The sequence below is a fragment of the Acinonyx jubatus genome, chromosome X, assembly GCF_027475565.1.
Source record: "Acinonyx jubatus isolate Ajub_Pintada_27869175 chromosome X, VMU_Ajub_asm_v1.0, whole genome shotgun sequence".
NCBI lineage: Eukaryota > Metazoa > Chordata > Mammalia > Carnivora > Felidae > Acinonyx > Acinonyx jubatus.
In genome coordinates, this window is record NC_069389.1 from 76024069 (window position 1) to 76312426 (window position 288358).

The window sequence follows — 288358 nt, forward strand, 5'->3', positions numbered from 1 at the left end:
ATTTTTTTAGTTCAAATTTTTATTTAAATTTCAGTTAGTTAACATACAGTGTAATATTAGTTTCAGTTATAGAATTTAGTGATTCATCACATGTAATACCTAGTGCTCATCATAACCAATGCCCTCCTTAATACCCATCACCCATTTAACCCATCTCACTGCCCACCTCACCTCCAGAAACTCTCAATTTGTTCTCCAGAGTTGAGAGTGTATTTTATGGTTTGCCCCTCCTTTTTCCCCACTTTTTTCCCCACTTTTCCCCCTTTTTCCTTTTTCCCCGCTGTGCTCATGTGTTTTGTTTCTTAAATTCCACATATAAGTGAAGTCATTTGGTACTTGTCTTTCTCTGACTGACTTCTATCGCTTATCATCATACTCTTGAGCCCCATCCATGTTGTTGCAAAAGGCAAGATTTCATTATTTTTTTTATGACTAGATATATATATATATACATATATATACGTATATATATATGTGTGTATATATACATATATATGTATATGTATATATATACATACATATATATACATATATATATATATATATATATATATATATATATATATATACCACTTCTTCCTTATCCATTTATCAGTCAATGGACATTTGAACACTTCATAAATTGGCCATTGATAATGCTGCTATAAACATTGGGGTGTATGTGCCCCTTTGAATTAGTATTTTTGTATAGTTTTAGAAAATACCTACTAGTGCAATTGCTGGGACACAGGGTAGTTCTATTTATAACTTTTTTTTTGAGAAAACTCCATACTGTTTTCCACATGGCTGAACCAGTTTGGATTCACACCAACAGTGGAAGAGTTTTTCCACACCCTCACCAGTATCTATTGTTTCCTGTGTTGTTAACTATAGTGATTTTGACTAGTGTAATGTGATATCTCATTTTAGTTTTAATTTGTATTTCCCTGATGATGAGTGATGTTGAGCATCTTTTCATGTGTCTGTTTACCATCTGTATATTTTCTCAGGAAAATTATTTATTCATGTCTTCTGCTCATTTTTAATTAGATTATTTGTTTTGGGGGATGTTGAGTTTTACAAGCTCTTTGTAGATTTTGGATACTAACCCTTTATCCTATATGTAATTTGTAAATATCTCCTCTCATTCCTAAGTTTCCCTTGTTTATTGTTTCCTTCACTGTGCAGATGCATTTTATCTTGATGAAGTCCCAAGAGCTCATTTTTGCTTTTGTTACCCTTGCCTCTGGAGATGTGTCTAGTAAGAAGTTGTTACAGTCAAATCCAAAGAGGTGCTGCCTGGGTTCTTCTCTAGGATTTTGATGGTTTTCTGTCTCACATTTAGGTCTTTCATCCATTTTGAATTTATTTTTGTGAATGGTGTAAGAAAGTGGTCCAGTTTCATTCCTTTGCATGTTGCTATCCAGTTTTCCCAGCATCATTTGTTGAAGAGACTGCCTTTTTTTTTCATTAAATATTCTTTCCTGCTTTGTCAAAGTTTATTTGACATTATAGTTTTGGGTTTATTCTTGAGTTTTCTATTCTGTTCCATTGGTCTATGTGTCTGTTTTGTGCTAGCATCATAAGGTCTTGATGACTACAGCTTTGTAATATAGCTTGAAGTCCGGAATTGTGATACCTCCAGATAGGCTTTTATTTTTCAAGATTGCTTTGGCTATTTAAGTCTTTTTTGATTCCATACAAATTTTGGGATTATTTGTTCTAGAACTTTGAAAAATGCTGGTAGTATTTTGATAGGGATTGCATTAAATATGTAGATTTTTTAGGTAGTATAGACATTTTAACATTTTTTATTCCAATGCACAAGTGTGGAATGTTTCATGTTGGTTGATTTGTGAATATTGAACCACACTTGCAATCCAGGAATAAATCCCACTTGATCATGGTGAATGATTATTTTAATTTACTCTTGGATTTGATTTGCTAGAATCTTATTGGGAATTTTTGCATCAGTGGTCATTAGGGATATTGGCCTGTAGTTCTCTCTTTTAGTGGACTCTTTGTCTTGTTTAGGAATCAAGGTAATGCTGCGCTCACAGAATGAGTTTGAAAGCTTTCATTTCTTTTCTATTTTTTGGAATAATGTAAGAAGTATAGGTTTTAATGTTTATTTAAATGTTAGGTAGAATTCCCCTGGGAAACTATCTAGCCCTGTAATTTTGTTTGTTGGGAGACTTTTTTTTTTTATTAGTGATTCCATTTCTTTGCTGGTTATCAGTTTGCTCAAGTTTTCTATTTCTTTCTGTTTCAGATTTTGTAGTTTATGTTTCTAGGAATTCATCAATTTCTTCCAGATTTCCCAATTTGCTGGCATATAATTTCTCATAATAAGGACTTATAATTGTATTTCTGTGATGTCGGTTGTAATTTCTCCTCTCTCACTTGTGATTATATTTATTTGAGTTCTTTCTTTTTTCTTTTAGGTAAGTCTGGCTATGAGTGTATCAGTTGTATTATTTTTTTTCAAGGAGCCTTTTCCTGGCTTCATTGATCTTCATTGATCTGTTCATTGATCTGTTTTTGTTGTTGCTGTTGTTTGTTTGTTTTTGTTTTGTTTCTATATCTTTCATTTCAACTCTAGTCTTTACTGTTTCTTTTCTACTGGTTTTAGGATTCATTTGTTGTTCTTTTTTTAGCTCTTTTAGGTGTGAGGTTAGGTTGGCATTTGAGAATTTTCTTTCCTATTCAGTTAGGTCTGTACTGTTATATACCTCCTTCTTATGACCAGTTTTGCTACATCCCAAAGATTTTGGATGGCCGTGTTTTCATTTTCATTTATTTGTATTTGTTTTATTTCTTCTTTAATTTACTGGTTGACCCATTCATACTTTAGGAGGATGTTCTTTAACCTGCATGCATTTGCGGTCTTTCCAATATTTTTCTTCAGGTTGAGTTCATGTTTCATAGAATTGTGGCCAGAAAATATGCATGATATATATAATCTCATTCTATTTGTATTCGTTGAGATCTGATTTGTGAACTATTATGTGATCTATTCTGGAGAATGTCCCATGTGCACTTGAAAAGAATGTGTATTTTTCTGCTTTAGGATGAATGTTCTCAATATATTTGTTAAGTCTATCTGGTTCAGTGTGTCATTCAAAGCAATTTTTTCCTCGTTGATTCTTTGCTTAATGACCTATATATTGATGTAATTTGGGTGTTAAAGTTCCTGCAATTATTGTATTATTATCAATGAATTCCTTTATGTTTGTTATTAATTGTTTTATATATTTGAGGGTCAAATTGGGGGCATAAATATTTACAATTCTTAGATCTTCTTGTTGGATAGACCCCTTTGTTATAATATAGGGCCATTTTTCATCTCTTGTTACAGAATTTGGTTTAAAATCTAGTTTATCTGAGATAAGCATTGTTACTGTGGCTATCTTTTGATATTTATTAACATGGTAAATATTTGTGCATTTCCTCATTTTCAATCTACAGGTGTCTTTAAGTCTAAAATGAGTCTCCTGTAAGCAGTGTATGGTTGGGTCTTGTTTTTATCCATTCTGACACTCTATATGTTTTTATTGGAGCATTTAGTCCATTTGCATTCAGAGTAATTATAGATAGATATTAATTTAGTGTTATTTTATTACTGTTTCTTGAGATTTTCTCTGTTCTTTAAAGTCATTATGACTTTTAGTCTTTCCTTCCCAATCAAAAAGTTTAAATTTCTTGCACGGGTGCCTGAGTGGCTCTGTTGGTTAAGTGTCTGACTTCAGCTCAGGTCATGATCTCACCCTTCATGAGTTCAACTCCCACATCAAGCTCAGTGCTCACAGTTCAGAGCCTGGAGCCGGCTTCAGATTCTGTGTTTCCATCTCTCTCTGTCCCTCCCTCACTCTCTATCTGTCTCTCTCTCAAAAATAAATAATCAAAATTTATTTATTTATTTACATATTTATTTATCTTTACTTTCTTTCCATTGGTATCCATTTATTTGCACAAAGGCTATACATGTTTGTGAATTTGTATATGAGATATATAGTTTTCTGTGTAATTGTTTCTCAAATGGTAGCACAGTGAATGTTCTGTTCAGAGAACATTTTTTTAAATAAATTTTTATTTTTTTATTCTTTTAACTTTATTTTTTATTTTTAAAAATTTACATCCAAATTAGTTAGCATATAGTGCAACAATGATTTCAGGAGTAGATTCCTTAGTGCCCCTAACCATTTAGAACATCCCCCTTCCCACAACCCCTCCAGCAACCCTCAGTTTGTTCTTCATATTTATGAGTCTCTTCTGTTTTGTCCCCCTCCATGTTTTTATATTATTTTTGTTTCCTTTCCCTTATGTTCATCTGTTTTGTCTCTTAAAGTCATCATATGAGTAAAGTCATATGATTTTTGTCTTTCTGTGACTAATTTCACTTAGCATAACACCCGCCAGTTCCATCCATGTAGTTGCAAATGGAAAGATTTCATTCCTCTTGATTACCAAGTAATACTCCATTGTATGCATATATACCACATCTTCTTTATCCATTCATCTATCGATGGACATTTGGACTGCTTCCATACTTTGTCTATTGTTGATAGTGCTGCTATGAACATGGGGATGCATGTATTCCTTCGAAACAGCACACCTATATCCATTGGATAAATGCCTAGTAGTGCAATTGCTGGATCGTAGGGTAGTGCTATTTTTAGTGTTTTGAGGAACCTCCATAATGTTTTCCAGAGTGGCTGCACCAGCTTGCATTGCCACCAACAATGCAAAACAGATCCTCTTTCTCTGAATCCTCGCCAACATTTATTCTTGCCTGAGTTGTTAATGTTAGCCATTCTGACAGGTGTAAGGTGGTATTTCATTTTGGTTTTGATTTGTTTTTCCCTGATGATGAGTGATGTTGAGCATTTTTTCATGTGTTGGTTGGCCATCTGGATGTCTTCTTTGAAGAAGTGTCTATTCATGTCTTTTGACCATTTCTTCACTGGATTATTTTTTTTTGGGGGGGGGTGTTGAGTTTGATAAGTTCTTTGTAAATTTTGGATACTAACCCTTTATCTGATGTGTCATTTGCAAATATCTTCTCCCATTCTGTCGGATGCCTTTTAGTTTTGCTGACTGTTTCCTTCTCTGTGCATAAGCTTTTTATTTTAATAAGGTCCCAGTAGTTAATTTTTGCTTTTGTTTCCCTTGCCTCTGGAGACGTGTTGAGTAAGAAGCTGCTGTGGCCAAGATCAAAGAGGTTTTTGCCTGCTTTCTCCTCGAGGATGTTGATGGCTTCTTGTCTTACATTGAGGTCTTTCATCCATTTTGAGTTTATTTTTGTGGATGGTGTTAGAAAGTGGTCCAGGTTCATTCTGTGGCATGTCTCTGTCCAGTTTTCCCAGCGCCACTTGCTGAAGAGACTGTCTTTATTCCATTGGATATTCTTTCCTAATTTGTCAAAGATTAGTTGGCCATGCGTTTGTGGGTCCATTTCTGGGTTCTCTATTCTATTCCACTGATCTGAGTGTCTGTTCTTATGCCAGTACCATACTGTCTTGATGATTACAGCTTTGTAGTATAGCTTGATGTCTGGGATTGTGATGCCTCCTGCTTTGGTTTGCTTTTTCAAGATTGCTTTGGCTATTCGGGGTCTTTTCTAGTTCCGTACAAATTTTAGGATTATTGGTTCTAGCTCTGTGAATAATGCTGATGTTACATTGATAGGGATTGTGTTGAATATGTAGAATGCTTTGGGTAGTATCAACATTTTAACAATATTTGCTCTTCCTATCCAGGAGCATGGAATCTTTTTCCATTTCTTTGTGTCTTCTTCAATTTCTTCCATAAGCTTTCTATAGTTTAAGTGCATAGATTTTTCACCTCTCTGGTTAGATTTATTCCTATGTATTTTATGGTTTTTTGTGCAACTGTAAATGGGATCGATTCCTAGATTTCTCTTTCCGTCGTTTCATTGTTGGTGTATAGGAATGCAACCGATTTCTGTGCATTGATTTTATATCCTGCAACTTTGCTGAATTCATGAATCAGTTCTAGCAGTTTTTTAGAGGAATCTTTTGGGTTTTCCATATAGAGTATCATGTCATCTGCGAAGAGTGAAAGTTTGACGTCCTCCTGGAAAATTTGGAAGGCTTTTATTTCTTTGTGTTGTCTGATTGCAGAGGCCAAGACTTCCAATACTATGTTTAATAACAGTGGACAGAGAATGACTTATGCATGATGCTTTTAAGCTCATGGCAGAAATAGCTCAGGCAAAATGTGGTCACTCAAGGAACTTCAAAGGGGCTGGTGTCTGAGTTTTAGAGAAAAGGAAAGGAAACATAAAGCTAAGACAACATGTCAATGAAAAATTTTTTTAAATAGAAAATAATATCTAAAATTGTTAAAAAAAAGAGAAGCAAAAATGGAAAGTTTTAAAACAAAAGAATAGATGAACACATTGCAGACAACTAAAGTCTCATTTAAACAGGCAGTTATTAGGAAGATAGATTGAAGTGTGCATTATTACTTTCTATACTGGCAAGTTCAATCATCAGCTGCAAAGAGTTGAGAGTGATTTTATCTCTCTTTTATCTTGGCCTTATCATATAAAGCTATGTAAACTTCCGGTTTTTTGTTTTTGTTTTCAGTCTGTGACTTCATACAGTTAAGTTTACCTTCTGGGCCACACTTATGAAAAAGGAAAGAAACTGAAGAAAAAAATTCAAACTTTTAAAAGGATGTCAATTTTGTCTATAAACTAAGTCATAAAAGAAATAAAATAATTTAAAAACTTGTCTGAATTTATCTTAATATAGTTTAAAAATACATTTCCATAACTGAAATGATCTCTATGAAATGATTTTCAGCACAGTACATTGTGCCATAATACATTTTTGATGGGATTTTTGATACCAGTCATTAACATGTGAAAGTACAAGTACAGGAACGCAGTTTTGTCTGATAAGGTATGTCAAAATGCACAGAATCAGATGAACCCAGTTATTGCTGGATAGAAGCTAGGGAGAAAAAGAAAAGCAGTTTTAAAAACTTACCTATCTTAGCAAGACTCTTTAGTTTTATGTTAAAGAGCTTTACCTCTCATAGTGTGAAAGGACTTATTATCTCATTGGTCCTTCTATATTGTACAACTGTGTTAAGAGTAACCACTAACGCCCCCACCATGTAATAGGCAGAATATGTGCTAAAATAAAAGCTAGTAAAATCATGTCCAAGGGGTTTTTGACAAGGTCTGAAGTTCTGATTACTTAATTCCCTCCTAAACTATGATTATTGGTAGCTTATGAGCACTTACTATATGCCAGACATTTTGTTAATAGCTTTATATATACATTAGTTTGTTTAATTCTTACAACAGCCCTGTAAAGCAGATGCTCTTATTATATTCATTTTACAGATGACGAAAATCAGGGGAAAAAAATTAAATAACTTGCCCAGGGGCACAATGTAAGGAAGTGGTAGAGCCATGATTCAATCTTAGTTGGTATTATCCATTAACATGATCACCATAAATTAAGTGATCAGATTATCTAGCTAGGTATTTTGAAAGGCATTAAAACCCTAGTTCTCAGTACAGATAAATTTTAAGGTGAGTAGGTGAGACAGGGATTATGGGATGCTCTAGAGAATGCTCCATGTGGAGGATCCTGGGAAACCAAGAATTATAGAGATACTAAGTACTGAGAAAGTTAAAGAAGAAAGAGAGAACTCAAAAGGCGACAAATAAGTCACAATTTTTATATATTCACAATTTTGCCAAGGCAAAATTATTATCAGTACTGAAAAGATATGCCTTAATATTCAGAATAGGTACAGAGAGGCAAAGCTGTGTGTACAATAAAAGTGATAGTGAAGATGGTAAAAGAAGTTCAGTGGGACATGCGGGTAGCTTCTTGTTATTGTGGCCCCATGGCTTAGATGTGACCATTATACCAAGAGTGACTAAAGGAAAAGTCAGGGAAGCTGCCCCTTAATGAGGATCTTCCAGAATCTGCAATACCTTGATGAAAAGGCCAATGAGAAGCAGGGAGCAATAACTGAGTTTATCTATTAAATTGGAACCATTTTAGTGTCCAACTGGGCCTGAGGTGAACAGTTGTGATGTAACGGTGTTAATGAATGAGAGCTTCACAATTCTGCAACTGTGAGGATTTACTCAAGACATAGCAATCAATTTAAATGTATTCATTTCATAGAGTTATAAAAAGAATTATGAGTAATTTGTTATGGCTTGTTGTAGATGCAGCAAGGTGAGGGGATGGAGAAGCCAAGGCAGGAGAGGAAGATTCTGAAGTATTTGTCTGCTTTGTCAGAAGAGTAGGTAGTAAGAGTCTTTAAAAGATTTTAAATAACTGGTCACCATATATCAAAAATATGCTTTAGAAACCTAACTTTGAGTAACTTTGAATTCATAAAGTTCTTATTTATAGTGAACTAAAATCTTACTCTACATCTTCTATCTCTTACTCTTCATTCTCCTATGTAGGATCTTACAGAATAAATTTATCTGAAATCTTCTGTATCTGCCTTTTGAATACTTACATACATATATGTCTTTCAAATATTTAACAATTTTTATTGGGTTTTCTCCGAGTTAAACATTTTTAGTTTTCTTGACTATCCTAACAGAATTCACTTCCTGAATGAAGAGAGTGGTGTATTTACTCACTGTCTTTTGTCTCCCATTATTTGAAGGTTGCATGTGGCTGAGAGGGCTGCTGAGATATTGAAGTCCATGATGTGAAGATTAGAAAGATGTGAGGCATGAATTTGAAGGAGTGCAGTCAGCTTGAGCTGGATCTGAGCTCACATGGAATTGTCCACTGAAGGCTGCAGGTGAAATCAAGCATGGGCCAAGGGGATGTGACATGGGGCACCAGAGGCAAATGCTAAAGGTAATAATAGTTAAGCTGTTTCAACAAAGATCCCACAAACACAGTGGCCTAAATAAGACAGAAGCTTCATTCCTTAAGTAAAGTTTGGTTAGTTTGGAATAGTGTAACTTCTCTGCTTGACAAGGTCATCCAGGGACACAGGTTCCTTTTATATTGATTCTCTGCTATCTTCTAGGGCATTTTCTAGACTACATGGTCAAAACAGGGTTGCTTGCACATTTTTGTTTCATCTCATGGGAAAAAAGGGAAGAAGAGTCCTGTGCAATTTCCTTTTAAGTAATCATGGCAGAAATTGCACACATTCTTTATGTTCTTATCCCATTGGCAAGAACTTAATATATCCACATTTGTCTCCTAGGGAAGCTTTGAAATATTGTTACCTAGCTGAGAGGCTGTGTGTGTAGTAAGAAGTGGGAAAAGAATTTTGGGGGATAGTTAGCAAATAAATAACCTAATTTATATTAAATCTTTCAGTCCAATGACATGATACAGTTTTATGCATTTTAAAACACCATTAGGTTCAAACACAGCCAAAGCCATATGGTGATAACCATTGCATCCTGAAAACAGCTAAAGGATCTCTTAGGTTCAATTGAGAACAGTGTAGGGTGACTTTCCTATTACTATCAGTTATATTAATGTCTGTTGAACCATGCAAAATGTATTAGAAAGTAAGATGCTCTCCTCAATAAAAAACCATATAATTTCCCATTTGGCATTTATTCTCTATGACTGTTGTTGATACTTAGATTTCACTATAATTCAAAGAATAATAAGGAATTCAAGAGTTTCAAGTAGAATATTTTTTGTCACATGGACAAAATTTGAGAAGCACTACTTTCTGACAACTCAAGCTACAAAGGAAAAAATGTACCACTACTGTCCTTGTGTATCATTACTAATGAGGGCAGCTTCCCTATGTCAAAGGCATGACTCAGAATATGTGCCCCAGCTATATTATGTTCCACAGTTATTTTATCTCTATAATATGATGTACACGGCATATATTGAGTTATGTGAGATAAGATGAGACAGAACCAGAGAACTAAGATGACAGAATAATGGGAGGACCCTAGGCTTTTCTTGTCCCTTGATTACAGCTAGATAAATATAAACTCATTCTGAATGCCTATGAAATCAATATGAGGACTCACAGAACAAAATAAACAGCTAGAAGGAGAGAAGAACCCACATTGTAGAAGGTAGGAGGTGTGGAGACGTGGTATGGGGGACAAGTGGATCACAAGTGCTGGAGAGGGAAGGGACCCCTGGTCATGGAGAGAGGTAAGAGAGATAGAGAAGAGCACACAATGGATCATACAAGGAAAGCACTTCCCTAAAACTATTGACTAAGAAGATGAGAGGGGCTGTTTTTGTGAGCTTTTACAATAAGTGGGACACAAATACTGGAGTTTTAGAGGTCCACAACGTGGCTGGTGTGGATCCTTGAGGGCGTTGCAGTGCTCCTGTGGAGAAGGCAGGCAGATAGCCATGGGGCAGATGGCATGATCTGAGGATTCCCCGAGATACACTGTGAGAGATGGTTGTTCCTTCTTAAAACAAATCTGGGAGAAGTGACATTGCCTCTCTTGCTACAAATGATCCAGCAGGCACCATTGCCCTCCTTTGCCCCTCAGCGTAAACTAATTTTAGTAAATATCACAGAATCAACACTGCCAGCCTAAACTGTTTCCTGGTACTGTTTTTCTCAGAAAGATGTGCCTGAAAACCAGAGCAGTTGGCCTCTACACCAGACAACCAGTATAACCCACCCCACACACCACAGCTACTGACCATAAATTTCCACAAAGCTTCAACTACAGTGGAAATAACTTTAGGTATTTTTGTAACAAGCAGAACACAGCACACCTACTTAAAACTCACCACACTCTGGCAAAGATGGAAATACTCTCCACAGCAGGCAAAGAAAAACTCTGCAGATGACTGACTTTGAGGGATAGACCAACCATAACACAGCAACAGAGTGCACACACCACACACCAGAGACATTTCTGAAGCACCAGGCCCTGGAGAGCATATGACTTCTTCTTCATAAAGCCATTACTCTTAGGGTCATGAAACATAGCAGAGTTTCCTAACACAGAGAATACAAAGACCTAGAAAAAATGCGAAGACGGAGGAATTCATCCCAGAATAAAGAACAAGAAAAGGTCATGGCAAGGGATCTAATTGAAACAGATATAAATAAGTAATATGCTTGATCAAGAATTTAAAGAAACAATTTCCAGCTCTGCTTGAGAAAAGGATATTAGACACCAGAGAATTCCTTACAACAGAGATAAAATAACTGAAAACTAATCAGGCTGAAAGGATGAAATAACTGAGACTGAGATTTTAAACAGTTTGGATATAATGATCACAAGGATGGAATAAGCAGATGAACAAATAAGTGATATAGAAGGTAAAATTCTGGAAAAAAAATGAAGCTGCACAAAAGAGGAAAAGAAAAATCTTGGATCATGAAAGTAGACTTAGAGAACTCAATAGTTCCATAAAGTGTAGTAACATTTGTATCATAGAAGCCCAAGAAGAAGAGAAGGAAAAAGGGAGCAGAAGGTTTATTTCAGGAAATTATAGCTTAAAACTCCCCCTAATCTGGGGGAGGAAACATCCAAATCCAGGAGGAATGGAAAAATCCCATCAAAATTAACAAAAACAACAAAAAATGTTTTAGTGAAATTGACAAAATATAGAGATAAATAAAAGTCCTAAAAATAAGACAAGAGAAATCCCTAACTTACAAGGGAAGACAAATAATGTTAGCAGCACATCTCTCCACAGAAATTTGGTGGACAAGAAGAGAATGACAGTGTATATTTAACATGCTGAATGGGAAAAATATGTAGCCAAGAATACTTTATTTATCGAGGCTATCATTCAGAATAGAAGGAGAGATCAAGAATTTCACAAACAAAAAATTAGGAGCTCTTGACCACTAAACTGCAACACTGCAGTTTGCAGCACTGCAAACACTTTTTATATTCTGTTCTGTTATGTTATGTTATTTTAAAATTTTGACTGTTTAGAGGAGCCAAGATGGAGGAATAGCTTGGAAGCTTTTTGTGTGTTTTGCATCCATGAAATACAGCCAGACCAACACTAAACCATCCTATACACCTAGAAAACTGATTGGAAGATTAACACAACAATCTGCACAACCTGAACCACAGAATTCAGCAGGTACCTGGCACAGAGAAGGGAACTTGAGGAGCCAGAAGCCGCAAAAGGTAGGGAACCCATTTTATGGATGGAGAGAGGATGAAGACAGGGGAGGGGGTGGAGCATATGGGAAAAGCACCCTTCCCGAAAGGCAGCTGGAGAGAAAGTGGAAAATTGGAAACAGCCACAGGGACCAAACTAAAAAGGGAGAAAGGAAAAAGGAGAGGGTTTAAATTCCATTAAGACTGTAAACAAGGGGAGTGCAAAGGCTGCAACTCCACAGCTCGATACCTGGTGGTGCTCTAGTGAGAAAGGTGAATCCCCAGGAACAGAGTGAGATCCAGGAGGTTCTTGGGCCACACGGGAAAAAATGGTTCCACTGATTGAAGGACATTTGGTAGACTGTTGAAGCCACCTGTGTCCAACAGACCCCAGAAGGCAGCCACATTCACTGGTGCTGGGGCAAGGTCGTTGAGGGTGAAGCCTGGTGCCAGATGTGTGTTACAATTTTCCTTAATCCTTGAAACGCTATGCTACCCTGTCTCACGAACTTTTTTGGGGGGCGGGCTGGCACCTGGCCACAGCCTTGGAGCAACAGCAACAGCAGGGTGCAGCGGGCATTCCTGGGTGCAGCCTACATCCGGCCATTGCTCATGCAGCCATTGCTCAGTGAGACCCTCAGGCAGAGGGTTGGAACAGGTCAAAGCCAAAGTCCTTCAGAAGTAAGGGGCCAGGGAAAACAGCCACATCTGAGACAAAACTTGGAGAGAAGTACTGCCTGGGGCTTGGTCATGGAGAGTGAAAAAGCAGGTAGTGGAGGAGAGCTGAAGACAGAGGACAGGTTCACGATTGCTGATGCGGGAGGACAGACTGGGTGGCTGGGTGGTGCCATTTTCACCGTTCCGGCACATACGTATGCAAACCTACCAGCCCCTACAACAATTCACCACAATAGGCTAGCAGCGCCATCTAGTGGAGAGCAGAGCTATTAAACTGAGCCCCGCCCAACTGGGCCAATTTTGCTCTTCAAGAACACAAGCCTCACCTCCAGCCTAATTTATGGAGTATAAAGAAGTACGTGAACTAACCTCTAGGGGAAAACAAAGCAATATCAGTCCTACTTCAATCTGTTAGTGGGTTCTTCTATTCAATTTTTTTTATTTTTTTTCTCTTTTTCCATTTTCTCTTTTACAATACTTTTCTTTTTCTTGAAAACAGAAAGAGAAAAAACTTATTTTTATTTTCAATTTTTATGAAAAATTTTTGTCTTTAATTTTTATTACTATATTTTTTACTTTTGGGTAAATATTTTTCAAATAAAACTTTACTTTCATCATTTTATTTTAGTTTACTTTCACCGTTTCAAATTTTCAATTCCCTTTTTTTTTTTATCTTTTTTCACTCTTTCATTTTTTTTCTTTTTCTTATTGCAGAAAAGGAGAAAAACTTCATTTTTACTTTCAATTTCTTTTAAATATATTTTTATTTCTTATATTTTTAGCTTTTATGTAATTTTTTTCAAATTCTATCTTACTCCAAACATTTTATTTTAGTCTACTATAGTGTAGTCACTATTTCAAATTTTCAAATGCTTACTTTTTTCTTTTCTTTTTTCCATTTTTATTTTTTTCTTTTTCATTTATTTTCTTTTTCTTAAACATAAAACAAAAAAATCATATTTCTTTTTAATATTTATTAAAAATATTTTTCTTTAATTTTTTCTACTATATTCTTTATTTTGTGTATATTTTTTCATTTCTATTTTACTCACATCATCTCATTTTAGTCTACATTAGTGTATTCATTTTTTCACATTCTCAAACAATTTCCTTTCCCCCTCTTTTTTTTCTCTATTCTGTCAAACCACTTTCAACACCCAGACCAAAGCACACCTAGGATCTACCATCTTCTATTCGATTTGTGTGTGTGTGTGTGTGTGTGTGTGTGTGTCTGTGTGTTTAGTTTTAAATTTTTTATTTTAATTATTTTAATTTTAATATTTTATATTGCAATTTTTCGACATCATTAATTCCTTTTGTCCCTTCAAAATGACAAAACAAAGGAATTCACCCCAAAAGAAAGAGCACACTAAGAAATGACAGCCAGGGATTTAACCAACACAGATACAAGCAAGATGTCTGAACCAGAATTTAGAATCAATATCATAAGCATACTAGCTGGAGTTGAAAATAGATTAGAATCCCTTTCTGCAGAGATAAAAGAAGTAAATAATAGCCAAAATGAAATTAAAAATTCAATAACTGAGCTGCAATCATGGATGGATGCAGCGGCGACAAGGATGGACAAGGCAGAACAGAGAATCAGTGATATAGAGGACAAACTTATAGAGAATAATGAAGCAGAAAAAAAGAGGGATATTAAGGAAAAAGAGCACAATTTAAGAATTAGATAAATCAGTGACTCATTAAAAAGGAACAACATCAGAATCATAGGGGTCCCAGAGGAGGAAGACAGAGAAATAGGTTAGAAGAGTTATGTGAGCAAATCATAGACGTAAACTTTCCTAACCTGGGGAAAGAGACATCAAAATCCAGGAAGCAGAGAGGAACCCCATTAGATTCAACAAAAACCTACCATCAACAAGGAATATCATAGTCAAATTCACAAAATACTCAGGCTAGGAGAGAAACAGGAAATCAGCAAGGGAAAAGAAAAGTCCCTAAATTACAACGGAAGACAGATCAGGTTTGCAGCAGACCTATCCACAGAAACTTGGCAGGCTAGAAAGGAGTTTCAGGATATATTCAGTGTGCTGAATCAGAAAAATATGCAGACAAGAATTCTTTATCCAGCAAGGCTGTCATTCAAAACAGAAGGAGAGATAAAAAGTTTCCCAGACAAACAAAAATTAAGGGAGTTTGTAACCACTAAACCAGCCCTGCAAGAAATTTTAAGTGGGACTCTCTGAGGGTAGAAAAGATGAAAATTTATATAGATATAGATATAGATATAGATATAGATATAGATATAGATATATCAAAAAAAACAAGAGATTAGAACCAGAGATTAGGACCAGAGAACACCAACAGACACTGCAACTCTACAAGCTTCATAATGGCAATAAAGTCTATCTTTCAGTACTCACTCTAAATGACAATGGACTCAATGCTCCAATCAAAATACAAAGGGTAACAGAATGGATAAGAAAACAAGATCCATCTATATGCTGTTTACAGGAGACCCACTTTAGACCTAAAGACACCTACAGATTGAAAGGGGATGGAGAACTATCTATCATGCTAATGGTCAACAAAAGAAAGCCAGAATAGCCATACCTACATCAGATAATCTAGACTTTAAAATAAACACTGTATCAAGAGATGCAGAAGGGCATTATATCATAATCAAGGGATCTATAGACCAAGAAGACCTACAATTGTAAACATTTATGCACCAAATGTGGAGCACCCAAATATATAAATGAATTAATTACAAACATAAAGAAACTCATCGATAGTAATACCATAATAGTAGGAGACTTCAATTCCCCACTCACAGCAATGGACAGATCATCTAATCAAAATATCAACAAGGAAACAATGGCTTTGAATGACACATTGGACCAGATGGACTTAACACATATTCAGAACATTTCATCCTAAAGCAGCAGAATATACATTATTCTCCAGTGCACATGGAATGTTCTCCAGAATAGACCATATACTGGGACACAAATCAGCTCTAAGTAAGTACAAAAAGATCAAGATCATACCGTGCATATTTTCAGACCACAACACTATGCAATTTGATATCAACCACAAGAAAAAATTTGGAAAGATAACAAATACTTCGAGACTGAAGAACATCCTACTAAAGAATGAATGGGCTTAGCAACCAGTTAAAGAGGAAACTAAAAAGCATATGGAAGTCAATGAAAATGATAGCACCACTACCCAAAACCTCTGGGACGCAGCAAAGGTGGTCATAAGAGGAAAATATATAGCAATCCAGGCCTTCCTAAAAAAGGAAGAAAGATCTCAGATACACAACCTAACCTTAGGCCTTAAAGAGCTGGAAAAAGAACAGCAAATAAAACCTAAAACCAGCAGAAGACAGGAAATAATAAAGATTAGAGAAGAAATTAATACAATTAAAACAAAAAAAAACAAAAACAAAAACAAAAACAAAAAACAGAACAGATCAATGAAACCAGAAGCTGGTTCTTTGAAAGAATTGACAAAATTTACAAACCACTAGCCAGTTTGATCAAAAAGAAAAAGGAAAGGACCCAAATAAATAAAATCAAGAATGAAAGAGGAGAGATCACAACCAACACAGCAGAAATAAAAACAATAATAAAAGAATTTTATGAGCAATTATATGCCAGTAAAATGGGCAATCTGGAAGAAATGAACAAATTCCTAGAAACATATACACTACCAACACTGAAATAGGAAGAAATAGAAAACTTGACAGACCCATAACTAGTAAGGGAATTGAATTAGTAATCAAAAATCTGCCAAAAAACAAGAGTCCAGGGCCAGATGGCTTTCCAGGGGAATTTTACCAAACATTTAAGTAAGAGTTAACACCTATTCTCTTGAAGCTGTTTCAAAAAATAGAAATGGAAAGAAAACTTCCATACTCTTTCTATGAAGCCAGCATTACCTGGATTCCAAAACCAGACAGAGACCCCACTAAAAAGGAGAACTATAGACCAATTTCCGGATGAACACGGATGCAAAACTCAACAAGATATTAGCCAAACGACTACAACAACACATTAAAAAAATTATTCACCACGACCAAGTGGGATTTATACCTGGGATGCAGGGCTGGTTCAATATCCACAAAACAATTAACGTGATTCATCACATCAACAAAAGAAAGTACAAGAACCATATGATCCTCTCAACAGATGCAGAGAAAGCATTTCACAAAATATAGCATCCTTTCTTGATAAAAACCGACAGGTAAGTAGGGATAGAAGCAGCATACCTCGAGATAATAAAAGCCCTATATGAACGACCCAATGCTAATACCATTCTCAATGGGGACAAACTAATATCTTTCCCCCTAAGTCAGGAACAAGACATGGACGACCACTATGGCCACTGTTATTCAACATAGTATTGGAAGCCTTAGCCTCTGCAATCAGACAACACAAAGAAATAAAAGGCATCCAAATCAGCAAGAGGAGGTCAAACTTTCAGTCTTCACAGATGACATGATACTCCATATGGAAAACCCAAAATATTCCTCCAAAAACCTGCTACAATTGATTCACGAATTCAGGAAAGTTGTAGGATATAAAATCAATGCCCAGAAATTGGTTGCATTCCTATATACCAACAATGAAGCAACAGAAAGAGAAATCAAGGAATCGAACCTATTTACAGTTGCACAAAAATCCATATAATACCTAGGAATAAATCTAAAGAGGTGAATAATCTATATGCTGAAAACTATAGAAAGCTTATGAAAAAAATTGAAGAAGACACAAAGAAATGGAAAAAGATGCCATGCTCCTGGATAGGAAGAGCAAATATTGTTAAAATGTTGATACTACCCAAAGCATTCTACATATTCAACACAATCCCTATCAATGTAACATCAGCATTCTTCACAGAGCTAGAACCAATAATCCTAAAATGTGTATGCAACCGAAAAAGACGCCAAATAGACAAAGCAATCTTGAAAAAGCAAACCAAAGCAGGAGGCATCACAATCCCAGACTTCAAGCTATACTACAAAGCTGTAATCATCAAAACAGTATGGTATTGGCACAAGAACAGACACTCAGATCTGTGGAATAGAATAGAGAACGCAGAAATGGACCCACAAGCGTATGGCCAACTAATCTTTGACAAATTAGGAAAGAATATCCAATGGAATAAAGACAGTCTCTTCAGCCAGTGGTGCTGGGAAAACTGGACAGCGACATACAGAAGAATGAACCTCACCACTTTCCTACACCATCCACAAAAATAAACTCAAAATGGATGAAAGACCTCAATGTAAGACAGGAAGCCATCAACATCCTCAAGGAGAAAGCCGGCAAAAACCTCTTTGATCTTGGCCGCAGCAAAATCTTACTCAACACATCTCCGGAGGCAAGGGAAACAAAAGCAAAAATGAACTACTGGGACCTCATCAAAATAAAAAGGTTCTGCACAGCAGGGGAAACAATCAGCAAAACTAAAAGGCAACTGATAAAAATGGGAGAAGATATTTGTAAATGACATATCAGATAAAGAGTTAGTATCCTTTGGGGAGCCTGGGTGGAGCAGTCGGTTAAGCGTCTGACTTCAGCCAGGTCAGGATCTCGCGGTCTGTGAGTTCGAGCCCCGCATCAGGCTCTGGGCTGATGGCTCAGAGCCTGGAGCCTGTTTCCGATTCTGTGTCTCCCTCTCTCTCTGCCCCTCCCCCGTTCATGCTCTGTCTCTCTCTGTCCCAAAAGTAAATAAACTTTGAAAAAAAAAATAAAAAAAAAGAGTTAGTATCCAAAATCTATAAAGAACTTATCAAACTCAAGCCAAAAAACAAATAATCCAGCGAAGAAATGGGAAAAGACATGAATAGACACTTCTCCAAAGAAGACATCCAGATGGCCAACCAACACATGAAAAAATGCTCAACATCAGTCATCATCAGGGAAGTACAAATCAAAACCACAATGAGATATCACCTTACACCTGTCAGAATGGCTAACGTTAACAACTCAGGCAAGAACAGATGTTGGCCAGGATGCAGAGAAAGAGGATCTGTTTTTCATTGTTAATGGCAATGCAAGCTGGTGCAGCCACTCTGGAAAACAGTATGGAGGTTCCTCAAAAAACTAAAAACAGAACTACCCTATGACCCAGAAATTGCACTATTAGCTCTTTATCCACGGGGTACAGTTGTGGTGTTTCCCAGGGACACATGCACCCCATGTTCATAGCAGCACTATCAACAATAGCCAAAGTATGGAAAGAGCCCAAATGTCCATCTATAGATGAATGGATAAAGAAAATGTGGTATCTATATATATCTATATCTATATCTATATATATATAGATAGATATATATATATAATGGAGTATTACTCGGCAATCAAAAAGAATGAAAACTTGCCATTTGCAACTACATGGATGGAACTGGAGGGTATTATGCTAAGTGAAATTAGTCAGAGAAAGAAAAATCATATGACTTCACTCATACGAGGACTTTAAGAGACCAAACAGATGAACATAAGGGAAGGGAAACAAAATAATATAAAAACAGGGAGGAGGACAAAACAGAAGAGACTCAGAAATATGGAGAATAAACTGAGGGTTACTGCAGGGGTTCTGGGGGGGGATGGGCTAAATGGGTAAGTGGCACTAAGGAATCTATCCTGAAATCATTGTTGCACTATATGCTAATTTGGATGTAAATTTTAAAAAATAAAATAAATAAAATAAAAAAAAACCACTGAGAATAAACTGAAGGTTGATGGGGGGTGGGAGGGATGGGAAAGCGGGTGTTGGGCACTGAGGTAGGCACCTGTTGGGATGAGCACTGGGTGTTGTATGGAAACCAATTTGACAATAAATTTCATATTAAATAAAATAAGAAAAAAAACTAACATTAACAAAATCCAAGGGTTTTACGCAAACAAATGTCTAAAAAGACACTTATTTTCTAAAGCTTAACTGGGACAATACAATTCACCATATTAGTATATATTCAGTTTCCAAGACACTGATGTTAGCAAGTTGTATATTGCTCTCTATTTGTACTGGGAAGAAACTCCAGACAATGAATGAAGAGAAAATGGCACTTGTGGGCCAGGCAAAGAGTGGTTTGTTCACTCATTTAACAAATATTTATTGAGCAGATACTATATGACAAGTTCTATGGCTCTAATGGCAAAAGATAGGACCCCTGCTCTCAAGGAATTTCCCATGATTATGGTAACCTAAGAGTAGACAAGATATGAAGAAACCTCAGTTCCATGTCATGTTTTTTTAAGAGTGACTTTCATAATGCTACATAACAATACAGTGTCTTGATTCCTCAAATTTTAAAATATGGAATACATAATTGTCTTTCTTGATGACTACATATATGGGTAGTTTGAAATTCTATCAGGCTTTTGTTGGAAAAAGTTCTTTTTGGAAAATGCTGGGATTCTTTTCAGGCAATCTTGTAAAGAAATATTTTCCTTTGTCCTGTTTCCTTCCCTGAGATTCCTTGAAATCAACAAATCAGAATGCTCTTAAGTCCATTTATCTTTATTTGAAGCTTTGGAAGGTGTTTTCTTTTTTCTGTTCTACAGGTGCTAATCTTCAGCCCCTATGCATATGTTTAATTATATCATTGTGGAATGGCAAATGTGTAATTTATTTCTCTTTGTTCCCAAGTTGCTCCCCAATTGACTTTATTTTTCGAAAGCAATTTAAAGGTGCATTTTTCAACTGGTTAATCTTGGCAAACTGTTGGTTCTGTTCTCTCAACAGTTAGGTATAAGTTATTGGATTCCAAAAGGAGAGTTGGCTTGTGGCAGACAATGCATACAAAATTCTTGTCTTTTGCAGTTGTGCCAGTGCACCTGAGGTCCCATCAATAACATATTCCTTTCTCTGCACCCTGGCATCTCCTTGGCTACCAGCTGCCAAGCCAGGTCCAATAGACTTCACTGATGACTTAGTGAAAAACACAAACTTATAGTTGCCTAAAACAAGGTGAAACTCATTTTTTGAAATTTGAAGTAAGAATCAAATTGTAGTTTACAAAAAAAAAAGGTCTAATAATTTCAATCATTTATTTATATCACTTTCAAATTCTTTATTGTGGTCTACAGCCTCAATGTACCTTAACCCTCACCTCCCTGTATTGGTCTCAACTTGTATTATTTTCCTGCTTGCTCATTTCACTTATGTCACCCTCTTTCTTTTCTAGAACATATGAAGTTCATTTCTTCTCTGGGACTTTGCTCAGGCCACTTGTTCCCTTTTCGTGGAATGATCTCTTCTTTCCCAAATTACTTCTCATTCACTCATCCCACCCCAACCCCCCACCCTCCCGCCACACATCAAGATTTGCCATCAGTTTAACACTGACCTATGATCAAGCTTCTCAGTCCAAACCTCATTTTCTCTGGGATGACATCCTTGACTTTTTAGATCAAGTCCTCATTTAAAATACATTTTTTTTCTGAAGGGGAAGAAAGCCAGTGTAGCTAAGCATAGGAGCAAGACTGCAGTGATGTGATATGGATTTGGCAAGGTAGGCAGAGGACACACTAAGCAGGGCTTTACAAGTCTAGTTGACAGTTTTGTTAGTAGTAAGGTAAGAACAATAGAAAGCCATTGAAAAAAATAATACTGATCAGATTTGGGTTTTGAAGAGATCACCCTAGCTGTTCTATGGAAAATCTGCCTAAGCAGGGGAAATGGGGTACACAAGGAGACAGTTAAGAGGCTATCTGCAGTAGTCTAGGAAGAGAAAATACTGGCTTAGACCAGTATGGTGTCACTGGAGGTACAGAGAAGTTAATAAGTACCAAATATATTAACAAAGTGAAATGAAATTAATAAACATTTTTGAAGGATGAGATTTGGAGAATGAAGAAGATGGTAGTATCCAAAACTGTGCCTAGTCCTGGCTTGTGCAATTAAAGGAATGGTGGAAAGAACAGTTTTTAGAGGTATTTGTGTTTGTGGCAGGGGTAGAGTAGAAGATTTGTAGGACAGTGGTGGGATTGTGGACTAGCTCTAGATTTGGTTTAAATTTGTACATTGCTTAGTAGAGTGCTTTATTATACTATTACAACATTAAGATAATTATAGCTGACAATAAATACTTGTGCTGGGCACTGTTCTACGTGCTTCACATATATTAAGTCATTTAGACATCAATAAATGATAATGTTTATTATTCCATAATTATCAGTATCATTATTGCAATATATATTCCCCGTTTTCCTGGACAGAGTTAGTTAAAATAAGCAATTTCTTTCTATCCAATTCTGCTTTTTTATTGACTTCACACAGAAAACTACCATATACTGTAGGCACATTCTTCAGAGAAATTGCAGCACAATTGATTATATTATAGCTGCTTTCATTTCTATTCTAACCTTAAGAGCACCTCTTGGACTAGTGACCTTATTTAGTTTTCGACATTTCCATATATGTAACCTATCTACAAACCTGTACTCAGAGTGGGTTACTTTTGTCTGTATATTGATTCCTATGAACTTCATTACTATAAAGTGGCATTATTCCCAAATTTTCATGGTTATTTACTAAAGCCATATGTGTACTGACTAGAGAATTGTTGCCCAGTGTAGAATAAAAAAATGAATAAGGTTAAAAATAAAAGGTCAACTTTTTGGAAAGTCTGTTCACCTAAAAAACCAACTGGCAGCCTTTTTATTTTACTTTTGACAATCCAGGCTTATAAGCTGAAGGCAGAAATCCTCTTAGAACTTTCTCTGTTCTAAATGCTGACAATTTGAAGACTTGAAAATACTTATGAATAGATCATTTTGGAAGACCTGGAAACTAGCTGAACTAGTCCACATTTGAAATATCAAAATATAAGAAATTTGCACAGGTGTTTGGGAAATTGATTCAAGTTGGCAGGTTGCCTGATGTCACTTCTGATCATCAACACAACCTTTGCTTTATCTAAAAATAGATCTGTATTTACCTATTAAGTTGAGGGGTAAAAAACAGAACATGTTATTTTATTGTATAAGGAAACAGCATCAGCAAATATCCATTGCACTGGGCAGGCAACACTATCAATAGTATGTGTTTCTCTCTCAGCTTGATTTTAGGTGGAAACACCTCAGTCCAAATAAAACAAAAGAAAACGACAGTGGCAATAGAAATGGCCTTTAGATTTTCTTGGAGACATGAAGACATAGATTACTATATAGGTTCAGAACCTCTTCAAAATCTATTGCAGTGATCTCAGAACTTTAAATTTTGCCAAGGGTGGTGAAACAGAAAAGCAGGCCTGACTAAAATAACTGACAGACTGAAATGATAAATAAGATTTGGGATACAATACAGTCCGTGGAACTTAGCTCAGGCTCACTAGCCACATTTACTCTTATTTACAAAACAGTCAGGAGAAACCTCTAATGAGGGATTGATGAAGAAAACACTTGTTAGGATTTATATGCAAAGAAAACCATTGATTGACAGAGAAGATGATACAGGAAGCTGAGTAACTATAGTTGCCCAAAACCTGGATGAATAGTAACTTGTAATTGGACTACAATATATGGTAAAAGGAAAAGCTGCCTTATTCTCTTCCTGATAGCTGTTGCGCTTTGGAGCTATCCACACCAGAAAGAAGAAAGCTGATAGAGCCCAAGACGCAGCCTGTACCCTTGCTCTCAAGTTGATTTGTCCAGTCAGGCAAATGCACGAGGAAGGTTTGACTTTGTTGTTCACACTAGTCCAGATGGTGCTGTCCAAAGCCAGAATTTCTGGGCCACCAGAGCAGCATGGAGAAGTTTTTAGTTCCTCCTGAATCAAATTCTGGCTCTTGAAGCAGGCAAGTCATGGAAGAGTGCCAAATGTTCCCGCCAAAACGTTACTGAATTTTCTTTCTTTCTTACATTTATCCAACTTTTTGCTTGAAATATTAGAGTTGTAAAATGTGAGTTAAGAAGTTTTTTTTCACTTTCAAGACTATGTCTGATGCTATGAATCATGACAGCATGCAAAATGGTTTTAAAATAAATGCTTCATTTACATTTTTCTTCAAGCTGTAGTTGATTTAGAAATAAATGCTGTGTTTAAAATGCAGAGTACAGCCTCTAAATAATTTTTTAAACTGATAAGATGATTACAATTTTACATGGCTTGCCAACTGGTACTGACTGGAACTTGTCACGGGAACAGGGTTTATAAGTGATCTTTCCACATGTTACAGGGATTTTGATTCACAACTTTCAGAACTGCCTTTACCTCTCTTCTAATCCTATGTACTTTGTCTTATGTATAGATGATCATCTCTACCTTATCACAAGCTCCTCTGAGAGCAGAGGCTGTGCCTTTGTCATGTTTGTATGCCTCTATCCTCCTTCCTTTCAATACAGAGTAGTACCTTGCAGAGTAAACACTCTAAAATGTTTACTAAAAGTAGAGTAAATTTTATTGTAGTCACTTTAAGGCAACTCAGTGTTTGTTTATTTTTTTTTTTCTTATCCCACATTACAGGCTAAGAGAATTAAGTGTTTTTCTATAGTGATGCCCTAAGAGTTTTCTCGGAAACAGGGTCATGTAGACTAGATAGAGAAAGGATAGAAAAAATGTTATTAAGTGTTTCAGTCTAGTTCCTACTGTTTATTAAGTTTATTGCCACATTTTCTTTTGGTTTTCCAACATCTTGAGAGTCTAAACTTATTAGAAAAGACACATTGTCCTGGCTGGGAAAATACATTATTGTTATTATTATTTAACCTGTCCAAATTAAAAATAATAATAACCAAATAGAGTAATTATAACAATATACTGTAATAAAAGTTATGTGAACAATATACTGTAATAAAAGTTATGTGAATATCTCATTATAGTGTAGTCACCCTTCTTATGATGATGTGAGATGATAAAATGCCTGTTATGAGATGAAGTGAGCTAAATGACATAGGCATTGTGATTTAGTGTTAGGTTACTAGTGACCTGGTAATATGATATGTCAGAAAGGGAATCCTCTGCTTCTGGACTGCAGTGGAGTGCAGGTAACTGACACTGCAGGATGCAAAACTATGGACAAGGGGGGACTACTATATGTCTTTTTTACTCACAATTTTGCTTATCATTGCCATTCAAGTGACTTCTCACTTCCTTTAAAGTTGGAGTTCAAACTCCTACACCTAGCTTCCAAGATCTTCTATATCTAGCCTTAAACAACTTTTTAAAAATACATCTCATGATTTCCTTTAAGAAACAAGTGAATCTATTCAATGTTCCTAAGTTATAATTTGTATTTCCCTTTGTCTGTACCTTTGTTTCTACTGTTTACTCTTAGGAATGCTATTCATTTTCCCTTATGCCAGTACAATTATTATTTGTTCCTTCAAGTTCAATTCCAGAGTTAAACACAATACTTGGCACAGTAATGATTTGTTGAATGAATGGGTGGACTCAAGTTATACCTCACCTAGAAGTTGTTCCTGCTTGTTTGAGCCTATAATGATCTTTTCCCTTTTAGGATTTATATTATACCAAACATCTCGGCAGATAGTTTGGCACTTAGCAAATTTTCCTCACATTGTTTAATTTGAATATGTCTTTCTAGAGTTTCGCTAATTCTAAACTCTTTTTGGACAAGTACTAACTACATCTTTTACATTTAGCATCTGTCACATAGCCCAACACAGTTTCCCACATAGCCAGCTTACAATATACATCTGTAGAGCAAAGGAAAAAATCAACAAAACTAAAAGGCAAACAACGGAATGGGAAAAGGTATTTGCAAATGACATATTGGACAAAGGGCTAGTATCCAAAACCTATAAAGAGCTCACAAAACTCCATACTCGAAAAACAAATAATCCAGTGAAGAAATGGGCAGAAAACATGAATAGACACTTCTCTAAAGAAGACATCCAGATGGCCAACAAGCCCATGAAAAGATGCTCAACATCGCTCCTCATCAGGGAAATATAAATCAAAACAACACTCAGATATCACCTCATGCCAGTCAGAGTGGCTAAAATGAACAAATCAGGAGACTATAGATGCTAGAGAGGATGTGGAGAAATGGGAACCCTCTTGCACTGTTGGTGGGAATGCAAACTGGTGCAGCCACTCTGGAAAACAATGTGGAGGTTCCTCAAAAAATTAAAAATAGACCTACCCTATGACCCAGGAGTAGCACTGCTAGGAATTTACCCAAGGGATACAGGAGTACTGATGCATAGGGGCACTTGTACCCCAATGTTTATAGCAGCACTCTCAACAATAGCCAAATTATGGAAAGAGCCTAAATGTCCATCAACTGATGAATGGACAAAGAAATTGTGGTTTATATACACATTGGAGTACTACATGGCAATGAGAAAGAATGAAATATGGCCCTTTGTAGCAACATGGATGGAACTGGAGAGTGTGATGCTAAGTGAAATAAGCCATACAGAGAAAGACAGATACCATATGGTTTCACTCTTATGTGGATCCTGAGAAACATAACAGAAACCCATGGGGGAGGGGAAGGAAAAAAAAAGAGGTTAGAGTGGGAGAGAGCCAAAGCATAAGAGACTCTTAAAAACTGAGAACAAACTGAGGGTTGATGGGGGCTGGGAGGGAGGGGAGGGTGGGTGATGGGTATTGAAGAGGGCATCTTTTGGGATGAGCACTGGGTGTTGTATGGAAACCAATTTGACAATAAATTTCATATATTAAATAAATAAATAAATAAAATAAATATAAAAATATACATCTGTAGATTATTCACAGTAACTCAGTAACTATTTGATGCCAAATCAAATATGAAAGTAGATAGTGATACTGACTGATGTTTTTTAGTCCTTTTGTCCCCTATGAATTGACTGACCCTTCTCTTTTATAGCCTCTATACTTTTAAAGTCAAAATGGATACTATTTAGCTTTTTTGGGGGGTAAAGCCTTGGATTTTTCCCATATTTTAAGTTAATTGTGTTCTGAGATAATATTATGTTAAATATCTTCAAATTATATATGATGAAATACAGAAGTTAAATCTACAACACTGGAAAAACCAACAACAATACTCATGGATGACAACATAGTTGGCCCTATATTTCAGCCACTCTTGCTGATTGAACAATATATTGATTTGATCATTTACAAATCAATTGCTGCAGTAATAAAAAACAAATAAGCCAACCCAGCAAGTCTCCATGTCATGCAGATTGTAACAGAGCATATTACTTCCATCTTTGTAATTATATAGCTGAATAAGGATGTTTTGTTTACATATTAGCCTAAAGATGGACAGCAACATTGCTGCTTATAATAACGAAGAAGATATAGGTTCAAGGTATCTATTTGATCTTTAAATTGGAACTGGATGCTATTAATTTCAATAAATACATATATTTTTTATTAAATTTATGAGCAACACTAAATCAGGAAGTATAATTCTTTATTAAGTGAGGAGCTAGTGAAGAGAGGGGAAGTTGGATAATATGTTTCAATCCTTTGGGGGCAGGTGATCCCCAATACTCGCTTACTGTTATATTTATAGATCCCTAAGAGACATTCTAGCTGATGCAAAGAATAAAGGTATAATGTGGCAAAGGATAGGGACACAAAGTCGCTCAACATATGGAATTCTAAAATTCTTTATTTATAATTTAAATTGATATGTACATGTGTGAATGTGTAAGTGTATGTATATGTGTGTTTGCATATTTGTAAGGAAAAGAGAGGAAGAAAAGGAAAAAGAGAAAAAAAGGTCTTATCTATAATGTATGTAGTTATAAGTAACAGAGGTACACTAAGACTAGTTTAAGTGAAAAAGGAATTTATTGTGAGAAACACAGTATCTCGAGGAAACCCAAGTAGAAAGGACAGTTTTGGCCTCATGGATAACTACCAAAACATAGCCTCCTTGCAGTTTCTGATTTTCTATGTTCTCCATTTACCCAAACAGCTGAGGCTTAGCCACATCCCTTCATTACAAGCCCAAAATACTAGGAGAAAAACCTGTTTGGCACACCTTGAGGTAAATGTTCACTCTCATTGATCAGCTATGGATTAGGGGAGGGTCCATAAGAAAAATCAGCCCAGCTTACATCAAATATTTCTACATGTCCAGTCATCTTGGACTCAGAGGTAGTTGTGGTATCAGGTACATGGTACACATATACCAGCTGGCACCCACCCTTATTGTGAGATTATAGGAAATGGAGTCATGGGATAGGCAGACAACTTAAAAAGTAAATATTATAGATAGAGATAGGGAATAGGAAATAAGCAGAAAAAGTGGAAATGTAATCATCTTAGTGTTATATGGTAATTTAGTTTCGATATATTTAATGCATAATTCAGGGCAACTGATAATTCTCATTGTATCATTATTTTTACTATTCAGCTTACATTATCTGATAAGAGTATTTAAAATTTTATATCTTGATGATTTATGTGTAAGTATAATTCAATGGCAGTTTATCGCACACAATCTAATTTTCATCCTAAATAAAACACCTAAATGAACATTTAAATGGGCCTTTTATATACTCATTAACACAATATGTAAAATCAAGATGGTGCATAGAATCCTCTAAGCAGTGTCCTACTTTGGTGAGGCAGAATTTATCAAGTAATGTCCGGTTTCCTTACCTTTTTAAAAGTATCCTTATCTATTAGCTGGAATTAAGATGTCGTATTTAATGGAGTAAATAATTTTGCATACAGTCCTATAGCATCTGTATTTTACCAACCTCATGTCTAAAAATGCTTATTTTTCTTTCAAACTCATTACAAGTGTATTTTTAATTAACTGAATTGCTGTGTCATCTTTTGTTTCTTTTAAGAATATCCACGGAGAGCTCACTATGAATTTTGACACTAGTCATTGAATTTTATGAGTTCGGTCAGTCCTGTGTTGTATTCAAACAATTTAGCCTCATATGGATAAGGTGACTGTAACATATGGGAACATAGGAGCTGTAAGGCTGGCAAAACTTAGGTTGGTAGTAGCTAATAGAAAAAAAATAATAAAAGATTCAGGGAAAAAGTTTTATATTATAAAATACATTCAAATGTAAATATGCATTGAAAAGTAACAGGTAAATGATATTTTTGAGGAACTGAAGGGGTTAAGGATGAATGCACTGATGGAATGTTTACACTGAAGCACTCTGCTTTATTGTAACCAGATTGGTGATGTGGAAAACGTACTGGGATGGAAATTAAGTGACCTGGATTCTGGCTCTGGGTGAGACAATTATGGGACATGTGAATTTGGACAAGTCACTTTTCTTTCCTGAGTCTCAGTTTCCTCAATGACAAAATTAAAAAGGAAGACAAAATGGTCTCTGTGGTACCCTTCAGCCATTTGATCCTATGATCTAAAATGATTTGTAGAATTGTAATTTTTGATTCTAGTAATGCATGCAATTTCATCCTGTCAGGGATTGGTATCAACAATTGATGTGATTCAATGACACCTATGCAGACTGTTTAGTTTGCATATCTTCTTTCTTTTCCCTGAAGTTGCATATCTTGTTGATTCTGCTTGGCTTCTCCTTGCTGATGGGAAAGGAATTTCATTTGTAGGAAGAAGCTGAGGTAGGCTGGGTGCCCTCTGATGAATGGGAAGCCATGGGAAGAGTAGCAGCCTAGAACATGTTCAGTTCCACCTCTTTTGGCACTGTCTCACTGTATAGTAATGGTTTTGAATCAGGGATGAGCATGATACAAGTTTGACAATTGTGCAGGAGAGAAATGCAAACTAAAAGCAATGAGGTTATCGGGAGGCATCCTTTTCACTCCATCTCATGCAACCTTCAATATCAGAGAAAAAAATTAAAAGTGTGAGGCAGTTTGTAATTTGGAGATTGAAGAATTCATTTTCTAATAGGAAAGCTAAATTATATATTAAAAAAGAAACTTTTATTAAAGCAGTTCCACCACAGTAACTCTGATTAAGAAGTAGAGCAATTTTCTTCATGTAAATTATGTTTTTAAATTACATTTAAATAACATAGTAATACTTTTATTCATGCTAGCCACCATTTAAAAGAAATAAGTAACTTCGTTAACTTCCTGCATTTTCACAAGGTGAAATTCCATCACAATCCTTGAGTAATTGAAACTGTGGTAACTTTTAAAGCCATCCAATTACAGGAATTCTGTGCAATTATTTTTCTAATAAAATTAGTTTTCACTTATACGTGTCTCATTTTCTGTCAATGAGGATGTTTTAAAAACCTTTTTTTAATGAATCTTTTTTCTGGATATTATTATACCTACAGAGGGATATTTATTGATACTATCATATAAATGTAGAGCCCATAAAACAAAGCATGATTATAAATTTTAGTATGTCTATTTATCTTTGTTTTTTTGGCAGTATCAGTAAACAATTGTGAATGTTCTTTCATTAACCTATTGATCATAGTACACCGAGTGGAAGTCTGGAATTTTACAAATAATTTAATGGAAATGTTATGCAGGCATATTCTACTTAGATAACAATGCATAATAAAGACAGGACTAACTAACCAGTACCTCTTAACATGTTGAGAATTATATCTTTCTCTGATTTGACAGAATAAAAATTGAGGCAATTTAGGCCAGTGTGATTGTTAGGCTTTGCCTTCTATTCACTGATTTTTTTTTTTAATATAAAAACCGGAAACAGGCTTTATTGCAAAATCCACATTGTTCATAATGTAAAAACAAATTCATTCCGCAATTGCTTTCAACTGTTCCTGAGACCAGAGAGAAAATTTTCTCTGGAGTCCTCATAGACAAGACCTCTGTGCAATGTACTGGAAACAAACACAATGTTAAGCAATCATACATTTTAGTATATTTGTTCTCACATGCAGTTCCCCAGCTGTGACCTTTGTTTTCTTTTTTTTTTCTTTTAAAAATTTTTTTGAATATTTTATTTTATTTTAATTTAATTTAATTTTTTATTTTTTAAAAATTTAAACCCAAATTAGCATTCAGACATCTTGCTTGTAAGTGTGTTCGCTAAATCCCTGGCTGTCGTTTCTTCATTCTCTTTCTTTAGGGGTGAATTCCCTCATTTTGTCATTTTAAAGGGAGGAAAGGGATTAATGAGGTAGAAAAATTGAAATTAAAAAAATTAAAGTTAAAAATTAAAAACGCACACACATACATGCACAGATACATAGATGATGCTAGATCCTTAGTGTGTTTTGGTGGGTGTTGAAAATGGTTTGACAGATTAGAGGAAAACAAAGAGGGGGAGAAAAAAAAGAAATCATTTGAGAATTTGAAAAAATGAATACGCTTAAGTAGACTAAAATGAGATGACGGGGGAAAATAGAATTTGAAAAAATATACACAAAAATTAAAAAATATAGTGGAAAAAATTAAAGAAAAATATTTTTAATAAAAATTAATAATAAATATGAATTTTTTCATTTTCTGTATTTAAGAAAAAAGAAATGAAAAAGAGAAAAATATTTTTAAAAAAAGAAAAAAAGAAAAAGAAATCATCTGAATATTTGAAAGAATGAATATACTGTAGTAGACTAAAATAAAATGATGGAAGTAAAATAGAATTTGAAAAAACTTACATAAAAGCAAAAAATATAGTAATAAAAATTAAATAAAAGTGTTTTTAATAGAAATTGAAAGGAAAAATCAAGTTTTTCTCTTTCTGCATTCAGGAAAAAAAAAGAAATGAAAAAGAGAAAAAAAGAAAAAGAACAAAAGGAAATTGAAAATTTGAAAAGGTGAATAAACTTAAGTAGACTAAAATAAAATGGTGGAAGTAAAGTAGAATTTGAAAAAATTTACACAACAGTAAAAAGTATAGTAATAAAAATTAAAGAAAGATATTTTAATAATGAAAATAAAAATGAATTTTTTTCTCTTTCTGTATTCAAGAAAAATAATTGTAAAAGAGAAAAAGAAAAAAGAAAAAAAAGAAAAAAACTGAATAGATGAACCTGCTAACAGATTGAAGTAGGACTTAAATTATTTTGTTTTCCGCTAGAAGTCAGTCTATGTGGCTCTTTATAGTCCATATATTAAGCCAACAGTGAGGCTTGTGTTCTTGAAGAGCAAATTTGGCGTAGTTGGGCGGGGCTAACTGTAACAGCTCCGCTCTCCACTAGATGTTGCTGCTGGCCTCCTGGGGTAGATTTTGTGGGGCTTATAGGTGCGTATGCACATGAGCAGGATCAGTAAAAATGGTGCCATCCAGCTACCCAGTCTGTTCTCCCAGATCAGCAATCGCGAACCTGTCCTCTGTCTTCAGCTCTCGTCCACTACCCACTTTTTCACTTCCATGACCAGGCCCCAGGCAGTACCTCTCTCCTGAGTTTTGTTTCAGATGCAGCTGTTTTCCCTGGCCCCTTACTTCCAAAGGACTGCCGCTTCAGAATCTCTGCCCCTCTGCAGGAGGGTCTCACCGAGCAATGGCCAAATGAACAATGGTGGAATATCGGCGGCACCCAGGAATGCCCACTGGACCCTGTTGTTGCCAGGGCCCCAAGACTGCGGCCAGGTGCCAGATTGCACCAGAAAAAGTTCATGAGACAGTGTAGCAGCAGTGTTTCAGGGATTATGGAAAATTACAACACATCTGGCACAAGGCTTCACCCTTAACGACATTGCCCCAGCATCAGCGAATGTGGCCACCTTCTGGGGTCTGCTGGGATCAGGTGGCTTCAACAGTCTCTAGCAAATGTCCTTCCAACAGTGGAACCACTTTTCCCTGTGTGGCCCAAGAACCTCCCAGACCCCACTCTGTTCCTCGAGATTCACCCTTCCCGCCAGGTATAGAGCTGCGGAGTTGCAGCCTTTGTGCTTCCCTTGTTTACAGTCATAATGGAATTTAAACCTTCTCCTTTCTCCTTTCTCCCTTTTTAGTTTAGTCGCTGCGGCTGTTTCCAATTTTCTACTTTCTCTCCAGCTGCTTTTGGGGAGGGTATTCTCCCGTATTCTCCCCCACCCAGTCTCCGTCCTCTCTCCACCCAGAAAAGCTGTTCCCTACCTTTTGCGGCTTCTTGCTCCCCAAATTCCCCTCTCTGCACCGCATACCTGCTGAATTCTGTGGTTCAGGTTGTGCAGATTATTGTGTTGATCCTCCATTTAGTTTTCTAGGTGTGTAGGATGGTTTAGTTGGTCTGACTGTATTTCATGGGTGTGAGACACACAAAAAGCTTCCATACTGTTCAGCCATCTTGGCTCCTCCATTTATTCTCAGTTGTTAAGAGTCTCTCATGGTGTTTTCTTCCTTCCTTCTCTGTAACTTTTTTCCCCTTCCCCTCCCCCATGGCCTTCTGTTAAGTTTCTCAGGATGCACATAAAAGTGAAAACATATGGTATCTGTCTTTCTCTGTATGACTTATTCACTTAGCATAACACTCTCCAGTGAGTAAACTGAGGCTTGCGAAAAGTATCCAACTTCCACATAGTCATACAAAGTGGCATTCCATGCTTTTGGAATTATTGTTACCTTGGTAACTACATTATTCTTCTAAAATGAAGTTTGTGTTCATTTTATATTATTACAGAAAGAATGCATTTTTAAGACAGAAGTATCTTAACATAGAAAGAAGAAAAAGGGAAAAGAAAAAAGAATAAATAGGAACCATAATAAAAACCATTTAATTTTTTAAATTTTTTAATGTTTATTTATTTTTGAGAGAGAGAGAGAGAGAGAATGGGGGAGGGGCAGAGAGAAAGGGAGACACAGAATCGGAAGCAGGCTCCAGGCTCTGAGCTGTCAGCACAGAGCATGATGTGAGGCTCGAACTCACGAACCATGAGATCATGACCCAGGCCAAAGTCAGGCACCTAACCGACTCAACCACCCAGGTGCCCCAACCATTTAAATTTTTTAATGTTTATTTTTGAGAGAGAGAGAGAGAGAGAGCAAGCATGAGTAGGGGAAGGGCAGAGAGAGAGAGGGAGACATAGAATTTGAAACAGGCTCCAGACTCTGAGATGTCAGCACAGAACCCAATGCAGAGCTCTAACTCTGAAAGGTCAGATAATGACCTGACTCGAATTTGGCCGCTTAACTGACTCAGCTACCCAGATGCCTCAATAAAAACCATTTAGAGACCATTACTAGTAATGTCTTGCTATATGTCTTGCAGGATTTTCCTATGTATGTATATATATATATATATATATATATATATATATATATATATTTAATGTTTATTTATTTTTGAAAGAGAGAGAGAGAGAGCATGAAAGCAGGAGAGGAACAGAGAGAGAGGGAGTGACAGAATTCGAAGCAGGCTCCAGGGTCTGAGCACAGAGCCCAGAGGGAGGCTGGAACACACAAACAATGAGATCATGACCTGAGTCGAAGTTGGATGCTTAACCGACTGAGCCACACAGGCGCCCCTTCCTATGTATATTTTTAAGGGATCATACTGTACTAATTCTATAATTATTTTTCTCAATTAAAAATCGTGATTATCGTTTTAGCCAATAAAAATAAGAAGGCAATTCAAGATGGTGGTATAGAAAGACTGAACTCACCTCCTTCCATGGACACACCAATGTACAACTACATAGAGAAAAATTCTTTCTTAAAAAGACCTGAAAAGTAGCTGAACAGCTCCTTCACACCAAAGGATAAAAAGGCCACATCAAGATGAGTAGCAGAGTAAGGGACGTGGTTTCACCAAAAACTCTACCTCTGGTGTGGTGACCCGTAAGCAGGAAGGATATCACAAATATGGAGTGTATCCCTGTAGAACAAGGAGTTTGATTCCTACATCAGGCATTCTAACCCTTGGGACCTGCACTGGAGAGAAGATACCCAAAACTGGCTTTGAAAACCAATGGAGCTTACATCCAGGAGACTTAAAGGGCTATAGGAAACAGAGACTCTGCTTTGAAAGAGCTCATGCACAGACTAATTCACCCCAGGACATGGAACAAAAGCAATGGGTTGAAAAGTGCTTGTATCATATGTGAAGGAGATTTGTTGACTAATCTTAAAGGATCTGCCAAAGGGGCAGAGTCCTGTTGGAACTGTCTCCAAGAATAGAGGTGCCAGTGGGCATCATTTTTTCATTCTCATTTTACCTTGTTTTATAGTTTAATTTTTAAATGTTTATTTATTTTTGAGAGAGTGATAGAGGATGAGCAGTGGAGAGGCAGAGAGAGGGGAGACACAGATACAGAATCCAAAGCAGGCTCCAGGCTCTGAGCTGTCAGCACAGAGCCTGATGCAGGCCTTGAACTCACCAACCGTGAGATCATGACTGAGCTGAAGTCGGCCACTTAACTGACTCAGCCACCCAGGCTCCCCAAATTCCACCTTGTTAACACTGGTGCTGATGGGTACCATTTTTTGTACCGTACCTCTACATTACTAGCACCACTTGCCCTTCCCCTGTGCTCCTCCATGATCTTCCTTTGCTAAAACCAGCAGGCAAGTGTGCTGTCAGCCTGGTGCTCTCCAATGATTCTGCCAAAGCCAGTTGGTACATACAGTTCAAACATGGAATGCTCCTTGAATGCCTGACTCTGGTTGCCAAGGGTACTAGTGTTTCTGGGACCCATGGAACTGAAGCAATCAAAGAGAATGTTCTTCGCAGTCTGCTACCCCTCAGGGCACTGCACAGACAGCAGATTGAAACACTCCCCCAGTCTTCCTGTGAGCACTTGATTAAGACTGGGAGAGATAACTGTTCAGCCTAATATATGGAAACAAACACAGACAATACAGAAAAATGAGGAAACAGAGGAATATGTCCCAAAGGAAAGAACAAGATAAACACTTCCCCAATACACACACAAAACTTAATGAAACAGAGATAAGAGTCCAAAGTAATGGTCATAAAGATGCTCACTGATCTCTGGGAGAATAATGGATGTACACAGAAAGAACTTCAACAAAGTGACAGAAAATATTTAAAAATACCAGACAGAAGTCATGAGCTGAATAATACAATAACTAAACTGAAAAAATACACTAGAGGGGTTCAGCAGCAGCCTAGCAAAGCAGGAGAAAGGATGAATGACCTGGAAGACAGTACAGTGGAATTCACACAGACAGAGCAACAAAAAGAAAAAAGAATTTTAAAAAGTAAACATAGCTTGAGGGACCTATTGGACAACACCAAGCATAACAATATTCACAGTATAAGGGTCCCACAAGGAGAGAAGAGAGACAGAAAACTTATATGAAGAAAAAAAGGCTGAAAACTTTCTTAACCTGGGGAAGGAAACAGGCATCCAAATACTGGAAGCACAGAGAGTTACAAATAAGATTAATACAAAGATATCCATACTAGGGTGCATTATAAATAAAGTCAAAAGTTAAAGAGAAAGAGAGAATTTTAAAGATACAAGTGGAAAACAAGGGAATCCCTATAAGACCATCAGCAGATTTTTAGCAAAAACTTTGCAAGCCCAAAGGGATTTATCAAAGTACTGGGGGAGACAAAAAACTTCCAACCAAGAGTACTCTATCTTTGTGTTTCTTACTATCTAGTAAGAATATCACTCATAATTGAAGGAGACAAAGAGTTTTCCAGACAACAAAAAACTAATAGAGTTCACCACCACTACTTGTCTTACAGGAAATGTTAAAGGGAATTTTTAAGTTGAAAATGAAAGGCCACTATTTACTAACAAGAAAACAAATAAAAGTAAAAATCTCACTGGTGAAGGTAAATATATAGTAAAGGTAGTAGGCTAGTCTCAAAATTAGCATAAATGTTAAAAGACAAAAGTAGTAAACATAACTATAACTATGACAATTTGTTAGGGAACACAGAAAGTAAAAACTGTAAAATGTGACATCAAAAACATAAAACATCTGAGAAGGAAGTAAAAATGGTACAATGTGTTCAAATTTAACTTTCTATCCACTTAAGTATATACATACCAGTCTGTATCTATCTATCTATCTATCTATCTATCTATCTATCTATATCTATCTCTAACTATATACATACAGTCTGTACCTACCTATCTATCTACCTATTTATTTATCTATAATATATCTATTGAGACAGACTGATACATATAAGCCTCATGGTAATCAGAAAGCAAGAGCCTATAGTAGATACACAAAAGAAAATGGAAATCTAAATGGAATGGAATCTAAATGCAGCCCCCAAAGAAAGGCATCAAAGCACAAGGGAAAAAAAGCAAGAGACTAAGAAAGGAACAGGGATGAACTACAAATAGACAGAGAACAATGAACAAAATGACAATAAGTACATACCTATCTATAATTATTTTAAATTTAAATGGACTAAATGCTCTAATAAAAAAACAAAGTTGCTGAAAAAAAAAAGACACATCTATATGCTGCTACAAGAGACTGATCTCAGATTTAAGGACACACAAAAACTGAAAATGAAGGGATGGAAAATGATTTGTCATCCAAATGAAAACACAAAAAAGCAAACTGAGGTAGCTATACTTATATCAGGGAAAACAGACTTTAATTTTTTTAATGTTTATTTTTGAGAGAGAAAGAGAGAGTGAGCAAACGAGCATGATTGGGGGAGGGGCAGAGAGAGAGAGGGAGACCCAGAATATAAAGGTGGCTCCAGTATCCAAGCTATCATCAAAGAGCTTGACGTGGGGCTTGAACTCATGAACCGTAAGATCATGACCTGAGCCAAAGTCGGACGCTTAACCTAATGAGCCACCCAGGCACCCCATGGGAAAATAGACTTTAAAACAAAGACTAATATAAAACACAGATGATGATAAACAGTCAATCCAGCAAGAAGATATAACATTTGCAAATATTTATGTACCCAATATAGAAACACATTTATCTCTACATATGTGTGTGTGTGTAGATATATATAAAGAAAATATTAACAGTCATAAAGGGGGAAATCAACGGCAATACAATAATAGTAAAGGACTTTTATATTCCACTTACATCAATAGTTAGATCATCCAGACAGAAAATCAGTAAGGAAATATTGGCCTTCAATGACACATTAGACCAGATCACTGAATAGATATATGCAGAAATTTCTATCCAAAACAAGCAGAATTAATATTCCCCTTAAGTTCACATGGAACATTCTCCAAAATAGATCATGTATTAGGCCACAAAACAAGTCTCAATAAATCTTAGAAAATTTAAATCATATCAGGCATTTTTGAAGAACACAATGTTATGAAACTGGAAATCAAACACAAAAATAAAACTGGAAAAGTCACAAGTAGGTGGAGATTAAACAACATGCTACTGAACAGCCAATCGGTTAACAAAGATATCAAAGGGAAAAAAAAGAAAAGAAATACCATGAGACAAAGGAAAATAAAGCTACAACATAGGAAAATCTTTGGACACAGCAAAAGACTTCCAAGAGGGAAATTTATAGTGATATAGGCCGGCCTCAAGAAACAAAATAAATACATACATACATACATACATACATACATACATACATAAAATAAAATAAAATAATCTACATGAAAGGGAACTAGAAAAAAAGGAAGAAACAAAGCCCCAAATTAGTAGAAGAAAATAAATAATAAATATCACAGTGGAAATAAATGAAAGAGAAACTAATAAGTTAATAGAAAAGATCAACAGGATGCAAGTGCAGGGAGCAGGGTAGGCAGTCCTGACATGGGCCAGGAAGGCCAGGGTGGCTGCTACAGTGGCCTGAAGAGTTCCACAAGGCATGAGACCATAGCATGTCCCTGGGCCAGGCAGAGCCACCCTTTCCATGGCTGGAAGGCCAGAAGCCATACATACACATTTACCCTCTGCATGCCTTTCCCCTCTGGCTTAGAGGCAGAGATCACCTGTGGGTTCCTGGTCCCTGACGCCCAACCCCACAGAGGGGCTGTTGAGAAGCATCTCACACTGAGCAGCAGCATCCTGGTGGTCCATTGGGGACTGAAGGTCCTCGTCTTCTCTGAGCTTCCATCATCAACTTTCTTGACCAGCTTTCCCTGCTGATGTGGGCCATGCAGCGCTTCAGGGCCCCTGTTTACCACTAAGCCTATGCTGACGAAAGGGGGCTAAGGTCTAACCTTGTGTCCCTGCCTAGGCTGTGTGTGCTTACTAGGGCAGTGATTCTTGGAGTAGCTGACACTTGAGGTTGGGATCCTGCCTAATCATCTGCCAGTACTGACCCTTGGGCACTCAGGGTCCCCTTGTTTTGCTTGCAGCTTAAATGTTTGCTACTACAGAAAATAAACCTGAGCTTTTCCAAAAAAAAAAAAAAATCAATGAAACTAAGACGTGGTTGTTTAAAAAGACAAAACTGATAAACCTTTAGCTAGATTCACTAAGAAAAAAAGAGACAGGGTTCAAGTACATAAAATGAGAAATAAAAGCAGGGAAATTACAACTGATACCAAAGAAATACAAAAGATCCTAAAAGACTACTATGAACAATTATACACAAATAAATGGACAGCCTAGAAGAAATACATAAATTTCTAGAAATACAATCTTCTAAGACTGAATCACGAAGAAATAGAAAATCTCAATAGACTGATTACCAACAAAAAGATTGAACCAGTAATCAAAAACTTCTTAACAAACAAAAGTCCAGGACCAGATGACTTTACTGAATTCTAACATTCAAAGATTTAATAGCTACATTTATCAAACTTTTCCAAAAATATTGAAGAGGAGGAAATGCTTCCAAACTCATTTTTTGTAGCTAACATTATCCTGATACTAAAAACAAACAAAAAATGGACACCACACAGACACACACACAAACACACACACAAATTTACAGACCAGTATCCCTCATGAACATAAATGAAAAATTCCTCAATACAATATTAGCAAACCAATTCAACAATACATTAAACATATCATACACCATGATTAAGTGGGATTTAGTCCAGGGATTCAAAGATTATTCAACACCTGCAAATCAATTAATGTGATATACATTTAACAAAAAGAAAAATAAAAATCATATAATCTCAATAGATGCAGAAAAATCATTTGACAAAATGCAACATCCATATATGATAAAAACACTCAACAAAGCATGGACGGAGTAAATGTGCCTCAATATAATAAATGCCATATATGTTAAGCCCACAGCTAATATCATATTCAATGGTGAAAAGCTGAAAGCTTTTTCTCTAAGATTAGGAACATGACAGGAATGCCCACTTTCACTACTTTCATTCAACATAGTATCAGAACTCCTAGCCATAACAGTAGGCAAGAAAAAGATGTAAAAATCATCCATATTGGAAAGGAAAAAGTAAAATGATCACTATTTGTGAAGAAAACGATTTTATATATAGAAAACTCTAAAGACTCCATCAAAAATTGTTAGAACTGATAAACAAATTTAATACTTGTAGAATAAAAAATCACTATACAAAAATTTATTACATTTTATACACAAACAACTATCAGAAAGAGAAATTAAGAAAACAATTCCATTTACAATTGCATCAAAGTAATAAAATACCTATGAATAAATTTAACCAAGGACACAAAAAAACTGTACAATGAAAACTACAAGACATTGATGAAAGAAACTGAAGACACAAATAAATGACAAGATATTTTGTGCTCATGGATTGGAGGAATTAATATTGTTAAAATGTCTATATTACCCAAAGCCATCTGCAAATGTAATGCAATCCCTGTGACAATTCCAGTGGTATTTTTTACAGAAATAGAACAAACAGTCCTAAAATTGGTATGGAAGCATGAATTATCCTGAATTGCCAAAGCATCTTGAGAAAAAGAAGAGCAAAGGTAGAGGCATCATGCTCCCCCATTTCAAACTGTATTATAAAGCTGTACTTATCAAAACAATATAGTATTGGTGCAAAAACAGGCATGTACAGCACTAGAACAGAATAGAGAACTCAGAAATAAACTCATGCACATGTGGTCAATTAGATTATGACAAAAGGGGCAGGAATATGGAATGAGGAAAGGATAGTCTCTTTTATGCATAGTGCTGGGAAAACTGGACATGTAAAATAACGAAATTGGACCATTATATTACATAATACACAAAAATTAACTCAAAATGGATTAAAAACTTGAATATAAGACCAGAAATCATAAAACTACTGGAAGAAAACACAGACAGTAAGCTCCTTGACATCACTCTTGGTGAATTTTTAAAAATCTGAGCACACAGGCAATGGCAACAAAGCAAAAATGAATAAATCAGACTACATCAGACAAAAAAGTTTCTGGACAACAAAGGAAACCATCAACAAAATAAAACTGCAACCTCCTGAATGGGAGAAGATATTTGCAAATCATATATCTAGTAAGTGGTTGATATCCAAAATATATAATGAACTCCTACAACACAATAACAGGAAAAAACAATCTGATTATAAAATGGGCAGAGGATCTGCATAGACATTACCAAGGAAGACATTCAGATGGTCAATAGGCACACAAAAAGATTCTCAATATCACTAATCATCAGGGAATTGCAAATCAAAATCACAATGAGATATTGCCTTATACCTGTTGGAATGGTGATTATCAAAAAGACAAGAAATAAGTGTTGGTGTGGATGCAGGGAAAAAGAACCCCTTATGCTCTGTTGGTAGAAATGTAAACTGTTGCTGAAACTATGGAAAACAGTATGGAGGTTGCTCAGAAAACTAAAAAAGGGACACCTGGGTGGCTCAGTCTGTTAAGCATTCAACTCTTGGTCTCAGCTCAGGTCATGACCTCATGTTAGTGAGTTTGAACTCTGCAATGGGCTGTGAACTGAGCTATATATATATATATATATATAATGTGGAATATACCCAGCCATAAAAAAAGAATGAAATCTTGCCATTTGTGACAACATTGATGGAGCTTGAAGTCATTATGTTAAGTGAAATAAGTCAGACAGAGAAAACCAGATACCATTTGATTTCATTTCTATGTGGAACCTAAAAAACAAAACAAATAAAAAAAAACACCAACAACAAAATTCATAGATACAGAGAACAGACTGGTGGTTGCCAGGGGTTTGGGACATGAGCAAAATTGGAGAAGGGGTAAAGAGATACAAATTTGTAGTCATACATACATAATTCATGGGGATGTAATGTACAGCATGGTGATTATAATCAATATTATATTGCATATTACATAAGTGTACATGGTGAGAGGGGAAACTAGACTTATTGTGGCAATAATTTCACAATGTATATGAATATGAAATCATTAAATTGTACACTTATAACTAATATAATGTTATATATAAATTATACTTCAATTGAAAAACATTAGCATAATAATTTAATGACTGCCTAATATTCTATTTTATGTATATACCATAATTTATTTAATTGATCCTTTTTTATATACTTTTAAGCTGTTTCCAATGTTTTGCTATAACAAATCATCTGGTGATAAACTTCATCATAACTGTTTTTGCCCACACCTTTGTTTATTTACTTGAGATAAATTCTTAAAGTGGAATTCCTAGGTCAAAAAGCATGCATATTTTGAAGTCTTTTAGATACATATATATTGTGTCTCTTAATTTGAGCCTAGGAATAAATCCTAATGGAGACATTTTTAAAAGAATAAATATTGCCATGTTGCTTCTTTTGTGATTATCATATCCTTGCCTGACTTGTTATTCCCCAGTCAGCTCTTCTTCCAGTCATTTGTAGTCTCAGCATTCATACTTTGCCAGTAATTTGGTAAAGACTGCCAAGAGGGCAAACCTAGAATCTAACTTATGTCTCTGTATGAATGATTACTGGTCACAGGTAGCCACAGAACCATGAGTAGGCAGATATATAATTATTGACATTTGGTATTTGAATGGATCTTCCTGAAATAGGAATTTCTGAGTCAAATAATTCAACTATTTAATATTGATTTATATCTTCTTTCTATTTCTTTTTTTAAGTTTATTGTGAGAGAAAGAGAAAGACAGAGTACATGCACACACATGCAAGCAGGGGAGGGGCAGAGAGAAATGGAGAGAGAATCCCTAGCAGGCTCCATGCTGTGAGCACAGAGCCCAACACAGGGCTCAATCCCACAACCGGTGAGATCATGACCTGAGCCAAAACTAAGAGTAAGACACTTACACTGAGACATTCAGGTGCCCCTCCATTTCTTTAGATTTATCGTTCTGATTATGATTCTTGCTTTCAGTCACCAGTCCCCAGTACATAAAAAAAAATTAGACTTGGGGTGCTTGGGTGGCTCAGTCTGTTAAGCACCTGACTTCAGCTCAGGTCATGATCTCATGGTTTGTGAGTTTGAGCCCTGTTTTGGGCTCTGTGCTGACAGTTCAGAGCCTGGATCCTGCTTCAGATTCTGTGTCTCCATCTCTCTCTGCCCCTCCTCTACTTGCGCTCCATCTCTCTCTCTCTCTCAAAAATAAACATTAAAAAATTATTTAAAAATAAAATAAAAATAAAAATAAAAACATTAGACTTATTTTTTCATATAATTTATTGTCAAATTGGTTTCCACACAACACCCAGTGCTCATCACAAGTGCCCTCCTCCCTGTCCATCACCCACTTTCCCCTCTCCCCCACCCCACATCTACCCTTAATTTGTTCTCAGTCCTTAAGAGTCTCTTATGGTTTGCCTCCTTTGCTCTCTGTAACTTTTTTCTCCCCCTTCCCCTCCCCCATGGTCTTCTGTTAAGTTTCTCCAGATCCACATATGAGTGAAAACATATGGTATCTTTCTCTGTATGACTTATTTCACTTAGCATAATACCCTCCAGTTCCATCCACATTGCTGCAAATAGCCAGATTTCATTCTTTCTCATTGTCAAGTAGTATTCCATTATATATATAAACCACATCTTTATCCATTCATCAGTTGTTGGACATTTAGGCTGTTTTCATAATTTGGCTATTGTTGAAAGTGCTGCTATAAACATTGGGGTACAAATGCCCCTATGCATCAGCACTCCTGTATCCTTTGGGCGGATTCCTAGCAGTGCTATTGCTGAGTCATAGGGTAGTTCTATTCTTAATTTTTTGAGGAACCTCCACACTGTTTTCCAGAGTGGCTGCACCAGTTTGCATTCCCAACAGCAGTATGGTATTGGCACAAAAACAGACACATAGACCAATGAAATAGAATAGATACCCCAGAATTGGACTCACAAATATATAGCCAACTAATCTTTGACAAAGCAGGAAATAGTATCCAATGGAAAAAAGACAGTCTTTTTAACAAATGGTGCTGGGAGAACTGGACAGCAACATGCAGAAGGTTGAAACTAGACCACTTTCTTACACCATACACAAAAATAAACTCAAAATGGATGAAGGACCTGAATGTGAGACAGGAAACCATCAAAACCCTAGAGAAGAAAGCAGGAAAAAAACCTCTTTGACCTCAGCTGCAACAATTTCCTAGTCGACACATCTCCAAAGGCAAGGGAATTAAAAGCAAAAATAAACTATTGGGACCTCATCAAGATAAAAAGCTGCACTGCAAAGGAAACAGTCAACAAAACTAAAAGGCAACCGACGGAATGGGAAAAGATATTTACAAATGACATATCGGATAAAGGGCTAGTATCTAAAATCTATAAAGAATTCACCAAACTCCACACCCGAAAAACAAATAATCCAGTGAAGAAATGGGCAGTAGACATATTTTTCTATTTACATTTTTTCTTGGGGGGAAATGTGTTTGTACATTGTCTACAAATAAAGGTTCAGGTTAAGTGATTTCATCCCCAATATTTAAATGCAATTTGGGCTTAAAATGACCTGTAAGAAATATCATAACGGTGAGTAGAGTCCAACAGCTTATTTTTGAGGATGAATTCATCTCTTACATTTGAAAGGAGTTTAATACTTTAACATCTCCATTAAAAACATGATTGCCCAGTGTCACAACTCTTGACCATTTTCTTCTGTAAATGGGAAAGTCTTCCCTCTTTAGCACATCAATAAATGAAAGCTCATAATGAAGGCTTAGATTATAAAGAACAAGCCCAGGAATGCCAGGTACATTTTGACTGGTTCAGGCCAATTATTGTTTCAATTAATACTATTAAAATACCATCTTTATAGAGAGCCAAACACAAAGATGGCCAATCTGCATCTGAAGGCCCTATTAAGCTGGGTTCACTTACTGCTGGTGTCTAATGCAACAGAATGCTTAGCATTGTCTGTTGCAGCAAGATTTCATGTGCATCCAGATTTTCTTGTCAATAGTCTGAACAGCAATTCTTTCTCAATTAAGGTCATCTTAGTTTTAAACTGTAATAGCTCTTTCCAAAATTTAGGGGATGGGCAAATGGGTGATGGGCATTAAGGAAGCCACATTTTGGGATGAGCACTGGGTGTTATATGTGAGTGATGAATCACCAAATTCTACTCCTGAAACCAATGCTAAACTATATGTCAACTAACTTGAATGGAAATAAAAATAATAATAAAAGTTGTATGTAAAAATTTGTGACTATATTTGAAAAAAAATAAACTGTGATGATAGCATCTAAAAAATAAGTAGTATAGAATATGGAAGCAAAATTTCCAGAAAATGCCCTTTGCAGCTTTTTATCCCTCTCCTTTTCCAGAATCAAATCTTTATTTTTAATTCTTCTCACCTCCCTTCTCGGTGACTGCAGTCATATTGCAATCCTTGCATTCAAATGCATTCCACTACAATAAGTCTTGTAGCTCAAGCCATGGCATAAATAACTAATCTCTGGTATATTACTGACACACAAAAGTGAGAAATCATAAAGGAAAGTGAAAAATCAAAACAGTCAAGGAAGATGGAAGTTGAATATGAAGGGGGAACATAATTTCACTGTGTAAGAGGGAATGAAATTTGTGCCCACCCTCATACACAACTGCACCACATATACCTGCACCACATATACCTTGACTAGATGGCATATGCTGCAAATATCCAAGAGACAGAGAATGAGAGACAGAGACAGAGAGAAAGACAGAAACTATGAGAGAGAGAGAGAGAGAGAGAGAGAGAAAGAGAGAGAGAGAGAGAGAGAGAGAGAGAGAGAGAGACTGCATTTGACAACAGTTTCCCTGCCAGGTTTCTAAGCCAAGACTTTTTAAGAGCAGGCAGAACACTCACTTTGAAGAACAGCTTAATACCCTGAACTTTCTCCCCATCCCTGCTTCTCTTATCCATGTCTGAGGCTCAACCCTCTGAGGATTCTGACAAACTCCTTCATCTCTGTAGCCAGTGGGCCTGCAGTTGATGTTAGCAAAAAAATATAAAAACACCTAATGGAAATACCTCAGCAAATTTTCAGTGTCTCAAATTTTAGAAAAGGAACTGCACATTGACCATTCCAGTTTTGGTCCTTAGAAATTACGTTCATTACAAGTTAAAGGAATGAGCAGGAAGGAGACTAGTGGTGGAAGTTAAGCTATGGATTTCCCTTACAGCATTCTCAGTAGTGCTTGTATGTATCTGTGTGTGTTTATGTTTATGTTTTAGTGCTTTGAAGTTTAACACGTTTATAGACAATACGGAATAGCAATTAAGAACGTGTGTGTGTGTGTGTGTGTGTGTGTGTGTGTGTGTGTGTGTTTGGTGCAAGAAAAACTTTATTCTTGTTTTTTTAATGTTATGTAAGTCTCAGCTGTACAATATAGTGATTCAACAATTCCATACATGACCCAGTGCTCATCACAAGTGCACTCCTTAATCCCCTCACCTATTTAACCCATCTCTCCACCAACCTCTCTTCTGATAACCATCAGTTTGTTGCTCTCTCGCTCTTGCTTTCCCTCTCTCCCTCTTTTTTTCCCCTTGCTCATTTGTTTTGTTTCTTAAATTCCACATATCAGTGGAATAAATTCCATATATGATATTCCATATAAATTCACCATATGGTATTTGTCTTTCTCTGACTGGCTTATTTATCTTACCACTATACTCTCTATACCCATCCATGTTGTTGCAAATGGCAAGATTACATTCTTTTATTTTGATTTTTGCTTATTGATTTATTTTGAGAGGGAGTTAAAGCATGTGTGCCAGAGGGGCAGAGAGAGAGAGGGAAAGAGAAAGAATCCCCAGGAGGCTTCACACCATCAGTGCAGAGCCCGACATGGGGCTCAAACTCACAAACCATGAGATTATCACCTGAGCCAAAATCAAGAGTCAGGTGCTTAACCAACCAAGCCACACAGGTGCCCCTACATTCTTTTTATGGCTGAATAATATTTCTGTGTGTGTGTGTGTGTGTGTGTGTGTGTGTTCATTACCCATTCATCTATCAATGGACACTTTGCTTCCATAACTTGGCCTTATAAATAATGCTGCTATAAACATAGGGGTGTATGTATCCCTTTGAATTAGTGTTTTTGTATTCTTTGGGTAAATACCTAGTAGCGTGATTGCTGGATCATAGGGTAGTTCTATTTTTAACTTCTTGAGGAATATCCATACTATTTTCCAGAGTGGCTGTACAGTTTTCATTCCCACAAACAACACAAGAGAGTTCCCCTTTCTTCACATTCTCACCAACACCTGTTGGTTCTTGTTTTGTTGATTTTAGCCATTCTATAAATATAATATTTATTGTAGCTTTGATTTGAATTTCCCTAACGTAAGTGATGATTAACATTTTTCATGTGTCTGTTGGCCATCTGGATATATTCTTTAGAGAAATGTCTATTCATGTCTTCTGTCCATTTTTAATGGATTATGTGTTTTTTGAGTGTTGGGTTTTATCATTTCTTCATATATTTGGAATTGTAACCCTTTATCACATATGCCATTTGCAAGTATCTTCTCCCATTCTATAAGTTGCCTTTTAATTTTGTTGATTGTTTCCTTCACTGTGAAGATACTTTTTATTTTGATGTAGTCACAATAGTTTATTTTTGCTTTTGTTTCCCTTCCCTCAGGAGACATATCTAGAAAAATGTTGTTATGGCTGGTGTCAAAGATGTTACTACCTATGTTCTTTTCTAGAATTTTTATAGATTCAGGTCTCTGAATTTAGATTCAGATCTATAATCAATTTTGAATTTATTTTTGTTTATGGTGTAAGAGTGGTCTACTTTTTCTTTCTTTTGCATATTGCTGTAGAATTTTCCCAGCACCATTTGTTGAAGAGACTGTCCTTTTCCCATTGGAGAGTCTTTACTGCTTTATCAAAGATTAATTGACCATATAGTGGTAGATTAATGTCTTGGTTTTCTATTCTGTTCTATTGATTTATGTGTCTATTTTTGTGCCAGTACAATACTGTTTTGATTACTATAGCTTTGTAACATAACTTGAAGACTGGAATTGTGATGGCTTCAGCTTTGCTTTTCCTTTTCAAGATGCTTTAGGTATTAGGGGGGCTTTTGTAGTTCTGTACAAATTTCAGAATTATTTGTTCTAGTTGTGTGAAAAATACCGTTGGTATTTTGATAGGGATTGCAATACATGCATTGGTTGCTTTGGGTAGTGTAGACATTTTAACAATATTTTTCTTCCAATCCATGAGCATGGAATGTCCTTCCATTTCTTTGTGTATTCTTCAATTTATTTCATCACTGATTTATAGTTTTCAGAGTACAGCTCTTTCATCTCTTTGGTTAGATTTATTCCTAGGTATCTTATTATTTTTGGTGGAATTATAAATGGGATTGTTTTCTTAATTTCTGTTTCTGCTGCTTCATTAATGGTTATAGAAATGCAACAGATTTCTGTAGATTGATTTTGTATCATGCAACTCTACTCTGTCATTTATAAGTTCTAGAAGTTTTTTGGTGGTCTTTTTTTTTTTTATATAGAGAATATCACGTCTTCTGCAAATAGTGAAGGTTTGACTTCTTCCTTGTCAATTTGGATGCCTTTTATTTCCTTTTGTTGTCTGATTGGTATGGCGAGGACTTTCAGTACTATGTTGAATAGAAGTGGTAAGAGTGGACATCCCTATCTTGTTCCTGACCTTAGGAGAAAAGCTCTCAGTATGATGTTTTTCCCCATTGAGTATGACGTTATCTGTGGGTTTTTCGTATATGGCCTTTATTATGTTGAGGTATTTTCTCTCTATTCCTACTTTGTTGAAGGTTTTTATCATGAATGGATGTTGTACTTTGTCAAATGTTTTTCTGCATCTATTGAAATGATAATATGGGGGCGCCAGGGTGACTCAGTCAGTTAAATGTCTGACTTCAGATCAGGTCATGATCTCATGGTTCGTGGGTTTGAGCCCCATGTTGGGTTCTGTGCTAACAGCTCAAAGCCTGGAGCCTGCTTCAGATTCTGTGTCTCCCTCTCCCTCGGCCCCTCCCCCACTCGTGCTCTGTCTCTATCTCTTAAGAATAAACAAACATTAAAAATTTTAGAAAGAAATGATAATATAATTTTTACAGTTTTTATTGATGTGATGTGTCGCATTGACTTGTGAATATTAAACCACCTTGCATCACCAGAATAAATCCCACGTGATTATGCTGAATAATTTTTTTAATCTGTTGTTGGATTTGGTTGCTAATTTTATGTTGAGGAATTTTGCATCTATGCTTATTAAAGATATTGGCCTATAGTTCTCTTTTTTGTGGTGTCTTTTTCTGATTGTAGTATCAGGCTAATGCTGGTCTCATATGATAAATTTGGAAGTTTTATTTTCCTCTCCATTTTTTGGAATAATTTGAGAATAGGTATTAACTTTTCTTTAATTGTTTGGTAGAATTCACCTGTGAAGACATCTGGTCCTGGACTTTTGTTTGTTGAGAGTTTTTTAATGTTATTATTACTAATTCAATTTCTTTCTTGGTTATCAGTCTGTTCAGATTTCCTATTTCTTCCTATTTCAGTTTTGGTAGTTTATATGTTTCTAGGGGTTTATCCATTTCTTCTTCATTTTCCAATTTGTTGGCATATAATTTTTCATAATATTCTCTTACAATTGTATCTCTGTGGTGTTGGTTGGTATTTCTTATTTCCCATTTATAATTTTATTTATTTGAGTTCTTTCTCTATTTTTTCTTAATAAGCCCAGAGGAGTTTTATCAATTTTATTGATTTTTTTCCCCAAGGAACCAGAAGCTGGTTTCATTGGTTTATTCTATTTTTTTAAGTTGGTCTTTTGTTTCCATCCATTCTGTCACCTTATGTCTTTTGATTGGAGTATTTAGTCCATTTACATTCAAAGTAATTGTTGATAGATGCATATTTATTGCCATTTTAATACTTGTGTCGTGGTTATTTCTGAGTATATTTTCTGATCGGTTTTTTCTTTCACTTTTCATATTTTGCTAATTTTCTTTAGTGCTATATTTGAATTTTTTTCTTTATTCTTTGTATGTTTATTTATGGTTTTCAATATATTATTCCCATTAGATTTGTATATACTCTTTACTGCATATAGCAGTCTCTATAAGTTGATGGTTGCTTAACTTTGAAACTTTTTTATCTCCTCTATCCACATTTTAGGTATATTTTATTATATTTTATGTCCTTTTGTATGAGTTCTTTCACTGATTTTTTTAGTCAAATATTCAGTTGTAGTGCTTTTGTGTTTCCTACCTTTATACTGTCATTTTTGGTCTCTCCTTTGCATTCAAAGAGTCCCCTTTAATATTTCTTGCAGGATTGGTTTAGTGGTCACAAACTACTTTAGTTTTTGTTTGCCTGGGAAACTCTATCTCTCCTATTCTGAATGATAACGTTGCTGGATAGAATATTCTTGGTTCCAGATTTTCCCACTCAGCTCTTTGAATATATCATACCTCTCTCTTATGAAGAATCTGGGTTCTTGATTCAGATAGAAATTTGATTTAAACAAAGCTCTACCGTGCTTTAACTGTGTATCCTATGGGAAACATTTACCTCCCTCCGTGAGATTTTGTTTTCTCATCTGTGAACTGTGAATAATCATAGTGCCTACCTCATAAAATTACTGTGAATTAAATTATGTAATCCACATATAGTATGTATTATAGATCCAGAGCCCGGATTATGCTGTTAATACATTTTTTTATTGCTGTTGTGGCTGCTGCTATTATTATTATTACTGTTATTTTCTTATTTACTAAAAATATATAAAATATGTCTCTTTTTCCAGTTCCCTTTCCCACTGTGTTGGGATGACAGATGATGAAAGTTTCTGGCTTAGTAGAGTATGTATCTTAGAACCAACTATTTAGCCCTAGCAGGGTTGCTGATTTGTTGTTCCAATATCATACATTTGATTATGTTCTATTCTCATTTCCTAGAACTGCTCATTCCTTGCCTAGAGCACCAGCACTCTAGAATATGCATTCATCAAACATACCTGGTATATATTGGGTGTTGTAGTATGTCCTAGAGTTATATTTGCAAAAAGAATGTACATGGTCCTTATCTCTGAAGAGTTCACAGTTTGGTTTTTTTCTTAGGAGGAGAAATATGAATAGAGAGAAAGAAATGGATAGTGTTATTATAAAATTAGCAGCAAATTCTGAGACAATAAGAACATAAGACACCTTTTATGAAGTGACAGTGAGTCAGGGAAGACTTTCCAGAGTAATTGTATCTCGACCAGTGTCTTAAAATGTATACAAAATTATGGGACGCCTGGGTGGCTCAGTCGGTTAACCATCTGATTTCCACTCAGGTCATGATCTTGCGGCTCATGTGTTTGAGCCCTGCATCAGACTGTGTGCTGACAACTCAGTCTGGAACCTTCTTCTGATACTGTGGGTGTCTCTTTCGCTCTCTGCCTCTCCCCCATTCATGCTCTATTTCTCTCTCTATCAAAAAGTAAATACACGTTAAAAATTTTTTAAATGTATATAAAATTATGTCCAGAGACAGGAGAAGGTTATTCTAGAAAAATCTAGCAAAATGTGCAAAGATGTGGGTTAAGAAATACTAGAACACATAAAAAATAGCAACTATCAGTATGACTGAAGAATAAGAAAATGGGGTGGGGGAAGTAAGACTTGAGAGGTAAGTAGGGACCATGTCATGAAGGTACTTAGAAGCCATTTATTTATTTTTTTTAAATTTTTTAATGTTTTTATTTTTTTTCAATATATGAAGTTTATTATCAAATTGGTTTCCATACAACACCCAGTGCTCATCCCAAAAGGTGCCCTCCTCAATACCCATCACCCACCCTCCCCTCCCTCCCACCCCCCATCAACCCTCAGTTTGTTTTCAGTTTTTAAGAGTCTCTTATGCTTTGTCTCTCTCCCATTCTAACCCCCCCTTTTTTTTTGCTACCCCTCCCTCATGGGTTTCTGTTAAGTTTCTCAGGATCCACATAAGAGTAAAAACATATGGTATCTGTCTTTCTCTGGATGGCTTATTTCACTTAGCATCACACTCTCCACTTCCAACCACGTTGCTACAAAGGGCCATATTTCATTCTTTCTCATTGCCACGTAGTACTCCATTGTGTATATAAACCACAAATTCTTAATCCATTCACCAGTAGATGGGCATTTAGGCTCTTTCCATAATTTGGCTATTGTTGAGAGTGCTGCTAAAAACATTGGGATACATGTGCCCCGATGCATCAACACTCCTGTATCCCTTGGGTAAATTCCTAGCAGTGCTATTGCTGGGTCATAGGGTAGGTCTATTTTTAATTTTTTGAGGAACCTCCACACAGTTTTCCAGAGTGGCTGCACCAGTTTGCATTCCCACCAACAGTGCCAGAGGGTTCCCGTTTCTCCACATCCTCTCCAGCATCTATAGTCTCCTGATTTGTTCATTTTGGCCACTCTGACTGGCGTGAGGTGATATCTGAGTGTGGTTTTGGTTTGTATTTCCCTGATGAGGAGCGACGTTGAGCATCTTTTCATGTGCCTGCTGGCCATCCGGATGTCTTCTTTAGAGAAGTGTCTATTCATGTTTTCTGCCCATTTCTTCACTGGGTTATTTGTTTTTCAGGTGTGGAGTTTGGTGAGCTCTTTATAGATTTTGGATACTAGCCATTTGTCTGATATGTCATTTACAAATATCTTTTCCCATTCCGTTGGTTGCCTTTTCGTTTTATTGGTGGTTTCCTTTGTTGTGCAGAAGCATTTTATCTTTATAAGGTTCCAGGAGTTCATTTTTGCTTTTAATTCCCTTGTCTTTGGGGATGGTTAAGTAAGAAATTGCTACAGCTGATGTCAGAGAGGTCTTTTCCTGCTTTCTCCTCTAGGGTTTGGATGGTTTCCTGTCTCACATTCAGGTCCTTTATCCATTTTGAGTTTATTTTTGTGAATGGTGTGAGAAAGTGGTCTAGTTTCAATCTTCTGCATGTTGCTGTCCAGTTCTCCCAGCACCATTTGTTAAAGAGACTGTCTTTTTTCCATTGGATGTTCTTTCCTGCTTTGTCAAAGATTAGTTGGCCATACGTTTGTGGGTCTAGTTCTGGGGTTTCTATTGTATTCCATTGGTCTATGTGTCTGTCTTTGTGCCAATACCATGCTGTCTTGATGATTACAGCTTTGGAATAGAGGCTAAAGTCTGAGATTGTGATGCCTCCTGCTTTGGTCTTCTTCTTCAAAATTACTTTGGCTATTCGGGGCTTTTTGTGGTTCCATATGAATTTTAGGATTGCTTGCTCTAGTTTCGAGAAGAATTCAGATTGGGATTTTGATTTTGATTGGGATTGCATTGAATGTGTAGATAGCTTCGGGTAGTATTGACCTTTTGACAATATTTATTCTTCCAATCCATGAGCACGGAATGTTTTTCCATTTTTTTATATCTTCTTCAATTTCCTTCATAAGCTTTCTGTAGTTTTCAGCATACAGATCTTTTACATCTTTGGTTAGATTTATTCCTAGGTATTTTATGCTTCTTGGTGCAATTGTGAATGGGATCAGTTTCTTTATTTGTCTTTCTATTTCTTCATTATTAGTGTATAAGAATGCAACTGATTTCTGTACATTGATTTTGTACCCTGAAACTTTGCTAAATACATGCATCAGTTCTAGCAGACTTCTGGTGGAGTCTATCGGATTTTCCATGTATAATATCATGTCATCTGCAAAAAGTGAAAGCTTGACTTCATCTTTGCCAGTTTTGATGCCTTTGATTTCCTTTTGTTGTCTGATTGCTGATGCTAGAACTTCCAACACTATGTTTAACAACAGCGGTGACAGTGGACATCCCTGTCGTGTTCCTGATCTCAGGGAAAAAGCTCTCAGTTTTTCCCCATTGAGCATGATGTTAGCTGTGGGCTTTTCATAAATGGCTTTTATGATCTTTATGTTCCTTCTGTCCAGACGTTCTCGAGGGTTTTTATGAAGAAAGGGTGCTGAATTTTGTCAAAGGCCTTTTCTGCATCAATTGACAGGATCCTGTGGTTCTTATCTTTTCTTTTATTAATGTGATGTATCACGTTGATTGATTTGTGAATGTTGAACCAGCCCTGCATCCCAGGAATGAATCCCAGTTGATCATGGTGAATCATTCTTTTTATATGCTATTGAATTCGATTCGCTAGTATCTTATTGAGAATTTTTGCATCCATGTTCATCAGGGATATTGGCCTGTAGTTCTCTTTTCTTACTGGATCTCTGTCTGGTTTAGGATTCAAAGTAATTCAGGCTTCCTAGAATGAGTCTGGAAGTTTTCCTTCCCTTTCTACTTTTTGGAATAGCTTGAGAAGGATAGGTATTAATCTGCTTTAAACGTCTGGTAGAACTCCCCTGGGAAGCCATCTGGTCCTGGACTCTTATTTCTTGGAAGAGTTTTGATAACTGACTCAATTTCTTCGCTGGTTATGGGTCTGATCAAGCTTTCTATTTCCTCCCGATTGAGTTTTGGAAGTGTGTGGGTGTTTAGGAATTTGTCCATTTCTTCCAGGTTGTCCAGTTTGTTAGCATATAATTTTTCATAGCTTTCCCTGGTAATTGCTTGTATTTCTGAAGGATTGGTTGTAATAATTCCATTTTCATTCATGATTTTATCTATTTGGGTCATCTCCCTTTCTTTTTGAGAAGCCTGGCTAGAGGTTTGTCAATTTTGTTTATTTTTTCAAAAAACCAACCCTTGGTTTCGTTGATCTGCTCTACAGTTTTTTTAGATTCTATATTGTTTATTTCTGCTCTGATATTTATTATTTCTCTTCTTCTGCTGGGTTTAGGCTGTCTTTGCTTTTCTGCTTCTATTTCCTTTAGGTGTGGTGTTAGATTTTGTATTTGGGATTTTTCTTGTTTCTTGAGATAGACCTGGATTGCAATGTATTTTCCTCTGAGGACTGACTTCTCTGCATCCCAAAGCATTTGGATTGCATTTTCATTTTCATTTGTTTCCATATATTTTTAATTTCTTATGTAATTGCCTGGTTGACCCATTCATTCTTTAGTAGGGTGTTCTTTAACTTCCATGCTTTTGGAGGTTTTCCCGACTTTTTCCTGTGGTTGATTTCAAGCTTCATAGCATTGTGGTCTGAAAGTATGCATGGTATGATCTCAATTCTTGTATACCTAGATGGGCTGTTTTGTGACCCAGTATGTGATCTATCTTGGAGAATGTTTCATGGGCACTCGAGAAGACAGTATATTCTGTTGCTTTGGGATGCAGAGTTCTAAATATATCTGTCAAGTCCATCTGATCCAATGTATCATTCAGGGTCCTTGTTTCTTTATTGACTGTGTTCTAGATGATCTATCCATTTCGGTAAGTGGAGTGTTAAAGTCCCCTGCAATTACCACATTGTTATCAATAAAGGTTGCTTACGTTTGTGAGTAATTGTTTTATATATTTGGGGGGTCCTGTATTCGGTGCATAGACATTTATAATTGTTAGCTCTTCCTGATGGATAGATCCTGTGATTATTATATAATGCCCTTCTTCATCTCTTGTTACAGCCTTTAATTTAAAGTCTAGTTTGTCTGATATAAGTACGGCTACTCCAGCTTTCTTTTGAGTTCCAGTGGCATGATAAATAGTTCTCCATCCCCTCACTCTCAATCTGAAGGTGTCCTCACGTCTAAAATGAGTCTCTTGTAGACAGCAAATAGATGGCTCTTGTTTTTTTTATCCATTCTGATAACCTATGTCTTTTGGTTGGCGCATTTATTCCATTTTCATTCAGTGTTATTATAGAAAGATATGGGTTTAGAGTCATTGTGATGTCTGTAGGTTTCATGCTTGTAGCAATGTCTCTGGTACTTTGTCTCACAGGAGCCCTCTTAGGATCCCTTATAGGGCTGGTTTAGTGGTGATAAATTCCTTCAGTGTTTGTTTGGGAAGACCTTTATCTCTCCTTCTATTCTAGATGACAGACTTGCTGGATAAAGGATTCTCGGCTGCATATTTTTTCTGTTCAGTACATTGAAGATCTCGTGCCAATCCTTTCTGGCCTGGCAAGTTTCAAAAGAGAGATCAGTCATGAGTCTTATAGGTCTCCCTTTATATGTTAGAGCACGTTTATCTCTAGCTGCTTTCAGAATTTTCTCTTTATCCTTCTATTTTGCCAGTTTCACTGTGATGTGTCGTGCAGAAGATTGATTCAACTTACGTCTGAAGGGAGTTCTCTGTGCCTCTTGGATTTCAATGCCTTTTTCCTTCCCCAGATCCGGGAAATTCTCAGTTATTATTTCTTCAAGTACACCTTCAGCACCTTTCCCTCTCTCTTCCTCCTCTGGAATACCAATTATGCGTAGATTATTTCTCTTTAGTGCATCACTTAGTTCTCTAATTTTCCCTTTATACTCCTGGATTTTTTTAACTCTCTTTTTCTCAGCTTCTTCTTTTTCCATAATTTTATCTTCTAGTTCACCTCTTCTCTCCTCTGCCTCTTCAATCTGAGCCGTAGTTGTCTCCATTGTATTTTGCAACTCGTTGATAGCATTTTTTAGCTCCTCCTGGCTGTTCCTTGGTCCCTTGATCTCTGTAGCAAGAGATTCTCTGCTGTCCTTTATACTGTTTTCAAGCCCAGTGATTAGTTTTATGATTATTATTCTAAATTCACTTTCTGTTATTTTGTTTAAATCATTTTTTATCAGTTCGTTAGCTGTTGTTATTTCCTGTACGTTTTTCTGAGTGGAATTCTTCCATTTCGTCATTTTGGATAGTCCCTGGAGTGGTGCAGAACTGCGCGGTGCTTCCCCTGTGCTCTCTTGAATAACTTGCATTGGTGGGCGGGGCTGCAGTCAGATCTGATGTCTGCCCCCAGCCCACCGCTGGGGCCACTGTGAGACTGGTGTGTGCCTTCTCTTCCCCAGAGTAAGACAGGGGGATTCACTGTGGGGTGGCCTGGCCTGTCTGGGCTACTTACACACTGTAAGGCTTGTGGTGCTGGGGATCTTGCGTATTAGCTGGGGTGGATAGGCAAGGTGCACAGTGGTGGGAGGGGCAGGCTTAGCTTGCTTCTCCTCCATGATCTGCTTTGGGAGCGGCCCTGCAGCAACAGTAGGGAGTCAGACCCGCTAGAAGGATGGATCCGCTGAAGCACAACTTTGGGTGTTTGCGCGGTGCAAGCAAGTTCCCTTGCAGCAACTGGTTCCCTTTGGGATTTTGGCTGGGTGATGGGTGAAGGAGATGGCACTGGCGAGCGCCTTTGTTCCCCGCCAAGCTGAGCTCTGTGGTCCGGGGCTCAACAACTCTCCCTCCCGTTGTCCTCCAACCTTCCCGTTCTCTGAGCAGAGCTGTTAGCTTATAACCTTCCAGATGTCAAATCCCGCTTGCTGTCGGAACACAGTCCGTCAGGCTCCTCTGCTTTTGCAAGTCAGACTTGGGGGCTTTGCATGGCCGGCAGGCCGCCCCTCTGCCCCGGCTCCCTCCTGCCAGTCCATGCAGCGTGCACCGCCTCTCCGCCCTTCCTACCCTCTGTGGGCCTCTCGTTTGCACTTGGCTCTGGAGACTCAGTTCTGCTAGTCTTCTGGCGGTTTTCTGGGTTAATTAGGCAGGTGTAGGTGGAATCTAAGTGATCAGCAGGACGCGCGGTGAGCCCAGCGTCCTCCTAGGCAGCCATCTTCCCAGGGTCCCCTGTTTTATTTATTTTTGAAGGAAAGAGAGACAGAGCACGAGCGGGGGAAGAGCAGAGAGAGGGAGACACAGAATTCGAAGCAAGCTCCAGGCTCTGAGCTGTCAGCACAGAGCCCCATGTGGGACTTGAACTCACAAACCAGGAGATCATGACCTGAGCTGAAGTTGGACGCCTAACTGGCTGAGCCACCCAGGCACCCTTAGAAGCCATTTTGATGAGTTTATTTTTCTTAAGAAAATAGGAAGTGGTTAAAGTGGTTTAAAGACCCTGACATCAGGGAGGAGAATGCACTATTAGAAGGAAAATCATAGACATGTATACCAGTAAAGAAACTATCACAATAACCCATGGAGAGAATGGATGAGACCTGAAAGTAGTGCCAGTGGTGTTAGAGAAGAGAGAATGTATTGAATAGAGTTTGGAAGTGGAATTAATAAGATTAGGTATGTCATTTCTAATTATTTCTTGTGTTTTAGTAGTCACTGAATACTTATTGAGCACATATACATTCTATTTATACAAAAATGAACAAGGCATGATGTCCCTGCTTATGAATAGAGGAGATAAGACGTCTAAGGTATGAGAGAAGGGCAGGAATCTTGCTACAAGCTAAGTGCTGTCAAAGTGGTGAGAAAGACAGCATAACTTCTACTTGTGGTAATTTGTAAGGTTAAGGAGAAGCAAGGTAGAGATGTTTTATACAGAGGGATGCCTAAACCAGAATGTCAGGGCTTGAAATTTTTATGCTTTTTGGCTAGAAGAAATATTCCAGAAATTTTAAACAATATCTTAGTCTATTTTATGAAGAAAATATTTAAGGTAGCTTATTATCATTACCAGGAGGTTGCTAGGTGAATATGTAACCTGTAGTAGGAGAATTAATTGGGTCATCTTATTAGCTACAGTCGGAATGTTTGTATCCTTCCAAAATGCATGTGTTGAAAGCCTAATGGCCAAGGTGATAGTATTAGGAGGTGGGACTTTTGTGGGGGGATGAGGTCATGAGGGCAGTGCCCTCAATATTGGGATTAGCACCCTTATAAAAGAGGCCCCAGAGAGTTAACCACCCCCTTCCACCATGGAGGATACAACAACAAGTCTGCAACCTGAAAGAGTACCTTCACCAGAACCCAACCATGCTGGTTTCCTGATCTTAGACTTCCAACCTCCAAAACTGTGAGAAATAAATTTCTGTTGTTTATAAGCCACCCGGTTTCTGATATTTTGTTATAGCAGCCCAAACAGACTAAGACAGCTACTGTCTTTGAATTTTTGGAAAACCTTCCTGAAGCAGTGAGATCTAGAAGATAAATAAGAATCGCCACAAAGATCAAGGAAAAGAATTTTTCAGATAGCGGAAGCAGAATGATTGAAGACAATGATGTGAGAAATTGCTTAGTGCAAACTCAGTGAAGCCTATCACATGACTGTGAAAGAGAGGATGATGTGGAGAGTGGAGAGAGTTGAGGTTGGATGTGAGAGATTGTATAAGTCATTTTAAGATTTTGGACTTCACCCTGAAGCCAGCTGAAGCTTGTTGAATTGTTTTAAGGATAGGCCTGACCTGATCAATTTTTCATTTTTTGATCCCTCTGGCTGCAGGTTGGAGTGTTATTGGAAGGCAACAAGACTGAAGGCAGGGAGACCAGACAGGAGGCTCTTGCAATTTTTTCCAGGCAAGAAGTGACAGTGGATAATGACAGTAAACAAGGAGAAAAATATTTAAGTGTCAAATCAATAAAATGTGGCAACTTATTGAATACAGGTGTGGAGTGAGTCTAAGATGACTCCGTGTATCTGGCTTGAGCAACTGGGTGGGCAATGTTATTCACTGGTATGTTAAACACTGGAACAAACACAGACTACTAGGATGGAAAAGATAATGAGTTCTGTTTGGCACAGGTTGCATTTCAGTTGCTTGTGTGACATCCAAATGGAAATACAAGTTGGCACTTGAATATACAGATCTAGGGTTCAGAGTGGAGGCTAGGCTAGTGAGCTCTATTTGAGAGACTCAGGCACACTAATGAAAATCTCTTCAATTACTTCTATAGATAGTGAATAATGTCCACTTTGAATGAATTGTAATTATTTAGTTTCTTAGAAGATAATCTTGGGGCGCCTGGGTGGCTCAGTAGGTTAAGAGTCCGACTGCAGCTCAGGTCATGATCTCATGGTTCGTGAGTTCGAGCCCCGCGTTGGGCTCTGTGCTGACAGCTCAGAGCCTGGAGCCTGCTTCACATTCTGTGTCTCCCTCTCTCTCTGGCCCTCCCCCATTCATGCTCTGTCTCTATCTGTCTTAAAAATAAATAAACATTAAAAAAAATAAAAAAAAGGAAGATGATCTTATTTTATGCTTATTTACTGGTTTCAGTAATCAGAAAACTATCATGGAGCTTAGCATTTGATCTGGATTTCTCAAAGGCAAAGATGGTGATAAAAAAGAGTACTAGGCAAAGAGGAGAGAGAAAAACAACTGGGAAAGATGAGTCTACCAAATTGACTATAAGGATTATATATGTATTCAAGTTACTATGTGCTAAGAATTACGCTAGACACTGGGAATGTAAAGTTGAATAAGGTGTGGGGTCTGTACTCCTTTACGAAACCCTCCCCCAACTCCCACACCGAATTAGGAGCACTTCTTCTGTGTTTCCTTAGTACCCTCTGTTAAGTCTTGTTATTGCTTTTAGCTACACTGTATTCAAATTATTCATTTCTTGTGTCAGAATCCTCCACTATAGCAAGTTTTCTTTTTTTCCTGTCTCATTTACCATGTGTTCCTTTTGACTATCACAGTCACCAGTCATGGAAAATACTCAATAAATATTAATTGAAATGAACTAAACTGGAACCAAGGAGCTTACAGTCTAGTGAGGAAACTGTGGAAGCTAAAACTGGAAAGAAACATATCTCAGAGAGATCTAAATGTCAAGAGAAAATGTTAGGATTATATTGGTAGGCAATGGAGTGTCAATAAAAGTTTTTGAGGCTGATTTTGAAACAGTCAAAGTGTGTTCTGACAGTATTGATCTAGTATCCGCATCTAGAATGCATCCAAGGAAGCAATATATTAGCCAAAGAAGTACATAGCACAGCCCTCTGGCACATAGTAGGTATTCAGTAGATATTTACAGAAAAATGGATTGAACTAGGGGAAGAAAATAAAGGGACAGATGAAAATATTAGCTAAGGTTTGGATGCATGCTCAGATACCGATCTAAGAATACTTCTGCCACCAATAGCATTATATATATTTTATACTGTCGTAGTGTGAACCTGTTATAATATGGTCTCGCTGCAGCAGCATAAACTATTTTGTTCCCCACATGTCTTTTTAAAGGTTCTTTCAATGAATTAATTTTAAAGAAATGGCGTTATTTTACATAATTTCACTGGGGACTCAGATCACTTAACTGCATGATTAATAAGAACATGCATGCCATACCTAAACACTGAATGTTTCAATTTCACAGAGGAAACAGCTTTAATAGTGATTATTGTGTGTGAAAATTCTCCAGTGTGCAAGACTGGCTATTATTGATCAAAACGGACATCATTATACTGTCTTTGTTATTCTGTTGTGGAGGCTCCTAGACATTTTCATTCAATTATGGTTGTTACACAGCTGTTCTGCTTTCTCATAACTTGCTTGCTGGTGCCAAATAGTGTACACAGTCAGAACATCTTATCTCTAGATCCCTTTAGCCCAAAACCCAGTGACAATAAGCTGAGGTTTATCTCTGGATCTAATTAATATGTGGATCCAATTATTGTTTTGTATGGGCTTGGTTTTCCTAAGTCAAGACTGTGAATCTATATTGCACCTCGCTGAGTTTTAGAGTGCTACAATCAAATTGGCCAGTCAAACGGAATGGACAAATTGTATTCAACAAAAACCAACGAAAAAGAAGGGAATGCAATTTTCTCTTTCCTTTGGAAGACACTGGTTTATGGAAATACTACATTCTGGTAAATGTTACAAGTTTTTATAATGAAGACATTGGATTTATTTGAAATCCATTAAAAAAAATCAATGTGTCTATTCCACCTGAGGGTCATTTTATGCTGAAAACAAATAGCATTATTTTTCTAATATTGAAATAAGATCTGCCATTACTAAAATAAATAATATATTTCAATACAAGGAAAGGGAAATGTGTCTACAGCAGTTTCATTTCTTATGATTTATTTTATTTGCTTTATATTATTTTATCTCTTTTTGAATGAAGTTAAGTTTTTATTTTTTATTCTGCTTAGCTCTTGTAATTTGGCCCATTTCTGCCTCAAACTCTTGTAATTTGGCCCATTTCTGCCTCAAACAAGTCTTGGCTGGCTTGTGTACATCTGTACTAAAAACATTAGCCTTAAGTGAGACCAAGATGGAAAGCAGCACAGCTGCCTAAGCTCGCTATAATAAGCAGATTAGAACATGCCCATGTGTTCAAGCCCTAAAGGTAACCAGGAAGAGAGCAACTACTGAAAATCAGGCAGAGTTCTCTTAGGAGAGTATCCAAGACTTCTAAACCGAAGAATAAAAAGTAAGTTTTTACCTCTGTTCTATGTCGATGAAAAAAATATATACATGAGTATACTAATTTGTGCAAAAAGAAATACAGAAGGGATAAAACATAAAATAATAGTATTGATTGCCTAGAAGAGATGAGAGGGAATGGGGTAGGAAGGACGAGGAGCAAGAAATAGAATAGAAGAGATGGAGTCACAACTCTGAATATGCTTTTTTGTAGATTTCTCACTTGGAACCATGATAATGTTTCACATGGTCAAAAAATAAATAAATGAAAGTAACAAGAATATGGGACAGCCCAAAATGGAATACAAACAAAAATAAATGAACTTAATATCGTTTCAAATGAATAAGGCAATAACCTCGAATGGAAAAAGAAAACAAATTTTGTAACATAGGAATACATTATTTCAACTATATACATTCCAGTTAAAGGTAAAAGAACTATAATTAAATACGAACCCTTGTTAAGTGAGTTTGTTTCTTTGCAGTGCTATAATTAGCAAATCTGAAAACACTTTATGCACATTTTAGTATGGAGCAAAGAAGTAAATATATTGTGGATAATGAGACCTTTCTCACTGTGGAAAGGAGGTGTAAATACAGAAAGGGGGAAGAGCAGAATGAACGCTGTGGTATTGGATTGGAAGTACAGGTATTAGTATTTACTCATGTGTTTTAATAGACAGGTAACATAGATTAGATAGGTAGACGATAAATTAAAGATGAGTAAATAGATGATAAAGATTAGGTAGGTAGGTAGGTAGGTAGGTAGATAGATAGATAGATGATAGATGATAGAAAGATGACAGATACATATGTTTATAAATATACATATATATGTATATATATATTTCCTAGCTTTGCAGAAAGGGCTCAGAAACAATAATACCCCACAATAATGAGCAAAACTAGTGTCCAATCTTAGTTACTAAATATAAATTTCTATTAAAAGGAACCAGAGCTTCTTGGAGCTGATTTTAGAGCTGGGGCTGAGAAAGTAGAAAATGAGCCTTGAAACAACTTGCTGTGCCAAAAGAAAGAGAGTGCTCATCGAAGGATGAGGTAATCTCAGAGAGGACACAACATCCAACCTAACGGACTCCCATTGGCTAAATATAAGACACTTTAAACAAAAAAATAAATTAAAGAAATGGATTCACCCATAGAATAAAATTAGAACATACAAGTCAATACTAATATAAGTAAATGTCTGAAGAAAGAAGAAAGAAGGAAAGAAAGAAAGAAGAAGAAAGAAAGAAAGAAAGAGGACAAACTTCTTTCTTGCAGTAGATTTCAAACTAATAAACACAGAAGGAATAATATGGTTCACTGAGGAGAGTATATATATTTATATCCTCTCTTCTGTAGTATTCTTGAAAACAGACTCGTAATCTGAATCTAATCAAAAAGAAACAGCAGGTAAAAACAAATTGAGGAATATTCTACAAAATAAGTGGCCCATCCTCTTTAAAACTGTCAAGGTCATGAAAGACAAAGAAAGGTTGAGAACCATTCCAGATTAAAGGAGCCTAAAGAGACATGACAAGAAAATTCAGGGAGTGATTCTAGATCAGATTCTAAGACGAAAATTTCTCTTTTGGTATAAAAGACACATTAGTGGGACACACACATACTAACATAGACAGGGACTACAAAAATGGTAAAAGGTGAAAGTGGGGAATCTGGCATCTGAGTGAAAGGAATATGAGAATTCTTTGTATTAATTTTTCAATCCTCTGTAAGCCTGAAATTATGTTGTAATAAAATTTTTAAATGTGAACATAAAATTATTAAAATAGACCTATCCCAGTGTTGAGATGTTTTCTATCTGGATTAATAGAATCTCTTGCAAATTTAAGCAAGTGAACCATAAAGGAAGTGACTCTCACTGTCAGAGTAGTTTGAATTAAATCATTCTGTGACCTATTTTTTCCTTTATTTCTTATTCAGGGTTATTAGTATGGGGAGTATGAAAGACCCACAGAAAGATAATGGTAGATTGGCTTCAGTAACAACAAGAACTAACATTACCTTTTCTATACTGTCTTGGCATTGATTTTTCCTTAGCTCTTCTCTTTTCATTTAGGTAGAAACCTAAATTTCAAAATTAAAATCAAAATACAAACTTAATAAAGTCTCCCATTATTGAGGAGTCTTCCCGCTCTTGTATAAACTTTTAGGACTTCTCATTGTTCAGTCAATTCTAATCTATGCCTTTGGAAAGTTCACACTCTTAAAATAAACGAGGGTGGCGGAAAATTAATGAGATTGAATAGTTCCTTCAGACTTAACACTAGCACAACCACAGTCTGGATCAAACATTTTCTTTCTTTAATGAAAAAGCATATTTGGAAAAGCAAAATAACTTAAAATATTTTTAAAGTGAAAAAATAAAAGCAGAGTTCATTTGTTATTTCTTTTGCTTCTTGAGGTAGGCCTGTATTAATATATACTTCCCTCTTAGACCCACTTTCGCTTTATCCCAAAGGTTTTGGACCATTGTGTTTTCATTTTCATTTGTTTCCATGTAATTTTTTTAAATTGTTGGTTGATCTATTAATTGTTTAGTAGCATTTTGTTTAACATCCGTGTATTTGTAGACTTTCCAGATTTTTCTTGTGGTTGGCTTCTAGTTTGACACCATTATCATCAGAAAAGGTGCATGGTATGATGTCAATATTTTTTATATTTGTGGAGGCCTGTTTTGTGTCTTAATATGTGATTTATTCTGGAGAATGTTCCTTATGCACTTTAAAAGAATGTATTAGTATTGAATCTTCTGAAAATATATTAAGTCCATCTGTTCCAGTGTGTCATTCAAAGCCATTGTTTCCCTGTTGATTTTCTGTTTAGAAGATCTGTCCACTGATGTAAGTGGGGTGTTAAAGTCCCTTACTATTATTGTATTAATATCAATTAGTTCCCCTATGTTTGTTATTGTTCTATATATTTGAGTTCTTGATGCTAGGTGCAGAAATATTTACACTGTCATATCTTCTTGTTGGACTTTCCCCTTTATGATTATATAATGCCCATCTTTATCTCTTTTTGCCATCTTTGTTTTAAAATCTAGTTTGTCCAATGTAAGTATTGCTAATCTGGCTTTCTTCTGACATCCATTTGCATGATAAATGTTTCTCCACCTGTTCACTTCCAATCTGCAGGTGTCTTTAGGTCTAAAATGAGTCTCTTATAGGTAGCATGTATATGGGTCTTATTTTTTTTATTCACTCTAACATCCTGTGTCTTTTGATTAGAGTGCTTATCCACTTACATTCAAAGTAATTATATATATATATATATATATATATATATATGTACACACATATATTGCAATTTTATTACTTGTTTTGCCACTGATTCTGAAGATTTTCTCTGATCGTTTCTTGACTTGTTACTTTTGGTCTCTCCTTTAAGGAACAAGAAAAATAACAACAAATGAAGCCTAAGCCAGCAGAAGGAAAGAAATAATAAAGATTAGAGCAGAAATAATTGACATAGAAACTTAAAAAAAAAACCAACAACAATAGAATAGATCAATGAAGCCAGGAGCTTGTTCTTTGAAAAAATTATAAAAATTGATAAAATTCTAGCCAGACTTACCAAAAATAAAAAAATACAGGAACCAAATAAATAGAGTCACAAATGAGAGAGAAGAAATAACAACCAACACCACAAATATACAATTATAAGAGAACATTATGAAAAACTATATGCCAACAAATGGGCAAACCGGGAAGAAATGGATGAATCCTTAGAAACATATAAACAAACAACCAAAAGTGAAACAAGAAGAAATATAAAACTTTAAAAGAGCAATAACCAGCAAAGAAATTAAATCATTACTCAAAAAAAAAAAAAAAAAAAACACGTAAGTACAGGGCAAGATGGCTTCATAACTAAATTCTACCAAACATTTCCTTAAAGCCTTCACAGGTAAATTCTACCAAAAATTTATTTAAAGAAGAGTTAATATCTATTCTCAAACTATTCTGAAAAATGGAAAAGGAAGGAAACCTGTAAGCTCATTCTGTGAAGCCAGTATTACCCTGATACTAAAACCAGATAGAGTCCACTAAAAACGGAACTACAGCCAATATCTGTAATGAACATGGATGCAAAAATTCTCAATAAAATACTTACAAACTGAATTCAACAATACATTAAAAAATACTTTATCAAAATCAAGTAGGATTTTTTCCTGGAATGCAAGTGTGGTTCAATATTTGTATTTCAAGGTGATAAACCACGTGAATAACACAAAGCATAATAACCATATGATCCTTTCAATAGATGCAGAAAAAGTATTTGACAAAGTACAACATCCATTCATGATAAAAACTCTCAACAAAATAAGGTTAGAGGGAACATACCTCAATATCATAAAGGCCATATACAAAAAAGCCTACAGCTAATATCATCATCAATGGGGAAAACCTGAAAGCTTTTCCTCTGTGGTCAGTAACAAGACAGGGATGTCCACTCTCATCATTGATATTTAACATAGTACTGGAAGGACTAACCACAGCAATTAGAAAACAAAAAGAAATAAAAGGCCTCTATATAGGCAACAAAGAAGTAAAACTTTCACTATTTGCCGATGACATGATACTCTATATAGACAATCAAAAAGAATCCACCAAAGCACTGGTATAACTAATAAACAAATTCAGTAAAGTTTCAGGATACAAAATCAATGTACAGAAACCTTTTGCATTTATATACACCAAAAATAAAGCATCAGAAAGAGAAATTAAGGAAGCCATACCATTTATAATTGCACCAAAAACCATGAGATATCTAGTAATAAACCTAACCAAGGAGGTGAACGAACTATACTCTGAAAACTAAAAAATACTGATAAAAGAAGTTGAAGAGGACACAAATAAATGGAAATATATTCCATGTTCATGGATTGGAAGAGTAAATATTGTTAAAATGTCTACATTACTAAAAGCAATTGATGCATTTAATGCAATCTTTATCAAAATGCCACCAGCATTTTTCACACAACTAGAACAAATAATCTTAAAATTTGTATGTAACCACAAGAGATCCCAAATAATCAAAGCAACCTTGAAAGAGAAATGCAAAGCTGAAGGCATGACAATTCCAGACTTCAGGTTATATGACAAAACTGTAGTGTTCAAAACAGTATGATACTAGCACAAATATACACACATAGATCAATAGAACAGAATAGAAAAGCCAGAAATGAACCCACAACTATATGATCAATTATTCTTTGACAAAGCAGAAAAGAATATCCAATGGGGAAAAGACAGTCTCTTCCACAAATGGTGCTGGGAAAACTGGACAGCAGCATGCAAAAGAATGAAACTAGACCACTTTTTTTCACCATACACAAAAATAAATTCAAAATGGATGAAAGACCTTTATGTGAGAAGGGATACCATTAAAATCCTAAAGGAGAACACAGGCAGCAACCTCTTTGACATCAGCCATAGCAACTTTTTTCTAGATTTGTCGTCAGAGGCAAGGTAAATAGAAGCAAAAATAAACTATTGGGACTATGTCAAAATAAAAAGCTTCTGCACAGCGAAGGAAGCAATCAACAAACCTAAAAGGCAACCTATGTAATGGGAGAGGATAAATGCAAATGGCATATTTGATAAAGGGCCAGTATCCAAAATGTCTAAATAACTGATGCAACTCAACTCCCCCGCCAAAGAAAACAATGCAGTTTAAAAATGGGCAGAAGACATGAATAGACATTTTTCCAAGAATACATACAAATGGCCAACAGACACATGAAAAGATTCTCAACATTACTCATCATCAGGGAAATACAAATCAAAACTACAGTAAGATATCCCCCTCACACCTGTCAGAATGGCTAAAATCAAAAATACAAAAAACGGGTTGGTGAGGATATGGAGAAAGGGGAACTGTCTTGCTGTATTGGTGAGAATGCAAACTGTGCAGCCACTCTGGAAAACAGTGTGGAGGTTCTTCAAAAGTTAAAAATAGAACGACCCTATGATCCAGCAATTGCAATTTACCCAAAAATACAAAAATACTAATTTACCCAGCAATTTACCCAAAAATACAAAAATACTAATTCAAAGGGATACATGCTGATGTTTGTAAGGAGCATTATCTAAATAGCCAAATTATGGAAACAGCCCAAGTGTCCATCCTGTGATGAATGGATAAAGAAAATGTGGTACATGTATAAAGGACTATTACTCAGCACTAGAAATGAATGAAATCTTGCCATTTGCAATGGCATGGATGGAGCTAGAGAGTATGATACTAAGTGAAATAAGTCAGTTAGAGAAAGATAAATACCATGTAATTTCCCTTAAATGTGGAATGTAAGAAACAAAACAAATGAGCAAAGGGAAAAAAAGAGAGAGGCAAACCAAGGAACAGACTCTTAATTATAAAGAACAAACTGATGTTTACCAGAGGGGAGGTAGGTGGGGGGATGTGTTAAATAGATGATAGGGATTAAGGACTATACTTGTTGTGATGAGCAAAGGGTGTTGTATGGAAGTGTTTAATCACTATATTGTACACCTGAAACTAATATTAATTACACTGTATGTTAACTAATTGGAATTTAAATAAAAACTTAAAAATATAACAAAATAAAAATAAAATACTCACAAAAAAGAAAAGAGGGGCGCCTGGGTGGCTTGGTCGGTTATGCGTCTGACTTCAGCCCAGGTCATGATCTCACGGTCCGTGAGTTCGAGCCCCGCGTCGGGCTCTGTGCTGACAGCTCAGAGCCTGGAGCCTGCTTCCAATTCTGTGTCTCCCTCTCTCTCTGCCCCTCCCCTGTTCATGCTCTGTCTCTCTCTGTCTCAAAAATAAATAAACGTTAAAAAAATTAAAAAAAAAAAAAAAAGAAAAACACAACCCAGAGCTCATTTGCCTCCTAACTTGGTAAAAGCTGGGGGTGGGAGTGGGAATTATGTGGAGATTAAGGAACGAATATTTAGTTGGAACCATGTTGCTCTATTTTACTCCTGTAGCAGAGCAGGCCATAGGATAAATTGTGAATTATGCACAATTTTCTTTCAGTGTCCTCAGTCTTCTCTCTTCCCCAAGCATTTAGTATACTCTTTCTTTCTATTCCAACTTTACAGCATTCCTCATTCCCACTAATGGATAAATGACTTATAAAAAAACAATTGAATTACCCTTCTCAGGGTCATTAAAATTTTTAGCAGATGTCAATACCATAAGCCAAAAAGCTAAAACTCTAATGTCCCATTCATGTCATTAATGTCTAGTGGTAGATTTCAAGTATCTGACAGAAGATGAAAGAGATCATGGAGAAGGAGAGATAGATAATTGTTCTGAGTTTTTCTAATACATCTGATATCACATACTTCTGCATAGGACCAGCCTTAACCTGGTCATCCAAAATGTCACAAACACTTTCTACCCTAAAGCAAGCTCAAAGCTCATGCAAAGATTAGGTTACCCAAGTTGACAGCTTAGCATCTTAGTCCCAAACCACTTTAATTTTTTTTTGGGGGGGGACAGAGAGAGACAGAGCATGAACGGGGGAGGGGCAGAGAGAGAGGGAGACACAGAATTGGAAACAGGCTCCAGGTTCCGAGCCGTCAGCCCAGAGCCCGATGCGGGGCTCGAACTCACGGACCACGAGATCGTGACCTGGCCAAAGTCGGACGCTCAACCGACTGCGCCACCCAGGCGCCCCAGTCCCAAACCACTTTAAATACAGATGTAAGAACTTCAAGTCAACTTACGTTTACAGAGCACCCTCTGACTTAGGATATCTTTTTATTAAGCTCATTTTTTAAACATCCATGGGACACTGGAAAACATAGTATGTTCTTTTCACAGATGGGCCAAGAAATTTAAAGTAGAGTGCCATTTTCAGTTAGCAAACAAAAATTAGCAACAGAATGACAAGGCTTCTTTGTTTTCTATATCTGAAAATAAATAGTTTTACAACTTGACTTGGACTCTTCCTAGTGCTGTGACTTCCATGGATATGTTTTAAAACCAAACTATCCAGATCCTAGGTATACACATTTTGTTTGAAATGCCACTTTGTTTTATATCATCTGCCATAATCTCTTTCCCAATTGGCCTGATATTCTCTCCTATGGATGCTGTAGAGAGAATAGCAATACTGAGTGAAAGATTGGACCAGATGGCCTTAAAGGGCCCTTCCAAATACAAGATTCTCTAATTCTCTGATTTAATGTTGATGATTCAATTTCATGACTTTGGCTATCACCAGATGAAATTATGTAGACATTCTGTCTTCCATCTGCCCTCAGATATATGTTGACTTGTCTGTATCTAAATTCAACACATCAGTTAATGACTAAGCACACATTATATGCAACATCCCTGAAAGTATATCCTAAAGGCTCTGTTCCAAAAGTACAGGTAACAAGAGCAGAAGGTATAGTAGAGATGGATACATCAGGTTATCATAGCTGGAGGACAGAAGGGAGTCTGATCAGCTAACTAACTCTCCACATTCTGATTTCAAGCCACAGAGCAACCTTTTGACTATAATTTAGAGTTCCTCATAGACTAGAAATTTTAGAATGGGCTTATCATCAAATAATAACTAACAATTACTAAGCTATTGAGTGCTTACTATGTACAAAACTATGTATTTTATTCATATTAATTAACTTTAATTCTCACAGAAACCCTATCAAGTGGGGACTAACATTATTGCCATTATTTTACAGATGAGGAAATCAAAGTATGCAGAATTTAAGTAACTTTTCCAAGGTCAGATAAGTAATAAGTGATAGCACTGGGATTTAAACCTAAGCAATCTGGCACCAGGCCCATAATGCCTATTATGTCATTGTTCCACTGCAAGCATACAGGTTACTTGATAGTTATATTGCTTTCTGTAAGGCAATCAATCGCCCAGATGCTTCTAAAATTAAAGCCAAAAAACAATGTGTCTTCTAAAAACTTGCATAGTAAAATATCTTCAATGGGTTCTGAGAGGTTATTACATCTCTCTGGTCAACTAATTCTCCACTTACAACTACTATTCCAAACCTTCTCCATGCTACTTCAACTTACAACATACCTTCCTCTCCCCTCACAGAAAATGATATAATTTCCTGGTTTTCAGGAACGAAAAGGCTATCATATACCAATTCCATGTGTTTCCAGCATCAAATATATTACCCTGCCTCTGCCATCTTTCAGAGCTAAACGTTCTCCTGTGCTTTGTATCCTACCTCTCTTGATCTTCATGGGAATCTTATACCATCAACTCCACCTTTTCTCTTATACATTTAACCTCATCCTTTCAACTGAATCCTTCCTAACTTTTGTAGATCCTCAGCCTGTCCTATTAAAACAACTAGAACTTTCACTTGCCCCACATCCCCCTCCAGCTATTAATCTATCCCATTTCTTCTTCTTCACTATGGTTTCTCAAAAGTTGTCTATCTTCCCTTTTTCTATTTCCTTTCCCCATCACTTCCTGAACTATACCAATTTGATTCATGCCCATCTCACTGTACCAAATCAGCTTTCATTATCACTAGTCACCTCCATATACCCCAAACAAGCACAGTTTTTATTCCTCTTATTTCATCTTTAAGAACCCTTTTGATCCCTTCCTCCTTGAAACATTCCTGTCTTTCCTTAGACCATACTTTTCTGTTTTTCTTCCTAACTTATAGCTGTTTTTTGTCTCCTCTGCCAGTTCCCGTTCCTCTACCAGCCTTATATGTTCCTCAAGACTAGTATTTACCTAGGTAAATATAAAAGACCATTATTTTTCTCTTAATTGTTTAAAATGCATCTGATTACTTAAAGAAAAAATATAGCATTGTTTTGTGGGGCTTATAATGTATATAAATGAGTACTTATCACAACTATAAGACAATGGATGGTGGAAAGGAGGTTAATGGCCCTATGTAGTTTTCAGGTTCTACATTTTTCATGAAGCAGTACAATAGTAATTCTAAGTAGACTGAGAAGTTATGGATGTACATTATATTCTCTGGGATAACCATTAAGAGATATAAAGAGTTATAGCTAAATAAAACTAGAACTAAAAATATTCAAATAATCCAAAATAAGGCAGGAAAGAGAAAATAGAGCCACCAATAACAGAGAAGACCAATGGAAAATAATAAAATAGTATACCTAAATATAGCCATACCATAATTGTAGGAGATATTTATTTTGCCTTTATGACTTAGTCTATTTTTTGAGCTTCTTCAAGCGGTATAGCTGAGACTCATAGTGTTAACTCCAAAGCCCATTTTTAACAGCTAATCCATTGTGCTACCTCACAGTATCTGTGTTCCCGAACATCCATGCTCTCAATCTTGTGCAAAGAGAACTGCATAGGAAGTGTAGAAGAGAAAAAAAAATACCAAGCTTCTTCATAAGAAATGAAATCTCAAGAATCCTGAAAGACCTAGAAAATCTAATAAGCAAGGGAGAGCTCCTGTTCCTGTGGATGATTTACTGTTCCATAGCCCAAAGACTGATATAAAATTCTATAACCAGGACACAGGCATTAATGATGTGGATTTTCTACTTAAGATTCAGGAAAAAAAGAACTAGAGAGAGCCATCATTGGCCCTTTTGACAACACCAACCTCACTCTAATCATTTCTTTTGGAGATATCCAGGTAATTTAGCTCAAGATAAATTAGAGCAGCTAGAGGCGCCTGAATGGCTCAGTCGGTTAAGTGTCTGACACTGGATTTCACTTCAGGTCGTGATCTCATGGTTTGTGAGTTTGAGCCCTGCATTGGGCTCTGCACTGACAGCATGGAGCCTGCTTGGGATTCTCTCTCCTTCTCTTTCTCTCTGCCCCTCCCCTGTTCACACACACTCTCTCTCTCTCTCTCTCTCCTCTCAAAAATAAATACACAATTTTTAAAAAAGGTTAAAACAAAATTAGAAAAGCGAGATCAGAGCATTGTGTATACACCACTTTTTGGTCTTAAACCCATTTAATCAAAGTACCACATGTATTTTGAGATTCCCTGCAACTTCTTGGTCTTCTCCCATCCTCACACTACCTCTTGCTACATCTTTATGCCATCTACTCCTAAATCCATTCTATTAAACTAGTTAACAATCATTCTAGGACTTCTGATTTCTCTTTTCCCCCCAAATCTCCCAGGGTTCCTGTTTCCATGGTAACAACTAGCAATTGCTTCTGTGACTTTCATTTGATTTCTTTACCTGTAACTTACACATAACACATTGAAATACAACTTTTACCTTCCTCCTAACCACATACACCCCTTCACAGTAGAATAGATCTTTCCAACTTTGTAAAAGACCTCCATGTTATTAAACACAGTGGAAGAATTTGGTCTATGTGTCAGCAATATTTCACACTATTGACCATTTCCTTCTTTTTGAGAAATTCTTTTTTCTCAGCTTCCCTTACTCTCATCCTCTTGAGTTTCCTCCCACTCCTTTGTCTATATTGTCCCAAAATCTTTACAGGCTCTTTTTCCTGTACATGTCAGTTATATGTTGGTGTTTATTTGGCTCTGTCTTAGATTTTCTGCTTTTGTCAGTGCACATAATTTTCCAACATGGTTACAATTGCCCCCATTAGCTGAAAAGGCCAGCTACATGTTTGTATCTCTCACATCTCTGTTTCCATCCTTGATTTCTTCTCTAAGCATGAAGTAAGTTTATTGAAATGTTTATTGGTCATGTCCACTTGACTAGCCCTCCTCCAAAAAGCTCAAAGAACTCACAGTCATCATGCCAAAAATTAAGTGCCATCTTTTCACATACCACCTCAAATCTATTTCTCTTCCTCCTGTTCTCTGTCTCAGCAAGTTGCACCACCGACTACTCAATTGTAATTATACAATGGTCAGACACCTGAAAATCTTCCTGGATGTTTTTGTCTCCCTCATTGACATATCCATTTAATCAATCACTAAGTCCTGTCAATTAGAACTCTCTCTATCTCTGTAATCTGGCTATTTCTCTCCATCTGCACTACCAACACCATACACCATAGTCCAAGCCACCATCATCAGTTGCATGGACTGTCACCATGCCTCCTTAACTTGTCTCCTTACCTCTGGTTTTGTTTCTACTTAGATCCATTCTTCACGTTGCTGCCAGAGTCTTCCTGGGAAAACTCAAAACATTAAACCTGTTAGTGGTTTCTCATTACATTAGGGAAAATCCAAAACTCGTTAATACTGAATCTAGACACTTAGAATCAGAGGAGTCTGAGATTGCCTAAGGTTAAACTGTGGATCTGCCCATCAATAGCTAGGTGATCTTGGGCTATCAGGTTAACCTCATTGAGTTTCTGCTTCCTTATCTGTAAAATCAGCAGAATAACAATAATAAAAATAATATAATAAATCCCACATGGTGTTATGAAGATTTAATAAAATTGTACATGAATAAAGCACTTTACGGGGCACCTGTGTGGCTCAGTTGGTTGGGCGTCCAACTTTGGCTCAGGTCATGACCTCACAACTCCTGAGTTCGAGCCCCGCATCAGGCTCTGTGCTGACAGTTCAGAGCCTGGAGCCTGCTTCGGATTCTGTGTCTCCCTCACTTTCTGCCCCAACCCACTCGCATTCTACCTCCATCTTTCTCAAAAATAAATAAACATTAAAAAATAAAATAAAATAAAACACTTTACAATGATTTCTTTCTCATAATAAAAAATGACTGATATCTTTGTTGTTGCTATTGTTATTATTCAACAAATATGTATTGAAGTTTTACTATGTGATAGGAACTATGGTAGATAATGGCAATTCTTTTTTTTTTTTTTTAATTTTGAGAGACAGAGAAAGAGAGAGAGTGAGCATGAATGGGGGAGGGGCAGAGAGTGAGGGAGAGAGAGAATCCCAACCAAGCTCTGCACTGTCAGCGTGGAACCTGATGTGGGGCTTGAACTCACAAACTGTGATATCATGACCTGAGCCAAATCAAGAGTCAGATGCTTAACTGACTGAGCCACCCAGGCACCCCAATAATGGCAATTCTATTTTGAACAAAATAGACAAGGTTACTGCCCTCAGAGGAACTGATTTACAATCTAGCCATATTTCTCACAAACTTACACTCTAAATTGTACATACTATTATAGTCCCATTATATACTGTTTTTCTCATGCTGTTTTTTCTGTCTTCTGGGCATTTTCCTACATTCTTCTTGTTTCAAAAAACAATCTCTCCAAGTCCTCCCGCACCTGTTTAACTCTTTATCCTTCAGATCTCAATTTAAATATCACTTCCAAGATTTCCATAACAGGATTATTCCCCCCACCTTATTTCTTAACTCTCCCCTTATCTTAGCCCATTTGTATTTTATGTATTTATATATGTATACACAAATACACTCTAAACACCAAAAGTTGGGGAAATCTGTAGATTTACCACTGTTTCCCCAATGCCAAACATAGTGTTTGATATATGTATACATTAAGTAAATATTTGTGGAAGGAACTAAGGGAATTATAGAGGCCACAAGGATCCTTTTGCATAGTAGCATATATTTTTGGGGGGTGGGGGTGTACTTACCAGTAAACTGAGAGTCACCTTTGTATGACCTCACATTATATATGCTAATATGTCTTGACAACCTCAAATCATTATCTGGAACATTTGTACTCTTGGAAGCCAGACAATGGGTAATATGTGCAAAAGATATCTTAGCAGCTATTGCTTGAACTCATAATTGTGTGCACTTACTATCATTCTGCTTTGTAATAATGGAAAGACTATTTCAAATAAAGACTCACAAGAGTAATTAATACTAGTTGAATTGTTGAAAAACAGCTATCATGTGGTCTGAGAATTGGCATTATACCCTAAAGTAGACCCCCAGCTGTATGCCATCTTGTTAAAAAAGTGCTTGCATCATTCTCTCCTAGGAACAATTTATTTCACTGTTCTACACACCATTGTAAGAGAGAATAATAGGCTTTAATATTCAGAATTTCATAAATTATTATAAACATTAGCAGGCTGTTTGACTAGAGTTGGCTAGTCATAGGTAGAGGCACATTAAGGCCAGCAGTAACAAGGCTTCCAAAAATTGGCAAGCATTGTCAACCAAATTATAGCCCTTATAAGTTTCCTAGCTGCAAAGATACTTCAGTGTTTTGAAAGATGTACTCACATGCAAGCACTTTTGACTATAATGTAGTTCTGGGTAACATTACAATGGAATCATGTTACGGTTCCCAAACCTCTTTCTTCCAGAAAAATGTTTCCTGAAAAATCAATAAATAAAATAACAAAAAGTAGAGCTGCTCTCCCTGGTTCCCATCCTATCCCCACAAACTAATGTCTCCTAAGAGTAGGATAGGAACATCACTAAACTGGTAATCAGAAAATGGACTCATTGAATCCCAAGGTAGAACACACAATAATTCAATCCACTGTCCACTTATACTTGCATTCTTTTCTAGAACAAGATCCATCCAAGCTCTTTCCTCCATAGCCTTTCTTCTATTGAACAAGTCATTTGTTCTCTGTAGGTGTTAGTTCCTCCATTTGTAGGAAGAGAAGTTGGAGTAAATATACTCCATGGTCTATTCACACCATAAAAACAGGATTCAACAGTATGAGGAACATATAGGAATCACGACTTAGAAAGCAGATCATGTACATATACATGTACATACACACACACGTGTGTGTGTGTGTCTGTGTGTGTGTCTGTGTTTCTGTGTCTGTGTCTGTGTGTGTGTATTTTAAAAGATTATACAAACTAAAGAATGGTATTTGTCTACAACTGAGTATACCTAAGGATGAGCATTTATAGCTTTTCCTCATATCATACAATTTCTTTCTTTATTCCTTTTTTTTTCCTGGAGAAGTTTTATTTAGACATAGGAGAGTCTGTTATTCTTCTAAACTGAGTTTCTTAACTTTTACTTATAAGGATGTGAGAATTGGTACAAACTCTTATGGTATATTTTAGGATGTGAATAATAATATTTCAAAATGAATTAAAATTATTTTATACTATACTTACAGGAATAAGTTTTTCTTATATTATAGGGCCAGAAGAGATTAACACTTAATACAGTAACTTTTAAGAATATCCTAGATGGAATAAAAATCTGTGCCCTTTAATACTTTGAAACACTGGTTCAATATAAAAGACATTTAACTCTATAAAGAAAATTACAAAGTGAAAGAACATCTGACTTAATCAGAATTGTTTCAACCAAAATACTGAGACACTAACCCAAAAAATCTAGAGTATGTCTATTGACTCCAGATCCTAATTTACATCCAAATTGACTTCCTTAATTCTGGATTTGCCATATTATAATGCTTCACTGAAATGTTTCTTAGACCCATTGTGCAGGTGGCTAGACCTAAGGCATTGCCAGAGTTAAAGCAGCCAGACAGTCATGAATCCAAATCACTATGTGGCATTAAAAGAGTGGTTTAAATTACGGGGGGGGGGGGGAAGCAAAATTATCCTCTGAGGGAAAGGGAGGTGATCAAGACAAATAACTAGATAACAGAAATTGGTGATATTAGCTGGTCTGGCCAAGGTTGCAGTCTCAGATTCCATGGCCTACAGAACATACACAGGTTTTATGATTAAGAATTATAGGTTGTTACCATTTTTATAGTTCAAAGAGAAGTGTTTGGAAGTTGTGACAGAACACAAGGCTCTTTCTGACAAATGATGGGCTAATGAAGCCAAGTGAATTGCTAATTAGTTAGAATCAAGCAAGTACCTCATGGCTAATGTTTTCATTGTTATACTAAGCTTTGAACTCAATGAGAGAGGGGCTTTCAAATACTAATTTTTGTCTCACTGGTACCTAGCACATTATATAGTATACATCACACTCTTAATAGCTGTGTTTATAACATGAACCAATAAAATACCAGCTTCAAGTACATAGTATTCTGAGCTAATGGACAATGCCTTTTCACACCTGTGAACATAATAGTAATGAAGAATAAATATAAATAAAACATGTAAAATACATGCCTGGGTTTAAAAGAAAGTGATAACTTTGCATGCTATAGCTGTGTTTTAGCATTCACACAGATGAAGATGTGGTTGTTGGTTGTGATAAGGCAAGGGAATACACATGAGACGTGCAGAAATTATGGTCTGGGAATCCTAAAAGTAGCCGGGATAGAAACAAGGAGGTTTGTCTGCTTGGAACTCTGAATGGTAAAAATATCTCTGTGTTTTAAATTATCTCCCCTCAAATTTCATAATTGAAATCCTAATCCTCAGTACCTCAGATTGTTACCTCATTTGGAGATAAGGTCTTTACAGAGGCAATTTGGGTAAAGTGAATCTTTAGGGTGGGCCCTGATCCAATATGACTGGTGTTCCTTTGATTAAGCTCCATTCTTTTCTTAAACGCAACCGTGGAAAATTCCACATCACAGGTCTCAGTGTCTTACTTTATCCTTATCAGGATCCTGATTTGAGCATAGGAAAGCTGTCAAGCTGCATATTTAGTTCATTTGTATCTCTGTTCTTACAATTAAATCCTAGTATCATTAGCAGTCTTCCCTATGACTGTAGGGGATGAAGGTCTCTTTAAATGCTGCTATAGTGGCCATAGTGGATCGAATAGTGGCTGCAAAAGATATGTCCAAGTCCTAAATCCTGGTGCCTATTAATGTGAACTTATATGGAAATAGAGTCTTTGTAATGTAAACATTACTAGTTATATCAGGAAGGGAATATGGGCTTCCCTCAATAATTAATAACTATAACTGAAATTGGTGATTTTTAAAGAATATTATTTATTGCTCTATAAAGATAATGGTTGAGCTTTAAACATGGTTCCAAACATGAAGAGGGGAGCTAGTTACAAATACAGATTCCTGAACGTTGCCTCCAGATATATAGATTTAACTGGAGCTCAGGGTTTTGCTATTTAAAAAAACACTGCAGGTGATTTTGATGTGAATGATCCACAGAGAATGCTTTGAGAAACAATGCTATAAATGATGGTTAGGTACTCAGATCAGACTAAAGAGCTTATTTATCTCTGAGTGTATATTGATATAGTAATATTTCAGTGACACCTAACCACCATATCTAATTTTATTCAAGGGAAAAATAGCGTCCTACTATTCTTTCTATAGTGTTGAATAAACAATAGTAACTTACTAGCTCTGTACAATTTCAAATATAAGTCAATCACTATTTAAGCATTCTGAAGAGGATCCCAAAGACAGATAACTCATCCTGTTAAGATGATAGAGAGTTTTCAGCAGTCATTTGTATTATTATAAGTCACTTGTAAAACATTTTAAGACAGGGACTTTTTGTAATAGGGATTTCTAGAAACTCATAAAGAGCCTGAAGTTGAAAATTACGTATGATCAGATATGTATTGTGTAACTTCTTGTATTTTAGTCAACTTTAATTTAAGCATGCTTGGCCTCCCTTACTGTATTGCATAAGCTTTGAGGATAGAAACTATGTATAAGCTTTATACATAGTTTCAACTATGTATAAGCTTTATACATAGTTTCATGTATGAATTAATACACACATTAATATGATATGTATTAATAATATTGATCAGACTAATTAACAGATATGTCAAAGGCTAATTGGCTTAGTGCAATATAATTCACAGTAGCAAACTAGGTCTCTGAAAAATATTAGCAAAGCTCTAATGTGATTTGGATTGCTTATTGGATTTCTTACCTGGGGGCACAGAGCAGGCAAAGGCAAGCATAACTAAACTGGGTCCTAGAATGTCAAGGAGCAAAAGATACACAATAGAAACGAGTAAAAGGAAAAATGATTCTTTTGTAGCACGTATGGCTTTGCTTTTGTTTTTAAATTTGCTCTGTTTTACAAGTCACTGTGTATCATTTGACTTTTTAACTTACAAAACACCTCAGAAATATCTAAATCCAAAGACAAAGTAACAGCCTAACTCTATGTCTTCTGTTTCACAATACATTTGTACAAAATTTGATACAACTTAATGTTATATAGAGAATGGATTGGCGCCAAACTCCAGCATCTCTGTTTTTGAAAGGTATGATTATTCCTAAATGAGACCATCTTTTTGTTCAGTCAAATTCAGATGCTGTCCGTCATAAGTCTACTTTATCCTTGAACTAATGGAAAACATCAGAGGGTGAATAAGCAATACTCACTTCTTACAGAATTATATCATAATAATAGCAATATCCAAGTAAGAATTTGTACCAACTCTGTGAATTTTATTGAGCAACATTTAAATTTTATTCATGAAATTGACAAGTACTAAGAACAAATGGTTATTTCTTCAATAGCAAGTAAGCACACTGAATTCAGATGTTGATTATATTAAGGGAATGAAATCAAGATTCTGAGTTGTATTTGTAGCTCTGGAATTGACCCATATTTCTTTGCTAAATCAGATTCTCTTTTGTTGATCACGTTTGTCACCTAGTCAATAAGAGAAGCGTAATATAAATAAAGCAATAGCCTAGGGTGAGACTTTGAGCACATGTTTCCCACATACTTTGCTGTGTGACTGTCATTGTTTACTTATGTATTGTCTATCTTCCCAATCAGAATAGGAGATATATGAAAGCAAGGATTTTTTTTCTGTCTTGGTTTACCATTGTATCCCAGAATATAGAGCAATAATAAGCATATGGTAAATTCCCCATACATATTTGTTGAATGAATGTATTACATTTATTGAGCTTTATTTGTCCAGGCTTGTTTTACTTATCTCATCGTTTTCAATATTTGCAATAACCCCATAAAGTTGGTCCATTACCTCTATTTTGCAGAAAAGAAAATTTAGTTTAGCAAGGTTAAATAAGTTGCTCAAGACCTCACAGTGAATAAATAGGAAACCTAGGATTTGAATCTAGTGGCCTTATTCTTAATACTCTAGTGCCTTTGGAATTTATTTTTGGAGCATTTACTATCCACCAAGCACTGTGTTAGATTTAGTCCTCATCCTTATTTCTTTTTCCTCATTCTTATTTTTACAGAGGAGAAACTTGAACTTTAAAGAGGTTAAGTAATTTGGCCCAGTTACACGGGTATTAATGAGCTGTCTTTTATGAAATGTCTAAATAAAAATTATGAAATTGACTTTTTACAAAATGTTTTTATTTTTTTTTTGAGAGAAAGAGCATGAGTGGGGGAGGGGCAGAAGCAGGCCCCAGGCTCTGAGCTATCAGTACAGAGTTAACCCAATGTGGGGCTTGAACTCATGAATCTTGAGATCATTAGCTGAGCTGAAGTCAGACGTTTAACTGACTGAACCACCCAGGCATCCCTGAAACTGACTTTTCATGTGAAGAATAATTTCTGTAATTTTTTTAATGTTCTGGAAAATAAATAAAGGAGTAATGAGTCATCTCAATTCTCTGGTCCTGTGGTATCCCTTTTCTAAAACCATGTTTTTCATGTTTTGATTTTTGGCTAGTGTTAAAAATATTACAGGGGTTCTCTTTTCTTCACATCCTTGCCAACACTTGTTTGCTTTTTTGATAACAGCCATCTTAATAAGGTGTGAGGTGACACTTTGTTGTGGTTTCAATTTCATTTCCTTGATAATTGGTGATACTGAGCATCTTTTTATATTACCATTTATTTGTCTTCTCTGGAGAAGTGTCAATTCTGGTTCTTTGTCTACTTTTATTTGGGTTATTTTTTGTCACTATTGAGTTATAGGAGTTCTTTATGGATTTTGGATATTAAGCCTTTATCAGACATGTAGTTTACAAATATTTTCTCTCATTCTGTAGATTGCCTCCTTTGTGCATATTGGTGGGAATATAAATTTGTGCAGCCACTATGAAAAACAGCCTGAAGATTTCTCAAAAAATTAAATATAAATCTACCACATGATCTAGCAATTCCATTTCTGGGTATGTATATATATATATATATATATAGAATTGAAGTGAGAACCTTTAAGAGAGATTTGTAATCCCATGTTTTTGCAGCATTATTCATAAAAGTCAAGATATGGAAACAACCAAATGTCCATTAGTGAGTGAATGGATAGAGAAAATGTGATACTTATGTTCAATGAAATGTTATTCAGCCATAAAAAAGAAGTAAATCCTGCCATTTGTGACAAAATAGATGAACCTTGAGGACATTACTTTAATTGAAATAAGCCAGTCACAGAAGGAAAAATACTCATGGTCCCACTTATATAAGGACTCTAAAATAGTCAAACTTATAGAAGCAGAGAGTAGAACGCTGGTTAACAGGGGTATGGTTAAGGGGAAATGGGGAGGGATTGGTCAAAGGGTAATAAGTTTCAGTAATGCAAGTCAAATCCTAGAGATCTACTCTAAGGGATAGTGCCTATAGTTAACAATGCTGTATTGTATACTTACATTTTTCTAAGAGAGTAGATCTTATGTTTAGCATTCTAATCACAAAAAAAAAAGAAGACAGAAGGAAACTTTTGGAGGTAATTGGTACGGTTATGTCATTGAATGTGGTGATGGTCTCATTGGTGTATACTTATCTCCCAATCATCAGGTTGTACACATTAAATATAAACAGTTTTTTGTATGTCAATCATACTTCAGTGAAGAGGTATTTATTTATTATTTATTTATTTATTTATTTATCTATTTATTTTTTAATGAGAGAGACGGAGAGGCTGTAGGTGAGCGAGGGAAGAGAGATAGAGGGAGAGAGAGAGAGAATTCCATGAGGGGCAGAGAGAGAGAGAGAGAGATGGAGAGAAAGAAAAGCAGGGCTCACCCGAAGCAGGGCTCAAAGTCATGAACCCTAAGATCATGACCTGTGGGGCACTTGGGTGTCTGTCAGTGAAGTGTATGACTCTTAATCTCAACTCAGGTCGTAACCTCAGGGTTGTGAGTTCAAGCCACACATTGGGCTCTGTGGTGGGGGTGAAGGCTACTTAAAATTAAAAAAAAAAAAAAAGAATATTACTGAGGAAGTTTGAACTGCATTTTCACAAATGTATACTCCTGTTTGTGAGGGTGGCAAGAATGATCCTCTTGCTCATGTCAAACAACTCGTTAATTGTAGCACTGAAACTGGAACTCAGGTCCTCAGATCTTACTTAATTTCTAATTCTATTACACTTTATCCATTAATACCTTGCTTTAATCAACTGAGCTAATGGAAACAAAGATTTTCATGTGTTTTCATCTGTTTTAACACTTCTGTAATTTCAAATAAAATCTCAATAATCTGTCATTGTCTATACAGTTTGCATATTCTTTTTATTCACTAATACTTCACCCAGATAATTAAATGATTGTATATCTTTTTAAGGACAAGAGTTTTGAGGGCAGAAACCATGGGTAGTCTTTATTATGTAATTTTAAAGACTGAGAAAAGAACCATGTGCTATCTGAACAAAGTAAACACTGGTTCACTTATGTTAGTTTCTTTAATCTCAGCTTGAAGCCCCACAAAAGAACAATTTTACAGAAAAAGGGTATTCAGAAAAAACAAAAAACACATAAAGCCTTGGATACACATTCACACACACACACACACATACACACACACAAGGACACACGAATACACACACAGATACACACAGAACTGCACAGCATTTACATTTATCCTTATTATCTTGGTTTATACAGCTTTCTCTTTTACCATGGGATCTCCCCCAACAGTCATTCATTATAAACAAGTATTGTGGGCATTTCCACTCTGGCATTTGCCAAAAGGAAAATAAATAATCCAGTGTTTGTTTAGCTACATGGACAGGAATGTTTTGCCATTAGCAGAGAGAACCTTGGCTGACTTAGTGAGTACCAACTGACTCTATTCCACTAAGCACAAATGGGAATCTTCTCCATTGTCTGGTCACCAAATATCTGCACTTATGCAAGTGCATTTTCATATTCAGAAGGAAAGGGTGTTATGTGGGATACTTGCCATTTTTTAGTAATTATGAAATAAACAATCTCTGCTGGACCTTGTATAATTAAAACCTTTGTTTTAAAAAAAGATATGATTAATGTATATTTTTTCAAAGCTAAGTTCTTTTGTTTTTTAAATCAACAATCTGAATTTCACAAGTAAGAAATTAAGACCCAAACTTTACAACATTTTGGGTTGAGAAATAATATTTATCATCAGAACTTATGTTCTATTATTTTAAAAAAAGGAATTTTTAAATAAATCTGTCTGGACAGATGTGAGAAAGGGAAAACCTTGTTTACTACTATTTTCCTACTAGTCCCACCTATTATATGTGGTGAACACCAAATGCAAGGATATTGTATACAGATATACTGTTTGATCACCATGAGCTAATAATCCATTTAGCAGAAAGACACATGCTCAAAAACACATAAACTCAATATCACTTATCAAGTAAGATTACTAAGGGCACAATAATTAATATTGACTAAGCTAATGCATTTTGTGAAGAAAAAGTAATTTAGAATTGATATTCAATGGAAAAAGACAGAGAGGGCTTCTTGGAGACAGTACCTACATTTTTTGAGCTGAATTTTAAAGATGTTCAGAGATAATGGATCAGGAGAGGGAGGGCATTCCAAATAAGGAAACATTAATTTACCTGTAATAGAGGAGGATTCCATTTGGAGAGAGTGATAATAAATACAGTGATGATCAAAAGTTGTAAATTGATGGAGATCCCTAAAGGTCAGGCAGAGGGATGTAAATTTTCTAATAAAAGTTATAAGAAACTAGTTTTATGAGAGAAGTAACATAATAAAGCCAATCCAGGCTACAAAGTGGTATAGCATGCTAGTAAAGATAAGTCTGAAGTTCAGTTTCCTGGGTTTGAATTCTAGGTCTTCCACTTCCTAGTAACCTTGTGTAAGTTATTGAACTTCTGTTTCTCATTTTCTTCAACAGTAAAATAGCTCTAAAAATCATGCCAACTTCATAGGGTTGGTATGAACATTAGATGATTTCATGCAAATAAAATAATTAGGGTAATGCCTCATAGAGAATAACCATTCAATAAATGTCAGCTTCTATATGAAAAGGTGGAGGCCACTTTAATCTCTAGGCATTTCTCAATCTAGCTAACATAATTGTTTTCACACCTCTTAATTGAAATCCTGTTCTTCATCCAAACAAAGCAGTTTGCTTACCCTTATTGCTGAGACTTTGCATATTTTATCCCTGCTTGTCATAGGCTATTCTTTTTTCACCAATCTACATTCCTACTCTAGTTAAACCCTTACCTCAAATGGCATTTTTCACTGTTCGACCCAAATTCTACCACTCCTACAGCTCTCTTTCTGTGATGCAAGTGCTCCAGTCAATTTCCTTTATTTTACTGTGATTCTCGGTGATTCCATCCTCTCCACACCTCCACTGAAATCATTCTTCTGAAGATGCCTAACTTGACCAAGAATAGAAGTCAGAATTTACCAGTGTCATCCACACATTTTTATAATTTTTCCCTTCATAATATAAATATATTGCCAAGATATATTTCTTTACTGTTGACTAGTCAAAGGGAAGGAAAAAAATTCCTGGATGCTATACTTAAATACTGAGTGTTTTCAATATGTAGGCATTGAAGCCCAACTGTTTAGGTTTATATCCTGATTTTTCTTTTTACTGAGCAACCTTAGGCAACGCTATTAATATTTATTAGCTTAGGTTTCCTCATCTACAAAATTGGAAAATGAGTAGTAATCATCTCATAAGATTGTTTTGAAAATTAATTAAGGCAATGAATTTAAAGGGCTTAACACAGTTCCTGGAAAGTAGAAATATATTAATACATGGTAACTACTATTATAGTGACCATTGCTTCATTAAGTCCTAACCAGATAATATAGGAGAAATTATTACCTTAATTTTATACAAGAAATAAGTTTAGAGAAGTAAAGAACTTTGTTCAAGGTGACAGAGCTAATAAATGGCAGAGTTTGGATTTCAGCTGAATCTGCTGCTATTCCACTGCATTTTATCTAGCTATTTTTCTGCATTTTCATGAACTTTTAGGTATTTAGAAGGACAGATTATTACTTTTTGTCAATTACATTAATAACACTTTTTTTTTCTTTACTTACAGCAATAGAATGACCAGCCATAGACTAAACCATCTGTATTTTGCCTCTAGGTGCATTGCAGAATGAGATGTCTTCTATGTAAAACCTATAGGTGAGTAGAAAACGCTTATCATGTGCAAGTGGAACTGCACCACTGAAGGAGATCCCTGGCTTCCTGTTTCCCAGAGAGATTCTAAAACAGACTATCAAGGTTTTGTTTATTTGCATCTAATTTTGTATATCACTACCATGTGTCCTTAATTCTTAGAACCTATATTAAAGCAATTAATGTAACCTTAAGAAACTGGGCTTAACACTAACCATTCAGTGTATACCCTGTAGGAAATTCACGGCACTGTTAAATCAATTACCTTAAACTAGTGCTTCCCCAAAGCAGGTGCAGCAAGGCATTGGTGTAACAAACAGCTCTTTGAAAAAAAGCATCCAGTGATCAAATAAGTTTGTGAAGCACTGCATGCTATACTCCCCTTCTACCAAATTCACAAAACTGTATTACTTAAGGTTATTTTGGTTGCAAGTAGCATAAATAAACTTGAGCTAGCATAAACCTAAAAGGAAATTTATTGGAAGGATCCTGTGGTAATTCACATAAATCAAAAAAATAGTTCAACTGCTGAACCTCAGTGAGTAAAACTCCTAAACACCTCAGCAGCAAGAGTTCACAGAGCTTCCCAAGTGTACATCCTTACAAAAGTCCTGGACAGGATGTACAAAATCCACTTGGGAAATTTGTTAAGAACTGTAGTGCTTGGTATATAGAGAGTACATGGTGAGTCTTCAGTAATTATTAGCTATCATTATTAAACATTTCTGTCTAAATCAGGTACAAGACATCTGAATATTGCATGGCCCACAGGAACCAGGGTTTTTGCATAACTTTCATGCCAGTATGAAGTAAAGTCATATTTGGAAACCATTTCTCAGACCACTTAAGAGATATAGACACGGGCGATGTCCAGCTTCTGTATCTCTCAGCTCAAACTTCTATGAAGACAATTGTTCTGATTGAGCTCTTAAGGTTCAAATATTTTATTTCTTGACCAGTCACTTATGACCAGGGAATCAGAACACATGTAACTGTAGAGGAATATTTCTGAGGAATAGGAGCAGTTCTAAGAGAAAGGGAAATTTTTGTGAGCTGAGTAGCCACCTTGAGAAGTGTCTGCTTTTAAAAACATTCTAAGAGGTGCTTTTTAGTTTTTATTTTTATTTTTTTAAGTTTATTTATTCTGAGAGAGATAGAGTTAGTGTGAGCAGGCGTGGGGGCAGAGATAGAGGAGATAATCCTAACCACACTCTGCATTGTCAGCACCGCCAGATGTGAGGTGCGATCTCATGAACCTTGAGATCACAACCTGAGCCGAAATCAAGAGTCAGACACTTAAATTACTGGGCCACCCAAGTGCCCCTAGGAGGTGCTTTAAAAAAATCTACTTATTTCATTGAATTGGGCTTTGCCTAAATTTATTTGACCACAAAATAATAATTTTGCACAACATTAAATAAAGTCATTCAGAACAAGAAATCTGTACCACACACATTAGGACATGTTGATTAGAATGTTATTAAGTTAAAGCTATTATGGTACCCTCATCTTCATTAGATTTGTGCCTTACCTGGCCTTCAAGTGCTATCCCTGCAGTTTCTGTTTCTGTTCCCATATGACACAGAAGATGGTTTGGCTTCATAGTTCTGAAAAACATTTTGTCTCATCCCACTATCTCATGAGATGATCTGCTAATAAACATTGAAACATTGCATATATATATATATATATATATATATATATATATATGTATATATATGTATATATACACACTTTGGAAATTCCACAATGTTTTAAACATATAAAAGATGTTAAGAAGACATAGAGTAGGGACAGTTGCTCAACTTTGTTTAACCCAACATTTTCTCAACTTATTTCTTGGGAGTAACTCCTATGAAGCCTAATTTACCTACATGCAAAAGCAGAGTGGAATCCTTTTCTTCTGTGTTGCCTCTTAATATCTTTGTGATTTAGGAAAAACAATCATTTTAGAATAGCCTCACATAATTTCTAGTCTGAAATTGACCCTAGTCAGCTATTACTTAAGGTATCTTTTTCTAGCTCATTTTGCCTTTTCTTCTATTCTAAGGAGAACAAAGGCTATACCACACTCTTCTGAAACAGTTAAGTACTGTGTCACAGGAACCTGATACGAAAGGCATATTTAGATGGTTCCTTGTAGTGGTACAGCAAAAATAACTTGTTTTATTTTATGGAATTTAAAAATGTTTTCACGGAAATGAAAAAATTGAGCAAGCCACAAAAATTGTATTAATCACAAATTGAAGAATGTCTGGAGCAATGTTCCAGGTTATAAAGGTTATAAACTTACCTTATGCATCAGCTTCTCTGGTGTCTGCCTTTAATAGATAATTTTCACTTAGGATTTTTTTTATGTATTTCAAACAATAAACACATTATAACAGGTCTTCTCACCTATAAAATTCATCTGTCATTACATCTGCATTTGATATGGCTGCCCTTGAATTTCACACATTTACAGAGCCAGGCTGCTGTATAGTTTAGCATGGGGGTGACTTGGATAAGTTTTGAGGTTGAGCAGTCAGTGCACCTAAAGGGAGAACTAACTGGGTCACTATCAAACATTTTCCATTGCATTTTCCAGAGAAAGACCATAGCTGTGAAAGTCACAAGAAATAGGGAAGATAAAAATTTGGGAGCAAAATTGAGACAGTGTTTCCTGGCATCACCCTCCAAGTCACAACTGCTTGGCCATGACAAAAACAAAATAGTGAAGCTGGGGCCTAATAGGCATTTTACTACTATTTTAAATAAGGTCAAAAACAAAATACAAAGGGCCTAATTCAAGCTGTCTGCCACCTGTTTGGGTCTGGCTACATGAAGCTGCCACATATTCACTGGTGAATCCCCTTCCTAACTACCTAACGGGTTAACCAGCCATCTGTGTCTCCTGCCATCACTAATCAGGGCGGTACACGCATTTATTGCCCTTGAGCTTTAGTGCTCATAGGTTCATGCCTATGGCTTATTGCTTAAGAAAAGCTAGCCTGGTTTACAGAAACTTTCTGAAATTCTCCTTTTCTCATCTTCTGTGACCCTCTGAAAGCTTTCCAGCTCACTCCACCATTCAATGGTCCCTCATTGGATTTCCATTTAATCATTAAAATCATCATCATCAAGCTGCTTTTTTTTTAAAGGGCCTTCATACATAGGGTCAAAAGAGTTATAGAAAGTAGTCCATGTGAATGTAACTATATCTACAAAGAAAGCTGTTAGAAGGCTTTGGAAGTAGTATCCAGCTACAAATATTCAATGAGAGTGACTGTTGAAGACACAGAATTTGTAAAATGGACTAGAAATCCTACAAAACTCTACCTACAATAATGGAGGGGGGGTGGGTGTGAGAAGGAGAGGGAGAAGAAGAAAGAAAAGGAGAGATAGATTAAGAGAGAAAGAGAGGAAACACGGAATGACAAAGCCATTCTGTGATGTGGCTTTCCTGACGTTAAATAATAATATATAAAGAAGGACTCCTGGGTGGCTCAGTTTTCCTACTTGGGCTCATGTCATGATCTCACTGTTAATGAGTTCAAGCCCCACATATAGCTCTCTGCTGTCAGCACAAATCCCACTGGGATCTCTCTCGCTCTCTGCCCCTCCCCTGCTCATGCTCTCTTTCTCTCTCTCTGTCTCAAAAATAAACATTAAATAATAATAGAGAAAGAAATAAGAAAGAAAGAAAGAAAGAAAGAAAGAAAGAAAGAAAGAAAGAGTAGAAAGGAAGAAAGGAAGGGAGGGAGGGAGTGGGGCAAGTCACCCTTTCAGAACAGTTTCTAAAATGTGGAACATCTCATTGCTCCTCACTTTTAGCCTATAACAAAATCAAGAATATATGTATACTTGCCATACTCATTCTAACCCTTGAGTCTTTGCACTTTTTCTTAGCATATAACAGTACTGATCACAGGGTAAAGACCCAATAGTTACTAATCACTGATGAATTAAAACTGATTTAAAAAAATAAAAAAATCCAGACAGGATATTTTTAAAGTTTATTTTATTTATTTTGAGAGAGAGAGAGAGAGAGAGAGAGAGAGAGAGAGAGAGAGCAGGGGAGGGGCAGAGAGAGAGGGAGGGAGAGAATCCTAACCAGGATCTGTGCTGTCATCATGGAGCCTGATGCAAGGCTTGATCCCAGGAACCATGAGATCATGACCAGAGCAGAAATCAAGAATCAGACACTTAACCAACTGAGCCAACCAGAAGCCCCAGATAGGATTTTCAATTAAACAATTCAGGCTGATAAGACCACTTAACACTTGCTACATGCTAAGCATATGTCTAATGTCTAAGCATATTTTCTGTATTAACTTTTTAAAACTCACAATAACCCTATGAAGTAGGTACTCTTATCATCAAATGTGGGAAAACAGGCCTAGAAAGGTAAAGTAATTTTCCCAAGTTCACACAGATAGGAAGTGTCAAGGGCCAAGATTCACACCAAGTGTCTATCCTTGAAGTCTGAATTCTAGTCTCTATGCTACACTGAGATTCTTTCAGGACTAGAGGTAATCTGGAGTTGAAGTCATAAGGATCTGTATCAGAAGGAACCAGAGAAACTCCACACTCAGCCCAGAACTCTGGTTTTGGGGTGATACCCAATGGGCTTATACAACTAGCCCCATGCTCTAAGGATTTGGATTCCTTCCATTAAGAGCACGGATCTAGCAGAACACCTTTATGATCTGATCAGCTACTATATAGTTAGACAAATATTTTTATCCCTTACAAGATTTTCTAGTAATCCAAGGCAGCTGGGTGACGTGTGGTCATTCAACTCCTCAATTGGTCTAACTCCATATTTTTTGACAATAACAACAGCAAAATAATACTCCTCCAATGCACTATTGCATGCATTTTTAATCAAAGTGAGAAGAGAACACTTAGACCTATCTCAGAAGTGGATCAGCTTCTCGAATTTTATTTTACCTTTTTTTTAAAATGACTATTAAATGATTTTTCCTTTTGTAGACCTGATTGAGAATACCTTGACTGTGGGACTATATTTTACTCACATTAAAATGTCAAGACATGTATCAAAGCAATAAAAACATAGAAGAAATACTGAGAGAATTTATGATGTTGGTGGGTACCTTGTTTCTCTGATGTTCATTGTCTGCACACAAAGAAGTCGATTAATGAAAAGCAAAAAGAATGGTTATTTTTCATTCTTTCTACACTTTAACATATATTGAAGAATCTTACATGCCATTTATCAAAATGTAAACATAATTCAGGTGATAATCATCAATATTTTTCACTTGCCTTCAGTGCTAAGATAGGTAAAGTGACTGTCTTCACTCCTGGATCCTAAAGGGGTCCTTGAGTGCAACATTCTTGCCTTACTCATTTTTTACTATACAGCACTTAATGCAGTGACTGGCACTCTGTGTGTTCAATAATTTTCCGTTGAAGTAAACTGTAAGGGTGAAAAACCAGTATTTATGTAACCTACAGAAATATACATAGAGGTATATAAGCAAAAGACACTATAGAGTTTAAATCCCAACATGTAGTGACTTACCAAGGATATATGCCAAACAACGAACACGCTTACTATTTAATCCAAGCTACAGTTATTATTCTAATAGTAATATTTATCAGTTACCTTCTAGTTGTCATATCCTGCAGTGAATATTTAACATATTTCTCTTACTATTTTCATTATCTCTGTGAAGCCAGCATTACCACCACCCAAAGTAAAGTTCAGAGAGGTTAAGTTACTAGCTCAAGGTCACACAGTTAATGCGCAGCAGAGTTAGTTTAAGAAACCTAAATCTGTGTCTCCAGAGGTATCATTTAGGCTGTTTTCTGGAATTTTGAGATGAAGTGTGTGTATATACTTTAAGAAAAACAAGTATACTGTTTAAGCAATGCCAATGAGAACTACATTGTAAATATCAAAAGAATAAAATATCAAAGATAAAATGTGAAACATGAAGAGGGTTTTTCTGTGTCTGGGGATGACTGGGTTGATTATTTATATATGTACAGCGTTTTCGTTTTTAACATGAAGCTTTAAAGATTTAAAGTAAAAGGTGAAGCCTTCTGGGAACAGCAAATTCACTACAAATTTAAAAATTCATTTAAAAAGAATCGGTAATCAGAATTTATAATTAGAAAAATTCAGAAAGTTTTGAGTGTAAAGGTTAAACATAAGAAAAGCACCTCCAAGAGTGGTGTCCTTTGTTCTTTATAAATATAAAACTAGTTGAATCAAAAGGTATCTAGTTAACAGATTATTGATAGACAACATTTCTAGGAAAAGTAAATAAATGAATTGTGTGTGTGTGTGTGTGTGTGTGTGTGTGTGACTTGTTGCTACGAAACCAATTTCACAATTTTATTTATGATACATAAGATTGCTTTCATTTGCTCCCTTTATGCTTTGTGAACTGAATAAGAATGAGGAAAATGTCAAGACCCTTGGTTCTTATCTCCTCTTTTCTCTTTTTCTTTTTTTTTCTTTTTAATGTTTATTTATTTTTGACAAAGAGAGAGACAGATAATGAGCAGGGGAGGGGCAGCGAGAGAGGAAGACACAGAATCCGAAGCAGGTTCCAGGCTCTGAGCTATTAGCACAGAGCCCAATGCGGGGCTCGAACTCACAGACCGGGAGATCATCACCTGAGCTGAAGTCGGACGGTTAACTGACTGAGCCACCCAGGCGCCCCTTTTCTCTTTTTCTTAAGATGGCAACATCGCTTATAAATATTTATAGACTGCAGAACACTTCAGCATCCTTCATCTCAGTTAATCCTCACAGTATCAATAATGATATTATTTTGTCCATTTTGCAGATGAGGCGATAGCAGCGCAAGGAGACTTGCGGCAAAGCAAAATTAGAACCTAGTTTCCTGGTAGCTGAATCCATTGCTTCTTCCTCTAATAAAACACTGGACATTTGGGTCCAAGTTCCATGCTTAAGTGTCTACACATTCACTTCCTAGTCCATCTAACAGGATAGAAATACTGACAATTGTTAGAAAAAGTTACCAAAATAAAAATAAAAAAAATCTAAGCAACAAATAAAACAAAACAAAGCAGATCAAGAAACAAAAATCACCCAATTATTTTTGTAATATTAAACTGATAGTGTCTCCATTAATGAGGTTGAGGGAGTCTAGACCCCATGTTTTTCAGCTATCCTTCCCCCATACACTCTTTTCCACCACTGGCTTTAAGACCCACTGTCAGCCATTAGAATGATGCCAAGATTAAGGGTTGTATGAGAATTGACATAATGGAATTTGACAGGTGAGTTTGGTGTTCTTTTATTATTTATAAACTCCTCCCCACACCCTTAAACATCAAAATTTGTATTCCTTACACAAGCACTTATCTAGCCAATTCTGTTCTTTTATTTTATTTTATTTTTAAATATCTTTGGGGAGGAGTGCCAGGGTGGCTCATTCGATTAAGCCTCAGACTCTGAATTTTGCCCAAGTCATGATCTCATGGTCATGAGTTTGAGCCCCACTTAAGGCTCCACACTGGGTGTGGAGCCAGCTTGGGGCTCTCTTTCTCCCTTTATGTCTGCCCCTCCCCCTTAAAAAATAATAAACATCTCCGAGGAGAAGAGAAATTCCTAAGGGGCAAAAGGGTAGCTATAGCAGAACAAATAGAAACTTCATATCCATATTGGAATGTTCAGGTGTGTGTGTTTCTTAAATTGGCATTGGTATGGGTGAAGACAATGTTAAAAGCCTTGCAAAATATGAAGCAGAACATTTCTGCAGTTCCTGGAAGAGATTTCCAATTCATCGAGTACTTTTTAATTACTTTAAAGCTTCAACTTAAAAACAAATCCAGCAGAATGATAGCATTGGGGGGTTTGTTCACCATTTTTATCAAAATATTTAATAGATTGGTGTATGAAAGGAATGTAATCAATATGAAATTTTCTGGGATTATTAACCATTTGAAATGCTGAGTGTTTTGCATTGGTGAATCCATCAAACATAAATATGCATCGTTAAGGCTGAAAGGGTTACTGATTCACTGACCCATGATTATTTTCCTAAATGAAAAACACAATTAGTAAAATGGATAAAACATTTCCTTAAAAATCCCATAATTCAAATCAAATCAAACTTGATTTGCTTAGAATTTTTTTTCTGTCCAGAAGGCCTGTGATACAGCTGCTGTAGGATTACTAGAGGATTAACAAGCTGTGAGATTTTTCCATCAGATGTTAGACTTTTCCATGGCAGAGAAAGCACTCTGTAGGATAAGCAGCAATTTGAGTAAGCACAGTGATGGAAGTTTGTCAGGATTTCAGTTTCCTTCTCAGCTGAGCCTAACATTGGGAACTCTAAATTTCAAGTGCAAAGCTGAAAGCAGTACAAGGTATTCAGCTAAATTCTTACTGCTAAGGAATGGATCATCTATATACTTTCTCTTAACTTATAATTGGTTGGTGTTTTCTCTTAACTGGCTAATGCAGGATTTCCAGACACCTTTGCTAAATCCCCTAATAATCAAAAACCTTTTCAAAGTTCCCAGGGATGTTTTATATATGCTCATGAATCTTGTAAATTGTTGATTGCATTTCCATGCTCTCTGTGTTCTGCCTCCTCCACCTCCCAGTGATATACACTAATGCTTTTCCTTGTGTTCAGAGAAGAGTGACTTCTACTGATGTTCTTTGGATTCAATATTCTTTAATCACCTTATGTTCCTTGTAGGAATGGAATCAATGCCTCCATCTCATGTGAATTTTAGACCTTTTTTGTATGAATATTCCAACATTTTTCACATTGTTTAGTAAAACTCTTCTTTTACATTTTCCCCTTACTTACAGTGAAGCCCCTTGCCCCCGACATAAGGCACATAAGTTTCAGTCTGTGACATGAGGAGTCTACAGAAAAGTCCAGGTGATAAACACCACATTTTCTAGAAGTTCACATGCATATAACTCTTTATTCTTTTAGAATGATGACTCAGGCCCATGTGCCAGTAGATACATAAAGTAGAAGCAACTAAAAAAGTAGAAGCAACTAAAACAAAGTGTCGACTGTATTTGCTACTACATGGAGTTGCTAATAAGTACAAGAATATGGGTGGAGGGGGTGCTGAAAACCCACCAGGGCAATGTGCTATTAATTTTATCTTGTTTCCCTATCAGACTGACTATAGAGAAGGTGCGGTAAAGGCAGCCTGATACTATACAATAGTTCTCAATACTGTTCCATCTAAACAGTTCACATGCACAAAATATTCTCTTATAATTGTTTCACTTTCTGTAATGATTTTCTAGAAAATTGAACATGTTGGTAGGCTGTAGGAAGGAGAGGCATAGAATACATATCAAAGAAGCTGGACTTGGAGGAAGTACATGTAATTTGTAAAATCCTGGCCCCTGGAAATTTCTACAGGATCTCACTCCACCCCTGCTTCATAGAATCACTAATGTAGTGTGAAAGAATCCTGGCATTTGGAGGATATCATATTTTTTTCACCTATGATCTATGATCTATAAATAGTCCTTATTTTGCTATGACTTTTGGACTTTACCCTTTGTTTTTCTTTATACAACTTTGTAGAGGTTTTACACATTTTAATACAGCTTTATCTTCTTTGGAAATGCTATCTTAACCTAGTTTGGTGTCAAGACCAGTCAGTTCCTTTTCTTGAACATCTGATTAAGTCCACACCCAACCACTTCCTCAACTGGACTTTCACATTCTAGTACACTAATCACCTGAAGCTATGTACCAGACAAGTAGGGATAGCTCCTATGCCCCAGAGCCCACCAAAATTCAAACTATTGAAATCAGCTACTTTGTAAGAAACCTGTGAAATCTACCCTACCCTACATGCCATACAGAAGCTTCCTCCTATAGCTCCAGCTTTCTGTTACCCTGTCCCCAGGTGCAACTCTCTTTACAGCGCTTTGCAGCCCTCTCTCCTTTAGAGCTGTTAGTGACAAAAAAAGTTCTGTGTTTCATCTATCCTGGTGACATTGTGCTAGGTCCTGCCATCAAAACAAATCTTTAAATCTTATAAAGCACATGTTTTTATATCTCATTCTTCAATTGAATCTGACTTCACAATTTTCTCTCCCAGATACTTGTAGCAGTAGAATATAGTAGGACTTGGAGTTAGACCTATCTGAATTGAAATTCTGGTTCTGACACTGTTTAGCTGATACCTAGAACAAGGTCCTGTCTCTCTGGGACTCTGTTCATTTGTAAAATAAGAGTATAAATAATAGTACCCATTTCACAGTATTTTGGTAATAATGAAATGATCTTTAAATCTATATAAATAGATATAGATATAGATATAGACAGATAGATATGCATGGCTCTTTTCATACTACCTCACACATAGTAAGCACTGAATAAAAGGTAGCTATTGTTATTGATAGGTATATATTTTTGAATTTGTTTTTTTTGTTTGTTTGACTATGTTATAATTATATATTTTATTCTCCTAGGGCTTGGTAGAGTAACAAGATACATGTTTTATTTTCTGAAACAATCAATTGTCCCAGCTGGATTTTTTTTAAAAATTCATCTTTGTGTGTCCAATAATTTATGATTCCACTTTTACCACATACTCCTTATGAGTTCTAGGGTTTGTTTTGTGTTATCTATTTTGTTCCATTGATCTGCTTATTCTTACAATAGTGTCATACTGTTTTAATTATTGATATTAATAAACTTTAATGACTAATGGCTTTTTTATTATTCCTTTTTCTCTGATAAGTTCTTAGGGATTCTTGCCTTTCTACTCTTCACAGTAAATTTTAGAATTATTCTGTCACATTAAAAAAAGCTCATTGGTAATTTTAGTGTAATTGTGTTAAACCTAAAAATGAAGATGGGATAAATTGGAATCTTAGTAATTAATATTCCCACCTAGGAGCATATTTCTCCACTTAGGATGTATGCTTTTTAAAACATACTTCAGAACCTGTATGAAGGGCAAGTTCCATTCTAGTACAGTTCCTCTTGTACCTACCTAACTACATGCATTTGATAAATCCTATATTCCTGATGTAATTCCTGTTCTATAGAGCTTATGGCATTTACATTAAGGTTAAATGAATTAAAGTATGTATACAAAATAGCAAAGTAAGGAATTAAATATTCATAGACAAGCAAGAAGTTATTACTATTATTTAAAAAATTAGATTTGAAGACTGCCTGAGTGACTCAGTCAGTTAAGCATTGACTCTTGATTTTGGTTCAGGTCATGATCCCATGGCGATGGGATCAAGCGCCGGGTCAGCCTCTGCACTGACTGTGCAGAGCCAGTTTGGGATTTTCTCTCTCCCTGTCTCTCTGCCCCTTCCCAGCTCACATGCTCTCTCTCTCTTCTTCAAAATTAAATAAATAAACATTGAAAAAAATTAGACTTGAGGAAAAGTCCGATTTTGCATCAAAGGTATTTTTCATCTCGGATAAAAGATCTTCACAGAAAAAGAAAAAAAATTAAAACCCAGGAAAACAGAGATCCAAGCATGTCAATATTGATCAGATACTCAAAAAAACCTTTTTACTAAGCACTACTAATTTGATTCCGATATCTCCATATGGTGAATACATTTTACCATGGAATCTGTACCCTGGACCTCATAAAATCAACCTTATGTTTACATAGATTTGTAGAGTTTGAAAAGAGCAGGATGTCATCTAACTCAAACTTTCATTAAGTGGAAATACCTTTCTTCTAATATTTCCAGCAATAGTGAATTCATTATTTCATAAGTAATTACTAGGATTCTCATATTTTGAGATGTCCTTATTGTACCAATATCTGTCTCCCTGTGGCTTTCACCTATGCATGGGTACTATAGGAGCAGGAATGTGAAGCATCTAATTCCATCTGGTAGAAAGTAAGGAATAGAGTAGGAAGGGTCAGCAAAGCAGTGCATACTAAAGGAAGTATGGCTTGAACTGTATCACAAAGAGAGAAAGTTTAAGGCATTGCAGGTCAAAGAGCATCACTGAAAGTATGACACATTTGAGAACTCTACTAAATTTGTTTCTGCTGAATTAAAACATATATATGAGGGAATAGTAAAAGATGAGGATGAAGAAATTGACAACTGAATGGTACAGAAAGCTTTCTGTGCTAAAGTGAGTTCGGGTTTTGTTGACAATAGAAAGTCATTAAATGGTTATTTAAACTCAGCAGTATTGTTCTAGTTGTACTTGCTGGACCTACACAAAATCTATCTTATATTTTTCTTTAAACTTTTCTAGTTCCTCAAGGCACTTGAAGGTAGTCTTTATGTCCTAGTTCTTTTAAGAATTTATCATCTATGTCTTTTCTAGATTGTTACCATTGTGGTCCTTTCCCCTATATTCATTCTAGTTTAAGTTCATCTTAACTAATTTGGCCACCCAAATTAGTTAGCATATAGTACCCAGAATTAATGCTTCAGATATGATTTAATACTGTAAAGTGGTTCAATATTACTTTACCTTATTAATTCTATACAAAACTTTTTAAAAAGAATATTAAAATTGAGTTTGGCTTATTTTGGAGTTGGAGTGGGGGCAATACACCAGACAATAGAGGCTCTATTATGCTGCACTAACAACTCCAAAATCTCAGTGACTCAACATAACAAAGGTTTATCTCTCACTCACACTTAATATTCAGTATGGATGGATACGGAGTACTCTGCCTATCACAGTCATTCAGGGATCCAGGTTGACAGGAAGTTTGCTATAATACCTGATTCCAGTCAACAAGACAGAAACAATGGTAAATTTTGAACTGGCTCTTAAATTTCCCCAAACAAGTCAATTGGTCTCATTTAAATTCAAAGGAAATGGGGACATAAAGTCTTGCTATGGACCTATAAGGAGAGGAAAGTGAGGCTAATCTACTAGTCCTGATGATTTCCACCAATTTACAGCTAGAACACAAGGATCTTGTGACCAATTAAATCTCCATATTTTTTTCTTGTTTTGGTATAAATGAGTAAAATGCCAGGTCTTCTTTGTTTTTTTTTTTTTTTAATATTTTATTTTTAAGTACTCTCTACACCCAAAGTGGGGCTGGAACTTACGATCCCAAGATCAAGAGTTACATGCTCTGCAGACTGAGCCAGCCAGGTACCCGCAGGTCTTCTTAATATTATTAAATCTTTTTTGTTTTTATTAAAAGTTTACCAAATTGGATTCAGTTTACTATTTGTGTTGACCTGAATGTTTGTGTCACCTCCAAATTCACATGCTGAAATCCTAACCCCCAAGGTGATGCTATTCAGAGGTAAGGACTTTGGGAGATGATGAGGTCATAAAGGCACAGTCCACATGACTGGGATTAATGTCTTATTAGAAAGAGGACACACAGAGTTTACTTGCCCCTTCCACCATGTGAAAACAGCAAGAAGATATGGTCATCTACAAACCAGGAAGAGGGTCCACACCAGACACCAAATTTGCCAGAGATTTGGTCTTGGACTACCAGCCTCCAGAACTGTGAGGAATAAGTTTCTTTTGTTTATAAGTCACTCTCTCTATAGAATTTTATTATATTAGAATTTTATTATATAACAACTAAGACATTGTTCATATTTTTTAAGGATGTTAATCCAGCATACATTTTACTAGTCAATGTTTACATCTCTGGGTCATATTCTAAACTAGCAAAGATATAATCTGTGTCCTTAGGAGCCTAATATACTGTACAAGACACTTTAGGTTAACATTGATCTATTGATTACTTTATTGATGCCATTGTGGTAAGGCTATTCAACCAGCTCTCAATCTACCTAACTGTATAACTGAGTTTTATTGCAACAAATGACTATAAGATTATCATCTGAGACTGTACCAAATGCTTTCCCCTAATCAAGTTATAAAACATCTAAGCATGATCATGGTATAGCAATCTAGCAGCCCTATCAAGAAAGGAACAAAGTTTAGTTGATTTTGTCTTATGTTCAAGTTGATCATAACTTATGTTGGCTCCTGTTACTCTCACTCTTTTCCAAATTTTGCAAACTATCTTGTTAGTAATCTGTTTTACATTTTTGTTAAAAATGAAACCCAGCATTTAGTACATAGTTTCTAAAAAAAAACCCTTTCCACTTCATTTTTGGAAATCAGGATACATGTTTCTATCTCCAAAATTTAATCTTCTTTCTCATTTTATATGAGCCTTCAGTTTCTATATACGCTGACACTAACACAAAAAGGCACATTTTAATAGAGCTTTTGGGGGACCTGTAGTTTCATTTCAATTCCACCAGAATTTTGTTGGATTTTAAACAGAATCTCTATGGTATTCTCTATGATATTTGTTCTATATTTTTCAGTTGGAAAGTCATGTTACTTGACAGAGAATAATGAGGTAAAATGGATTTAAAATTTCTCAAACTTCTTTCTTTAATCTGTTGACATTTGTCATCTTCTCCATGCAATGAGCCTCTTCCTTTGTTCTTACTGCTTTAAAACTTTCTTGAAAAACCCTTTTAATTTACCTTAAAATTTCCCACAAGTCTCAGTTAGTTTGGGGTACTAGAATCTTCAACAATTTTGTTTGAGTTTTGTGATATTCTCTTATATTCTGGTCATTTGAAGCATTTCTTCATTTAAAATTTGAATCTCTTCCACAGTAGGTTATTGATAATACATATCATATGTACATGTTTTCTTGCTTTCTCACTTGAATAATCTACTTGGAGTTCTTAGTTACTTACTGTGTTTTCTTTTCTTAGAGTGGAAGACATAACAGAACAAAAGAATAAATATCTATAAGTAGATATAATCAAGTCCAGAGATGGTTTCTGTTAATATTTTGGGAAACTTTCTTCCAAACTAATATTATTCCAACTGTGCAGAAAAAAATTATATTTATTAAGAGGATTAACCTCTGTATATCTCGATTTTATCACAGAAATGAGAATGACAATCTATGCCTAACTTCCCACTTTATGTTAAATGTTTCCTAGATATTTTATGGTGTCTCTATCACTATTATATCTGGGTTGTCAAAATATATAATTTTCAAGACATAACGATGATAATTATAGCCATGTGGAAAGACAAATATTAGCATAATTATTGTTGATGTAATTATAATAATAAAACCACATAAATAGAGCTTATAGTTATAAGGAACCATTATAAGCATGGTAGGTTTATATTTAATATTTTAATCTTCATTTTTTTCCCTTTTGTTTTATTTATTTATTTATTTATTATTTTTAAAATACAGTTTATTGTCAAATTGGCTAACACACAGTTTGTCAAGTGTGCTCTTGGTTTTTGGAGTAGATTCCTGTGGTTCATCGCTTACATACAACACCCAGTGCTCATCTGAACAAGTTCCCTCCTCAATGTCTGTCACCCATTTTCCCCTCTCCCCCCCACCATCCACCCTCAGTTTGTTCTCTGTATTTGAGAGTCTCTTATAGTTTGCCTTCCCCCCTGTCTGTTTGTAACTATTTTTCATAACCCTTTAGATAGGTGCTTAGATTTTCAAAGCCACAGATGAACAAGGCACAAGATATTTTCCCTGTGCAAAGTGGAGTGAAGGCCAGAACTGAGAACCCTACATAAAATCCTATCTATGAGTTTTTTATTCAACTTTAATTAAAAGCTACATGACAAGAACTCAACAGATTGCAAAGGGAGATGACAAGAAACCTTATTAGTCCCAGCTTCCTCTAGGATAAAAAGTATAGTTTGTATTTTTACTTGTTAATCAGATGTTAGGTTAAAATTTGTACTACATGTACATTCTAGTAATCCCCAGTGACTCACTGTAAAGTATTTCTGGGACAATAATGCTCTAAGGCATCTGGTAGGAGCAATTGCCAAACTTATCTGGAAAAGTTCATCTTCAATCCAGGCCTTGAATTATTCTCACAGATAAAATCAAGTTGAAAACAATTGAAAATCAAAATACACAAGGAAAGATATCACCACGAGTAAGAGTCAGCATAAACACCAATCATCAAATTTAAAGCCTAAAGAGCATGAGCTATTAAAAACGTCTGATAAAGATAAATATGTTAAAAGTTCTTAAAGATTTATAAAGATGGATGTCAAAACACACACACACACACACACACACACACAAAGCAGGACACAGAAAACACAAGATGCTAAAGAAACTCTAAATGGCAGACTTTAAGAAAAGGTAAAATAAACACTGACAGAAGGAATAAGTTGCCAAAAAGAATGGTATACAAAAATATTGGTCAATGTTATCCATCTAAACCAAGGATGAGTAGACTGTGACCCACAGACCAATTCCAGCCCACCTTCTGTTTTCATAAATAAAGTTTTATTTGCTCACAGCCATGTTCATTATGATTAATTTTATGTGTCATCTTGACTGGGTCATGAGATGGTAATACATATTGTCAAGGATAATTCTGCATGTATCTATTTATTCTATGAGGGTCTTTCTGGAAAAGATTAATATTTAAATCAGTACACTGAGTAAAGCAGAATAACCTTCCTAATAACCTAATAACCTTCCTGTTTGGTCCTTGTCCAAACAGTTAAAGGCCTGACAGGAACAAAAATTTATCTCTCCAAAAACTAAGAAGAAACTCTTCCCACCTGCCTTCAACTTGGGACATTAGATTTTATCCTGCCTTCAGACTCAAACTGAAATGGCTCTTCCTGGGTTCTAAGTCTACCGCTTTTGAATCTACACCATTGGCTCTCTTGAGTCTCCAGCTTGCCAACTACAGATCAAAGGAATTTGTCAGTCTCCATAATCACCTTAGGCAATTCCTTATAAACTCTCTGTCTTTCTCACCCTCTCTTTCTCTCACTTCTATTTGGTCTATCATTCTGGGTAACCCTAACTAATATACTCATTCATTTATTCATTTTATGGCTACTTTTGCCAGAGAATAGCAAAGTTATTGAAACAGAGTGATTACAACAGATATTATATGACTCAAAAGCTAAACATAGTTACTATGTAGCCCCTTACAGAAAAAGTTTTCAGATTACTGATCTACACTAACATGAACTATAAAATTATGATGATATCAATGATATAATGACAAGGACAGCAACTAACAGTAGAGTTAAGAAAATAAGGTGAAAGTGTAATGTTGGCCAAAAATAATATCCAAAATGGAAGATGTTTTTAAAATTAATGAGTTTTAAGATCCTTTCATTGACCGAATGAAAGGAGTAGATATTGATGAAAATTATATGTTAGGTCAATTATGTATAATACATTTTATTATTATTATTTTTAATGTTTATTTTTGAGACAGAGAAAGAGACAGAGCACAAATGGGGGAGGGGCTGAGAGATAGGGAGACACAGAATCCAAAGAAGACTCCAGGCTCTGAGCTGTCAACACAGAGTCCAACACGGGGCTTTTGAACTCCCAAAATGTGAAATCATGACCTGAGCTGAAGTTGGACACTTAACTGACTGAGCCACCCAGGTGCCCCAATGTATAATACCATTCTAAAGGTAATCATGAAAATAAGTGGAAAGCATAACTTTAAAAATATTAAAGCAGAAATACCTAAAATTTGTACGGAATCACAAAATACCCTAGAGAGCCAAGCAATCTTGAAAAAAAAAGTTGTAGGTATCACAATTCTAGACTTCAAGTTATATTGCAATGGTGTAGTAATCAGAATAATGGGGTACCGACACAAAAATATACATAAAGATGAATAGAACAGAATAGAAAATCCCAAAATAAACCCATAATTATATGGTCAATTAATCCTTGACAAAAGAAGCAAGAACATGCAATGGGAAAAGGAATGTCTCTTCAACAAATGGTGCTGGGAAAACTGGACAGAAAAATGGAAAAGAATTAAACTAGACCACTTTCTTACACCAGAAAAACAAATTCAAAATGGATTAAAGACTTAGATGTGAGACTTAAAACCATAAAAGTCCTGGGAGATAGCACATACAGGAATTCCTCTGACAATAGACATAGTAACATTATTCTAGATATGTCTCCTTGAGGCAAGAGAAATAAGAACAAATATAAACTGTTGGGACTACATCAAAATAAAAGGCTTCTGAACAGCAAAACAAACAACCCACAAAACTGAGAGGAAGCCTACTGAATCGAAGAAGATATTTGCAAATGGCATATCTGATAAAGGATTAGTATACAAAATATATAAAGAACTTATACAACTCAACACCCCCAAACCAAATAATTCAATAACATCGACAGAAGACATTATAGCAAACATTTCTCCACAGAAGACATACAGATGGCCTACAGACACATGCGAATATGCTCATCATCACTGATCACCAAGGAAATGCAAATCAAAACTACAATGAGATATCACCTCACACCTTTCAGAATGGCTAAAATCAATAATACAAGAAACAAAACGTGTTGGCAAGGATGTGAAGAAAGGTGAACCCTAACTTGCACTGTTGGTGGATATGCAAACTGGTGCCGCCACTGTGGAAAACAGTATATAGATTCCTCAAAAAGTTAAATATAGATCTATCTTATAATCCAGCAATTGCACTACTGTGTGTTTACCCAAAGAATACAAGAACACTAATTGAAAGGGATACATGTACCCTTATGTTTACAGCAGTATTATTTACAATAGGCAAGTCATGGAAGCAGCCCAAGTGTTCACTGATTGGTGAATGGATAAAGAAGGGGTGGTGAAGGGATAAAGAATGAAATCTTGCCATTTGCAATGACACGGTTGGAGCTAGAGAGTATATTGCCAAGCAAAAAAAGTAGTCAGAAAAAGACAAATACCATATGATTTTACTCATATGTAGAATTTAAGAAACAAAACAAAAAAGCAAAGGGAAAAGAATGGAGAGAGAGAGAGAGAGAGAGAGAGAGAGAGAGAGAGAGAGATCAAGAACAGACTACTAATTATGGAGAGCAAACCAGAGGGGAGGTGGGTGGGGATGGGTGACATCTTGATAGAGATGAAGGAGTGTACTTGTCTTGAGCACAGGATGATGTATGGGAGTGTAGAATTGCCATATTGTACACCTGAAACTAATATAGCACTGTACATTAGTTGGAATTAAAATAAAATAAAAACTTTAAAAAAATTTAAAAAGACTGATCTGAGTTCTAGATGCGTTCATTTAAAAAATTATAAAGAGGAAATAAGGAATAATCATTTTAAAACACTCAAACAATCCCCCCAAAAGGTTTAAAGAGGGGCTCCCAAGTGCCTCGGTTGAGCCTCCAACATTGGCTCAGGTGATGATCTCCTGGTTGACAAATTCCAGCCCCATGTCAGGCTCTGTGCTGACAGCTCAGAGCCTGAAGCCTGCTTTGGATTCTGGGTCGCCCTGTCTCTGCCCCTCCCCTACTCAGACTCTGTCTCTGTCTCAAAAATAAATTAATATTAGAAAAAAAATTAAAAAGAGGCTTAAAGAAACACAAAAGCAAAAGAAACAGAAAAAAGTAAGCAAAAACATAAAATAATGTGATAGAAATCAATTTAAATATACCATAATCAGAGCAGTGCAAAGGGAGCAAACGTATACGTTATAACACAGAGATTTACTTGCAATAAAAAATACATCCATAAAGTCTTTACAGAGAACACAAAAGAAATGGAAAAAAGATGCTGTTAAATTCTAAGAGAAAGGCTGGTATAGCTTTATTAATATTAGTTAAAAGGATTCAAAGGAACAGAATTTTTAAAGATGAAAGAGCTGCCAATAATGCTAAAGTAAATTTAACCAAGAAATGTACAAGTTCTAAACTTTTATGCATCTAATAATATAGACTAAATTTATATCAGAAAAAAACTTATGTAATTAAAGAAATAATTTCCCAGTAAAAGTGGGAGAATTTTTAAATTCATCCTTTCAATGAATGATAAATCAAGTAGACAAAACACTAATAAAAACGTTGCAAATTTGAACACCATAATAAGCTTAATTTTATGAGTTTATGTAAAACCTTGCATACAAGATGTAGAAAATACTTTTTTTCTCAAGCAAACATAGATTGTTTATGAAAATTGACCACAAATTAACCCACAAGTAACGTATTAACAGATTTGTAAGAATAATTTTACAGACCACATCGTCAACAATGATGCATTTAAGTTAGAAAAACTTAACTAAAAATAGAAGCATATTTTGAAAATTAAAAAAAAAATCCAAACACTTCTCTATAATTCACTGGTCAAAGAATCATAAGGAAAAATAGAAAATATTTACTACTAACAGTTAAAACATGGCTTATAAAATTTGCAAGACGCAAGTGAAATAGAATTTGAAAAAAAAATTTACAATCTTAAAATGCGTCATTTTAAAAAACGATCTAGAGTCTGAAAATTTAATAGATAAGTATTAAATTTGAGAAATAGAAAAATATCGACAAAATAAATTCAATCATGGTGTATATTAGGGAATAATAAACACAGGAACAGATATTTATGATGTACAAAGAATCATTGCAATAACCACGATCAACAAGGAAAAAATGGTTCTTTGAAAATCGTGGATAGACTTGTCTTTGACAATCTTGTCAAGAAAAGAATTATAATAAATAAACAATAGTAGGAATAAAATGGAGATATAATTAGAGATACAGTAGGGGGTAAAACATAATAACTCCAACTATGATTTTATGCAAAAATTTTGGGAAAAATGATAAAATAGACCATTTTATAGAAAAGTATAATTTCAAAATAAGTGGATACAAAAGAGAGGCCCTAAATAGTTTTATAACCATTAAAGTAGACTAGACTTTTGTGTTTTGGGGTAAGATTTTATATTATTTATTCAATTTCTTTGGTGGTTATACATCTGTTCAAGTTTTTTCTTTGTGATTCAGTTTTGGTAGTTTATATGTTTCTATGAATTTGCCCATTTCTTCCATGTTATGCAATTTGTTGACATATAACTTTTCATGATATTCTCTTATTTGTTTTTGTTTCCATGGTGATGGTTGTGACTTATTCTCTCTCATTCACGATTTTATTTATTTGCGTTCTTTCTCTTTTCTTTTTACAAGTCTGGATAGGGTTTTATAAATTTTATTAATACTTTTTTATTTTAACTTGTTTTATTTTTCATTTTTTTAAATTTATATATAAATTAATTAGCATATAGTGCAACAATGATTTCAGAAGTAGTATCCTTAGTGTCCCTTACCCATTTAGCCAATCCCCCCCTCCCACAACCCCTCCATAACCCTCAGTTTGTTCTCCATATTTATGAGTCACTTCTGTTTTGTCCCCCTCCTTGCTTTTATATTATTTTTGTTTCCCTTCCCTTATGTTCATATGTTTTGTCTCTTAAAGTCCTCATATGAGTGAAGTCATATGATTTTTGTCTTTCTCTGACTGACTAATTTCACTTAGCATAATACCCTCCAGTTCCATCCATGTAGTTGCAAATGGCAAGATTTCATTCTTTTTGATTGCCGAGTAATACTCCATTGTATATATATACCACTTCTTCTTTATCCATTCACCCATTGATGGACATTTGGGCTCTTTGCAAACTTTGGCTATTGTTGATAGTGCTGCTATAAACATTGGGGTGCATGTGTCCCTTCAAAACAGCACACCTCTATCTCTTGGATAAATACCTAGTAGTGCAATTGCTGAGGTGTAGGGTAGTTCTATTTTTAGTTTTTTTTTTGAGAAACCTCCATACTGTTTTCCAGAGTGGCTGCACTAGCTTGCTCCCACTGGTTCCTTTGGTCTCATAAAGGCAATGCCACTTCTGCCAGTTGTGCTCCAAGAAGGGGGTACAGTCTCTCCCAGTGTATTTCAAGCAATCTTCAGATTGTGCCCTCTCTTCTGGGTTACCTGCCTGCTTTCTGTACAAGAGCACTGCAGCCCCTTCAGGGCTGTATATCAGCCATCTTGTGAACCCCTAAAACTCTAGTCTTTGAGCCACTGGTTGTGAAAACTCACAAAAATCAGCCCCTCTAGTTTTCCCAGTCAATGGGTTTGGCAAAGTGTTTTCCCTGTGCAATACCCTATGCACTCCTTTCTCTCTCTCACTTCTCTCCATGACCAGGTCTCCCTCCCCTACACAGCACCAGCAATCTGTTTCTCTCCCAAATCACATCTTTTCACATCCTACCCTCCAAAACATGACCTGTTCTCTTCCTCTAGTTGTGCAGTTTGTTCTGCCAGTCTTCTGGTTGATATCTTGGGTATTCAGAATGATTTGATTTGAATTTGTTTTTATATAATTAACAGTATGTTTTATAAAAGATAAAAATCCATGATACTTTGAGCAAATATTAGAAACATTTTTAATAAAATCTGACCCAAAATTATTTGTTCTTAACTAAGTTAGAAAAGTTTTTAAAATATTAATAAACTAAAAAGTTATCTTTCTAGTTAAAAATGTAGAACAGATCTAAATATGCTATAAGCTTTACTGTTCATTTTACATTGTAATGTCCACCAAACGAAAATATGGTCAAAGTTATATTGTATCAACTTTCAGTTATTCAGTACATCTACTATGGACAACTTTCTTAAATATACATGATTCATATGAGAATATTCAATGAGGAATACAAGCTTTTAATATTTATTTATAAAATACTACTTAGGCTAGAATTTTTCAATTAAGTCTGATAAAACCTGAAAGCTCTTGGGTGTTATGAGGTTTAAAGTTCTAACTAACAAACCTATCTCAGCATCATAAAGGTCATATATGAAAAACCCACAGCTAAAATCATCCTCAATGGGGAAAAACTGTTAGCTTTTCCTCTACAGTAAGGAACAAGACAGAGATAGTCATTCTCACTACTTTTATTCAACATAGAATTGGAAGTCCTAGCCACAGCAATCAGGCAACAAAAAGAAATTAAAGGCATCCGAATTTGCAAGGAAGAAGTAAAACTTTCACTATTTGCAGATAACATGATACTTTATATAGAAAATCTGAAAGATTCCACTGAAAAATTGCTAAACCTGATACACAAATTCAGTACAGTCACAGGATGCACAATAAATATACAGAAATCTGTTGCATTTCTATATAGCAATAATGAATCAGCAGACAAATTAGGGAATCAATCTTAATGACAATTGCACCAAAACCAATAAGATACCTATGAATAAACCTAAACAAAGAGGTGAAAGACTTGTACTCTGAAAACTATAAAACACTAATGAAAGAAATTTAAAGGATACAAAGACATGGAAAACATTTCATGCTCATGGGTTTGAAGAATATCATTAAAATGTCTATACTCCAAAGCAATCTACACATTTAATGCAATCTTTATCAAAATACCACCAGCATTTTTCATGGAACTGGAACAAACAATCCTAAAATTTCCATGGAACCACAAAAGACCCCAAATAGTCAAAACAATCTTGAAAAAAGAAAAGCAAAGCTGGAGGCATCACAATTACTAACTTCAAGATATATGACAAAGCTGTAGTGATCAAAACAGTATGGTACTGACACAAAAATAGACACATTAATCAATAGAACAGAATTGAAAACCCACAACTATAAGTCCACAACTGTATTATCAATTAATCTTCCACTAAGCAGGAAATTGTATATATGGGAAAAGACAGTCTCTTCAACAAATGGTGTTGGGAAAACTGGAGAGCAACATGCAAAAGAATGAAATTGAAGCACTTTCTTACACCATATGCAAAGGTAAACTCAAAATCAGGGACCTAAATGTGAGACCTGAAGCCATCAAAATCCTAGAGGAGAACACAGGCAGTAAACTCTTTGATATCAGTCATAATAATTTCGTCCTTGATAAGTCTCCTGAGGCAACAGAAAAAAAAGCAAAAATAATCGATTGTGACTTCATAAAAAAAAAAAAAAAACTTCTGCACAACAAAGAAAACAATCAACAAAACTAAAAAGGAGCCTACAGAATGGGAGAAGCTATCTGCAAATGGCATATCTGATAAAGGATCAATATCTAAAATATATCAAGAACTGATACAACTCAACACCCTCAAAAAATAATCCAATTAAAATGGACAGAAGACATTTCTCCAAAGAAGACATACACAAGGCCAACAGACTCATGAAAAGATGCTTATAGTCACTTAACATCAGGGAAATGCAGATGAAACTACATTGAGATATCACCTCATAACTTCTAAGAATGGCTAAAATGAACAACACAAGGAACAAGAACAACACGTATTGGTGAGGATGTGGATAAAGGAGAACCCTTATGAACTCTTGGTGGAATGCACACTGGTGTAGCCACTATGGAAAACAGTATGGAGATATCTCAAAATTTAAACATAGAACTACTCTAGGATCCATCAATTGCATTCCTAAGTATTTTCCCAAAGAATAAAAACATTCATTCAAAGGAATACATGCACCCTGATGTTTATAGCAGCATTATCTATAATATCCAAATATGGAAACAGCTCAAGTTTCTGATGAATGGATATGGAAGATGTGGTGTGTGTGTGTGTGTGTGTAATATATAATATTATATATATAATGGAATACATATAATATTATAATGGAATATATATTATGTATATATTATATATATTAAATATACTTAAATATATTAAATATATAATATATTAAGTATATATTAAATATACTTAAATATATATTATTTATATATTATATAATATTATGATGGAATATATATAATATAATATTACATATATATATATATATATATATAATGGAATATTACTCAGCCATAAAAATAATGAACTATTGCTATTTGCATCAACATGGATGGAGCTAGGGAGTATTATGCTAAGCAAAATAAGTCAGTCAAAGAAAGACAAATACTAAAGGATTTCACTTTTATGTGGAATTTAAGAAGGGAAACAAAGGGGGCACTTCAATGGCTCAGTTGGTTAAGCAACTAACTCTTGGTTTTGATTCAGGTCATGATCTCACTGTTCATGGGTTCCAGCTCTGCATCTGGCTCTGCCCTGGCAGTGTGGAGCCTGCTTGGGATTCTCTCCCTCTATTTCTTTCTCTGTCCCTCTCCCCACTCTCTCTATAAAAATAAACTTTTTTTTAAAGAAAGGAAACAAAGGTGCAAAGGGGAAAATAGAGAAAGAGGCAAACCAAGAAACAGATTCTTAACTATAGAGAACAAACTGTTGGTGACCAGGGGCAAGTTGGGTGCAGGAATGGGTGAAATCAGGGATAAGGATGAAGGAGTGCACTTGTTGTGATGATTATCAGGTGTTTTATGGAAGTGTTGAATCACTATATTGTATACTTGAAACTAATATTAAACTGTATGTTAACAAACTGTAATATAAACAAAAAACTTAAAAAATAAAGTTTCAACTAACCAATTTTAATTAAAGATACTTGATGAATATTTGATAATGCATTTATAAAGTATCATGGAAGCTATAGTAATAACAAGATAAAACAAATTTCTGCAAGCAGTATTATATCTATCATCCTAAATGTTCATTTAGTTTGGGAGAGTGGATTGATAAACTAAATTTCAGCAGAAATGCAGCAATGTTACCTTGAATTTCTATGTAGAGTGGCTATTCATAACTTATACAAAAAAGATTAGTCAAGCTAAATAAGACCCTCTTGGAAACTGAGCTAGGCACTTAACTTTTCAGCAGAAAGTGTCTCATAGTACTTTATGATGGTGTGAAATAAATAGTAACCCACAGGCCTAGAAGACTGAATACATTAATCAAAGTAGAGTAAAGAGTCATGTGGTGAGGTCTTCTCTTGTGCCACCTAATATAAATTGCTACAATGAAAGGAAAGTATTTTGTTTAAAACTTTTAATTCCATTTGGCAAGATGCTCTATCCTCTTGTCTGTAAGAACTAATCAGAATTCAGTGATTGTTCAACTAAAAAATATTGAAAAAGCAAGCTTACCATTAAAAAGAAGACAAAGAATGTGTATTATTGCCAGTGGTGAGCAAAGTAGATACTGCATACACACACACACACACACACACACACACACACACTTTTGGACCAAGCATCCCATTATATGATGTTTATTAACATCTCTGCTTCTACAGTTTTGTAAATGAAATATAATTAAGCTAAAGAGGTAGACACACTGGCATATTGTGCCTTTCTTGTTCAAATACTGTTTTCAAATAATATTGCCACCAAATTCGGATTTACAATTTTGAATGCTTCCATAAATGCACCTTACCTCCTCCCCTCTCTCCCTGAAACCAGCAACTACTTTATACTTATTTATATTTATCTATATTTGAGGACTATGGAGTTCACATTAACAGTGAGTGTTAAGTAAGTGGTGCTATTTTAAGTAAATGGTGGCTATTTCTCTGTTCACAGCTATAATTCTGTCTTGTCAGGTAGTTAGATGAAAGCTGGACCAGGACAGCTATCTCTGGATCTGTATAGGAAGGATTAACCAGCCAGAAAACACAGAATAGCCTCATTAAGATTAACATGTAATTTCTGGGGCCCACACTAAAAAAAAAGCAGCTGCCTTGATCAAGGTGACAAGAATAGAAGTCATTGATGTTAGTCCCTTGGGAGAGAGGGTTAAGAAAAATCTAAGTTTAGGGAAACAGTGTTCTGAAGCCTTGTTGATCAAGTAACAACCAATAAAAAGATCTCAGAATGTAAGAAAGGTCATTTATTTTGTAGTTAATATTATAAGATACTAAGATATCATGAGGGAGTAAATAGAGTCCCACAAAGAGAAGTTTATCAGTGTTTAATATATTTAAACCAATTGCCTAAAACAGCCTCCCCTAAGGTTTTTAGTATATTCATAGAGTTGAGAAACCATCACCACTATCTAATTCCACCCAAAAAGGAAACCTCCTACTCATTAGCAGTCATTCTTCATTCCTTCTATGGCCCAGCCTTAGGCAATGACTAATCTATTTCTTTTCTAGATTTGCCCACTCTATGCACTTCATATAAACAAAATCATACAATATGTAGCCTTTTGTGTCTGGTTTCTTTCACTTAGAATAATGTTTTCAAGGCACATCTATGTTGTGAAATGCATCAGTATCTCATTCTTTTTAATTGCCAAATATGTTACTGTATTCCTATACCATATTTTGCTTATCCATTCATTAGTGGATAGCTATAATGTTTTCATATTTAGATTACTTTGAATAATACAGTTATGAAATTTCATGTGTGAGGATTTGTGTGAACATATGTTTTCAATTCTCTTGGGTATATACCTAGAAGTAGAATTCTTGGTCACATGGTAATTCTATGTTTAACTTCTTGAGGAACTGCCAAAGCAATGTTCCAAAGTGTCTACACCATTTTATTAAAATGTTTTATTTTGAAAGTAAAACTATCAGAATTGCTTTGTTCAAGTTATAATACTTAACATCTCACAGACACTAGTTTCTGAAGAATATAGTTTAGAAGACCTAGCTAAATTCCTTATCTGGTTTTCAACTCATGGTGTATTTGGTTATTCCCTTGGTATATGTAGGCATGTATGTTGGTAGGTAGGAGATGGAGTTAAGAAATCGAATATTACACAGTCATGCCTTTAGTGTGTATTCATGTATTTGAAAAAATATATAATCTCAAATGGAAATTTTATTCATATAAGACACATTTTGTATTCATGAAATTTCAAAATACTTTGTAAACCTTTTTTTGTGAGTGGATGAGATCCATTTTGTGGCTATAGATAAAGACAATTGGGATGTTGAGATCCCATTTAGGATTTTAATAATTTACTTAATCTTTTAAGTTACTCTTTCGTATTTGAATGAGTTATTTCTTGGCAGTACTCTCTCAGAGGTGCTGGAAAACTTTTCTAATTAATCCCACAAAATACAGGAAATGTGTCAAAGGAACAGGCTTACATAAATCTAATGTTATATAGTAAAATATAACAAAAAGGATTTTGTTACTTCTTCCTGTGTTTTGAAGGTTTAGTTAACTCTACTACAAAGACTTATGATTTAATCTCAGCTTTCACTATTTCTAGGACTCTTGTCAGATCTTTGTTCTTATACCTGCCAATAGTCATGTGATTGTTGAAACAGTAAACCTGAGGGTTCTTCAAACACTTGCACTCATTAAATTCTTCCTACTGATTTGTGCTGAGTGGGAGTCTCATCGTCTGTTTTTGGGTACATGCTGCACTATCTGGGAAACTGAATACCCACCCCCCCAAACAAATCAATTATCTTGCTTATGGAACAGCAAAATGTTGTTTAATGTTGAGAAAGTTAAAAGACTAGACGCAGAAAAAATAGGTCATTTTGTCCCTTTCATATACTCATTCCAAAACCTAACTCCTTTTCGGAATGCTGAAGTTAAAGGGCAGGGTTGGAAATGGATAAAGACAGAAAAATGATGATACAGACAAAAACAGAGGGCTGATATGGAGTGTCTGGAGGTGTAATAAATTTACAGTCAGAGTGCTGCTGCCTTCTTTGCATTCCTCAACCTAATTCTCCATAAAGAATGATTAATATATTAATGAATTTATTATCTTTGATTGGAAGCCTCAGGGACACCTAGGTGGCTCAGTCTGCTGAGCATCTGACTCTTGGTTTCGGCTTGGGTCATGGTCACCCGGTTTGTGAGTTCAAGCTCTGTGTGGGGCTCTGTGATGACAGCGCCGGGCCCGAGTGGGATTGTCTCTCTCTGCCTCTCTCCCGTTCTCTCTCTCTCTCTCTCTCTCTGTCTGTCTCTCTCTCTCTCTCTCTCTCTCTCTCCCCCTCTCTCTGTGTCTTTCAAAATAAATAAATAAATGAATGAATGAAAAAATAAATAAATAAATAAATAAATAAATAAATAAATAAATAAAAGTATTTCAGCTGATTTGAAGCCTCATCTCAGTGCTAGCCCAGGCAATGGCTAGGCACTTGTGCTAGACCAAACTCAGGATGTTCAAAAAAGTCATTCAGGTGGAAGGATTTGCTGATGAGACCACATTGTCTATCTGAGTAATAGACTACTGGCACATTCTAATATCTTTCAAAAAGCTTTGGGCATTAATTTTCTATTTCTGCACCCAAACCACCACACTTAGTGACTTAAAACAATATACATTTATTTTCTCACAGTATTTGTAGATCAGAAGTATTGGCACAGCTTTAGCTGGGATCTCTGCTTCAGTCTTGTTTGGTGGCAAACCAGGTATCAAATGGGGCTGCAATCTCATCAGGGGAAGACTGAGTCTGAGCCTACTCTGTTTATTGACAAAATTCATATTCTTGCTTTACAACTGAAGGTTTCAGTTTCTTGCTGGAGACTTTCCTCAGTTCCTAAAGATCAGCTATATTTCCTTGGCACATGGGTACATCCAATTTGGTCACTCACTTCATGGACACTTGCTTCTTCAAAGCTAACAAGTGAGAAAGAGTCTGCTAGCAAGATGGAGTCTTATATAATGTAATTTATTCATAAGAGTGACATTTCATCACCTTTGCTATATTCAGTATCTTAGAAGCAAATCACAGATACTATTCACATTCAAAGAAATGGGATTACACAGAGACAAAGATTATGAAGTGGGTATTTAAGAATCTGTTTGCCATACCTTGTATGTTGCCTCTGGTACCACTTAATAGCAACAGTGCTCTAGGATAAGCCCTCATGGGAAGGAATTTCTCATTTACATTTTTATTCAATGAAAGATCTAGGAAATGTGTAAAGGAAGCAAGTAATCCTGTCCAACTAAGGGTTGGAGAGAGACATAATAACCATTTAGAAAGCCAAAGAGACCGAACTCCACCTCTACCTATCTCTGGAAATCCAGCAAGAATTGACTAATATGGTGACCACTGACAGTAATTAATTTATTCATTGTTGCTTATAACTAAGGCTAGACTGCTTCTGCCAATACCTGATGGAAAATTGGGCATGTGTAACCCACACAATAAATAAAAAGTTACACAACTGCATCTTTATGTCTCTGCTAGAAGGACTTACATATTTTCTCAGAGTATAAGAAAATCCAAGTTAACTAGAAAGACAGTATTTGATTTTTGTTTTATTTTATTTGATTTTTTTAATGTTCATTTACTTATTTTTGAGAGAGAGACAGACAGACGGAGAGAGAGAGAGAGTATGAGTAGTAGAAGGACAGAGAGACAGGGAGAGAGAAAAGGAGACAGAGAATCCCAAGCAGGCCCTGAGCTGCCAGTGCAGAGCCTGAAGAAGGGCTCAAACCCACAAGTTGTGAGATAATGAGCTGAGCTGAAACCAAGAGTTGGATACTTAACTGACTGAGCCACTCAGGCACCCCAAGACAGTACTTGATTTTCCAACTTTCCAGAGACAAAGGAAAATCTAACTCACAGACTCTTTGGATTTTCCATCGTGATTTATAATACTGTGGGTGTTGAGAAACCCAATTTATTTTTTTCTCAGTTGCATACACCCTAAATCTGTTTTCACCTGGCCTTGTCCATCTTCACCAATCTGTCACATTTGACTCAGTTTCATGATATACTGAAAACCTGCAGTCATGTGGGAATAAATGGATGCAGTTGCTTGATCCAGATTACTTATTAAACTTCCTCAACCTCCATTTATGAATAATTTTGATAATAGGTAAAACTGAAATTGTTTCTGGATCTTTTCCACTATACAATATGGTAGAACTGATTCTACTTGTAAAAAGGGAGTAAAAAGCAATTATACATTAGGTCTTTAAAGACTTTTTATATAAAGTTCTTAAATAATTACTTAAATAATTACTGCTCACTGATAGAAGCAGATATCTGGTGTCATTTCCTAATGGACTTTAGGGAAACTAGCAACAAAAAAAAATCTGGAAGAAACAGTAGGAGTAACCTAAAAATAGTGAAATAGTGATAATGCTTTTGACAATGTTATCACTAAAACTAAAAACAAACAAACAAAAAATGACAACAACAACAAAACCATGAATTAAATAAAGCATCAGCTCAATAGATGCTTACACACTCATGTCAGGACCATTACATTGCACAACTTTAGAGGGATACATGCAGCTTGTGTGTTTGTTCCAGGGGTTGCAGTTCACATAGACTACAATTCCCTATGAATTGTCCCCTCTGGAGGCATGCAACTTCGTAGCCCTGGTCATGGGGTCATAATTAAAGAGATATAAAAATCAACTCTAGCTTCACTCATTGGCCTAGAGTGGTTGCTTGATAGCATTTTACATTTATAGATAACAACCTTGAATGCAGGATACAAAAGTAAGCTCATTGAGTTTGTAAATTATATCAATTGCCTGAGTGTGTACTGCTACTATAGCTATGGCACTTCCTCTGTCCTAGAGTACTACACTGGTTCAGGGCATGGGGGGCTTTGGAAAATACCCCCTGACTTCTAGCAATGGAGAGTTCATTAATGTTGATGCTTCACTTTGTTGTTCAATCTCAAAGGTGTTATTAACATCTGTTTTGCTGGTTTAATTTCCTATCAAGATCCTTGATAATCTACACTGAGTTTGTCCCAGGAAACTGCATCTGCTGAACTGGTTAAATGAGTTTGTTTAACAATGTGGAATTTTATTTTTACTATGTTAGTTTCCAAAACTGATACTTTTCATATGTGGGAGAGATACATCTACACTTCAAACAACCTATGCTTATCAACAAGTTTCCTGCATTGCCTTCAATGACTACTTAAGGGTTAGTGTAAATTTGAGCTTCTATATAACATGTTACAGGCTAACACATGCCTTTCATTTTAAAGATGTGGAAACAAGCTCAATGAGAGTATGTTATTTGTACAAAGCTGTACAGTTTGGGCACAGTGGCAAAGTGGACCAAATTATTTTTTTTTTCTTAACTCCTAATTTAGTGTAGCACTCCTCTGCACCCATAATTTAGCATCCTAGTCCTATGTTTACTTTATATAGCAACAACACATAACTTAAATGTAGTTTAAGAAAGTCCTAGGCGCGCCTGGGTGGCTCAGTCGGTTGAGCGTCCGACTTCAGCTCAGGTCACGATCTTGCGGTCCGTGAGTTCCAGCCCCGCGTCGGGCTCTGGGCTGATGGCTTAGAGCCTGGAGCCTGCTTCCGATTCTGTGTCTGCCTTTCTCTCTGCCCCTCCCCTGTTCATGCTCTCTCTCTGTCTCAAAAATAAATAAACGTTAAAAAAATAAAAAAAGTCCTAGATATATATTTATATACATGTTTCACTATGAATTTTTATTTGTCTCTTTTTCCCTAAATTGCTCTGTACTTATTCCCATGGGTATATAATATCCTTGCAAATACAATAATATCTAGCATAGTTAGTGCCTACTTTATGTCACACACTATTCCAGACACTTTACATAGACCAAATCTTTAATCCTCACAACAAGCCTATGAGTCATGAACAGTTATTCTCATTTTACAGCTGAGAAAATTGAGGCACATATCCTAAGTCACTTACCCAAGGCCACACAGATATTAAGTGGTATCCTGATATTCGACCTGAGGCACTGTAACTTCTGATTTCATCCTTAATAAAATTAGTTATCAAGTGTATTCCTATAAGTAAAATCATCTTTGACTTATTTCCAGACTAAACTATAATTGCAAGAAAAGTCTGGCATCTCAAGACATTAGGAAAATTAGACATAAATGTTGAAAGCACTTTAAAACTACATTTAAAAATTATAAAAATATTAAATAAGTCTCAACGTGAAAATGCAGTGACAAAATCTACACTATTTATGTAAAATGTATTATTTTAGAGAAAATCTGTTTCAGGAGAAGAAATGTCCTATTACCTGCCTTGTCTTATGCAATTGACATATCCCTAGGATGACTAAAATTGCTTATATCTACTATCTGATACTGCAAATAAATTAAATTGTTAAAAAGAAAATCATTCAAATCAATTTGCCATGATTATTTGAATGAATCTATGGTAAATTCATTATAAAACCAAGCTTTATCCACTAATATATCAGTTTTGTAAATTCATGTTTTTCATATACCAAGTTGTAGGACACACATGTATCACAGCTCCTTTTAACTTAAGTATGGCACTCAATCTGTATCCCAAGTAATTTGTCACCGATGAGATTTTTAAAACTTGAATTAGATTTACTTTTATATCTTGGAAACAAACAAACAAAACTCCTATAATTCCACCACCTGTGACATTTATAAAATGTACTACATATTCATTGACACAGATTTCAAACAGTATGGGCAGATATATTGAAAATAAAAGCCTCCCTTCTTGCTGGTCATGATCCCTTAATGTTAATACTCTTAAAATTTCTTGCCCATTCTTACACAGAGTAAATTAAACATTCATCTCAGATTAAATAAGATTGTTTTGTTACCCTATATATTTTTTCATCCATATATGTAGATCTAATTCATCCTTTTTAATGGTTGCCTATTATTCCATATTCTTTGTGTATTTATATATATATGTTTATATACACACATATATTTCATATACCAAATTTGTGTGTATATATTGCACATAGTAAATATATATATATATATATATATGTATACCATACACTGTTTATAGGTATAGATATTTGTGTGTACGTATGTAGCCTATGGTACATACACACATATATATACACACAAACATATTCTTTGAGAGTTTCAACTTTTTAATTATTATAAAAAATGTTGCAAAGAAAATTAATGCCCTTATATCTTTCCATAGTTTGGTTAATAAATACAAAGGACACATCTATAGTAGTAGAGTTTATGCATCTAATAGTATGTGAATTTACTATTCTGTTACATATAACAAAACTGCCCTTCAAAGCATTTAATGAATTTGGATTTTCATTAACTATGTTTGACAGAACTTTGTTTCCTCAACTCTTACTAATACTAGGCGCTCATTTATTTTAGTTTTAGGCTTTTGGGTAGTTTAAAATGATATTTAATTGTGTGGATATGACTTTCTTAAACTATAAGGGAGGTTCAGCACATTTTCAAACTTCTTCCATACCTTTTTCTTTTTTTAGACTCTAATTTTTTAAAATTTTTTTTCAACGTTTATTTATTTTTGGGACAGAGAGAGACAGAGCATGAATGGGGGAGGGGCAGAGAGAGAGGGAGACACAGAATCGGAAACAGGCTCCAGGCTCTGAGCCATCAGCCCAGAGCCCACGCGGGGCTGGAACTCACGGACCGCGAGATCGTGACCTGGCTGAAGTCAGACGCTTAACCGACTGCGCCACCCAGGCGCCCCTAGACTCTAATTTTTTTAATGTTTATTTATTTTTGAGAGGGAGAGAGACAGACAGAACGTGAGTGGGGGAGGGGCAGAGAGAGAGGGAGACACGAAATCTGATGCAGGCTCCAAGGTCTGAGATGTCAGTACAGAGCCCAGTGTGGGTCTTGAACTCATAAACCATGATATCATGACCTGAGCCAAAGTTGGATGCTTAACCAACTGAGCCACCCAGGCACTCCCCATACCTTTTCTTTCTTTTTTTTAATATTTATTTATTTTGAGAGAGAGAGCATGCACACATGAGCACAAGCGGGATAGGAGCAGGGAAAAGAAGAAATAGAATCCCAAGTAGTTTCTGTGCCATCAGCGCAGAGCCTGATGTAGACCTCAAACTTTCGAACTGTGAGATCATGACCTAAGCCGAGATCAAGAGTTGGTGCTTAACTGACTGAGCCACCCAGGCACCATCCCCCATATCTTTTTCTATTAAGCAAACTGATTACATCCTTTGACCATGAAATATATATGTGTGTGTGTGTGTGTGTGTGTGTGTGTATTTTCATCTTTTCCCTTTTCTGATATAAGGATTTTTTGCTTTTTATTTTTAAAATGTTATCTTTATTTTTAAAATTTTTATTATTGAAGTATAGTTGATATACAATGTTATATTAGTTTCAAGTGCACAAAATAGTGATTGGACAATTCTATATATTGTGCAATTGGCTGCCACATATATACTTACTATCTGTCACCATACAATGTTATTATATTATTGACTATATTCCCTCTTCTGTACTGTTTATCTCTGTGGCTTATTTATTTTATAACTGGAAGTTTGCTACAAATGTTGCATTTCCCCCACCCCTAGTTTTTCATTTTTCCCTTGATTCTATTAATGCTTTCTTTTTCTACATAATATTTTAAATTTTTATGTGGTAAAATTTATCAATCTTCAGATCCGCTTGTTAAAGCTTCAAAATGATAAAGTTTAAGATTATTTATGACTTTGGTCTAATAGATTTTACCTGGTCCAATACAGCATAAATTATCCAGTGTATGTGTATGTCCTTTTCTCTACAGTTTAACTCCGTCAGGTGAAGACAGCATTAAATCTGCTTTGTCTTTTCTTCCTCATCTTCCAGACTTGTTGATAAGGGCCCTGCCAAGCCCTATTGAAACCTGAAGCAAAGAAGAAAATCAGCAACACTTTACTTAAAATTTTCATATTTTGTTCATTGAGGATTTTTGCATTAATTTTGATGTTTAAAAAAATATTGCATTAAAACTATTTTTCTTTATTGCTGATTTTTTTTAGTGTCCCCTCAGATTTTGTGCCCAGGGTGAATGCCCCGCTTACTTTACCTCAATCCCTGCCCTACTCTAAACACTGGATTTCCCAGGGATCAGTAAAGAAGCTCTTGAACCTCTTCTTTTCTATGTCTACACTTACATCTCATACTTTGACTCTAAATACCACATATACACTGATAGCTCCTAAGTTAATACTTTCACTCAAGACCTCAGTTCTGAAATCCAGACTCACATTTCCAAGCACCTACACTATAACCCCATTATGTGGATGTCTAATAGCTATTGCAAACCTAGTATGTGTCTAATATAAATCTACTATTTGTTGTCTTAATGAGTCTCTGAGTATTGGAACTTGCCCTGTTTGTTTTGAACTTTTATGGAGTTATGGCTCATTTCTGAGACCCATCTCCAATATGTGTGTTCCAGCAATAAGACTCATGATGATATCACCATTTTACCTCTTTCCTTCTTTCCGTGTTGACCCAGTTACATTCATTACTCAATGAGAATGCTTCCCACATGTCACAAGCTCCCCCACCTATATGCCTCAATAAATGTACTTGCCTATGAGTCCTTGCCTATGAGTCTCTTCCTGTCAAGACCAAACTTTGGGCTTTTGGGTGACTTTGCATAACTTTCTAGGAATACCATGTCTCTCTCTCTTGGACCTGTGAGTATAATACATCCTTTAATCTCATATGCCTCTCTAAGGATAATCTCTACTCCTGTGTTGGAGTGATCCTCATAGATCCCACAAGGGAGACTTAGTACCCATTTACTATACAAGTAGGAAGTACCCCTTCCTACTACACAAGGAAAATAAAAATCTTGAATTCTGCACCTATCTGCTCCTCCACCACTTTTTCCCATCTCTGCATATGATATCACTATCCACTTATTTACTTAAATTAAGAACTTAATCATCATCCTGCACTTAGTTCTTCACCTTTCACCTAATCCAATCTACTTGTACTAGTCCACCCTACATCTGAAATATATCCTGATTCCATCTGCTTCTCTTCATGTCTACCATCATTATCCTGGTCCAAACTCTCATTTTTTTGGCCTGAGTTATTAAAATAGTTGCTGCTTCTAACCATGCCTCTCCCACCATATCTCCTCTCTGCACAGGAATCAGAGTGATATCAAAATATAAGTAAGATCATGTTACTTCTTTGCTCAAAACCTTGCAATGACCTTCAATCTCACTCAGTGTAAAATGCCTTTACACTAATGTACAGGGCTTTCCATGACCCACCGTTTTCTCAACATCACTTTTATGAGTTCATCTCCTACTGTCTCCCTTTTACTCATTTGGTCAAATTGGTATCATGTCTCTTCCATGTGGATATGAAACATATCCCCATGTTGAGGATTTTGTGCTTGCCATTCTTTACTTGGAATGTAATACATATCATGTTAATCTCATCTTATCAGAGAGACTTATCCATAATCCTTCTGTATAAAACAGAACTCTCACCACAACCACTGGCATCCTTTAAAATTTTTGCTTTATTTTTCCTTTTTAGCACTTTTCACCATTGTCATGCCATGTCATGTGGTGTGTGTGTGTGTGTGTGTGTGTGTGTGTGTGTGTGTTTATTTACTTTCTTCTTATTTTTTAGCCCTTGTACCCTATAAGATTAATGAGGGCATAAACTTGTGTGGGTACATATGTGTGTGTGTGGGGGGGGGTTACTGATTTATCCCCAGCACTTTAAGTGTGGCACGTAGTATGGCTTCAGTAAATATTTGTTGAATGAAGGAATGGATTAAATCTATGGTTCATTCCCCATAATGGCTGTTCAGTATTTCTTCCCTCTTTCTTAAACTAAAAACTTCTAGCTACTTCTCTACCTACCCAGTTTACTTAGACAAGAATTGTTATCACACCCTTATTAGACTGACACTATCAGGTGTAAACTTCCCAAACTATTCTATTTGCATTTCAAATTTTCTTGATTTCTGCACTGACTTTTTAAAGTGCTATGTTGCTTTCAAGATGTTCTTTCACTTATTTAATCAACAACTTAAAAAAAGCGCAGATTAGTGCAATTGTTAACATGTGGTTTTGGATTCAGAACCTCGGATCTACCACATATAGAGCAAGTTACTTAATGGCTCTGAAATTCAGTTTTGCCATCTACAAAATGGCATCAACATATATAATACCTACCTCATGGATGGGATTCTTGAGGCCAGTAAATGGCTTAAAACATACAATTTAGTTCATCATCATACCGATTATGTAGCATGTGATATATGCCAGATACAGTTCTGAGCTCTTTAAATACATTAAAATTTTGTTCTAATCTCAATCTGTAATATCTCTGGGATTGTTAAGGATATTTCTTCATTCTTCTTTATTGCTGTGTGTTTGTCATGGTTGGAAATTCCTCTTTGAAATATTTTGCTTTTTACAGCATTTTCCTCCCCTGATTATTAATATAATTTCCTTTGTTATCATCTCATTTCTTCATCTCATAGTGTGAGATACCTCATATTCATGACATATATATTTATTACATTTTCAAAACTGCTGAACAATTCACTGTGTTAGGTACTATAGAGATCATAACTATATATAATACATGCAATAAGGTTTAAAAAACCATAATGTTGTGGGGCGCCTGGGTGGCTCAGTCAGTTAAGCATCCGACTTGGCTCAGGTCATGATCTCATGGTTTGGGAGTTTGAGCCCTGCATCAGGCTCCGTGATGACAGGTCAGAGCCTGGAGCTTGCTTGGGATTCTGTGTCTCCATCTCTCTCTGTCTCTCCCCCACTTGTGTTCTATCGAAAATAAATAAAATGTAAAAAAAATCAGAATGACTAGTGCTGAAAAGGTTATCAAATATCCAGGTTGATGGTAATTACAATTGGAAAAGAATATATATATATATATATATATATATATATATATATATATTCCATATTCTTTTCCATGTATACATAGAATACATCTTATTCCATATATATATATATATATATATATATATATATATATATATATAGCAAGGCCAGGAGAGACATGCATTGCTTTGCTCAAACAACATTTGTCATACAAGTACACACTAAGCTGATATTTCACAGTATGCAATAAACTATACAAATGAACATGTTGACTGAAGCATTATGTAGGAGAGAAAACAACTGGGAACATTCTAAATATAAAACAATGGAATAAAGGTATATTGTGATCATCAAATAAATTCATGTTAAATAAAATTATGGCATATATTTTCAAGTTGATTTATTTATTTTGAGAGAGGGAGAGAGAGACTCTCAAGCATGTTCTGCACTGACAGTTCAGAGCCCAACACGGGGCTTGAACTCATGAACCATGAGATCATGACCTGAGCAGAAACCAAGAGCCAGCCACTTAACCAACTGAGCCACCCAGGTACCACTAAAATTGTGGTATAGTAGCAGGATGATATATTGTGCCACTATTGAAACTTAAAACATAGAAACAATTATATTATGATCTTTTTTTTTTAACGTTTATTTATTTTTGAGACAGAGAGAGACAGAGCATGAATGGGGGAGGGTCAGAGAGAGAGGGAGACACAGAATCTGAAACAGGCTACAGAATCTGAGCCATCAGCACAGAGCCTGACGCGGGGCTTGAACTCACGAACCGTGAGATCATGAGCCGAAGCCAGACACTCAACCGACTGAGCCACCCAGGCGCCCCTATATTACGTTCTTAAACTGTACAATTAGATATACTAAATTACTTAATATGCAAAATTAAAATATGCAAAAATAAGTAGTGATATGATGCTATCTTGGATTATTCTTTTCTTTTTCTTTATTTTTTTAATATGAAATGTATTGCCAAATTGGTTTCCATACAACACCCAATGCTCATCCCAACAGGTGCCCTACTCAATGCCCATCACACCCTTTCCCCTCCCTCCCGCCTACCATGAAGCCTCAGTTTATTCTCAGCCTTTGAGAGTCTCTTAGGGTTTACCTCCTTCCTTCACTGTAACTTTCTTTTTCTATTCCCTTTCCCCATGGTCTTCTGTTAAGTTTCTCAGGATCCACATAAGAGTGAAAATATATGGTATCTGTCTTTCTCTGTATGACTTATTTCACTTAGTATCACACTCTCCAGTTCCATCCACGTTGCTACAAAAGGCCATATTTCATCTTTTTTCATTGCCACGTAGTATTCCATTGTGTATATAAACCACAACTTCTTTATCCATTCATCAGTTGGTGGACATTTAGGCTCTTTCCATAATTTGGCTATTGTTGAAAGTGCTGCTGTAAACATTGGGTACAAGTGCCCCTATGCATCAGCACTCCTATATCCCTTGGGTAAATTCCTAGCAGTGCTATTTCTGGGTCATAGGGTAGATCTATTTTTAATTTTTTGAGGGACCTCCACACTGTTTTCCAGAGCGGCTGCACCAGTTTGCATTCCCACCAACAGTACAAGAGGGTTCCCGTTTCTCCACATCCTCTCCAGCATCTATAGTCTCCTGGTTTGTTCATTTTAGCCACTCTGACTGGCGTAAGGTGGTATCTCAGTGTGGTTTTGATTTGTATTTCCCTGATGAGGAGTGACAGTGACCATCTTTTCATGTGCCTGTTGGCCATCTGGATATCTTCTTTAGAGAAATGTCTATTCATGTCTTTTGCCCATTTCTTCGCTGGATTATTTGTTTTTCGGGTGTGGAGTTTGGTGACTTCTTTATAGATTTTGGATACTAGCCCTTTGTCCGATATGTCATTTGCAAATATCTTTTCCCATTCCGTTGGTTGCCTTTTAGTTTTGTTGATTGTTTCCTTTGTTATGCAGAAGCTTTTTACTTCATGAGGTTCCAATAGTTCATTTTTGGTTTACATTCCCTTGCCTTTGGGTATGATTCAAGTAAGAAATTACTGTGGCTGAGGTCAGAGAAGTTTTTTTCCTGCTTTCTCCTCTACAATTTTGATGGTTTCCTGTCTCACATTCATGTCCTTCCTGCATTTTGAGTTTATTTTTGTGAATGGTGTAAGTAAGTGGTCTAGTTTCATCCTTCTGCATGTTGCTGTCCAGTTCTCCCAGCACCGTTTGTTAAAGAGACTGTCTTGTTTCCACTGGATATTCTTTCCTGCTTTGTCAAACATTAGTTGGCCATAGTTTTGTGAGTCCAATATTGGAGTCTCTATTCTATTCCATTGGTCTATGTGTCTGTTTTTGTGCCAATACCATGCTGTCTTGATGATTACAGCTTTGGAGTAGAGGCTAAAGTCTGGGATTGTGATGCCTCCTGCTTTGGTCTTCTTCTTCAATATTACTTTGGCTATTGGGGGTCTTTTGTGGTTCCACACAAATTTTAGGATTGCTCTAGCTTCGAGAAGAATGCTGGTGCCATTTTGGTTGGGATTGCATTGAATGTGTAGATAGCTTTGGGTAGTATTGACATTTTGACAATATTTATTCTTCCAATCCATGAGCACAGAATGTTTTTCCATTATCTTTATATCTTCTTCAACTTCCTTCAAAAGCTTTGTATAGTTTTCAACATACAGATATTTTACATCTTTGGTTAGATTTATTCCTAGGTATTTTATGCTTCTTGGTGCAATTGTGAAAGGGATCAGTTTCTTTATTTGTCTTTCTGTTGCTTCATTATCAGTGTATAAGAATGCAACTGATTTCTGTACATTGATTTTGTATCCTGCAACTTTGTTGAATTCATACATCAGTTCTAACAGACTTTTGGTGGACTCTATCAGGTTTTTCAGGTATAATATAATGTCATCTGCAAAAAGTGAAAGCTTGACTTCATCTTTGCCAATTTTGATGCCTTTGATTTCCTTTAGTTTTCTGATTGCTGATGCTAGCACTTCCAACACTATGTTAAAGAAGTGAGAGTGGATATCCCTGTCGTGTTCTTGATCCCAGGGGGAAAGCTCTCAGGTTTTCCCCTTTGAGGATGATATTAGCTGTGGGCTTTTCATAAGTGGCGTTTATGATGTTTAAATATGTTCTTTCTATCCCGACTTTCTCAAGGGTTTTTATTATGAAAGAATGCCAAATTTTGTCAAATGCTTTTTCTGCATCGATTGACAGGATCATATGGTTCTTTTCTTTTCTTTTATTAATGTGATGTATCACACTGATTGATTTGCGAATGTTGAACCAGCCCTATAGACAAGGACTGAATCCCGCATGACCATGGTGTATAATTCTTTTTATATGCTGTTGAATTTGATTTGCTAGTATCTTGTTGAGAATTTTTGAATCCGTATTCATCAGGGATATTGGCCTGTAGTTCTCTTTTTTTGCTGGGTCTCTGTCTGGTTTGGGAATCAAAGGAATGCTCGCTTCCTAGAATGAATCTGGTAGATTTCCTTCCCTTTCTATTTTTTGGAACAGCTTGAGAAGGATAGGGATTATCTCTGCTTTAAATGTCTGGTAGAAATCCTCAGGGAAGCCAACTGGTCCTGGACTCTTATTTATTGAGAAATTTTTGGTAACTGATTCTTCTTTGCTGGTTTGGGGTCTGTTTATGTTTTCCATTTCTTCCTGTTTTTTGAGTTTTGGAAGTGTGTGGGAGCTTAGGAATTTGTCCATTTCTTCCAGGTGGTCCAATTTGGTGGCATATAATTTTTTTCCTAGCATTCCTTGATAATTGCTTGTATTTCTGAGAGATTGGTTGTAATAATTCCATTTTTATTCATGATTTTATCTATTTGGTTCATCTCCATTTTCTGTTTTAGATGCCTGGCTAGAAGTTTATCAATTTTGTTTATTCTTTCAAAGAAACAACTCTTGGTTCCATTGATCTGCTCTACAGTATTTTGGGATTCTATATGGTTTATCTGCTCTGCTCTTTATTATTTCTCTTCTTCTGCTGGGTTTGAGGTGTCTTTGTTGTTCCACTTCTATTTCTTTTAGGTGTGCTGTTAGGTTTTGTCTTTGGGATTTTTCTTGTTTCTTGAGATAGGCCTGGAATACAATGTATTTTCCTCTCAGGACTGCCTTCACTGCATCCCAAAGCATTTGGATTGTTGTTTTTTTCATTTTCATTTGTTTCCATGTATTTATTAATTTCTTCTCTAATTGCTTGGTTGACCCATTCGTTCTTTAGTAGGGTGTTTTTTAACCTCCATGCTTTTGGAGGTTTTCCAGACTTTTTCTTGTGGTTGATTTAAAGTTTCATAGCATTCTGGTCTGAAAGTGTGCATGGTATGACCTCAATTCTTTTATACTTATGAAGGGCTGTTTTGTGACTAATTATGTGATCTATCTTGGAGAACGTTCTGTGTGCACTCAAGAAGAAAGTGTATTCTGTTGCTTTGGGATGCAGAGTTCTAAATGTATCTGTCAAGTCCATCTGATCCAATGTATCATTCAGGTCCTTAGCTTCTTTATTGATTCTGTGTCTAGATGTTCTATCCATTGCTGTTAGTGAATTATTAAAGTCCCCAGCAATTACCACCTTCTTATCAATAAGGTTGCTTTTGTTTGTGATTAATTGTTTTATAAATTTGGGGGCTTCCATATTCGGTGCATAGACATTTATAATTGTTAGATCTTCCTGATGGATAGACCTTGTAATTATGATATACTGTCCTTTTTCATCTCTAGTTACAGTCTTTAATTTAAAGTCTAGTTTGTCTGATACAAGTAGGGCTACTCCAGCTTATTTTTGATTTCCAGTAGCATGATAGATAGTTCTCCATTCCCTCACTTTCAATCTGAAGGTGTGCTCAGGTCTAAAATGAGTCTTTTGTACACAGAAAATAGATGGATCTTTTTTTTTTTCCATTCTGATACCCTATGTCTTTTGATTGCAGCATTTAGTCCATTTACATTCAGTGTCATTATTGAAATATATGGGTTTAGAGTCATTGTGATGTCTGTAGGTTTCATGCTTGTAGTGATGTCTCTGGTACTTTGTGGTCCTTGCATCTTTTCACTCACAGAGCTCCCCTTAGGATCTCTTGTAGGACTGGTTTAGTGGTGATGAATTCCTTCATTTTTTGTTGTTTGGGAAAACCTTTATCTCTCTTATTCTGAATAACAGACTTGCTGGATAAAGGATTCTTGGCTGCATATTTTTTCTGTTCATCATATTGAAGATTTACTGCCATTCCTTTCTGGCCTGCCAAGTTTCAGTAGATAAGCCTGCTCTTCTCCTTATGTGTCTACCTTTGTATGTTAAGACCTTATGCCTAGCTTCTTTCAGAATTCTCTCTTTATCCTTGTGTTTTGCCAGTTTCAGTATGATATGTGGTGCAGAAGATCGATTCAATTTACGTCTGAAGGGAGTTCTTCGTGCTTCTTGGATTTCAATGCCTGTGTCCTTTCCCAGATCAAGGAAGTTCTCAGCTATGGTTTGTTCAAGTACATCTTCAACCCCTTTCTCTCTCTCTTCTTCTTCTGGAATTCCTATGATACGGATATTTTTTCATTTGATTGCATCACTTAATTTTCTATCTCTCCCCTCTTACTCCTGGATTTTTTTATTTCTCTTTTTCTCAGCTTCCTATTTTTCCATAGTTTTATATTCTAATTCACCTATTCTCTTCTCTGCCTCTTCAATCCTTGCTATGACCACCTCCATTTTATTTTGCACTTCATTTATAGCATTTTTTAGTTCCTCATGTCTATTTCTTAGTCCCTTGATCTCTGTAGCAATAGATTCTCTGCTGTCCTCTATGCTTTCTCCAAGCCCAGTGATTAATTTTATTACTGTTATTCTAAATTCTTGTTCCGTTATATTGCTTAAATCGTTTTTGATCAATTTGATAGCTGTCACTACTTCCTGGAGTTTCTTTTGAGTAGAATTCTTCAGTTTTATCATTTTAGCTAGTCCCTGCAGCAGCTCCAAACTGCAGGGCATTTCCCCTGTGCTGTCCAGAGAAACTTGTGTTGGTGGGCGGGCCGCAGTCAGACCTGATCTCTGCACCCAACCTACCATTGGGGCCACAATCAGACTGGTGTGTACCTTATCTTCTCCTCTCTCAGGGCAGGGCTCACTGTGGGGTGGTGTGGCCCCTGTCTGGGCTGTTTGCACACTGCCAGGCTTGTAGTGCTGCTTTAATGGGATCTGACAAAGGGTGTATTAGGGTGGATCTGCAAGGTGCACAGGGACAGGAGGGGCAGGCTTTGATAGCTGTGCCATGGGGGGTCCCCTGCAGGAGGGGCCCTGTAGCACCGGGAGGGAAGCAGACCCATTGGAGGGATAGATCCACAGAAGCACAGTGTTTGGCATTTGTGAGGTGCAAACAAGTTTGGTGACGCGAACTGGTTCCCTTTGGAATTTCTGCTGGGGGATGAGAGAGGGAAATGGCACTTGCCAGTGTCTTTGTTCCCCCCAAAGCTCTGTCCTTCTGGAGCTCAACAACTCTCCCTCCCAGTGTCCTCTTGCTCTCCCTGCTCTCTGAGAACAGAGCTGTTGGTTTTTAACATTCCATATGTTAAGTCCCACTGGCTGTCAGAACTCACGGAGTCCAGCCCCTCCTCTTTTGCAAGCCAGACTTCTGGGGCTCTGCCCTGCCTGGCAGGCTGCCCCTCCACTGCGTTGGCTCCCTCCTGCTGGTCTGTGTAGCACGCACTGCCTCTCTGCCCTTCCTACCCTCTTTTCTTGGCCTATTGTCTATGTTTGGCTCTGAAGAATCAGTTCTGCTAGTGTTCTGGTAGTTTTCTGGGTTATTTAGGCCGATGTGGGTGGAATCTAAATGATCAGCAGAACGAGGTGAGCCCAGTGTCCTCCTATGCTGCCATCTTCTCCAAAAACCTCCCTCTCTGTTCTTTTTCTCAAAATTGTTTTTAATATGACTGTTTGTATTGATTTTCATTCAAATCCTGGAAAAATAGAAAAATATGTAAAGTGCATGGTTCCTATTATTGGTGAATTCAAAATTGTGTTACAGTGACAGATCACATACATCAAAGATTTGAATAAGGTAATACAATAAGGCAAAATAGTCAACATTCATTCATTCAATGAGTTTCAATTATATGCATGGTATAGTACATATAATTACATATAATATACATATGTAATATACATATGTTAAGTGTATATACAAATGAGCACAAGGCCTTTAGGTCAGTAAATAAATATCAACTTTTAGGTCCAGGTTTTGGTCTTTTATTGTTTTATTCTAGAATTTCTAGTTGTTTTTTGTTACATATTTCTCCAATTTGTTAGCCCCAGCAACAACTTCTCTAATTTAATGATGGCTAGTAGCGATAGATTTGGCTGTCAAATTGCAGCAGACTAATTACATTCCACCTTGGTTTGTAAGAGTGAGACTAATATTTTTTTTTCTGCAAAGCTTTTTAGAAGTAGTCTGTTACATTTATTGTTTACATAAAAATATTAGCACTTTGTTGGTGGTCCAGAAGGACATTCAATTAGTTGAGAGATTGGGAAGGACTTGCGCATATTGGGAGTACATAAATCCATAAATCTAGGGCTCCATGAGTTTTCAATAAACTATGATGATCCTCTAAATTAACCATATTTAATTCCACATACTGTGTATTATCTAAAACTCCATAATGTTAATATTAAAAAGAAATTATTGTCACTGAATCTTTTTATTTTAAAAACCGGCCTCATAATCTAGCCAAAAATAGTTCCTTATTTTCATTTCCCATCAATCCACTTGACATTTTCAGTACTTCTTGGATTTGAGACTGGGACAAAAATAGCAGAAACTATTATAATAGCTATTTCTGAATCCCCAAACTCTGTAAGTGCACCAAATAAATGTTTCATAACCTAAAAAATAAAATGTTCCTACTGATATGACGAGTATATTAAAAATGTGAAAATTTTATCAATTTGTATTAAAAATAACAGCCCATATATGTCATAATATTATTAAAGACCATTACAAAAAAAGTTTAATTAAATAGTATTTTTGCTTTTCTCTCACTTTTATTATCATTAGTGGCCTGTGGAACAATGGCTTTAATGAATAAATTCCAGACATCTGATTCAAAATGCCAGAATAAGATGTTCTCATGTCATAACATGTACTTCTTTTTGAAGCTTATATCAATCATTACTTCTATGAAGATTTTCCTCATAGCTCTTCTTTAATTTCCCCTTCTAGAGAGAATCTTTGTACTAGACACTGTTGCATGTATAAAATTCTATTTGAACATCTTTAAATATGGCTGCACTTGCCTGTTTACATGTGTGTGCCTCTCACCCTGTAGACTCTGAGCCCTGCTCCTTGAGGACAAGAACAGCACCTCACTGCCCTTTGTGTCCATAATACGTGATACTGAGTGTAAGATTTAACAAATCTTTTTCTTTATCCCTTTCAGTACTTATATCCCTTATATGTCAAATTGTGGTGTCCTACCATTCTGATGTTAGGCTTGGTGATATGATCAGCTTTGGCCAATGAGACGTTAGTAAATTGTGATGCAAACATAGGCTAGAAAAGTGTTTGTATGACTGGGCTTCTTGCTCTTGGATTCTGCAATTACTATGAGAACATGCCTAGGTTAACCTGCTGGAGATTGAAAAACAAAATTATTCCAGTTTGTCTAGGTGAGGCCATTCTAAATCACTTAGCAACCAGCCAACTCCCACCCATGTGAGCAAAACCCAGAAGACTATGTAGCCAACCCAACAAAAGTCAGTAGAATTGCTACCCAGCCATTCCAGATTCATAAAAATGATTTTTAAAATTATTTTTAAATGTTTATTTATTTTTGAGAGAGAAATAGAGAGCAAGCAGGGGAGGGGCAGAGGGAGAGGGAGATACAGAATCTGAAGCCGGCTTCAGGCTTCAAGTTCCAAGCTGTCACCTCAGAGTCCAACTTGGGGCATAAACTCATGGGGCTCAAACTAACTGGGAGATCATGACCTGAGCTTAAGTCAGAAGCTTAACCGACTGAGCCACCCAGGTGCCCCATGAAAATGATTTCTTATTGTTACATACAGATTATGTTTTGGTGTTGCTACTTGCAATTATTTTGGAATTAAATAGCTGATACAAAGAGAATAGCACATAGTATGTGCTTAATTGAAAAATGAGTGATATTTTTAGATGGCACAAGGAAAAGGGGGAAAAAAAGATGAAGAGGAAAGCAAAAACAAAAGACATGTTTGTCCCTTAAAATTATATGACTAAAATTCCCTAATTATAGCTCCACCTATATTAAAATAGTCTAGATAAGATGAAAAAAGAAACTGTTCTTTTCTCAAAGCCCAGGAAAAAAATGAAGCTTATGTTAAATGAGTGGCTACTATGTCCCGAGCATTTTACATATTGTTCCATTTAATCCTCATGCTAACTCAGGAGGTAAGAATTATTGTCTCCATTCTCATGGCAAAATGAGATTCAATCAAGTAACTTGTCCAAGGTTATACATTTAGAAAGTTTAAATTTAGTGAAAGAAGCTCGTTGTAGAAAATATTTATGCTATAGGGGAGTAAGGCATAAAAAGAATGTATTTAGTAAGCCTAATGCCAACTGGGGACTTTACAAATGCTATTGACCACCTACCATATGTCAAATACTTTGTTAGGTATTAAAATATAATAAGCATTAAAGAACAATATTGTTTAAAGATATAATGAAATAAAATAAAGATGTATATTGTAAATACTAGAGCCACCACTACATTTTAAACAAAAGAGGTATAACTAATAAATAAATAGAGGAGTTAAATGGAATTAAATTTTAAATCTCAAATTATGCAAAAGAAGATAATAAAGCAAAAAGGAACAAACAACAGAGCAAACAGGAAATAAATAAAAATAAAACAGCAAACAAGATGATAGATGTAAACCCAAACACTGAGGTAATATAAAAGGTTTAAAATTATAATTAAAAGACATACATTTAAAAATTAGATTATATAAAAATTCTAAAACCTACCTGTATGCCATCTGTAAGAAATCCACTTTAAATATGATGACATAGGTCAAAAGTAAAAGAATAGAAAAAATATATATATCATGTAAACACTAAAAGAAAGCTGGAGTCATATACTAATATTGAACAAAGCAAACTTCATAGTAAGGAATGCTATCAGGGATAGAGACACACATTTTATTAGAATAAGAAAAATAATTCATCAAAGAGACATAAAAACCTTAAATGTGCATGCACCTAATAATAGGACACAAATAGGACACAAAACAAAAGATAATAAAAATGAATGTAGAATAGACAGATCCATTGGAGAGTTCAATATTTCTATCTTAGTAATTGAGGTAAAATGACAAGGGAACAAAATGTTATTGTTTATTAGTTGTTATACTTTTATTGACTCTCTCTGAGACTTAGTTATTTATCAATACAGACAATAATGAAAATGAGGTGGTTTCCTTTTGAACCCTAATTTGTTCCATCTTTCCTTATTTTCTTATGGAGTCAACTACTCAAGTTAAAAAGAGGGTTTAAATGGAGTATAGCTCAGCAATCAAAAAGAATAAAATCTTGCCATTTACAACTACGGGGATGGAACTAGAGGGTATTATGCTAAGTGAAATTAGTCACAGAAAGACAAATATCATATGACTTCACTCATATGAGGACTTTAAGAGACAAAACAGATGAACATAATGGAAGGAAAACAAAAATAATATAAAAAGAGGGCGGGGACAAAATATAAGAGACTTTTAAATATTGAGAACAAACTGAGGGTTACCAGAGGGGTTGTGGGAGGAGGGATGGGCTAAATGGGTAAGAGGCATTAAGGAATCTACTCCTGAAATCATCGTTGCACTATATGCTAACTAATTTGGATGTAAATTAAAAAATAATGAAAATAAATAAAAATAAACAGAAATAAAAATAGAAATAAAAAATGAAAGTTTAGCATATTGGCAAGAAATAATAAATAGTTTTATTTACTATTTTTTAGTATTGTTGCCTGCCAGATGTTAACTAAATACAAGCAAAAACATATTCTCCTCAAAAACTAACGTAGTTAATGCCGTCAAAATTGTGCCTTCAAAAAGTTTATTTTTACTTTTCTCTATCTTAGTGATCTTTATTGTAAATAACATCTGCATATGTTTGGCTTTTCCTGAGCAATGGATTACTTTATTGGAGCCCATTATTTTGAAAAAGTAAATAGCATTGGCATTATTTTGCTAAACAGGTCTAAATTTGTGTTAAATGTTGAAAAAATATTTAAACTGAAAACTATGTAAACTGCTGACCAAATTCAGTTCATCATTTTTAAATAAAGTTTTATTGGAACACAACCATACTCATTTGTTTATGAATTGTGTATGGTTGCTTTCACACTACAATGGCACATTTGAAGGGTTTCAACAGACACCATACCACCAATGAAGCCAAAATATTTATTACCTGGCACTTTACAGAAAATGTTCACCTACTTTAGATCTAGGCTGTCAAAATTTAATCAAGATGTTAATAATAAAATGTCTAAGAGACGAATATTATACCTATAAATATAAAAATTTAAGTAGAAAACCTTAGCACAAAATTCACATGAATATGAAAATCCTTATTTTTATTCACTATTAATTTTTATTCACAAGTACATCGACACAGACATATGCACATACACACACACACGCATACATCACTCTTACAAAGAGAATTTATAGTGACCATATTAGGTTCATAATGTTCAGTCGTCATTTCATGAAAGTAGGAGGGAGCTTTAAAATTGTTTAAAAGTAGTAGCTGGGCTGGGGTGCTTGGGTGGCTCAGTTGGTTAAGTGTTTGACTTAGGCTCAGGTCATGATCTCCCAGTTCGTGAGTCTAAGCCCCGCTTCAGACTCTGTGCTGACAGCTTGGAGCCTGGAGCCTGCTTCGGATTCTGTGTCTCCCTCTCTCTCTCCCCCTTGCCTGCTCACACTCTGTTTCTCCCTCTCTCAAAAATAAATAAATGTTAAAAAATATAGTAGTTGGGATAGTTGATATATATAATTTTGTTTGTCAGATCTTCAGTCTTAGAACTTAAACTTTTCCTTTCACAAAAGTCTGAGAATCTATTATTCATCTTCATTGTTTTACTCAGCTTAATCAACTGATGTCCAGAAAAAAATGATACTTAGCAAACTAGGAGCATGTTTTATATTGGGATGAGAGTAATTTATCAAAAAATATGCACAAAGACAGTTCCATAAGATCACATGGATTATTGTATACAAGTCCCAGAAAGCAAACGTTGTATCAAACCTATATGAAAGCTTCTGATCTTATGAAAATAAAGAGCCCAATTGTACTCTGAAATTTTGTAGACCCACTTTGATCATAGACAATAAATTTTATCAGTCCTAGGAGCCTTCAGCCAGTATCTTCAGTCAAATAAAATCTATGGATATTTCTCTTACTCATGCTCCACTCATTCTATCTAGTAAAGCCCCTTTCCTATTTCCTATCTCAGACAACACTATAGAATAACTGATATTTCAGGAAAATAATGATGCTTTAATGATAAAATGGCTAATTTCAAGGATCATTCTACAAATTATCATTAATCTTAATAATAGTTGCTGTCATATAACTCATTTGTAAACTAAAGCGGAATTTGAGTACATGTGATTTGTTAAACCACATGTATCCAAAACCCTAGCTATAAGAGACTGGGAAATGTATTTTCCAGATTCCATTCAATGCACCTAAAAAAGGATTCAAATGGATGTTGAGCAAGGTAACTCATGAAGTCACAAAAAGGAGCACAACTGTCATTTTTCACAGATCATATGTTGGTCAACACAGAAAACCTCAGAGAAGCAACTACAAGTCTAGTAATACATCTATAGTCATTCACAAATAGACTAATACAATATATTAAAAAATTACTTATATTCTTGTACAGAAAATTAATCAATTGGTAAAGGTAATAAAGGGACCATATTCACAAATGCAACAATTTTTTTCAATATTAAGGAAAATAATTTAAAAGAGATATCCAACATCAGATCAAAATAAGTTATAAACATCAAAAAAAAAAACAATTAAAAAGGCGAGGCACCTGGGTGGTCAGTAGGTTAAGTGTCTGACTTCAGCTCAGATCATGATCTCATGGTTTGTGAGTTCGAGCCCTGCATGAGGCTGTGGTGACAGCTCAGAGCCTGGAGCCTGCTTTGGATTCTGTGTGCTCCTCCCCCTCTCACTCTCTCTCTCTTTCAAAAATGAATAACATTAAATTAAAAAAATAAGTTATAAAAGGTACTTAAAATAGTAATACATGAATATATAGTGGATTTCCCTAGAAGGAAAGAGTGAATATCAGAAAGATCATCCCCATTTATTTTTTTGTTTTGATATTCATTGTTCCACTTACTTTTTTTTATGTTTTCAAAGTTTTTATTTAAATTTCATTGTTAACATACAGTTTAATATTAGTTACAGGTGTATAATATAGTGATTAAACACTTCCATACATCACCCAGGGCTTATCAATACAAGTACATTCCTTAATTCCCATTATCTATTTAACCTATCCCCCCACCTCATTTCTACTAACCATCAATTTGTTCTCTGTAACTTACTCTGCCTCTCTCTCTTCTGTTTTTTCCCTTTGCTCATTTGATTTTTTTTTCATAGTTTCCACATATGAGTGAAATAATGTGGTATTTGTCATTCTTTGGCTGTCTTTCTTCTCTTAGCATTATATGCTCCAGCTCTATTCATGCCCATGGCAAGATTTCATTCTTTTTTTTTACGGCTGAGTAATATTCCACCATATATATATATATATATATATATATATATATGCCATTTCTTCTTTATTCATTTAACTATCAATGGACATTTGGGTTGTTTTGATAACTTGGCGATTGTAGATAATGCTGCTGTAAACATCGGGGTGCACATAACATTTCAATAAGTGTTTTTGCATTTAGGGAGTAAATAGTAGTGTGATTACTCAATCATGGAGTAGTTGTATTTTCAACTTTTTAAGGAACCTCCATAATGTTTTACACAGTGGCTGCACTAGTTCGTATTCCCACCAACAGCGCACAAATGTTCCTGTTTCTACACATCCTCACCAACACCTGATGTTTCTTATATTGTTGATTTTAACCTGACAGGTGTGAGGTGATATTTCATTGTAGTTTTGATTTGCATTTCCTTGATGATTAGTGATCTTGAGCATCTTTTCATGTGTCTGTTGGCTGTCTTCTTTGGAAAAATGTACATTCATGATTTCTGCATTTTTAATCAGATTATTTTTGGTGGGTGTTGAGTTTTAGAAATTCTTTGTATATTTTGGATACTGTTTATCAGATATGTCATTTGCAAATATCTTTTCCAATTCAGTAGGTTGCTTTTAGTTTTGTTCATTATTTTCTTCACTGTGCAGGAAATTTCTCTGTTTATGTAGTACCAATAGTTTATTTTTATTTTGTTTTTCTTCCCTTAAGAAACATATCTAGAAAGAAACTACTATGGCTATTGTCAAAGAAGTTATTCCTTATGCTCTCTTCTAGGATTTTTATGGTTTCAGATCCCACAGATCTGTCTTATCCGTTTTGAATTTATTTTTGTGTATGGTGTAAGAAAGTGGTTCACTTTTACTTTTTTCCATGTTGATGTCCAGTTTCACCAACACCATTTTATGAAGAGACTATTTTCCCATTGTATATTCTTCTTACAGCTTTGTCAAAGATTATTTGAGCATATAATTGTAGATTCCTTTTTGAGTATTTTGTGTGTGTGTGTGTGTGTGTGTGTGTTCTACTAATTTATGTCTCTGTTTTTGTGCCAGTACCATACTGTTTTCATAACTACAGCTTTGTGATATAACTTATAGTGATGCCTCCAGTTTGTTTTTCTTTTTCAAGTTTGCATTGACTTCTTAGGGTCCTTTGTGGTTCCATACAAATATTAGGATAGTCTCTTCTAGCTCTGTGAAAAATGCTGTTGATATTGTGATAGACATTGTGTTAAATCTGCAGAATGCTTTGAGTAGTATAGATATTTTAATTATATTTGTTCTTGCAATAAGTAAGCATGGAATATATTTCCATTTCTTCATGTCATCTTCTATTTCTTTCATCAGTGTTTTATAATTTTCAGAGTACAGGTATTTTCCCTGTTAGCTTAGGTTGTTTCCTAGATATCTTATTGTTTTTGGTACAATGGCAAATGGGATCAATTTCTTAATTTCTCTTTCTCATTGTTCATTATTGGTGTATAGAAATACAACCAATTTTTTTACGTTGATTTTGTATCTGCAAATTTATTGAATTCGTGTATCAGTTCTGTCAATTTTTTGATGGAGTCATTTGGGTTTTCTATATAGAGTATCATGTAATCTGTAAATAATAAAAATTTTACTTCTTCCTTGTTGATTTGAATATCTTTTATTTCTTTTTGTTGTCTGATTGCTAAGGCTAGGACTTCCAGTACTGTGTTGGCTATAAGTGGGGTATGGTAGACAACCTTGTCTTCTTCCTGATCTTAGGGGAGAAGATCTCAGTTTTCCCCCATTGAGAATGATATTAGCTGTGAATTTTTCATAGATGGACTTTATTACGTTGAGATATGTTCCTTCTCAGACTACTTTGTTGAGGGTTTTTATTATGAATCAATGTTGTACTTTGTCAAACAAATGCTTTTTCTGCATCTGTTGATATGATCAGATGGTTTTTATTCTTTCTATTATCAATGTGATGTATCACATTGATTTGCAAATATTGAACCACGCTTGCAACCCAGAATAAATCCCACTTGATCATGGTGAATGATATTTTAAGTTTATTGTTAGATTTTGTTTGCTAGTATTTTATTGAGAATTTTGCATCTATGTTCATTAGGGATATTGGCCTACTGCAGTTCACTTTTTTGGTGGTGTCATTATCTGGTTTTAGAATCAAGATAATTTTGGCTTCATAGAAAGAATTTGGAAGTTTTCCTTCCTTTTCTATTTTTTGGAATAGTTTGAGAATAGGTATTAACTCTTCTTTCGGTTTTTTGGTATTATTCACCTGTGAAGCCATCTGCTCCTCGACTTTTGTTGGTTGACAGATTTTTGATTACTGATCAAATTCTTTGCTGGCTATTAACCTTTTCATGTTTTCTAGTTGTTCCTGCTTCAGCTTTGGTAGTTTATATGTTTCTAGAAACTTATGTATTTCTCCTAGATTGTTAAATTTGTTGATATATAGCTTTTCATAATGTTCTCTTATAATTGTATTTTTGTGTTGTTGGTTGTTATTTCTCATCTCTCATTTGTGATTTTATTTATCTAGATACTTTCTCTTTTCCTTTTGATAAGTCTGGCTACAGGTTTATCAATTTTATTATTTTTTTTTCAAAGAACAAGCTCCTGGCTTTATTGATATGTTCTATTGTTTGTTTGTTTCTATATAGTTTATTTCTGTTCTAATGTTTATTATATCCTTCCTTCTGCTGGCTTGTGGCTTTATTTCTTTTTATTTTTTTAGCTTCTTTAGCTGTAAGACTAGATCATTTATTTGAGAATGTATTGCTTCATGAAGTAGGCCTGCACTGCTACATACTTCCTCTAAAAACAGCTTTTTCTGCATCTCAAAAGTTTTGGACAGTTGTGTTTTCATTTTCATTTGTTACCATGTTTTTTTTTATTTTTTTCTTTGATTTCCAGGTTGACACATTCATTATTTAGTAGCGTGTTATTTAACCTTCATGGATTTGCAGCCTTTATAGTTTTTTTTCTTGTGGTTGACTTCTAGTTTTATAGTGTTGTGGTCAGAAAACATGCATGGTATGACTTCAATCATTTTGTATTTGGGGGTCCTGCTTTGGGACATCATATGTGATCTATTCTGGAGAATGTTCCTTGTGCACTTAAAAGGAATGTGTTTTCTGTTGTTTTAGGATGGAATATTATGAATCTATTTATCTATCTGTTAAGTCCATTTGTTCCAGTGTGCCATTCAAAGCCATTGTTTCCTTGTTTGTGTTCTGTTTATATGATATGTCCACAGATATAAGTGGAATGTTAAAGTTCTCTACTGTTATTGTATTATCCATTAATTTCTTTATGTTGTTATTAATGTGTTTTCTACATTTGGTTGCTTCATGTTGGGTGCATAAATATATACAATAGTAGTTTCTTGTTGGATTGCCCCCTTTATTATTAAATAGTGCCCTTATTTGTCTCTTGTTACAGTCTAGTTTTAAAGTCTAATTTGTCTAATACAAGTATTGCTACTTTGCCTTTCTTTTGACATCTATTTGCATGATAAATGTTTCCCCATACTCTCACTTTCAATCTAGAGGTCACTTTAGGTGTAAAATGAGTCTTTTATAAGTAGCCTATGGATGGGTCATTTTTTTTATCCATTATGACACAGTAAATCTTTTATTTGGAGTGTTTGGTCCATTTACATCCAAAGTAATTATTAATAGATATCTAGTCTCACTTTCTTTCTTGTTTTGTGTTTGTTTCTGGAGATTTTCTTTTTTCTTGTCTTTTTCACTTTTGGGTAATTTTCTTTAGTGATATACTTAGATTTCTTTCTCTTTATTCTTTGAATGTTTATTAGGGGGTTTTGATATATGGTGACCATTAGGTTTATATATAACCTCTTCTGCAAATCATAAGTTGATGGTAGTTCAAGTTTGAACCCATTCTATTCTCCCCTCCACTTCATGTGTTAGGTATATGTTACTACATTTTCTATCCTTATTTTGTGTGTGAGTTCCTTGACTGAGTTTTATAAAAATATTTACTTTTACTGCTTTTGTTTTCTTTCCCTATGCCATCACTTTTTTTCTTTCCTTTCCACTCAATGACTCCCCTTTAATATTTTTTTGCAGGGTGGGTTTATTGGTCACGAACTCCTTTTGTGTTTGGGAAACTCTTTATTTCTCCTATTCTGAATGATAACCATGCTAGATAGAGTTTTCTTGGCTACAGATTTTTCCCATTCAGCACTTTGATTATATCACATCACTCCCTTCTGGCTTGCCAAGTTTCTGTTGAAAAATCTGTACATAGCCTGGTGGGGTTTTCCTTTCAAGTTGATGATTTCTTTTGTCTTGCTGCTTTTAAGATTTTTTTACCATATTTTGAAAACGTAATTATAATATGTCTTGGTGTTGAGCTGCTGTTGTTGATTTTGATGGGATTTCTCTGTGCCTCCTGGGTCTGGATGTTTGTTTCCTTCTCCAGATGAGGGAAGTTTTTGCTATCATTTCCTCAAATTTTCTGTTCCCTTTTCTCTTTCATCTTCTGGCACTTTTATGATGAGAACACTATGTTTGATGGAGTCACTGAGTTTCCTAAGCCTATTCTTGTGTTACATAATTCTTTCTTTTTTTCAGGTTCATTGTTTTCCATTAAGTTGTTTTCTAGGTCATTCTTTCCTTTGTTTTTTCTGGCCTGCTGTTCATTGCATCAGATATGTTCCTACTCTCATTTATTGTACTCTTCATTTCTGATTTATTCATTTTTAATTCTTTTATTTCTGTGGTAATGGTCTCACTGATGTCTTTCATTCTTTTCTCAAGTTCAGTGACTATCTTTATGATCATTGCTTTAAATTATCCATCAGGCATTTTACTTATTTCTGTTTCACTTAGTTCTCTGGCTGTGGCCTTATCTTTTTCTTTCATTTTAGGGTAATTTCTTCTGTCTTTTCATTTTGCCCTTTTTTGTTATAAATGTCAGTTATGTCTCTTGTTTCTGAAAGTAATAGCCTTATGAAGAAGAGGTCATGTAGTACCCAGTGGTTGACACCTCAGGGAATATCTCTGGTGTGTATTGCTTGTGCTCTGCTGTTGTGTCCTGATCCACTTAATCTTTCAGGCCAATCATATCCAGAGTCTCTCCTAGCCTTCTGTTTGCAGTGTTTGGTCTCTTGCCTTAATTTGATGAGTTTCAAGTAGATGTGCTCTGGGGTGCATGTGAAATGAGAATTGTTACCACCTCCACAAGAACTGGGCCCTGAAGAACTCTGGTTGGGAGATGTCGTTTTGGCAGGGGTTTGTTCTGATAGTCTGAGGGAGAGGCCCACTGTGCTGAAACTGAGGGAAACTTGACTGAGAATAGCAGTTCCATTCAAATACAGACATCGTGCTTGGTGTAAGCAAATTAGGCAGCCAGTATCCCACTGCTCTGCTTCCTGCAGGTGTCTCTGTGTTTATGCTGAGGGATGGGAGAAGGAAATAGTGCATACATGTTCCTTTGTTCTTATAGAGGTCTCTCTGTGAACCTGTCTTTCAGGAATGCAAAGAACATATAGTCTCTCCCCTGTGTGCTCCAGGCATTCTTCAGATTGCTGTTTCCATGCTGTCTGACCCTGGTTATTTGTCTGTCTTCTCTACAGGAACAGGGCAATGCCCTCTGGGCTCTATCCTTGCCAAATTCACTGACCTTTAAAACTCCAGGCTTTAAGCCCTGCTGTTTGTAAGAGCTCACAAAATTCAACCCCACTCAGTTTCTAAGCCAATGGCTTTAGAGAAATGTTCTCCTTGTGCATTCCCCTGTGTGCTCCTGTCTCTCTTGCTCTTCTCTGTGACTACAGCTCCCTCTTCTCCACAGCACCCATGATCATTTGTCCCCCAAACCGCATATCCATACCTCCTATCTTCTTTGATGTGACCTCTTCTTTCCCTTTAGTTGTGGAGTTGTTCTGTTAGTCATCAGGTAGATTTCTGAGATGTTCAGGATGATTTGTTAGCTATCTATTTGTGTTCACAGGGCAAAGTGAGCCCAGGGTCTTCTTACTCCACCTCCATTTTCTTGTAAACTCCTCCACTTATACTTTCTTTTAAATTTTATTCAACTTGATTGTCACAAGTTAATTTTTATGGACTACACACACCTTATTTTAAAATTGGCTTTTGCATTTGAGAAGTATGTATTGTACGAGTTTTCCTATTTTTTTAAATTAATTTTTAAACCTTTTGACCCCTTCACTCATTTCCACCACTTGCCATTGCCCACCTCTGGCAACCAACAATCTGAACTTTTTTTTCTCTTTCATTTTTTGTTTTTGTTTTTAAAGATTCTACATATAAGAACATAATATGGCATTTGTCTTTCTCTGTCTGTTGTATTTCACTTAGCACAATGTCCTCAAGTTTTATCCATGTTGTTGCAAATGCCACGATTTTATTCTTTTCATGGCTGAATAATATCCCACACCAAATTTTTTTAGTCCATTCATTCATTGATATAAACTTAGGCTGTTTGCTTGTCTTGGATATTGTAATAGTACTGCAGTGAACATGGGGGTGCATATATCTTTTGAGTTAGTGTTTTCATTCTCTTCAGATAAATACCTAGAAGTGGAATTGCTAGATCATATAGTTGTTCTACTTCTATTTTTTTTAAGTTTAGTTGTTTTGAGAGAGAGAGAGAGAGAGAGAGAGAGAAAGAGAGAGAGCAGGGAAGGGGAGAGAGAGAGAGAATCCCAAACAAGCTCCATGCTGACAGTGTGAAGCCTGGCATGGGGCTCAAAGTATGAGATCATGACCTGAGCTGAAACAAAGAGTTAGATGCTTAATTAACATGCCACCCAGGCCACCTTTTGAGAAACTTCCATGATATTTTCCATAGAGGCTGTACCAATTTACATTCCCACCAACAGTGCATAATAGCTTCATTTTCTTTACCTCCTCCTCAATACATGTTATTTCCTGTCTTTTTGATAATAGTAATTCTAACCTCTGTGATGCAATATCTCATTTTGATTTTAATTTGCATTTCTCTGATGATCAATGATGTTGAGCATCATCTATTCATGTACCTGTTTGCCACCTGTCTTCTTTGGGAAAGTGTTCAGATTCTCAGTCCATTTATTAATTTGATTTTGTCTTTCTTTCTTCTTCTTCTTTTTTTTTTTTTTTTTGCTATTGAGTTCTTTATATATTTTGGATATTAAGCCATTATCATACAGTATGATTTACAAATATTTTCTCCCATTCAGTACGTTGCCTTTTATTTTGTTAATGATTTCCTTTGCTGTGAGGAGCTTTGTGGTTTGATTCCTACTTATTTATTTCTATTTTTGTTGCTTTTATTTTTGGTGCAAGATTAAAAAAAAATTACCACAGAGACCTATGTCATGGAACTTACTGCCTATGTTCCTTCTATGAGTTTTACCATTTCGGGTCTTACATTCAAGTCTTTAATCCATTTTGAGTTATTTTTTTGTATATGGAGTAAAATAGTGGCCCAGTGTCATTCTTTTGCATGTAGCTGTCCAGGTTTCCCAGCTCCACTTAATAGAAGAAATTGTCCTTTCTTCATTGTATATCTTGCATCCTTTCTTGTAAATTAATTGACCATATAATTGTGGGTTTATTCCTGGGCTCCTTATTCTGTTTCACTGATCTATGTATCTATTTTTATACCAAGACCTTACAGTTTTAATTAATATAGCTTTGTAATAGAATTTGAAATCAGGAAGTATTGATGCCTCCAGCTTTGTTCTACCTTCTCAAGATTGCTTTAGCTATTTGGGCTCTTTTCTTATTCCATTTCATACAAATTTTAAGATTGTACTATTTATGTGAAAAATGCAATTAAAATTGTAATGAAGATTGTATTGAATCTGTAGATTGCTTTAGGTAGTATGAATGTTTTAAAATTAATTCTTCAAACCCATGAGCACATAATATCTTTTCCTGTATGTGAGTCCTTAACTTCTTTCCTTAATGTTTTGTAGTTTTCAGTATAAGGTCTTTCACTTTTTTGGTTAAATTTATTCTTAGGTATTTTATTCTCTTTAATGTAATTGTAAGTGTGATTGTTTTCTTAATTTCTCTTTCTAATAGTTCATTATTAATGTATAGAAATGCAGTAGATTTTGTTTATTGATTTTATGTCCTGCAACACTACTGACTTTATTATTTCTAAAATGTTTGTGTGTGTGTGTATGTGTGTGTGTGTGTAGACTTTAGGGATTTCTCTATGTAATATTATGTCATCTGCAAATAGTGACAGTTTTACTTTCCAATTTGGATTCTATTTATTTATTTTTCCTTTTTTAAAGGTTTTTATTTATTTATTTTGAGATACGGAGAAAAAGAGAGAGCAAAAGCAGAGGAAGTGCAGAGACACAGAGAAAAAGAGGGAGGATCCCAAGCAGACTTCATGCTGTCAGCATGGAGCTCAATACAGGGCTCAAACTCACAAACTATGAGATCATGATCTGGTCCAAAATCAAGAGTCAGACCCTTAACCGACTGAGCCACCCAATTGCCCTTATTTATTAATTTTCTTAATTGCTCTGGCTAGGAATTCCAATACTTTGTTGAATAAAATTGTATCCCTTAATATAACAAATGATATGCATCTGAATAAAAAATCTCAAAGGGGTTTTTTGTCATATTTAAATTTTTGATTCTAATATTTATCCAAAGAGAAAATTCACATTAATTGCTAAGATATTTTAAAAAGAATTGATAGTAGAATTTTTACCAATAGACTTTAAACATGTCATAATTTGATATTAATTAAAATAGTGTAGTATGACAATAGGCCATAGAGATAGACAAATATATAGTAAAAAGAAATAGAGAGTTCTAAAACAGGCTTATTTATTTACAAGGATTTAACACACAATAAATGTGGCATTTGAAGTCTGCACAGAAAAGATGGACCCTTCGATGAAAGATATTTGGGTGATTTTAGATAACTGAGCAAAAGAAAATAGAGGCACCTGCCATATGACAATTTTAAGATGAAATAAGAAATTTAACATGAAGGAACATTTAAATTTTTTAAGAAAATCACAGATATTAGGTTTTTAATGGAATCTTGAGATTGAAGAGTGTTTTCTTAAGCAAAATACAAAACTTGGAAGTTATATAAGAAAAGTAGGAATGGATAATACTGCAAAAAATGTAAACATCTGGACTCAAAAAGATATCACATTTAAAAAAAGTGATCGATTGGGTGAAAATGTTTATGATCTATATCACAGATAAAGATTTGAAATGTGGAATAGAGAAAATGCTATAAATATAGGGTTAGGAGGAGAAAAATCAAACAACCAAATAGAAAATAATGATAGAAGATATCAATGGATATTGTACACAAAATACATAAATTATCAATAAACATACGAAAGGACACCTCATGTCATGAAAGTTTAGAGAAATGAGAATTAAAACAATGTCAACCTTTCATTTTGTTTCCATCAGAGATGCAAGAGAGAGAGAGAGTAAGGAACAGAAAAAGCAAGGAAGCAAGGGAGAACATCTGAAGTTTTAGCATTGATAAGGGTGTGGAAAAACAAATATTATCATACACTATCATATGTACTATTCATACTAGGAGTATAAGTTGGAAGAGCTTTTCTGCAGGCAACTTTATGGTATCTATCAAAACTTTAAATGTCCATGCTCTTCATTCCAGATATTTCATATCTAGGACTGCATCCCAGATAAACATTTATTCATATATATTCACAAAGAGCCATTTACATGGATGTTCACTATAGCATTGTTTATAGTAGAGAAAACATGAAAACAATGTAAAAGTCCATGATTATGCAAATGGTTAAATGTAGTGTACATTCATATTACAGATAATTTTGTAATAGTTAACAAAGTGAAGTAGACCTATATGCACTGCATGGAGTGGCCTCATATTTTACAGAACAAAGCTAGCTTCAGATTAATAAATTAAGAAGGATCGCACACTCAAAATATTTGCATGCATATTTCATACAAAAATAGAAGTGATAGTAGTGCCTATCTTCAGAGTGGAGGGGTGTGGCATTGATTAGGAGGCTCAAGAGAGATACATTACACTTTTTACACAGTTTTTATAATTTGACACCTTCATTTGTTTAGTCATTTACTACTGTGTCATCTAAAAAATTAACTATGCAGACTGTCTTGTAGCCAACATCTTTCCCTCATCTCCAAATTATTATAATTATAGGTAAAATTTCAATAAAATTATTTATCATTATAACTAACATACTGAGTATTATACATTCAACCAGCTTCTGTGCTAAGTGCCTCATTTACATTATTCATGTAAATCATTCAAGGACCACCTCAGTTTGGTATCATTTTGTGCCAGGCACTTGCTAAGTGTTTTACTTATATTCTCTCATTTATCTTTCTAACAACTCTAGAATTTGGTTAGTATTATTACCCTCATTTTCAGGTCAGGACATAGGGGCTTTGAGAGGTTAAGTAACTTCCCCAAGTGGTACAATTCTTATGTGTCTGAGACAGGATTTGAAGCTAATTTGATACCAAATCCTATGCTATTAGCCACAAAGCTAAATAATAAATAATAAATAATAAATAATAAAGCTAATCTCCAAGATTCTAAATATCCCGAGTCATAGTGAACAAACTGAAGCTGTTGTCATACGGGTGTGGAAAACAATTGTATTTTGACTTTTACAATTTAATATATACAATTTTAGTTGAAGAGGCTTGATTTGATAGTTAAGAGTGAAGTTCTTCTTACAGAACAATATGATATCCTCTATTTGGTACCAAGACTTAAAGCTACAACACTGACCAATATATGTCATTTTCAAAAGAGAGCTATTTTATTAAGAGCTGGCCACTTTGGACTCATTGCAACTTTATTAAGAGTTAGAATTTAGTTCTTTAAGTCTTGGGATTTACCAGAATTTAATCATTCTAATCACATTGCTACCTATTATGGCATTAGTACAATTGCATTTGTTTTAACAATTTCATGTTTTTCCACAGAAATCTCTGAAATATGACTTTATTTCTTGCAAACTGGGGTAAAGAAATGCAAAGGAACTGTGTGCCACATCAGCCCCATATGTCACTAGCATTCTTTTGTCCATTTATATTGTGCTAAACTTCTAGCTAAATACTATTTTATGAGATTAAACAATTTTTTATTGATCATAGCTTATTTTCAACTATTATACCTTGTTTTCAATCAATTCTTAGCAATACATCCTTATTTATCATAATTTAAGTTTCTTTATTTTTTTTCCTTAATATATCAATTTCCCACCATTTATTTCTACTTTCTGGGAAAAGTTTTAATTCTAATACAGTGCCATTTTTGCCTTAATCACTTGGTGAATTTTCTCATCAATCTTGATCAATTCTCATCCAGTAGGTTATTTTTCTATGTGCCTTTCTTCTTACTGATTTGGTAACATAAACTTTAAGCTTTGTGGTGTAGGTACTTTTTTTGGCCTTTATTTCTTTTATTTTATGCCCTTTATTTCTTCTTTTTTCTTTCATAAACCTTTTTGCCAGGTTTGATTTTCATATTTTTCAAAGTTTGTCATTTCAAAAGTAAAAGTTTTTGTCCTTTCTACCATTGACATTCACATTTGTCACAACATTGTCAGCCAACATAATTTTACTTAACAAATCTTTAAATATTATAAACACAAATCAGATAAGCTCATAAATATTTACCAAACTAACACAGACACCAAGGAATACATGGCCTTGGAAATATTAACAGTATGTTTAATCAGCAGCAAAAGGCTTGACTGGATCATGAAAACAAAAGATTTTAGGCATAAAGACATATGAGCAAAGACTACCTTTCCACAAATCAAATAATAGCAGATTATTAGCTACCAAATTAAACTTGGGACCAACACTGAGAAATAAGTAAAATTTCTAAAAAAAATATATCCATGAAATTGGACTTGAAATTATTCATGTGGAATATTATATACTAGCTCTGCCAGTTTAATGAGACTGATTGCCTTTAGCTTCAGTAAGGAGATACTATAATATATAAAGTCAGCTTCATTTGGACTACAGGTTGTATTTATATTAATTGTATGTTCAGGGCAGCTGTTGATGTAGTAGGAGCTAAGGGAAAGCCATGCATGTTCCAGCAACCTTGCATAAAGTAAATAATATGAAATGTATTTTAAAAGCTATATGGCAATTTTGTGAGTTGCCAAGTTGGATGAGCTTGTGACCAGAATGAACAAAAAATTATCAAAACTCCAGAGGTTATGTTCATGATTTGTTGTCATGAAAACGAAGATTTGGGCCAAATATGAAATAATGAATGCCATAACATTGCTTTTCTCTACTAATTAAAATTTTAACTCAGAATGATTTGCTTATCCTTTTCATTGACACAACTGGTATCTCCCAAGATAAAAACAAACAAACAACAAAAAAACACCTTTCTCTAGTCACTGACATCCTTACAGAACTGAGGAATATCCTTTTTTTTAATGTACAATACAATAACTTAACATCAGCAGTCCTTGGAAATTCAGGCTTTATTTACTAAAAATATCAGAAAAGCAATTAAAAATGTTCTATACTAGGAGATGAAACAAAGTTTAGAAATATGTAGACTTTGTATTAGAATACTAAAGTGACCAAATAAAAATATTTTAATAATTATGAGACGATAGAAAGCTTATGAAGGAAATTGAAGAAGATACAAAGAAATGGAAAAATATTTTGTGCTCATGGATTGGAAGAATAAATATTGCTAAAATGTCAATACTGCCCAAAGCAATATACACATTCAATGCAATCCCGATCGAAATTGCACCAGCATTCTTCTTGAAGCTACAACAAGCAATCCTAAAATTTGTATGGAACAAAAGGCCCCAAATAACCAAAGTAATTTTGAAGAAGAAGAAGACCAAAGCAGGAGGCATCACAATCCCAGACTTTAGCCTCTACTCCAAAGCTGTAATCATCAAGACAGCATGGTATTGGCACAAAAACAGACACATAGACCAATGGAATAGAATAGAGACTCCAGAATTGGACTCACAAAACTATGGCCAACTAATGTTTGACAAAGCAGGAAAGAATATCCAGTGGAAACAAGACAGTCTCTTTAACAAACGGTGCTGGGAGAACTGGACAGCAACATGCAGAAGGATGAAACTAGACCACTTTCTTACACCATTCACAAAAATAAACTCAAAATGCAGGAAGGACCTGAATATGAGACAGGAAACCATGAAAACCCTAGAGGAGAAAGCAGGAAAAACACCTTTCTGACCTCAGCCATAGCAATTTTTACTTGACACATCTCCAAAGGCAAGGGTATTAAAAGCAAAAATGAGCTATTGGGACCTCATCAGGATAAAAAGCTTCTGCACTGCAGAGGAAACAACAAGACTAAAAGGCAACCGATGGAATGGGAAAAGATATTGGAAAATGACATATAAGACAAAGGGTTAGTATCCAAAATCTATAAAGAATTCACCAAATTCCACACCTGAAAAACAAATAATCCAGTGAAGAAATGGGCAGAAGACATGAAGGCATCTCTAAATAAGACATCCAGATGGCCAACAGGCACATGAAAAGATGCTCAACGTCGCTCCTTATCAGGGAAATACAAATCAAAACCAGACTGAGATCCCACCTCATGCCAGTCAGAGTGGCTATAATGAACAAATCAGGAGACTATAGATGCTGGAGAGGATGTGGAGAAGCAGGAACTCTCTTGCACTGTTTTTGGAATTCAAACTGGTGAAGCCACTCTGGAAAACAGTGTGGAGGTTCCTCAAAAAATTAAAAACAGTTCTACCCTATGACCCAGCAATAGCACTGCTGGGAATTTACCCAAGGGATAGAGGAATGCTGATGCATAGGGGCACTTGTACCCCAATGTTGATAGCAGCACTCTCAACAATAGCCAAATTATGGGAAGAGACTAAATGTCCATCAACTGATGAATGGATAAAGAAATTGTGGTTTATATACACAATGGAATTCTACGTGGCAATGAGAAAGAATGAAATATGGCCTTTTGTAGCAATGAGGATGGAACTGGAGAGTGTTATGCTAAGTGAAAAACAGGTACCATATGTTTTCACTCTTATGTGGGTCATGAGAAACTTAACAGAAGACCATGGGAGAGGGGAAGGGGAAAAAAAGTTAGAGAGGAAGGGAGCCAAACCTAACAGACTCTTAAAAAACAGAAAAAAACTGAAGGTTGACGGGGGGGAGGGTGGGAGAGAGGAGAAAGTGTGTGATGGGCATTGAGGAGGGCACCTGTTTGGATGAGCACTGGTTGTTGGATGGATACCAATTTGACAATAAATTTCATATTAAAAAAATAAACATTGGATTCCACGTGGCCCTTTGAATCAGCATTTTTGTATCCTTGCAATAAATACCTAGCAGTGCAATTGCTTGGTTCTAAGGTTGTTCTTTTTTTTTTTTTTTTTTTTTTTTGAGGGCTGTCCATACTGTTTTCCAGAGTGGCTGCACCAGTTTGCTTTCCCATCAACAACGCAAAAAGATTCCCCTTTCTCTGCATCCTTAACAAAATCTGTTGTTTCCTGAGTCATTAATTTTAGCTACTCTGACAGGCCTGAGGTGGTATTTAATTGTGGTTGATTTGTTTTTCCTGGAAAATGATGTTTAGCATCTTTTCTTTTGTCCACTAGCCACCTTGATGTCTTCTTTGGAAAGGTGTCTATTCATGTCTTATGCCTATTTCTTCACTGGATCCTTTTTTTTTTTTATGTTGAGTTTGATATGTTCTTTATAGATTCTGAATACTAACCCTTTATCCAATATGTCATTTACAAATATGTTCTTCCATCCCATCATTTCCTTTTAGTTTTGTTGATTGTTTCCATTGCTGTGAAGAAGCTTTTATCTTGATGACGTCCCAATAGTTCAATTTTGGTTTTAATTCCCTTTCCTCTGGAGACATGTCTAGTAAGAAGTTACTACAGATAATTTCAAAGATGTTGCTGCCTATTTTATCCTGTGGGATTTGGATGTTTTCTTGTCTCACATTGAGGTCTTTCATCCATTTTGCATTTGTTTTTTGTGTATGGTTTAAGAAATTGGTCCAGGCTTTTCTGCATGTTACTGTCTAGTTTTCCCAGTACCGTTTGCTGAAAAGACTGACTTTTTTCCATTGGATATTCTTTCCTGCTTTGTCAAATATTAGTTGGCCATACATTTGTGGGTCCATTTCTGGGTTCTTTATTCTGTTCCATTGATCTATGTGTCTGTTTTTGTGCCCATGCCATACTGTCTTGATGATTACAACTTTGTAATATACCTTAAAGTCCAGAATTGTGATGCCTCTAGCTTTGTTTTGCTTTTTAAATTTTTTAATGTTTATTTTTGAGAGAGAGAGAGAGAGCACGCACAGGTGGAGGAAGGTCAGAGAGAGAGAGAGAGAGAGAGAGAGAGAGAGAGAGAGAGAGAATACAAAGCAGGCTCCAGGCTCAGAGCTGTCATCACAGAGCCCAATGTGGGGCTTGAATTCATGGCCTGCGAGATCATGACCTGAGCTGAAGTCAGAAGCTTAACTGAATAAGCCACACATGCACCTCTGCTTTTTGTTTTCAACATTACTTTTGCTATTCAGGGTCTTTTCTGGTTCCATACAAATCAGGATTGTTCGTTTTAGATCTCTGAAGAGTGCTGGCGTTGCTTTGAAAAGGATTGCATTAAATGTGTAGATTGCTTTGGGAAGTATCAAAATTTTAACAATATTTGTTCTTCCAATCCAGGAGCATGCAATGTTTTTCCATTTTTTTTTTGTCTTCTTCAATTTTTCATAAGCTTTATGTAGTTTTCAGTGTACAGGTCTTTTACTTCTTTAGTTAGGTTTATTCCTAGGTATCTTATCGTTTTTGGTGCAATTGTAAATGGGATTCGCACCTTAATTTCTCTTTCTATGGCTTCATTATTGGTGTATAAAAATGCAACGGATTTCTGTACATTGATTTTATATCCTGCAACTTTGCCGAATTCATGTATCAGTCCTTGCCTTTTTTTTTTTTTTTTTTTTTGGTGGAGTCTTTCAGGTTTTCCATGTAGAGTATCATGTCATCCACCAAGAGTGAAAGTTTGACTTTTTTGCTCATCTGTATGCCTTATACATCATTTTGCTGTCTGTTTGCTGAGGCTAGGATGTCCAGTACTATGTTGAACAATGGTGGGGAGAGTGGACATCCCTGTCGTGTTCCTGACTTTAGGCGAAAAGCTCTCAGTTTTTCCCCATTGAGGATATTAACTGTGGACCTTTCACATGTGGCTTTTATGATGGTGAAGTATGTTCCTTCTATCCCTGTTTTCATGTTGTATTTTGTTAAATACTTTTGTAAATGTATTTAAAGGATCATATAATTCTTCTCCTTTCTTTTATTAATGTGATGTATGAGGTTGATTTATTTGTGAATATTGAAACAGTGTTGTAACCCAGGAATAAATCCCAGTTGATCATGGTGAATAATTATTTTAATGTACTGTTGAATTCAATTTGTGAGTATCTTGTTGAGAATTTTTGCTGTATTGTTGAATTCAATTTGTGAGTATCTTTTGAGAATTTTTGCATCCAGTTTCATCAAGGATATTGACCTGTATGTCTCCTTTTTAGTGGGGTCATTACCTGGTGTTGGAACCAAGGAAATGCTGGCTCCATAGAATGAATTTTCAAACTTTCCTTTCATTTCTATATGTTGGAACAGAGAATAGGTATTAACTCTTTTTTAAATGTCTGGTAGAATTACTCTGGGAAGCCATCTGGCCCAGGACACTTATTTGTTGGGAGTTTTTTGATAACTGATTCAATGTCTTAGCTGGTTATGGGCCTGCTCATATTTTCTATTTCTTCCTGTTTCAGTTTTGATAGTGTGTGAGTGTCTAAGAATTCATCCCTTTCTTCTAGATTGTCCAGTTTGTTGGCATATAATTTTTCATAGTATTGTTTTATAATTGTATTTCTGTGGTGTTGGTTGTGATATCTACTTTTCATTTGTGATTTTATCTATTTGGAACCTCTGACTTTTCTTTCTGAGATGTCTGGCTAGGGGCTTATCAATTTTGTTTATTCTTTCAAAAAAACAACTTTTAGTTTCATTGATCTGTTCTACCATTTTTGTTTGTTTATTTGTTTGTATATTGCTTATTTCTGCTCTATTTATTTCTCCCTTCTTCTGCTGGATTTGGGCTTTATTTTCTGCTCCTTTATTTGCTGCTCCATTTTCTAGCTCCTTTAGGTGGAATGTTAGGTTGAGTATTTGGAACATTTCTTGTTTCTTGATATAAGACTGAATTGCAATGTACTTTCCTCTTAGGATTTCCTTTTCTGTATCCCAAAGGATTTGGACTGTTTTGTTTTATTTTTATTTATTTCCATATATTTTTCTATTTCTTCTTTAATATCCTGGTTGACCCATTCATCCTTTAGTAGGATATTCTTTAACCCCCATGTATTTGAGGGCTTTCCAAATACTTTCTTCTGGTTATTTTAAGTTTCATAGTGCTGTGATCTGAAAACATGCATGGCATGATTTCAATCTTTTAGTACCTGTTGATGGCTTATTTATAACCCAGTATGTGATCTATTCAGGAGAATGTTCCATGTGCACTGGAGGAGAATGTGTATTCTGCTGCTTTAGAATGAAATGATCTGAATATATCTGTTAAGTCTATCTGGTCCAGTTTGTCATTCAAAACCATTGTTTCCTTGTTGATTTTCTGCTTAGGTGATCTGTCCATTGTTGAAATTGGGGTATTAAAGTCTCCTACTATTATCATATTATTATCAATGAGTTTATTTTTGTGGTTTATTGATTTATATATTTGGGTGGTTCACATCGGGGGCATAAATATTTAAATTTGTTAGACTTTCTTGATGGATAGTCCCCTTAATTATGCTATAATGCCTTCCATCTCTTATTACAGTCTTTCTTTTAAAATCTAGTTAGTATGATATAAGTATGGCTACTCTGGCTTTCTTTGGATATCCATTACCATGATAGATGGTTCTCCCTTCCTTCATTTTTAATCTGCAAGTGTCCTTAGGTCTAAAATGAGTCTCTTGTAGGTAGTATATAAATGGGTTCTTCTTAAAAGCTGAGAACGAACTGAGGGTTGATGGGGGGTGAGAGGGAGGGGAGGGTGGGTGATGGGTATTGAGGAGGGCACCTTTTGGGATGAGCACTGGGTGTTGTATGGAAACCAATTTGACAATAAACTTCATATATTGAATAAATAAATAAATAAATAAATGGGTCTTTTTTTTTTTATCCATTCTGATATCCTATGTCTTTTCACTGCAGCATTTGGTTCATTTACATTTGAGTGATTATTGAAATATATGAATTTATTGTGATTGTGTTATTTGTAGATATGGTGTTTCTGGTGATGTTCTCTGGTCCTTTGTAGTCTTTGCTGCTTTTTATTTTCTCCACTCAGAAAGCCCCCCTTAGAATTTCTTGCAGAGCTGGTTTAGTGGCAATTAACTCCTTTAATTTTTGTTTGTTTGGGAAACTGTTTATCTCTCCTTCTATTCTGAATGACAACTTTGCTGAATAAAATATTTTTGGCTCCATATTTTTCCTATTCAGCACATTGAATATTCCTGCCACTCCCTTCTGGTCTGCCAAGTTTCAATGGACAGGTCTGATACTAAACTAATGTGTCTACTCTTGTAGTTAAATTACCTTTTGTCCCTACCTGCTTTCAGAATTCTCTCTCTATTTTTGTATTTTGCAAGTTTAAGTATGATACATCATGACATTGACCTCTTTTTTTTTTTTTTTTTTGATTTTGAGGGAAGTTCTCTGTGCCTCATGGATTTGGATGTCTGTGTCCTCCCCCAGATTGGGGAATGTCTCAGCTATTATTTTTTCAAATAAACCTTCTACCACTTTTTCTCACTCTAGTTTTTCTTGGACTCTTATGATATGAATATTGTTTCATTCATGGAATCACTTATTTCTCTAAATATCTCTAAGTATCTCTAAGTATTTCCTTATGCTCCAATAAGTTCCTTTCCCTCTTTTTTTCAGCCTCATGATTTTCCATAATTGTATCTTCTTTTTTTACCTATTCTATCCTGAGAATTTGGTCATACACTGTCCAAAACCTGGCATTTCAGGAAGTGCTGTAAGTGTATGCTGTGTGAACTCTGCTGTTCTGCTTTCGTTCGTCATTTCTTTTTAAACAATAGACTGTATCAAAGTGGGGATGCCACTTATGAGAAAAGGTTACCAACAGATTTCATCTTGGGTTTCACTCTCTTGCTCTCCTGCTGTCTTCTTATCTTTCTCACTCACTTGGAAGGAGGGGAGTTGCCTTGTTTTCAACTGACCTATGGAGAGTTCCATATAGCAAAAGACTGATGTCTCCATCCAACATCCAGTGAAGACCTGTAACCTTTCAACAGTTATGCATGATTGGAAATGGATTCTCTTTTGTAGAGAATTACAGACGTTTCCCATAATTTGACTTCAGTCTTGTGAGAGACCTTGAGTCAGATACACCCATATGAAGGACACCTGGATTATTAAACCACAGAAAATGTGAAATATAAATGTTTATTGTTTTAAGCCACTACATATTAGGATTATTTGCTAGATTACAACAGGTACCTAATATAGCATAGTGGGATCATTTATGATTTTATTGTTTATTATAATTAAGGATCTTCTGATTTATTAGTAATGTAGATGAATAAAACATAAGACTTTCAGTTAAAAACTCCATTGTTGACTTAGGAAGATATTTTACACACAAAGACCTTGAAGATTCTAGCTGCCTTTAAAAAGTTGCTTTCTATAACCACTTTATTGCATTAATATGATTTGGACAGTTCAAACTGTAAATATGGTGATTACAATGAATTGTAATAAGGTAAGTATGAAAGTAGAGGGGAAATAACATTATAGTCTTTCTTGAGCAGGGCATTAAAAGAAAATTCTCCTTCAACTTCTCCACTGAACAATATTCCTCAACATTATGTATTCCCATACATATCTAGCTAATCACACCAGAGCTCAGCTTTATACCTGGACTAGGTAAGCACTAGGAATACCGCCATACTTTTGTGCTCTTACACAAAACTTAATGAAAGAACAATAAGAAAAAGAGTTCAGTTTAGAGATATATCAAAATGGGGAAGGGAAACATCTTTCTGTGAGTTGACTGTGAGAATGCTATTGTTTTGTTTTTTTTTTTTTTCTTTCTTTCTTTTTTCTTTTGTTTTGTGAGATACGTTTCAGGACTGTTAGAAGGCACTTTGATATGTAACAGATTGTAAATTAATTTTCAGGCAAGTATTTTTTCCTTTGACAGTCATGGTAAAAGCTGACACAGTCTAATATGCACAACTCTAAATATTAATTGGCATCAGAGAGTAGTTAGCTGTCATTAACATCTACTGCTAGTCAATGTATTAAGTGATAGACCAATGAAAATGACTAAAATATTGAAGGTGTAAATGAAGAGAATTAACACAAATGAATTAATAAATTTTTTAATTGAGGGGATTTCTAAGTATATTCATTTTCTAGGATTTCTGTAACAAAGTATCACAAGTAGGGTAGCTTAAAACAACAGAAATTTATATTTCATGGCCAAAGAGGCCAGAAGTCCAAAATCAAGAAGTTGGCAAGTGTGATTCCTTTTGGAGGCTATGAGAGGGCAACCATCCCATGCCTGCTTCCTATTTTCTGGTAGTTGCTGGTAAGTGTTAGCATTCCTTGACTTGTAGATACTTCACTCTAAAGTCTGCACGTATCTATTCTGATTCTTATAAGGACACTAATAATTTGGGATTTAGGATCCACCCCTAAATCCCAAATTATTTCATGTAAAGATCCTTAACTAATCACTTCTTCAAAGACCTTATTTCCAAATAATATCACATTCTGAGGTTCTGGATAGAATGAATTTTGAGGGATCACTATTTAACCCACTATACCAAAGTTAAAAGAAGATATAAAAAAGACAACAGTCTCCTACTTGAATATTTGAATAAAATTGAATATACAAGAAACAACTAGTCAGGCATTGGTTAAGATTTATCTGAATGTTTAAAAGATCATATTAAATGGTAAGGTAGATTCTTACAATAAGATTTTGGAGGCTTTATTTTTTTCATGTGAAATCAGACTTATTAGAATGTTGTTATTATATAGACAGTATTTAAAAAGATGTGAGTCACAAGGGTCTCCTAAGGATATTTAGCAAGTATGCTAGGTATTCTGCAATAAAAACCTCATGAACAATGCAAAGGCAGAAATCCTCAACTCTAAATATCTGTTGCAATATATGCATTCTGGAATAGGCAATTCATGCATGGTTGACACTGAATCACCCAGTAAATGAACCAATGGTAAGCCACCATCTTTGAAGCTATAGTTTCTGAGATCATATGCTTCTTGCCTTAACTCACTGAATAAAATTGGATTAATTTAGAGTATAAAGCTGAACTACTCCTTACATCTTTCTACATGCTGTTCCAAGTTGCTTTTCAATTCATTTTACATATTCACTTGGATAATGGTTTGTTATTGTAATATATATCACATGCCTAATCCCTAATAAATTAACATTTAGTAATTACTAACACTATTTTGAAAGTACTAGCCCAGTGTTGGGGATCATAGAATGAAAAGGATGCTCCTACACATTGCTGGCAAGAATTTTACTCCATGGAATCTTTCTAATGACAAATCTGGAAATATGTACTGGAAGTCTTAAGAATACTCATATTCTTTGACTCAGAATATCTACTTACAGAAATTTAATTAAAAATAAGCATATAACTACACAAAAATGTGTGTACTAGAATATTCATTGCAGTATTGTTTATAACAGTGAAAAATTAGAAATATCCTAAATGTCTCAAACAAAGTTTTGGTTGGATATATTTGAGGACATTAAAAAAAGAATAAGATACTATGCAGTTATTAAAAGTGATTTGGTAGAAAAATATTTAATGGCATAGATCATCTTTATGTCTTGTGAAGTAAAAAAAATAAGACAAAACAATATGGAAAATATGATCTCATTTATGCAAAATTAGAAATAAGCACCAAAAAATAAAAAAAAGAAAGAAACCCTGAATGTCTATAGATAAAATGTTAATAGGTCATTTATTTTAAATGATGCGATTATGGGTATTTATTAGCTTTTTTGTTTTGATAATTTGTATTTAAAATGAAAAATAATAAACACATTTAAAAATAAAACATGTCAACAAATAATAAGAGTCTTAGCCTAAAACATGAGTTTATTAGGGCATGTATTGCCAACAGTTTTCTTCTTCTATGGATATTATTTACCAATTCAATAACCCAGTTTTTAAAAAGTAAAGCAAAGGAGATTATTCAAAACTTTAGCTGAACGTAAATCAATTTATTTTATTGAGAGTTTATTGAGAGTTGTTTTTATAGGTCTTTTAGGTTTAGGTAATTATGTTTTATTGAGCAAACCAAAAACCAAATGTAACTTTAAAAAAAATTAAGCTTACCAAATGCTTTTGCATTGTTATTTACCAAAATATTCTTGGGGAACAACTAGTAGATCTTAGGCCAAACCACTGGGCATTATAAAGATCCTTCTCTTTTTTTACACCCCATCGTTGTATCATTGAATTCCTCTTTTAAGTTATTATTGCAATTCATATTACATCTCTGATGTATACTATTATAAGATCTCTGGTATATGCAATTATTTTCTATCTACTTCCTAGACTTTTTTTTCCCCAGCATAAATAGAACTATTCTGAATGTAAAGCATATGACAGCAATGCACCAATACTCTAGAAAGTTAATTCATATTTTGTATAATTTTATTTTTATGACATTATAAGATGACAGGAAGAAATTTAAATGACTAAAGAAATAAATGAGGCTACTGGGAAATAATTGACTTACTTGAAAATAATCAGGTACTAAGGAAAAAGAGTAGACTAGTGTCGTATCCAGCAAAATTCATAATTGAACAGACATTTTGCTTCAATTGTTATATGCATTACTTGAACTCTTTCTTAAATGCTGAGGTCACTCCTTTTGAAAAATTGGAAACATATTTACATTAGAGATTAGAAACCATACTTTCATTTTCTCACTAGGAATGTATGTAATCAATAATTTAAAAATTCATGTAGAAAAAACGCTTTAATACTTGAATCATAATTAATTTCACTGTTGTAACTTGTCTAAGTATAATGTTCATTTTTTGTGGCATTCCTTCCAAAATAACTAAAATATTTAGATTAACATGTGTCTAAATTGATGGCTCAATTCTAGGACCTAGTAGGTGTGAGTTCAAATTCCTAACAACTTTCCAACACAAAAAGAAATAATTTAGTTCCTCATAGAAGGATGAATCACATGTTTTTGTCTGTTTAAAACAAGGAATCTGAAAATGAGCTTTTGTTTCAAATTCCTCAATCACCAGTGGAAGGGCGTAAAGGCCTATAATGGACAACTCAGGAAATAGTCTCAAAAATAACGAGAAACCAAAGAATGGAAAGCAGAGAGTGATCAAGACTAAATTCTTAAGAATATGTCCTCATCTGTAAAATGTATGTGAGGATATTTCTGTTCTTGTTAACTACATGAGATATTATATGCCTGTTTAGTCACAGGGTTAAATTTGGAATATCTTCTGGCCTAGAGACAAAGACAGCAAGTTCAGCCAGTATTTATGTCCATTTTGTAATCCTGACAGCTTAGGAGCAAGCTGCTCTATGAATCCTGTTCAACTAGAATTCTGGCCAGTGCTTCCATCTCCAATTCTTTCAACTCTCTACTTGATCACTGTAGACAAGGAAAGTGGTACAGTATTCTGTTATAGGGCTTCTTGTGAATAGAGCAGACTTTCTGTTTCAAACTGCTACAAACTGCTTCCATAAGAAATTCTATGATCAGTAATCTAGGTCTACATAGATAGTGACCTCATTTAGACATTGTTTAAAATAGAAAAAGATAATATTCATGGGGCTGAGCCTATCAATGAGTTAAGGTCACAGTATGAATTATGATTATTTTTTCTGTCCTCATGTTATAATTTTGTTGCCATTTCTTAGATTGTTTCCATAAAAGTGCTCTTGTAAAAAGCAGGAAAAGATGATATATACAGATACAGTAAGGAGAGAGTAAGAATAGGGTGGGGTGGTTTAGGAGCTATTGTAGGATGAGGATTTATTTTAAGTCATATATTTTATCTAAATAATCATAAGAACTTTTTATTTCACCCACGATTATGCCCAATAAAAAATATTTTATTACTGAGTAAAATAAGTAAAGATAGTTTGACTTTAGATGAAATATCTGAAGCTACAAGTACCTCTGTCCCTGTAAACCATTGCATACCTCAGTTTGAAAGTCTGTGTTAAAAATAAAATTTATCTGTGTAAATTTTAAAGATCTTATTGGTTTTCCTCAAAGATTCATGAATGGGGTAACATCCCATCTAGCAGATAGAGGGAGCTCCAAACAGCTGTACAAAAAGAAAGACTTTTATAGGCAGAAGGGGATAACCCATAAGTTACTAGCAAGAAGTGGGTTGTTTCAGGCAAGGTCAACAACCTTTAGGGAAGAGTAGAGGTCTGTCAGGTGGATTACCTCACTAGTGCTGACCAGGAAATTCCAGATTAACTGGTTAAGATTATATTTTTGGGAGAGGCTGAAGCTTCAATTAGGTTAAGTATTGAGTCTTGGTTTGGTGAGATGAGCTCCATTTGGGGCCTTTTGTCTCTTTTTTTAACACATACATTTAGTGTTCCTAAGCATTTACTAAATGAGGGACGCCTGGGTGTCTCAGTTGGTTAAGCGTCCGACTTTGGCCCAGGTCATGATCTCACCGTTGATGAGTTCAAGCCCCATGTCGGGCTCTGTGCTAACAGCTCAGAGCCTGGAGCCTGCTTCAGATTCTGTGTCTCCCTCTCTCTCTGCCCCTCCCCCACTAGTGCTCTGTCTCTCTTTCTCTCAAAAATAAATAAACATTAACAAATTAAAAAAAGAAATTTACTAAATGATATTGGTAAGCATTACAAAAGATTTGATGCATTATCTAAAATGAATGGTTACTCATTAGGGATAGGTCCATTGGTACCTAAATTATAAGAAATTACTTCTTCATATAGTCTTTTAAGTCAATTTTGGCAAAAACTCAGTGACTATAAAGTAGTATAACATGTTTATTAGTAATTAAAGTGAGACGTTGGGGGATAACTCATGTTGTGTAGCAAGACAATCCTAAGGAACAAAGAACGTCTCCATTTTAACCTACCCAGGAAAATGTAAGAAGAGCAAATGTGTTTAATTCTTTTTTCATCTTCAAATGGTTTCCATAACTAGTCAATATTATAAATTTGTATACCTTTATTTCTCCTGAATCACACAAGATATAAATTAAAATTTCATAACATCTCTTCAGGTCTAAGAAATAGTGTCACCACATTAATTTTGTGTGGCCATCAGTTAAGGTGCTCTTATATCAGAATTATATGATAGTTTATGAATCAGTAGTGAATAGTTAATAGGAACAGATGATGCTAGCTGGGGTACAAGTTTATGTCTAGAGATGGGGTACATGGATGGCTCCGTCAGTTAAGCATCTGACTCTTGATTTTGGCTCATGTCATGATCTCATGGTTTGTGGAATTGAACCCCACATCAGACTCCATGTATTGACAACGCAGAGTCAATAGCCTGTCCCCTGCTTATTCTCTCTTTCTCTCCAAATAAATAAATAAACAACAACAACAAAAGAAAACCAAGATTATGTCTGGAGGAATCTTCATTTGAAAACACTAACTTTTCCCATTGGGAAAACTTTTCCCATTGGTGTTAGATACAAGGATATACAGTTGTTCTGGTTAATACTTAACCCCTTTTAACTTGCAACTTTTCCCCTTCCTCTCACCCAAGTAGGTTACCTCTATGTATACAAAATAATACTCACAAGGGTCCAGGGTTGAAAGAGGCACTAGTTCAGTTTTAAATGTAACTGTCATCTTGGAAATACAGATTTTAACAACACTAAAGTCACAGTAGCAGTAGCTTAACAGCTTCTAGATGGTCTTGATTTAATCTGGCTCTTTAAAAAGTGCAAGGCTAAAACAATTTACTGTTGAAAACTATAGAAGGATTGACCAGTGCTGAGTTTGTAAAGCAGTTTCATTTGAGCCGCTAAATTATATGTCATTATTCAGTGATCTAATTTTCAGGATTCACCAAATAGTATCAAGAAAAGAGAGTTTGGAATAATACAGTCAAAGGTAAGTATATTTCCATCATCTATTTTAGAAATGAAACAAAAATAAAAGCGCTGAACTTTGCTCAGGGATTACAATGTCTTTCTATTCAACCTTTGTCTTATATTGCCTTGCTTTTAAAGATTTTATGTAAATGCTATTTCTCCTAGTAGATAACAAATTCCTTGAAAGTGTTTGCTGTCTTATCACTTTACATCTCTCAGAGAACTTGCCTCTTGCACCTGGTAACAAAGAGATTCAGCAAATCATTTTTGAATGAATGCAACATTGTTTTCTTCATAGAGCTTCCAAATATGTGCACATATTTAAAGGCATTTTCAGAACATATGCTAATGATACAGTTTTCTTGTACACATACAAGTAATTTGCAACTGTTCAGACTGAATGAACAGAATTTTCAAACATTGCTGAGTAGTTAGAGGGTAATCAAGTTGCACTGTATCTCAACAAAGCAATTACAAAATCATTTGCTTAGAGACTTTATTTTTAAAAAAGGCACTTCTAAGAATTAATGTTAATGATACCATGGTTTACTCTACTCTAAAACATCAGTTTAACAATGTATCTGGGTATAAAACTAAAACCAAATTCAGTTATTCAAAAAGCTAAAACAGGCCTAATTGGGTAAGTGGCATCAAAATGGATTTTTTCCCGACTTGTTAGACCATGTTTATCACATTTGCAAAAGAAGCCTGCAGTGCATTGATTATGTCCCACTTTAACTGTGGGAAAAGAGTCTGAATCAGTGTTCAAACAAAATGTTTTAAGATAAACTGTAACACTTTAGAAAACATTCAACTAGGTGAGTTATACCAAATAACAACAAAAAATATTTTCACTGTAACTTTGCTGAAATGAATAGATTCCCTCTTAGGATGAAAAAAAAAAAAGATTCCAAGATTCCTAGCCTTAGTTGGGGAACTAATTAAGAAACTGATGTGCTAACAGTCTTTTTTTATCAACAATGGTTTGTATATAATAATTATCCCAACATATTAGTTATAGTTGAGTTTAAAAATAGAGATTGGAGCTACCTAAATATGACCATGCTATATACACAATTCAGATGGTTAGACTGACATTGGGCTTTTTTTTTTTGAGACAGAATTCTAAGCTGGCAATTTAGATGCCAAGTTTTAGCCAGATAGAATTTAGACAGTTGTGAATAGCTCAGAGGGATAAAAAGAAACACTGGTAATGAAAATGCTACAAGGCTTAACCACAGAAAGCTGCCCAAAGCCACCCACTAAAAGATAACCTCCAAGTATCAGAAGACTAATTTCATTATATAAATGAGTATATTGAGAGATTCATTTAACATTCAGAAAAACAACTGTCTGCACTATGAATGTTGCTAGTAAATAAATTGTTAGTATATTAGAGAAACCATTACAAGATTAAAATATTTGAAAAGCCCTATTTGTAGTTTTTGGTCTGTTCTCTGGAATAACTTCTAGGTTTTATTTTATAAATAATGTATGATTTTCTGTATAATAGAGTTGACTGGTTGCAATGGTCATGTTCAGCATTTCTGTTCAATTGTTGTTTGTTCTCCAATGAGATATTCTTTTTTTATTCATAAATCTGTATTTTATTTTTATGAATATAATTTATTATAAAATTGGCTTATATACAACACCCAGTGCTCATCCCAACATATTCTTTTAAGCATTAATTTCTGTGGTAAAGGAGCATTACTGAGAATAGTTTTCAAAGCTAATGTAATGCTTTCTACTCACATTATAGGTAGTGTCAATGATGAGAGCAATATTTAATTTCCAGGATATAGTAATCTTGAAATCAAAGGGGTGGAATGATGAGATCAAGGGTATGCTGGGATGTTAATGTGGTTAGTGTTGTCAACACTCTTGTCAAATGAGAGAATCTACTCTGCTTTGCTTCCAAGATAGAATATTGTTTTTGCTATTGTCAGATTTCATATGTCAGTTCTTCCTACCTAGATTACATTCAAGCCATCTTAATTTCTTAGTATCAAAGTATCATATTTTATCCATTTATATAAAATTGTATATAACAAGTACAATATAAATTATCATAGTAGACTAATGTAGTGGGAAGAGTACAGGTTTTCAAGCTATACAGATCTGTGTTGAAATTTCAGCTTTTTTCTTTCTAACTAATTATGTGCTTATGGGAAAATCATTTAGCCTTTCTGAGTCCAGTTTCTTCACCTGTAAAATGGGGTAATAAAACTTACATAGGCTTGTTGTGAGATTATAGACAGCATGTATAAAATTGCCTAAAATTGCTGGAACTATCTTAGAGTCTAAAGCATGTCTTTCTCTGCTCCATTTGTGTGCCTTTGCTTCAGAACATTTTCATGTTCTTTCTCTCACCCTGCTTATCCAGGATCCTCAGCTTCAACCAAGTTCCATCTTAACATAGCCACAGCTTCCTCTCCTATCCCTCAAAGTTTTTGGAAAGGAAGCTGAATAAGCACAGTACCTGGAATATTATAGTTGTCTAATAAATACTTAAGATTATTATTATATGTGCATTATATATACTTTTGTATGTGTGAAGAACTATCAATGCATATACAGAATATGCCTAGTATATTGCTTAAGCAAATATATTTTCTTTTTACCAGCCCAACACCATTATTCACATAACTTTCTTTTAGCATTACTCTCATTTTTTATGAGGAAACAATCACCCACCAGTTCTCTTAATCCATGGGGTTTCAGCGGATTTTTTGGTCTCAGAAGAAGGAATATGGCCCAGGCTTGATCAACATCATAGATATTTATTCACTCACATGGACATGATCATAAGAGTGAACTCTAAGATTTTGGGGGTCACTTTTTTGTGTTAAGGTTGCCAGCTTGTAGAAGTAATCCTGTGGTTGTTGCCATGAAGTAGGAAGAGTCTGTCTGCATGGAGAAAAGTTGTCACAGGGAAAAGCACATAAAGCTAGTACAGATAAAATCTAAGCCAGATGTAAGGAGGCTATGTCTTGATGAAAGTATTTAAGATCCTGTATTTGCACCTGCTTATAGCTAGATATTCTTGGACATTTTAGTTTGTAAATAAGAATATTTTAAAATGTATTACCATCATCAATCACTATCATCATCATCATCATCATCATCCATTCATTATTCGAACTAATTTCAGATTGGTCTCTATCACTTGCAATCAAGAGTCCTACTGCAGTTGTTTTTTTGCACAAAAATACCACCCTGCATATGGGTGGAACCATAACTACTAACTAGAATTCTTTTCAAATCCCCAATAGTAAATGGACACTTTCTAAAGTGTCAACAACAATAATAATATAACAAAATAATATAACAAACATTGAATGGACATTTTCTGAAGTGTTATCAACAAAAACAATAGTAGTGTAACACGTTTACACACACACACACACACACACACACATACCACTAAAAATCAGCATGATTCACCATCATTTCTGAAAACCTCACTAAAAAATCTCACTACTCAACATTAAAGAGAGAGAAAATAGGGGTGCCTGGGTGGCTCAGTCAGTTACGTTTCTGACTCTTGATTTCAGATCAGGTCATGATCTCACAGTTCGTGAGTTCTTTTTTTAAAAATTTTTCTTTAATGTTTATTTATTTTTGAGAGAGACAAAGAACACAAGTGGGTTAGGGGCAGAGAGAGAGAGAGAGAGGGAGGGAGACACAGAATCCAAAGCAGGCTCCAGTCTCTGAGCTGTCAGCACAGAGTCTGACGCAGGGCTCAAACCCAGGAATAGTGAGATCATGACCTGAGCCGAAGTCGGATGCTCAACTGACTGAGCCACCCAGGCGCCCTTCACAGTTTGTGAGTTCTAGCCCTGCATTGGGCTCTGTGCCGACAGCGTGGAGCCTGCTTAAGATTCTCTCTTTCTCTCTCGGCCCCTCCCCCACTCTCTTTCTCACCTCTCTCTCTCAAAGAAAATAAACATTAAAAAATAAGGACAGAGAGAAAATAGCTCTGTAACAGTTTTGGGCTGGATCATTTATTCCTGGTCTGCTTTGAAATTGTGACACAAAGTATTTGAGTTCCTGCCTTCCAATAACTATTCTGTTTGGCATATTTTTGTGATTTGAAATGAATTAAAAATAATTTTGTTTTGAGAATTGTTTGACAGCTCCTGACATTCTTTGAGACAACTTGAATTTTTACACAAACTCGATTAGGAATCATGGCCTTAGGCTCTTTATACAATGAAAATTCAACTTGCAAAAAGAGAAAAAAAATTAGAAATGTATTTTAAGCTACAAAAAAATGTATCATTTCTTGGGATTTTTACCACTGAATATACTGGATGTTTGATTGAGCTGACTAATGTAACCTGTGGTTTTGGAATTATGTAGACATGCCTTAGTTAAATCCATCATAAGGAAGAGCATGTTTTGTCTTAGTTACAAGGAACCAAGATTGTAGAGGCCAAGTTTAAAGGTTTTAATCATTCACAGCTGGTTCCCCAGACAGGCAGACTCCACAAAGCATAGATTTACAATGTCCTGCTGAGATTAGGATTCTCTTATAGTTCAAATACCTCATTGGTTTGCATGTATGCAATATTGCTACTTTTTTGTTTTGTTTTGTTTTTATTTTTACAAAATACATTTATTGGAATGTGTACTGGGAATGATATCTGAATTTGTAAACAATAATTTGGTGGAATTAGTTCCATATATTCAAAGAGAGATATTGTAATTTATATATTAATTTGAAAATTATTAATAACAATTTACTATAGAAAAAAACCCTTTTAAATTTAGCTTTTATGATGAGTAAAGCATTATGTTTACAATTTTCTCTTGATGTTTAGCACAATCTTGAGGGTAAGTATAGCAATACCCATTTATTTTATTCTGAAGACAATTTTCCATAAAAATTATATTTCAAAATATGGAAACAGCAACTACTTCAACATCTGAAAGATAAAATAAAATGTAATTCATAAGTTTATTTAAGAAAAATTAGAATATTTTTTAAATTTTTGAATATTCAAAGATATATCTTTTTCATTAAGTTTTTTTTTAATTATAGTATACTTAGCATACAGTGTTATATTAGTTTCAGGAATACAATATAGTGATTCAACAATTCTATAAATTGCTCAGTGCTTCATCATGATAAGTTTACTCTTAAATCCCTATCTACTTCACATACCACCTCAACTACCTCCTCTCTGGAAACCATCAGCTTGTTTTTTATAGTTGAGTGTTTCTTGGTTTGTCATATTCTCTTATTTTTTTCCTCCCTCATTTGATTTATTTTTTTTTATTTACCACATATAAGTGGAATCATATGCTATTTATCTTTTTCTGACTGACTTATTTCTTTTAGCATTATAATCACAAACTCCATGCACATTCCTGCAAACAGCAAGATTCCATTCATTCTTTATTATTGCTGAGTAATATTCCACATATATGGATTTATGTGGAATTATATATGTGGACATATATATGTGGATTTATGTGTAATATATATATATATATATATATATATATATATATATATATATAAAATCACCTCTTTTTTATTCATGTATTTTTATCTTCTTTATCCATACATCTGTCAATGGACACAGGTTGCTTCCATAGTTAGACTATTATAAATAATGCTTCAATAAACCTAGAGGTGCATGTATGCTTTTGAATTAGAGTTTTTGTATATTTTGGGTAAATATCCAGTAGTGAAAATACTGGATCATAGGGTACTTCTATTTCTAATTTTTGTTTCAAGTTTTTATTTAAATTCCAGTTACTTAACATATAGTGTAATATAAGTTATAGGAGTAGAATTTAGAGATTCATCACGTGCATATAAAACCTAGTGCTCATCACAGTAAGTGCACTCCTTAATACACATCACCCAATTAACCCATCTCCCATTCTACCTCCCCTCAAGAAACCCTCAGTTTGTTCTCTATGCTTAAGAATTAGCTTTATGGATTGCCTCTCTCTTTTTTTGTCCCTTACATTCATCTGTTTCATTTCTTGAATTCAACATATGAGTGAATTCATATGGTACATGTCTTGCTGATTTATTTTGCTTAGCATAATGCACCTTAGCTCCGTCCATATCATTGCAACTGGCAAGATTTCATTCTTTTTATGGCTGAGTAATATTCCATCATGTATATATACCACAACTTCTTTATCCATTTGTCAGTAGGTGGACATTTGGGCTCTTTCCATAATTTGGCTATTTTTGATAATGCTGCCATTAACATCAGGGTGCATGTGTCCCTTCAAATCAGTAGTTTTGCAATGTTTAGGTAAATATCTAGTAGTGCAATAGCTGGATGCTAGAGTAGTTCTATTTCAAAATTTTTGAAGAAACCCCATACTGTTTTCCAAAGTGGCTATACCAGTTTGCATTCCCACCAACAGTGTAAGAGGGTTCCCCTTTCTCCACATCCTCCCCAACATTTGTTGTTTCCTGTGTTGTTAATTTTATCCATTCTGACAGGTGTGAGGTGTTATCTCATTATAGTTTTGAATTGTATTTCCTTGATGATCAGTGATGTTGTGCATCTTTTCATGTGTCTATTAGCCATCTGGGTGTCTTCTTCGGAAAAATATCTATTCATGTCTTCTCCCCATTTCTTAACTAGATTATTTTGGGGGGATGTTGAGTTTGAGGAGTTACTTATCCATTTTGGATGCTAACCATTTTTAGATAGGTCATGTGTAAATATATTTTCTCGTTCCAAAGACTGCCTTTTAGTTTTGTTTGTTTACTTTGCTGTGCAGAAGGGTTTTACCTTGACTAACTCCCAATAGTTCATTTTTGTTTTGTTTTCCTTGCCTCAAGAGACATGTTTACTAAGAAGTTGCTACGGCCAATATCAGAGAGGTGTCATCTGTGATCTCTCCTGTCTCATGTTTAGGTCTTTAATGTATTTTGAATTTATTTTGGGGTATGGTGTAAGAAAGTGGTGGTCCAGTTTTATTCCTCTGCATGTTGCTGTCCAGTTTTCCTAGAACCTTTTGCTGAAGAGACTCTTTTTGTCCATTTGATATTCTTTCCTGCTTTGTTGAAGATTAGTTGGCCGTATAGGTGTGGGTCCATTTCTGGGATTTCTATTCTGTTCCATTGAAATATGTGTCTGTTTTTGTGCCAGCACCATACTGTCTTGATCACTACAACTCTGTAATATAATTTGAAGTCTGGAATTGTGGTGCTCCAGCTTTGCTTTTCTTTTTTTTTTTTTTTTTTTAATTTCTTTTAACGTTTATTTATTTTTGAGACAGAGAGAGACAGAGCATGAATGGGGGAGGGTCAGAGAGAGGGAGACACAGAATCTGAAACAGGCTCCAGGCTCTGAGCTGTCAGCACAGAGCCCGACGCGGGGCTTGAACTCACGGACCTGAGTTCATGACCTGAGCCAAAGTCGGCCGCTTAACCAACTGAGCCACCCAGGCGCCCCTGCTTTTCTTTTTCAAGATTGCTTTGGCTATTTGGAGTCTTTGGTGGTTCCATATACATTTTAGGATTATTTGTTCGAGCTCTATAAAAAATGCTGGTGATATTTTGAGAGGGATTGCATTAAATGTGTAGATTGCTTTGGGTATTATATACATTTTAACAAAATTTGTTCTTCAGGTCCCGGAGCATGGACTGTTTTCCCATTTCTTTGTGTAGTTTCAAATTTCTTTTATAAGTATTCTACAGTTTTCAGAATACAGATGTTTTACTTTTTTGGTTAGGTTCATTCCTAGGTGTCTTATTATTTTTGGTGCAATTTTAAATGGTATTGATTCCTTAATTTCTCTTTTTTATGGTTAATTATTGGTGTGTAGAAGCGCAACGGATGTTGTACACTGATTTTGCATCCTGCAACTTTACAGAATTTGTGTATCATTTCTAGCAAATGTGTGTGTGTGTGTAGCCTTTCAGGTTTTCTATATACCATATTATGTCTTCCATGAATGCTTGACTACTTCCTTGCCAATTTGGATGCCTTTTATTTCTTTTTGTTATCTAATTAGTGAGGCTAGCACTTTCAGTACTATTTTAAATAACAATGGTGAATGGACATTCCTTTATGTTATTGCCTATATAGGAAAAGTTCTCAGTTTTTCCCCATTGAGGATTACATTTGCTGTGTGTCTCTCATATATGGCCTTTATAAATTTTTTTAATGTTTATTTACTTTCAAGAGAGAGAGAAAGAGAGCACAAGCAGGAAGGGCAGAGAGAGAAACACACACAGAACATGAAACAGTTTCCAGGCTCTGAGCTGTCAGCACAGAGCCCGACATGGGGCTTGAACTCAGAAACCACGAGATCATGGCCTGACCAAAAGTCTGAGGCTTCACCACCTGAGCCACCCAAGCATCCCTTTCATATATGGCCTTTATGATGTTGAGGTATGTTACCTATATCCCTACTTTGTTGAGGATTTTTATTGAGAATGGATGTTGTATTTTGTCAAATGCTTTTTCTATATCTTCTGCAAGAATCCTATTGTTCTTATTCTTTCTTTTACTAATATGGTGTATCATGTTGATTGATTTGTGAATATGCAAATACTGAAACACACTTCCAGCCCATGAATAAATCCCACTTAATTGCAGTGAATGATTCTTTTAATGTACTGTTGAATTCCGTTTGCTAATTTTCTGTTGAGAAGTTTTGCATCCATGTTCATCAGGTATATTGGCTTGTAATTCATTTTTTTAGTGTCTGGTTTTCATATCCAGGTAATGCTGGCCTCATAGAATGAGTTTAGAAATTTTCCTTACATTTCTATTTTTTTTGGAACAGTTAGAGAAGAATAAGTTTTAACTTTTCTCTTAAGGTTTGGTAGAATTTCCCTGTGAAGCCACCCCTGGGAAGCCCTGGAATTTTGTTTGTTGGGAGATTTTTTGTTACAATTTCATTTATTTACTGGTTAATTGGTCTATTCAAGTTTTCTATTTCTTCCTATTTCAGTTTTGGTACTTTGTATCTTTCTAGGAATTTATTCATTTCTTCCAAATTTTCCAATTTGTTGGCATATTATTTCTCATAATATTCTCTTATAATCATTCATATTTCTGTGGTATTGCTTGTGATCTCTCCTCTTTCATTCCTGATTTTCTTTAGGACCTCTCTCTTTTGTTTTTGATAAGTCTGGCTAAGGGTATATTAATTTTATTAATTCTTTCCAAGAACAAGCTCCTGGTTCATTGATGTGTTCTATTGTTTTTTAATTGATTTTATATCATTTATTCCTGCTCTAAACTTTATTATTTCCCTTCTTATGCTCGATTTAGCCTTAATTTTCTATTCTTCTTCTAGCTCCTTTAGGTGTGAGGTTAGATTATATATTTCAGATTTTTCTTGCTTCATGAATTAGTCCTGTATTTATATGTTTCCCTCTCATGACCAGTTTGTTGCATACCCCCAATTTTGGACCATTATGTTTTCATTATCATTTGTTTCAGTGTATTTTTTAAAATTTCTTCTTTAATTTCCTGGTTAACCCATTAGTTTTTTTGGTAGGATGTTCTGTAACTTCCATGTATTTGTGGTCTTTCCAATTTTTTGTGTGTGACTGACTTCAAGTTTCATAGCATTGTGGTCACAAAATATGCAAGGTATGATCTGAATCTTGTTGTATTTGTGAAGCCTGATCTATGACCTAATATGTGATTATTCTGGTCAATGTCCCATGTGCACTTGAAAAGAATGTATAGTCTGCTGCTCTAGGATGGAATGTTCTGTATATATCTGTAAAGTTTATATGATCCAGTGTGTCATCAAAGCCATTTTTTACTTGTTGATTTTCTGGTTGGATAATCTGTCCTTTGATGTAAGTGGGGTGTTAACTTCCCCTACTAAATATTGTATTATTATCAATGAGTTCCTTTATGTTTATTATTAAGTATTTTATATAATTATATGTCTTCAAGTTGGGGGCATAAATATTTACAATTGTTAGATCTTATTTTTGGTAGACCCCTTTATTATGAACTTGTGCCCTTCTTCATCTTTTGTTACAGTCATTGTTTTAAAATCTAGTTTGTCTGATATAAGTATTGCTACTCTGGCTTTCTTTTGATGTACATTTGCATGGTAAATATTTCTCCACCCCCTCCCTTTCAATCTGCAGGTGTCTTTAGATCTAAAATGAGTCTCTTGTAAACAACATAAAGATAGGGCTTTTTTTTTTTCCATTCTGAAACTCTATGTCTTTTAATTGGAGCATTTAGATTTAGCGTGGTTATTGTTTGATATGAATTAAGTGCCATTTTATTATTTGTTTTATCATCATTTCTGGAGATTTTCTTCATTACTTTCTAGTCTTTGTTGCTTTTGTCTTTTTTTCTCAAAGTGTCTGCTTTAGTATTTCTTGCAGAGCTGATTTAGTGGTCATGAACTCTTAGTTTTTGTTTGTCTTGGACACTCTTTATCTCTCCCATTCTGAATGACAGTCTTGCTGGATAGAGTATTCTTTGTTGTATATTTCTTCCATTCACCAGGTTGAATATATCATGCCACTCCCTTAGGGCCTACCAAGGTTCTGTGAAGACGTCTGCTGCTACCATTATTTGTCTTCTCTTGTAAGTTAGGGACTTCCTTTGTCTTGTTGCTTTTAGGATTTCTTTCTTTATCTCTATATTTTATAAATCTATCTATGACATGTCTTGGTGTTAGTTTTTGTTGTTGTTGCTGATTTTGTGGGGAGATTTATTTGTCTCTTGGATTTGGATGTCTGTTTCCTTTACCAGATTAAGGCCATTTTCAGCTATAATTTTCTCAAATAAACCTTCCCCTTTTCTTTGTCTTCCTCTTCTGGGACTCCTATGATATGAATGCACTTACACTTAATTGAGACACTGAATTCTGTGAGGCTACATTCGTGATCTAATATTTTCCTTCCTTCTCTTCTTTTCAGCTTTATTATTTTCCATAATTTTATCTTCTATATCATTTATTTGTTCCTTTGCTTCTCCCATCCTTGTGGTCATTACACCCAGTCACTTTCATATCTCAGCTATTGCATTTTTCACTTGGCCCAACTCTTTTTTAGGTCTTTTATCTCTGTGGTAAGGGACTCCCTGTTGTCTTCTATGTTTTGTGAAACCCAGCAAGTATCCTTATGATTGTTCCTTTACATTCTAGATCAGGCATATTACTTATGTCTGTTTCAATTAGATCCCTGGCTATAACCTTTTCTTGTGCTTTCCTTTGGGGTGAAATCTTCCATCCTGGCATTTTGTCTAGGTCTCTGTCTTCTGTGTGTTAGGAAATCCTGTTATTTTTACTGGTCCTAAGAGTAATGGCTTTAATTTTTTTTAACATTTATTTATTTTTGAGACAGAGAGAGACAGAGCATGAACGGGGGAGAGGCAGAGAGAGAGGGAGACACAGAATCGGAAAAAGGCTCCAGTCTCTGAGCCATCAGCTCAGAGCCTGACGCGGGGCTCGAACTCACGGACCGCGAGATGGTGACCTGAGCCAAAATCGTATGCTTAACTGACTGAGCCACCCAGGCACCCCAGTAATGGCTTTATAAAAAAGAGATCATATTCTGTCCAGGGCCTGCCACTCCAGAAAGTATCTCTGGCGTATGCTGTCTGTACTCTGTTGCTGTATTTTGGCTGAAATTTTCCTCTGGTAAGTCCTCTACAGAGTTTCTCCTTGCTTGCAATGGGGATTGTTTGGGCGTTGGTCAGAGTATGTTAAATTTTAACTAGTGTGCTCTGGTATTCTTGCTAAAAGTGACCTGATGGAATTTCCACTAGAAATGAAGCTGTGCAGAACTCTATGGTCAGTAGATGTGGTAAAAGTGGGGTGTTTGTGCTGGTCTTCAAGGAAAGGAGTCCATTTCGCTGGTTGTCAGGCACACTTGCCACAGAAAAACAGCACCTGCAGAGCACAGGAGAGTGAGGCTTGGTGTAAGTGGTAAAACCATGAGTGTTGGTGCTGTGCTGTTTACTGAAATTAATTTATGCGAAGGGGGCAAGGAACAGAAATGGCTTCAGCCAGCTCTCTTGTCCTTGAATAGGGGAAGTCACACCCATTGCCATCTGGGAAACCCTCCCGGTAGAGTGAACCCTCTTCCCTCACATGACCTAGGTATCCCTCAGATCCCTGTTTTCACCCTTTCTGTGTTCAGGCTACTCACCAGGCAGTGCTGTGTACTTGTGTTCTATCCCAGACAGGCTGAGTTTTAAAACTCCAAATGTTAGGGACCTGGTGTGAAGGGGACACATATTGGTCCTCTAGGGAAAGGTATTGCCATGCTGGGACTGATGCAATTTTGTTACAGAAGGGCAGTTGCACCAAAGTACAGGCATATGGAATTTAGGGTAAAGAAAAGCCAAGAGCCAGGGTCCAGGTTAGCCACCCTCAGCAGGTGTGTCTGCACCTATGCTGAGGGGTGGGATTGTGTAATGGGTCTACCAGCTCTTTTGTCTCTGGAGAAGCAATGCTACCTCTCCGAGATTCACTCCAAGAAGGGAAAAAATCCCTCCTAGTGTATCCCAGGGTATCCTCAGATTGCACCATCTATCTACCTTCCTTTGTCATAATAGCACTGCAGTGCACTCAGGGCTCCACACCAACCATATGGCTGGTCTCTAAAACTCCACTTTTTGAGTTCCACTGGTTGTAAAAACTCATGAAAATCAGTCCCTCTTGTTTCTCCATCCAATGTCTTTGGGAAAATGTTTTCCTTGAGAGATCCCCTATGTGCTTGTCTCTCTCCTCTCCCAATACCAGGGCTCCCTTCCCTTCATAACACCTTCTGCCCATTACTCCCCCAAATCATGTCTCTGCACCTCCTGCCTTCCACAATGTGGCCTTTTCTCTCCCTCTAGTTATGTAGTTTGTCATGTGAGTCCTCAGATACATTTCTTGGGTATTCAGAATGATTTAATATTCATTTAGCTGTGTTCAAAGGACCAGGCAAGCCAAGGGTCCTCCTACTACTCTTCCATCTTAGCTCTTCCACCAACATCTCTCTCTCTCTCTCTCTCTCTCTCTCTCTCTCTCGCTCTCTCGATAGGGTATCTGGATCCAATACTTCCATCTTAATGCTCTAGTTGTAATTTTTTTACGACACTCAAATTGTTTTCCACAGTGTCTGCATCACAGTGCATGAGGTATCATTTTTCCCTACATCCTTGCCAAAACCTGCTGTTTCTTGTGTTGTTGATTTTAGCTTATTCTGACAGGTATAAGGTGATATCTCATTGTAGTTTTGATTTGCAGTTCTCTGATGATGAGTGATGGTGAGCATCTTAGCATGTGTCTGTTGGCCATCTGGATGTCTTTTTTAGAGAAATGTCTCTTCATGTCTTCTACCCATTTTTTTAATTGGATTATTTGCTTTTTTGGGTGGGGTGTTGGGTTATCAGTTCTTTATATACTTTGGATACTAACCCCTTAACAGACAAGTCATTTGCAAACATCTTCTGTTCTGTAGGTTTGTCATTCAGTTTTGTTGACTTTTTTCTTCACAGTGCAGAAGCTTTTTATTTTGATGAAGTGTTAATAGTTTATTTTTGCTTTTGTTTCCCTTGCTTCAGGAGATACATCTAGAAAGAAGTTGTTGCAGCTGATGTCAGAGAGGTTACTGCCTGTGTTCTCCTCTAGGATTTTTAAATCTTTTTTTTTAATGTTTATTTATTTTTGAGAGAGAGAGAGAGAGAGCATGAACAGGGGAGGGACAGAGAGAGACGGACACACAGAATCTAAAGCAGGCTCCAGGCTCTGAGCTGTCAGCACAGAGCCCGATGAGGGGCGCAAACTCATGAACTGCAAAATCATGACCTGAGCTGAAGTCAAATGAGCCACCCAGGCACCCCACTCCGCTAAGATTTTTGTGGATTCAGGTGTCACATTAAGTATTTTATCCATTTTGATTTTATTTTTGTGTATGGTGTAAGAAAATGGCCCAGTTTTATTCTTTTGCATGTTGCTGTCCAGTTTTCCCAACACCATTTGTTGAAGAGACTGTCTTTTTCACATTAGATATTATTTCCTGCTTTGTTGAAGATTAATTCCGCATATAGCTGTGGGTTTATTTCTGGGTTTTCTATTCTGTTCTATTAATGTATGTGTCTATTTTTGTGCCAGTACCATACTGATTTTTTTTATGTTGAGCTATACTTTTTAATTTTTTATTTATTTTAATTTTTTACAGTCATAAGTGCATTTATTTATGGTACATCTTTTTAAATATAATTTATTGTCAAATTGATGTCCATACAACACCCAGTGCTCATCCCAACAAGTGCCTTACTCAATGCCCATCACCCACTTGCCCCTCCCACCACTCCCATCAACCAAGTACCATACTGTTTTGAACACTATAGCTTTGTCATATATCTTGAAGTTGGAAATTGTGATGCTTACAGCTTTGCTTTTGTTTTTCAAGATTGCTTTGGCTATTTGGGGTCTTTTGTGGTTCCATACAAATTTTAGGATTGTTTGTTCTAGTTCTGTGAGGAGATCTTTCTCCTTTTTGATTCTTTGGTTGACCCATTCATTGTTTAGCAGTATGTTATCTGTGGTCTTTCCAGATTTTTTCTTGTGGTTGACTTCTAGTTGTATAGCATTGTGGTCAGAAAAGATGCATGGTATGCCTGATCATTTTGAATTTGTTGAAACTTGTTTTGTGGCCTAACATGTGATCTGTTCTGGAGAATATTCCATGTGCACTTGAAAAGAATGTGTATTCTTCTATTTTAAGATACAATGTTCTGAATATGCCTGTTAAATCCATCTGGTCCAGTGGATTCAAATCCACTGAATCATTATTGATTTTCTGTTTGGACAATCTGTCTATTGATGTAAATGAGATGTTAAAACCCCTGGTATTATTTTATTACTATATATTAGTTCCCTGAAGTTTATTTTTAAGTATTTTATATATTTGTGTGTTTCCATGTTGGGTGTGTAAATATTCACAATTTTTATACCTTCTTGTTTGGTTGTCTCCCTTTATTATTATATAGTGTCCTTTATCTCTTGTAATGGTCTTTGTTTTAAAGTCTATTTTGTGCAATATAAGTTTCACTACTCTGGCTTTCTTTTGACATCCATTTGAATAGATCCATCATAAATGCTTCTCTAACGCCTCACTTTCAATATTCCGGTTTCTTTAGGTCTGAAGTAAGTCTCTTGTAAGCAGCATATAGAAAAATCTTGTTCTTTTATCCACTCTGTCTCCCTATGTATTATGATTGGATCATTTATCTTATTTAATTCCAAGATTTATTGATAGATATGTATTTATTGCCATTTTGTTAATTTTGTGGTTGTTTTTTAGTATTTGATCATTTCTCTTGGGTTCTTTCATATTTTTTGGCTTTCATTAGTGATATACTTGGGTGCCTTTTTCTTTATTGTTTGCATATCTGTTAATGGTGTTTGGTTTGTGGTTATCATTAGGTTTGCATATAATATTTTCTGCATATAGCAATCTATTTTTAAGTTGGTTGTCACTTAAGTTGAACCCATTCTTTACTTCTCTCCCCCCACCAACAACCAGTTCTAGGTTTATGGCTCAGTCAGTCTCTTTACTGATTTTACATATGTATTTTTTATGGCTTTTGTGTTTTTTCCTTATCCTGCTCTTACTTATGGTCTTTCCTTTCTACTCAGAGTCCCTTTTAACATTTCTTGTAGGACTGGTTTAGTGGTTATAAACTGCAAGCACAGGTTCACATTGGTGGGAAAGGAACAGCTTGCCAAAAGAAGGTGGTTCAGAGAACAGCTACAGCAGATGAAAAAAAAAAAAACAAAAAAAAAAACTTCAGTTCTCCTTAAAGAGGTTAAGGGTAAACAATACCTCTGGTATTGAAGAACTAAATATGTTCACAAACCAAGGAACAGTGATCCACTTTAACAACCCTAAAGTTCAGGCATTGCGGGCAGTGAATACTTTTATTATTACAGGCCATACTCAGATAAAGCAGCTTACAGAAATGCTTCCCAGTATCTTAAACCAACTTTATGCAAACAGTATGACTAGTTTCAGAAGACTGGCTGAATCTCTGCCCAAACAATCTTTGGATGAAAAAGCACAACTTGCTACCAGAAAGGTGGATGATGATGAAATTCTAGATCTTGTGTACAATTTTGATGAAGCTTCAAAGAATGAAGCAAAGTGAATTGAGTCAACTTCTGAAGAAGATAAAACTTGAAGAAGTTTCTGGGAGCTGCTGTTTTATATTATGACTGCTTTTTAAATGTTTGCTCAGGATCTGATAAAATCTAGATCTATTATATGGCTAAGTCCAACCTCTTCAACACTGCAGCTCTTTTCATTATTTGTTTACACACAATTCATTCTGTGCAGCTAATTGGGCTTAAGAAAACTTGAAATAAAGTTTGAAACAATGTTAATAAAGTTATTTGCTTTGTACACAGAAAGGACAGTTGTTTATAGAAAGCTGATCATGGCATGTAATATGGCTGGTAATCTCTGATGAAGTTTGAATAAAGATTTTCAATGGCAGTATAATGCAAATTAAAAAACAAAACAAAACAAAACACTGAGAACTGATGGAGAGAAACACTAATGCCTGAGATATGCTGGGCTTAAAGTTGGATGTGCTATGGTTTCAGGTGGTCTCACCTTAGGGTCAGGGCAGGTGCATTTGACTATATGTGGGCCAGTGGATTATGCTAGATGAAATTTTTATAATCAAGGTAATAATAGTGACACTGTATGTTTGCATATATATACACATGTCCACTTTGGAGTGAAGGGGTGGGCTGTGATTATATTGCACACATACACTCTCACTATTATTACCTTGATTATAAAAATTTCATCTAGCATGATCCACCTTCAAAACACTAACTCTTCCTGCTTTTCGATTAATAAAACTTATGCATTCTGACCATAGTAAGACATTGACCTTGGCAGGGGCAAATATACAGTCCCTTCCACCAGCCATTGATTGATTGCTCCAGGGAAGGGCACATGGCTCACTCTTTGGATTCTTATAGATAAAAGCTAGACGAAAGAAATGTTTCCCCTGAGTTATGACATTGACAGTCTGTTAGCTTGCAGCTAGCAATATCCAACATCCTTGCCCCTAAAATCAGCTTTTTTTTGGGAGAAGAATGAACTAAGGCAGAGACAATAAGAGAGAGGGAACAGGGCACATATCGCTCATTTGAAACTCCAGTTCCTTTTGAAGTTCGCAGTTGGTTTACGCTGCTTCAAGATGGGTTTTTGTTCCTTGCCACCAGAGGCTCACTGATCATTATGTCAATACTCAAGCTAAGTTGCCTGAATCCACCTAGCTATGAGGTCTATATCAAATCCATGCCCAGGTCTGTTTGTTCCAAAGATGCCTCTTCTCATGTACCATAAAGATCTCTCAGGGGAGGATGGAAGAGAGAGGGTTCATTGGAAGAGAGCTGGTATTTGGCCTTAGATCCAGCTGCCACAAAGCTGGGGCTTTTAATGCTGTGCCACATCCTTTCTGACCCTCCCACCAGGCCAGACATCAGGCTGAGATGTATCAAACAACAGGCACTCAAAGTCTTGTTTATTTGTCTGAGAAGGCTTGTTAGATGAACAAATCATCCTCTTTTTCTTCATCCGTCAACAGGAGAGAGTGAAAGATACATGGCTTCTCACTAATGACCTGGGGAAACATGAATGTGTTACATATTCTGACTTGATGAATGGGATGAGCTATGTGGGTCAGGACACCAAATTGGCTTCCTTCCTGTCCTGGCCAAGGTGCTAGTGACCCCTTCCCCATTTACCCTCCAGTGTAGGAAATGGGAACAACTCCTGGGTGTTGGGAACATTTTAAGGCTCAAAGAAGCTCACATTGACTTCAGGAGGCCTCCATTCTCTTGGCTTCAACCAAACACCAGACTTGGCCTCACACTTTGGGGTTGGTCTTCACCTTAACATAGGGAATAAGACTGCTGACTCCAATCTTTGGGAAATCTGATATAAGTATTGCTACTTCAGCTTTATTTTTACACCCATTTGCACTGAAGGGTCAGAGTGTGTAACATCGCCATATTTCTCCAGAGCATTAATGATAGACTGTGTATCTTTCCCCCACTCCTATTGACAGATGAGGAAACACAAGATCATCAGTTCATCTAACAAGCCTTCTCAGACAAATAAAAACCAAGCTTGGTGCCAGCTTGGAAGGAGTAGAAAAAACTTCCCACAGTGAAATAAGTAAGCCCTGATAGGCCTGAGGAGCCAAGAAAAAGTGAGAAGTGAGTGGCAATGCTGGTGACAGGTGGAATCCTCCTGTGATTGCTATTGTCACTTTCAATCTGCAGGTGCTTTAGGTCTAAAATGATTCTCTTTTAGGTAGCATATAAATGGGTCCTTTTTTTTCCATTCAGTTACCTTATATCTTTGATTGGAGCATTTAGTCCATTGACAATCAAAGATATTTGATAGAATAGATGTATTTATTGCCATTTTACTACTTGTTTTGTCATTGTTTCTGGAGATTTTTTTTTCCTGATCCTTTCTAGGCTTTGTCACTTTTGTCTCTCCTTTCACCTCAAAGAGTCCTCTTTCATATATCTTGCTGGGCTGGTTTAGTGGTCACAAACTCATTTAGTTTTTATTTATCTGGGAAATGCTTTATCTCTTCTTCTATTCTGAATGATAGCCTCGCTAGAAAGAGTATTCTTAGCTTCAGGTCATTTCCTTTTATAACTTTGAAAGTATCTTCTGGGGTGCAAAATTCCTGCTGCAAAATCTGCTGATAGCTTTATGAGGTTTCCCTTGCATGTAACTGTCTTTTCCGTTGCTACTTTTAAATTTACTTTCTTTATCACTACTTTTTGTCATTTTAATTACTGTCTTGGTGTGGACTTCTTATGGTTGATTTTTCAGGGTGAGTTTCTGTGCCTACTGGATCTGGATACCTGATTCCTTCCCCAGATTACAGAATCAGCTATTATTTCTTCAAATAAATTTTCTGCTCCATTTCCTGTCTCTTCTTCTGGGATCTCTATAATGTGAATGTTATGGTCAATGGTGTCATTGAGTTCCCTAAGACTATTCTCAGCATAATTTTTCCCTCTCATTTGCCCAGCTTGATTACTTTCCATTACTCTGTCTCCCAAGTCATTAATGTGCTCCTCTGCTTCCTCTAACCTGCTATTTATTCTAATAAGTGTATTTTTAATTCCATTTAAATTAATCATTTTGGATTAATTCTTTGACATATCTTTGTTAAGGGTCTCATTGATGTGCTCCACTCTTTTGTCAAGTCCAGTGAGTATCTTTATGATCATTACTTTAAACTCTTTATCATATATATTATTATTTCCATTTCACTTAAGTCTCTTCCTGTGATTTTGTCCTGTTCTTTCATTTGGGACATATTTCTCTGTGTTGTGTCTTTACTTTGTCTAACTCTCTGTGTCTGTTTATGTGTGTTTGGAAAGTCAGGTACATTTCTTGCTCTTGAAGATAATGGCTTTATAAAACAGAGGTCTTGCAGTGCCTTGCAGTGCAGTGCCCTTTGCTCTCTAGTCCTGGCATTTCAGGGAATGTCTCCTATGTGTGTTGTCTATGGCCTGCTGTTGAGTCCTGACCTCTTTTCCCTTCAGTAGTGATGTCTTCAGAGTCTCTTCTTGCCTGCTGTGGACAGTGTTTGGTCCCCAGGTGGGTGGAGTATTTTTAACACATTATGTACTGGTCTGCTTGGAAATGAATTTTTCCAATGCCACAGCTGCCAGAACTGAGGTCCTGCAAAATGTGCAGATCAGGAGAAGGGGTGTTGTGGTGGGGTTTGTTCAGGTCTTCTATGAGAAGGGGCATGCAGCACAAGGACTGAGGCAAGTGTGATTGGGAAGGGTAGAGCCTCCAAAGCATGGGGTGATAAGACTTGGTGTTAACAATTTAAATAGCAAGTGTAGACGCTATGCTGGTTCCTGTGATGGCCTTGTGTTTATGGTGAGGGGTAGGTGAGGAAAATGGTACCTGCCAGCTCTTTTGTTCCTAAAGGGGTCTCCCTGTGATCCTTCCCTCTCCAAGCCACACTCTGAGATGAGTAAATCACTTTCCTTCCTGTTTGACCCTGATATTTTTCAAACTGCTGCTTCCAGGTTATATCATTGAGAGCTGTCTGTTGTGTTGTCTCTTTCAAGGTGGGACTTCACTTCCCAATGCCATCGGGGCTCCCCCCAGAGCCAAGCCAATTTTCTAAATTCCAGGCTTTAATTCCTACTGGCTGTAAGAACTCATGAAATTCTTTCCCTCTCATTTTCTAACCAAATGTTATGGGGATTCATCTAATTTATGGGGGCTACCTGGTGTGAAAGTCTGTTTTTCAACCCTCTCTGTACCATCATCTCCTTCCCCATGGTCTCCTCTGTTTAACTTCCAAATCATGTCTCCACTCTTCCTGGCTTCTTCAATGTGGCCCCTTTTCTACGTTTAGTTCTAGAGTTTGTTCCACCAGTATTCAGATCCTTTTCTGGGTTATTTATACGGATATCAGTGTTATCTGATAGTATTCATGGGATGAGGTGAGCTTAGGGCCCTTCTACTTCACCTTCTTCCAAGACTGCAATATTGTTACTTCCTAATGGAAATACATTGGCTTAAGAACCTAAGCTTCATTTGTCCAAGAGATAACTGCAGTTGTCTATATTGCATGGGCTTATCTTCAGGAATTATGAAAGCTCTCCATCTATCTAAATAGAATCTATTTGTGTGATTCTAATATTTTTGAACCTATGGAATTTTTATTTTGCAAATGACTGTAACAAAACAAAAAAAAAATAAGTACCACATTGATAACCAGTTCATCATTTAACTTTTACTGAGAACCATTAGTTGAAGAGCTAACATTACAGGAGGTTTGTTATCTTCCAAAGGCAATTCTCAAGCAACCCTAGATGTATCAGTCACTTTAACCTTTAATAAACAGATTTTTCAGAAAATTAAAATATTTGGGCAAATCACCATTTAAATTTTAAACTATTTTCTTATATTTTATTTTTGCATATATCTTGACAACAGGAAGTCTCTGATAGAAATGTGTTTCTTCACAGTAGAAACTAATACTAAAAAAGTATACCTTTTACATATCAATTTAAGAAATTGTGGGGCGCCTGGGTGGCTCAGTAGGTTAAGTGTCCAACTTCAGCTCAGGTCATGATCTCACAGTCTGAGTTCGAGCCCCGCGTCGGGCTCTGTGCTGACAGCTCAGAGCCTGGAGCCTGTTTCGGATTCTGTGTCTCCCTCTCTTTCTGCCCCTCCCCCGCTCATGCTCTGTCTCTTTCTTTCTGTCAAAAAACAAACAAACATTAAAAAATTTTAAAAAAATCGTATTATGCTTTGTTCTGCATGCATCTCAAAGTGAAAGCCTCCTCTGGTCCTAATGACAGGTGCCTGGCACAAAAGATAACACAGCCTGGTACTACTGTAGGATGGCAGCCAAAATACTTTGTACAAAATACTACTGGCAGTAGTTTGCATAGGCAGACTGCCTGCCCTCTGACCTTTATTTGGCTACAGCTTAGCAGTCAAACATGTAGCTATCAGATTTTTTCATTTCTCCAAGAACAGCTTCATTATTATAAGTCAAAAATATACTTTTAAAATATAAAATTATTCATCTTTCAGTCTACCGTGTAGCCTGAGGCAGCCATCAACAGAAAGAAAAAGAAAAAAGAACATTCAGAGTGAGAAAAGTGATGAGAGATGGAGAAAAGCCAAATGTGGGAAGTCAGGATGAAGAAATAGTAGGTAAGCTGGCAGAATTACTTTGGCAAATAGTAATAGCGAAAGTTAATTTTTAGCATGCAAATAGTTTACTGAACAGGAGTGGTGATGAAGAAAGGAGGAGGAGGAAGCAGAAAGAGAGAGTAGGAAAGGAGCCTAAAGCAGATTAAAAGTTGTCAGTGAAATGCACTTTAGGAAATATAGCAAAAGACACGTAAGCTACACATTTAGTCTTTCTTACTGCAGAATGTCTCACCAACTCAAGTTAAAGTTTCTTGTGACATTTATTTAACCAATTATTAATTCTATGCTTTAGGTAATTCATATTTTTCTATAGGTCTCATGTAAATACCATGTTGCTTTTGAAGTTTTTATCTCTTTAAATCACAAATGATTTACAAATATTATTTTTTCTACTCTTCTGTTTTAAAATTCACAAATTGGAGAATGTGGGGGTTTTGTGGTTTTTTTGGCTCAGTTTTCTAAGAGCAGTCTTAAAACCTTTGGAATGCTCTCGGCTCTTGAGGTTGTATATTCTTCAATATATACTGCTATGGTGGTGGTTCTTCCAGCTTTATAATGCACTATTTAAAAAATGAAAGTGGACAGTTTGGGGCTTTGATTCACAGCAGGAATGTTTTTCTTATTTTTTATGCTTTACTAAGCAATGGGCACTTTTGAAGGGCTGATGGGGGTAGGAGAGAACAAAAGCCTGAGAAAGAAAGCTTTTGGATTATAATGGACAAGAAGTACAGTAGTCAGAAAGATCAGCATGGCACTACCTTGATTCTACATTCCTTTAGTATATGAAATGGCCCTTAGCTCCACAAGGGGAAAAAATGCCAGCTTTTGTAACAAGGAAAGAATGCAAATGTCAGTAGATTGAATAACAGAGATAACACCTATATAAACACAATATATTATCTCTTAATATTGTTCCCAGGTTCAGATGCTTATATTCTATGAGCCTGCTGATACAAGCCCTAGTAGGAAGGGTATAAGGAAGGAAAGAGAGCTACCCTGGAAAGCAAGAGCACATGCAGCAGTTCAAAACATGTAACTGCTTTTGAACATTGGCAAGGCCACAGTCACAGCGGCTTTAATTGACCTGGTTTGTATGGAAAAGGTATACAAGAACAAAAAATAAGAGTACTATCAACAAATGAGAAAAAAAGAAACAACTTTGCTCAAGAACAGAAAAATACATTTTCATTTATTTCTGATATTTCAGCAATCCCTGAGGTAGAATATGTTAGTCAACCATGGCCTTTATATACAAAAAGACTGCCTTTGATTACCTCCTTCTTACCAAATCATAACCAAACAGTCTATTGTCAACCAGATCATAGCAGAGAGCTCCTTTAAAGCAGCATGTATGATGCCTGGATTATCTTTTAAAAAATAGAATGGGGATTTATTGGCTGTGGCAGGACTTGTTTTTAATGACAGTCAGAAAGAGAAGAGATGTGTGATTAATTTGAATGAAAATATTTTATTTATTTTACAAAAAAGTATGATTTTTTAATGTTTATTTTTGAGAGAGAACGAGACAGCGAGCATGAACAGTGGAGGGACAGAGAGAGGGAGGCACAGAATCTGAACCAGGTTCCAGGCTTTGTGAGCTTGATGTGGGGCTTGGACTCACAAACTGCAAGATCATGATTTGAGGTGAAATCAGATGCTTAACCAACTGAGCCACCCACAAGCCCCATAAAGTTTATAATTTTTGAAGAAAAATCAAATAGAGAAATATAAGCATTTAAAAGTAAAAGTATGTTCTTTCTCCTCATTCACACTCTAAAGAAAGGAACATCAATAACATTTTACTATGTATCCTTTAGCATTTTTTAGGTTACATACAAGTACATCTACATTTATGTAAACATACACATTACATACACCAAGTGCTTTATACATTGATATATAAATGTTTTATAAATTTATAAATTAAACTATTTCTAGATTAGTATATTTTATATATTATATGTGATATATTACATACATTTTATATATTTACATATATTTAAGGTGTTTTTTTCTTATAAAAATTAAATCAAATTCTAAACTTTCTGTGCAACTTTTTTCGGTTGATATATCAAAGATTAACTTCTCTGTAAGGATATACAAATATCTCACATTCTTTATGATGGATGCAAAAGATCCCATTCTATGTGTAACATTTTATTTAGTCTTCTGATATGAACATTTTGGTGTTTCCAGTCTGTTGCTATTAAAAAGTAATGCTACAGTGAATGTCCTTTGGCATATGTCTTTGCATAGTCATGCATTAATTTTGTATAATAGATGCTTTTTATTATTCATTATGTATATCAGGTACTGTTTGATATGATTAAAATAGCTATAATATATATATAATAAATGAAGCACAATAACAAAAAGAATAACAATAGATCCACTACTGAACTTAAGAAATAAAGCATTATGATTCCTTTGTATCTCCCTGTGTGCTCCTTTCCTATCCCCATTCCATTCTCTGGCCTCCATTGCCTGCAATCCACTTAGAGTTTGTGGAATTTTTGTATTTTACTTTTTGAATGTATTTTCTCTTATTATTGAATGCATAAGTGATGTACTTTATTTGCATATATTTGGCATTTATAAACATTTTATTTTGTTGTGTGCACTCTGTCACTTGTTTTATTTCCATCAATATTATGATAAGAGTTTGTGTAGATTGTTGTGTGTAGCTTGGTCCATTCATTTTCACTTTCAAACATTCCAATTTGTAACTGTCTTGCAATTTATTAATCCGTTCTGCATTGCTGGATCATATAATATGTGCATATTCAATTTTCTGAGACTGCAAAGTTGTTTTCCAAAATGATTATAGAATTTCAAACTTTCAGAAGTAGAGTATTAGAATATGAGTATTATGGTTGTTCCACATTTGTGTATCATCACATTTTTTAATTTTAACAAATTTCTTAATTTTTGCCAATTTTTTTCAGTGTGTCTCATTTTGCTAGTAATTTGAATCTCTCTGATTCTTAATGAGACTAATTTTTAAAAAAAAATATTTTAACGGTCTTTTGTTTTTCCTATTCTGTGAAATGGTTACACATGCTTCTGCTCAGTTTTCTACAGAGCTGTTTGTCTTTTTATTTTTAAAAATTTTTCTTATGTTTTATTTATTTTTGACAGCAAGAGAGACAGAGCACGAGCCAGGGAGGGGCAGAGAGAGGAGACACAGAATCCGAAACAGGCTCCAAGCTCTGAGCTGTTAGCAAAGAACCCAACACGGGGCTCAAAATCACAGACCGTGAGATCATGACCTGAGATGAAGTCAAATGCTTAACTGACTGAGCCACCCAGGTACCCTGAGCTGTTTGTCTTTTTGTTATTGATTTGTGAGAATTCTTTATATTCTAGATACTAAAATTTTGTCCATTTTACATTTTTCAAATATATTTGCCCAGTTTTTAGTTTGTCTTCCCACTTTCTTTATTGTGTCTTTTCATAAGCAGACATCTTTAGTTTGATGTAATGAAATTAATCTCATATTTTAGGTAAGCCTTTTAGTTTTCTGTGTATCTTAAAAAAATGTCCTTACTTTGAGGCCATAATGTTATTCTTCTGTAAGTTTCCAGGTTTTGACTTTCACACTTAGAACTTAATCATTCAAAAATTGATTTGGGGGGACACCTTGGCAGCTCAATTGGTTAAGCTCAATTGGCGACTCTTGGTTTCAGCTCAGGTCATGATATCACAGATTGTGAGTTCAAGCCCCACATTGGACTCTGCAATTACAGCATGGAGCCTATTTGGGATTCTCTCTCTCTCTCGCAACCTCCTCCAATCATGCTGTCTCTCACTTTATCTCTGTCTTTCAAAATAAATATATAAACTTAAAAAAAAAATTTATTTTGGTGTTGGTGATATAAGTATACAAGCTTTTAAATATAATTATAATTAAGTATAATTATAAATATAAATGTCTCAGCACAACTTATGAAATAGCCCATTTCTTTACTGATATGTTATAGCATCTCAGTCATATATTGTTTCCACATATGCCACAGTGTAGTCAAGTCTATATTCCAAAGATAGCTATATGAATATAGCCCATTTAACTTGTTCTTCTTACACATAGCTCGACTCTACTTTTTCTCCATCTCTGTCTGGCCATGTCACTGACTACAGTGGAAGTAACATTAGTTGACTTCTGAGGCTAGAACATAAAAGACTATGCAGCTTCCTTCTGCTTGGCTGTCTCAGAATGTGTGCCCTTTGAGCCTTAAGATGACATGGAATAAAACTTAACCAAGGAGGTGAAAGAATTGTACTTCAAAAATTATAAACCACTGATGAAAGAAATTGAAGATAACACAAACAAATGGAAAGATATTCCATGCTCATAGATGAAAAGAACCACTATTGTTAAAATGTTCATACTATCCAAAGTAATTTACAGATTTAATGCAATTCCTATCAGAATACCAATAGCATTTTTCACAGAACTAGCGCAAACAATCCTAAAATGTGAATGGAACCACAAACAACCCCAAAGAGCCAAGGCAATCTTGAGGAAAAAAAAAAAAAGAACAAACCTTGAAATACCAGAATTCCAGATTTCAAGATATACAATAAAGCTGTAGTAATCAAAATTGTATGGTACTGCCACAAAAATAGACACATAGATCAATAGAACAGAATAGAGCCCAGAAATAAACCCACACATTTATGGTCATTTAATATTTGACAAAGGAAACAAGAATATACAATGGGAAAAAGTCTATTAAACAAATGATGTTGGAAAAAACTGGATAGCTACATGCAAAAAATGAAATGGGACCACTTTCTTGTACCATCTGCAAAAATAAGTTCAAAATAGATTAAAGACCTAAATATGAGACCTGAAATCATAAAAATCCTAAAAGAGAACGTAGGTGGTAATATCTCTCACTTTGGCCATGGAAATATTTTCCAAGACATGTCTCCTCTAGCAATGGAAACAAAAACAAAATTCAACTATTGGGCTTCATCAAAATAAAAAAGTTTTTGCACAGCAAAGGAAACCATCGACAACAAAAAAGGCAGCATACTGAATGGGAGAAGATATTTGCAAAAGACATATCAAATAAGGGATTAATATCCAAAATATATAAATAATTTATACAACTCAATACCTAAATAAATAAATAAATAAATTTCCAATTAAAACTAGGAAGAAGGCAGACTTGGTCAAGAAAGTTGAAGAGTATGGTGACTCTTAGCTTGCCTCCTTACTTGAACACAGCTAGATAAATATCAAATCATTCTTAAAACCCCAGAAGTTTATCTGAGGATTGAAAGAACAAAGCTGAATGTGTACAAACAAAAAATGGCTACCTCGCGGAAGGTAGGAAATTCAGAGTTTATTTGTGGGAGAAAAGAGCTGTGGGTGTTGCAAGGGGACGAAGTCCTAACCACAGAGAGAGGAGTGAAAGAGAAAGAGGGAAAGAAAGTTTTTTTTAAAAAAGAGTGAAAACATGCACAGGGGATGGCACAAGAAAATTCTTCCCCAAAACAATTGACTGGGAAAAAGGAGAGGGTTTAAATACTACAAGCACTTTATAAATAGTGCAGCACAGAGTCTGAAATTTCAGAGGTCAGCACAATAGCCTGGGATGTGTCTGGCAGTGTTCTGATGGGGAAGGAAGGCAGAGATCTGGTATCAGGCAGCATGGTCTGAGGATCCCCTGGAATGCAGGGGGACAAACAGCTCTCCTGCTTGGAGTGCATTTGATAGAGGTGATATGGCCTCTCTTAGGGGCAAAGGACCCAAAGGGTTACTTTGAGCTGCCCCATTCATCAGCATAAGATCTAAGATGCCTGCTGGCTGAACGCAGCAAATCAATCCACTGGGCCGTTGCAAAACTATTTTCTGGGACAAGACAGGTCCTAGTGCAGCAAGAACTTCACCCAGAAGATCATTACAGGGCCTCATCGCAGGGTGTCTCTGAAGTTTGGAATTTTGAAATACAGCCACACTTGAGATAAAACAAAGGTCCGTCCTGTCTGGCAGGCAGATGGTTCCGACACAAACAGGGTGAGGAGGGGATGTGATAGAAGCTGGGGAAACAGGAAGGGGGATTATTTCCTCATTTGTGAGGGCACCTTGAGGAATGGTGGGCATGAACTCTCTGCCCAGGGACAAGAGAGCAAGATGAAGCCATTTTCACCCCTATTCCACCAGCACTGAGGACCTCAGTGAGTTAAACAGTGCCACCAAGTGGAGACTTGGGTCACTACACCAGGCTCTGCCCTCTTGGGCCCTATAGGAGCACTTCCACTAGGGCAAGTCAGCCTGAGAATCTCAACCGGCTCTTCCCTCAGAAGACAAGTGCAAACCACTCACATGCACCAAGTCTGGTGATCTTTGCTGCAAAGCTTTGAGTTCTGCAAAGCTTCATTTCTAAGGGGAAATAGAATCTGACGTCCCTTTTATTTATTTTTTTAATTTAAAAATGTTAAATTTTTACTATATATATAGATAGATAGATAGATATAGATATATGTTATTTTTTTTGTATCCAGCTTCTTTTAACAAGCAGACCAAACCACACCTAGATCTAAATTATGTAGATTTTTTTTTCCTGGATGAAATGAAAAGATAGGAATTCACCACCAAAGACAGAATAGGAAGTAGAAATTATGCTCAGGGATTTAATTAATACAGATATAAGTAAGATGTCTGATCCAGAATTTATAATAATTATGAGGATACTAGCTGGACTTGAACTTGAAAAAAGCATAGAAGACACTAGAGAGTCTCTTACTGCAGAGATAAGAGAACTAAAATCTACTGAGGATAAATTTAAAAATGCTATAACTAAGATGGAAACCCAAATGGATGCCATAGTAATAAGAATGGGCAAAAGAGAAGAATGAATTGGTGATATAGAAGATAAAATTATTCAATATAATGAAACTGAAAAGAAGAGGAAAAGGAAGGTATTGTATCATGAACATAGACTTAGAGAACTCAGCAACTTTTTAAAACATAATAACATCAGTATCATAGGAGTCTCAGAAGATGAAGAAAGAGAAAAAAAGACATAAGGTTGATGGGAGCAAATTATAGTTGAAAACTTCCCCAATCTAAGGAAGGATATGGATATTGAAATCCAAGAAGCATAGAGAACTCACATTAAAATCAACAAAAACCAACAATCATCTGGACATATCATAGTCAAATTCACAAAATAACAGAGAAGGAAAAAAAACCTGAAAGAAGCATGGGAAAAAATGTCCTTAAGCTACAAGTAAAGACAGATCAGGTTTGCAGTAGATCTGTCCAAAGAAACATGGTGGGTCAGAAGGGAATGGCAGGATATATTCAATGTGTTGAGTGGGAAAAATATTCACCAAGAATACTTTATCCAGCAAAGCTGTCATTCGCAATAGAATGAGAGATTAAGTGTATCCCACACAAACAAAAATTAAAGGAGTTTATGACCACTAAGCCAGCTTTGTAAAAAATATTAAAGGGGACTCTCTGAATGGGGGATAAAAACAAAAGCAACAAAGACTAGAAAGGGAGAGAGAGAGAGAGAGAGAGAGAGAGAAAAGAGAAAAAAAGAAAGGAATAAAGAACATTACCAGAAACACCAACATTACAGGTAACACAATGACACTAAACTTATATATATCAATAATCATTCTGAATGTAAATGGACTAAATGCTCCAATGAAAAGACATAGCATGTAAGAATGGATAAAAAGTAGACCCATCTCTATGCTGCTTGCAAGAGACTCATTTTAGACTTAAAGGCACCTACAGATTAAAAGCAAGGGGATGGAATGACATCTATCCTGGTAATGGCCATGAAAAGAAAACCAGAGTAGGAATGCTTATATCAGACAACTAGATTTTAAACCAAAGACTGTAATAAGAGATGAAGAAGGGCACTATATCATAATTTAGTCTATTCAGCAACAAGATCTAACAATTGTAAATATTTATGCTCTCAACTTGAGAGCACCCAAATATGTAAATCAATTAATCACAAACATGAAACTCATTGATAATAATACATTAATAGTAGGGAACAATAACACCACACTGACAGCAATGGAAAGATCACCTAGGCAGGAAATCAACAATGAAATAATGGCTTTGAATGACACACTGGACCAGATGGACTTAATGGATATATTCAGAACATTTCATACTAAAGCAACAGAATACACATTCTTCTTAAGTGCACATGGAGTATATCTCTAGAATATATCCCATACTCAGTCACAAAGCAGCCCTTCACAAGAACAAAAAGATCAAGAGTGTACCATGCATATCTTCAGATCACAATGCTCTGAAACTTGAAGTCAATCATAAGAAAAACTTTGGAGAGGTCTAAAATGCATGGAGGTTAAAGAACATCTTACTAAAGTATGTATGGGTTAACCATGAAATTAAAGAAGAAAAAAAAACACACATGAAAGCCAATGAAAATGAAAACACGACAGGACAAAAGCTTTGGGATTCAGCAAAGGCAGTCCTATTAGGGAATTATATTGCAATACAGGTCTACCTCAAAACAAGAAAAGTCTCCAATACACAGCCTAACCTTACCTTACACCCAAAGGAGCTAGAAGAGAAACAATAAATAAAACCGAAAGCCAGCCAAAGAAGGGAAATAATAAAGATTAGATCAGAAATAAATGATATAGAAACAAACAAACAAACAAACAAACAAAAACAAACAGGAGAACAACTCAACAAAACTAAGAGCTGCTTATTTGAAATAATTAATAAAATTGATAACCCCCTAGCCAGATTTGGCGAGAGAGAGAGAGAGAGAGAGAGAGAGAGAGAGAGAGAAGGACTTAACTAAATAAAATCATGAACGAAAGAGGAGATATCACAACCAAAACCATAGAAATACAAAAAATCGTAAGAGAATGTTATGAACAATTATAGATGAACAAACAGGGAAATCTGCAAGAAGTGGACAAATCTCAAACAACAACAACAAAAAACTACCAAAACTGAAACAGAAAGAAATAGAAAATTTGAAAATAACCCAAACCAGCAAATGAACTGAGTCAGTAATCAAAAATCTCCCAACAAACAAAAGTCCAGGGCCACATGGCTTCCAAGGGGAATTCTACCACACATTTAAAGAAGAGTTAAGTTCTTTATAGATTTTGGAAACTAGCCCTTTATTGAATATGTCATTTGCAAATATCTTCTCTCATTCTGTATGTTGCCTTTTAGTTTTGTTGATGGTTTCCTTTGCTGTGCAGAAGCTTTTTATCTTGAATAAGTTCCAATAGTTTATTTTTGCTTTTGTTCCCCTTGCCTCCAGAATGTGCCTAGTAAGAAGTTGCTCTGGCCAAGGTCAAAGAGTTTTCTGCTTGTATTTTACTCTAGGATTTTGATGTTTTCCTGTCTCACATTTAGGTCTTTCATCCATTTTGAATTTATTTTTTATATGGTGTAATAAAGTGGTCCAGTGTCATTCTTCTTCATGTTGCTGTCAAGTTTTCAAAATCTATTAAAAACTTATCAAACTCAACACCCCCAAAATAAATAATGCAGGTAAGAAATAGGCAGAAAACATGAACAGATGTTTCTCAAAAGAAGACATACAAATGGCCCACAGACATGAAAAAATGCTCAATATCAGTTATCATCAGAGATCACAAATCAAAACTACAATGAGATACCCTCCCCCCACACACCTGTCAAATGGTTAAAATTAACAACTCAGGAAAAAAAATAGGTGTTGGTGAGAAAGGGGAAATGCTACTTACACCTGTGATGGGAATGTAAACTGTTGCAGCCCCTCTAGATAACAGTATGGAGATTCCTCAAAAAGTTAAAGATAGAAGAACCCTATAAGCCAGAAATTGCACTACTAGGTGTTTAACAAAATGATAGAAAATACTAATTCAAACAGACATATGCATATCAATGTTATTAGTAGCACTATCAACAATAGCCAAATTATGGAAAAGCCCAAATGTCCATTGACTGAAGAATGGATAAAGAAGATGTGGTATATATACAATAAAGTTTATCAAAAAGAATGACCTCTTGCTATTTGCAACAATGTGGATGTAGCTATAGTGTATTATGCTAAGCAAAGTAAATCAGTCAGAGCAAGACAAATGCCATATATTTCACTCATATGTGGTATTTAAGAATGAAAATGGATGAACACATTAGAAGGGATAGGAAAATAAAATTAGATAAAAACAAGGGGGGTAAACCACAAGAGACTCTTAACTATAGAGAACAAATAGGGTTGCTAGATGAGAGTTTGGTGGATGGACTGGCTAAATGGGTAATGACATTACAGAGGGCTCTCATGATAAGCACTGGTGTTATATATAAATGATAAATCACTAACTTCTACTCCTGAAATCAATAAAAAAACATAAAGAAGTGTTAATACCTAGTCTTTTCAAACTGTTTCAAAAAATAGAAATGGAAGGAAAACTTCCAAACTCATTCTATGAGACCAGGTTTACCTTGATTCCAAAACCAGACAAAGACCCCACTAATAGGGGAATGGAGGCCAACATTTCTAATGAAACTGAAAGCAAAAATTCTCAATAAGATACTAGCAAATCAAATCCAATGGTACATTAAAATAATTATTCATCATCAAGTGGGATTTATTCTTGGGCTGCAGGGTTTGTTCAATATTCACAAGTTAATCAACGTGATACATCATATTAATAAAATAAAGGGTAAGAATCATATGATTCTCTCAATAGATGTAGAGAAAGCATTTGATGAAATACAGCATCCATTCTTGATAAAAAACCGTCAATAAAGTAGGGATAGACAACCTCAACATCTTCAAGATCATATATGAAAGACCCACAGCTAATATCATCCTCAATGGGGAAAAGTTTAGAGCTGTTTCTCTATGGTCAGGAACAAGATAGGCATGTCCATTCTCACCATTACTATTTCACATAGTACTGTAAGTCTTAGCCTCAACAATAAAACAATAAAAAGAAATAAAGTCATCCAAATAAAAAAGGAAGAAGTCAAAATATTTCACTCTTTGATAGTCTATGCATAAACCCAAAAGACTCCACCAAAAAATTGTTAGAAGTAGTACATGAATTCAGCAAAATTGCAGGACATAAAATCACCATACAGAAATATGTTGCATTCTGGGGTGTTTGGATGGCTCACTCAGTTGAGCATATGACTTTGGCTCAGGTCATGATCTCATGGTTCGTGGGTTAAAGCCCCACATTGGGCTCTGTGTTGACAGCTCAGAACCTGGAGCGTGCTTCAGATTCTTTCTCTCTCTCTCTCTCTCTCTCTCTGGCCCTCCACTCTTCATGCTCTCTCTCTCTCTCTCTCTCTCTCTCTCTCAAATATAAATAAACATGACAAATTAAAAAAGAAATATATTGCATGTATATACACCAAACATGGAGCATCAGAAAGAGAAATCAAAGAATCTATCCTATTTACATTTGCACCTGAAACCAGAAGATGCCTAGAAATACACTGAAGAGGTAATATTTGTAATCTGAAAACTGTAAAACACTTATGAAAAGAAATTGAAGAGGACACAAAGTATGGAAAAACTTTTAATGCTTGTGGATTGGAAGAATTAACATTTAAAAAATGTGTATACTACCCAAAACAATCTACACATTTAATGCAATCCTCATCAAAATACCACCAGCATTTTTTACAGAGCTAGAACAAACAATCATAAAACCACAAAAAGACCCTGGATAACCAAAGTAATCCTGAAAAAGAAATGCAAAGCTGAAGGCATCACTATTCTGAAATTCAAGCCATATTACAAAGCTGTAGTCATCAATACAGTATAGTACGGGCACAAAAACAGACATATAGATCAGTGAAACAGAATAGAAAACCCAGAAATGAACCCGCAACTATATGGTATACTAATCTTTGAGAAACCCTGAAAGAATATCCAATGGACAAAAGACAGTCTGTTGAACAAATGGTCTTGGGAAAACTGGACAGCAACATGAAGAAGAATAAAACTGGATGGATCACTTTCTTACACAATACATAAAAATAAATTCAAAATGGATGAAAGACCTAAATGTGAAACAGGAGACCTTTAAAAGATTAGAAGAGAACACAGGCAGCAACCTCTTGACCTCAGCTGGAGCAACTTGTTACTAGACACGCTGCTGCAGGCAAGGGAAACAAAAAGCACAAATAAACTATTGAGACTTCATCAAGGTAAAAACCTTATGCACAGCAAAGGAAACAATCGACAAAACTAAAAGGCAACCGACAGAATGGGAGGAGATATTTGAAAGTGACATATCTGATAAAGGGTTAGCATCCAAAATCTATAAGGAATTTATTAAACTTAATACCCCCAAAAAACAAACAATCCAGTTTAGAAATGGGCAAAATACATAGACAGTTTTCCAAAGAAGACATCCAGAAGGCTAACAGACACATGAAAAAAGGCTCAATATCACTCATCATCATGGAAATACAAATCAAAACCATAATGAGATACCACCTTTCACTTGTCAGAATGGCTAAAATTAACAACACAGAAAACAATAGGTGTTGGTGAGGATGCAGAGAAAGAGGAACCCTCTTATACTGTTGGTGGGAATGTAAGCTGGAGTACCCATGGTGGAAAACAGTATGGAGGTTCCTCAAAATGTTAAACATAGAACTACCCTACTATCCAGCAATTACACCACTAGATATTCACCCAAATAATACATAAATACAGATTCAAAGGGGGGTACATTCACACCTATGTTTATAACAGCATTATCAACAATATCCAAACTATGGATAGAGCCCAAACATCCATCGACTGGTGAATGGTTAAATGGATAACGAAGATGTGGTATATACATACAATGCAATGTTAGCCATCAAAACAATGAAATCTTGTTATTTGCAATGATGTGGATGGAGCTACAGTATATTAAGCTAAGCAAGATAAGTCGGTCAGAGAAAGACAAATACCATATGATTTCACTCATATGTGGAATTTAAGAAACAAAAGAGATGAACATATGGGATGGGGAAAAAGAGAGAGGGAAACGAATCATAAGACTCTAAAGACAACAAACTGAGAGCTGATGAAGGGATGTGGTGCAGATAGACTATATGGGTGATGGGTATTAAGGGCACTTGTTATGATGAGCACTGCGTGTTGTATGTAAGTGATGAAGCAATGAATTCTAGTCTGGAAATCAATATTGTACTGTATGTTAACAAAATGAAATTTAAATAAAAATTTGAAAAGGAAAAAAAAGTCAAAAAAGCAAGGGCAGAAGCCTGAATAGACATTTTTCCAAAGAAGACATACAAATGGCCAACAGATACATGAAAAGATGCTCCATATCACTAATCATCAGGGAATTGCAGATTTGAACCACCATATTACTTTACATCGGTCAGAAAGTCTGAAATCAAAACATAAGAAGTAAAAGGTGTTGGTGGGGACATGGAGAAAAAGGAACCCTCATGTGCTCTTGGTGGCAATGCAAATTGGTGCAGCCTCTGTGGAAATAGTATGGAGGATCTTCAAAAGAGTAAAAATAGAATTTCCGTATGATCTAGTAACTATATGACTGAGTAGTCATCCAAAGAAAATGAAAACACTAATTTGAAAAGATACATGCACCTTTTTGTTTATTGCACCACTATTTATACTAGCCAAATTATGGAAGCAACCCAAGTGTCCACCAATAGATGAATGGATAAAGAATATGATGATATTACTTAGTCATAAAAAAAATGAAATCTTGCCATTTCCTATAATATGGATGGACCTCAAGGGGATAAAGCTAAGTGAAATGCATCAGACATTGTCTTTCACAGAGAAAGACAATTACCATATAATTTCATTCATATGTGAAATTCAAGAAACAAAACAAACAAAGAAAAAGGAGAGACAAGCAAACTCAGACAAATACAGAGAACAAACTGATGGTTGCCAGAGGGGAGGTGGGTAGAGGATGGGTGAAATAGGTAAAGGGGATTAAGAGTAGACATATTTTGAAGAGCACTGAGAAATGTAGAGAATTGTTGAATCATTATATTGTACACCTGAAATTAATGTAACACTGTATGTTAATGATACTTGAATAAGAAAAAAATGACACCATGGAATAATTATGGCTGTACTGAAGCCACCTTGTAGAAAAAAAAATGTGAAAATAAGTGCCTCAAGTATTTCAGCCCCCATATGTTTGAGTCTTCCCAGTTTAGGCATCAAAGCCTTTGAGCTGGCCCGTGCTGTCACTATCTTCTGACTGAAATCTAGTGAGACCTGGAGCTAGAACCCCCTACTGAGCACCCCATATTCCTAACTCACAAAAACTGTGACAAATAATAAATGAGTATTATTAATTCAAACCTACTAAGTTTTGGGATGATTTATTACACAACATTATATAGACAGAACACCAAGTCTTTTGGCATTTCTATTTGTTCATTGGTCAATCTGTTTATTAACTAAACTCTTTGTGATTTTTTTTTTAATTTGTAAAATGGAGAAACTGTATCCTTATAAGGTTTTTGTGAAGATTAAAAAGGTTATTTTTTATCAGTGCCCAACATATAGTAAGTGCTATATGTTAACTATTACTATTAGTATTGTTACTCATAAAAGTAATTACAAGTACCATTATTTCTGAGTCAATAGCATATTGTCATAATTTAAATATCATTATGATTCATGACATCTAGTGAGTTAATTTCCTCTTTTTCTTCTTCTTCTCTGGTTTCTCTTCACTATTCCTGGATTTATGTTCTTTCATATAAACTTTGGAATTGCCTGTAAATTTCCTCAAAATAATGTTAGAATTTTAATTGCAATTGCATTGACTCTATTATTCAATTTGAATTGATTAATATCTTTAAGATTTTGAGTCTTCCTAGAATTGTAAATCGAGCAAAGTATTTCAAGAAGAGGGGTCATGAGGTATCTGGGTGGCTCAGTCGATTAAGCCTCCAACTTTGGCTCAGGTCATGATCCCAGTGTTCATGAGTTCAAGCCCTGTGTGGGGCTCTGTACTGACACCTCAGAGCCTGCAGGCTGCTTTGGATTCTGTGTCTCCCTCTCTCTCTGAACCTACCCTGCACTCTCTCTCTCCCTCTCAAAAATAAGTAAACATTAAAAAAAATTAAAAAGAGGGATCACAAAACCTTTTCTTATTGTAAAAGAGCAGATAGTTAATATTTTTAACTCTGAGGACTATGCAACTGTGCCTTTGTAGAGCAAAAGTCATATATGCACACACACACATATGTATATATGCACACACACACATACAGTATATAATTGAATGCACATGGTTGGCCACACTTGGCTTACAGGTCATAGCTTGCTGACTTCTGTTCAAGAAGAGACTTAAATAAAGTCTTCCTAGTTAACTTGTTTGGATATTAAACTCCCATATACAAAAAATATATATTTTTCTGAGTTTCCTTTATATTCCATTTGTCTATTTGTGAGTTTACTGCTTAACAGTTTAATGTTATCACTTATTTAAATAATGACAACTTTAATTTTACTGTTTTAATTTTTTTCAAGTCTACCCACTCACATTTTGTAGTTTCTTATTGATTACTCATGTTATACTTCCATCTTTTATTCATTGTGGTTTTTCATTTCATTGTAGTTTTCATATATCTTGTATCTGATAATTTTAGATTCTAAAACTTCTATTGGTCAAAATCCATTGGATTTTTGTTGTTGTTTACCCCTGATGATTGTAACTCATGATGGTTCATTTTGTTTTTGTATTGTGACCTTCATTTATGAGCTTAAAGTGGATTGTTTCCCTCATCTTTGTATATTTTGAATGCTTTCCTCCCAAGAGGAATTATGTTTCCTTTTTCTAAGAGCCATGGGGGGCTATTGACCTGGAACAGTTTTATTTTTATCATCCTCCCAGGCACCTCCACTTCATCCAAGATTCTCAGGTTCCAATATACTACTCTCTACCTACAGCGTTGGTTTCAGCACTTACCATTAGGGCAGCCATGTTTTTTCATGTATTTTCTGCTCATCTGTTTTTGTTTTTTTTTTTCAGCTCACTTTTTCTCAATCCCTTGAAGATTGTCCTTAGTTTCCATGTCCCAATAAATGAAAAAAAGATTACACTATATGCAGGATTTAGCTTTTTTCTTCGTTAAGAGCTTCTCTTAAGATTTAATTTGCCATATAGCCAGAAGTAAGAATGTCTGATACATTCTTTAAAACAAAAATATAAAGAAAATAAAAGGCATATCTTTTTGTTCCACATTGCCAATTGTCCTTTGTAAAATTAATCAATTTATGCCCTGAAACCTGTCAGAATGGCTAAAATTAACAACACAGGAAATAAGAGATGCTGGTGAGGATGGAGAGAAAGGGGAATCCTCTTTCACTGTTGGTGGGAATGCAAACTGGTGTAGCCACTCTGGAGAACAGTATGGAGTTTCCTCAAAAAGTTAAAAATAGAACTACCCTGTGATCCAGCAATTGCACTACTAGGTATTCAACTAAAGATTACAAAAATACTGATTCAAAGGGCAACCCCCCCCCGATGTTTATAGTAGCATTATCAACAATAGCCAAACTATGGAAAGATCCCAAACATCCATTGATTGATCAATGGATAAAGAAGATATGGTATATATATATATATATATATATATATATATATATATATATATACATACACACACATACACATGCACACAGTGGGATATTATATGTGTATATATATATATATATATATATATATATATATATATGAATACACACACACACACATATACACACACAATGGAATATTCCTCAGCCATAAAAAAGAATGAAATCTTGTCATTTGCAATGATACAGTTGGAGCTAAAGTGTGTTATGCTATGTGAAATGAATTAGTCAAAGAAAGACAAATATCATATGATTTTACTCTTATGTGGAATTTAAGAAGGGAAACAGATAAACATAAGGTAAGAGGGAAAAAGAGAGGGAGGGAAACCATAAAAGACTCTTAACTATAGAGAACAAACTGAAGGTTGATGGAGGGAGGTAGACAAGGGATGGGCTAAATGAGCGGTAGGGTATTATGGAGGCCACTTGTGATGAGCACTGCGTGTTATAGCTAAGTGATTAATTACTAAATTCTATACCTGAAACCAATTTTACCATATATGTTAACTAGAATTTAAGTAAAAACTTGAAATTTAAAAAAATCAATTTATACTCTCAACAACTGTGAATGAGAGTAAACACTATCTCCTACCATTGTCAACAGTGAATATTATTAATCTTTTTAGTTTTCCTCACAAACATAGTTATGTGTGGCTGGTTACCATAGGGAAGAGAGAAATTAAGATACATACAAACAGGATACATACATAGTTTCACTCCTTATCTGAAGGTCACTACACTAGGACTCAATAATCCTCCACTGTGCAGTGCCCATCTTTCTACATCTACTCATGTTCTGCCATGAATAAATGAAGAAACTTGAAACTTTCTTATCATTTTGAGATAAAATCATAGTTATTGTTTTGCTTAGACAAACAACTGTATAACAAAGTAAAAACCATGCCCAATCCCTACTTACAGTTGCATTCTCCTTCTGGCACTGTGATCTTGAAGAAATTGTCTGTTAAATCTTAATTCCCATGTTTGAGGAACAATGAGGAAAATATATATTCTATTTCACACTATGAATACCTAAACATGCTCTAAGATCTTTAGAAAGATGTTACATAAAACAAGTGCTTTATCAGAATGCAATTTTAATGTATGTTCAGAGATTTTAAGGACAAAAGTTTATTAAAATAAATCTTCTATTGCCAGAATATTTTCAATTCTATTAATTTGAGTGTTTAATGTAGGAACTGACCCAATAAAATCATTGCTCATAACTAGCACAGAAGTAGCCTGGTACAATGTGAAAAATCACGAAAAACCTATGAATAAAATCTGATTGCTGTATCCCTCTAAGGGCCCTAAACCCCAGGTTCCATTACAGAGAGAGTCTATGTGCACAGATGTTCTGACATGGGGTTTGTAAATTAAAACAAACTTAACACTAAGGCTTATGGATATCCCAGTATATACCTGAAATTCTTTTCAAGAAGTATACACTCCAAAACACTTTCATGCTGAGGCATAAGTCAAGGGAAAAAAAATTGCCTTCCAAACAACCAATCAAGAGTCATTTAGTGTTTGAGGGGCAACATGAATTGACATTCCTATTAGCATAAGAGTGTTTTAGAATATCAGGGACACCACAATGTGACCATTAATACTGCATTAAATCCAATTATATTTCTTAGCTTGAAAAATCATTGTCTAAAATGATAGTATTCAAAGCCTTCCTCAAAATTGTGCAATTCAAATAAGTAGGCATTGCTTTTAATTTAATTGAACAAAATTTAAACTCATACACATTTCCAGAGGCCATGCATTAGTTTTTATTAAATTATGACAGCAAATGACACATTTGTATCCTATTGTAATCTCTGTGTTTACTCAACTAGACTCATAAATATGGAGAACAAACAGAGAGTTACTGGAGGGGTTGTGGGAGGGGGGATGGGCTAAATGGGTAAGGGGCACTAATGAATCTACTCCTGAAATCATTGCTTCACTATATGCTAATTTGGATGTAAATTAAAAAAAATAAAAATAAAGTTAAAAAATAAAATCAATGAAGACAATTACAAGTGACCTTTGCCTTTTCAGTTGGAAAGTGCTATCTGAGCAAAATTTTAAAGTATATTTTTATAATTTGTTAATATTTTAAAAAGATGATACCCTTGAGGAAATGACTTAATGCATATATTAATGTTAGTCCAAATTTATGTAAGCTTAAAAATAGAACTCAGACATTTATCCACCATATTTAATTGGCAATAATCAAGACACACCCACTCTATCTTATAACCTGGGAGTATATAATATGGTCTTCCTTGGTCATCATGAAAGGGAATATAAAGACAATGATTTTCAGTCTTAGATAAGGTATAAAAATGGCAATCCTCTGACATAGGTTAGACAGTTTATAGCTGCCTAAATATTGGGGCAAAATAGTGTTATTTTGCACATTAGAGATGGCTAAATCAGAGGTAAAGGAGCCAGACCCAGAGAATCAGGTAGTGAAAAAAGGAGCTATGATGAGACTTAGCCTGTGCCTGCTAGAGCTCAGGAGAAGCCTGACCTCATGCCAAAGAGAGACAGTGAAATTTATTTCTATAGAGGCAAACACAAAAATGCTTTTCTCCATACTTCCTACCAAAATAAAACAAACAAATATGGTGAATTTCACAGCAAAAAGAGAGCCACTGTTGTGATATACAAGATGACTTGGAAAGAAGCACAGATCAGATTAATACATGGGAGTCACATCTTTGGAGAACAAGGTTTAATCCCAGCTCTTGTCACAAATGAAATGAGTTTGATGGTCTGTAGTGAGTAGTAATGCATAACACATAAAACTGCTACACTCCTTGGCAGGGAGAATTGAGAGTGTTCCATCTAGAACAATTATACTATTTGATAGAAAATAACTCATAGTGCAATTCCTTTAAGTATCTGGGGAGGAAAATACTTACAGATAGTGAGCATTGTTGATTACAAGATATAGGAAACAATTGTCCTCATCTCATTGCTTTATTTGGTTGGCTGATCAAAAAAGGAGTTTCAAGCCCCAGAAATATTAATTTTTCACAATTTTATTAGCAGAAAAGTATTAGTGTATCATTAATCCATGTGTCTTCTCCAAAATAGATATCTGTTAACTAGGAGAAAATTGTCCAAGGGTGTGTTTTCTCAACAACGTATTACTATGTGACTCACCTGAGCTTGAGGGTAGTATTAAGGTATGTTTCTGGTTACCAATTTCATAGTTATAACTTCAATCGATTTCTCTGTGTTATCACTTGATAGTTTTGTATCCTCTGAAACAACTTAATAATATTTTACATGATTGCCTTTCTTATACATAGACTTATACATAATTTACCGAGTAAAGTACTGTTCAATGAGTCCAAAAACTCCAATTCCAATCTCTCTTTCTAGACTACTCCAACAAGCTATGTGATTTTTAAGGAGTCATTGTGTTCTTATAACAGTTCCATCATTTGAGTCTACACATTAAATCACAGTGATGAAATCCTGCAAAGGATTTAGGGATTAATCACATTTCCTGCTTTAACACCAGAATGTTGAGGCCTTATGATTCAAGGCTTGGATTAATACAAAAGCCTCCTTGACCACTCATTTCATCCCAGAAGACAAGAAACATATGTGTTTGTTGACTGAGTCATCATAACTATGACATGTAACTTTTCAAAAAAGTATTAAAAAGTTTTTCTCTTGCCAACTGTCTATATTCATGAAATGACTCTGTATAGGTTAAACTCTATTTTAAAAGTAAAAAGAAAAATGGTGTGTAACACTGGACACTGATTGGGTTAGTTAAATTTTATAAACAGGTAGTACTGATGTCATTATGGAAACTATTGAATGAAAAAAATGAGTTCAATAATAGAGCAGTAAACATTTTCTCTAATAAGTGTGACAAGAAAGCTATGAAAGAACTCTTACTAAGTATCACACTGTATATCAGGCACATGCAAGATGATATACATCCATTGTCTCACTGAATCCTCACAACCACATCATGAGTAGGTATTGGCACTACTATTTTGCAGATGAGGAAACATAATCATATGGTTTAAATAAATTGCCAATGTCACATATAATATAGATAGAATTAGAACTTCTAGGTCTGACTGACCTGCAAAGCTATTATTTTCTCTACACTATAGCATGTAGGTAGACCTAAACGTCCTTTTGATTGTTTACTTCATCAAAGCTGGTTTGTTTTCATGTTCACATTCCAGCATAAAGAAGTAGGCAAAACCCAAAAATCTAGAGAAGGTAACATGGTTTTCAAGTGAAGAGAGCCTAGCTGTTGCATATATTTATTTCCATTTACATCCCGTTGACTTAGATTTATTCTTTACCTACGGGTAAGGGCAAGTGGGAAAGGTAGTCTCAAGCTTGGTGGCTATGTGACTATAAAATAAAGGGAAAATAGATTTAGAGGAAAAACTAGTAGACCGTCACTATTAAAGATTGTACTTAGGGCTCAGGTTTGTGCAGTATGTGGTGAAGAAGTGTGATTTAAGAAGCCACAGTAAGTACAAAAAGCAGTTGGTAGTGATATGATGAGAGGAATACATTGTGTCCCAAAAATGGATACAATGTGGCAAAGGGACATTGGGCTTTTGAGGCATATTTTAGCTAAATTACTTCTTAAATAAGAACAAATTCTTATTTAGAATATGCCTGAGTCCAGCTCCAGCAGGTCCAAGGTTCCCGAAGGATGAACGGCGTCAGAGAAAAAGTGAAAACAAAACTAAAATAAAAAACTAAAATAAAAACAAAAAATAAAAATAGACACAGACAACAGCAGTGTGTTGAACTGGCCAATTTATTGTAGCAAACGTGGCATTATATTTGCTAGTGATTTCCTTGTAGCATATGTCATCTATGTTTTCTGGCATTACCCAATTCTAAAATTGTTCCTTTGTATAATCACCCAATAAGGAATAACATGATTGTTTTCTCATAATGTTCCCTCCTGCCCTTTGCTTATTGATTAATTTCTTTCATTGTTTTTATTATGTACCTATGTTTACCTATAATCTGTAAAGTATTTGCTTTGCTGTTTTCATGAAAGGTCATTTATCTGTCAACACCTCAAGTGGAACAGTTACAGGGACATGACCTCTTAGTTGTTTCCCTGAACCATTCATAGTTTTGAAGAACAAAAGTGTTTGCCTGGGTCCGAGGTGCCAGGAAGGGGGCCAAGAGGGCCTTAGAAACCCACGCCTTATACATTCTGAGAGAGACAATGCACCTAGGAACCAATGAACCATTCTGTACTTTAACCGACTAGGTTCAATCACCATCTGGAATGCCTCCTGCGGGCCAGGTGGGCCTAGGGGTCAGAGTGACTTGTGTCCATAGATACACTCCTTAGTTACCGGAGTGGGGCTTTCGGATCCATATGTCTCTCCTTTGTTGGCCGCCTTTGCTGGCAAATGCATGAGGCTATCCTTCCTGTAAGTAGAGGAGTCTCCATGGGGGATGGCAAGGGCTAAACTTAAGGCTGCACAATTTCTTGCGGAAACTTATTTTCTTCCCTAATGGTTCTTCTCCCAGGGGGCCTGTCAAGGGCAATTCCCCGACAGACAATACCCCAGGTAGTTTTAAGGCCAACTTACCTAAAAGCGGGAGGACAAGAAGCTTCACTGTCAGTGGGCCGCCTTGCAGTCACCAATCCGTCCACAGCCCAGACCTTGCCACTCAGGCTGGGATAGCTCAGCTTCCAGCAAGAATATATATCATAATATATTATAAGCATAAATTGTGCAGAAAGCATTATATAACATGAACTACTATATATAACATATGTAATAAAATATTTATTACATTCTAATCTTAATCTACTATCAACAGACATTAAAGATCCTTTATTACAAAAAGCAAAAGGGAATAAAGGGGTTTGACAAAATTTGAGTATCATTACTTCTGGGAGTTGGGTGTATGGCTGTTCATTTTGCAATGCTTTCTACTTTTATATGTTTAAATTTTTTCATGATATATTTTTAAAAACATATTATTAAGGAAAAAATAACCAAAGGGAAATGTATCAACTATGTTAAAGTGAATACAGACTGATAAGTGGAAACATTCAAGTGAAAGTCAAACTCTCTGTTTTCTAAAATATGTTTTTGTGTAGCAGTTTCAGGCAGTATACATTCACAGTAACAATTTGGTATTTAGGACATATCATAGTAACTTTAATTCCAGTACCATTGTCCTTATAGTGTCTTTCAGGTGGAATGTTTTCTTGTGTGTTTTCATTTTTCTTCACAAAACTTTCTCCAATATTATAACTTAAATTGATTTCTCTCTCTAAACATTTTCAGTGATGACAGACCACAGCATTCATCTTAGTGCTTCATCATGTATTGCCAGATATTATTATTCAATGTATTGCAGTCTTAGAAGCTTTATGTCAAAATATACTTTACCATAAAATTATCAGTAGGATTTTGAGGACAACATTTTATTAGACGAAATTTACATTTACTCTGGTTTGGGGTTCTCACTATATTATACTATTTTTGAAACCCCTCGATTTGTCACCCCTTCTTACTTAAATGACCTTACCTAACTAGCTTAACCTCTCCATGCTTCAGTTCCCTCATTTGTAAAGTGGAGGGAATAATGCTTACTATATAGGATGCTGTGAATATAAAATGGGACAGCTTCAGAAAGCACTTAACAGAATGATTGGCCTCTTAGGTGTTCAATAAATGTCAGTTCTCTGTTTTCCTTTCTCTAAACGTGACATAAAGAATAGGTGTTAATCCCAACAACTGACTTTAAATATGTTTTTTAAACTTTATTGAGGTATGTTTTAATATCATAAAATTTCTCCATTTCCAGTATACAATTCAATGATTTTAGTAACTTTACCAAGTGGCACAATCATCACCATGAATTAGTTTTGGAATATTTTCATCCTGTCCAATAAGATCCCTCATGTTGATATGTTTTACACTACTTAAAAATATTTTCTTTCGTTGGATATTGCTTAGAGTAAGACTTGTGTACTTCTATACAAATTTCTAATGTGTTCCCAAAGTGCATTGAGCCTTACAGTGCCACTATCTTACCTGGTCCCCAGGCTATGGGTTTGCCTACTTTGTTGCTATAATGACCAATAAATTTGAACCTGAACAACATGGGCAACGAAGTCTCTAATACTGAGGATGTTCAACTATTAAGTGTCTAGGCAGTGCTCTTCAAACCACAGAAATACCGAATATGACCTTTTTTGGGGGGCCTCTCTCTTATGCTAAAGCCTATAGAATGTAGTTACTATTTAGTCTCTTTTTAAGCTTTCAAGTCAGGGACAATTTGGCATGAGAAAATAATATTGATTGCTTTACTCACATCTGTTTTAGCCAGAGTACTCTGAGAGGTTTTGTGAATTAAACTTTCAATTTATTATTATTATTTACCATTTATTAAGTATTTATTATATTCTAGGAATCTTGTTAAATACTTATGCATCATGTAATTTGATCTTTCTGATTACCCTACTAAATAACTATTAATATCTTTATATTGAAGATGCAGAAATGTATTTCTCATTTTACAAATAAAGAAACTGAGATCCAGAAATTTAAAAAAAAATACTTTTCAGGATCACGTAACAAGTAAATAGTGAAGTCGCTACAAAGGTCTCTTAACCACTTTTACAAGAGTAAAGATCATGAGTCACATGCTCAACAAATATCAACATTATTATTATTTATAATTATTAACCCATAAATAGTTGTGTGTTAGGATTTTTTTTATTTTTTTTTACATTTATTTATTTTTGAGAGACAGAAATAGAGCGCGAGTGGGGGAGGGGCAGAGAGAGAAAGAAACAGAATCGGAAGCAGGCTCCAGGCTCTGAGCAAGCTGTCAACACAGAGCCCCATGCGGGGCTCAAACCCAGGAGCGGTGAGATCATGACCTGAGCCGAAGTAGGACGCTCAACAGACTGAGCCACCCAGGTACCCCTGTGTGTTAGGATTATTAACCCCCATTTAATTGAAAAGGAAACTCGGGATCAAAGTGTTCAAATGATTATAGGCAGACAAATACTAAGTGGCAAATATGGGACTTAAACCAAGTACATTCTTGAACTTCCTTGCCTCTGAGTTTGGATACTGGTTCTGTTACCTACTAGTTGTTTGACCGTGGGTGAATTATTGAATCTTTCTATGCCTTAGTTTCCTTATCTATAATAGGGATTTAATAGATTTTGAAGATAAAATTAGTTGAGAAATATAAAGCACTTAGATCCAGGATCTGGTACATAATGAGTGCTATAAAAAAGCTAGCTAGTAGTAGCAGTAGTATTTTTATTATGCTAAACTGCCCCTGGGATATGTATTACTTGTCATATCGAGGGCACTGATTTTCAGCCTCATTTTCTGCATAGTCCTCTTTGTTTCTTTATAATTAATTTTTAGAGATGTTCCAAATCTATTTTTTCAGCAAAACACAAAACCAATAAAAATAATATTTTAAGATATGACTGGGTTTTTTCATAATGTGCATTTATGATTAATATGCTCTCCAATGTGAGAAGAATGTAAGAAAACAGACATTCACTCTTTTTGTGTGTGTGCATGATAAAGGCAGAGTTTCCTACTATTCTCAAGTTTCTCTGTAGTCTTGTTTCTCACATGCAGTAGGGAAATAATGCCCTTATCAAAGCTCATGAAGTGAAAGGTTCATATTAGTTATTATCAGCAGTGAGCACAAAGGGAAAAGGTCCAACTCTTCTGGCCAGGGTAAATCTCAGCTGTAACTCTGGGGAGACTTTTTATAAATTTCAAACACCACTTAGGGGGTTAGAGTCATTTCTAAAATGCAAAAAGTGCCTTTCTGATAAGTAGACTTGCCAGCTGATACTTCTTGAAAGTGAAAAAAAAACTAACTGAAAGCAAAAGCAACTTAAAATTTAGTCATATTTCTCAAAACCAGAGAATTACATGTGAAATCACCTGAATGTTTACATACACTAGCTGCTTAAAAAAAGGCCATGATTGCATGAATAACTTATTATGTGTGCCAAATATGTGATTGCAATTAAAACTTACTTGTAGTATGCACATTTATCAATTTATGAAATGTTTCTCAAGGGACTACTACAAACCATGCAGTCTATGTTGGTTCTTTGATATTGGGAATTTTTCCCAAAAATGCCCTTATTCTGACTTAGCTCTGGATATAGATGACCAAATCAATAGGATTCTGGCATATCTTTATCCAGGGATATCTTAGATCCTGCCATCTTGGTACAATGTTTGAAATTAATTTACTTTGTTTAAGAGAAAATCAATATCCTGTCTGTAATCAGTTTAATAGAGGCTAAATGATTAGTAAATATATTAGTCATTTTTTTAATATTTACTTTAAAAGTATATTTAGTCTGGCAAAACTTACGTTCCAAAAATTGTTATAAAAAATTTGATTATCTTGTTCGAAGAACAGATACACAACAGATTAAATTAATTTAATCTCTGGGGCGCCTGGGTGGCTCAGTTGATTAAGCGGCCGACTTCGGCTCAGGTCATGATCTCACAGTCCGTGAGTTCGAGCCCTGCGTGGGGCTCTGTGCTGACAGCTCAGAGCCTGGAGCCTGTTTCAGATTCTGTGTCTCCCTCTCTCTAACCCTCCCCCATTCATGCTCTGTCTCTCTCTGTCTCAAAAATAAGTAAACATTAAAAAAATTTTTAAAAATAAATTAATTTAATCTCTACTGCATTATGATTCTATTTATTTAATTATAAAATCTAAATATTTCAGTAGTGATCAAAGCAATTATTAATAATATGCTATAAGTTTAAATATCCTCTTAAGCAATAATCAAAAGCATGCATATAGATTTTTTTATTCTCCAAACATAAAACTTATAAGAATAAAATCAAAGCCCATGTATTTAATAACAATTTTGTCCAGTATCTAATATATATTTATATCTTATTCAAACAAAATTTGGAAAGGTATTTATGATGTGTACTACTTGAACCATTAGCGTCTGTTCAAGATGGGAACAATGAACCATAACTGTTGTCCTTTTTTTTCCAAGTGACTTTAAAAAGACCTTTATACCTTGTAATTAATTGGTCAACTAGGGAAATCTCTGTAGCAATAAATGCAGTTCAAATAGTATTCCACAGTAGATGGCATTTGTTCAGAAACCTTTTTTTTTTTTCCTGAAGACTATTAAAACATGCATGAGAAAGTACCAATTACTTAACCCAGAGAGAGTTCCTTACAGAAAAAGCTGGGGGAATTATCATACAATAATAATAAAAACACTGAATGTGTTACCTTGGGCATGAGATCATATACTCTTGGTGACTTTAGGCACCCGGTTTTATATCTAATTAGGTTGATCAATGTGTTTCAGCATCAGTTTAAATAGTTGAGTCTTTATTGAAAAATTGAAATTTATTTGCATAAAATGTGCATATAACTGCAAGTCTTAAAGTGATATTGGATGTTTTACTGACAAGACTACTTTTCATTACTATGTTACATTTTTGATATTCATCTTAAAGTGCAACAGCAGATGAGAAGTTATTAGTCCTCACATTTCCCTAAAGACTATAACAGCTTCAATTTATTGCAGGAAAAAATGCCTTGGACTCACGATGCAAATGTAGTTTAAAAAAATGCTCTCATTTCCTTTGAACTGAAGTCTACAGTTCACTTCACTTATTGGAGTCTTGCTTATCCCAAAACAGTCACTTTAATGAGGTCATTTTTCAAGACGTGAATATTTACGTGAAATGCTTTTAATTTTTCCTCTCATCTGCTCATCAGTTTATTCAAATTAATTCCCTTTGTATAATTAAAATTTGACTGTATTAGATAATGGTCAATACTAAAATGTGTGTCAAGGTATTATTTCACCTTGCTTTTTTTTTAACCAGTTGCTGACTTACTGTTAACATTCCTAGTAATATTTGATCTAGGACCTTGTTTTAGGCCCTTTAGTTGCCAGTTATCTAATACATAATAACACAGGAATTTTTTTAAAAGCTTGAAGAAGCAGTGAAGATTATTCAACCTTTGTCTTCCTTAAAATAGAGTGATTAGTACTAAGAACGGTTAGGGATATAGTAGTCATACGTACTTTGGTGAAGATCCATAACTCAGAAAGTATAATTTTTTATTGAGGTTCAATATGGTTTGCATTGTATCCTAAGGATTAAAATCATGGCTACTGGCTTTCATATAGGGGTGGAGTTGTAGCCACTCAATATTCTTGGATGGTGCTCATATTGGTTTATTCAATACAGATGTTGATAAATCTGTCAGACAAAGGAGCAAGAACAGTAAACCTCAGGCTGGAAAAATAAAATGAATACACTTTCATTACACAGACATTTTTCTAGTCTGTTGTCTGAACAAGCAATAAGTTAGCAAATTGTTTAGCACTGGAGAGCAAATTCCAGTCAGATTTGGAATAGAATAATTTGACAAGAGAGTAAGAATAATTGAGGACATTACCACTAAGCATGTTAATGTAAAAACTGAATTTCTCCATTGTCATTCATTAAAGTTGTTTTATTTGATCCTAGGTTGATATTGAAGCACATTCAATACAGCATTATTTTTTAAGACATAGTATTTTTAACTTCTCATTCACTTTTGAAAAAGATCCATAAGCCAGGTTTATTTAAATACTCAAACAATGCTATTTGAAATTGAATAGCTCTTGTTAAAGGTCATTTCTATACCAATAGATAAGCTATATTTACATTGAAATTAAGAATTTTCCATTATTATTTATAGGGTGGTGACAAATATTTATTAAAGAATAGCACTGATGCATGTAATAGGTTCAAGTTAGTGACAAAGATTGGTTTTTAGAAGAATTATTGACTACACCAAAAGCTGGTCAATATAACAGCTAGTAATTACTGATAGGTTTCACAGTAAGAAATTTGTGTATACCACTTTGGTGTCTGAAAATAACAGAAAAAAAATAAAAATATTTTTGAGAGCCATTACTATAGAATCCTTAATAAGTATGGAAGAATCATGATGTAAGAACCAAAAAATATGAAATGTAAAGTTAGGAAACTGAGAGAGATGAAATAGAGCAATAACCTACCAGTTAAAAACAACACTAATAACAACTATTCCCTTAAGTCTGCCTGAAGACAACTAACTTTCAGAATCTTGATTAATAACTACATTTTCTGCACGTACAGTTATACATATATTTATATATATAAATATATTATAAGTATATTATATTATATTATAATTATTTTATATTATATAATTATATTATATAATTATTTATATTTATGTAATATTTATATATTAATATATTATATGTAATATGTATTATATATTAATATATGTATAACTGTAACTTCAGAAAATGTAATTATTAATCAAGATTCTGAAAGTTAGTTGTATGTATATATTTTGTATATATATAATATATAATATATACATATATAATATAATACATACATATATACATATAATATATAATTTGATATATATACACACACACACACACACATATATATATATATATATATATATATATATATATATTTAACTCCATGAGAAACTAATAGTCTTTTTTTGACAACTGCTGCATTTGCATTGGTGCTGTAAAGTAATATGGGTTTCCATTTGCACAACTTAGTGACCTCCATTTTGGGTGTTGGATGTTATGTCTATGTGAGTCTCATAGATTTCAGTGAGAAATGAAATCATTCAGTTGAATTGGCAACTACAAAATGGACACAATTAGACTGGTTGTGAAATTCAAAGATACTTTGGTAGATGGGGATGAAGTTCGTTGAAGTGCCAAAGCAGCTAGTTTTGATAACCAACTTATATTTGAAACTATTTCTTATAAAGAGCTTTTCCAGCTAAAATCATATCAACTCTAGAAGCTGAAGTATTCTTTCTCTGAATCTTGAGGAAGTTTTAAAGAAAAGATAGCCAATTAATATTTTCCACCTTAGACATATCTTTTTACTTTCCCCAAACCCATTGACCTGGAGTATGTCATGTATTTTGCTCAACTTTCATTCAAGAAGATGACTCAGAAAGAAATTGGTTGGTATTAGTAGCACTCTAGTCTTGCAATCTAACATTATGGACCACAAAAACACAGCCACTGGCAACACTGAATTGTATGTTACATATACGTTAAGGGAAGAAAACAACACTTAAAAGTCCACATAGAAAATTCAGTGAGAGGTTAGAAATAATTCCTGAAAGTGGAAAAAGTATTGTCCTTATAAAAAAATTGATTATAGCAAACAGTTTTACTTACTTGATGTTACTATTAAAACAGAAATAATACACTGTTTTTTGACAGTAGAGTTACTTTTCCCACTTTCATTCTTGATTTATAAGTCCAATTTTACATTCAGTTGTTAAAAATCTTACAAGTCAGTACAAATCTACAGAGATAATGAAAAGTAAATGATGCTACAAAGTGTAGTCAAAATTAACACTAGACCATTAAGATGTCAAGTTACAATGGGTTGGTTTCATCAGGTATACTATTTTGTAGTACACTATTGGGCAACTACAGGGGAAATAAATTATTCAGACTCTCTGCTCCTTTTAGGATTCTACTGAACAACTTGTGTAAGCAACTTCTGTCTCATGCTCTGCCAGAGCATGGAAAATAATTCAGGCTTTATTCTTGTAAACGCTGAATGGGTGCTTGTGATGATTTTAATGCTTCTCTTTTAAAATTTCAGTATATTTTAATGACATCATGAATCACCAGTGTTGTTGAAAGATTTCATTAGTCATTGTATCAAGTTGAAATGCTCCATTACTCTTTATATCAGGTTCAAATAAGATATAACTCCTTTGTAACATAATGCTTATTTATTAAATTGTGTATATTAATATGTGTTTTTCATAAGAGATGTAATTTTAGTAACAATTTCCCATAAAATTAGAAGAGTTATCTAAAACCTTTGAGGCAATTTAGCAGAATATTAATCTTCTAAAATTGCTGTGCTAATAATACTCTTCTTGGTAAATACAGTGAAGCCTCATTGTAGCATTCCTGAAATGTTCTGTAATCCACCACTTCTAGTCATTACCTTGCTAATTATAATTTTAGCCATCTCATAACTTTTGTTATCCACTGAAAATTAATTTCACATATTTTCTGTTGAATTAGTTCTGATGAAAGGGACATGTTCTACAACAGAAGTCCAATTTATTGGTTATCTGTCTGCCTTAATTCCTCTCATCTACAAAAACCTGTATGAGAATATTTAGTATGGTTTATCAGAAGGAATTTTTATCTCCACTGGGAAAAAAAAAAGCAAAATGACGTTTTGTTTTCTCAAAGACCTGAAAGGTAACCTGGAGTGGCAAAGTAAAAATTAGCCCAGTTATTATGGCTCAAATTGTATTGAGAAGAGCTTGGAAATCTAAATTGATAGGGAGATATATTTTTCACCAGTCAAATAGCAAACAGTAGGAAAAGTATATTTTTTTTTCAAAAATATAAAGCAAATGAAAAGAAAATGAGAAAACTTCCAACTTCTTATTAAAAGGGACTGTTTGGTGGATTGTTTTTTGATATAAGATTGAGAAGTCAAGCAGAAATAAAAAAGAGAATGGTTAAAGATATCTTGAAAGGCTGGTGATATGCATTCTTTTATTTTTAATATGAAATTTATTGTCAAATTGGTTTCCATGCAACACCCAGTGCTCATCCCAACAGGTGCCTTCCTCAATACCCATCACCCACCCTCCCTTCCCTCCCACCCCCCATCAACCCTTAGATTGTTCTCAGTTTTTAAGAGTCTTTTATGGTTTGGCTCCCTCCCTAACTTTTTTTTTCCTTCCCCTCCCCCATGGTCTTCTGTTAAGTTTCTCAGGATCCACATAAGAGTGAAATATACATTCTTAAGTATTTATGTCACTGGGAGATATTACTTTAGTTACCAGTATCAGTTTTAAGACTTAGTTGGGAAAAAGTGGAAAGGCTAAAGAAATATGTGAAAGATAAAGGAAAGTAATATTTAGTGAATGCTAATAAATCTATGAGCTAAGAATTATTATGTTCATTTTATAGGTGAGCAAACTGAGGCTCATAACGTATAAGTAATTCATTAAATGTCACACTGATAGTAAGTGGCACCACGAAGATTCTAATGTGTGTATCTGACTCTTTGGTCTACACAAAAGCATTCTGCCTAGATAAATGGAGGGAAGTTATGAAACACTGCAAAAGTAATGTAGTCTTTACCACCAAGAAAAGAAATATATAAATGTCTGTTTTCATGGCATCAGGCATATAATTTCTATTGTTTCCTTCCCATTTTTAATCAGTTGCCCAGCATCACATTTACACAATCATGTTTTCATTTGGAATATTATAATACTATAAGGATGCTGACACATTGTCAGAAAAGCAGATGAGAAAAATGTAGTCTTAAAAAGCATCAAGATAGTGTTTAGGTATAAAGAAGAAATTATTTACCTTAAAATATATTAACCTTTATATTAAAATGGATCATAGTTTTCCTCTATGTGGATAATAACAAATGACAAAGTTCTCCATTTATAAAAGATTTCATTTACCAACATCTGCTTCCTACCTTTGACTCGGGTCATGAGAAGGCTTTGTTACCTTGGATCTCTTTAAAACAAATGGAAAATGAGGTACCTGGGTAGCTCAGTCAGTTAAGCGTTTGACTTCAGCTCAGCTCAGGTCATGATCTCCTAGTCAGTGAGTTGGAGCCAGCATTGGGCTCTGTGGTGACAGCTGAGAGCTTGGAGCCTGCTTCAGATTCTGTGTCTCCCTCTCTCTCTGCCCCTCCCTCACTCATGCTCTGTCTCTCTCTGTCAAAAATGAATACATGTTAATTTAAAAAAAAAAAACAAACAGGAAAATAAACAAAACAACCCCCCAAAAAACTAGTCATACCACTTTCTTTCTGAACATTATCTTGACTAGATATAAAGCCCAGAACTGCTGTGGCCATTTCAATATTAACCTGAGAATGTAGCCAATACCACCCAGATGAGAGCAAAGATAAAGGAATCACAGAAAAATAGAGCTAAACTTCTGAAGACGGTTCTATCTCTGGAATTCTAGTTGTTTGAACCAACTTATTTCTTTTACTCTTTAAGAAAAATAACCCACAGAAAGGAAATTTATACTTATTAACCAAAGTATTTTAATCATGTAGTATTTTATAGGTAGTAACTGGCTACTTAAATTAACCCTGACCAACAGGTAAAATGTAGACAATCTGCTAAAAAAAAAATCAATCACCATTTTACTAGAAAAGATGTTCTAAATTTTGTATTTCTTCCAAAAGCACATGAATAAAAATAAATATTATTCTAGTCAAATTTTGAGTAGATGATAATAGGATGTACAAAAAACAGCAAAATTATTTCCTTAAATTTTTATTGAGATAAGCCCCATTAGGATGACAAAATTCTGTAGTTTCACAGCTGATGGAATGATAACAAAATGATATCCATCTACATTCCCAGAACCATAAACAGATAGTGCTGAGGTTTTCTGGAAATATTAAATAATTAAAATGAGCATATGTACCATTTCATTATACAAGGACTCTTAATTTGTTCAAGAACAAAGAGTAAGTTTTCATTATATTTTAGAAATTGCAAAAGTATATAACCTTTACCAAAGATATAGATACTATTCCCATCCTGAATATATTCCTGGTATAATCAATCCTATCCATATGTATACATTCAGAGAACTGTTAAAGGGATCCACACTACCCAAAATGGAAACATAAGTACAGTTTGTACTTCGGTGCCTTGTTTTTCTGGGTAAATCATCACTTCTTCTTCACTGCACATTCTAAAGCAAAAATCATATTACCAAAGCTTTAGTTAAAAACACTGTTGAGCAGCGGGGTCAAAGTCATTTGTGTAAAGGCACAGGGCTACTGACCGAGAGCTGGGACAGTTGCTCAGTTTTGTTTGATCCCAAACCAGTATACCACGTTGCTATCCAAAATACGAAGAAATCATTTTATTTCTGATAAGAAAGGAAAGAAGGAAGGAACAAAAGCAAAGAAAGAGGGAATGAAAGGAGGGAGAAATGAAAGAAAGGAAGTAAAGGAGGAGAGGGAAGGCAGTGGTTCTCATGTGGGAATATAGTAGAGATAGTAGTATTTGGGCAGGTCTATGTAAAGAGTTGTAGTTACTGATAATACCTGCTACAGAGTAGGTAAACCTAAATAAGAAGTAAGATAAAGTTGAAGTGACAAAAGAAGTGTTGAGAGAGTTTTAGTGCTTTTTCATGACTTCCACCACAAATATACATAGTCTAAGTAAAATAGTATACATGACATGCAAGTGCAGCTTCCTGGTCTACAGCCCCTCCCCTATCCCCATCCTTCTGATGAGATTGCCACCTTAATTCGTTCTTTTTTTAACGTTTATTTTTGAGAGATAGACAGAGAGACAGAGACAGAAAGAGAGAGGGAGACAGAATCTGAAGCAGGCTCCAGGCTCTCAGCTGTCAGCCCATAGTCTGATGTAGAGCTTAAGCCCATGAACCATGAGATCATGACCTGAGCTGAAGTCTGATGCTTAACTGACTGAGCCACCCAGTCTCCCCACCTTAATTCTTTCTTATAGAGAAATTCTGGGAGTGCTTGGTGGCTCAGCCATTTAAGTGTCTGACTCTTTTCGCTCAGGTCATGATCTCATGGTTCCTGGGATCAAGCCCACTGACAGCACGGAGCTTGTTTGGGAGTTTCTCTCTCCTTTTTCTCTGTTGTTTCCCCATTCCCACACATGTGTGTGTGCATGCACACACATGACCACCCCACCCCCCAAATAAATAAATAAACATTAAAAAAAGAAATTCTAGGGCTGTGACGACTGAGACATAGTCCTTTCTCTCAAAAGTCTTATAGTCCAATAGGAAAAAATAAGAGAAATGCGTAAAAGATGCATAGGGCAAGGTAGAGAAAAATGTTCCATAACAGATCTAAGGCCCAAATGTAATTGGAGTTCAAAGGGTCAACAGATACTGATCCCAGAGATAGCTGCTTGACTTAATGTTTCTCTAGTAAAGGCTCTAGGATTAATTATGCCTCAGACTAGAGTCACAAGAGGCAAAGATTGTCTTGTATCTACCATGGACCTAAAAAAGGGACAGGTAGAATGCCTACCAGCTATTGGCCATAACTGATGAAGCCCAACCTGTTTGATCTTATCCTTTGACTCTGAATAATTATTCATATAGAGTATTTTTCTATGTGGCATTCAAAGATTACTTCTTGAGCTTCAGTATAGTCTACATCAACTTCTTAGTGTTTATCTACCTTTTCTCCATGATGCCTATAAAAGTATCCTTTTAGAATTAAAATTTCTGTACATTGAAATGTCCTTAATAGACAGGTCCAAAAGACTTAAGGAAAGAAGTCAATTTGAGATGGACCTCGAAGGATTATTAATATTTCTATGTGGAGAGAGGAGGAGAAAGGCAGGTCAGAGAGGAAGCAGAAATGATCAAAGACAAACTATAGGGTAGCATAGGTTGTTTTTAAAAAGTCAGCAGTCTAGTTTGATTGGATCAGAGGTTAAATGTGGACGAATTATAGCAGATGAGGTTTGGTAACATATCATAGAGAAACCTAAATGCCAGAGTCAGCAATTAACATTTTGTTGGCTAGTGTAGGGGCCCAGGGCAAGCTGCCCCAAAATGTGCTGCTTTTGTATAAAGATTATTTTGAGTTATAAGTAATAAAAACCCAGAAGATGCAGGGAAAGCATTCTGCATCCCCCATAACTGCCTAAATTTATATTGGAAAGTGTAGCTTACAACAGGAAGAAAAGTATTAAAAGACTTTTTAATACTTTTTACCAAAGGAACTCATCTGCATAATAGAACAAACTTGTTTTTCTGAACATCTCCTTTCACCTTCTTGCTAATTAGTTTTCTCCCTTCCCCTTTTCCTTAGTTATATGAACTAAGCTTCTTGTTGCCTCATGGTCTTTGGAATTTCATGTCTATGGATTCCCCATAGTATGTCTATTAAATTTTATTTTCTTCTGTTGATCTGTCTCATGTCGATTTGATTCTTTTTAAAAAAAATGCTTATTTATTTATTTTGAGAGAAAGAGAGCATGCTTGGGGAGGGGCAGAGAGAGAGGTGAGAGAAACTCCCAATCAGGCTCTGCACTGCAATGTGAGTGTAGAGCCTGATGCGGGGCTTGAGCCTATGAACCATGAGATCATGACCTGAACCAAAATCAAGAGTCAGACACTTAACTGAGACACTCGGATACCCCTCATGCCAATTTCATTCCAAGTCCAGCTACAAGGACCATAAGACAGAGAAAGTTCTTCCTTCCTGACACTGGCAATGATAAGGTGTTGAAAATTTTTTGAACATGGTGGTAACTTGATCAGAATTGGCTTAAGGAAGACTTCTCTAACAGTGTGTATAGCATGCAATGGAGTGAAGAAGGATAAGTGATAAAAGACCAATTCAGAAGCTATTTGAATAGTCCAAGAGGAAGAGTAATGAGACTATTAACCAGGGTGTTGACAATGAAAACAGACATGAGGGGACAGATGCAAGAGACATTGAGGAAGTAGAATCAAGAGCACGTGGAAATTGATTGCATGTGAAGGGCCAGGGAGAGCAAGAAGTCTAGGGTGACTGAAGTGCTCAAGATTGAGGGAATGGGAGAGAGGCTGCATTATTGATAGAAAAAGGAAAGTCAGGAATTGTGGTTTAAGAAGGATGTATGTTGAAAGAACAAGAGGGATATCAAGTCAGAGATATGAATCCTGCATTTGGAAACATGGATCTGGAGTTGAGACTATATTTGAGGGCTGCACATTTCAGGGTTGACTAGAAAGAAATCACAGCAGAAGTTCCTAGATTAGACAAAATAAATGGCAAACTATTATATACAGTGAGAGGGAAGACAGTCTTCCAGACTTTGTGTAAATGGAGGTGAGAATGGGAAAGATGAACTAGGCAGCTCAATAAATAGTACTGTGAGAAAAAAAAAATAGACACTGAAAGATTTTAGTGGTTACTAGACAGAGAAACAATGTAGCCCCTGTTAAATTGCCCCCAGAGATGAACACAGGAAAGTGAACATCTCCCCAAGAGAAGAAAAATACACTGTTAAAGATACAGCAGGTTAGCCTTAAACTGAATTTGAATAGTCAATGAATCAAGGTTTTGACATATGTTCTTTTTACTTTAATTCAAAGCATCATTAAATCAAATATGGGATGTATTTTTACTGTCCTTTGATCTATGTCTTCTGGGGATTTAAAAATAACATTTTGTAGTCAGTCAAACCTGAATTTAAATTGTATATTAAGGGTCTGACTTAACTTCATAAAAACAAAGACATTCAGAGTTAATGCTGAAAACATTGACCTTAATTTATCCCAGCAAAACCTTTCAGAAAAGGTTTTTTTTTCCTGTTTGTGTCATTTTTCATCCTTTTAGATAAAATGCAAATGTAAAAAATAAATATATGAACTTGACGAACTAATGAAGGTGGCCAAAAAGAAAGGGATAGTGGAAGAGAATAAATGAACTATAAATTGAAAATAAGGAAATTACTGCAACTCCTATATATATTACCTTAAAACTTTATTTGCATCTTTATTTTTTTAGTTTTTATTTAAATTCCTGTTAGTTAACATGCAGTGTAATATTAGTTTAAAGTATACAGTTTAGTGATTTGACACTTATATATAACACCCAGTGCTCATTACAAGTGTCCTCCTTAATCCCCATCTCCTATTTAACACATCCCCCCACCTATCTCTCCTCTGGCAACCATCAGTTTGTTCTCTATAGTTAAGAGTCTTTTTCTTGATTTTCCTCTCTCTCTCTCTCTTTTTCCCCTACATTAATTTGTTGTTTCTTAAATTCCACATATGAGTGAAATCATATGGTATTTGTCTTTCTCTTACTGACTTATTTTGCTTGCCATAATACCCTCTAGCTCCATCCACGTTGTTGCAAATGGCAAGATTTCCTTCTTTTTATAGCTAATATTCCATTATATATATATAATGTGTGTGTGGGTATAATACCCACACACACATATATACATATGGATGTACAGTTTTTAATGAGTACTCCATTTTTGGATGTTTAATCTGTTGATATTCTTGGTTATAAATAAAACTTCAAAGTATTCTTCACTATGTTGTACACCTGAGATTTATGCAGTAACATTGTGCGTTAATTACACTCAAATTTTCAAATTTTTTTAAAAAGGTAAAGGAACATATAAAATCAATAAAACTGAGGTAGTAGAATTTTTTAAAGTATTCTTGAAATAACACCTTGATACACATACATTATTTCTTTAGTATAGATCTCTTTATTAGGGACAAGGACATACAAAATTTCACAGCTTTTGATGGATATTGACACAGTATAGTAGAATTAAAAAAAAATTCTTTAAAGAAGTGTGGCACGGTCACTGCCCTTGAGGTCCTTCTTCTTAGACTTCTGCTCTGCCTCCTTGGAATAGGCTGTGGGGTATGGCAAGTTTGGCAGAACTGTGGGTCTGGCATCTGTCCCACACTACCTACTTGGGGCTGCCCAGGGGCTGCTGCTGATGGGAGGCAGTGTCCAATAAGGGAACAAATAAATATCTTGGTTTGAAAAATATAACTTCTTTGGGACAGCCTCTGCCAAGTTTTTCCTTTATATTTATTTGCTATTTAATTTTCTTTGTCATCCTTTCCTGACTTGTGTTCATTTTTACAGCCTGTTCATCATTACTTTATTAATGTCTAAGAACTATTTTTATACTGAGTCATCTTAATCTGGGGAATACTCTACATGCACTTTACCTAGTTTATCATTTGCTTTTCAGTTTTGTGAATGTTGTTACCCTTAATTATTGCCATTTCTTATACTTGAGTTTTTTCATCTACATTTTCTCTAAATTGCTTTTAAATTATTAGTCACAGATAGGCAGTACAGAAGGACTATTATTTCACCTAACATACTGTGTTTTTATCTGTATTTTTTTCGCTGTCCTTTATGCATATACTTTATTGTGGTGTTATTTTTTAAGGCATTATCTCCAAACAAATGGAATGTCTAAAACCAAACTCTAATAACATGATTTTCTGTTAGAAGTCATCTGTAATTTTGTCAGCAGTTCCATATAAAGCAGGGGATCAGCCAGATGCATAGTGTGGAAATAAGAAAACTAGAGAACTGATAAGTAGACTCCTATTGCCCTTTTCTGTGGTTTATTGAAAAACCTTATATCAAATTCATGGCTGAAGCTGTACCATATGCTGTGTCCCTTGTCAGACATTCTTTTCCAAAAAGGATATCTAATAACTTTATGAAAGTGTGTGCAGAAGAATAATCACAGGCCTTTTGGGGCTTCTCCACTAAGACTTTCAGTATTGAGAGTCTCACTTTCAGATGATAAATATGCCCCTGTAACTTGCACTTTGGAGACTTCACCTGAACTGAGAAGCAGTGAGGATTAGTAGATTGCTTTCTCCCCCTGTGCAGTAATGGGATATAAGCACTATCTACAGGCTCCTGAAGCCTAAGTAGCTTGCCAGGCATCAGAAATTTCACCTTTAGGATTTACATAGGTGTAGCAATATCTCAATAATCACCATTACTATCAGGCAGAAATACCTCGGATATAGAAATCAATAGGTGTGGACAGCTGAGAGTAGGCCCCAGTAGTGTGATTTAGGGGGGCCTCTCCTTACTCTCTTCAGTTATATAATGTATGAAATTCTGTCACTATATTCCTCTAATATGAAGAATAGTTCAAAGTGTATCAGCTAAAACATTGTATGGGACACCTGAGATTAAAATCCTATGTGGAATGAGAAATGATCCAGAAAAAGTCAGCAAGAAAAATATCAGGGAGAATCTGTATTTACCTGATAATACTGTGAGAGACCAGGTTGAATGATACAGAATTCCTTAAATAAAACACCTCAGAAATTTTAAATGTTGGAGTGAAGCAAGTCATTTGTCCATCCATCCGTCCATTCATCTATGAGGAATCAGTGGTGAAAAGAGCAACTTTGGATTCAAATTATTTTATTCATCCTCATTTACCGTGTAACACATATAATTACAACCAAAAGAGCTAACATTAACAAATTACTCATTTGAATCACTATCTTATTATTAACTCAGAGGGATTAATCATCCATGAAGACTCACAAGTGTCTTTTTTACTGTATCATTTTTCTTAAATCATTTGTATAGTGTCCAAAATGGAAAACCTTTCAGAGATCATTTAGTCCACCTTCTTCATATTACAGAAGAGAAAATTGAGACCCAGAGAAAGGAGATGATTTATACAAAGAATTTTTTTTTTGTCAGGGCTAGATGGAGTAGAGCTCTGGTCCAATTTGATTATGTATAACTGCTCATAACGTTTTCTTATTATTGTTTGAATTTCTGTGGTGTTGGCTGTGATATCTCCTCTTTCATTATTGATTTTACTTATTTGGGTCCTCTCCTTTTTGTTTTTTTTTTGTTTTTGTTTTTTTTTTTTTGTTTTTTGGTTTTTGTTTTGGCAAATCATCTAGGGGGCTATCAGTTTTGTTAATTCTTTCAAAGAACCAGCTCCTAGTTTCAGTGATCTTCTCTACTATTGTTTTTTTATTTTGATATCATTGATTTCTGCTCTAATCTTTATGATTTTCCTTCTTATGCCGGTTTTGCTCATTTCAATTACCAGTTTTGAAATCTCAAGTTATGAAACTTCCATGAAACAGCATTAGACTAAATGGAATATATTGAGGCTGTTTATTTGTATATCCATTTCTCTGTTTAGAAACTGTAATATATCAAATCTTTAGCTGTGCATTTAGCATACCAAATTATACATCATACCTATACAAAGAATTTCAATGTGCCCAAAATATATGATGAATCAAGAAGAACATAAAATAAATATGAGATTGCACATGACCAATTTGATTTTAAGAAGGTAGTAGCAAAAACTTCCCCCCACAATCCCTCTCCAGTAAGTGTGTATTTACCATCCTGCTTCTCACCAAGATGGTAATCAGATTTATATTGTTTACCATATCAAACCAGATAAAGCAACCTCTTCTGACATGATCTTCAGAAAAACCCATGCCCAACATTTGCTCCTTTTCTTTAATCTCTAGAATTTTCTCAATATCAACTTTTTATCTTTCTCTCCATCCTGCCCTCCATCCCTTATTTCTTTACTTTCTTTCCCTTTCCTTTTCCATAAGAGTGACATCATTGAAAAGTGATAGCATAACAAGACAGTATTTGTGGAGCCAAACCAAGCACTAGCTGCTCTCAGATCTCCAACTTTTATCATTATACTGGGAGCTCCAGTTGGTGGCTGCTGTGGGAATAAGAGAATATTTCTCTTACTAGGTAAAATCATTTTAGACAAATGAATTTATAATGGTGTTGGGGTTAAAATACTGTTATATAAGGTTTATATGTATTACACAGTAGTGTGCACACAAACACATGTACATACTCAACGACACACAAATATTTTGGGGAAAATGGCCATATAAATTATCTTTGTAGGTAGTAAACTAAGATTTCTTATTAACAGGAGTTGAATTCTCTAAGGGATCACACTTGCTGGGGTCTGTTTATATTCAGTAAATTACTTTCCAGAAGGTAAAAACCAATATTACAGAATTGTATAGCCATTGCATCCACATGTCTAAATTACAGATTATGAGATAGGGATCTGGGGAGTCTCATAGCTCAAGGAGGAACAGAAGAATTACTAGCATCACAGCCTATGGATTCAGGGCCTTTCCTTTCTACTGTATGCTGGTACTCCATTCTCTACTATTTTATCTTTTTGTTTCTTCAGAGGATGGATACCTGATGATCTTTTTGTTTGTTTGCTTCACATTTTTATTTACATTCTAGTTAGTTGACATGAAGTATAATATTGGTTTCAGGAGTAAAATTTAGTGATTCATCACTTACATATGACACCCAGTGCTCATCAAAAGTGCCCTAGTTAATTCCTATCACTCATTTAACCGATCCCTCCACCCACACCCCCTCCAAGAACCATGTTTATTCTCTATAGTTAAGAGTCTCTTATAGTTTGTCTCCCTCTCTTTTTTTTCCCTTCCCTATATTCACCTGTTTGGTTTGTTAAATTCCACATATGAGTGAAAATATATGATATTTGTCTTCTCTGACTGACTTATTGTGCTTAGGATAATACATTATAGCTCCATACATGTTATTGCAAAGGGGAAGATTTCATTCTTTTTCATGGGTGAGTAATATCCATCATTCCTTTCTTTCATATATATATATATATATATATATATATATATATATATATATATGAAACCTTGGTTTGTGAACATAATTTGTTTTGGAAACATGTTTGTAATCCAAAGCACTGGTATACCAAAGGAAATTTCAAGAACCATTGACTCAGTTGTGATCATGTGACATTCGGTGTCACTTATTACTCACATTCCAAGACATCACTCTTTTATCAAGTTAAAAAATGTATTAGAAATGTTTGCTCATCTTGCGGAACACTCAGACAATAAGTGACTTGCAACCCAAGGTTTTACTGTGTGTGTGTGTGTATGTGTATGGAGATATATATATATATATATATATATATATATATATACATATATATATACACACACACACAAAAGCAATTCCTAAAGTTTTCATTATATTTTTTGGAACCTCATAACAGCCATGTGAGATAGTCAGCACAGGTATGATTTTTATAAGTAATGCAAGTATTCTTTCTTTCTTTCTTTCTTTCTTTCTTTCTTTTTATTTCTTTCTTTCTTTTTCTTTCTTTCTTTCAACAGATAGTACAGCTTAAAACACAGGGAACACTAAAGCAATTTGGTAGCAAGTGGATGTAAAAGAGCTAGAACCTAAGTCTTCTGACTTGTGATTCAGTTTGCTTTGTAATATTATTTACATTTCTTTTTTATCTCTCTTTTTCTCAGCTTCCTCTTTTTCCATAACTTTATCTTCTAGTTCACCTATTCTCTCCTCTGCCTCTTCAATCCGAGCCCTGGTTGTTTCCATTTTGTTTTGCATTTCATTTAAAGCGCTTTTCAGCTCCTCGTGACTGCTCCTTAGTCCCTTGATCTCTGTAGCACAAGATTCTCTGCTGTCCTCTATACTCTTTTCAAGCCCAGCGATTAATTTTATGACTATTATTCTAAATTCACTTTCTGTTATATTATTTAAATCCTTTTTGATCAGTTCATTAGCTGTTGTTATTTCCTGGAGATTCTTCTGAGGGGAATTCCTCGCCGCCCTTCCTACCCTCTTCCGTGGGCCTCTCGTCTGCGCTTGGCTCCGGGGACTCCGTTCTCTTATTTACATTTCTTAATTAAAGTAAATATTATCCATTATCAGAGTTTTCATGTTCTAACTACATAAATTCATGTAGATAAATGCATCAATAGGAATGGCACATAACACGCTACAATTTAAAACTGGGTGTAGGTGACCTATTTAGTAGAAGATACAACTTTGTCTGGGAGAGCTACCATATGTACATTTCTTTTTATGGGACTAAGAATGCAAAGTAATCTTGAATAATTACTATAACTTTTCCCATGTAATATTCAACATATAGAGATTTGGATCACTAGAGTGAAGTTGATATTGAAAAATGAAAGGAGAAAGAAAAAAAATGAGAGAAAGTTTTAATAACCTATGACGTAGCAGAAACTGTCAAGAATGACTTATCAGTTCTGTCCAGGAAGGTCAAGAAGAAAGCAGGTAGAAACCAAAAGTAAACAAAACAAAACAAAAAACAAAAAGAAGGAAAGAAAGAAAGAAAGAAAGAAAGAAAGAAAGAAACCAAAAGTAAACAAGCCCAGAGATCTTCTACTTTCTTTTTAAAATACCCACCTGAGATTCAGCAAGAGCTATCTAGAGATTTTGCTACTTATATGTGTTAGGGGCTTAATTGATTACAAGAAAACATGCTACTCTTCTTGGGCTTTTAGGGAACCATTTAGAATAAAACATTTATTTGCTGGATACCAGGGAATTGAACTATAAGGTGCGGGTTGGTGCCTAGTATAAAGGGGGAGGTGAGAAGCAGATTTTGAGCTATTATTGTTAGAAAAGCATATGTAAATATGGTACAGATTGTAAGATTTAAAGACGAAAGGATTCAATTAGGGCTCAATAAAAAAAGATCAATGACAAGGAAACGGGAAAATTCACTTCTTGTGTGCTCTCATAGCATAATGGATTTCCCCTATTACCTCTTCACACTTTATCCTGATTATTTTTATGCCATTCCCAACATATTGAAAAACCTGAGGTCATGAAACATGTCTGTATTATTCTCTACTTTATCCCTAATGTCTTGTATGGTGCCAGGCATACAGTAAGATTTTAAACATAACTGTTAATAGAAAGAAGGGAGGAAAAAAGGAAGAGAGACAGGAGACAGGGCTGGAAAAGGGGAGATGGAGGGAGAGATCTAGAAAAGAAACAAGTTCACCAGAGACTTGTATTGTTATATTTAATTGCATTTATTCAATTTATATGCTTTAATTTTTATTCTTCCTGATTGGAATGTAGACCAAATAGCCTTAAAATATTATGTCATCTGCACTTTTCTGCATGCATATTATGATTCAGTAAGGAGTAAAACTGTGCCTTTGAGAAAATCCTATAAAATATATTCAAAATACAAGCTTGTAGTAGACACTAGCTTTGAATGAATGTTCCTTGCTGTAATTTTAAACTTCAAGTTATTTTTCCATAATAATATTTTAATACCTGCTCTAAGAATATGCCAGGCTCCTATTAACATTCCCTTCTATAATCAAAAATAGGCTCAACATTCCAAAATGTGAATCAAGTTCTGCTCTTCTCTCTGCCAGTGTCTAGGGAGAACTTTCTAGGGCCTTTCACTTTTTTCCCCCTCATTTGCTTCACATGCCCTGAGACCTAAATGGAAATTATGTATTTATATATGTCTCTTTGTCTCTGTTTATAGTTCTGTTGGTGAGATTGTTTTCACTTATCAGATAAATCACAACTTTTACTTTGGAATTGAGAAGCTACTTGTTTACATAAAATATGAGGTCAAAGCCAAACTTTGAGGTAAGTAGCTAGTGCTTTGAAATTATAGCAACACCCAGCAGAACTAGGATGTCAAGACATATTGGTTTACCAGTTCCTCAGTCCACAAAAAACATTGACTTGACTCCTAGGGATCTAGGCTGAAGAATACTGAAAGTGATTCTTTTTCCTCCTTCTGTGATATTGAAATTAAAATGTGCTCATTTCCAGAAGCCGCTTCATATAACATATGCTAAGTTATCATGCCAAATTCCAAAATTTAGTAACTCAGATTCTTTCACTAGTCCTTATTAAAACTTGTTATTTCTTTAAAGTCAACTCTCAGTGCCTTCTTTTGATGTAAAAATTATGATTAAGCCTTTTAAAATCACGTATTTTAAAATACATTAAACATCTAGGGGCACCTGGGTGGCTCAGTCAGTTAAATATCTGATTTTGGCTCAGGTCATGATCTCACCATTCATGAGTTCAAGCCCTACGTTGGGCTCTGTGCTGACAGCTCAGAGCCTGGAGCTTGCTTTGGATTCTGTGTCTCCCTTTCTCTCTGCCCCTCCGTTGCTCATGCTCTGTCTCTGTATCTCAAAAATAAATAAACATTGAAAAAAATTAAAAATATTAAACATCTAACCGAAGGCATAAACTAGTCAGAAACAGAACCATAATTTATATTAAAGAACTTCCAAACTCAAATACTCTAGTCAAACTACTGTAATAGCTCTCTTGTCTTTACAGTTATTAGGAAATATTCCTGATGACTTTCTGTTTTGATATTCCAAGGACTAAATTATTATCATTTACTCTATAAATATAGCAGGTGAGAATGCTATTTTTAGCAGTATCTCATTAATTATTTGGAAATAAATATTCCAAATAAATATTTATTCCAAGGACTAAATGATTATCATTTACTCTATAAACATAGCAGGTGAGAATGCTATTTTTAGCAGTATCTCATTAATTATTTGGAAATAAAAATATAATAAAAATTTGTAAAAAAAACAATATTGGTAGAAACCAATTATAGAAGAAGAAAAACAATATTGTTTAATTGTGAAGTTATGTTAAAACATTTTAGCAAAATTCACTGGATATTTTTTATATTTTATAGAGGACCTGTGATAGTCTGGAAAGATTAAGTAAGAGGTCATTTTGTAAAGTAAATGATGGATTAGCTAAATTCCCAAAGAAAGAACAGTTTAAAAGCACATGTTATATTTAAGGCCAGAAAAGATTTTGTCTCTACAATCTTTTATTGGAAATCACTGTGAAGATTTCTTAGTAATGGCTTTAACTGCTAAGGACATATGTACACTGACCTAAAATGGAAATGCATAAATCTTTTTGCTCAAGGTATTTTTAAAAGTATCAGTAACATGCATTTATTTATAATTCATCTCCAAACTGTGAAAAAGCTTTGTAGCTAAAGTATTATATAAATTCATATAGACCACATTGCCATTAAAAGGCAAAATTAAGTATCTTTAAAAAAAGTGGATTTAGAAGTATAGTAAAGATACGCAAAGGACACTGAGAGTGCTGCTTAGTAAAAAGTTTCAGTTTAAAATAAGTATTCTATAGCAGCATTATCAACAATAGCTAAATTAAGAAAAGAGTCCATATGTCCATTGACTGATGAATGGATGAAGAAGTGGTGTATATATACAATGGAATGTTGTTCAGCCATCACAAAGAATGATTATGCCATTTACAATGACGTGGATGGAGCTACAGTGTATCATGCTAAGGTGAATAAATCACTCAGAGAAAGACAAATACCATGTGATTTCACTCATATGTGGAATTTAAGAAACAAAACAAATTATCATAGGGGAAATAAGGGAGAGTCAAACCAAGAAACCGACTCAACTTTAGAGAATAAACTGATGGTTACCAAAGGGGAGGTAGGTAGGGGGATAGGTTAAATAGGTGATGGAGATTAAGGAGGGTACTTGTGATTAGTACAATAAGGGGTGTTGTAGGTTAAGTGTTGAATCACTATATTGATTCAACAAATTGATACCAATATTGAAATCAATATTACACAGTATGTTAACTAAGTTGAATATAAATAAAAAATTTAAAAAATGTTCTAGTTAAGAGAAAAATGTAGCATCAGGATCTTAGCAAAAGTATAAAGATGGACTTTCTTTCCGAATTTTATGTATCCTCTCTCCTATTGCCAACCTTCTGTATGTGCATGCTGCCCTGAGGTTCTTCTATCAGAGAGAAATGCCACTAATGTGATATTGATTTAATGGATTAACTCTCCAGGGGCATTTAATTTTAAAAGCTACCATAGGAAGGGCCATATTTAACCCAAAGTAGGGCTGGAAAATATGCTCAAGTTGGGCTGGAAAATATGCTCAAGTTGAATATATATTCCTGTCAGTGAAAACTTTACTGTAATTTCTTGTTTGGTGCTTTTAAAGTACAGGAATTATAATTTTGCTTTCATTTTAGTTTCTCAGAGCCCCACACTGTGAGTATCACACTAACATGAGGGTTACATATCACTAATTTAGAGCTATCACTTCTGCATGATGTTCTTTGGAATATGTTTTACATTAACTGGACTGTGAGCTTCTTGAGAGTTGAGACTCTTCCTTTATCATCTTAGAATTAGTAGTAGGTGGCACAGCCTGGCAAATAAAAAACACTCAATAAATGCTTGTGGAATTAATAAATGCATAAACAGGCAGAGACTTGTGTATGTACTATGTAAATCCTTAACATGATCTCACACACTACAGTTTAATGGAATGTAAATCATAAAAATACCTAACATATATTATTAATACTATATATTAAATATCAAGGCCATTACAATTAATTCTGTGTGTGTGCAATTTGCATATGTATACCTCACCCTGTGAAATAATAGGAAATACATATATTTTGGTCTCTGTCCCTGGTTCCTGGCACAGAACTCCTAAAACCCTTATGATTTTCTAAGTGATAAGAACAGTAGGAGCATTTTTGTTCTATATTTGGCCTCTGACTCTGGTTCCTGACACAGAGCTAACTTCCTAGGAATTTCCTGGGTGATAGGAGCTTTCTTTTGTCATTAGAACACTTCATTAGAAAGTGATTCATGGTGGGCTCCTGGACTGGAACTTTCCACCAGAAAGACCAAGCTATGATTCTAAGCAGATAATGTCAGAACTAAATTGAATTGTACACCGAGCTGGTATCAGAGAATTGGTCTGTGTGGAAATAAATCAAGAAACTTGCTGTCAAAAGTATTGTTAGGGTGGTAGTAGTACAAAAATAAAGGAAAATAGGAATTTTTCCTTGACATCCCCCACTGGTGAGTAAGTTCTTTCAGAACAAGGAGCATGTCATGTTCGTCTTTGTAATTCACAAGCATAGGGCCTGGCACAGAATAGGTATCCAGTTCACTTTTCCTGAATAAATGATTGATGGACCATACAGATAAATTTTAAAAAACTAAGATATAATTTATCTTTAATTCATGAAGATTTATTATTCTATTCCAAATTACATTTTTCTCCATAACCTTGAAAAGCTTGATACTACTGTTAAGGACTATTAGTTGATTTGAAAATATATATTCAAATGATAATAATCAGTACTGTTGTGTCAACCATAGATGCCAAAGTTAGAGAACAAGACAAGGATGGTATTTATCCCCCTCTAAACTATTTTATTTCATTTAGTTTAATATTTTCATCAATTATTGAGATATAATAAAATTACATGGGGTTGATGATACCTTAAAAATGCAAAATGCAAAGTGAAATATACACCTAGGAAGCAAAAACGGCTAGCAGGTATCCTATTATCTAATAAACAGAATATAAAGTAATAATGCAATTCCATGTGATAAAAAATGATGTGACGCTGGTATGCATTAACAGAAGCTAGAAATATTCTTTCTATGTTAATGTCTGCCTATCTATATATTTATTTACCTATAACTTCCAATAATTTCCAACAATCTTGTGACTTATATTCTATTATTACTCTCATTTTATTGGTGAGCAAACTAAGATTAACCATGTTAAACAACTTGCTCAAGTCATACAGCTATACAGTTCAGTTTTTGCTAGATCATGATGCCTCTCGAATAGCCTGTGAGCCTACCCAATGTTCTCTTGTACAAAACCTACTCATTGCCTAAATCTCTCTGCTTTAGTTCCTGCTGTTTCTCCTGCCTGGCATGACATCTGTGGTCCATCTCCATGTGTCCAAATTGTATCTGTTTTTCAAAGATGAGTCCAAGCTTCTTTCAACCTTGGAAATTTTCCAATAATTCCCACTATGTCCCTCTAAATATGGATACCCAAGATTCCTGTCCCCTGGTTATTCAATCAAACATTGGATAAATTTCTGATTTTGCAGATGTAATTAAAATACCAAGTCAATTGATTTTAAGATATGGAGATTAACCGCATGCGCCTGACCCAATCAGGTAAACCCTTTAAAAGCAGAGAGTTTTGGGGGCACCTGGGTGGTTCAGTTAGTTGGGCGACTGCCTTCAGCTCAGGTCATGATCTCATGGTCTATGGGTTCAAGACCCGCATTTGGCTCTGTGCTGACAGCTCAGAGCCTGGAGCGGGCTTCAGATTCTTTGTCATCCTCTCTCTCTTCTATTCCCCCCACCCCCCGCCGCCTTGTGTTCTGTCTATCAAAAATAAAGGTTCACGCGGTGGATGCTGTAGATGTTATTGTGCGTGTTGCCAAGGCAACCATATGTACTATGTTCAAAAAAGTTGACTTGTTTTTCCTGTCCTGAGAAGAAAAAAAAAAAAAATCTTGCTTAAAAATCTATTTAGAGGGGCATCTAGGTGGATCAGTCAGTTAAGTTTCCAACTTCAGCTCCAGTCATGATCGCATGGTTCATGAGTTCAAGCCCGCTTCAGGTTATGTGCTGACAGCTGAGAGTCTGGAGCCTGCTTTGAATTCTGTATCTCCCTCTCTCTCTGTCCTCCCCTGCTCGCTCTCTCTCTCTCTCTCTCCGTCTCAAAAATAAACATTTTAAAAATTAAAAAAAAAAAACATATTTAGAAAGGAACAACCTGGAATATTTGAAAAGGTGGAATTTCATTCCATCTTATCAAAAGTCATTCCCCCCAAAATGTCAAACCTAAAAGCACCAGATTTTTAATTAGTCCATTTATTTATTTTTCAAGGATTGCTTTTTGGTTGTTTTTTGATGGCTTTAGGACTCTAGTTTTATTCCTTTACCTCATCTTCCACATTGGAGTAAATACCACATTCATACACATACTCATCTGAAGATACAACAAGCATTTCCATATATGGCATTGTTGTTACACAGTAATATTATAAGAATGAACTTTTTATATTCTAGGGACTATATTTACTACTCTCAATCAGACAAATAAGGCATTGTTTGAAAATTTGGGCATTCTAACATATTGTCATAGTCCTCTTGAGTCATTGACAAATAATGTGCTTTATTCCCATTATCAAACACTTAAGCAAAGAATGTATTGGAGAAAAGGCAACAAACTTTGTATAAGGAGAAATCAGGTGTGACTGACCTATTATGATTCTTCCAGGGGGAAAATATTCATGCAGATAAAGGGAGTCCAGTAATTATGATCTATTTAGATACCTCGCAAAAAACCTCAGACAAGATTCCACATCTTCAAAGACTGTTGAGAAACAAAGTGACACAAGCAAAAAAAAAAAAAAAAAAAAAAAAAAAAGAAAAGAAAAGAAAAAAAAAGGCATACCACTACAGAAAATCATCAAATCATTAAGAGAGCAAGAGAAGAAAAAAGGAACAAAAGAATTACAAAACAGCCAGAAGACAATGAATAAAATGGCAATAAGTCCATAAACAAATGAACAAAAAACAACAATCCTCATTACACAATAGAGAATTGGGTTTGATTTAGGAAGCAAATGGGCATTTTTAAAATAGAAAAGCAGCAAGGTTTCCTTGCTATCTGGGTAGTTAACATTTTACAAATGATCCTGATGTAGGACACGGTAAATTCTTCAAGCCAGCAGAAGTCTTCAAGCTCTTTTGGGCAGTTAAACTGTCAAGGGATGTAAGAAGACCTAGCAAGGCCTTGTGGCTGTGCAAATTGCCAATGTGGCTTCACACAAGGGAATGTCCTCAGGGAAATATTTCCTAAATTCTACCCAAAGAAAACTCAAGAAAGGATCTATGAATCAATAGAAACTATTTCCCAGAGATATCTGCCCAGTGTGTCCTGGAGTTGAGAGAGAGAGGAAAGAGAGGAGAGAGAGGGAGAGAGAAGAAAGAAGAGGAACAGAAGAGGGAGAGAGAAGAAGAAAAGAGGAGGAGGAGGAGGAGGAGGAGGAGGAGGAGGAGGAGGAGGAGAAAAGGCAAATAAATAAATAATTGGTATAAATCATTAAGAGATGAATGATACAGAAAACAACATTCTCCCTTTGATTGGAGAATAGTGTTACAGTATCATACAATTCAGATCAATAAACTAAAGACAGTAAGGAAAGGAGTAAATGAAACAGATCAAGGGCATGGCCAGATTGTTTCCAAAAATAAAGACTGATAGGAGGTAATAACTAAGATGAGGACATAATTTCAGGTTTTTTTTTTCAATTTTAATTTATTGCATCCCTGAATACTAGAATGAAACATAAATTTTAACAAAAGTTTAGGAAAACAAATAAAAATAATACACTGAAGACCTACATTCTACAGTGAAGAATAGATCTATGGAAACTTATTGCCAGAGGTTTTTTTTACTTCATCTCTTTCTCAGATGATGGATTTTTAATTTCTAACTGCTTACTTGACATCTCTTCTTGATTCTTACACAGACACAGTGAAGTCAAAATCTGTAAATTCTTTATCTTCTGCCCCCATACATACTTTTTTCCTCCTTGCGTGCCCTGCTCACTGAGTAGCATCCCATGGTCCTTTCAAGTACCTTCCTCTCCCAAAGAGCCCTTTGCATGGACACATAATGACACAGCCAAAAATTTTCGAAACCTGAAAGTTTGATTGCTGAAATATGCCTAAATCTGAACCTACTTCTCTATTCCTATTGCCACCATTTCTATCCAGCCCCTAATCATAGTTTGCCTGGACTATGTTAGGAACTTCCTAAGCTGTTCTAACCTGTTCCTACTCTTTCATCTCTTCTCTGTCCAGATCACCCTGGACCTAGTTTCAAGACTTACCTTTTGAAAATTCATGTTTGGTCATATTATTCTCTTACAAAATAGCTTTCAAAGGCCTCCTACTGCCCATAGAATAACTTCCAAACTACTTACTCCGCCATTTAAGCTCTAACACCATCCGGTTCTAACTGCTTCATCTCCTGTCTAACCAGTGCTTTCCACTCCAGGGTCCCTAAGCTCCAGGCATAACATACTACTTGCAATTCCCAGCATAGTCCATGACCTTTCATGATCAAATTTCTATTAAACCATTCCACTCCTTCTTATTGTAGTTAATTGCTACTCACAAGCTTATGAGCATACTGAGAGCAAATACCTTGTTATATAGTTTTGAAGGGAAAAAAAAAGGAACTACATAAGCGTTGAATGAATGTATTATTGAACAAACAAATGATCGGGGACCATGTAGGCTGGAAATATGAATCACTTCCACATTTTTTGATCAATTCCTACGTGACAGAGCCATAAAGAAACCAAAGATATATTTTACTTATTTTTAAAAATAAGATATATCACTAGGTAATACAAGGTGTACCCTTACTGTGTTATAGAAGTGGTGAGATAATTTGTATTAGTTTGTACTAGTTCATAGCAGTAATTTAAAGATTCAACAGTTTTTGAAGTTTGTAGGTTCATGCTTTTATTTTGTACATAAAAATGTACTAAAGCTATTTCTGATGCCTGCTTGGGTGGATTCCTGATTTGAAGTGCCATACAGATTCTGGTCATTTTCTATGTCCCTAACACAGATTGTCATCAGCCATAAAACTAAAAGTTGCCAAACTTCCTTGAAGTACATACAAATGGAAAGTGATCCATCAAATGTTACAAATGGAAGTATGTAGTTTGGAATTACAGAGGACAGTTTGAGTCAGAAAGTAAATTTCCCAAACCTGAAGGCATTTGCCAACATTGATAGATGTAGTGACACCACAACCACAAACATAAGCTTGAGTTTTGGAAAAAAATAAAAGCCACTTGATACTTACAGTAAAGGTGTTGAAGTTTCATCTAGAGAAATTGCTAATAACTCTTCTTTATTAAACTGTAATTAGGGGGAATATCTGGGTGGCTCAGTCAGTTGAGAATCTGACTTCAGCTCAGGTCATGATCTCCAGGTTTGTGAGTTCAAGTCCCACATTGGGCTCACTGCTGTCAGCACAAAGCCCTCTTTGTATCCTCTTTCCCTCTTTCTCTCTGCCCCTCCCTGTAGGTGTTTTCTCAAAAATAAAATAAATAAATAAAAATAAAATAAAATAAAATAAAATAAAAGTAATTAGGTAGTGATCACAAACTCTGACATTTTAGGTTTGTGTATTCTGTAAATAAGGAACACTTTTATATGCTTATTGCCTATTCCTATTCCTGTGTATCCCTCCCATCCATAAAGAAGCTTTATTTTCTATATTTATGATGTTTTCTAAGACACAACCCCCAGTGCATAATAGACACATTAGACTCCAGCATGTGCCCTTATAGAATCAGATTCCATTCAGATTTCCTTCTTTCCTTTCCTTTCTTTTCCCTAAAATAATTGTTTGTTTTATTTTTCATTGCAGAAGTAATATCTCTGCATCAGCAAGGGATTTGCTACTTCAGGAATATAGTACTTTCCATATAGTATTTCATATAATATTGTCTTGCTGCTGCTCTTGTTTTGTTACATAAATTCAGCCCACATCCCCTGAGGGGGAGGTGGAGAAAAACCACACATATGTCAGTAGAGTCCTGGAATTTGATTTTTAGACATCCCTCGAGCTTACAAGACAACATGCTACCAAATGTGAAAAGCTCAGTACATCTAACACAAAGAGTTCAAGGGCTGACTGCTGAATCTAATCTAAGTGCCATGTTCCAAAGAGTTTTCCTTCCTGGGCTTTGCTGAAGGGTTCACATCTATAGTTCATCTGTCCTTTTCAATGTATGTACAGTAGCAGTTGGGGCTGTGCAATTTTTCTTCTCCAAGAAAGGTATTGATTGCTCAGGAGTTATTGTCAGCATTTTAAAATAAAATATGCTTTACTTTCATCATCAGAAGGAGAAGTATATTGTAGATTGTAATTTACTGGTGCTGACTCTGGATATGCAGGTTTGTTGCTTGAGTGATTTAGTAGATTATCTATGGATAGTTTGTTACATTTCTAATTTGAACATATATCTGCAGCATGTGTTTAATATCATTCAGTTTTCAGCGAGGCATGAAGGTTTTGGCACTACAAAGCAAAAAAGCGAAAGGACTGTGTGGCTCTGAGGACTGGTTGTGAGGTAACTGAGCTAGTTTAAAAATCAAATCCAAATCATTCCAACACAGAGGTCATAGTGAGAAAGGATAGCTGGGCAGAAGTCTCTGAGAGAATACCAGTGGCAAAAGCAAACCTGCAAACCACCTAACAAAATTCCCTTCACCAACAGAAGACTAATGGACTTACTTATCATATGTTAATTATAGTTGACAGACAGATAAAATGCATTTTTTTTTCTTTAACCCCCAGACTAGCCTCCTTAGGGCTGGCAATATGTGGCTGTGTCAGGAGGATGTCACCTCTCTGGGATTCTACAACAATTCATGTTTCAAGTGGTGATCTGCTAGAGTGTGAGGTCACTATTGGGAAAGATGTTATTTAAGAATTCTAAGGAATCTAAAATAGGAAAAATTAAATTCCCTTAAATATGTTTAAATAGTGAGAGAAATATTGTATAGGGAAAATAAAGAAAGGGAGATTAATATACTAAAAAAGCAGAAGTAAGGTAAAAGCAGACATTTGTGAATGTAAAATAAAAATCTCAGAGTTTGGGGATATCATTTGTCTGAACACTTGTTTTGCTCATCTCTTTACCCCAGGGTTTGGGATGAGCCATTCAAATAGCAGAGCATTTTCTTTTATTTTATTTGAAATTATTATAATATTTGCAAATAAACTGCAGCATAGTACTCTGATATGCTTTTTCTGTTACCAAGGCTCTTCATAGACCTAATTCCTGCTTCTCCCTCTCTTCTTTCTGTGATTTCTCTCATCTAACCCAATATGTCAGACAATCTTAGACATCAATTAACCACAAAACATGTCTTACCCACATACGAATTGTTCCAAGGCATGGATCATTACTCATTTTGAAAAGCTATTGTGAAATGTACAAAACCTGATTTTGTTGCCACCTGTATTATTAGAAATAAATAATTAAGCTCTGAGGTTAGGGGATAAATGTGCCTTTTGAAGGAAAAAAACACCTGTGCAGATAGGCTATGACTCACACCAGGGTAAGACACTAGCAAGATGGTTGCCTGTGGGGAGTTTGCACTATTTGTGCTTTCTGATATTTTCAATGAACTGCTTCCCAATTATAATTATTTCTGAAGAGTAAAATGAATTTTTGAAATCCCTCCAGCTTTTAAAACCAAACCTGATTTATGAAGCTATTTGTTCAAAATATCTTTTTCAGCTCGTATAGCCTTAAAATATTCCAATTCCAAACCACAGAAGATTCAAATAGGATTGTCAAATCTCACTTATTATTTCTTACCAACCCCTAATGTGCTATTCCGTATGCTTTGCAGGCGCAGCTTTGGAAGCCAATAAATTAATATTTGAGATGTTTCTCAGTCTGCTCTGTTGCAGCTCTTGTATCTTTGAGGACACAATATACAGTAAGATTTTATATGGTGAATAAACAGCCTTTGCAGTAGATGATTTCAAAGCTTGAGTGCTTTAGCCCTTTGCTAAATGCAGTAAATTTTAGGTAGATTGTAAGCCCATTCATACTTTGGCTTTTAGAATGTCTAACAAGTTTCAGCAACTACAAATCATTATGCAAATGCAATAGAATCATGGTTTGCACAATAAAATTCCTATCATTTTCAGTAAAAAATAAAGTGTATATTTCTCTATGTAGGTTAATCATAAATATGTATCTGCCAATAGTTTTTCACCTAATGTAGCACCCAAAATTTTACTGTATTAACTCATTTGGTACTTATGACAGTCATGGCTTAATATAAACTGATTGAACATAATAGAGTCTACTCCAAAAGATTCATGGGCTTCCTTAAAAGCTTTTATAGCATCATCCTAGTAGGTGTATTAAAAATAAAAAGTAGGTTTAGAGTAATTGTATATCAGCCATTTAATAGGATTTGAAAATCTTACATAGAAAGTTAATGATATCAAAATGCTTTTTCTCAACATTAAAAAGAAAAGGTTTCTAATTAACTTTATAATGGAATGAACTGCTAGAGAGAATCAAAGCATGGGACTTATTGGGCCAAATTTGTTTAAATGCATCCTAACCTTCCTCATTTTGCCTGTTGTGTCACTATTTTGTATTAATGTAGCAGATGAGACCCTTAAGCAAACATTAAAAAACACATTTTATAAGATGAATTATCTTCATTTCTAAACCAATTCAATAATTAATTTATAAATCTATTACAATCTTAACAGCAGTATGCTTTTGTTCAATTCCATAATGGAAGATATTCCATTCTTATGCACTTCTTTATATGTCATAGTTTCTGCTGTTGTACTTTACATAATCTTAAACATTTTTTGTTTGATTGACTTATATTGAAAAATGTTTTTGGTTACTCAGAATTAAGCAACTAGGTAAAATTTATGTAAATGATGATAAAACAATAGGAATTCTATTCTTGCTAAAGAAATGTTGTTTTTAGTTAGTGTTTTTCCATCAATAATACTGCAATGATTGTTGGGGTTATAAGATATTAGTATATATGCGCAATAATAGTCATATTTAAAAGAGTCTTGATGCAAGGTTCTAGTGAAAATGATTCATGAGTACTTATTCTCATCTGTTGTATTCATTTACTTTTGTAAATGAAATGTTTATTCTTAGTCCATCTTCACTAATTTTAGTTTGACTCACACTTGATAACCTTTCTGAAAATGCTTCAAGATCCCATTATAATAGTCCAAAATATCAGGCTTTTTACATAAATGTTATGCCTCTTTTATGTGTCATCTTGCAAAGCATTTTATAATGGAAACTTCATAGTTGCTGTTATATATTTATATTTTATCAGTATTTTCTCCCTTTGTAAATGGTATAACCATTGGCTCTACTATACCACTGTGCCCTGAACATAATACTTTATCAAAACAAAATCCTAAAGATTGTGGAACACATAAATTTGGCTAGTTATTGTGGGTTGCCCTAGAGAGAAGCAATATGTTTTGTTTTTTTTTTTATACAATCACAAAACTAAACTCCTCTAACCTTCACCATAACCTCTCATTGCACTTCATGATTGATTTATTGTTTAATGCTCCTGGATTTAGAGAGCATAAGGTTATAAATGGGGACAATTCAAATCACTGCACACACACAAAAAAACACTTGATTTTTTCAGATTTGGAGAGGGATTGTGGGGAGGGGAGGTTTTTGCCACTACCTTCTTAAAATGAAATTGGTCATGTGCAATCTCATATTTATTTTATGTTTTCCTTGATTCATCATATATTTTGAGCACATTGAAATTCTTTGTATAGGTATGATGTATAATTTGGCATGCTAAATGCACAGCTAAGTATTTGATATATTACAGTTTCTAAACAGAGAAATGGATATACAAATAAACAGCCTCAATATATTCCATTTAGTCTAATGCTGTTTCATGGAAGTTTCATAACTTGAGATTTCAAAACTGTTAATTGAAATGAGCAAAACCAGCATAGGAAGGGAAATAATAAAGATTAGAGCAGAGATCAATGATATCAAAATAAAAAAAAATAGAAGGGATCACTGAAACTAGGAGCTGGTTCTTTGAAAGAATTAACAAAACTGATAACCCCCTAAGATGATTTACCAAAAAGAAAAAGGAGAGGACCCAAATAAATAAAATCAATAATGAAAGAGGAGATATCACAGCCAAACACCACAGAAATTCAAACAATAATAAGAAAACATTATGAGAAGTTATACATAATCAAATTGGACAATCTGGAGGAAATGGATAAATTCCTAGAAACAATATAAACTATCAAAACTGAAACAGAAAGAAATAGAAAATTTGAAAAGACCATAACCAGTAAAAACATGGAATCAATAATAAGAAAATTTCCCAACAAACAAGAATCCAGGGCCGGACTGCTTCCCAGGGAATTTCTACAAAACATTTAAAGGCGAATAAATACCTATTCCTTTAAAACTGTTTCAAAAAATAGAAATGAAAGTAAAACTTCCAAGCTCATTCTATAAGACCATCATTTCTTTGATTCCAAAGACAGACAAGGACCCCACTAAGAAGGAGAACAAGACACCAATTTCCCTGATTATCAATGACACAAAATTCTCAATAAGATAATAACAAATAGAATCCAACAGTACATTAAGAGAATCATTCACCATGATCAAGTGGGATTTATTCCTGGGCTGCAGGGGTGGTTCAATATCCATAAATCAATAAACATGATACATCACATTAATAAAAGAAAGGATAAAAATCACATGGTCCTCTCAATAGATATAGAGAAAGAGTTTGACAAAGTACAGCATTATTTCTTGATAAAACCCTCAAGAGAGTGGGGATATAAGGAACATACCTCAAGATCATAAAGGCCATATATGAAAGACCCACAGCTAATATCATCCTCAATGGGGAAAAACTGAGAACATGACAGGAATGTTCACTGTCACCACTATTGTTCAACATAGTACTGGAAGTCATAGCCTCAGCAATCAGACAACAAAAAGAAATAAAAGGCATCCAAATCGGCAGTCAAGAAGTCAAACTTTCAATATTTGCAGATTACTCTATGTGGAAAACCTGAAAGACTCCACCAAAAAACTGCTAGAACTGATACATGAATTCAGCAAAGATGCAGGATATAAAATCAATGTACAGAAATCAGTTGTATTTCTATACACCAATAATGAAGCAGCAGCAAGAGAAATCATGGGGCCAATCCCATTTACAATAGCACCAAAAACCATAAGATGCCTAGGAATAAACCTAACCAAACAAGTAAAAGATCTGTACGCTGGAGACTATAGAAATCTTATGAAAGAAGTTGAAGAAAACACAAAATAATGGAAAAACATCTAATTATCATGGATTGGAAGAACATATATTGTTAAAATATCTATACTGCCCAAAGCAATCTTCACATTCAATGCAATCCCTATCAAAATAGCACAGTCTTCACTGAGCTAGAAGAAACAATCCTAAAATTTGTATGGAACCAGAAAAGGCCCTGTATAGCCAAAGTCATGTAGAAAAAGAAAATCAGGGGCGCCTGGGTGCCTCTGTCGGTTAAGCATCCGACTTCAGCTCAGGTCATGATCTCGCGGTCCGTGAGTTCGAGACCCGCGTCAGGCTCTGTGCTGACAGCTCAGAGCCTGGAGCCTGTTTCAGATTCTGTGTCTACCTCTCTCTCTGACCCTCCCCCGTTCATGCTATCTCTCCCTGTCTCAAAAATAAATAAATATTAAAAAAAAAGAAAAATCAAAGCTGGAGGTATCACAATTCCAGACTTCAAGCTGTATTACAAAGCTGTAATCATCAAGACAGTATGGTACTGTCACAAAAACAGACACATAGATCACTAGAACTAGATAGAGAACCCAGAAATGGGCCCACAAATGTATGGCCAACTAATCTTCAAAAAAACAGTAAAGAATATCCAATGGAAAAAAGTCTTTTCAGCAAATGGTGTTGGGAAAACTGTATAGCAACATGCAGAAGAGTGGACATGGACCACTTTCTTGCACCATGCACACAAATAAATTCAAAATGGATGAAAGACCTAAATGTGAGAAGGAATTTATCAAAATCCTAGGGGAGAAAACAGGCAACAACTTATTTGACCTTGGCTAGAGCAACTTCTTACTAGACACGTCTCCAGAGGTAAGGGAAATAGAAGCAAAAATGAACTATTGTGAACTCACCAAGATAAGGAACTCACCCAGCGAAGGAAACAACAAAACTAAAAGGCAACGATGGATTGGGAGAAGATATTTGTAAATGACACATCAGATGAAGTGTTAGTATCTAAAATCTATAAAAAAACATCAAACTCAACAACCAAAACCAAATAATCCAATGAAGAAATGGGCAAATGACATGACCAGAGGCTTTTCCAAAGAAGACATCTAGATGGCTAAGAGACATATGAAAAGATGCTCAGCATCACTCATCATGAGGGAAGTACAAATCAAAACCACAAATGAGATACTACCTCACACCTGTCAGAATAGGTAAAATTAACAACTCAGGAAACAACAGGTGTTGACGAGGATGTGGAGAAAGGGGAACACTTTTGCACTGTTGGTAGGAATGCAAACTGGTGCAGCCATTCTGGAGAACAGTATGGAGGTTCTTCAAAAAGTTAAAAATAGACCTACTTTATAACCCAGCAATCACACTACTTGTTATTTATCCAAAGGATACAAAAGTTTTTTTTTTTTTGGAAGGGCACCTGGAATATTTTTCGGCCATCAAAAGAATGACATCTATCCATTTGCCACAATATGGATAGAACTAGAATGTATTATGCTAAGCAAAATAAGTCAGTCAGAAAAAGTTACATATATCATATGATTTCACTCATTTTAGGAATTTAAGAGGGAGGCAAACCATAAGAGACTCTTAAATGCTGAGAGTAAACTGAGGGTTGCTGGTGGGGTTTTGGGTAGGGGGTGGGCTAAATGGGTGATGGGCATTAAAGTGGGTACTTGTTGGGATGAGCACTTGGTGTTATATGTAAGTGATGAATCACTGAATTCTACTCCTGAAATCATTATTACATTATATGTCAATTTGGATTTAATTAAAATTTAAAAAAACAAACAAATAAAAAGAAACAGGAGAAGTCAATTTTAAAATGACAATTAATGAAGAATGAAAATCAAGGTGTACATGACAGATTGTTTCCAATTATTTCACCTATTTCTATTCAAAATTTTGTATGTATGGGAAGATCCCTATGGCAACACTATGATACCTGAGAACACAAGTATTCTGTCTTGACTGAGGTAACATTTCTAAGAAGCAGGTCAGTGCCACCCAGCTCCAGTGGGTGATCAGACCTCAGGGTAACCTGATCTTGTTGACTTATCTCATGAAATATAAGTATTTAAGTACTAACTTTTAGAAACTTGTGTTATGAATTACACATCCAGAGGTTCCAAATCATTCCTATTCAAACTGAAAACAGTATTGACATGTTGATGTAAACAGTATTCACATTCTAGGATTAACAATGTGTTTCCAAGTGTTCCTATCCACTTTTTGGTTGTTACAGCTTCTTTTCTTCCGTCCTCCTATCTTCTCTCCTTCCCTTCTTTCCATTCTTTCTTCCTTATTTTCTCATTTTCTCCTCCTCCCTTTCCTCCTTGTCCTTTTTCTCCTACTGCTTCTACTCCTGTTTTTCCTCTTCCTTTTTCCTCTTCCTAATGGTCAGAGACCCTTAGGATGAAATACATGGAATCTTGGTTTCTTAAAAAAAAAAAAAAACTAAATGGAACAAGTACCTTAGCAAGTGGGAAAAGTGGAAAAAAGAATCAATATGGTTAAAGAATCTATAACAGATAAATCCAGTAAAGTGATAAATGGTCTATCCTTTTTTTTTCAGTACCATCTTGGATCCAACGAGAGAGACTGTGCTGAACAGACTCTTAGAGTGTCTCCATGATGCCCACTTCCTGACATCCACACCCATGTGTAATCCTTCACTTTGACTATGGGAAGGATTGTGACTTGTTTCTAGCAAATACGAGATAATATGGCAGAATATGGCAAAGGTAATAGGATGTATGTGATTATGTGCACATGATTACATGATTTACAAGATTGTAGCACCCATCTTCTTGGAGTTTCTTCTTTACTGGTTTTGAGGAGGCAAATGGACATGCTGAGGAACACAAAATGACAAATAACTATAAATGATTTCCAGGAGCTAAGGATGACATCTAACTGACAGCCTATAAGAGTTTACAGCCAACAGTCAGCAAGAAAATGAGGCCTTAACCCCGACAAACCACAAAAAAGTTGAATCCCACCAACGGATTGAACTTGGAAGTAGATCCTTTCCTGGTAAATTCTCATATGAAACTGAAGCTGCACCTGGCACGTTGAATGCAACCTTGTGAGACCCTGAGGCAGAGAACACTGCTAAGTTGTGCCTGAACTCATGGCTCACAAAAATAGTGAGATAAAATTATGCATTGTTTTAAGCTGCTAGGTTCATGGTAATATTATGCAGCAATAGATAACTAATACAGACCCTTCCCTGTCCCCACACACAAATACATATACAAACACATACTCAAATAACCACATTACAGAACACAAGTGTGCTGTGTCACTCATATTCTGGTGCCCTGTTCTGGCATAAAAAAGTCCTATAAATCTTCACTTCTGCTCACATAACTAACTGTTCAGACTCTAGGGAATCACACTACATTTCTTTTTTTATGTACTTCAAATAAAAAAGGCAATTGCATCTGGGTCCCATAAAGATTTCCTGGGTTGCCAAAATCAGAGAAGAGTACTACTTCAGAATATGGGGAAGACTTGAATAGAACTGCTTAAGAGAAGAAACAAAATAATTAATATCCCCAATCCTTATTCATAGATAGCATGAATACAACAGATATTGCTTAATGAAGTATTATTTCCCAGTAATTCCCAGGCATGCGAAATATCCATTTTCTTACTTCTTGTGATATTTTGGCTCATGGTTACAGAGGCACTCACAGATTAATAGAGTATTCGTAAAAGTTGCACATTAGAGCTGAGGACTATAATGTGAAGTTAACTAACTCATATTCATCTTAAATTTTTATTTAAGCAGGTCTGTACATGATGTGTTATATTGGAAATAATAAAAACATTGATCATTAGAATTGGTGCTGTAGATAAAAAGCCATTACCAAAACCAAGTTTACCTAGATGTTCTCCTGTTACCTTCTAGGAATGTTATAGCTTTGAGCATTAAATTTTAGGGCTGTGATTCATTTTTAATTAATTTTTGTGAAAAGTATAAGAACTATGTCTAGACTCATTTTTTTAGCACGTGAATGTCCATTTGTTCCAGCACAATTTCTTGAAGATTATCCTTTTTCCATTGAATTGTCTTTGCTACTTTGTCAAAGATCGGTTGACAGTGTTTGCATGTATCTGAAAACAAATTTAAACCAACTGTGGCTTCATTTATATATGTATAATATTTTTAAAATTGTGACTGTCTTATTATTAATATGAGTTTAAGCCACCTGTCTATATATTTCTCAGGTGAATGTGGAGGATTTCATTTACGTCAGAAAATATATAAAAAAAGATACGCAACCTGGGGAAGTCAAAATAATTTCCAGCATAACAAGTATTCAACAAAAAATAAAAACTATATTTTACCTTTACAACTAAAGATGAAGAAACTAGCTAGCTATATTACAATATACAATCATTAACCCTATTTTTCCAGGCAAAAATAAAGACATTTGGAAAGTTTGCCCTTTCAAAATAAAGTGATTGCTTAAAGTGGTATGAAATTTGCCCTAATGAGATATGAGACCAACTACTGAAATGTTAATACTATTAAATGTTTTTCTAGAATACAAATATCTGACTTAAATCAATAAAATATAATTACTGAGGTTAGAGAGTTCACTTCTATTTCTGACCATGATCACCATTTATCTTCTGAGAATAAGTAAGTGCTAATATATAAGCAGAAAGAAAAATGATGAAAGACAGTGCAACTTGACAGAGATATGGTAAGTTTATCATTATTTGGGATTACATTTCATTTTTTTCAATATATGAAATTTATTGTCAAATTGGTTTCCATACAACACCAAGTGCTCATCCCAAAAGGTGCCCTCCTCAATACCCATCACCCACCCTCCCCTCCTTCCCACCCCCCATCAACCCTCAGTTTGTTCTCAGTTTTTAAGAGTCTCTTATGCTTTGGCTATGCTTCATTTTAAATAAGATTTTGTTCTCATAAACTTATAACACACAGTTTTATGGGAGTGATTGCAAAATATTGCCTTCAAAACTCACATCATTCAAAGTCTCTTTAGTTAGAGCAGTGGACTGACATTTATCAGAAACTATGTGCATAGTTATGCTCTTTACACCCTCTCACTCTGCAATTCTTACAGTTTACCTGTGAAAGTTGATGTTGGTGAGCTCAGAAATGTCATAGTGTCTTTCTTGTTTAATATCAAAAACTACAATAAATGCTAGAGGAAATCTTGTCAGGCCAGTTTTCCACCCACAATGAATGAGAGGAACACTTTTCATGAAAGGTTTCAGATTAATTTTACTTGTTCATGTTGGCTCACCAACCCCCCTTTCGGTAGGTCACAATATCATATGTTTTGGTCTCATATATTATTTTCTCTGTCATTCACAGAGCCGAAATATTTTGATGCTATTGGGAAGAAAGTCTGGCTTCACCACAGATTACATGAAGCACTAGGTAAATACTCTGTGCCTAATTCCTTATCTTCAAATGGAGTGTGTAGTAATAATAATGGACTGACTAATGAGGCAAATACAAAAGGAAGTAGTTGAGTTTCCACTGCATGCAGTTCTGTACTCCTGACCTGAGGGAAAAGTGAAAAACTCATTTGAAGGGGTTAAGATTGCAGGAAAGATAAAAGCAACACTACATATGAAGTAATCTTAGACTGATTTCACATATATTGGAATCTTTTGGATATTTACAGGGATTTAATCCTTTGTGTCAGATGTTTATCTTCATAAGCATTTTATAACCTCAAAAGATGATCTGCTCCTTTTTATTTAGTACTAACATAGATAAATTGCTTGAAGTTAATATGAAAGAGTCTTAACCCTAGAATGAAAAAAAAAAACAATTTCTGGCATATAACAAGGCCACTTAATGTCGCTGCTTTTAATGGAATAATGTTGTAGGTAAACTGTCTATTGCAATTCAGCCTTGGAGTCTTTTCAATTTAGATATCTCCAATCCTTATGTGGACCATGCTCCTTATGGGAGAAAAGCGTTCTACTGTATTCAGCATTTTATTACCTTGGGCTTGAGACATGCTGTAACTAAGCACCTATGCAACTGAATTGCTTTTGCAAACTTGTAACACGATTCTCATAGCATAGGGGAGAAAGACATCCTGTTAATGGTGGTTTCACATGCTCCAGGTAAGTACTTCTTCCATATTATACATCATTCTTTTGTTTTAAAACTGGAAAGCACGTTAGAGTTTGTTAATGCCCTAGTTGCCCTAGATTTCCATGGTGAATATGACTGTTGTTTTAGATTTGAGTAACTGAGACCAATTTTGGTGCTTTACTGTTTGAGGTTATTCAGTCTTTTAATCTAATTAATAGTCACTATGAATAGAGGCTGTGGTTTCCCTAGAGTAGAACTGTGTCTTAGCTCTCAGTTTAGCCAGCATTGCACCTCACCAAAGCCAGATGAGCCATGGGTTTCTTGATTTAAGTTTTAGAAGCTTAAAAATGGGCATTTTTCTTGTCTTGATTATTTTTTAAGTTACCAAAACACTTATTTTAGTACAACAAATAAAATACAGATAGAATTGATACAACATTATTTTCCCTTTTTCAAGTTTTTATTTAAATTCCAGTTAGTTAACATGTAGTGTAAATTCAGGTGTAGAATTTAGTGATTCATCACTTACATAGAATACCCAGGGCTCATCACAAGTGCCCTCCTTAATACCCATCACCCATCTTGCTCCTCTCCCAACCACCTCCCTCTGTCAACCCTCGGTTTGTTCTCTATCATTAAGAGTCTCTTGTGGTTTGTTTCCTTCTCTTCTTTTTCTCATTTGTTTTGTTTTTTAAATTTCACATATGGGTGCAGTCTTATGGTATTTGTCTTTCTCTGACTTATTTTGCTTAGCATTCTACCCACTACCTCCACTCCTGTTGCTGGAAATGGCAATATTTCATTCTTCTTTAGGGATAATGATATTATGTATAATATATATATATAAATGTAAATATATATGTAATATATATTACATAAATTATATAAATTATATATTATTATATTTATAATTATATATTATATAATTTATATAATGTAATATTATAATATATAATTTATATATAATAACATTAATTGACACTTAGGCTGTTTCCATAGCTTGGCTATTGTCAATAATGCTGCAATATATGCAGGGATGCTTGCATCCCCTTGAATTAGTGTTTTTGTGTTTTGGGAGTAAATACCCAGTAGTATGATTACTGGATCGTAAAATAGTTCTATTATTAAATTTTGAGGAATCTCCATACTGATTTCAACAGGAGCTGAATCAACAATGCAGAAAGATTCATTTTTCTACACATTTTGCCAACACCAGTTTTTTCTTGTGTTTTTGATTTTAGCCATTCTGACAAGTGTGAGATGATATCTCATTGTAGGTTTATTTGCATTTTCCTGATGAGTAATGTTGAACATCTTTTCATGTGTCTGTTGGCTATCTGTATGTCTTCTTTAGAGAAATGTCTGTTCATTTCTTTTGCTCATTTCAAAATTGGTTTGCTTTTTTCAATGTTGAATTGTATCAGTTCTTTATATATTTTGAATATTAACCCTTTATCAGGTATGTCATTTGCAAATATCTTCTCCCATTCAGTAGGTTACCTTTTAGTTTTGTTGTTTGTTTTCTTTGCTGTGCAGAGCTTTTTATTTTGATGTCATCACAGTTTTTTTTTTTAATTTGTTTGTTTTTGCTTTTATTTCCATTGCCTCAGGAGATACTTCTAGAACAATGTTGCTATGGCCCATGTCAGAGAGATCAATGCCTGTGTTCCCTTCAAGGATTTGATAGTTTCCTGTTTCACATTTAGGTCTTCAATCTATTTTGAGTTTATTTTTGTGTATGGTGTAAAAAAGTGGTCCATTTTCATTTTTAGCATGTGGAATTCCAGTTTTTCCAACACCATTTGTTGAAGAGACTATCTTTTTCTTATTGTCTATTAATTTCTCCTTTGTCAAAGATTAACTGACCATATCATTGTGGGTTTATTTCTCGGTTTCCTGTTTATTTTCCTTGATTCTTAATATTATAGGGTATGCAAAATTAAAGTGTTCATGGCTTTAACATGTAAAGGCTACATGCTGTTTATAGTCTGAAGGAGAGGCTGGCATTCATCCTAGGACTAAAATGAGAAAGTTGTAAGGAACTTTAGGGATCTTTTGGCCTTAGAATAGATCTCTGATTGTTCTGAGTTCACACTATCTTCTAAACCTATTCTTATTTTGAACTTTTTAAGGGATGAAAAGTCTAAATTCTAATCCACAAAATAAATGCTAAATTATTCATATTTGGAAATAATAACTGAAATTTTAAGACTTATACTAGGTTAAGTGCAATTTGAATTATTGCATGATTGGTTAAGATACTTTCCTTGTGAGAATTCATATCTGAAAAATAATGGTGATAATGAAAATATAGAATCAATCAACAACTTTTTAAAATTTTTCGAATAACTTTTTAGACAAGAGTTGGAATAAAGTAAGGTCAACTTACTCAACTACATTTCTTGCTGAATCATAATAACTAAAATTTTACAGTACACATGTCATGTTTCACATATTTTATAGCTACTGCCAGGACTAGATTTAAGTAATTCACCTGTACAATTTTCAACTACTTTTTGGAAGATTAGTGTATAATCTAATTGATATACTTAACAAAAACTATATTTCTTATATTTACTCTAAAATGTGTCACTTCTTAATTGTATCTGACAATTATACTTCAAGCTTAATAAGCAATAAATGGTAACGAGAATAAACTATCACACAGTTGGACAATATCTAAACTTCATTCTTTCCTACAAAAAGCTGAAAATTGTGGTTGCAAACTTATGTCTTTATGAGTTTAAAATAATAATATTAATTTAAAAATATTTACATATTACCTTTACGTGTTTCCAGTATGTAGCATGATCTAGAAGAATGAACAATAATTTTGGAGCATGTGGACTGGGGTTCACCTTAGCCTACTAGCTCTGTAACTAAGTAATATGTCAATCTCTCTGAATTTCATTTTCTTTATTGGGGAAATGAGTATTTAATAATTCCTACTTCTCAGGATTGCTTTAGGCTTAATTAAATTCATGTCAAGTAAGTAGTATAGAACATGGCAAAGAGTAAGCTTTCAATAGATGTTACTTGTCTCTCATGCATAAACATTTCAAGTGTATTTTAAATCATTAACTTTAACCTGTATAATGCCAATAAACCTTCAGGACATTCAAGAGAACCATTGCTCTAACTTATATTTCCAACAAAGCCTGCAAAATTATTAAAATGCATACTTTAGTGGCACCTGGGTGGCTCAGTTGATTAAACATGTGGCTCTTGATTTCTGCTCAGATCATGATTTTGCATTTCATGAGATTGAGCCCCAGGTTGGGCTCTACTTTGACAGTGCATAACCTGCTTGGGGTTCTCTCTCTCCCTATCTCTTTGCCCCTCCCCCATTCACACATGCTCTTTCTCTCTCTCAAAATAAATAAATAAGCATTTATTTGCCCATAATCCATGGGCAGCTGTTTATGAAAGCATAATTATGTGACACATCATTCAATTTCCTGAAAATATGAGGTTGTATATTTTATATTATGACCTTTCCTACATAAGGTTCTCAATTTCATAATGGGCAACTAACATACATAGGGATATTTATATTCCTAATTAAACAAAGCAACTAATCTCATTTCTGATTGGGAATAGGGAACACAAGTTGTTATAGTTACCTGTAGAGTTCCTACAGCTTGACAGAATTTGTATATGGCCAAAACTAGTTATGCTAAATAGCTAAAAAGAATACAAAAAGACCTAGGAAAGGAATGTGAAGATTAAATATTGACATGGATTAGAAAGAACAAGACAAACCAAAGCCATAATTAGGAAGGCCCAGAGTAGAGTTCATACAGGGTATAGAATGCTGTGAAATGAATAACATGCCATTCTATAACCTGAGGGCAACTAAAAACTCAATTCCAATAAAATCCATTGTGGACAGGTGTCTCTAATATACTAGGGTGAAATAATTCAAAAGATAATTGAGCTATGCCTGTGTCAATGATAAAGAGAGACAGCTAACATTTGGGACCCTAGAAAAGTAAATCACTAAGGGCAAGCTCAAGGCTGGGGACTCCCAAGTTAGGTCGCTATAGGGTAAAAATGGTATGGAAAGACATTTATAAAATATGAAATAGTCACAAGCATTTTAATAAGACTTTATTATTTATAAAGCCTTTAACATGCATTATCTCATTGAACATTCAGTAGAATTCTGCAAGGCTAACATAGAAACTAGAAACATATAATGACTTCCCTAAAATTCTACATCCAGGTTCTCTTAATCCATGCCTCATACCCTTTTCACTATTATGACATCACTTCTGATGAATAAGAATAAATTTCTGTGGTTAATCCTTCAAGCTTAAAGTAATCAAGAATCTTAGAGAGCAGAGCTATAGAATAAGGAAACTGTAAGTATGGGCCAATGTTGTATGTTCTAAACTGAGTAGACAACCTTTCAGGGAAATTCTGTGACCAGAGTTTAGAGATGTGACTACACCAGGAAAGAGTGGTTTGGGATAATAGGCTAGATGCTTCAAATATACACCCCCCTTGTTTATTCAATAATAAAATGTTAAATATTTAACTGAGCATAGTCCAATCAGCTGAAATGTACATTTCCCACTATGTATTGTAGTCATGTATGGCATGTGACTAAGTTCTGACCATGGGAATTAAAGAAAAGTAATGTGTAAGTCTTCTGGGTTATGCCACTAAGAAAAGGGAATGTCCTCCATTTCTCTCTCTCCTTATTCTAACTAACATGTGAACATAAGGCAGTAGCTGGAACAGCCATGTAAGATATAAGCTGGCATTTTAATAGTGACAATGGCAGATTTAGAAGAGAGAAGGAACCTGGGTCCCTGAATACAGTGTGGCCAACACCAACTCTTCAGGAATCACCTTCAGACTGTTATGTGAGACATAAACTTTATTTTTTAAAACCACTGTTACTTTGATCTTTATTGCAGAAGGAAACTCTATATTCTAACTTAAAAAGTTTTTACCTGAAATTAAGGAAAATTTAATCACAGAGGGAAAGCAATTTACCTTTTTTTGGGTTCAAGGGGAAAAAAATGAGTATGTTACATAGAATGAAGAGTAAGGTAGCACAGTGATATAAAGGCAAGTTAGAATGAGAAGAGAGGAGAATCAGTAGCTGATCTAATGTGAAATGGATTCAATAGCTACAGAAAGCTACATTTAGGCAAGAGCAACCACTATCTCAAAGGCTGCCTATAGCCACATGCAGTGTCATGGTAAAACCAGTAACAAGAAGTGTGTATATTTTCTTTACAAAATCTTTCTCTGCAGTTTAGTTAATTAGCTTCCAGGGATGATATGAAAGCTTTATTTCATGTGTCAAATTCCATTGAGTTATAGAGATTGCATGAGTTCTATTAAGATTAATCTTGACTCTACACCAGGATATAGAAGTAGGAAGTAGTAGCAGATATGCATGTGGCATTTTCTAGTTAGAGACTATATAGACAGGAACATAATGATGGAGAAAGGGAATTAAATTGGGAAATAACACTTTTAAAAAAAAGTTTATTTGTTTTGAGAAGGACAGAAAGAGCATGAGTGGGGGTGTAGCAGAGAGAGAGGGAGAGAATCGCAAGCAGGCTCCGCACTGTGAGCGCACAGCCTGGATGGTGCTCGATCTCATGAACTGCGAGATTATGACATGAATTGAAATCAATAATGTGACACAACCAACTGAGCCACCCAGGAACTCCGGAAAAGAACACTTTTTCAAAGTTATCATTTGTTACATTCTCCTGAGAGTTATGGTGAATATGATTTCCAGAACTGTTCTGCTGCTGAATGGAGTTGGAAAGCAATAGAGGAATATGAAGTAATGAGATCTAAAATGTATTTATATAACTAAGGGTATGGGCAATAAGCAGAATTGGAAGAAGAATAAACAACAAGGAAAATGAGATTGTGAACTTTGCAAGCCTATTCTCGGTCTTTAATGCTTGAATTCTGGATTATAGTCACCTTGCCTGAAGTAGTTTTAATGAGAGAATAATTTCTTTTTTAAGTTTATTTATTTTGCAAGAAAGAGAGGAGAGGAAAGTGAATATAAGTGAGGGAGGGACAGAGTGAGAAGGAGAGAGAGAATCCCAGGCAGGCTTCATGCTGCCAGCTTAGAGCCCCACTCGGGGCTTGATCTCACAAACTGTGAGATCATGACCTGACCCAAAATCAAGAGCCAGATGCTTAACTAACTGAGCCAGCCAAGTACCCCATGAGGGAATAATTTCTGAATAAAGGTGTTTCTGAAAGAATTTAACTCACCAAACTTTTTTTTCTCATGGGCCAATATTAAAAGGTCACTATGTCAAATGTAGTAGTGGATCACTCCCCAATTTTTATACTGTTTCCAATGTTTTTTTTAATGGCATTTAACTTGTCATTTCTTAGACTTCTAAAAAAGAAAGACTTACCATTTTCTTCTATAAAAGGTACCAGCAGCATTCTCTTCAAAGGCCCCCATATGCTTGTTTCATCATTTTAATTATCTGTAATTTTATCTTATTCTAAATGAATATACTCTGCTTTACATAAATAAACAAAATGAAAATTATTTTTCTTTTTTTAAATTGAGGTTTAATTCATATACAAGCATTATATTAGTTTCAGGTGCACAACATACTGATTGGTATTTGTATATTGCAAAATGATCACCACAAAAAATCTAGTTAATATCTGTCATGCGTAGTTAAAAATTTTTTCTTGAAATGAGAATTTTTAAGATGTAATCTGTTATTTCAAATATGCAATACAGTATTATTAGATATAGTTGCCATGTTGTACATTACATCCACATGACTTACTTATTTTATAACTAGAGTTCTGTGCCTTTTGACTCCCTTCATTCACTTCATCTATTTTCCGCCCCCCAACCACCAATCTGTACTCTATATCTATGAGCTTTCTTTTTCTTTATTTAAGATTCAACATATAAGTGAAATCATATGATATTTGTCTTTCTCTGTCTGACTTATTTCACTTAGAATAATGCCTTCAACTCTACTACAAAGCTGTAATCATCAGGACAGTATGGTATTGGCATAAAAACAGACACATAGACCAGTGGAATAGAATAGAGACCCCTTGAATTGGACACACAAATGTATGGCCAACTAATCTTTGATAAAGCAGGAAAGAGTATCCAGTGGAGAAAAGACAGTCTCTTTAACAAATGGAGAACTGGACAGCAACATGCAGAAGAATGAACCAAGACCACTTTCTTACACCATACACAAAAATAAACTCAAAGTGCATGAAGGACTTGAATGTGAGACAGCAAACCATCAAGACCCTAGAGGAGAAAGCAGGAGAAAACCTCTTTGACTTCAGCCACAGCAATTTCTTACTCAACACATCTCCAAAGGCAAGGGAATTAAAAGCAAAAATGAACTGTTGGGACCTCATGAAGATAAAAACTTCTGCACTGCAAAGGAAACCATGAACAAAACTAAAAGGCAACCGATGGAATGGGAAAAGATATTTGCAAATGACATATTGGATAAAGGGTTAGTATCTAAAATCTATAAAGAATTCACCAAACCCCATACCCAAAAAAACAAATAATCCAGTGAAGAAATGGGCAGAAGACATGAATAGACACTTTTCCAAAGAAGACATCTAGATGGCCAACAGACACATGAAAAGATGTTCAACATCACTCATCATCAGGGAAATACAGATCAAGACTATAGTGAGATATCACCTCATGCTGGTCAGAGTGGCTAAAATGAACAAATAAGGAGACTATAGATGCTGGCAAGGATGTGGAGAAATGGGAATTCTCTTGCACTGCTAGTGGGAATGCAAACTTGTGCAGCTCCTCTGGAAAACAGTGTGGAGGTTCCTCAAATAAATAAATAAATAAATAAACAATAGATCTACCCTATCACCCAGAAATAGCACTGCTAGGAATCTACCCAAAGGATACAGGAGTGCTGATGCATAGGGGCACATGTACCCCAATGTTTATAGCAACACTTTCAACAATAGCCAAATTATGGAAAGAGCCTAAATGTCCATATATTGATGAATGGATAAAGAAGGTGTGGCTTATATATACAATGGAATACTACTTGGCAATTAGAAAGAATATAAATATGTGATATATATATGCATATATATAAAATATAAATATGTGATATATATATCACATATAAAATATGTGATATATATATGTGATATATATGTGTGACATATATTTGTGACATATATACATATATACACATATATATACATATATATGTATATATATGCATACATATGCACATGCATATGTATATACATATGTGTGTGTGTATATATATATATACATATATATATATGTATATATATATATTTCCCACATTTTCTTTATCCGTTTATTTGTCAATGGAATCTTCTGTTATTTCTGTATGTTGGCTACTATAAATAATGCCACAAAGAACATAGTATTGCATATAGCTTTTCAAGTTAGCGTTTTCATTTACTTTGGTTAAATACCCATTAGTGGGATTGATGGATTCTATGGTGGTTCTATTTTCAAATTTTTTTTTTTAAAGCTCCATACAGTTTTCAATAGTGGCTGGACCAATTTACAATCCCACCAAAAGTGCACAAGAATTCCTTTTAATCCACACCCCTGTCAACACATAGTTACTTTTTGTCTTTTTTATACTACCCATTCTAACAGGCATGAGGAGATACTGTGGTTTTGATTTCCATTTCCTAGATGATTAGTGATATTGTGCATATTGTCATGTACCTGTTGACCGTCTGTATGTCTTCTTTGGAAAAATGTCTATTCTAATCTTCTGCCTATATTTTAATCCAATTTAATTATTTTTCTATTGAGTTGTATAAATTCTTTATACATTTTGGATATTAGCCTCTTATCAGATATTATTTGTAAGTACTTTCTCCCATTTAGTAGGTTGTCTTTTTATTTTGTTGATGGCTTCTTTTGCTGTGCAGACACTTTTTAGTTTGGTATAATCTCACTTTTTTTTTTTTTTGCTTTTACTGCCTTTGATTTTGGTGTTAAAGTTTAAAAATTATTGCTAAAACCAATGTCAAGGAGTTTACTGCCTATGTTTTCTTCCCTTTTTTTTTCATTAATAAAACATGCATCTGAATAATTTCAGTTAAGAAGCTTTAAAATTTTTCAAGTTTAAATTTAAATTCCAATTTGTTAATATATAGTGTAATATTAGTTTCAGGTGTACAATATAGTGGCTCAACACTTCCATACAACACTCGGTGCTTGTCACAAGTGCAGTCATTAATTCCTTTCATTTTAAAAATGTTTTATTTATTTATTTTTGAGAGAGAGAGAGAGAGAGAGAGAGAGTAAGAGAACACAGCTGGGGAGGGGCAGAGAGAGAGAGGGACACAGAATTTGAAGTTGGCTCCAGGTTCTGAGCTGTCAGCACAGAGCCTGACATGGGGCTTGAACTCATGGATCGTGAGATCATGACCTGAGTCAAAGCTGAATGCCCAACAGTCTGAGACACCCAGGTGCCTTTCCCCATCACTTATTTAACCTATCCAGCCACCTCTCTTCATCAGTTCACTCTTGTCAGAATGGCTAAAATCAACAACACAAGAACCAACAGGTGTTGGCAAGGATGCAAAGAAAGGGGATCCTTCTTGCACTGTTGGTGGGAATGCAAACTGGTGCAACCACTCTAGAAAACAGTATAGAGTTTCCTCAGAAAGTTAAAAATAGAATGACCCTACAATCCTGAAATTAAACTACTATGTTTTTTTCTAGGAGTTCTATGGTTTCAGGTCTTATGTTCTTTAATCCATTTTTAGTTAGTTTTGTGTGTGTGTGTGTGTGTGTGTGTGTGTGTGTGGTGTAAGACAGTGGTTCAGTTTCATTCTTTGCATGTGACTGTCCAGTTTTCTTCACATTTAGTGAAGAGACTGACATTTCTCCCCTGTATATTCTTGGCTCTTTTGTCATAAATTAATTGACCATATATGCATGGATGTATTTCTAGGGGCTCTATTCTATTCCATTGATCTGTATGTCTATTTTTATACCAATACTATTCTGTTTTGATTACTATAGCTTGTAATATAGTTTGAAATCATGGAATGTGATGCCTCCAGTTTTGTTCTTTCTCAAGATTGTTTTTTTTATTTGGGGTCTTTTGTGGTTTCATACGAATTTTAGAATTGCGTGTTTTATTTATGCAAAAAATGCCGTTGGAGTTTTCATAAGGATTATGTTAAATTGTAGATTGCTTTGCATAGTATGAACATTTCAACAATTCTAACTCTTTTGATTAATGAACACGAGATATTTTTCCATTTACTTGTGTCTTCTTTAATTTCTTTCATCAATGTCTTATAGTTTTCAATATATAGGTCTATCACCTCCTTGGTTAAATTTATTTCTAAGTGTTTTATTCTTTTTGATGAAATTATAAATGGGATTGTTTTGTTAATATTTATTACTGATAATTTATTATTAGTGTATAGAAACTCTACAAATTTCTGCATATTAATTTTGTAGCCTGCAACTTTACTGAATTCATTGTTTAGTTCCAACATTTTTTTTTCTGGCAGAGTCTTTAGACTTTTCTCTATATAATATCATCTGCAGACTGTGACAGTTTTGCCTATTCCTTTCCAATTTGGAGGTCTTACATTTCTTTTCCTTGCCTAATTATTCTGGCTATGAATTCCAATACTATGTTGAATAAAAGTGGTGAGTGTGGGCATCCTTGTCTTGTTCCTGATCTTAGGGAAAAAGCTTTCAGTTTTTCTGTTGAGTATGTTAAAATGGAAAATTATTTTAACTTTAAGAAAAAAATGTTCTTCAAGAGAAAATGAAGCATAACAAATAAGTTTGGAAGAAATATATTCAAATGTTAATAGTCATTCTCTTTGAATGACAAACCATATGGGTTTTTTTCTTCCATTTTTTTATGTTTTTTAAAATTGTCTTATATGAATATGTGTTTCTTTGTAACACAACAACCACAATAGCTTAATGTAAAAGAAAAAAAAATAATCCTATAATTCTAATAGTCTTCTGAAAAGACCTCTGGAAAAAGTCAAATGTGTAGATATCTAGACCCCTGGGAGTCTTAGGAAAGGTTTCAATCTAATTTACTAAGTACATTCTGTATGACTAAGGAGTTCTTTCTCTTACCTAGCCCAATATTTTTCTTACTGTCATTAAATGGCCTCTCTCTTTCTCTCACTTTTTGTTTATTTTCTCTCTCTCACTCTCTCACTTTTTGTTTGTTTGTTTTAATTCTCATTTCCACATAGCTGTTCATTTATTGATAATATTTTATTGGAAAGACTGGTATTTTGTGTTAAGTTGAATACCCTTATTTCTAAAGGCACTATGTTACAAATGATCATTTCTATAAGAGGTTTCTAAAAGTATGAGAAACCTCTGTGTGTTTGGTTATTAATTGAAGCTTTCCAAATTTCACTTACTTGTGAAACACTGAGGAGTTGTATGATGCCACATTGGGAAGAAGCCGCATGAGAAATTCAAAGAAAAAGGCCTGGAAATTTTTTTTGCAAATTTATCAGTAGAGTTTGGGGGAAGTTCATGCTCTTAACTGTAGGAAAAGGCGACTTAATAAGCCTAAAACAGGATATAATCGAGGTGTAATCCATGCCACTGGCCTAGAAATGAAAAAAGACTAACAATCCTTTTCTGCATTTTAGGCCAAGGTAGTAGAAGAGAGAATGATACAGATGATGGTGTTTTCCATAATGATACAGATATTACCTCAACTCTAGAGTTCGTCTCAGACTCTAGAAATGTCTTTAGATGGCCAGCAAAGAAAGAGGGTGAGTGAAATAAACCCTATATTGGCAGTAGGCAAAGCCAAGGAAATAAAGGACCTTGTAAGTCATGTTAAGAAGGTATAAAACATACTGATAGCTAGACAGCTTTTAGGCTAGGGAGTTATTTTGTCAGATCGCTATTTGTGAATGTATCTCTTACACTTCTGAGAACAATGGATTGGAAGCAGAGAACAATCCAAGCAGGAGATAATAACTTGAACTTTGGCAAATGGAAAGAGGTAAATGTACAAATGCAATATCAGTGGTAGAATCAATAGAGATTTGGGATTGTGATGTGTTTGGATAAGTGTAAGTAAAGGGATAAGAAAGAGTATGAGACAGCGTTGATTATCTCCATTCACAGTTGTAAGTGATTATAAGAAGTAGATTGGGGGAAAGACAAATTATTTGGCGTTGTATATACTGATTTTGAAATTGACAGGACAAGATGTTACCAGTGTCCAAAATAATTGACATAAAATAGCACGGTATGCCCAGGTTAAACACACAGATTTTTTTCAATGAAAATAAAATTTTGACTAAAGAATACAATGAATAAATATTAATTACCTAATTTCTTTTTTTATTAACTTGTTTAATTTTTTATTTTTTTTAAATTTACATCCAAATTAGTTAGCATATAGTGCAACAATGGTTTCAGGAGTAGATTCCTTAGTGCCCCTTACCCATTTAGCCTATCCCCCCTCCCACAACCCCTCCAGTAACCCTCAGTTTGTTCTCCATATATATGAGTCTCTTCTGTTTTGTCCTCCTGCCTGTTTTTATATTATTTTTATTTCCCTTCCCTTAAGTTCATCTGTTTTGTGTCTTAAAGTCCTCATATGAGTGAAGTCATATGATTTTTGTCTTTCTCTGACTAATTTCATTTACCATAATACCCTCCAGTTCCATCCACATAGTTGCAAATGGCTGGGAAAACTGGACAGTGACATGCAGAAGAATGAATCTGGACCACTTTTTTACACAATACACAAAAATAAACTCAAAATGGATAAAAGAACTCAATTTAAGACAGGAAGCCATCAAAATCATTGAGGAGAAAGCAGACAAAAACCTCTTTGATCTTGGCCGCAGCAACTTCTTACTCAACATGTCTCCGGAGGCAAGGGAAACAAAAGCAAAAATGAACTACTGGGACCTCATCAAAATAAAAAGATTCTAGACAGTGAAGGAAACAATCAGCAAAACTAAAAGGGAACTGACAGAATGGGAGAAGATATTTGCAAATGACATATCAGATAAAGGGTTCGTATCCAAAATCTATAAAGAACTTATCAAACTCAACACCCAAAAAACAAATAATCCAGTGAAGAAATGGACAAAATACATGAATAGACACTTCTTTAATTGCCTAATTTCTAAAAGTAGACTTACTCAACCTTTACTTAAGAATGTCTGGGCTATCCAATGCTTACAAATCATATATTATGAGATGAAAAAATGCTTCTAGGATATGATTCCACTATACATCTTACCCTATAGGCATTATAAAAGCTTGATATTTTCTCACAAAGACAAGTGTTATACTCAGGTGAGAGATAGCAATTGTGTCTAGTGAAAAGCAACACACTTGAGATGCTGAAAATAATGAAGTAGCAAAATATGTATCAAGATCCAATGGCCAAGTAAGCAAAGCATAATCAGCAAGGAAAATGACTGAGGTGAAATGAACTTACTGATCAATTCATATTCTTCTATATTCAGATTTGGCCCAGTCCATTTAATTGTTTATTACTTGCCCACCTCAAATTACATTACTGAATTCATTCTCACTACTGATCCCAGAAACATAGCCCCAGAATTCTCATCATGACTCCCTCTTGCCATAAAAACCTTAAAACACTATTCCCATTTCCCCCATCATTCCACCCATGTAGCAAAGTATTATCAGTCTACTCCTTTCTGTGCCTCATTCTTATACTCAGTCAGTCACTTTATTAATAGAGAATATACTTTCTTCAAGTCATACCTAAAATATTCTCAGTTTTCAGGCATTGAGCACTAGCCTACTAGTTTGTCTAATTTACCAAAAATATTCAAATCCACCCCTTTTCATAAGTTAACTATGAATTGCAGAAGATTTAAACTTTTCATATATCTCAAAAGAGTATTCATTTCTATTCTGAACTTATGTCTTCCAATGAAACATCCATCAGTAAGTTAATATAATAGTATACAATAGGTGAAAATGTTGTGAATATGTATGCTTGTGTGGATAGAAATGGATATGAAGATGTTATATGTGTGGTTACTTTAGCTTCTCTAGCAGAAGAGGTTAAGGCTTTGATCTAATATTAGATCAATGTCATGCTTGAGTACATCAAGGTGACTGGAAAGAAGGAGTCCAAATGAGAAACTAAATATACTTGGTTGGTTGTAAAAGAGAAGTGCAGCATTGGTTGAAGGGAATAAATATATAGAGTGCAAAAAGCTACTGATAGTCCATGATGGTCAAATCCCAGCAGGATACTCTCTATTCTGTTTTCATGTCCCCCAAGTGAGAAGTTTATATAAAGAAGGTAGCATTTTTATTCAGTGGTGAAACCAGTATTCTCCAATGATTCCACCAAATAAATATGACACCCTCATTTGCATTTTTAATGATCTGTATTTTGTAAAAATACACCCAAAGAATTAAAATGATCTAACTACTAGAGGCTTATTATTTGTTATTTCTATAACTGGATTAAAGTGATATGGCATATTTATAAAAACATAATACTTCCTGGAGCCAGGTCAAGAAAGACTCAGAGCTACTCTACTGTGAATCAGTTTTATTGAAAATCAGAATTTGATAAGTGAAATTAGAGAACGACAAAAATCATATGACTTCACTCATATGAGGACTTTAAGAGAACATAAGGTAAGGGAACAAAACTAATATAAAAACAGGGAGGGGAACAAAACAGAAGAGACTCATAAATATGGAAAACAAACTGAGGGTTACGGGAGGAGTTGTGGGAAGGGGGTTGGGCTAAATGGGTAAGGGGCACTAAGGAATCTACTCCTGAAATCATTGTTGCAAAATATGCTAATTTGGATGTAAATTTTTAAAAATAAAAAGTAAAATAAAATAAAAATAAAAGTAAAAAAAAAAGAAAATCAGCATTTGAACTCAATGTCACTAGGAATCTTAAGGGAAAGGGCAGCCACAATAAAAGAGGCCTGGAGATGGTGGGCTTCTCTCAAGAAAGTTGCAGGAAGGGTACCAAAGATAGTCATACCTGGACCTAGCATGGATACTATTTCTAAAAGAATGTGGAATATTGGCTTTGGTGCAGCAAAACAAAGATAGTTCACTGAAATGCTGTGGCAGAAAAAATAAGCGGAAACAATCACAATACCTCCCAAATATGGGGTTATTTAAATAAATTATATTATTTTTTATTATTTGAGAGAGAGCACATGAGCGTGGAAGAGGAGCAGAGGGAGAGACAGAGGGAATCTTAATTAAGCATGCTCCACGCTTAGTGCAGAGGCTGAAATGGGGCTTGATTCCATGACCCTGGTATCATGACCTGAGCCAAAACCAAGAGTTGGATACTTAATCAACTGAGCGACCCAAGAGCTTATAAATAAATTATATTCTTAAGGTAGATATACAATACAAGCCTGCTATTAAAAATCATGTTGAAGTTTACCAATTAAGGAAAATATTTGTAATATAATTGAAGGCCAAAAACAGTCTATGAAGTAATAATACAGAGTACAGACCGACACACCTGGACAGGTAGATAGTCCTGGGTTTGTATCCATGATTTGCCTTTTACCATATGAATATTAATAACTAATGTATTCTATATGAACTTCACTTTTTCAGATCTATAAATTGACATAAGAATAGTACCACTTGTGAATTTTTGTGATCATTAAATATATGACAGCAAATAGAATGATCTTTATTTTTACTTCTACAAATTCAAAAAAATTAACCTTTAGCATATTTATCTCACATCAGTGGTATCTGGAGTAACTTTTGTTCTTTTCCTTTCTGTTCTATGTTTTCCTCATTAAGATTATATGCCCGTGTGATTGGATAAGACATCAAAAATAAGTTATTATTTAAAAACAGAAACAGAAACAAGGAGAATTTATAGACTTTAGACAGACACATTAAAAGTGGTTAAAAGGGTATAAAATGTAGCTTGAAGATTTAGAAAACACTATTTAAAAATAAAAAACTAAAAAGGAACAATAGGCATTGCACGATACTTAATGGAGAAGTACCTGTCTGTTCTCTAGGCTAGGGTGATGAAAAGTGGAAATGGATGTAATTATACCTTATTAAAATCCTTCCCGTGATGGTGGTAGAAATTACAGAATAAGAAGTGGTTAAGAATACAACTCTGGAAACAGAATTATTGTGCAAATTTTGGTTCTGCCATCACCAATTGTATTAACTTGGTTAAAGATATCTAATTTAACTAAGCCTTGATTTCCTCATTTGTTAATTGTAGACAAGATAATCCACCTAAATATCTAAGTGTAGCTTGTGACACAAAATATGCTATCAATGAATATTGCTTTCAGTCTTGTGCATTGAACGAAAGATTTGAAGTCAATGGACAATGGTTTAATCTCAGCTCTGCTGTAGTAGGAAAATCTTACACATAAGACAAGCCACTTCCCTTCTCTGAGTTGAGTTTCATTATTTGTAATGAAAAAAAAAATTTCCCTGTCTCCTTCCCAGTACTTGTAGGTGGATCAAATAAAATAATGTAAATATTCTTTGGAAAATATTAAGTAGTTAATAAATATAAGTGAGTCTTATTTGCATGGATTACTGACTTATGTCATCATATCAGTAAAATATCACAGCTCTTGTTATCAAATAATATGGCATTTGGTTTTTAGTAATAGGACACTGTTTCATTGAGTGGAGTGCTTGAATAATATGGTGCGTCTTAAGAGGATTCTTACATCTAAATGCATTTGTCTTGTTTAAAACTCCCTGATGGTGTGATTTAGTCATCATATAAATTTGTTCAACATGACTTATGAAAAGTGATGCCAGCTATGTGTTTGGTATGTTAGTGATAGAGTGAAAACATTCAGCATTGACCAAAGCTAAATTGATTTAAGGTCTTTTAGAACCTGGTATATTGAACTAAAAAAAACAAAAACAAAAACAAAAACAAACAAAAAAACTATTAAGCAATTAACTGGTGTCCTTAAATAGCAGAGGCAGATAGTTTGAATAATTCAGGTGATTGGGAGACCCTAAACCATCTAAATTAGGACTGGTTGTCTCCAATTCATCTAATACATGTTCAGATCTCCATTTCACTTTGTCAGAGGAATATTTATTGTTGTAAGATGAATTATTTCCTCACATTACATTTAGAAAACCATTCTAAAGGTTGTAAGATAGTTGGAAGAAAAATACTCTCCAGCATATTTTTTTTTGTTTATAATGAATAAGTAAGCTGGAAAAAATCTTATTATATGACTATCAAAATTATCTAGGAATACGACTTGGACAATAGAAACAGCCAACTTTCAGTTAGGCCACAAGCAACCTCAAGACTACAAAAACATTCTTGGCATGAGCTTAGTCTCCAATCATTAGGGTTTATACAAAAAAGGAAGCATTCTATTATTTCAGGAAAATATCTCAGTCAGTTGAATAATGTTATAAAATGTAGTTAATAGTGAGCAATTACTGAGGCAAAATTTAATTATCTTATTTTATAAGTAAGAAAAATAAAACATTGAGGCTAAGAAACAGATCACAGGAGTAAAGTGAACTGTTGAAGTTCAGTATCTAGAATTTAATACAACTCCAAATTCAATTCATTATAAGTGGAGTGAATATTTTCCTACTCTACTGTCAAATCACAGTACATGTAGAAATATATTGTCATGCAAAGGCTATGGCTTAGCTCTATGAAATTTCTGGTAATGAGGGTCTCCATGCTCTGGATACCTAAAGATTAATGTTGATACATTTGAATGTTTAATTATTACCTTTTCATATTTTGATAAGCACTCCAGAGGTTGGAGACCAATTCCACAACCTCAAAAAATGAGTACAATACTTTTGTTAAGCATAGTAAAGAATTTGAATATGAAATTATTTTAAAATTTTCATTTCCATGCATTCTGCAACTCAATGCTTGCAAGTACTTTTAGATTTGTAGAAATGAATCCAGGTCACCTACTGAATTTGTACTGGAGGTCTCCTCCTTAATCTTGGATGTCTTCTTCAGTTGTTTATGTTTCTCAGAGGAACTAGTTGCCTTTTATCTGAGTTACAGACAGAAGCTGAAAGCAGTGACTTTAGATACAAGGATTTTGGCAAAAAAGCAACTGCCTTGGTGGGGGGGACCTCAGAATATTTCAAAACCCTACTTGTTTTGAAAATTTCCATGGCACATTGATTAGGAAACATTGCCAGGACTGTAGACTTTCAATAAATTCATGCAGAACTGGCTTGTCAAATTCTGGTTAGTAAGAATCAGTAAATTGTTTCAGGGATTTTTTTAAGGAATGTATGGTAATTATCATTTAAATATCTCTTCCTCAGATTTTACAGTTTTACAGCCAAGGGTGATAAACAGCAAAATTAGACCCTCAATGGTGCTCAAATGTTCAAAACACTTACAAGACACTAACTAGAACTTGGGTTTTCAGGATGTGTAGTGTCACTGGAATTGCTACTACTAGACTACATAATACAAGGATTTCTTTATTATGATATGTCCAATAGCTTTTCTTGAATATTTAGCAGCCTGTTCAATTCCCAGGACAGATTGGCCTTAATGGCATCAATTAGTGTTGTAATTGATTTTCTTAGGTTCACAACCAAAATTGACTCCACTATGCCTATTATCCAATTTCCCTGGTGCACTTTTTTGACAGGACAGCTAACATTCCAATAATGTTGCTGAGACCCAAACTGGAAGGAGGGAAAAGAATTTCAAAACTGGTGTTTGTTAATGATGTTCTCTTCTCCGCATTTTCTAGAATTCCCACCTTCAACCACTTGAATGTTGATCTTTGTTGCAAATAAACTACCTTTTTAAAAAGAGAGCTTTTGCACAGTATCCACTAAAGAAGATATCCATTTAAAGATAGAAATATAAGGTAGTTATATTTTTAGTTTTTTGAGGAACCTCCATACCGTTTTCCAGAGTGGCTGCACTAGTTTGCATTGCCACCAGCAATGCAAAAGAGATCCTCTTTCTCCGCACCCTCGCCAACATCTGTTGTTGCCTGAGTTGTTACTGTTAGCCATTCTGACAGGTGTAAGGTGGTATCTCATTGTGGTTTTGATTTGTATTTCCCTGATGATGAGTGATGTTGAGCATTTTTTCATGTGTTGGTTGGCACTCATTTGAGGACTTTAAGAGGCAAAACAGATGAACATAGCGGAAGGGAAACAAAAATAGTATAATAACAGGGAGGGGGGCAAAACAGAAGAGACTCATAAATATGGAGAACAAACTGAGGGTTGCTGGAGGGGTTATGGGAGGGGGGATGGGCTAAATGGGTAAGGGGCATTAAGGAATCTACTCCTGAAATCATTGTTTCGCTATATGTTAACTAATTTGAATGTAAATTTAAAAAATAAAAAGAAATAAATTTAAAAAATAAAGATAGAAATGTAATTTAGTGGATACTATGCAGAAGTCCTATGAAAAAAGAAATTCAAAATGGATGAAAGACCTAAATTTGAGACAGGAAACCATCACAATCCTAGAGGAGAACACAGGCAGCAAACTCTTTGACCTTGGCTGGAGCAACTTCTACTAGACACATCACAGAAGGCAAGGGAAACAAAAGCAAACACGAATTATTGGTGCTTTATGAAGGGAAAAAGCTTCTGGACAGCAAAAGGAAACAATCAACAAAACTAAAAGGCAGCCTACAGATTGGGAGAAAATATTTGCAAATGACATATCTGATAAAGGGTTAATATCCAAAATCTATAAAGAACTTATCAAACTCAACACACAAAAAATAAATAGCCCAGTTAAAAAATGGGAAGAAGACATGAATAGACACTTTTCTGAAAGAAAACATCCAGATGGCTAACAGACACATGAAAAGACACATGGAAAGATTACTCATCATCAGGAAAATACACATCAAAACCATGACGAAACACCACCTCACGCCTGCCAGAATGATTAAAATTAACACAAGAAACAACAGGTGTTGGTAAGGATGAAGAGAAAGGGGATGCCCTGTTGGCTGGGAATGCAAACCAGTGAAGCCACACTGGAGGACACTATGGAGGTTTCTCAAAAAACTAAAAATAGAACTATACTATAATCCAGCAATTGCACTATTAGGTATTTACCCAAAGGATACAAAAATACATATTTGAAGAGGTACATGCACCCCAATGTTTATAGCAGAATTATCTACAGTAGCAAAACTATGGAGAAAGCCCAAATTTCCACTGACTGATGAGTGGATAAAGAAGATGTCATATATATACATAATGGAATATTACTCAACCATCAAAAAGAATGAAATGTTGCCATTTGCAATGGCATGGATGGAACTAGAATGTGTTATACTAACCAAAATAAGTCCACCAGAGAAAGACAAATACAATATGATTTCATTCTTTGTTGAACTTAAGAAACAAAACAAATGAACATATGGGAAGAGGGGGGAGAGGACAGAGGGAAACAAAGCACAAGCTAGTCTTAATGATAGAGAACAAACCGACAGTTGATGGAGGGAGGTAGATGTGAGATGGGTTAGATGGGTGATGGGTATTAAGGAGGGCACTTATTGTCATGAGCACTGGGTGTTGTATGTAATCACTTAATTCTACCTCTGAAACCAATATTGCACTGTATGTTAACTAAAATTTAAATAATAAATAAATAAATAAATAAATAAATAAGATATTAGGCTGAGAAGCACTTTCTATTACAGAAGCAATTTCAATTTGAAATTACTTATAATTTCATCAAACAAAATAATCAGTCAGTGCAATCTACACATTGATGCTTATGTTATAGTAGTAACAATGCTACATACATCCATACTGAGATAGTATCATAGTAACAAGCTGGAAAATGTTCTTAGAAACCAGTCTACCTGATAAGATTGACAATTCAATTAAACTTTCTTGATATAGCTGAAATAAAGTACCTAGCCTAGGACAAGCCATTCAAAGCAAATGCAGAAACTAAGATAAGTCAACCGAATACAAGTACCATCACTGACTAAAGTAAAATAGAACAATAAAATTGATAAAATAACACATAAGTAACAGGGATATTGTAAAGATCAAATGAGATAACATTTTGGTGGGAATAAAGTTAATAAAGGTTAGTTTGTTTCCCTCTTAATTTTGTTTATTCTATACACTTCTAGAAAGAATGCCCCTCTTACTTTCTTGGGTTCTATTGTATTGGGGGTATGAGTGGAGAAAGATACATAGAGTGTGCATTGGAAAATAAATTATTTTTTTGTAATGTCATGTATAGGTTAGTATAAAATTGTTTCAAGGAGATGTGACAAACTTAACAAAGACAAACAGCAGATTGATTTACTTTACAGCTGGCTAATCACTTCAAATATATAATCTCATTTTAATCTTACACAAACATGCTGAGATAAGCACTATTTCTATATCCATTGTACAGAGATTAACATTGAGGCTTGGAGATTATATAATTTACCCAGGGTCACACAACCAGGAATTTTAACCCAGTTATCTCCAGTTTCACAGCAAACACTCATAACTGCCAAAAAAAAGTTCATTCAGTAAGAAAAATTTGGTTGTAATTTTGTTAAAATTAATAACCCTGATCAAGTAAAATTCCTCAAAGATTGATTTGCAGACCAGAACTGGGGTTATTTTACCCCTCAGAAGAGAAGATTTGTGTCAAGAGTTGGTAGCTATCTTTTAGACATGTTTTAGTCTGTTACAAGGAAAATAAAGAATTACTTTGGGTATTTGCTTCAGTTAGGTTGTTGCAGACATACTAGAACCAAAGGATGGAAGTTATTGGCTAAATGCAGGAAAACAAAGCAAAATATCTTCCAACAAACAAAACTGCCAAAGATGTCAAATTTTAAAGAAAGACCAAACTTTATTAGAGATGTAAGAGGTAATTTGGGTCACTTTCTCTTCCACATGAAAGGACAGCAGAAAGTCCCTCCAATCTTTTGGATTTTATGACCTTCAGTATTATTGACAGAATCTTGAGCTTCATGTCATTGGTGTTATAGACACACAAAAAAAGTTATCAATAAAATAATGTTATTTCTTTGTTTAAGTGAAAGAATATTATAGCAAGGCAAACCATCAGAAATTGGAAACTATTTGTACCATGATTTTATAACAGCTTATAAAAAGTACTGTTTGTGATATACTTTAACTTATGAAGGTTAAGTTACTAAATGCAATCTAATCACAAATTTCCTCCATGAAGTGGTTGTTTCAGTATGTATCAGGGACACTTTAATACAGGATGTAGTTTTTAGTCGAAGAAGTGACAATGTTTAGAAAAACATTTCTCTCTGGTATATTCTTACATTTAAATTTTTTTTTATTTTCATTCTTCTTTACCATGTGCTTGGGGAAGTAGGATAAGTCTGGGGTTGTCTTCTGCCTGGATGTCACAGCCTGCCCCCTATTCTTAGCATAACAGGCTCAGAAGAGAAGACTGAGAAAAAAGAAGCAGGGAATAGGATTCTTAGGTCAGCTGGCCTTGAGGCTTTTCTCCCTCAAACTCTTTCTTCACTCTTACTTTTCCAAATTATTTTCAGCCATCAGAATACTAAGATCTGGGATAGATGTCAAGATTAGGCTCTGTTCTTTCTTTAAATTAGAGTGAAAATGAATCCTTTACCTTACTTAATAGTAATAGATCTAAGTCAGTAGTTTTGACAATGCACCTTGATAATGGAAAACCCTGACAATGAGGGTAACTGCGTGTGGGATATGTGAAGACTTCTTGTACTATCTTTGCAACTTGTCTGTAAATATAAAATTATTCCAAAATAAAATTTTTATTAAAAAAACTTGATCCATATAAAACACTTATATAGCACAGATCAGCATATAAGTGTAGCCAGTCGTAGACATTTTGGGTCTTAGTTTCAGCTAAGACTAGCACACGTTTTCCTATACATGTCTGAAGGACCAAGATGGGATGTGAAATGAGGAATTTCGGATAGATAAATAATTCAACATTGTATCTATCCATTTTTCTTCAGGGACACAATTAACATTCAATACACCTTTTCTCTTTGATTATGGGAAACACAATGCACTAATATTCTTTCCCTTGGACCAGGATGGTTGGAGTAGAAGGAACAGAGGTAAGGAATAAAGATTAAGATATAAAATTGAGATATAAAAATAAGTATATTTTTACATATGCTTCCCAATAAAACCAATATGTCCTGAGTGCTTAATCTGATTGCCCCTATGTTTTTCTCTGAAAGAAATCTGAAATCCTGGAGAGCTCAAAGTGTTCATCTGCAACTTGGACTTTCTAGTCCTAGCCACCAATTACACTGGATATCTCAGCTGACTTTGATTAAACAATTTTTGATTAAACATAAAATAGGGAAGCTTTAGAAAAGTTACTAGACTTGTACATACCCATTTCTATACAATAAGTCATTCTCATTATCACCCTTTATGAATATTTTAGCTGCTCTTCTTCAATTATATTAGCATTACAATGAGAAAACAGACCATTTTGCCATTAGGCTTGTGTGAAAGACACAAATACTAAATAATATATCTCCTTTTTTAAAGGAAACAACTCATCTATTCAGTCTAGAGATGTATTCCACAAGGGATGTCAACAATATCCCCAGGTTGCCAAGGTATTTTCAGGAATGACAAGCTCCCTCTATCTTTCCAGAAACTGTGCATTTTTTTTTCTCACAGGTAAATGACTCCCAAACATATTAAATTCAAGTCTTCAAAAGATCTTAAAAGAGCATGACTAAAATGCAAAGAGAAGGGTAGGCAGGTACAGGCAACTTAGTAGATAAAATGCAAAGACAGCATTCTTTGCTGGCCAATGGACAGGTTTCAGAGGAGTGTGTGATTGGGAAATAAGCTACATAGCTATATTCTCTTGCATTGTTAGGATGGACTCTGAGACAGATGAAAAGATTAAGGGGACTATGTTCAACAACTGTATACATATATATCTATCTTTATTTTATGGAAAATGCCCAGGCAGAATGCAGTTCACATGGGTCCAATTGATAACTTGCTTGTTGAATAAAGGGAGGGTAAGCAGACATAGAAGCTGCACTGCACTGCACTGATACTGCACTGCAGCTGCACTGCACATACAAGCTGTAGTTTGTATAGATGAAGATAAAAGACAAAATTGAGAGTGTCCAGTTTACCGATAAAACAAATGAATTTATAGACATTTTAAGGTTGGTTACAAGAAGGGAAAATGGAAATAGAATGCTCATAAAATTCTTATCTAAGTACATTATAGGATTTGTTAGAAAAGTACCTTATAAGTGAAAGAAATAAAGTGATTATTTACAAAGCTGGGCATTTGGACCTTAGCAAACACCAGCAAGCAAAAAACATTCAACAAATTCTGGTTCTGGAAATCAAATGTATCAAGATCTATAACGCAATTCTTATGTAACTTATAAAACTGATATTTACTCAGAGATGCCTTACCTGAACAAATACTTAAACAACATCAAACCCTTTGATCAGGAAATTCTGTTAAAAGGTATCCATCCTACAGAAATATTTTTATATGCACACAAAAGATGCATGTGCAAAGATAATCTTTGCCATATTCACTGTAATAGCAAAAATATAGAACCTACTTGAATGACCATTAACAAATAAAATGCTTAAATATATTATAGATGCTATTGTCTGGATGTCTGTGTCCCCTCCTCCATTCATATGTTGAAATCCTAACCCCCAAGGTGATGGTATTAGGAGGTGGGGCCTTTAGGAGGTGATTATATCATGAAGAAAGAATCCTCATGATCAGGATTAGTGCCTTTATAAAAGAAACTCCAAATAGCTTTCTTGCTCCTTCCACCATGTGAGGATACAGTGGAAATATGGCCGTCTATGAACATGATGCAGGCTCTCATCAGACAGTGAATCTACCAGGCTCCTTGATCTTGGACTTTCCAACCTCTGTAGCTATGATAAATAAATTTCTGTTATTTATAGGCTATTCAGTTTATGGTTTGTTATAGAAGCCCAAATGAAATAAGACAATAAGCATCTATGCTATGATATACACCATAGCTGTATATCACACAGCTAATATAGTGCATACTGGTAAAAGAAATTGATAGTACAATATATTTAGTATGGTATTATTTATGTAATAAGACACACTAAATTGTTTATTTGTATATGTATGTAATATCAAGTAATATCTATGGAACACTTTTGAAGGGAGTATTATCATATAGAATAGTAGTTAAGGATGTAAACCCTGAAGGGGCACCTGAGTGGCTCAGTCAGTTAAGTCTCCAACTTTGGCTCAGGTCATGATCTCATGGCTCCTGAGTTTGAGCCCCGCATCGGGCTCTGTGTTGACAGCTCAGAGGCTGGAGCCTGCTTCAGATTCTGTGTCTTCCTGTCTCTCTGCTCCTCTCCCACTCATTCTCTCTCTCTCTCTCTCTCTCTCTCTCTCTCTCTCCAAAAATAAATAAACATTAAATTTTTTAAAAAACACATAAGAAAGAATGTAAACCCTGAAGAATAATAGTAACCAGGTGGAAAAGGCAGGTAAAATGGGGAGGTATTAGTCAAAGAGTAAGAAGTTGCAGTTATGTAGGATGAATAAACCTACAGATCTATTAATGTATTGCATGATGACTGCACTTAATAATACTGCGTTGGATACAGGAAATTTGCCAAAAGAGTAGATTTCAAGTGCTTTCATCACAAAAGAAAAACAAATAATATATATGTGAGAAAAGATATATTAATTAGCTTGACTATAGTAATCATTTCACCATATACGTGGATATCAAGTCTTTATGTTGTACAACTTAAATATATACACTTTCATTAAAAAATTGAGAAGGTGAACTCTGGAGCCAGACTGCCTGGGCTTCATAAACTAGTCAGTCCTATATATTAGCAGTGTCACCTTGGGCAAGTTACTTAACTCCTTTTTGCCTTAGTTTCTTCATCTATAAAATGGAGGCAATAATCGTGATGGTTAAATAGATTAATGCATGAAAAGTGCTTGGAACATAGTAAATGGTAAATGAATGTAAGCTATTGTTTTATGGACTACACACTATTAAGTGCCTTACATATGCTTACTTTCACAGCTACTCCATGAGATAAATATTAGTATTATCTTCATTTTGTAGTGAAGGACACTGAAAGAGAAAGATGAATGAACTTTCCTAAGGCCACATAATTTGTAAACCTCGGAGATTATATTTGGATCCAAGTATCTGATTCCAACAGTTGTACTTTTAACCAATACTCTATACTGCTTCTCTTTACACATACATATACTTGGACACACACACAAGTCTAGAAAAGTACATGGTAATTTTTAACTTTGGATGAGCAGTGGTGTAGTGCTGAAAACAGGCTATTGTTTTCTACTCAATATACTCCCCTAGTTTTGTGATAGATATTCATATACTACATGTGTAACTTAAATAATTAAGAGTCAAGAATTATAGTCAATAAGTATAATGTTTTCAAAGTATTTGAACTGGGATACAAAGTTAACAGCTTCTGTTTATCAGAAGGAACCGTGAAAAGAGTAAAATGGCAAGGAACAGAAGGTAAAAGATACTTGCAATGCAAAAATAAAAATAATTGACAAAGGCTAGTATCAATAAAATATAAATAACTCCTACAAATCAGTAAGAATGAGATTTTTAAAAATAGGAAAATCAACAAAATATTTGAAATGTAGTTTTAGAAATAAGAAATACAAATGTCTAATAAACATATGGGAATGCTTTTGAACTCATTAATATCTGTGGTGCAAACGAAAACCACAACGAGATACACATTGAGAGCATCAGTGACTAAAGTTTTGTTTTATTTTCTAGAACATCTTTATTAGCAAGTACAAGAATTAAAGTCCTTCAAAATATTTTTTTTTCAGAAAGCGAAGTGGCAGTGCTTTAAAATTGAGGTTGCTAGCAGCTGCCTTGTAGGCCCTGAGTTTTTATGTATTTGATGAGTACACACCAATGATTTGGGGTATTCAAACCTCCTTAACTGAAGAAGGGATCACTGAGAAGTTCAGTGAACTGTCCCCAAATGAAAGCAATTGATATTTATTTATTCAATAAGTTTATTCCTTTGCCACATATTCAGTTAAAAGCTTTCACTCATTTGCCATAAGTTTGATTGAAGACAGTAAAAATGTACTAAATGACATTTTTTATGTGAGCATCAGTACATAATAATTGAGGCAAATGTACACAGAATTGTTCATCATTTCTTGGATAAAATGATCATTACTCCACAGTATAATTTATACTCCCATTGAAGGACACTAAGATCCAGATAACTTTGGTCAGCTTATGATTTCTGTTTGGCCATTCAATTGCACTTCAAAGTCCCCTCTTTCCCACTGACAGAATATGTGAGAACAGTCTTCCTTCACACTTGCATAACCTTTGCCATCAAAGCATTTTACCAGCTTTTATTCTATCAGTTCATCTATTTCTGACGTTTGCCATGTCTTTCTTTGTAGGGAGAGCATAGCTTATAACTAATGTACCTGAAATCCCATGAGTATGGAATGCCTTATAATGAAAAAGAAATTCTGATATTTCATAACTTCCTGACACAATGGCTACCAGACAGCTAAAGCTGGAAGAAATGCTGAGTGCTAAGACGTTTTCAGGCTTATGATTTTAGTGCAAAGAGCTCTAGGTGAATATCAGAAGACATGAATTCCATGCCCAGCTCCCACTTCTATTAGATGTGACATCGTGGACAGGTCACTAAAACTATATGATCTTCCATTTATTCATCAATAAAATATAAATAATATCAAGAAGCTTGATGCTGACCTAGATATTCCAATATAAGATATCACAGACTGGACTGGATATGACTAGAAATAATAAGGACTGGATATGTTTAAAATTAGTTTTAAATTTTATGTTAAAGTTTGTTGAAATAAATATTTTTGCTAGCTTAGAAGAGGAGTGTTGCATTGTAAAATATCCTATAGAAGAAAAGGTGATGATTTTAGAACTTTATGAGGAGAAACATGCATTCTACTTTATACAATGAGGTACAAATTAGATTCTCTGGAATCTCAATTCTGCCTATGCAACTAGGAAACTGTGTGGCCTTGGGCAATTTACTTAGCATGTAATGAAAAGATTATTCTAAAATAGTCCCCACCTGTTCATGGTTTTGCTTTCTGAAGTTTCAGTTACCTGCAGTCGACTTCAGTCTGGACATAGATGATCCTCCTTCTGATGTACTGTCAGAAAGTCAATAGTAGCCTAACACTAGGTCACAATGCCTACACCATTCACCTCACTTTATCTCATTATTTAGGCATTCTATTATCTCACATCATCACAAGAAGAAGGGTGAATACAGTAGAGTAAGATATTTTGAAAGAAAATAGACCACACACACTCACACAACATTTATTATAGTGTACGGTTATAAGTTCTATTTGATTTTTTTTTCTATTTGATTTTTAATAGTTGTTATTTTTTTTTACTGTGCTTAACTTACAAGTTATGAAACTTATGTACAGGAAAAAAACATTGTATACTTAGGGTTCAGTACTGTCCACGGTTTTAGGCATCCACTGAGAGTCCTGAAACATGTCCCCTAGAATAAGGAGAAGGATTACTTCAGGTTATTATTAAACTCCCTTTCAGAGTAACTCAAAATCTCAAATAGTTTAATTTAAAAGTATTATAATGTTGCCTCAAATTGGTACAGTGTCTTTGATAAACTCATGTAGATTTTTTAATGGAGATAGTGTGTGGTAATAGTTATAGCTTAAAAGTCAGTGTATGGGGGCACCTGGGTGGGTTAGTCCATTAAGCGACCGATTTCAGCTCACGTCATGATTTCATGTTTCATGGGTTTGACGGTGAAGAACCTGCTTGGGATTCTCTCTTGCTCCCTTTCTCTGCCTTCCCGACTCATTCTTTCTCTCTCTCTCTCAAAGTAAATAAACTTACAAAAATATATCTATGTATGAATTTCACATATCCATTAGGACTCAGCAGCAAACAACTGATCTTGATTGGAATCATGGTATTATTTTAAGAGCCATCATTCAGATAAGACAGCTTTAAAATGCAAACACGTATCATACTAAGGAGATATTTAGAAGATTAGTAGAAAGAAAGTTTGTTTTATATACTTGGTTTGAAATCAGTAATCCCAAAGAGAAATGAAGGGCTGAGAAATTGAGAATACGAAAGGCTATCTTTTGGCCATGGGCTATCAACAGAGCTGTTGACATCTGTTAACTGCTTTGTGGCCTATGAACAATGAGTTAGCTGTCTCTTTCCAAACCCAGATGATTGAAAGTTCATCTTGCAAAAAATATCAATATGGTTGCATAAAATTACACTCTTTTTGGCAGAAGAAATCTCAAGTATTAATGCACACATATTTAACTTTTTGTTTCTTTCTGTAAGACTTTCCCATAAACTTAGGCAAAATACCACAAAGACACCTAACCCAATATTTCTCATGTTTAGGGAACACAATGAAATACTCCTTTATATTTCTAGAATAGTTCTATATTTTTTCTGACTAAAACAGTATTTTAAGGATGCCCAGAGTAATGAAGTAGAAGTCAAGAAAAATGGCAGTTACATGAAAAAGATGACCACAGTGGAAGGATTTAATTAGTTGATCAGATCCAAATCATATCTTGATAATTGCAAAAAGGTTATTCCTTACTAAAAGGAACAAAAAGATTCCTTAAATTCTGAAAAACTAAGTTTTTTCTAAATTATATTTTAAATGATTAAAAAAGTTTACTGCTCAACTTAAAATTTAGATTGATTCCTTTTTAAAAGTAATATCTTTAAAAGGTGACTAGTCAACCCCCCCCCAGTTTTTGTTTTGTTGTTGGTATTTTTATGCATAGGTTTCATAAAATTAGACACGTAGGCAATCAAGATTGAAATACAAAAAATATGTTTAATGTGCTTTATATTTGTGTTTGCTCCAAGCGAATTTTTATTTTATTTTATTTTATTTTATTTTATTTTATTTTATTTTATTTTAAATTTACATCCAAATTAGTTAGCATACCATGCAACAATGATTGCAGGAGTAGATTCCTTAATGCCCCTTACCCATTTTAGTCCATTCCTCATCCCACAACCCCTCCAGTAACCCTTTGTTTGTTCTCCATATTTAAGTCTCTTATATTTTGTCCCCCTCCTTGTTTTTATATTATTTTTGCTTCCCTTCCCTTATGTTCATCTGTTCTGTGTCTTAAGGTCCTCATAGGAGTGAAGTTATATGGTATTTGTCTTTCTCTGACTGACTACTTTCGCTTAGCATAATACCCTCTCGTTCTATCCACGTAGTTGCAAATGGCAAGATTTCATTCTTTTGGATTGCAGAGTAATACTCCATTGTATATATATACCACATCTTCTTTATGGTGGACATTTGGGCTCTTTCCATACTTTGACTATTGTTCAAAGTGCAGCTATAAACACTGGGGTGCATGTGCCCCTTCAAAACAGCACACCTGTATCCCTTGGATAAATACCTACTAGTGCAATTGCTGGGTCGTAGGGTAGTTCTATTTTTAATTTTTTGAGGAACCTCCATACTGTTTTCCAGAGTGGCTGTACCAGCTTGCATTGCCACCAGCAATGCAAAAGAGATCCTCTTTCTCCGCATCCTCACTCACATCTGTTGTTGCCTGAGTTGTTAATGTTAGCCATTCTGACAGTTGTGAGGTGGTATCTCATTGTGGTTTTGATTTGTATTTCCCTGATGAGTGATGTTGAACATTTTTTCATGTGTCTTTGGCCATCCTCCAAGCTAATTCTTAATTATCTTCATTGAGTCTAGTTGTAGTCCAATCCTTTTGGATTTCCTGTACCAGCTTTTCCATGTGGTGATTGGAGGGGTGGAAACCAGAGCCAAGAAAAAGCAGAGAAGAAAATAATAAAAATAAATATTTTTGGTAAAAATTCTAAAAACCCTCTTTATATTAACCAACAATTGCCTCCCCATTTCCAGATTGACAGGCAAAGACAAATAAAAGAGGATTCAGAAGACTTCCAAGTCATTAACAGGATTCTCAATGAAGATAACGGAAACAGGAAAAATAAAAGAACCAAATTTCATCCTTCTCTTGTCTATTTGATAAAGGATTCTGAAACATCAAGATTCATCATAGGATGAGAAAGAGAATCCAAACGCCATATATATCTTATGGTGAATTTGTTTTCATATAGAAATTCTTACCAAGTTCTGAATATTGGTTTATACTGAACTGTGGCACAAAATATAAAATAAGAGTAAATGGGATTATGATAACTAATTTACAGATTATTCTTTTATAGACTACTTTTCCTTCTTATATTAAAGTTCATCTATGATGCTTTATTCTTGAGTTTTCATACATATGCATGATAAATATTATCAAGTGGCTACCTAAAATTTGCAATACCTTTAAGTCATATTTCATATAATTTGTTTTTCACTGAATATACTTTTACACTGTAATTTCCATTTTAAAAATAAGCATGTAGTTTTGAAAGAAGAAAATAAAAACATTAAACATCTACACTGCATCAAAAACAAAATGTGATGAACCCACAGGAAGAGAAAAAGAAAACCCTACAGGAGAACAGTAATAGAAGGAGAGAATATAGAGAGAGACACACCATTCTTTCATGAGAAGACTCAATACCTTAATGTTAATTCTCCTCAAGTTAATTTTAATGTTAAAAACAATTCTAATTGATATCATCTTACTTTCTGGAATCTTATAGCATTATTATATTTACATATTTTAATTATATATATATATTTAATTTTATATAAATGAGATGGAATCACAGAATATAATACTTACACCTCTTTAAAGTAGTAGTCCACTACTTCTTTTTGTTTTTGCTTTGGCTTTTAGCTTACTTTTCCTTCTTCTCTTCCAACTCTACTTAAACTTTGATCTCTATAAATCATGTTAAAAACCTATTGTACTATGAATAATTGCATATTTTTCATACTTATATACATAGTACAAATACATACACATATGGAGGGATTTGGATACTGTTTTGCAAAAATATTATATCATAAATACTTTCTGCATCTTTACTTTTTCATTAAATTACATGTCATGGCAATCTCTCCACCTAAACAGGTATAGCTGTAATTGTTTTTAAGGGCCACATAAGGTTTAATGGTGTCGACAGACCATGAGGACATTCAATTATTCCATTTTTGGTAGGTATTCAATTTGTTTTCAGGTTCACTGTGTTACAAATAATGTTCTAATAAATATTCCATGACATATATCCTTATAGCTGTTTCTACTTTTAGGGATAGAGTCCTGGAATGGGATTACTTTCTTATAGTTAAACTGAATTTTAATGTTAATTTTAATGGATGACAAAGACCGCCTTTCAAACATTTGTAACATTAATATCCCTTCTCTCAACCTTTGAAAATACGTTTATGCGCTTTGAAAACACATCTATGCTACTACTATGTGTTATATCATTTCATTTTTAAATTTATTGTATTTTACTTTATAATTTTGTTTTATTTTATTGTCTTTTGGATTGGTAGAAAGTCAATCATTTTATAATTTTAACTGCATTTTCCTGATTGCTGCTGAGTTTGAACAATTTTTTATGATTATTTTATTTTGTCAATTTTTAAAGTGTTTGAAGTATAGCTATTTATCCACTTTTGTATTGTATTGTATTTATACATTTTTACTGGAAATATAGGTTTTCACTCAAATCTAATATTAGTTTTACATTTTTGGACAAATATTTTCATTTGTAGTTAACATATCTAGACTTTCTTTTGTAGCTTCTGGGTTTTCTTTACCTCTAGATTATACATAGGCAAGTAAATTCAGTTCTATAATCTATTGTTTACATTTAAGTTTTAATGATTCTGTAATATACTTTTATATGGTGCACATATTAATTTCTTTCAAAAATTAACCAGTTGTATAAGACTCATTTATTAGTTGAGCTGTCTTTTTTTTAAGTTTATAAAGCTTTTTAAAAAAATGTTTATTTATTGGGGCACCTGGGTGGCTCAGTCAGTTGGGAGTCCGACTTTGGCTCAGGTCATGATCTCACAGTTCATGAGTTCAAGCCTTGTATCGGGCTCTGTGCTGACAGCTCAGAGCCTGGAAACGGTTTTGGATTCTGTGTCTCCTTCTCTCTCTGCCTCTCTCTCTCTCTCTCTCTGAAAAATAAACATTAAAAAATGTATATTTATTTATTTTAAGGGGAAGAGGGGCAGAAAGAGGGAGAAAGAGAGAATCCCAAGTGGGCTTTGCACTGACAGCAGAGAGCCAGATGTGGAGCTTGAACTCATGAACCATGAGATCATGACCTAAGCCAAAACCAAGAGTCAGACACTTAACCAACTGAGCCACCCAGGTGCCCCTTAAAGTTTATTTATGTATTTATTTTGAGAGAGAGAAAGAGTGAGAGTGTGTGAGTGAGCACAACTGGGGGAGGGACAGAGAGAGAGAGAATCCCAAGCAGGCTCCCCACTGTCAACACAGAGCCTGATGAAAGGTTTGAAGTAAAAAACTGTGAAGTCATGACCTGAGCCAAAGTCAAGAGTCACACACTCAATCAATTGAGTCACTCAGGCACACCTTTTTCTGATAAATTTGAAATACCACTTTCTCATACATTAAATTTTCTGGACATTCAGATCTATTTCTGTGTTTCCCTGATAGGTTTTTTGTTTGTTTGTTTGTTTCTATACCAGTAGTACATTTATTTTATTACTGTGGCTTTATATAGCATTCAATAACTGTTAAAGAGTCTTCTCCCACATGTCTTCCATTTTCTGCTTTTTTTCATGGTTATTCATTGGCATTTATGTCTATACATAATTTTTTGGATAAATTTAAAGATTACTTATCTACTTATCTATAATATCTATTATATTTTTAATCAGAATTATATTCAATTTGTATAATAAAATTTTGAAAATTAAGATTTTGAAAATATTAAATATGCTCTCCTTAAAATTTTTTATTTAAGTATTGTTGACATACAATGTTATATTAGTTTCAGGTATACAACATAGTTATTCAACTTTTCTATATATTATGCAATGCTCACCACAAGCATAGTTATCATCTGTCACCATATAATGATATTACAATAAGATTGACTATATTCCCTATGCTGTGCCTTTTATTCTAATGACTTATTCTGTAACTGGAAACCTGTATCTCCTGCTACCTTTCACTCATTACACATGAGTGAAATTATATGATATTTGCCTTTCTCAGTATGACTTACTTCATTAAGCATAGTATCTTCTAGATCCATCTATGCTCTTGGAAATGGCACAATCTCATCCCTTTTATGGATATGCAATAGTCCTGTGTGTGTGAGTGTGTGTGTGTGTGTGTGTGTGTGTGTGTGTGTGTACATACCACATCTTCCTCATCCATTTGTCCATCAGTGGACACTTAGGCTGCTTCCACATTTTGATTATTGTAAATAATGCTATAATAAACATAGGATAAATACATCTTTTCAAATTAGTATTTTTGTTTTCTTTGAGCAAATAACATATACAGGAATTATTGAATCACATGGTATTTCTATTTTTAATTCTTGAAGTACATTCATACTGTTTCCCACAGAGGATGTATGAATTTACATTCTCACCAACAGTATACAAGGGTTCCTTTTTCTCCATATCTTCTCCAACACTTGTTATCAGTTGTCATTTTCATTTTAGCAATTCTGATAGGTATAAGGAAATATTGCATTGCAGTTTTGATTTGCATTTCCCTGATAATAAGAGATATAGAACACCTCTTCATGTGTCTGCCTGCCATGTTTCATAGATAACTCTACTTCTTTTTTGGAAATATGTCTTTTCAGGTCCTCTCCCCATTTTGTAATAGGATTGCTTATTTGGTGTTGAGTTGTATAAACACTTTATATATTATGGATATTAACTCCCTATCAGATATATTGCTTTCAGATATCCTCCCCTTTTAAGTAGGTTGCCTTTGTTTTTTGCTGATCGTTTCCCTCACTGTGCAAAAGTTTTTATTTTAATGTGGTCTCAATAGTTTACTTTTACTTTTGCTTCCCTTTCCTAAGAAGACATATTTAGAAAAATGTTGTTACAGGCAATGTCAGAAATTACTGTCTATGTTCTCTTTTAGGATTTCATGCTTTTAGATCTTCAAATACAGGTCTTAAATCCATTTTGAGGTTGTTTTTGTGTATGGTGTTAGAAAGTGGTCCAGTGTCATTCTTTTACATGTAGCTGACCAGATTTCCCAGCACCATTTATCGAAGAGATGTCTTTTCCTCATTGTATATTCTTGCTTCCTTTGTCATAGTTGATAGACTGAATTAGTGTAGGTTTATTTTTGAGCTCTCTATTCCTCTTCATTGGTTTCATTGATCCATGTGATTTTTGTGCCAGTATTGTACTGTTTTGTCTACTATAGATTTGTAATTGTGATAATTTCAGCTTTGTTTTTCTTTCTGAAGATTGCTTTGGATATTGGTCTTTTGTGGTTCCATACAAATTTTACTATTATTTGCTCTAGTTTTTTGAAAACTGTTATTAGTATTTTGGTAAGGATTGCACTGAATTTGTAGATTGCTTGGGGTAGCAAGTACATTTTAACAATATTAATTCTTCCAGTTCGTGGACATGCGATATCTTTCCATTGTTTGTGTCATCTTCCATTCCTTTCACCAATGTTTCATAATTTTCCAACATAGCTCTTTTGCTTCCTTGGTAAAGTTTATTCCTAGGTCTTTTATTCTTTTTGGTGCAATTGTAAATGGAATTTTTTTTCTTAATTTCTGTTTCTGCTGCTTTATTATTACTGCATAGAAATGCTACTAGTTTCTGGGGATTAATTTTGTGTCTTGAAGTTTTACTAAATTCATTTACTTCTAGTAGTTTTTTGGTACAGTCTTGGGGGTTTTTTCTACATTGTTTTAATGTTTATTTATTATTTTTGAGAGAGAGATGCAGAGTGAGAACAGGGGAGGGGCAGAGAGAGAGGAATACACAGAATTTGAAGCAGGCTCCAGGCCCCGAGCTGTCAGCACAGAGCCCTGCACGAGGCTCAAACTCACAGACCGTGAGATCATGACCTGAGCTGAAGTTGGACGCTTAACGAACTGAGCCACTCAGGTGCCCCTCGAGGGCTTTTTATGTATGGTATTATGACATCTACAAATAATAACTGTTTAACTTCTTCTTTAACAATATGTATGCCTCTTATTCTTTTTCTTTCCTGATTGCTGCAGCTAAGACTTCCAGTAGGATGCAGAATGAAAGTAGCAAGAGTGGACATCCTTGACTTATTCCTAATTTCAAAGGAAAAACCTCTGCTTTTCACCATTGAGTATAATATTAGCTGTGGGTTTTTCATATATGGATTTTATTATGTTGAGGCATGTTCCCTGTAAATCCACTCTGTTGAGAGTTTTTCTCAGGAATGGATGTTGAGTTTTTTGAAATCCTTTTTATGCATATTTTGAGATAATTATATGGCTTTATTTTATGGATGTGGTATATCATGTTGATTGACTTGCAAATACTGAACCATCCTTGCTTCTCTGGAATTCATCCTGCCTGATGATTGTGAATGATCCTTTTAATGTATTGTTGAGTGTGGTTTGCTACTATTTTCTTGAGGATTTTTGCATCTATATTCATCAGGGATATTTTTTTAAATGTTTATTTATTTATTTTGAGAGAGGGAGAGAGAGAGAATCCCAAGTAGGCTCCATGCTGTCAGTGCAAAGCCTGATGCAGGGCTCAATCCTAAAAACCTGAGATCGTGACCTGAGCAGAAACCAAGAGTTAGATATTTAATTGACTGAGCTACTCAGGTGCCCCCATCAGGGATACTGTCCTGTAGTTTTATTTTTTCATGATGTCTTTTCTGGTTTTGGTAACAGGGTAATGCTGGGCTTGTAGAATGTACTGAGGAGTTTTACCTCCTCTTATTTTTTTTTAATTTATGGAGAGTAGGAGGAGCTAGAGAAGATGGCAGCATAGGAGGACACTGGGCTCACCACGCCTCCTGCTGATCACTTAGATTCCACCTACACCTGCCTAAATAACCCAGAAAACTGCCAGAGGATTAGCAGAACGGAGTCTCCAGAGCCAAGCGCAGACAAGAGGCCCACGGAAGAGGGTAGGAAGGGCTGGAGGTGGTGCACCCTCCACGTACTGGCGGGAGGGAGCTGGGGCGGAGGGGCGGCTCGCCAGCCAAGCAGAGCCCCCTGGTCTAGCTTGCAAAAGTGGAGGGGCCTGACAGACGGAGTGTGTTCCCACAGCAAGCGCGACTTAGCCTCTGGGAGGTCATAAGTTAACAGCTCTGCTCAGAAAGCGGGAAGACTGGAGGACAAAGGGAGGGAGAGCTGCTGAGCCCCAGGGGAGAGAGCTCAGTTTGGTGGGGAACAAAGGCG

The 288358-nt window shown here is 35.1% G+C and overlaps 1 pseudogene; it reads left to right on the top strand.

Moving 5' to 3' along the window:
• The first annotated feature begins 26955 nt into the window (after positions 1-26955).
• Positions 26956-180472, top strand: LOC106976336 (transcription factor BTF3-like; annotated as a pseudogene).
• Positions 180473-288358: the final 107886 nt, after the last annotated feature.